The sequence below is a fragment of the Apus apus genome, chromosome 22 (genome assembly GCF_020740795.1).
Source record: "Apus apus isolate bApuApu2 chromosome 22, bApuApu2.pri.cur, whole genome shotgun sequence".
NCBI classification, from domain to species: domain Eukaryota; kingdom Metazoa; phylum Chordata; class Aves; order Apodiformes; family Apodidae; genus Apus; species Apus apus.
Window position 1 is genome coordinate 1,766,252 of NC_067303.1, and position 217,274 is coordinate 1,983,525.

The 217,274-nt window shown below is 48.3% G+C and overlaps 6 protein-coding genes and 1 long non-coding RNA gene across 21 annotated transcripts in view; 5 read left to right on the forward strand and 2 right to left on the reverse strand.

The window, feature by feature from the left end:
- TMEM45B (transmembrane protein 45B) overlaps positions 1-4,316 on the forward strand; it is a 5,572-nt gene extending 1,256 nt beyond the window's left edge. The window contains exons 3-5 of the mRNA XM_051638489.1: positions 1,311-1,495; positions 3,022-3,167; positions 4,205-4,316. Of these exons, the coding sequence (XP_051494449.1) occupies positions 1,311-1,495; positions 3,022-3,167; positions 4,205-4,316 (443 nt within the window). The remainder of the gene's footprint in view (positions 1-1,310; positions 1,496-3,021; positions 3,168-4,204) is intronic.
- Positions 4,317-12,628: 8,312 nt separating this feature from the next.
- LOC127393426 (transmembrane protein 45B-like) lies at positions 12,629-15,721 on the forward strand. Its single transcript, XM_051638488.1, has 5 exons — positions 12,629-12,827; positions 13,561-13,773; positions 14,095-14,279; positions 15,183-15,328; positions 15,592-15,721. The coding sequence occupies exons 1-5, from the start codon at positions 12,641-12,643 to the stop codon at positions 15,719-15,721; spliced, it is 861 nt and encodes a 286-aa protein (XP_051494448.1). The 5' UTR covers positions 12,629-12,640.
- Positions 15,722-29,137: 13,416 nt separating this feature from the next.
- On the reverse strand, positions 29,138-77,180 carry APLP2 (amyloid beta precursor like protein 2). 5 transcript variants are annotated; one of them, XM_051638483.1, is made up of 18 exons: positions 77,062-77,180; positions 54,180-54,353; positions 53,097-53,226; positions 49,650-49,762; positions 47,976-48,151; positions 46,996-47,213; positions 45,149-45,316; positions 43,107-43,222; positions 42,695-42,769; positions 41,004-41,162; positions 39,560-39,688; positions 37,442-37,541; positions 36,742-36,912; positions 36,110-36,145; positions 33,196-33,275; positions 32,307-32,381; positions 31,495-31,650; positions 29,138-30,727 (listed from the first exon to the last, which is right to left on the reverse strand). In XM_051638483.1, exons 1-18 carry the CDS (start codon positions 77,167-77,169, stop codon positions 30,626-30,628), a joined length of 2,286 nt encoding a protein of 761 aa, XP_051494443.1. In that variant the 5' UTR covers positions 77,170-77,180; the 3' UTR covers positions 29,138-30,625. The 5 variants fall into 5 exon arrangements, with proteins under 5 accessions (XP_051494443.1, XP_051494442.1, XP_051494446.1 ...); XM_051638482.1 differs by having other exon boundaries at positions 33,193-33,275; XM_051638486.1 differs by lacking the exon at positions 45,149-45,316 and having other exon boundaries at positions 33,193-33,275.
- A 1,702-nt stretch (positions 77,181-78,882) lies between these two features.
- On the reverse strand, positions 78,883-96,387 carry LOC127393429 (uncharacterized). Its single transcript, XR_007891457.1, has 3 exons — positions 96,263-96,387; positions 82,958-83,131; positions 78,883-80,025 (listed from the first exon to the last, which is right to left on the reverse strand). It is a non-coding gene; the product is annotated as an uncharacterized LOC127393429 (long non-coding RNA).
- On the forward strand, positions 95,425-138,988 carry PRDM10 (PR/SET domain 10). Of its 5 annotated transcripts, none has more exons than XM_051638476.1 (23): positions 95,425-95,583; positions 105,305-105,494; positions 107,355-107,519; positions 109,126-109,185; positions 112,177-112,296; positions 113,291-113,498; positions 113,859-114,100; positions 115,136-115,339; positions 117,269-117,341; positions 117,990-118,107; positions 119,026-119,155; positions 121,140-121,364; positions 127,477-127,824; positions 129,295-129,450; positions 130,292-130,471; positions 131,210-131,320; positions 131,893-132,093; positions 132,877-133,020; positions 134,368-134,538; positions 135,785-135,925; positions 136,534-136,702; positions 137,271-137,383; positions 137,915-138,988. In XM_051638476.1, the coding sequence occupies exons 2-23, from the start codon at positions 105,402-105,404 to the stop codon at positions 138,140-138,142; spliced, it is 3,600 nt and encodes a 1,199-aa protein (XP_051494436.1). In that variant the 5' UTR covers positions 95,425-95,583; positions 105,305-105,401; the 3' UTR covers positions 138,143-138,988. The 5 variants fall into 5 exon arrangements, with proteins under 5 accessions (XP_051494436.1, XP_051494439.1, XP_051494441.1 ...); XM_051638479.1 differs by having other exon boundaries at positions 105,305-105,452; XM_051638477.1 differs by lacking the exon at positions 95,425-95,583 and adding an exon at positions 95,613-95,665.
- Positions 138,989-141,785: 2,797 nt separating this feature from the next.
- On the forward strand, positions 141,786-160,921 carry NFRKB (nuclear factor related to kappaB binding protein). 3 transcript variants are annotated; one of them, XM_051638422.1, is made up of 26 exons: positions 141,786-141,966; positions 143,203-143,370; positions 143,767-143,968; positions 144,045-144,172; positions 145,687-145,861; positions 146,053-146,154; positions 146,713-146,786; positions 147,186-147,270; positions 147,757-147,934; positions 148,108-148,216; positions 148,644-148,770; positions 149,652-149,717; positions 150,241-150,320; positions 150,401-150,444; positions 150,812-150,872; positions 151,672-151,846; positions 152,285-152,391; positions 152,851-152,974; positions 153,667-153,746; positions 154,442-154,662; positions 154,760-155,036; positions 155,667-155,885; positions 156,449-157,234; positions 157,959-158,065; positions 158,835-158,970; positions 159,731-160,921. In XM_051638422.1, exons 2-26 carry the CDS (start codon positions 143,242-143,244, stop codon positions 159,854-159,856), a joined length of 3,918 nt encoding a protein of 1,305 aa, XP_051494382.1. In that variant the 5' UTR covers positions 141,786-141,966; positions 143,203-143,241; the 3' UTR covers positions 159,857-160,921. The 3 variants fall into 3 exon arrangements, with proteins under 3 accessions (XP_051494382.1, XP_051494384.1, XP_051494383.1); XM_051638424.1 differs by having other exon boundaries at positions 150,815-150,872; XM_051638423.1 differs by having other exon boundaries at positions 143,229-143,370.
- A 3,526-nt stretch (positions 160,922-164,447) lies between these two features.
- On the forward strand, positions 164,448-189,517 carry ST14 (ST14 transmembrane serine protease matriptase). 5 transcript variants are annotated; one of them, XM_051638342.1, is made up of 19 exons: positions 164,448-164,475; positions 178,424-178,583; positions 179,466-179,593; positions 180,149-180,219; positions 180,661-180,821; positions 181,240-181,275; positions 181,695-181,932; positions 182,094-182,233; positions 182,635-182,732; positions 183,261-183,370; positions 184,186-184,316; positions 184,471-184,575; positions 185,112-185,219; positions 185,942-186,055; positions 186,176-186,304; positions 186,635-186,821; positions 187,020-187,294; positions 187,545-187,681; positions 188,337-189,517. In XM_051638342.1, the coding sequence occupies exons 2-19, from the start codon at positions 178,427-178,429 to the stop codon at positions 188,496-188,498; spliced, it is 2,487 nt and encodes an 828-aa protein (XP_051494302.1). In that variant the 5' UTR covers positions 164,448-164,475; positions 178,424-178,426; the 3' UTR covers positions 188,499-189,517. The 5 variants fall into 5 exon arrangements, with proteins under 5 accessions (XP_051494302.1, XP_051494300.1, XP_051494298.1 ...); XM_051638340.1 differs by lacking the exon at positions 164,448-164,475 and adding an exon at positions 167,616-168,193; XM_051638338.1 differs by lacking the exon at positions 164,448-164,475 and adding an exon at positions 170,399-170,508.
- Positions 189,518-217,274: the final 27,757 nt, after the last annotated feature.

A 217,274-nucleotide genomic window follows, 5' to 3' on the forward strand; every position in this document is an offset into this window, starting at 1 on the left:
AGTTTTAATCCATCCCCCCTTGTCCTCTCCCTCCCTGCCCTTGTCCCAAGCCCCTCCCCAGCTTTCCTGGAGCCCCTTCAGGCACTGGAAGGTGCTCTAAGGTCTCCCTGGAGCCTTCTCTTCTCCAGGCTGAACACCCCAACTCTCCCAGCCTGGCTCCAGAGCAGAGCTGCTCCAGCCCTTGGATCATCTTGGTGGCCTCCTCTGTACTTGCTCCAACAGCTCCATGTCCTTGTGTTGGGGAGCCCAGAACTGGACGCAGCCCTGCAGGGGGGTCTCACTGGAGCAGAGAAGGAAAGGAGAATCCCCTTCCTGGCCCTGCTGGTCACACTGCTGGTGATGCAGCCCAGAACACAGTTGGTTTCTGGGCTGTGATTGCACACAGCTGGCTCATGGTGAGCTCTTCATCACCCAACATCCCCAAGTCCTCCTCCTCAGGACTACTCTGAATCCATTCTCCACCCAGGACACATCATAGCTGATACATCATCAAAGCATTGTCTGCAGCAAGATGGCAAACACAGGCATCAGGAGGGTCCTGCTGGGGATTGGGGGTGACAGAGGCACAAAGCACCAGTCTCCTCATTATGGTAGATGGTTGGTGGATGCAGCATTTCTCTTATACCTACAGAGCTGTTTGTGTGGCCCATGGTCCCCTGAGAGCCATGAGTTGTGCTGCAGGCATCCCCATCCTCATCTGCTTGCCTGGCACGTGGCAAATCCAAGTGACTTCTCCCTGCTTCTGCAGATCATGGATATAATTTAGTCTCTGGACTGCCAGGATTCCAGACCCCATCCTGCAGGAAGAAGGCACCAGGAAATTAAGATCTTGCTTATACAAGAAACCCTCAGAGGAGGCAAATCTCTTATCTTCCCTTCCCTGATGGGTTTTGAAGCAGTTGCAGGGCAGCTCAACAGGCACAGTTTTAATGGAAGAAAAGGAAATCAATCCTTTCCAGCTCCCAGGAAAATGGTGAGGTCTAGCCATGGAAAGGCAGGAGACAGCAGGAGCCTGGCTCCAGGAGGAGCTGGAAAGGTGACACCAGAGACACAGCAAGGAAAGCACCCAGTCATTGTCCTCTGCCCTTGCTGCCCATCTTGCTCAGATCCTCCTGCCCCACAGTTGGTCAGCTCATCCCTCCAGTGTGGTGGGATGGCAGGAGAGCTGGAGAGATGTTCCTACATGGAGTCCCCTGTTTTTGTGGTGACCTGTCTCAACACACCAGCCAGGCGGGTGGTTGGCTCTGCTGGGGCTGTGTGGCCGTGGTGGGTGTCCCTGGTGTCTCTGAGCTGGGTTCATCTTTTGGCAGGTTGTCTCTTTTATTACCACGTCCTTCACCGCCCCATGCTGGACCAGCACATCCACACCCTGCTGCTCATTGCCATCTTCTCGGGGGCCTGCAGCACCCTCCTGGAGGTTTTCCTCCGTGACAACATTGTCCTGGAGATGTTCCGAGCCGGGGTCACCATCCTCCAGGGAACGTGGTTTTGGCAGGTCAGTTCTGTCTTCTCTTGTGGAGCAAAGCACCAAGGCAGGAGAGCAATGGGAAAAAGAGGGGGGTGGAAAGCCAACCACCACGGATCCACCACGTGTCCCTGAGGAATAGTTTTGCCAGGTGGGCTTCATAGAAGAGAATAGAATCATTAAGGTGGAAGGGACCTTAAAGATTCCAACCCCCCTGCCATGAGCAGGGAACCCAACCACTAGACCAGGCTGCACAAAACCTCGTCCAACCTGGCCTTAAAAACCTCCAGGGATGGGGCATCAACAGCCTCCCTGGGCAACCCATCCCAGTTCCTCACCACCCTAGAGTGAAGAATTTCTTCCTAATATCTCACCTAAATCTCCCCTCTCTCAGTTTAAAACCATCACCCCTTGTCCTGTCACTATCTTCTCTGATGAAAAGCCCCTCCCCAGCTTTCCTGGAGCCCCTCCAGGCACTGGAAGGTGCTCTAAGGTCTCCCTGGAGCCTTCTCTCCTCCAGGCTGAACACCCCAACTCTCCCAGCCTGTCTCCAGAGCAGAGCTGCTCCAGCCCTTGGACCATCTTGGTGGCCCTTCTCTGGACCCTTTTCAACAGGTCTATATCTTTCTTGTGCTGAGGGCACCAGAACTGGACACAGCACTCCAGGTGGGGTCTCACCAGAGCAAAGCAGAGGGGCAGAATCCCCTCCTGGCCCTTCTGGCCACATTTCTGTTGATGCAGCCCAGGACACAATTGGCCTCTGGGCTCCAGCACACACTGGTGGATCATGTTCAGCTTCTCATCTCCTCCCACCCCCAAGTCCTCCTTCTCAGGGCTCCTCTCCAGCCATTCTCCCCCCCAGCCTGGATTCATAAATAGATCATGGTCCAGAATGAAAATGTACTGATGGCAGGTCATCTCTGATGAGTGCTCCTGCTGCAAGAGCTGTTTGTCTTGGCTTATGGCTTCTCTGGGGGGACCAGAACAAGGCAGTGAGCAAGCACCATGTCACAGCACCTAACCACCAAGCCCTAACTGCTAAATGCAGCCTGCAGCACTGCCTCTGGCTTGGTGGGAAGATGGGGACCCCACCAAGCAATAAAAAAGCAGCCATCTGATGGCTCTGGTCGTAGCTGGAGAAGCAAAGAGATCAGTCGGAGATAACCAATCCCAAAACCGCTGAAGAGAAAGGTGAGTTCCCCTCATCCTTCTCAGCTGTGCCACCTCAATCTGTTTATTCAGAGATTAAAAACTGGCCTGAGCTTGTCGAATGTCAAAAGGGAGGGTTGAAAGGGTGGGTCAGTGTCTGCAGTGCAGAGGGACAAGTGTGTCTGGGTATTGTACAGCAAAAGAGACACAGCAGGCACAGACTTGCTTCGTGTGACCTCTCATTGCATGGATGGACTTCAAGGAGACCAGCAAAAACCCCACTGTCCTGGTCAGGGCTCAGGTCCCTCAGTGATGACCAAGATGGACAGAGGGGTGCTGGAGGCCTTCAGTACATTGATTTGTTGTTTTTTTTCCCCCCAAGGTAATAAATTGTTTGTTCTGCTCAGATCGGGATCGTGCTGTTCCAGCCGTGGGGAGGTCCCACGTGGGATGAGAAGGATCACAGCAACATCATGTTCCTCACCATGTGCTTCTTCTGGCACTGGGCTGCTGCCGTGGCCATCCTGGCTATAAACTACACTCTGGCTTACTGGTATGGCTGGGGCACGAAGCAGGGCAGAGAGGGGTGGGGATGTTGGTGTCCTCCAGCTGATCCTGGAGGACAAAGTCATGGCTGAACAAGCAGCCCTGGAGGGCTGCAAGTTTTGGGGCACAGCAACAGGTCTGTGGGTTATTTGTTGAGCACACAGAATGCAAAAGGGTGTCAAGCAAGAGGCACAAGCATTAAACACCAGGAAGTCAAATAGCCCTGAAGCTGCTCCTGGTGCTCACACCCTTATTTTTTTCCCTGCATTGGGGGCTGAAAATCAAACTTCAAGAGAGAAATCCAAGCGCTCCCAGGACCACCTGGGACTTTGTCCCCTCCCTTGCAAGGATTTTGGAGCAGCTGACACTGAGTTACAGAGGTAGCACAGCACTGTCTGATGGCTGAGACATCCCCAGCCCCCAGCTGGGCTTTTCCAAAGGGATGGGAAGGGGGTGTTATCCCACTTCCAGGCCACGAGCCTCTCAGGGCTGCTGCAGCAGAAGGGGTAGCACGGCCTGTGCAAACAGACATTACACAGAATAAAAAATGAGCAAAGCCCAGCTTTTTCACAGAACCACAGAATCTTAGGGGTTGGAAGGGACCTGGAAAGACCATCCAGCCCAACCCCCCTGCCAGAGCAGGGTCACCCAGAGCACATCACACAGGAACGTGTCCAGGGGGGTTTGAATGTCTCCAGAGAAGGAGACTCCACAGCCTCTCTGGGCAGCCTGTCCCAGGGCTCTGTCACTCTCACAGCAAAGTTCTTCCTGATATTCACATGGAACCTCCCATGCTCCAGTTTGCACCCATTGCCCCTTGTCCTGTCACTGGACATCACTGAACAAAGCCTGGCTCTGTCCTCCTGACTCTGCCCTGAACGTGTTTGTGAACATGGATGAGGTGGCTCCTCAGTCTCCTCTTCTCCAAGCTCAGGAGACCCAGCTCCCTCAGCCTTTCCTCCTCAGGGAGATGTCTTGGCTCCCCGGGGTGGCCTGGGGTGGGGGTCCAGCTGACGGGAGGTGTGTGTTGCTGGTGTGTTGCAGCTGTGCCCAGCGGTGCCGGCGGGGCGGCGGGGAGCGCTACATCGGGCTGGGCGTGCGGCAGGGGGGGGACACCTCCCGGGCTGCCTTCCTGCCCGGCTCCGACGAGGAGTGACACCCGTCACCCACCCCTCTGCTGGAAGACAAACGATGGCTACAGCCAAAAAAAGCCAAAGGAAGCATTTCTATTTCGGAAGAGCCGAGAGCTGGGCGGGCCCAGCGCCCGGTGGTGGCCGGCTCGGAAACGAGCCGCTTTGTCCTGATTTGTACCCACAAAATGAAGCACAGCAACCCCAACCTGATGAAATTGTCTTGTCCTGGGTGTTCCCACACGTGTTTCCTACTGTTCCCACACGTATTTCCATGGTGATGAACAGCATCCTTTGGCCAGCTGACTTTTCCAAGCTCCTGAAGGCTCTTCTGACCTGCCATGATTGAAGCCGAGGAAACCTCCAGGTCGTGTATCTCCAGGCCAAGGTGTCATCCCAAGGAGAAGAAAGAGAGTGATGAATGCAAGATCATTTCAAATTTGCAACAGCACAGCTTGATCTTACACTATACACATTTCATCCCCAAGGTTTTGAACTGAAGATGGGTTTTGTTGGTGGTTTTCATGTTCACTTAAAGGCTGAAAGAGTGAATAAATGTGAAATAAAAATCCTCACTGAGCAGATATCCTTCAATTTAAGTCTGATAAATTATAGAGTGTGTGGTAATAGCTTGGACAAATCGATCCCTCAGACCTGTAATGCCTTGAAGGGCTGTAAGATACATGGCTAAACAGCAGGGAATCCTAAAACATCCCAGTTTTCCAAGGAAATCAAGGCCCTCAGCTTGCACAGCAAGATGAAACAGCCACACAGTTTGGTTTTTGCCACCTGATCCCTTGCACAGAGTGACTGGGAACGTCACCTCCTCGACAGGAGGAAAATCTGCCAGTAGTGAACCTGAGGATTCAAAAAATAAATAAATATCTATTTAAAGAAAATAAAGACCAGCTGAATTGCAGCTGTTCATGTCTCAAAGCCTGGGGCTGGAAGGACACACTGCACTGGAGTCTTCTCACTGCTGTTTAACGGAAGGGTGGGGAATGGCAGCTGATTTTTGTGCTCATGATTGAACAGAAAAGCAGCTCCTGGCAGGTCCAAGAGCCTGGGGAGGGCAAAGCTCAACCCCCACTACCCTTGTGCAAAGAGCCTGTTGCAGACTATGGGGGGGGGGTACATCCTCTATTTTATTGCTCATTACCAGTGCTGTAAAGACTAACTGGTTCTCCTTGCCCACCAGCATTCCTGAATTTCCACCCCTGAGCAGTTTATTCTGCAGGGGAGGTGCAAACAGGCTGGGTGCAAAGAGAATTAAGCAGCAGAGTGATCCATCTCCAGAAGCCCACCTGATGAAGGCAGGGCAAATAAGTCTCCTGAGTTGGAACTGCTGAACATGAGGAACATGGCAGAGATCATGAATGGTTTTTTTTTGCCTGCCAAGTGGAACAGTTTTCCTAAACTGCACAAATTCCTCTTGCTGCTACGACGAGGCACAGGCTTGGGAAGAGCGTGGTGCAGAAAGCCACAGGGTGTGCAAGGTGACAAAGAGAGCAGCCTGGAGGGAAGAAACCAGCTGAATGGAGCAGCAACAAAGCTCTGTGTGGAGCTCTGAATGATTTCTGCGCTGCCCGGAGTGATTTTCAATTGGAAACCACCCAACATCGTTCCCACTGAGCATCCACCTGAGGGCAGCACGGACCCCAGGCTGCCTGGGCTTGGGTCACCTTGCAGCCACCTTCCTCCTCCCTACCCCCCCAAAAAAAAAATCAGGGGTTATTTCCACCCAAAAGCACCTGGATTAAAGCCAACCTCGGGTTTTAAAAGCCTTTGAAGGTAGGAAAGGGTTGGTTTCATTCTTTGTGGCTCTTAATCGAGTCACCATCTCGTTTCACCTCGAGGTTTTTCTGTTGTCCCTTGTCCCCACGTGGCCACAAAAAGCTTTTTTCCCTCTGCCTCATTAACTCCCCGCTCCTACAAACATCCCAGGACTGTCAGCATCGTGCTTGCTAATTTGTTTTCCAGCTCTGGAGCACATTCTTTCCTGGGGTATGAAGGTCAGTGAAGGAGGAGAGATACAGCCTGTGATTAAGGAAGAAAATACAGGTGGTTTTCAGGGCTGGTTGAGAATTTTTATCTAAAAACCACATTTGTAAACAGCTTAGGAACCCAAAAAATGTTTCTGGGTGCAGGGTAAATGGTTTATTATGCAGGGAGGTGCAATCACAGCCATCCCTGTCTTTATATTTAAGTGTGATGGATACACCAGCACGGTCTGAAAGGGAGAAATTGCTTGTAACACAACCCGAATATTGAGGTGTTTTTCAACACATAGATTGGATTCTCAGCCAGTGGCTTCATAGCACACCCTGGGGTGCACAGGGGGTACATCTGTAGCCATGTCCAGAGCTGGCTGTGCTGCCCTGGGTGATGTCTCAGGGGTGGTTTTTGCCCTGTTCAACTGCAGCCTGATGTTGTTGGATGGTGTTGAGCAGGAAGGAGCTGCTGATCATCCCAGTTATGATACCAAGCCTCCTCTTCTGAGGGAACCCAGACAACACCCCCCAAAGCAGCCAAATAAAGGGTAGATCTAGATTAGACATTCAGAATTCTGGAGTGTGAGGGTGGTGAGAGCCTGGCCCAGGTTGCCCAGGGAAGCTGTGGCTGCCCCATCCCTGGCAGTGTTGAAGGGCAGGTTGGATGGGGCTTGGAGCAACCTGGGCTGGTGGGAGGTGTCCCTGCCCATGCACGGGGTGGGACTGGGTGATCTTCCAGGTCCCTTCACACCCAAACCAGTCTGGAATTCTATGAAATATGAAATTCAGTGAAATATCTTGGGAGGGGGGTCTTCCCCCAGCTACAAAGACAAGACCTTCATCAAGAGCCCATCCAGGAGCCACTGGTTCCTGGGGCAGAGATAGGATCTGCTGCTGCCACCCTTCCTGGCCACGTTTATGAAAGGCTGAAATGATGGTGGAGGCAGCAGGACAAGCCCTGCCTGTGCTCACACCACCTGCTTCACCTCCTCTGCTGCCTGTTTGTGAGAGCTGGTGTTAGCATTTGTCATCATGATAATAATAATCATCATACTTTGCACTTCCCGAACAACCATCCATCTGCAGCACTTGAGCTGCTGGCAAACCTTTAATTAGCTTGTGCCTCCCACCACCCCCAAGAAGGAGACAAACATGGTCACATTTTTCTTCATTAGCACCAAGCCTGATGATGAACCTTCAGGTGAGAGGATGTTGCAGTCACAGCTGAGGGAGGGGGAAAAAAAAAAAAGAAAACAAACATGGAAATAAAAAATCAAATCCAATTCAGTTCAGGGTTTAGCTCGAGGGGCTGGAGTGGGTTGGACACAGAGATGCCTCCCTTGGTTTTTCCCTGGGAGGAAGAGGAGGGCAGGTGTTCCCAGCTTCATTGGGCTGCTGTCCCCTGCCACTTGGCACAATTTTATCCTTGTTTTTGTCATGGTGATGGTTTAAAAGCCTGGAAACCCCCTTTCCTCCACCAGTTCCTACACCTACAAGACTAGTAGGTACTTTCATACAAGTTGCCCTTTCCATAGACACTTTTCTCCATGGGCTTCACCCTTTGCTGGCCCCTTAAGCCATGAAAGAAGGCACCTTGGTCCTCTGAGCAGATCCCTGTCAGCTGGGCCTCCTTCCCTCCCCTCTCCCTCCACCTGCCACTCTCCCACCTACTTTTCCCACTTTCTCCAAGGGTTTGACTCCTCCTGCCTGGGAAGCAGCTTGGGCAAAGCTGCTTTTTGGGCTAAGGGTTTCTTGAGCTGGGTGGTCACTTGGGAAAACTGAGCTGCTAAGAGGTCCCCAAGGCTGCTCTTTGTCCAGCAAGCAAGGTAAGTATTTATTGCTTCATTATTTTTAGGGATAAGTCTGTAAGGAAGAGCTCCTTGGTGCTTGGCTTAAGGTGGTAGCAAGCTCCTGAAGCTTGAGTCAAGCTGCTTGTGTTCGTGGAAGCCTCTTTGCTGCTGATGTTCCAGGACCCTTTTGCTGCCTTTCACCAGGTGTCTTGGAGGTGGGGATATGGCTCAGCTGCCTGCCAGCACCACCCCAGCTTCTCCTTGTCCTTCCTCCTCCTTGCTGCTGCTGATGGAGAGATAATGGGGAGAACAGAGCTCCTGGCTATGGGTTGGTGGCTTTTATGGCTGGGCTGGAGAGCAGCCCATCACCCTGGGGAGGGTGGTGCAGGATGGTTTGTTTCCATGCTCTTCCAGCCTTGGGGCTTCCCTGGGGAGCTGGCTCACGTGTGTGGCTCTTGGCAGGGCTGGGCAAGGCTTTTCCTGCAGCTCTGCTGGGGTGTGGGGTTGGGGTTCTTTGCTTGGTTGCAGAAGGAGTTATGTTTTTGTGGTTGCAACCTGGAGAAGCACAAGGTTGGGAATGCACAGAGTGGCTGTTAGTGGTCCAGAGTGTTTCTGCACCATCAACACGGTGCTTAGGAGGGCGATGGGGTCACTGGGGTGGTCTGTGGCATCTCTTGACCTGCAGGCACTTGCATTGCTCACCTTGGCAGCCGTGGCTGGTGTCTGTGGGTGCTTGGGCAGTGCTGAGCACCCGACAGGTGCAGAGACTGGAAACCAGCTGCTGAGTCCTGCCAGCCCCTTTCTGGGGGACACAGGACCATCATCATCCTCCTCTTGGCTGCTGTGGGCTGGGAGAGAGGTCTCAGAAGGGCTCTGCTGTGCCTTGGGAGCTCCTGGCCCAAAACCTCCTGCCTACAGGGACTTTTGATAAAGACACCCCCCCCCTCATTGAAAGGGTTTTATCATGGACCTGGTTGCCCCGTTCAGAGACCTCAGAGCCTGACCCCAGCCTTGTCTTTTCTTGGCTCCTTCCAAAAAATCCCCAACGTAACAACAGAACATCCGTGGTTGCCATGGGCACGGGCTGCTCATCCTGATTCTTGTGGCAAACTCTGGGAGCTATTTATTATTTTTTTTTTACTTTAATAGCAGACACCAGGTGTCCCAGGTTGTGAAAGCTGGTTGACTCAGCCTGCTTTGAACTGGCCCACAGGATGTTCTGCTCCAAACATCCTGTCTGAGGGCCACCTCCCCGTGGTGACATCTCCCTTTATCTGCCTCTTCCGAGTAATAACTGCTCTTTGCTGCCACATCTGGAGCTGGGAGAAGGACAGGCAGGAGTGGCAGGTAAATTCTCCTACCCATCAAGAGAAATACGCTGGGGATGTGGCTGGTTGAGCCTGGGGAGGGGCATGGAGAGAGGGTCCATCTCTGCCAGGCAAAGGTTTAGTGTGATGTGAAAGTGGTGCTGATGGAGGTGGTCTACCAGCAATCTGTGGTTTTAGCTTGGTTCTTTTTGGGGTTATCAGGTTTTGGAGGTGCATCGTGGCAGAGGAGCAGCTCTGCTCTGGAGCCAGGCTGGGAGAGTTGGGCTGTTCAGCCTGGAGAGGAGAAGGCTCCAGGGAGACCTTAGAGCAGCTTCCAGTGCCTGAAGGGGCTCCAGGAAAGCTGGGGAGGGGCTTGGGACAAGGGCAGGGAGGGAGAGGACAAGGGGGAAGGGATGAAAACTGGAAGAGGGAGATTGAGGTGAGACATGAGGAGGAAATTCTGGAGTGTGAGGGTGGTGAGAGCCTGGCCCAGGTTGCCCAGGGAAGCTGTGGCTGCCCCATCCCTGGCAGTGTGGAAGGGCAGGTTGGATGGGGCTTGGAGCAGCCTGGGCTGGTGGGAGGTGTCCCTGCCCATGCAGGGAGGTGGGACTGGATGATCTTTTAGGTCCCTTCCAACCCAAGCCATTCTATGAGTCTGTGACTGTCAGGAGGGAGAAGTTGACTCTCTTCTGTTGGGTGGGGGCTGTTGGCAAGAGAGATGTGCCTGGGTAGCAAGGATGGAGGAGGATCCACAATGAAAAAACCTTCCAAATGTCTTTGGCCTGATGCTGAGCTGGCCCTGGGATGCTGCCAGGCTGATGGTTGCTCCCAGGGGGATGCTCATGGTTCTGCATGGACCAGCATCAGGAGGAACAAGCCAAAATCCGCCATGGTGAAGGGCCTGGAGAGCCTGGAAATGGAGTAGAAATGTCCTCCTTCCTGGGGAGGGTGCAAGTAGGAAACCCTGTGAGGAGAGCAAGGAGCTCCCATGTGGCTGCTAAAAAGCCTGGAAGCTGCAGAGACAGATGGGCAGCCCATCTCCTGATTGCAGCCTTATTTCAGGTCCTCTGGCAGCCAAACCAGCTCCCGGGGACCATAAATACCTCACTTGGTGTCTTGGTTGCTTGGAAACACATTTGGTTTCCCCGATTTCTGGCTGCTCTATAAAACAAGGTGTGTTTTTTGTGTGGGTTTGTTTTTGGTGGGTTGTGTTTTTTTGAGTGGGCTACATCCAAGCTTCTGCTTGATCCAAGTGTAGGTTTGGGATGCCTTTGCCAAGGGTGAGGTATCCCAGGACGTGGTGGGTGCTGAGGAGCTGTGTCCTGGTGGTAGGAAGCAAAGGAGACTTGTGGCAACAACCAAAAGCTTTGCTGACTTGGGCTGCCAAGAGGTTACAGAGTGAATGGGTCCCCAGCACCAAAGGGAGAGGCTGCCCTGCTGGGGAGGGGGGTGGTTGGGGCTGGAGACCCCAGCTCTGACACCGAGTGGTTTGGGGTGCTGAAGGTGATGGTGGGGTGCCCGGTGGATGTGGGGTGATAAACCCCCTGGTTAAAGCTGGATGCTGCTCAGAACAGCCTCTGGAGCTGCAGGTGGGACGTGTCAGGTGTCATTTCTGATGCCTGGGCCCTGGGATGTCTCTGTTCTCTTCCAGTTAACCTGTCAAATCAACACTTCTGCTCCCTGTGCTGATCAGGGTCAGCTCCTGACTCCAGCTTCAGGCTCTTGGGGTCACAGTCCCTGTAGGACAGTGATACCACTTGGTTCTACACCAGGCAGTTGTGCACTGCTGAAATGTGCCTTGCAGTGTCCAGCCTCAGTCACTTCAGCAGGGAGGTGCCTCTGCGGGGAGATACATGTCCTGGACTGGGTGTCCAGGCTATAATCAGGACAGACATGAGTCCTTCTGGGACATGAACCATCTCACCCTAATGTAGGTGTCCCACATAGAGCAGAAAGCAACTACTGATCCCTCAACCAGCTCCTCATCTGCCTGAAAGGCTCTTTAGTAGCCTTCCTCTTGCAGGAGAACCTTAATGTGCTCTATAGAGTGTTGAGCCTTCCCCAGCTTGCCCGTGTCCTGGAGATGCAGTGGATGATGATGGGCTCTACACCCAGATCTCGTGCTCACCCATGCAGGGCTGAACCAGTTTGGCTCCAGCTCTGCAGCCAAAACCCAACCAGGAATGTCTGGCAGAGCTCTCCCTCACCCACGGCACTTGCCACGCCACATCCTCCTGGATTAATTACTTTCTGGTGTAGGAGGGACTTGAAGAACGTGCTGGGGTTGTTCATCCAGCCTCTGCAATGGGCTTGGGTGTTTATAAGCCCGGGTGGTTTGTGGTGCAAGGGCAGGTCGGTGTGGCAGCCCCAGGATGAGTAATGCTCCTTCCATGCATGTCCCAGCTGTGGAAAAGGACCAGAAAGGAGGGAAAGGGTGAGACTTCCTGAGGTTGTAGGTGCATGAAGAGACAGGTCTTGCTGGAGGAACCCAGACCATCCCAAGGTAACACTGAAAGCTCAGTGCTGAGATGATTCCTTGATCATTCCTCACTTGACATCATTGCTCATTCCTTTCTGTTCTTCCTGGGATTATTTTGGTTTTCCAACAGTCTGAGTATGGGTTAAATACTTGCAGGATGTAACTGCTGTGCCTCTGCTCCTCTCCAGCCTTGCTGGGACTTGGTGGTATCTGTGCAGCTCAGCACAAGGGTGATTGATCTTCATGCCTGGAGCCTTCAAGCTCTTCCTACTGGAGATGGAATCTCTTTCCCTTCTGTCAAGCCACGCTTGGGTGTGTGGAACATGCATGAGGCTCCTTTTGGAGATGCCTCCTGGGCCACCTCCTGCTGCACAGCCAGGAGGGTCCAGCAAAGCCTTGGCTGTCTGGAGCTGCTGGACACACCAACTGGATCCACACCCTGGCAGTGATCTGATTTATGGTCTGAGGAAATCATGGTCATGTGGCTTTCCATCAGCAAAAACTTTGCTATGGCCCCTCTTCTCCTAGTATGGACCTGCTGGGCTTGCTTGGGCACCAACGTGCTCTCCTCTGGCTGGTTGCACCTGTGCAGTCACACACACATCTACCCACACACACAGACAGGGGTGTCCCACTCCTGGTGCTGCCTGTGTGCAGCTGATGGTGGAGCTGTGTGCTGGGATGCAGCTCCTGGTGATGCCCAGCAGCACAACATCTCCCTGGGGACACTAGGAGTTGGTCCCCAGGCACTGTTTGTCCTTGCAGGTCCAGCGAGGGAGCCCAATGCCAACGAGTTTCCTGGGCAGTGCCCTCCGGGGCACCTTCTTCTTCATCTTTGGCCTCTGGTGGTCAGTGAGGTACCCCCTGAAGTATCTCCGGCGCAAAGCCGGTGCTGAGAGCCAGCCTGGCCATGGGACCCACCGCGTGGAAGTCCTGGAAGGGATGGTCAAAGCTTTCTTTGCTCTAGCAGGTAAGAGATAATGATGAGTCCTTGTCCCAGTATCTCCTGGCACTGCAGGTGCTCTGACCCACGAGACTGGGCTGTTGGTAGTGGGAAATGTGGGGAGGAAGGGACCTGCTTGTGGCATGGTCTGTGGTGAGACGGTTCCTCTGGGCAAATAGTATCATAGGATGGCTTGTATTGGAAGGGACCTGAAAGACCATCTAGATCCAACCCCCTGCATGGGCAGGGACACCTCCCACCAGCCCAGGCTGCTCCAAGCCCCATCCAACCTGCCCTTCAACACTGCCAGGGATGGGGCAGCCACAGCTTCCCTGGGCAGCCTGGGCCAGGCTCTCACCCCCCTCACAGGGAAGAATTTCTTCCTCATACCTCACCTAAATCTCCCCTCTTCCAATTTCAGTCCATCCCCCCTCATTCCATCCCTCCCTGCCCTTGTCCCAAGCCCCTCCCCAGCTTTCCTGGAGCCCCTTCAGGCACTGGAAGGTGCTCTAAGGTCTCCCTGGAGCCTTCTCTTCTCCAGGCTGAACACCCCAACTCTCCCAGCCTGGCTCCAGAGCAGAGCTGCTCCAGCCCTTGGATCACCTTCATGGTCCCCTCTGGACTTGCTCCAACAGCTCCATGTAGTTCTAGTGTTGGGGACCCCAGAACAGGACCCAGCCTTGCAGGGGGGTCCTACCACAGCTTCATTGTCATGAAGAAAGTTTTTCCTACAAGCTCTTCCTTTCCCCTCTCTTCCCAGGCATCTTGGTGGAGCAATTTGTGCCCACTGGACCCCACCTGCAGCTCTACAGCCCCAAGACGCACAGCTGGGTGGACCTTGCCCCCTGGCACTACACCACCATCTACCTCTTCTTCCTCCTCTCTGGCCTCGTGGACGTGCTCTCACACTCCCCCCTCAAGCTGCCCCTGGGCTTGGACCGGCTCTCGCTGGCCCTGGCTCTGCTGGTGGAAGGTGACTCCCATGGGATGGTGTGGGCTGTGGGCCAGGGGAAGGGGCAACAGCCCAAGGCTGCTCTGGAAAAACACGACCCAAGCCATGGCTGGATGCCTGAGGGATGTGTCCTGCTCCCAGTGACAAGGTGTTGTCCCCCCACCTCGGCTGGATGCGGAGGGACAAACCCTGGTGCCAGCTCCTCTGCTGGCTGGCTCTTCCCACAGCAGCAAGACCTGGAGCACAGGCTCAATTTTTAGATTAATGTTTTTGTTAAAAAAAAAACAACCAAAACAACCCAATCCCAAAGCGCCCTTTTCTGATGGGGGTGAATCTTGGCAGGTTTGCTCTTCTGTTTCCATGACTACGGTGATGCTGTGCTGGATCACCACCTGCATTCCCTGCTGGTCGTGGCTATCTTTGCTGGAGCCCTCTGTGCCCTCCTCGAGGTGTTCCTCCGTGACCACATCATCCTGGAGACCTTCAGGACCAGCTCCTTCCTTCTCCAGGGCTCTTGGCTCTGGCAGGTCAGTGTCCACCCCGTGCTCTCCTCCCAGCAGTGGGCTTTGCAGCCAGGGAAGGAACATCTGTTGGGGTTGAACTTGTCAAGTGGGTGGAATATCTTAGTAAATAAGAGGAGGAACCAAGGATTAGCACCAGAGTGGTCATCACAGAGATGTTCATGTGCTATGTACGCAGCATGGACACACCTGTAGGCTAAATGGAAATGAGACATTTTTATTATAATGAGGGTGGTGAAACACTGGGACAGGTTGCCCAGAGAAGTCCCAGGTTGCCCAAGGAGGTGGTAGAAGCCCCATTCCTGGAAACAAGGGTGGGAAACCACAATCTCAAGGCTTTTTTCTTTTTATGAGGCCCGATTTCTTCCTCTGTTCAGAATCACAGGATGGTTCAGGTTGGAAGGGGCCTTTGAAGGCCACCTAGCCCAAGCCCCCTGCAGTGAGCAGAGACAACTAGATCAGGTTGCCCAGAGCCCCATCCAACCTGACCTTGAATGTTTCCAGGAATGTGGCATCTCTCACCTCTCTGGACAACCTGGGCCAGTGTTTTGCCACCCTTTGTTTCTTTGTTCCAAGTACCTGGGAACGTTTGGAAACCTCTCGTCATCACCCAGCTTTGGGTCTAGGAGGAAAAGCAGAGCCTGGCTCTGGAGCCTTTGGGTTGTCACCTTTCTCCAGGGATGCTGAGCTGCACTGTGAGCCCTAAGGCTTGTCCACAGAGCATCCTTCTCCTCCTGAAGCGTGTCACCGGGGGGACAAGGATGCTTGGGGGTGCTGAGGGCAGTGGTGCTGGTATTACTGGGGTTCATGGTGCCTCCAGTCCATAGTCAGCTGCAGCAGTGGCTAAAAATCAGGAGGAAAAGAGAGGAGAGATGTGCTGAGGCCAATGTCTCCTCTGTCTGCCACCAGATTGGGTTTGTGCTGTCCCCTCCATGGGGAGGACCAGGCTGGGATCAGACTGACAGCAGCAACGTGGCGTTCCTCACCATGTGCTTCTGCTGGCACTACGCAGGCATCCTGGCTGTCCTGGCAGCAAACTCTGCTGCATCTCGCTGGTACGTGGGGGTGAAGGGACCTTGGGGGGGTCCTGGCACTGTGCACGAGCTGAGATGGCCAAGAGCAAGACCTAGAGCCAAGGGACTCCAGTGTCTCCCGGGATAAGTGGGTGTCCATGTATGTCCAAGCGTGGACTGGTCCATGTCTTGGCTGGAAGGGGTGGACTTGGTGCCACCACAGAGCAGACAGACCTTAGCAGGTGGGGGAGCTGGTGGCTCTCACTGCCTGCAAACCCTGATGGGTGTCACTGTCCCTCCTGCAGCTGCAACGAGTCCTGCCAGCTGAAGTTTGGGGACATCGACGTGGAGCTGGACTGCGGCGTGTGCCTGCGCAGGGGCCCGAAGGGCTCTGATGGGGCCCTGCTGCCAGAGAGCACCCTGGATGACAAATGAGGCCCTGGAAACATCTTCCCCACTGGCTTAGAGCTCTTCAGATGAGGTTTTTAGTTAGTCTTGATAAACCCCACTGGCACTTGATGGTTGGAGCATCAGAAGTGGGAGGCAGGAGATGTGAAGCCCTTCCCGTGCAATCTGGGAGTGAGAGCAAACCAAGCTCAGGCAGGAGGGACCTTTTCATCTTCCCAGGCTGTGAACTGCAGGACTGGTTTGCTGGTGGAGTCCAACTCGTGTGGCCAATTTGGGCATTTTTATTTTTTTTTTGCCACCATTTTTTCTTCTGCAGAGGGAGCCCACCCAGCTCCTGGGGGCTGCTGCTCGCTCTGGGGTTGGTGGAGGGGTTTGTGTTCCAACCTCCAGGTCACTAATAAAGTGCTTTAACACACCAGCTCCATGGATCTCTTGAACATGATGCTCTGCGGGTGGGGTTAAGGTAATGTCTGGCTTACAAGTGGTTTGAGGGGTGAGTGAAATGTCAGAGGGATGGGACTGGATGTGGTTGAAGTGGCCGGCTGGCCAAGGCTGGGCTTCCCTGTCACTGGCCTGTGCTTCTTTGTGCCTTTAATGAGAAGCTGAGGGATAAGCAGGGGTGGAGAGAAGCTGGTGTGCACTGGATGTTGGGGAGATGGGACGTGGGGTGTTTGACAGGCAGGGTCCACCTTGCAGAGAGACACCCTTGAAGCAAGGTGATGGCTTCAGCTGGTCCACAGTGAGAGTTGGGGTGTTCAGCCTGGAGAAGAGAAGGCTCCAGGGAGACCTTAGAGCACCTTCCAGTGCCTGAAGGGGCTCCAGGAAAGCTGGGGAGGGGCTTGGGACAAGGGCAGGGAGGGAGAGGACAAGGGGGGAATGGATGAAAACTGGAAGAGGGAGATTGAGGTGAGACATGAGGAGGGAATTCTGGAGTGTGAGGGTGGTGAGAGCCTGGCCCAGGTTGCCCAGGGAAGCTGTGGCTGCCCCATCCCTGGCAGTGTTGAAGGGCAGGTTGGATGGGGCTTGGAGCAGCCTGGGCTGGTGGGAGGTGTCCCTGCCCATGGGAGGTGGTGGGACTAGATGATCTTCCAGGTGCCTTCCAACCCAGACCATTCTGTGATTCTATGATTGGGCATCAAGGTTCTCCTGGTGAGTTTCTGCTGCGCAGCAACCCTGGGAATAACTTTTCTCCTCCTGCAGCAGCTTTATTCCCTCCCTGGAGCTGGTCACTATCCATGCAGACACAGAAATCAAACTTTTCCCTTCTTGGTGCTCAGGGCTATGTGGGTTTTTTTTCCCTCTTTCCCTTATCCTTTTGGTTTGCAGCAGGGAGACACTTCCTGCCACCAAGATCCAACCCAAATTGAAAAGACACCATGAAACAGGATTAGTGAAAGAACAGCAAGTTCATCAGCAACTTCTTTACCAACACTTAACATGCTGGGCTGGGCCAGGTGAACACAAGCAGCTCTATTATTATTACTATTAATTATTATCTTTTAATACCTTTGCTGTGCTCCTCCCTGAAGATGTGCTGAGGACACTTTGCTGCTGGTCTGCACGGCTCCAGAAACTCCAGGAAGTGTCAGGAGGAACAGAAGTCCTCCCAGGCTCAAAGCCACGGCAGGTCCCACCCCACAGGAGGCCCCTGGAAGACATTTTCTTTTATTTTGGGGGTGGGTTTTGTTGTTGTTGTTGTTGGTTGGTTTTGGGGTGTTTTGTTTGTTTGGTTTTGGCAAGGGGGTTCCTTGTTGGGTTGGGGTTTTTTTGAGGGGGTTGTCTGTTTGTTTTGGGGGGGTTGGGGTTTTTTTTGTTTGTTTTATGTTTAATTATTTTATTTTTTTTTTTAAACTTCTTTTTTTGTTTTCTCCCTTTGCAGCAGGACTGAAGGAGGCTGATGCTTCATGCTGCTGGCAGCTGCCAAGAGAGGACCTTGAGGAGCCAAGAAACAGGTGAGTGCAGGAATTTGGGCTCCCCCACGTAGTGAGCTATAACTGGGGGTTGAAAAGTGGGCTGGTGTTCACCAGCAATGGTTTCTCCAGGGTCTGGTGGGGAGGGGTTGCCTGTGGCCCGGGCTGACATGGATCTGCTTGTGCTGGAGCTTCAGATGTGCTGCGTGGAGGTGATGGGCTCTGGTTATTGACACCCACCATGGGACAAGGAGCAGGGCCATTGGATAAATATGTAAGAGACAAACAGGGAGCTCAGTGCAGAGGCTATGACCCCATGAACTGCACTTTGAGAAGAAGGGGGGAAAAAAATCAATCTCTTTCCCCTTTGATCAACTCATGTTAATTTCTTTCCTGTTTTTTCTGGCCCAGGTGTTACCTTGGTGATGCTGAATCTCTCTCTCTGAGGTTTTTGCTCTTTAAAATGTATGTTTTTAGCAGGGGTGTTTCTTCTTTCCTTGAATAAATGTAAGTAAGAGTGAATACTGAGCATCCAGCTGTGAGACTGAACCAGCTCAGCAGGGTCACACTGAGCCTCCCACTGACACGTGAGGGCTCCTCACACAGGGCACACAAAATGACCTGACATCTTGTGAGGATGCCCCAGACTTGAGCTGGGACGAATATCCATTGGGTCAACAGAGCAGGAAGAAGAAATGAGGTTGTTGTGGCTGTAGTTGCATTCGCAGAGCAGTTCCTGGGTGTTGATACCCTCTGGAACAAGCCAAAGGGCTCGTTCCTGTCCACGCTGGCAGGCAATAAAACTTGTGAATGATTGATGAAGAGAGCCTGCCCTGCCCACCCAAACACCACTTCAGTGACCACAAAATAGCACGAGAGGACAGAGCTGTGCCATCCTGCTACCCTTGCCTCCCCATGGGGGGGTCCAAGGTGTTCAATTAATGGGGGAACCTCATTCTTAGGCACAACTGACGCTGTTCCCCTGCGGATCGATTTTGTGAAAGACTTTTGGTTCCTCAAAAAGCTCCTGTGGCCTGGCTGGCTGGTGGTCCCCAGGGAGGTGGCAGAGATGTGGATGTGCTACTCCAGAGCCTGTTTGCTTTTTTTTTCCTGGCTGTGTTTTGCCCCTGGAAATTCCTTGGCCAGAAAACGAAGCCAGATCTCTGTCCATTAGCACCTTGTTAAAGTGTAACCACGGGGCACTGCAGCAGCCAGAAGCTCAGGTAACACTTCTGTGCTTTTGCTGTGTTTTCCTGTCTGGTAGCAACCAGAAATAATTGGGTGTCTATAATGGAAATCCTCTCCCCTGCACAATTAGACTTGGGGAATGGATGGAACTTGCTGGAGGAACGAAGACCCTTGTACTTCCTCGTCAAAGTCAGCACTGGGTTAAGGCCCCTGGAAGGGAGGTGGAAGTTTTCCTCTTTCCACTCTTTCCACAAATCCTCCACTGCTGGCTCATGTTGGGGACAGGCTTTTCTCTCAGAAGAACCAGCAGTTAAAGCCTTGGGGTAGAATGGCTGGTGAAGGTGAGGGGTGATTTCTTCTCAGTAGCTCCCAGTGTCAGAACGAGGGGCAACGGGTACAAGTTGGAACATGGGAAGTTCCATTTAAATATGAGGAAAAACTTCTTTATGGTGAGGGTGACAGAGCCCTGGGACAGGCTGCCCAGGAGTCTCCATCTCTGGAGATTCAAAAGTGGAATGTGCTTCAGGAGATCTTGCTTTAGCAGAGGAGCTGGACCAGATGATCTCGAGAGGTCCCTTCCGACTCCAGCCCTTCTGTGATTTGGAGACCCTCTTCCTGCAGCTGGAGGGAGGAGAATCTCCTGGAGAGCATCTGGGAAGGGGCTGCTGGAGGAGCCGAAGGGCTTGGCAGCCTCTGGGAACCTGGCACCTCTCTCCAAAAGTTCTTATTGTTATTGCTGAGGGACTTGCAGAAGATTCATGGTTTAAGGAGGAGATGAAATGAGCACTGTGAGCACCACTCAAATCTACTGTTTCAGTTTAATTAGCAAACTTAGTTGCACAATTTAGTGCAATTGCCATCAGAGGACAGTTGGATTTCTAGGTCACTCTTCTCTTCCAGAACTTGTAATTTATTATTATTATTATTATTATTTTAAATCTTAGTGCATTTCTTGCCCATTAACTCAAGTGATTTAAACAACCCCAGCAAGCAGCAGATGCTCACACACCCTCTCTGCATAGGCATGACTTGAATCTCATCCAAAGCTCCAGGGGAAGCTGCAGATGATACCAGCAACCTGCAATCCAGCAGTTCTCGTGGTGCAGCAGCTGGTTCCTGCCTGCTGCTTTGTGGCATCACTAGAGAGGGGGTCACCCCTTCCAAGGGGCTGCTGGTGGAGCTCAGCTGCAGGCAGCCACCCTGGGATGGAGCAGTTGGTGCAGCCCAGGGCAAGTGGCACAACAATATCTGGGCATTTTCAGCCCTGCAGCCACATCAAGGTGGTTGCTGCAGTCGCCTGATGATGCAGGAGAGGAGCCTGTGAGGGATGGGTCAGGATGGAAAACCCAAGGCCAGAGGTTTCCATCTGCCCCATCCTCTGTGCTCCTGGGAATGGTGTGCATGGAGCTTCACAGCTGCTGGCTTCAGCTCCTGCAAGGTAAGAGGTATTTTTAGAAGAAGGAAATTTGGGTGAGGGTGTAGTGAGGCTGTAGAGATGATGCCTTTTGGGGGGAGCCTGGTATTTGTCCTAGGACAGGCAGAGGGTCAAGACATGGGAGATCTGCTCTATTAATTGTGTGAGAGCTTTAAGTGTAAATCCTTCTTGTCACTAATGAAGACCATGATGGTTTGGTTGCAGAAAGGGTGCCCAAAGCAGGCAGGAAAGGCTCTCAAGGAGGGAGAAGTTTTCCAGCTGTGGCTGGAGTGGATTTTTCTGGTCAGACAGGTTGCTGGGACGTTGTGTTTGCTGACAGATGGTGCAGGGGCTGGTGGAACTTGGCCAAAGGGTCCCCCAGAGATGGTGGCACTAACCTGAGGTCAAGGTGCCTGGTGACTTGGGCTGATGAAGGTTCATTTTGGAGCACTTGCTTGCAGAGGTGTTGGCCTGTCTGCTGGGATAAATGCAGGTTCCCTTTCTGCAAAGGTGCTCAGACCTCATCCAGCTCCCTGTGCCACCATGTAATGCTGGTGGAGATGCTGCAGGTTTGGTCCTAAAACTTGTGCTTTAGCCTTTCCCTGGGTCAGGGACCTTGGTGGGTTGGATTCCCAGCTGGTCCATCTCAGCAGAGCAGTCCAGCAGCTTGGGCTGTGTCTGGAGGGTTGGTCACAGGGTGTGTGGTGGGGAGGAGGCTGCTCCTGCTCTGGCTGTTCTGCCTGTGCAGTTCTTGCTTTCATCAGGAGTTACAGGATGTGACAGAGATGATAAACTGAGACTTGTTCAAGTATTTGTTCTACAATTCATGGGACTCCAGACCAGGGGATGCTCTGCTGCCTGCCTGTGTCTAACGTGGTGCTCGTAAATAATGCATTTGAAAAGTCTTGGTGACACTTATTCAAGTGGCATTATTGAAATAATGTTCCATTTCCCCCTTGCTACATCATCTGTGGAGTCTGACCTGTCTCCTACTGCTCACATCACTCCTGTCTTCCCAGACACAAATATGAATTTCTGGTAGGTTTTTATTTTCCATCACTGCTTTGGAGACAGCTACGAGTGACTTTGTTTCAGAGGGGGAGAAATGGAATAAAACTCCCCCAGGGGGGCTGATGTGTTTCACAAACCAACCTGCTGTGTTGGTAGGACATCCTTCAGCACCCAGCAGCAGTGGTGTAGATTTATGGCTGTTCTGCCAAGGAATGAGGTTTGTCTTGGTGCTTCAGACAAGAGCAGCTGCTTTGTAAAACGTAGACATGTGTTGGCAGCTTCTGGTGAGCCACAACTTCTGGGTATGGTGGAGGAATTCTAAGATGTACCCCCAAAATCCACCCAAAAGTAACAGTTTCTGTTTTCTACTTAAGCTTTGTAATATCTTGTTGCCTTACAGGATGTGGTGATGTTCACTCATGGTGTCTACCTGCCAACACTGGTCTGGGGCTACCTCATTCTGCTGAATGTCCAGCTGCTGCTGGTTCTGCAGGACATTTTGAAATTCAGCAAGAAAATCCTTCTCCCCTGGGCCAGCACAGCCCCATTGACACTGGACTGGTGCAGCACTGTTGGCCATCCAAGAAGTTCTTAACATCTTGCAGAATCCAAAGAAGTCCATGCCCTTGTCACTCCTCTGCTGCACACAGTCAGGGGAGGAACATCCCATGAGGTGGAGCCCCACCAGCTTTCCCCAGCCCAGCTGGTGTGTTAGTGCTGTGAAGATCAAGGCCATGAAGCCCAGGGGGGAGCCAAGGAGCAGACACATACACCAGTGGTGGTGGTGGCAAGTGCTTTGTCCTTTCAACATGTACCAACAGCTTTGTAATTACCCATCCTGCTGTTTTCCTCAAAGAACTGAAGACAACTTGTATGCAACTGCTCAAATGTGGTGAAGCTTTTGTCCTTGTTGTTTCAAGCTCACGTGAGCTCAAACTGGGGGTTCCCAACTGCAGTAGCAGTCAGGGTCATCTCCTCAGCTTCTGGCTTCCTGTGTGCTGAGAGGTTGGGTATAAATATAAAGAAAGGTTCTTCTAAGTGCTTAGGATTGTTGTCAGGACTTTTCCTCTCTAGGATCTGGTTTCAGGGCACGTGCTGGGTAGAAAGGGCCACATGTGGTGACATCGAGACACAAGGTACCTGGATTAAATGAGCTGCCAGCACTGCTTGGAAATGTGGCTCAAGCCCTTAACATCCTCTCAAAGACTGGAAGAGCTTTTATGAGCTCATCTCCATAGCTGGGGAGATGAAAGAAGAGCACTTGCCTCTTCCTCACCTCCCAGGTTTCCTCCCTTGTTGGCTTTAATTGTCCCTTGTTTCTTCATGCTGAGGGTGGTACTATTGGAAAAGAAAACATCTCTGGTGCCTGTTTGGATGTGTGAGCAGAAAGATGCTTTTATTTGTGGCTCTATCAGCTAAACTATTATTTTTTATTTGATTTGCAGTGTATTATTTGTGATTCCTCTTTTTGCTGACCTGACACCCCATGATGTGCAACCATTGCTCCCCATGTCCCTCCAGCTGCTCCATCACCTGGTGAGAACTGTCACTGAGCTGCAAGGTGGAAAAACAAGGCTGTTTTGTTGGGTTTGGGGATGCCAGCAGCACCTGATGGACATGGTACAGCTCCTCCTCGTGGGGGCCTCCATCTGCAGCTCCATGGACAAACCCACCATTGCCTCAACTTGTCAGATCTGCCTGGACAAGTTGTCCACAGCCCAGGAGAACATCTTGGAGATGTTTGCTTCTGGCTGCAGCTGGACCCCAGCACTGTCCCCTAAACTGAGAGTTTTCTTCTGAAATTCTCTTACCACCATGAAACTGTTTTAGCTTTACATGCAAAATACTGGTCTTACATCTCCTGGTGTCATCCACGTGGTCAGGAGGTGTGTGGTTTTAAAGAGGGTTTTTTTGGGAGGGTTCTTGGGTTTTTAGAGTGGTTTTGTGTTTAAAGTTTTTAGAGTGCTTTAGGGATTTTTTAGAGGAGCTTTTGGGGGGTTTAGAAAGGTTCTTGGGATTTCAGAGAGGTTTTTTGGGTGTGTTTTTTTTTCCTTTTTGCATTTAGAGCTCTTCAAGTGTGGTTTTTGCTTTGTTTTTAGAGCGGGTTTTGGGTTTGGAGTTTTCACCTTGGGCTGCAGTTCTGCTTGAAATGGCCTCAGAGCTTTTTGTTACAGAAGCTGCTGGAACCAGAGGAGTTGATCCAGAATTGTGCATCTGTTTGGTCTTCCCAAGAGGATCCAGTGAAGACTGGACAAGGCTCAGCTGCTGGTCCCTTATTTTAACACAGTGACAAGGAAAACTAAATTCCCATGCATGTCTCTGTCTACACTTTAAGCTCCCTGCTGTAAATACCTTGCTAGAAAGCAACCCCAAAACCAAATTAAGACAATATTCTAATTCCAACATAGCATTTTACTTAGAAAAATGATAACATACAAGATTCTCTGCCTTTTTCTGGGGGAGGGGCCTCCCCTTTTTAACTGGAAAAACTCTAGAAGGGATGGGCTGCAATTCTTGGGTTTTGGCCTGGCAATTTATCAAGTCCTGCACTTTTTATTCTCCTCTATCCAGTAAAAAAGCAGCTCATCCACAATCCCCCCATCATCTGTCTATAAGTACATAATGAAGAGGAGTTGCTACAGACATTTCAACACAGGCAAAAATAACACAGCCAACTGTCTTGGAGCTTTGTGTGCTCCTGTCCCCTCCGATTTATTAGACATCTAATTAAAGTGAGCCAAATTCATGGGGAGAAAAAAATATCACTCCTCATAATTGCTGTGCTGAAGCTGCTGTCTGTTTTCTTAGGCTTCAAAAATAGCAGTGAAGTGGTTGCTGGATGGACTGGGGCCAGTCCCACAGCTCTCACTGATCCTGTGGTGTGTACAAGTAAAGAACACTTGAAGCTCTCAAAAAATAAGCCCGTGTTTAAATTCTCTGTCAAAATATGAACTGACAGGACAGGAAAAAGTTGCACTGTCCAAACCAACACCTGACTGAGACCTCCCTGCTGCCCTGATTTCTACAGAAGATTCAGCTCCGCTAATGATTTTGGGGTAGGAAATTCAAGCATTCTCTAGTTTTTAAAAAGAAACCTAAGCCAATAGGCCTGAAAGTAAGGGCAAGGAATTTTTCCTCTTCATTTTTCCCCTCATCTTTGGCTTGGAGCTCTTGCTGCATTGTCCTGAAAAAAAAGGAGGCTGCCTCATCATGTGGTGCTGTAACAGCTCTGCAAGGGTGTTGGCATTCACCCTTCAAAACAAGGAGACAGTAGCAAGGAAAAAACCACTCCTGGCATCCTCAGCAGAGGAAAAAGCACAGAATAATCCCTTTAGTACAGCTGATGTGTATTATAATAGATAGCTGGAGCTTGGAGCTGTGTCAAACACTGTCACAGGGGGATGAGCCCTGGGATAGTCCCAGTCTAGCTCTGATTCTCAGCAGCTGGACTTGGGTCCTTGCTCTAAGTTTGTGCCACCTGCAAGTGTTCAAAACCAGTTCAGCCCAGCAAAAACTCCACAACCCACCATAAAGGCCACTTGGCAGGGAAGAGCCAGGCCATGGCTTTGTCTGCACCTTTCCTTCCCAGCACACAAGTCCTCATGGGGCAATAAGCTGCTCTCCAGTGATGCTGTGGGAGAAGTGTTGGCTGCTGCAACCTCATCTCCACAGCCACATCTGAACAGGATGGGGCAAAAACTCAAAGCCTCTGAAGCAGATTATTCCATTACACGAACAGGACAGATACTAAAATCTAACAGCCAGGGCCCTTCCCTCCACCCTGAAGCAGGGCTGAGCACAGCAAGGGCTGTGTCCCCCACATCACTACATACATTTGCCCAGTGGAGGAGAAAAGGAAGCAGTTTTCCTGTGGCTCATTGTTAGGATGGATCAGGAATTCACCCTGAAGCTTCACTGACCTCATATAGTAACTCAGATAATGTTTCATGCCCCAAAACACAGGGACAGGGCAAGGAGCCCTGATTGCCAGAATCAGGGAGGACAGGTTGCCCAGGGAAGCTGTGGCTGCCCCATCCCTGGCAGTGTTGAAGGGCAGGTTGGATGGGGCTTGGAGCAACCTGGGCTGGTGGGAGGTGTCCCTGCCCATGCAGGGGGTTGGATCTAGGTGATCTTTAAGGCCCCTTCCAACCCAAACCATTCTATGATTCTATATTCAACCACACAGTGACCTGCTCTGACTTCAAAGTCAGCCCTTCCAGCAGGAGGTGGGCAAGATGCCCTCCAGAAGCTCCTTCCAACCTCCATTTCTCCATGAGCCTGCAGCAGCTGCAGGATTATTCCCTGCCAAACCACCACGCTGGAGAAAACAATTCTTACTCACCTTGCATTGGATTCCACAGTGCCAGCCCTGGGAGAATCAGCTCCACTTTGTTCTTGTGCCAGTCCCTGCTGCAGAAACCTGAGGCCCTGGGGAACAGAACCACCTCCCCCTTTCCAAACACACCCCACAGACCTGGGCAGCCACACAAAAGCCCACCAGGTTATGGCTTTTCTCAGTGAGGTGGTTTTTCAGGACTGTTTCTCTTTGGTCGGTGTTCAAAGGCACCTCCTGGGGGCACCCAGCCCAGGTCCTGCTGGGGACCTGTCCCAGCAGCTCCCTGGGGAGCACAGACATAAAACAGCCACCCAGGGAGTAGGTGAGGGAATCGATCCTTCCCCCTCTCTGCTCAGAAAGCCCTTACACCACTTTCTCCCTGCAGGTGTTCTCTCTGAAGCAGCTGTGAACCACCAACAGACCAGAATTCTCCTCTATTTTGGGCTCACCAGATCCCTTCATCTCAGGGACCTCGCAGGAGGACACACACCATTGCTGGGATCCCACCCACTGCATCTTCCCCACCCCTCATTGACCTTGTCCAGCATGAGCAGCAGAACAAAAAAGCACCCTCAGCCTCTTAGACATTAGAGCAGTGAATGTTACAGGGAGAGGATTTCAAAACAGTTGGAGCCTGTATTTTTTTTTCTCCCAGTAGCACTGTGGGATGTTGTGTAGTCAGCAACCAAGTGTCTGCTGCAGGACACCCAGCCTCCCTCGTGGCATCACCTCCCCAGGAATTTAGGACACTGGGGAAGCAGTTGGGTCCCTGCCACCCAGGAAGCCCACAGGGTTTGCCACCACTATTCCTAGAGCTGCTGTGGCTGGTGTGCTCCATCAATTACCTTTCATCCTCCTGACGGGCAGATGCCTTTCTTGCAGGAACACATCTTCCAGCTCCTTGGATGGAAGAAACCCCACAGCTCCTGGCCCCCCTGATGCCTGCTGCAGTCTCAGAGGTCACCAGGCTTCACTTCTGAGGGAGCCTCCGTGGTTTGGAGGGGAAGTCACATCCTTCTCCTTGCTCCAAGCATGGATACCTGGAAGGAAGAGCAATGCACACAGCTGGAGTGAGTGGGACTTTAAAAGCAAAGAGCTAACGTTGCCAAAATTTCAGTGCTATGCATGAAAGCATGGTGAGAAGCTCCTGGGCTGGGGCAACCAGCCTTCGAGAGGTTTCTGCCTCCAGCTTGGTCCCCAGCCCAGGCTCAGGGGAAGGATTTGGACTGGCTCACGTTGCTGTGGAAACCACTGCAACTTTGAAGATGCTGGGAGGAGAATTCACAGGTAAAACTGGCTCATCCTGCCCCTTCTTTGGCTTCCCCCCCTGCTGTTGCTAAGGCTGGTGCCCAGTTGATCTGCATGTGGTCCCACCAGCACCCAAGAGCCCAAACCAGGGGCTGGGAAAGTGGTGCTGAGCTGGCATGACCTGGAGGTGGAGGCGTGGCCGTGGGCTCAGCACAGACAAGCTCATGCCCCCACCTCCCCTGGCCACCCTGCACACAGATCAATATTCATTTCCAGCAGCTCATTGTTCTTCAAAGGCTTGACCGATTTTCATGCTTTCCGACCTACTTAACGTCAGCATTTAGCTCCACTTGCCCTCCCCTGCCTCACTCTGTCACTCTGCTTGCCAGTTCTCTCTTGCTGTGTCCCACAAAAACCACCTCTCCCTGGCTCATCACTGCCCCACCCCTGCTGTGCACGTGCCACCACGACAGAGCCACGAGCAAAGCCCTGATGCCACGTTCTGAGCTGCTGCTCTGGAGAAGTTTCTGTGTGATGACACCAAATCTAAGCACTAAAGACAGACTAGAGGATGTGGGAAACTTCACCTTGAGAGCTGCAGTTTGCTCCCTGAAATATGGATGCTCAGGGCTAACCCTCCCCAGGATGAGGAGGTTTGATGTGCTCCATTAGGTGCACGTTACCTGGTGGTGGAGCAGCACAGAAGGCACCACATCACCACGTTCTTGGGCTCTCGTCCTCACAAGCACCTTCAGCTCCTTCTGTCAAGCAGGGCTGAACGACCCAACACGTGCTCCACGTGCTTTGCTTTCCACATGGACAAGAAGTGAGGCTGGGAAAACAAGCCCACCCACACTCCATCCACCTTGCATTGTGCACAGGAGACTTTCCACCCCACGGCACCCTTGGAGCAGACATAAAGAAGCAGCTTTACAAGGAGACGAACCGACCCCGCGCTGCCTCCTCTGCTCAGCACTCCTACTTCCCAAGGGCCCCTCTCTCAGCCTTTTTCCTTTTCAATATGTTGCTCCTCTTCCAAGGCAAACAGAGGACCTATTTTTTTTTTTCACAATCAGAGTTTTTGTCTGAATGCAGCTCTTAACAACACTCTGCAAGTCTTTCACCATTTCACTGTGCTTCGGACCATCTGATTTTAAGTGTCTTACCACAACGAAATGTTCTGATGCTTCCCTCAGAAAACAACCCTGTGGCCTCTTTGCTGCAGTATCTGGATGGCTGGGAGGTGTCTCACCACCCAGCTCCAAGTGGATACTTTCAAACATTACTTTTCAGCAGCTCAAAAATCCATCACGAAAGAATCGATCCCGAGCGCTTGGCAGCCTCTGCCCAAGCATGTAACTCATGGACTTTGAGTCCAGCCTGATGTATTTATTTTGCAGGACTAATAGAATTTATCGAAGGAAAAATCTAATTCCCAAATTCAATTCTGGAATTCAATCCACAGCCTCTGTAATTTGTTTCTCTTTCAGGTCACCCCACCTGAGGGTGCAGCCCAAGCGACAGCTTTGGACTGATGTTCCACCATCATTTAAATTAAATTTACAGTTTAAAATCAAAACTCTTTCCCAAGTAGTGGTCACAAACCAACAGACAGCATTTCTAGGACAGCATCTGTTCTTTCCTGCAGAGCCTGAATAATTTAACCAGAACATGGAAGTTCCAGTGGAACCACAGAGCCCACTTAAGGAGAAACAGGACATGCAATTGTTTCCTGTTCCAAATTCCTAAGGCTCCATGTTTCCTCTTCTCTCCTCTCCCCCTCTTCATTCAGACCCATATGATCTTCATTCAGATCCATGTGAAGCAAGATGAATTCTGTCTCCTGGCCTCCTAAACCAGCCTTCAAGTGGCAACAACTCCTGGGTCATTTCTCCGAGATGCCAGAAAGGAGGAATCTGCACTCAAGGTCTCACTTCAAAGAAGGAAAATGGATGAGGAATGACACACAGGAGCAGAGGCAGCTGTGAGCTTCACAGGCTGCTGGTTTTAGGTGTTCTGGAAGAGAAAGTTAAAGAAAACAGCCAAGTTATTTCCCTTCCTAAATGAAAACATAAGAAGTGATACAGCAAGCACCAATGCTGCCGGCCAGTTGCTGCTCTGGGCTCTTCACCTCTTCAAAGTATTTTTCCCAGAACAGGGAACTGTGTCACCCTCTGAGGTCTGGCTTTTCTACACCCTCTTGTCCACGAATTTGAAGATTGCTCCCTGCAGCTGGTGGACAAAGAGGTGGGGAAGGGTCTCCAGAGGTTTGGCAAGGACACGGTGGGAGGAGAGAGGAACTTGGGGGAGCCCGTGAATAAAGAGAAGAAACCACCTGGAAGTTAAAGTGTTTATTGATGTGTTTAAACTTTGTACATTCCCCACAGACCACACTAAGGAGTTTGCAGGTAAATCTGTGCATAGTGGGAAGAGACACGGAAAGGGGAAGAAAAAATAAAAGTCACAGGAAAAATAGAAAAAATACACCACAGGTTACCAGAACCTCCAGATTTAAAAAAGCCGTGAGCATTAACACCAACTATACAAGCATTACAAAGACATGATGGTGAGTGGAACAACACCCCTGTTCTTCTGGGGGTCTATGCATCCAATTTCCCTCACAGCAGGCAGCATCCCCTTCCCAACGTGTCCCTCTCTCCTCTCCCCAGCTCCAGCAAACGCCGCGTTCATCAGCTCCAAATGCTGATTCCTGCAGTGATTTGTAGTTGCTGGGCAGAGGCCCAAAGCCCAGCAGCACCCAAGGAGATGCCAAGGCTCCAAACCCTGCTTCTCTTCACTACTTACCATGTTGGTGTGGCAGGAGAGCTGGGGAAAATTAGAAAGCAGTAGCAAGAGGGGGCTGTTAATGCCAGGTGAGTACTGAAGGGAACTAGTTCAGAATGGAGGATTTAAATTCAATACCAGGATCTTCCAACTCTAGAGCAGAACTGAATCTGGAAGGGGAATGTGCAGACCCCAGTATGCACAAACCATGTTCTAACATTCCACTAGAACAACTATAAACAGAGATGCTAGAAGCCTTTTAACTCCTTGCCTCCAGGGAGTCTTGATTCCTAGAGCCCAAGCTGCTGAGCAGCAGGTTGCACATCACTGGCATATGAGGATGGGTATTTTTCTTTTTTTTTTTCTTTTTTCTTTTTCTTTTTTCCTTTTTTTCTCATTCTAAGGATTTTTGTTAGTTACCATTCCCAATTGCTTCCTTGCTTATGCTGTTGTAGTTCCTATCCCTAAATTAATCTCTTTGCAACTCCCAGCGAAATTCACTTTAAAATAGAAAAAAAAAAAACCAAAACAAACAAGGAATACTGCTTTAGATATAAAAGCCAAAATGACTGAAAGAGCCACAACTGTCTCCTTTTCACAAGGTGGGCTGGTACAAATGACCCTCAATATACAGGTGGTCTATCAGAAATAAAAATCAACATTTCCCATTTGATATATAGAGAGTTTGTATCAGACAACGGGACAAAGGAACTGGTGTTCAGGTTATTTAAAAAACAAAACAAAACAAACAAAAAACCCCCTACATCTCAGTCAAATATCTGCAATAGATCCATTTTTTTTTTCCCATTTAAGGAGATTTATATATCATATTGTTATATTATAATTTCTTCACCCATTTAAAAGAATGGAAATTGCAACTCTACAGTAGTAATTATAGTCTTAATGATCCAGGAGTTCTGAATGTAAGATGAAGTCCTCTTGAAGCAACTGTTGGTCAGTAGTTGATCCAAAACACTGGACCACTTTGGCCCTCTGCCCTGCTCCTCTCCCAGTCAGGGCTGTTGTATCTTCATCTCTTTTTATATCTGCATCTGCTCCAGGTATTTGTAGGTGGGGTTCTCATAGCCATGGTTTTGCATCTTGCTCAGATGCCGCTCCTCTGGGGTGAGCATCGGGTCAACCTTTAGAAAGACCAGAAGAAACACCAGAAGGTTACTGGGCCAAGGAGGAACTTGGCAGGCCTGATGTCAGAGCAACAAGAACAGACAGAGAAATGCTGGATAAACACTGTGGAAAACAGTAAACAAGGAAAAAAGAGGAAGCCACAACAAATATTTTGCTGGACAGAGTTCTTCATTTGGGTGCCCCCTGCCTGCCCGTGCCTCTTTGGGGATGAGCTCCACAAATCTAATTATCACCCCAGCATTACAAATCTGGGACCTGCTTCTCTCAAAGAGGCTGTTATAATTTCCCACACGGGCTGGGCAAAGGGGAAAAGCAGCTTCTTGCTGAGTTGTCAGGAGAAACGTGCTCGTTGGGAGCAGAAGGCAGGCGGAGGAACCGCTCCCCAGCTCTCGAGCCGTCTTAATTGCTACAGGAATTTGGAGCACAAATTGCCACAGATTGACTGACTTGCCCCTGCTAAAGATATCACTTGAAAAGCTCATTTGCTGCTAAATCCTACCCTGAGCCAGCCAGGGAAGCCTAATTGAATTCCCTGTGATAAGCAAATACAAGTGTGAAGTGACAGGTCCCAGCAAGGCACGACTGACACCTGCACGCTAATAAATAAGGGATGAAGATGTCAGCATCTCCAGAGTTAAGCCCCAGCCAGCCAGGAGCAGAGCAGCTGATGGCTTGGCAGCTACTGCTATCTGCACCCCCACCACCCAACATGTGATTCCATGCTATTTCCATCCTGGGTTATGGAGCAGGAGTTGTTTCTCACCTCCACAATTCCATGGCTGATGGTCCCATACTGCCTCTTCCTCAGCATCACCAAGCTGATGACTATCACAGTAGCTATGGCAACAGCAATCACCAGGAGCCCAATAAGGGCACTGCTGCTGAAACTGAAGTCATCATGGAGGGAGTTGTCATTGTCCTGGAGGGAAGAAAACAATGGAGGGGGTAGAGGAAGAGCAATGTGGGAGAGCAAACCTAAAATTCGTCACTGTGAGGGTGGGGAGAGCCTGGCCCAGGTTGCCCAGGGAAGCTGTGGCTGCCCCATCCCTGGCAGTGTTGAAGGGCAGGTTGGATGGGGCTTGGAGCAGCCTGGGCTGGTGGGAGGTGTCCCTGCCCATGCAGGGGGGTTGGATCTAGATGATCTTGAAGTCCCTTTCAGTCCAAACCAGTCTGTGATTCTATATGATTTTATGATTCTAAAAGGTGGCCACCACTAAGGCCCTCGACCATCTCTGGTATTCAGGACATGACTGGTGACATTAGACAGTGCAAATATCTCACCTCTTAGTATTCTGCAAGAAGGAAAATGAAGACAAGATCATTTCCCCACTCAGGCACCTGGGCAGGCACAGACCCACACTGCTCTCCTAGCCCACAAGACACTTCTCCAACTAGAGTCAGGTCAGCACGGGCGTGTGCTCCCTGTTTACACCTTTATGCAGAAATGCTGTGTTGCACACCCTGAATGACCTCCCAGAGTAGTGTCCAGGCACAGGACCCCTGGAATTCAGTAACACACAGGAAATCCAGCTTTAGGAAGGTGCCCATCACTGGACTCAGCAGCCACATACGTACCGGCTCGTCCACCAGCCCACCGACACGCTCCGCGTTGAAGATCATTTCCTTCACATCAAGGGTTTCATCAATCACCTGGAAACAGTCACAAAAGCATTTTATGAAAAGAGCCATACAAAACAGGTGGGAGAAGGAACAAGAAGGCAGACAAGAGACCTTTAATGAACACTAGCACAGGCTCAGAACTATTTAGCACCTCTCCCCTGCTCTCACAGCATGTCATGTTCTCCAACTTTTAAAGCCACCTGAGTTAGTACTGCAACCAATTGGGCCTTCAGACTATCCCAAACTAAAGATTCAATTTAATAACTAGGTGCACACCTTGGACACTGCGTTTCTCTCCTGTCAAGTCTTAACCTGTGGCTTTAAAACAATTTTGAAAGGAAAGTCTCAAAAGTGGACTTGGTTGTTGAATTTTAAACATGGGAACTGAGGCAAGTTGGTTGCCTTTCTGACCTAGTGAATTCTTTACACTAGATAGAGCTAATATCTACTGGGCTGCTCACCCTCAGAAGGTGGCAAGGCCTTTTTTGCCATGAAAAATAGGTGGGAAGACAGATGGAACACAGCAGCACTTCGTGTGTTCAGACAGCAAGAAATCAAGGCACATCAGAGGGTCGCTGCTTGGGAAAGCAGTTGCTAAATGAGACTCTTCCCCAGCTCTGCCAGCCAAAGATCTAGATCTCTCTCCTTCCCTCACCCTCCCACCTTTCTGATGCTAATCAGTATTAAGAGCCTACAACAGTCAGAAAACCAACTCCCCCACACCATATGGATAATGAACACACTGACATTCTCTGAGCAGGAAAGAAATGGAAATAAGCCACCGCTATTAATTAGTGTCCCCAGCAGGTTTTGCTTTACAAATCAAAGGTGAGGGGCTCACCACATTTTCATCCACTTTGTTCTTGCTGTTAATCACTTTTTCTTCAGCCCCAATCAGCCCATCCAGCTCGGTCATGCCAGAACCTGCACCAAAAGAGCAAGGCAGGGATTGTCAGTCAGAGTCAGCCCTCGGTGACGTTCAGGAAGGGTGACCTACTCTTTGTAGAGCTGCCATGGCTAGTGTGCTTAACACATGGGCTGCTGATTATTAATCTGTCTTCATGCTGTTGTGTCAGAAAGGGAGCACGTTAGCTATGCTACAGTGATTGGGGGGGGGGGGGTGTTTCTGTTAATGAGGGGCAATGAGGTGGCAATGAGAGGAGCAGACAAGACTCACCCAAACCAGGTGTAAATCCAGAAATACCCTATTGTTAGGTGCTGCTGTGAGAGAAGGCCCAAGGCACTGTGTGACAAACTGTGAGCACATGGTTCCTGTCTGCAAATGTCACCCTGGGTCACCACCACCTCCTCGTGACCCCTGTGACAGAAGGACACATCTCTCTGCCAGAGTCCCTTTTCAACCGCACAGTCAGCACCACCCAACCTTCTGAAACCATCAGCAAGTGCCTCGGGAACAAGGATTCCAAGGTCACCCAGCATGGCTCTGGAATGAGCTGCTGTCCCCTATCTGGCACAAGCCCAGAAACAATAAATCCCAGGTCCAGGGAGGAGCAAAGAATGACACCAGCCTTGGTACCAGAACATCACTCGCTCATTCCTAGGCTGAAGCCAGCACAGGCTCAAGAGAAGAATATCAATTAACAGAAGGTGACTGCTCTGCATAAACTGTTTTGATCTGAAGCGTTTATAAATAGATCAGATCAATAACAGAAAAGCCTGATGCAAGATACTCAGACCTAACACAACACAGCAAGTCAGGAGAATGCCAGTTTTCCATTATCAGCAGGGACAATGTAATGTCCTTCACCACACCGATGCTTCCCTGACGCAAAAGCAGGACAGAAGCCCCAGACCTACAGCAGGGTCTTCTCCAGCAAGGAGCACAAGGTGGGGGAAATGTTACTACAGCACTTAACACTTTGCTGGTGACCCCACACACCTCTCCACAAGCTGCTGAGCTTGCACGTTGCCCAAGACATCGTGTCACCTGCTGCTGAAATTGGCAGCACGTTCCTCAATGAGATGCAAGGAAAGGCTAGTTGGCTCCAAGGCAGGTTTTCAAAGTGATAAACTTTTACTGCCTGAAAATGGCAAGGAAACAAACGTTTCACTCCAGCTCCTCCCTCCAGAAGCATCTCTGGTTTCAGTGCATCCCTTTTCCCTGTAGAGTTCCTTGGAGACACTAATCAGATTCCAAGCACGGCCAAGACTGCCAGCCTGACTTCTCGCGGCTGTCGAAGCAGGTCATGTTATTGTGAAAGTCAATGATGGGGATTTTCTGGAGAGACTACCCACAAATGGTTTTTAGAGAACTCCTGTGTCAGCTTTTGGCCTATGGCTGCTTGATTCAATCCTCAGGAGCCAACGTAGCAGAGTCTCCAGGGCCAGGAGAGCAGCTGCTGCACTGAGCTTTGCTATTTGTCACCAAGTGCTGTGACAAATAACAGACCCAGTTTGGTGCAGCTCAAAGGCACAGTTTACATTATATACTTCCCAGGGAAAAAAACACCCCTTGCACACACAAAAAAACAGCCCTAAGACTCCCTAGCAGCCCTCGTGAAATGAAGAGGGAAAAGGGAGGGGAGAGAAGGGGCAAGTGCAGGATATAATCTTGTCCCCAGGTCATCAGAAAATCTTCTGTTCAACCCAAATGGGGAGAATCAGCCTCCATTTATCTGTAATTCAACAAAGCAGTTGTCCAAAAAAACCCAGTATCAAACTAAAGTGTCCCAGTTCTTTACAGAGCAGTCAGTACACTGGCCCACAAGAGGGATGAAGGTGACTTCCAGTTGTAGGAAACACTGACAGTGAAAATAGTTTCAAGCTATCTGGCCTGCACCCTGTTACAAAACTATTTGTGTTCATATTAAATGGTTATTAGCAAAATCCTTTTGCTCCCCTTTGGGATTCTGAGTAACTCATTTGGAACTAAAAGCAGATTACAATACTGGGTTTCCTCCCTGCACGCTGCACATGTACCACTGCTCTGCAAGAGTCCTTCAAGCATTAGCCTTCCATTCCTGCTTCAGGAACTGGACCTGTGGCAGCAGATGAGCCAGGCCCCACCTGCACCTGAGACTGCATCACTGCCAGGGCACTTCCTTTAATCCCAGTATTTCTATGTCATTGTCAAAGCCCAGGCAGCCCCCATTCAGCCAGGCACTGAGTTACTGCAGAATTAATAATGAGCCAAAGGAGAAATGGACAATCACCAGGACTTTGCCAGTACAGAGAGACGCTACATGTGAAAAGGTGATGCTGAGGAAACCAGACACAAAGAAGGAATCTCCTAACTTATCTGTCCCAGGCCAGCTGCACGCTGGAGTATCTAGGAGGACATTCAGCCAGGAAACACAGCCTGTGCCTGCTGCAGCACTCTCATCCCTGGCTCAGTGCTCTCATCTCCAGAGCAGGCAGAAGAGCCTCTAGCCCATTTACCATCAGCTCTGCAGGGTTCCTTCCGAAAGAGTTGAAGTGAGTGCACATGGAGAGGTGCAAAGTGCTGCACGGCTGCAGCCAGACTGCTGGCTCCACAGCTCAGCAGAGCAGGAAGCTGCTCCATGCCCTGAGACACCTTCTGAGCCCACCAGGGAGGAACACACACAATTCACTGGACACTCAGACCAGCTCATTGCTTTGTCACTAGGCCTAAGCAAGCAAAATCAAAGGTTACTGATCTAAACCAGAGCAGGGAAATGAAAATAAAGGTGAATATGAAACTAAAATGAAGCTATCAAACACAGTGAGAAGGTAGGAGAGTGATTGAAAGCACTGTGAGGGAGCAGCTTAGAACCAACCTTTTTTCATTGGATGGTACAAATCCGGCTGAGGATCTAGCAGGAGGGAAAACAAAAACAAAAATAGCAGAGAAAGGAGATTAAGAGAGAAAGGAAAAAAGGCTTGCGCATGATTTCTGACTCAGACCCTGGGAAAAGCTTTTAGCATACAGCTTTCTTTAAGCTCAGGACTCTGTTCAAGCATTTTAAAAATAAATACACACACACACCAGCTGTCAACACCTGATGATACAAAAAATAGAGATTTTTTTTAAAAATACAGAGAAGTCCTGCAGCCCTTCAGTAGGTCACGGCACAAAGGCTTCATGTTACATGAGAGCATTTTGGTTAAAGATTGACAATTAATTCCCAAGTCAAGCCTCACAGTAAATATTTCACACTTCCTGCAAGATGGGAAGAGATAAAACAATTTAGCAAGGAAAGAACTGGAAAGACAAGCCAGCAGCTCAGTGTGAAGCACCAGTGGCACTGCCTCTTGCCCATGGTTGGAGGCTGAGGGGCACTGCTGGGACAACTGCTTTGCTCTTAGATCACCCAAAGGGATGGAGCTTCCTGAGCCACCAAGCCTGCAGGCTAAGGAAAATCACCCACATTTTGAAAAGCCAGTGAACCCAGTTTTCAGTTCCACATACCTTCGTTTTCAGGCAAGGCTGGGAAGGTTTTCACCTGGAACGGACGGAACGGTTTGCCCTCCAGGGGAATTTCTTCGCTCTCCTCAGAGCTCACTCTGACATCCACCTGGGACTCAGAAACGGAGGATGTGAACTGATCCATGTCTGCACGCTGCTCCTGGAGCAGCTCATCTGAAAGGAATAACAGGAAATATTACACAAACTGCATGAAGCCTGGCAGGAACAGGAAGGGGCAGATGGTTGGAGCCGGGCTGAGGCAGGGCTGCAGGGGAACACTGCTCAAGGTGCCAGGTTACCTCATCTTGCATGTTGTCAAGTCTCATCTGGAATTCTCAGTAAAGGAGAAATACATTTGTATGTAGAAATACACACAAATAAGGGCTAAGAGGTTTGATGTGGCAAGAAGTTATGGCAAAATGGATTAAACTCCTATAAAGCAAGAAAGCATCTGCTTATTTTTATGGATCTTTTTCATCTCCCTTTGAGAGAGCTTTGCTGTTCTGGATGTTGTTAACTTTTTATAAATGGACAGTTATTCTGACCCAGAGAATATCTCTCCTGTGGTACCTAAGCCCAAATCCAAGTGCTTGGTGTTGATGGCATCCCCTCAATGGAGCTAGGAACCTTTCTGGAGCCCTCATGAGATAGAAAATCTTGTGAGCTAACACGGTGGCACGGGAGCTGGCACAGAGACACTCACCAATCTCATCCTGGATTTCTTCAGCCACGTATGGCACCTTGTAGAGCAGGGACAAGCTTTGATTCATCCGCTCCTCAATCACATGGAGATGTGTCATCACCTGCAGATGTACAGGAGTGTGTTGGAGTAGGCAAAGACTGTCAGTCATTTAACTGGTATCGGTATGTCACTTGTTTAATACAGTATCTGCTCCTGGTGGATCTGCCAGGACAGACAACAGAATGGGACACAGGTCCATCTAGTCCAGCTCTCTGGCACTGGCCATGGCACTCTCTGATACATGCCACTCTCAGTATTTTGGGATAGAATGGGGATAGAGAGGATTCAGGCAACTTGCTGTAACCAGCTCTCCACTGGAAACACTGAAGCTGGTATTTCCCAAATGCCAGGTACAGCCAGAATTCACTGCTTGCAGCAGCTAAAAGCAAGTGCCCTATTAAACGGTTTATCACTCCTGACTAGTGGAAAAGACACAGGCAAAGGGAGCAGACAATATTTATCAACTCTGGTCTCAGAACAAAGGTGCCTTTCAGAACAAGGGTGCCATTACATTTGTCTTACACCCACTCCACCCACCCCCTGGCAACAGCATTCTCCCTTCATTTGAGAAATAAATTCAAACTCTGGGCAACCTCAAATCACTCTTCCCTGGCATATTAAATTCCTTGGTGAAGTCAAGCCTGACCTGAAGAGGGTGCTGCATAATCAGGGATCATGTAGACCAAGGAAAAACATGTATATGGATGCTCAAATGTTGAGAAAAGCTGAGGAGTTCAACCTGACTTTTAAGAGCAAGGATGAAAGCAATTTAATTTTACATGTGGCACCTTGTCAATCAAGGGAATCGATGGAGCAGCTTAAAGGGCAGGTAGAAAGTAAAGCGAATGGAAATTGAACTGTACCACCCACATTCCTTGCATGTGATTTGTTGACACTGCAGCCTTCAGAAAGAATTAAGGACTGTTTGGGTTTTAGCTTAAGGACACAGTTCACACACTCCCTCTTGGGCTTTGGCAGCAACAGAACAAAGGGTCAGGGTGGACTGTGCTTGATATGCTAAAGCTGTCTCTGAAAATGCTACCACATATTCTGCAGCACCAAGCAAACAGCAGCTTGTAAATACCACAGTTGTTGCTACTCTTCCCGAGGATGCAGCTTATTAAGAATGACAGAATCAGGGGCAGACAACCAAGAGACAAGAGTTGAAGGTACACCACTAGCACCCAGAAAAAGCCTGGATCCATGAGACCAGGCACCTCCAGGCATGAGCTTCACTTCTAGAAAGTCACTGCAACACTACCCTACACCCCACTAGAGGTGACAACAGACTTCAGTCCCTGTCTTACTCTTAAACCACAATATTTCCATTTACTGTTTATACAGCGACGTTGTTTTTTGCCCCAGTAAACTGGGACTGGCAAATCACAGATTACATTCCTACAGCTCTGAGTGGACAGTTACCTCTGCTTCTCCCTAAATTTGTGAGGGGACACACTGTTATGAACAGACTTTTCAGTGTTAGGAGGTCATTCTTAATATGAATCTTACCACCCAGATGAAGGAAGATTAATTTCTGGCTTTTCAGGTGTTAAAGATATTGCAAAGGCACAAAATAAAATCCAAACACACCTGCTAATAGGAGATACCAACTGCTTGGCAAGGGTGATGTGTTATGCTTTGGAAACAAGGCAGTAACTTTGCAGAGCCACAAGAGAACTCCAAAAAACCCAAAACACAGGCATGGTGAAGAACAAGTCTAATGAAATCAACACATACACACAAGGTCTTGGAAGAAGTGGCAAAGTCTGCTCAAGGAAAACCAAGCCCCCAGCAAATAAACTTCAGGGGTGTCTCAACACAAGAGTGATACCAAACTAGTTCTAAATCCCTAGACTCCTCACTGTGGCCAACAATAAGGTGTGGGTAAGGCCAGAGCTGCAGTTTGTAGCACTGAGCCAAGGAAAACTGTTGTGACAGCCCGTGTGGTGCCAGGCAGCAGGCAGGAGGGAGACCCGCAACAGACGGAAGCTGCTGGAGCACCCAGCAAAAAGCAGAAGGCTCCTGGAGCCTCCAGCTGCTGGGGAACAACGGCTCCCTTGAGAGGAAGCTTTCTTATACCTGAGATTTCATCTGTGCAGCCTTTTCTGGGTCGACTGCCAGGACGTGCTGGTAGTGGCGGATGGTGTGCAGGCGGTCCTTGTTCTCGGCACGGACGTAGCGCTTGAGGGCCTGCAGGATGCGGTGGGGCTGCGGGGAGACCAGCGGGTCACACAACGCACAGCCTCACAACGCTGCAGGCAGCAGCCCACTTTGGTACAGGACAGACCAGTCATAGAATCGTAAGGGTTGGAAGGGATCTACTCGGCCCTGGTGACACTTCCCTTGGAGTGTTGTGTCCAGTTCTGGGCTCTCCAGTTCCAGAGGGACAGGGATCTACTGGGGAGAGTCCAAGGGAGGCTACGAGGATGATGAAGGGACTAGAACACCTGCCTGATGAGGAAAGGCTGAGAGACCTGGGGCTGTTCAGTCTAGAGAGGTGAAGACTGAGAGGGGATCTAATTAATGTCTATCAATACACAAGGGCAGCAAGAAGGCAGGGACAAGCTCTTGTCACTTGTGCCCTGGGACAGGACAAGGGGCAATGGATTCAAACTGGAGCCCAGGAAGTTCCACCTCAACACGAGGAAGAACTTCTTTCCTGTGAGGGTGACAGAGCCCTGGGACAGGCTGCCCAGAGAGGCTGTGGAGTCTCCTTCTCTGGAGACTTTCCAGACCTGTCTGGGTGCCTTTCTGAGTGACCTGCCCTAGCTGTTTTTGTTTGGTTGTTTTTTCTTTTTTGTGCTGCTCTGGCAGGGGGGTTGGACTCAATGATCTTTGGAGTTCCCTTCCAACCTCTAACATTCTGCATTTCTGTGAGTCCAACCCCCCTGCTGCAGCAGGAACACTCAGGGCAGGTCACACGGGAACATGTCCAGATGGGTCTTGGAAGTCTCCAGAGAAGGAGACTCTGCAATCACCTCTGCTAACCTCTAGACATCCCCTTTTGAAATCGTGTCTGCCTGACTCAGAACACTATGCATTATGAACACTAAATAAAGCCACAGGTTTTTTAACGAGGCACAAATTGAGTCCATTAGGAGACTCACTGCAAAGTCTTCAGCACCAACTGCCACAATGGAGAAAGCTTTACTGGGAAACTACTCCCAGCTTCTGCCTCAGCAGGTAATGGTTTTAAACTGAGAGAGGGGAGATTTAGGTTAGATATTAAGAAGAAATTCTTCACTCTAAGGGTGGTGAGGAACTGGGATGGGTTGTCCAGGGAGGTTGTTGATGCCCCATCCCTGGAGGTTTTTAAGGCCAGGTTGGATGAGGTTTTGTGCAACCTGGTCTAGTGGTTCCCTGCTCATGGCAGGGGGGTTGGAGCTTGATGATCTTTAAGGTCCCTTCCAACCTTCATGATTCTATGATTCTAGGTCACAGGCAGCCTTCTCACCCAGCCATTCCCACCTTCCACCCTACCCTGTGCCACCCTCATGTCCCAGCTGGTGGCAAAGGCACTCACCCGTGGCGGGTCAGCCTGCAGGGCAGCCAGGTAGTTCTCCAGAGCGATCCGACGGCGATCGTTCAACATGGCTTCCACACGAGCCAGGTGAGTTTCCACAAGCTGCTGCTTCTCACTTGCTGCCTCTTTCTCCAGAGATTTAACCATGGCCTCGAAGTGCTGGAACAAAGGAAGGAGTCCATATGAAAGGCGCTGCACGTGGCAGGGTCACCTGCTGTCACTGCTCCTCAGCACAGACGGAGCCTCCTCACCGTGCATGTCCTGGGCATTCACAGGGGGAGAGGAGGGCACTGACTGACTTGGATGCAGGTCTCATCTTTGCAAATTCAATACTGACAATTTGGCTTCCAAACTTCTTTCACTACCCATTTCAAAGGTCGGAAGAGGGCACGTGGCCTACCAGATAAAGATCATGTTGAAGCTGGGAGATCCAGAGTGCACTGAACGACTGACACAGTATGAACCCTTCCACAGAACCATAACCATACAGTGCCAGGTTGGAAGGGACATCAAGGATCATCTGCCAGCCTTTCTAGGTACTACTATAGTTTAAATGAGATGGCTCAGCACCCTGGCAAGCTGAATCTTAAAGTGTCCAACGTAGGGGAATCCACCACCTCCCTTGGGAGATTATTCCAATGTCCAACTGTGCTCACAGTGATTTTTTTTTTTCTGGAGTGCAATTGGAATTAACTTGTGCCCATCACCCCTTGTCTTTTCCATGTGACTCCTTGTGAAAAGGGAGTCTCCATCTTCTTGGTAGCCACCCTGGTGATAAGGTCTCCTCTAAGCCTTCTCTCAAGGCTGAACAAACCCAGTTCTCTCAGCCCTTCCTCCAATCCTATGGTCATGAACCCTTGCCCTCAACCCTGCAATATGGAACAGGATACACTCCTTCAGCCTAGTGCCATTTATCTGAATTTGTAAAAGTTTGCAAAGGGGATTTTTCATCAGCACACCTGCAGACCAAACCTCTGTGTATTCTCTCAGGAAAGGCATAACCCACAGCTCCATAAGCCAGAAAAGCCCATTAAGTCTTGTAACATTTCAACAGAGATGATGGAAAACTCTTTTGGACTTACAGTGGCTTATGTTAAAAAATGCAGAGAGAAAACTGTTCCAGGACAATATTCCATATGGGCTTAAAAGCTGGACTCAGTCACTGAGTCCTACACTGGTTTGAGGGAACTTCATATAGGTGTCACTGCCAGAAGAGCCTGCTCCTAACAATCCCACACTGAGAAAATCCCTGATTAACTTCACAGTCTAACTGAACTCTCCTCACAAGGCAGAAGATTGGCATTTTGGCAGCAAACCAGCTTTATCTGCTGCCTAAGTGCTTTTCACTAAGTCTGCCCCAACAGGAAATGTGCATCCAGAGAGCCAGGGCCAGTCTGAACTGGGCTGTGAGGCTGCTGGTTACTGCAAAACAGGCCAAAGGTCTGAAGTTACAGTTTGGCTCTGGTGTTGTTCCACTTGAGGGGTGAGACAGCTTCCTACTGCTGGGTGTAGGAAAGGACCTGGCACAGCACTGGATCATCTCCAGCTTTAAGAACAAAGCATGCAATTGAAACAAATCTCCTCTAAAGGCAGCTGTTGATAGAGCAGGAAAGCTGTTCTTCCATCTCAGTTATCTTTTGGCTTTGAATATTACACCAGTAACTTTCCTCTTCAGATCCTTCAACTCTTACCTGAATGAGAGTCTGCCTTTCTGCCTTGGGGAGATTTACAGCTTGGTGTTCTGCTTCCTTCCATTCCTTTTTCACCTGTACAAGGAAAGGACAAAACACATCAACAAGAGACAAATTTATGTCTGGTCTCTGTGAGCCAATCTGCCTTGCACAGCCTGGCTAGGTTTTGAAGGCACAACAGAGCTGCTGTGGGGATGAAACCAAGCACTTGAGCCCTCTGAGCAGCCAGACAAGTGTCCCCAGTGATTCCCCTCTCCCAGGAATGAGGAGAGGAAAATCTAACTGCCACAGCGTGTGGCCATACTCAGGGAACACAGGGAAGGCTGGTGATGGGAGTCAGTTCACCAGCAGTTTCACAGAGAGGGGCAGCAGCCACGCAGAGCAGCAGAAGGGACTGGAGCCCGATGCTCACCCGGTCCATGCGGTTGTGGTGTCTGACTTCCAGCTGCTCCTTGGCCTTCTGGAAGCGGGCGTGCTCGTTGTCATCAGCTGGGGTTTCAAAGTAGACATCCACATCATCAGTTGGCACTGCAGAGAGGGAAAGGGTAAGTGGAGGCTCAGGAAACTGTGCCCTGGACTTCATAATTAACAACCTGGCAGGCTGAGTTTGCTGAACCACCACCGACCAGGAGGCCATTTTGGTATCTTTAAGCTGCCAATTTACTGCACAACATCAGTGGGTTCCATCAGCCCAAGAGCACAGCAATCACTGCAGCTCCCAGCACCTGTCCTACATCAGCTCTGAGACCAGCATTATTCAGCTCCAGCAACACAATGATCTGGGTTGCACAATAAAGAACTGGTTTCCTCTTCCCTTTCACATGGCTTTGGATAGTTTAACTGAATTTTTGTGCATTAGCTGTTTGCTGACAAGCTGGCTCCAGACATCATTAACATGATTAGGGAGCTTGATAATAAATCTGCAGAAAACACTACCCTGCATTTTACATTTCAAATCTACCTTCCCTACCAGATGCACCATGCAGGACTAACAGGCAATGGTATCAGACAAGACAGCAACAGAAGGAGGCTCAGTGTAACAAATCAACTTGTCCAACACACTGGATGGTTTATATCTTTATGACATTCAAATCCAACAAAGGGAGAAATAACATTTCAGAACTGACAACTTCAAGCATCTCTAAAATCCACACCAGGGGCTCTGCTCCATGTACTGCAGTTGAGGAAATGCTCATCAAAGTTTCTGTGCTACAGTTTTAGAAGCCACACACCCAGAGCCCTTTCTGAAAGGACTTCAGGCAAACATGATGCACTCTGTTGTCCCCCTTTAGCAGAGTGAGGGCAGAAAGGGAAAGCTAAGGCAACATTTCAAGTGTTTGAGTCATTTGGGAGGGGAAAAAACCTCCAGCAGGTCATCAAAAGACAGCATGCCTCAGAAAAATAATTAGCTTGCAGTTTAGCAAGTACCTGAATCCACAAATCTTGGCTCTTAACTAGGGAAGGAGAAGTGAAGAAGGGGAAAGAATTGTTCCAGATGTCAGGTCAGTACTGCGTTCAGGGCCTGCTCATGGAATTTCTGAACCAAGCCTGAACACAGAGAACCCCCTTTCCAGCCCCAAATCCCTCTGTAACAGGACAAACTTTTGTATAAAAAGCTCCTGACATCCACATCTTTTATTTCACCACTTCAGTGAGATCAGCCCAATCTAAAGCACTTGCATGAAGCCCATTTTGTAAATAGGATTATGGCTGTACAGTCAGACTGCCAAGCCCCAGATAACACAAAAAGCCTTTCAAAAGGCTTTAATGGTAGCTGAAGTGGAAGTGCTGAGGTTCAACAATAAGATTAATAAGAAGGTTAAAATGTTTTTTTGGTAGTTTTATCATCTGACATAAAAGCCAGTTGAAATGGGTGCCAAAAACCTCAAGCTCTCAAAAATGCAGGGATGGAGTGACGATTCGTATTTCAAACTCAGCTGAAAGTGGGAATCTGAATTCTATACTGCTTGTCTGATATTTCCCCAAAATACAATAGCAGGAGGATGATGAGCAGCAGCCTTCAGGACCTGTCAAACACATGTATGGTAACATGACTGGGAAAGCAAGAGATTCCTTCCCTATGTTTGGAAAAAAAGCCAGTTATGGAAACAGGCAAGCTGTGTGCTTGCACAAGAGGTCAGAGACAGCCCCATGTCCTTGCTGTAGATCTGGAAGATGACACCTAAGCCCTCAGCAAGAGCTTCCAGCCAACATGAGCACAGACACCACACACCGAGAGCCACTTTCCCCCCAGGAAAGTCCAGCCTGAAGACCTAGAGAAGCAGAGACAAGAGGAGGTTGCTGCAAGAGGACAGACAGAACTGCTGCAGACACCAGAACCAACAGGGTGAGCTACACATGAATCCTCCCTTGACCCAGGCAAGGAGGAGGGGACACGGAACACCAGACAGACAGAGGCTAGCTGCAAAGGGGCCAGTGGGAGGCAGGACTTACTCATCTTTTTACACACAGCCATACAATACTCCTCTGACTCAAAATTGTTCCTGTTGCCTCCGCAGCCTCCATATATAAAGCGAATGCATTTTCTCTTGTTAGGGTCGAAGTACCAACGAGGCATCACAGCCCGGCAGGGCCCTGTCAGGGCCTCCTGGGAGCAGACAGCTGTGTGGAGATGGGTTAGAAGATCAGCTGGTGAGGAGCACAAGCCTTGCCCAGTGACTTACACAAAGCAGAGGGGCTCTAGTTCACACCTTCTCCTGGGGCAGCAGCGCTGGCCTCAGCCTCGCTGCGCCACCGACCACAGGGCTTCCTGTCAGTTTTTGGGGGGCATTTTTAACGTGGCAAAAGCATTTGCCACAAAGCTTGCCAGCTCTACTGGGGAAGGTGCCTGCTTCTGGTGCTTTGGAGCTAAAAAGACAGCAGCAGGCTACCCCAGCAGTTGTCTCAACGTGGAGCTTCATCTGCAAGAGTGATTTCTCCTTAGCTAGAGGCTAAACCAGCAAAGATCTATCTTGCTGCTGCCTTAGCTTTATGCCTCAGGTGTCCCAGTGGTAGAGCCTCCACTATAGGAAACCAACATGTTGGAAAGGAAACCCATCAGGGCTGCTTCAAGCATTCCAAGATGTCCTGTTCTGCTGCAGTCTGCCTGGATGGAAACTCTGCATCTTGAAGGTGAGGTTAAGAGCCAGTGAAAAGGCAGGCCAAGCAAAAGGAACACAATCCTCAGCCACTAGGTTTTTCATTTTTTAAACCTCTCTACACTAAATATTGAAACTCCAGATAGCCAGGGCACATGGACTGCTCCACAGCAAGCAGGCAACACAAGCAGTGGGTTATTTTGGGGCAGGAGAACAGACATGGTGTGTAAGTTAGCAACTGCTCATGGTACTTCAGGGAAAAAAAAAAACACTGCAGACCACCAAAATAGACACCCCCATCACAGTGTTTCAAGTCTGTTTCATCACCTGCAGATCTGTACCAGCCCTGTACATACATGAGCTAAGCCTTGTTTCAGCTAGTAGAATTATCTGCAGCATGCTGGCGTTTTACCAAAAAGATGCAAGAACTGCTGGCAATGATTCAGTGATCTGTAGCTAATTGAATTTCACTCCCTCTCCTCTCCTCCTTCCCCTGCAGACACTTCTACATGTAAAGGTAGGACATGGTGTAAGGCTGAGGCACCACAAGCCCAGCAGATCCCCTCTGCAATGGCACCTACCACTGAACAAAAGCTACTGCAAGTGTAGTATGGGTTACTCCTGCAGTTTTATTACTCATACCACAAAACTAGGCCAGTTATCTTGATTGACTTTCTTCCATTAAAGAGAAGGGTTTATGCAAATGCTATTAAAGCAGCACCACGTGCCTTCCTCACCCTTAAATGGCACCTTCATGTCACCTCTGCAGAGTATGGCCCACCTTATAATAAGCTTCCTTTTTGCAAGCCAGTACAAGACACCAAATCCAAGGTAATCACTCAAAACTAAGATTTTAAATTCTTAGTGTACCTCTGATTTTTATTTTCAGAAGCTCCCTATGCAGATATGGTTTTCTGACTCAACACTGCACCTTTGTGGAGGTGCTGGTTCACTGTGCCAAACACTGGGCTTGCTGCCAGCAGAGCTGCTGTTTATCTGGAACCATATGGCCTGTGCTCTAGAGAGTTAATTTCAACACAAGAAACACAAGCACCATCAGCTTTCCTCTGTTTGCTAACTTATCTGGCACATAAAACTTCCAAGTGGCATTTACTGACTTGATCAAAAAACCCATCACCAACTGACAGCCAGCAAGGACACCCTCGAAGAAGCAGGAGGCCCAGAGGCTGGAATGTGTCTTACATTTCATGTCACTGCTGACTTCTTTTTCAGGAGCAGCCTTGTCACTGCTGGGCTCCGTGGGGGTCTCTTCATTGTAATCATCAGCTTTGTAGCTATCATAATAGTAATCACGATCTTCCACCACGTCCTCCTCCTCGCCTTCGTCTTCCTCATCCTCATCTTCCTCCTCCACAGCTGTTCCTGTGAAGTCTTCTACTCCTGCCTCTGTAGGGAACTCACTGAAGGGATACAGATCAGTTAGGGGGCAAAGTTGAAGCTCATCACTTTGCAGCCAACCTTTGATCTACCAGAATAATGATTCTCTTTTCATCTCTTCTAGAAACACAAGAGATGGGAAAACATAAATGGATCAGCTATTGATCAGTCCATCAACAGCCACAGGACTCCCCTCCTCACAGACACACCTGCTATTGCAGGCAGAGCTTCTCCAAGCCTCTGGCTCAGGGGGGTTTCCTTGCCTTTTCTCACCAGCTTCCTTCCAGTTAAGTGAAAGTCCACCTCATTTGGGGGACACAGCTGCTGAGCAACCAGTCTTTTTGGCTGTCTCAGATGAAGGGAGAGGGGCTTGATAGCTCCTCCAGTGACAGGAGCACTGCAAAGCCATTTGACCCTCTACAAGGCTTTTTCAGGCTCAGGACACTCCTTTGGGAGACTCACAGGCAGGTTTAGAGTAGATATTAGAAAAAATGTCTTCACTGGAATAGGCTGCCCAGGGAGGTGGCTGAGTCTCCATCCCTGGAGGTGCTCAAAAGATGTGCAGATTTGGTGCTGAGCGACATGGTTTAAGCACTGGAGTTGGTGGAGTTGGGTTAATGGTTGGTAGAGTTAGGATATGGTTGGACTCGATCTTAAAGGTCTTTTCCAACCAGAATGATTCCCTGATTCTGTGCAGTTCTCCTCTCATTCCTCACCAGAAGGGAACTGCTGTGTGAAATATTCACAATACAGCAGCCTCACATCTGTGCCAGTCAGGACCCTACCTTTTATAAACTTCATAGTCTTCATCCTCATCTTCATCCTCTTCCTCTTTGGACAGAGCCTCATCCACAACCTTTGTCTGAGGACAACAGACATACTCTGTTCCATGGAACTGGTCTACTCCACAGGGCAGCAGCATCCCATAACTGTGCAGGATCATCCCTTCTGTCAGACAGGCCTGAAAGAGGAGCCCATTTATGTCAGCTTACCATCATGCTCTTGCTTTGGATACAGCCAAAGTTCACTTGTCACAGACCCCAAGAATTCTACCAATGGTCTAAAAGGCAACAGCAACATACAACCTAACCCTGAACAAAGGAAAATGGATTTAAAACTCGTAGCTTAAGCAAAACCCCCAGAAAAGGCCCAGACTTAGAGCTATGCAGTGCTTCCTGGTGTGAGCCCATCAAACAGCCCCCAGCCCCTGGCAACTGCACATTTGTCAGCTTGGCTGAGTTCAGCAAAAATAACTAGATGTTTTGTGCCAGCTCCAGGGAGAGAGCACTTGAAAGCAACACAACTGGTGTTTGCTCTTCTGAGCTGGCCATTTCATTAAACTTTATCTGTTAAACTTTACATTGGAATAAGTGAATAATCGCTCAAATGGACTTTGTGTCAAGATTATTTTAACAGGCTGGAGATGAAAATCAATCAGATAACTCCAGAAAAAGCCAAATGCAAACTATGATTAGACATTATGTCTATATACTTCTCTTAAGCTAAGAAAATACGTGGCCTTGTGGCGCCCCAGAAAAGAATGAAGTAAGAAAGGCTTGATTATGTACATCAGAACCCCTTTGTGCTTTGCTTTGTTATCACACGGATGTAAACTGAGCCAAGGACTTCTGGAGAAGTTCTCCAAGTATACTGAAAGCAAATGATTTTTAAATATCCTCAACATTAACAAGTTTATCCTCAATTAAAAGGCAATTCCTCTAGCACTGCTTTATTTAGATGGGTTTTTGCTCCCAGGATCTCAAAGAAATAGTAACTTCAACTGGTGCATCCTTAGCCCCATTCTTTACTGGCACCATCACAACTCATCACTGTGCTGCTGTTTCTGCAATTGCTGCTTCCACAAAATGGAAAACATGTACATTTCATCATGATTTTACTTTCATTACCCCCAGTTCAAATGGGTGTGCAGAGAATTTGAAACATTTTTGCTAGTCAGATTAAAAAACCTCACAAAACCCCCCCATGGGCTAGATTTATTCTGAGAAGATAATCCATCTCTTATGTAAAACCTCCACTAATCAGTCACAATAAAACTCAGCTTTTCCCCAAGCAAGCACTTCCAACCAAATCCCCAGCAGCAGCAGGTACATTAACCCAAAAACGTGCAAGGAGCAGAGGAAACATCCTATCACCACTGTAGCTCCCTACCCTGCAAAGAAGGATGAGCCATTGGTTAAAGGAATATCCTCAAGAGCTGATTTAAATCCCTAGCTCCATCCTAGAGCATGATCTTGGGCAAGCTACTTAGGACAGCTTTTCAAGGGTGAAGACTAACTCAGCTACACTGGTTTCTTAGGTCACTTGAGTACTTTTGTCTTCCACTGCTCTGCACCTCAGTCTGCAACATGGCCTGAGATAAAACCCTGCTATGCTTCAATACTAGAGCATCCAAAGGGACAAATCCAGAGTAAATATTCCTGTCACAGTGGCTCCATTACCTCTTTTGCCACAGTGTGCCAGTGCTGGTGGCTTTCACACACATCCATCCTCTCCTTGTGGAAGAACCGGCACTTCTCCGGCACCAGGAGGACATCGCTCACAAACTCCCCCACTGGAAAACAAGAAACATCCACAGTTCACATGTGTCCAGCTTCCAGCAGAAAACAAAGCCAAAATCAGAGCTCCAAAGTACATTTTGCTGAAAGGTTTGGTATATTCTTCAAGTCAGAGCCAGCAGCAATCTGCAAATTTAAGAGACTAAGTCGCAGAGTTTCCAAGGTGAAAAGAGCTGGGGCTGATCCCTGAATCCTCATGCAAACCCTGAGGCTGAGCTGAAGGCAAAGTTTACAGTGCATGTTAATGAACAGTCCTTCATGGAACAGACAGGATAGATTGAAAAGATTTCACACAAGTCTTTGAAAAGATTGCACCTGCATCCAAACATTTTCAAACCACCTAATCACCAACCTCTAAACCAGCTGCTTCATACCAGAGCTAGTTCATGCTGTCTGGTGCTGCAACAGCCTGGAATTGTTTAGGTGCCACAAGTTTTATCTATGTTTTTAATATCTGGGCATCTGAGTAAGTCTTGTTTGTTTTTGTTTTGTTTTAAACAGTTTCCAGATGGTTTAATTCAGGATCAACAGCAGCACATTCCCTGACTCGGACAGTCCTAAGCAAAACACAGAGAGATGGAAAAATAAAACCTACCCAGCCCCAAAAAAACCCAGAACCAGAGTCAGCAAATACACTGCATTCCAACACTCAGATAACCATAGCCTCACCAGCATGAAGACGTTTTGGCATAATCTTAAAACCAGAGTTTTGCTTTTGAGGAAGGCAGGAGGGAGAGAATAATTCTCTACAGACTCTATTAACTGGGACTTAAAAGCCATTAGCCTCAATTTCCACCACAACTCAAGTTTGGTACCAACACGTGTCAAATAAGTATCAGAACTTCACAAGCATTAGTTTCTGTTCCAAGAAGTCTTCATAAGCACTGCCAATGGAACCCAAGATGTGGCATTTTCTCAAATTTGAGATTTTTCTTTTTTTAAAATAAGAAGGAGACTCTGAGAAGACCTGGAAAAGATCTTCAGTCCAAGTGTTTCAAAGCAACGTCCTGACTGGCAGCTTTTGGAATCCTTTCTTAAAACTGGAGAAGAGTTCTTTAAGTCAAATGCCTTTTCTCATGGAGTCTCCAGGGAGAATTATTTGTAGAAAAAAAAAAAATCCCCTTCAACATTAAGATTTCAAAATAAGTATTTTGCACAATTTGCAACCACTTAGTACTGATACCAAAGGCTCATGGACACTTCTGGGCACTATACACGAGTCAAGTAGAGTTTAGAGACAGATTATGTGATGACAGCTGCCAGATAATTAAATGAACTAGCATTTACCCTCCCTTTTCAATTAGTTAAATTTTGAGCTAATAGACACAACAGAGAAATGGTATTTTTCCCATTTTCTTCTCTCAAAACAAGGCAGTTACAATTTTGAGTTAACAATCCTTCCTTCTTCCCTCTTAGGAGAGATTAGTGAAAAAGTTCCTGGTAAGAAAAGTAAAACTGAGCAAACTAAGAGACTGTGGTGCTGGAGATTGAAGGAAGAAGACTCAAAGTGATCAAATACAATAATCAGTTATAAAAAAAAAAGCAGACATTTTGAAACCCACTGAATCCTGGGGATAAGACACAGGGGAGGTTATCTCAGTTCCCCTAGGAACTGGAAAACCCTTACACCTTCCCCACCCACAGCCTTTGCTATCACAACCAGAAAAATCCTCCCCTTTTTCAGATCAGAGCAGGCATAAGAGGTGTTCCCATGTCACCTAACAGCTCAGCCAAAACTGTCAGCAGTTTCTTTTCACACCTCCCCAGGCTCAGCCCTGTTCCCATCATCCTATTGTTACCTTTATTTTTACAGTTCAGTGAGAGTGCTAATGGGTTCTCCTCCCATCTTCACCTTTGAAATACAAAAGAGATTTTGTTGGTGGGGGGAGGTGGGAGAAGGTTAAACGTGGTATGATGGCAAGATCCTACCTCAAGACAGCCTGGGCATTGATGGAGCAAGGAAGACACCAGCAGGAACAGCAACAAAAAATCGACTATAATCAAAGAGTCATGTGGAGCCCAGAGAAACAGCATCGAATGGAGCAATTTATGGACAGCTAAATATAAGTAGAAGGTATTTTATACACACATGGACTACTGACTTGGAACTCAGCCCTGAAAACCAAAGGTGCTCTCAGGCTGGGCTGAACAAGTCAAGAACACTGTGAACAACACTGATGAAAACCTGAAAGGGATAGCTTCAGGGGAATCAAGTTTAGGCCACTGAAATCAGCCGGAGAAGAGGCTTGAGGGAGGAAAATTTCTAAAGGAGGTAACTCCTTATAAGTCCAGAGATCCTGATTTCATCCTTATGTCCATTAGCAGCTCTCAATCTAATCAGCTGGGTTTGGTTGCTTCTCAAACCTGACTTTCCATATCTACAGAGAGATGCATCGTTCTGCTGTACCCACACCAAATTTCATTTCTTATGAAGTGCTTTATGACCATCTAGTGGAAGGTATTACCCGTGGGAGAACAGTACTCCTACAGTTCTGCAGATCTGCTTGTGTTTTCCTCTGTCAAACCACACGCTAACCTGAGCTGTGAACACAAATGATGACAACTGGTTCCCACCAAAGGCTCCCAGCAATCAGACTGTCCAAGACTGGACAAGACTTCTTGCAAAACAAGTCTTTTACCTTGAAAAACTAAGAAAAGATTCAGCCAGCTGAGACTAAGCTGACTAGTAAGAACACAGGCAGGGCAGCACAGTGCCAGGCACAACCTACAGGTCAAAAGCTGCAAGGTAAAGAAGTTAAATACGTTGCCTGATTCAAGTGGGTGGACAGATTCTGGAAAGCACCACAAAATCCATCCCAGTCTAGCTCATGCTCTTCCACAGTTCAAAGTGGGGACATGGGATACAGCTGCAAGAAGCTGGGCCTCTTTGAAACAGCAAAGTTTAAATATAGTAATTGAAACAGAATAGAGGTCTCCTGCCAAGACCAAAGCAGGAAGCTTGAACGCACTAAGTCTCCAAGGCAACAAAATATTAAAGCTCCACAAATATAGGATCAGAGTATTAAATCCCAATGTATTTGTGATACTCAAATACAATAGCCCTCAGGTTTTATGGCAGTTGCAGAGAGAATGGGGATTTCTTTTTCATGCCAGGCACCATTATTCCACCACAGCTGTTATCAAGCTGTCGATGAGCCCAAGAAAGGCAGAGTTCCCTCTTCTGGAAATAAAAATGTTTAAGAGAAATTTGCATGTGGAAATGGCAACCTGGTGTGGATAAGCCTTAGAAACTCGGCTGTCCTCTCTAGTACAGGCCAGGAGGCAATTCTTTGCTCCTCCCACAAGCATGCACAAACCCATCACACTCACCCAGGCACTTGTAGGGCACCACAATGTGAGTGTGGTCCTTGCACTGCTTCTTCCCCCTCTTGCACCAGCTGTCGATGCTGACGGGCTGATTCGCTTCCACCACGTTCGTAATCTGAAGGTCTGGGTACATCTGTTGAACAGGACACAGAGAGAGATTAGAGCAACTTTCCAATACCTGAAGGGGCCTACATGAAAGCTGGGGTAGAGCTTTTTACATGCGTGTGTAGTGAGAGGACAAGGGGCAACGGCTTGAAGCTTAAAGAGGGGAGATTCAGGTTGGACATTAGGAAAAAGTTCTTTCCTGTGAGGGTGGTGAGACCCTGGCCCAGGTTGCCCAGGGAGGCTGTGGATGCCCCCTCCCTGGAGGTCTTCAAGACCAGGTTGGATGGGGCTCAGAAGCAGTGAGGCTGATTCTCTACAGAAAAAAAACAGTTCAAATTTCCACACGGACACACATTCTCCTCTGGAGCAAGGTTACAGCAGCTGAAGACATCAAAAAGCCCCAGCTGCTTGTCACATAGAGCTTGAGAAATGGAATGTGTCATCACTTCTTTGTGGCAGCAGAAAGCCAGGTCAAGGGGCAGGAGCCTTCCCTGGTACTAAGCTGAGGTGTTTGGCTTTGCACAGCAGTGGAGAAGTATTTATCTGTTCTATCTGCTACAGCACGATACCCTCTGGATGGGGCAATCACCAACAAACAGGGTTTAGGAGCATCTTCAGACTCTCTCGTCACCTCTCAAGCTAATACACACCCACCTCCTCAGGTTTCCTCATGCCTGCTCCATTTAGGATGTATTCATATGATCTCTATGCCCTGTTTAAATTCTCAAGTCCAGACACTGATATTTAGGCTGCTGCCAAATGTAGCCTCAGTTATATCAGCCTTGTCAAACAGTTTTAAACATCTCAGAGGCCAGACACAGTGTGTCCTCTCACTTCCCCACATCCCTCTGAGAACTCTCAGAAGTGAGCCAGTCAAACACAAGTTAAGTCTCCTCCAGTGCTCATTTCCTGCTGACCAGGTAAACTGGAATCCAATTCCATAGCAGTGGTGAAGATTCAGGATCCCACAGAACAACTCACCTCCTGGCAGTACTGCAGAATCTCTTCCTTTCTTCCAAAGCAGCTCTTGGTCCCAGAAGTGTCAGGTTCCCATTTTCCAGTCTGGATATTCACATGCATATTTAGCTTCCCACAGAACATGGCAATTTGAGGCTCTGCCACTGCAAACCCTGTCCCAGCATTGGCTGCCAGTGCCTGTGAAGACAAACAAAACATGTTGATGGCTTTATCTGATGGAAAGCAGAACAACTCCAAGAACCAGAAACCCTCTGGCATCTTGTCAGAGAGCTCTGGCTTAATCCAGATAGCACTGGAGTCCTGCAAACTTATTTCACAGCCCTATTCCTTAAAGCTGGTGAGCCCACACCAAGTTCTCACCAGCCTGGTGTTTGTTTTTCCAAACTCTGTTTTTATTGTTGCAGCAACAGCTTATCAAAAATAAAACCAAGAGTAATTCTCACTTAATGTTTGCACCCACAAGGGCTAAAAAAGACTCTGAAAAACCTATGGTATGTGAAGGTAGCTCATACTAATAACTCTTGGCAGAAACACCTCTGTGAGGTTACACACAAAGCAGGTATTGCTGCTGCTAATAACACAACTACTTCCCACTGCACTAAGCCTGCCCAGAGTTTGAAGTCCTCAAATATTTGGGATAGAAACACCTAAACTTCTTGTCCAAACATGCGAGTAAAGATGACTTCTGCTGCATGAGAAAAACACAGCTGTTGTAACCAGCTCCTCAAAGCCTGTTGTCTCCTTCCATGCACCCCAATCTGCACTGCCAGGTTTCTGATGCATATTCCCTGCTCTTCCCACCCTGCACCAGCAAAAAAAAAACAAACAAACCCCAACAACCCAGGCCGACATTCAGGTCAAATTGCAGACTGATCAATGAAAACAAGGTCAGGTTCCCTTTCTGAAATCTTGCTGGCTGACCAACAGAAGAAAAAGGGGATTAAATTAAATTGCAGAGTTGGGGTTTTTCTGAAAAGACTGAGCGGACGCCGGGAGCTGAACATCCTCTCTCTCCCTGCATAACCACTAGCTGTTGGAAAAGAAAAAAAGAAAAGAGGAGGTATGAGGCAAAAACCAGATGAACTCCTACACCAAAAGCTCTTTAAGGCATTTAGGGGAATGAAATCCATTTCAACTACTTCAGACAAGGCAGATGAGAAACAACAATACACAGAGGCTTCAGGGCACCACTGTCCTGAGGCTCTTTTTTCCTGGCAGGCAGCACTATCCTTGGCCACCAGTCCTGCCTTCACTTTTAACTTCTGCACTCAGAAATGCAGACATCACTGTGGGCACTGCCTGCAGATCCCCAACAACCTACATTAATGCATATGCTCAAAGCAAATGAAGGGGCCAACTGGACAACCCGTGTGCAGCTCCTAATTGCTGGATATCAGGAAAAAAAATTAACTCCATTATACTTAACTCATTTCTCCTCCTCTTCATCTACACACAAAGCCACTGCCTGGAGAGAAGACATTTCAACATGCAGAGAGTCAGGGATTGCTTAGCACTGAACACATGGCTAGTGCTTGGGGTAAGACCAACCTGAGACACAAAAACATAAATTCAAGTCTTAACTTGAGAAAAATGACCCCTTGAGTTTTAAGAACTACTCAGCTGCACATCACTTAAGAGAAGCAGTCTGTTTACTCAGATCACAAAGTAATTAAATATTGAACTGCAGTAACAGAAACTAGCATCAATGTCCCATTTAAAAAATGCTTCCAAGTCCCTACATACTTTCCAGTTTGGCATGGGCACATTTGTTGTGCTCTGTCCTAAAAGAGAGGAGGCAGTTACACACCTCAGGTACAGGAGGGTAACAAGGTGCAGTAACTTTGTTCTGTCAGAAGTCAAACCATTTCATGTGCTTCCAACAAGCAAAGCCTAAGCTCTTGCACTGCTTTCCACCCTGCTGCTTTCAGAAGAAAAAGGGAAGCATGGAATGATCCTTCATAACTCCATAAACCCACAAATGCAAACTTTGTGGGAGGGCCTTTTATCCCTCTGCAAACAAACACCACTTTGGTACCAACAACCACTTTCCACAGAGCACAAGACTCCACATGCTAAAGGAAACAATCCACAGCACAGTTTTGGTTTATGACAGCACTTCAACTACACCCAAGACTCAAGCTCAACTCCGAAAGGAACAAAAAGAAATAAAAGATCAAGTAGGCACAAAGCATTAACCATTTCAAGAAGACAGTGCATCAAAAGAGAATCAGATGTAGGTGTTAGGAGCGGTTTGGAGATCATTAGCACTGCCTGTGCTTGACATCTGTTCTCTTCAAAGCAAATTTAACAAGCATGCAGCAAAATAAGGTAACTGCACAGGCAGAAGAGGCTCCATCCTGAGAGGCAGAAACATCCATTCTTAACAGCTTTTGCACAACTCCTGTTCAGACACATACCAAGGCCCTGAGATCACGGCCACCCTGTTTACACACGGGTGGAGCTGCTGTTTATTTTTGCTGTCTCTCCTCTGGCCTGACACCTCAGACCGCGGCAAAGGTATCATTCCTCCTCCGTGGATTGCTCAAATACTTTGCATGTCAGTAGAGTGCTGTTGCTGTAGCTACCAGAACCTGCTAAGCCCCAATTCACAGCTGAACAAACGAGACTAATTACTTGCTTGATTTCATCACTTTCAATCAAAGGGAAGAAGTCTTCTCTTGGATTGCACTGTTGAGTAAATTAATGAACTTCGAGATACACAAGCTGAATCTTTAACCCCGTGGTCTGCAAGGTAAGATGTTTGAGTTATGGGCTTCCATTTTTCACCACCGACCATCCCCCTCCAGCCCCCATTTCCACCAGTTATTTAATTTAGTATTTTAATCTCATTCGACCTGTGTTGAGAGAACACAGCAGAGTCATCTCCCCTCTGCACCCGTGGAGGCCACAGCTTTCACACTGCTACTTAGGTAGTGAAGAAAGTCACCTACAAGAGTTTTTTGGGACAAAGTCTGTTTCTGTTCTCCCTACAACTGCCCTCATACCAAAAATAAAAGCAGATCACTCAGGCTGACAATACCTGAGGTCACTAGTCTACCTCCAGGCATCACTTTGCAAAAGGAGGGCTGGGAACATGTAAGCCAGCACGAAGCTTGGGATGAAGCCATGTCCTTAGCTAAGCTCTTCAGTGCTTCAGAGAACACACCCGTTCCACATTGCAGGGGAATGAACACACTGACAGCACATTTTTCTTTGGGAATTTCCCAGCCGTAAATGGAAGCAGCTGCCTCTCTTAGTGCTGGGGAGCAAGCATTTAATCTCCTAAATCAGCAGAGTGACAGCTTGGGAGGTGCAGCATCCACAGCATGGAAGAGAGTTCATCCAGTTGTGTGTGTCCTCAGTGAACATTATTTTAGTAGCTATTACCCTATTAATATATATCCAAAGATGAAAGCAAGATGAACGGTATTTGGGAAAAGACTGTTACATAAACCATCACTTTCCTCCCTGGCACTTGCATTTACAAGATGTTTCATGATAAATTCTGCTCTGCCTTTTGGTGTAATTCTGTAATCCAGTTTGCTTTCCAAGACCAAAGAAGTATTTGATTCCATAAACACATAAATCTTTGGCCAGTTACTGTCAGTTAAATACCTCACCCTGTCATGCACTGCTTGATTTACTGAAAACACAGGAATTCAAACTTTTAAATCTCCTTCCCTGAGGAAAGTGTCTCTGCCCAAGTAGCCTGTCTTTTATTTACTACCAGCCTCTTCAACTTGTGACAGGGTTTGATGGGTGAGCTTTACCCAGCCAGGGGCCTGGGCTCTATGCTTTAAGAAAGGGTCGTGCCTTTTCCTCTTGCATGTATCCACCCTCTCAAAGGAGTGATGCAAAGGCACAGAGATCATGGCCATCACACAGCACAGTCATGTTCTTCAGGGAGGATTTTTTGTGGTTTTAAGTCATTTCTGCTCTCCAGTGTGTCTCCTCTTCAATGCTGGGAACAACAATGGATCAGAATTCCTATCAACTTCTGTGAAATATCTCACATCTACCCCTAAAACATATGCAACACATGGCAGTTCTAGTTCTGAATGACATAAACATGAAAACCACACCCATGTTCCCTGTCTTGTATCTCTAGGATCTGTTAAACCTCATCACAACATACTGGGGATGCCATCTTCACCTCCCTATGAAATGTTACTCAGGAAAGCCTTCTGGAATGCTGCTGGGGACTGGGGGATTGACGGGCGACTGGATTTTCTCTTTTGTGAAGAGAAGTTGATCATTATATTTCACTGAAGTGAGTTCCCGAGAGCTTTCCTTATTAGCACAAAGGTATCTGCAAAACGTCAAATTTAACTACATTCTGAATTTTGTGTGAGGGCAAATATTACAGTAGCCTTGCCCATTTGATCAGATTAGCCAGAAGAAGAAGTCTTTGTTCCAGCAAAAGCAGAATGACCGTGAGCTTAGCAGGAAATCCTAAGACTCCATTTCTGCTGAAGAGCTGCTCACACAGCACAGTGCTTCTGAAGGAAATCTACAAACAAGCATCTTAGGAAAATCAGTCTCCCAGCTGACACCTTTGGTGCAAACACGGAATCACAGAATGGTTTGTGTTGGAAGGGACCTTAAAGATCCTCAGGTTCCAACCTCCCTGCCATGAGCAGGGACACCTCCCACCAGCCCAGGCTGCACAAGCCTCATCCAGCCTGGCCTTGAACACCTCTAGGGAAGGGGCTTCCACAACCTCCCTGGACAACATATTCCAGCACCTTACTACCCTCACAGTGAAGAACTTCTTCCTAATATCTAACCTAAATCTTCCCTCTTTCAGTTTAAAATCACCACCCCCTGTCCTGTCTCACAGACACATCAGCCACAGGGCACGTGCCCTCCCTGCTGCACAAGCATGACCAGAGATGCTGGTCTTGGTTACTGGACAGAAAGAAATATCTAGAGCCTCCTAGGAAAACTCATACTTCTGCTTCCCACCAAGCTTCCTCTGCAGCCCTGACTGGATAAAACCACGGAAGATTAAGTTGCTTCAAAACTGAAACTCTAGCCTCTAGAATTTATAAGCTGCTGAAAAAAAGCTCCGGTTGTGAATTGCATCGACTTGGTGGCCAGAGAACAGATGAATGGCTGCTGAGGGCATTCACTGCCCTGGATGAAAATGCACAGGATGGTCTGCAGGTTGGATCAGATTTCCTGCTCAGAAGAGTTACAAGTGTTCCACAACTATTTGCTTCTACACTGGCAAAAAAATGCTAGGCAGTCCTTTTAAAGATCACTTGCACTGTTTGTTTTTAATTAAGCACAGCCCCTCGAAAGCAATGCTGCTTATTAAATCAGAATGCACATGAACCACAACATGAGGGACTTCAGAACAAGCTGTTCAGCACAGTCCCGATCTAGATAAATTACACTTCCCACCTTCACTTAATTAAACAGAGAAGAAAAAAAGAATGAAGCTTTTCTGTTTGGTTGGTTTGTTTTTTAAATATACATTTCCTGTTCTATCTGGAGTGGAACAAAGAGGCACCAGAGCTACAACTTCTATGTCAGTGTCATATCCACAGACATGGAAGATATAAATTGAACCCCTTCAAGACCACTGAGGAATTCTAACAGTTCAGTTCATACAATGATCTCGTTACCTTATACTTTTGAGCATAATCCTTGATTACTGCTGCTTTTAAATGTGTATTGTAGCTTTTCACCCTTTCCTTGGCTGAAAAATGGGTATGCACATTTGTGCAAGGACTCGACTCCTTCAAAGCCCAGATGGCCACCCCAAGTTAGGACTGTCCACAGAGCTGAAGTTCATGGGCATTTCTCCTTCCATAAGGAGAGGGCAGCTCTTGGCAAAACAAAAACTCCAGAAGAGATGTTGTTGCAGCCAGAAATTCTACCAGTGCCACCTGATGTGCAGTGTTAAGGTGGAGCTTTTGGAACAACAGCTGGGCTAGAACTGCAGAGCTGAGCCTTCCTGGGTCTCAATGTGCCTTCAAACCAAACATTCACTGCTGGAATCTCACCTGTGAATTCATAGTTTATGGCAAACTAGTATTCAGGAAACCAACACTTCAATTCAACAGTTGGAGAAGTTGGCAGAGGGACTAATGCACAAGAACTTCCGCAGACAGTACTTAAAATTCCCCTGGTTTTGGATTTCTAACTTGTCAACACAAACAGAGCTTGCAATCCTTGCTTCAAAATTGTGTTTCACGCTTTGTTTTCCTTAGCTTCTTTTCCTGCTTTTATTCAGCAGATAGGTGGCTTGAACCCAGGAAGGCTAATGAATGCCTGACACAGCAGGCAGTAAATCTACAGACCAGCAGCTCATCCTAGCTTTATTGCTTTATTTTTTTTTAAATTGCTGATAATTACAATAATGCACGTGGGCGGAGGTCCAAGACAGGAAGAATTATTGTCTGCAGGCAGATCTGGTGTGAGCTGATAATACCAGCCTGTGTTTGCTTTTGAATTTAGATGGCAGAAATCTCAGTAAAGCAGTCTTTGGCTTACTTTAACTTGCTGGAAGGGGTGGAGTTCTCATCTGCTCGTCCTTTATTGACTTTTGTGGCAGAGGATTCTGCAGAAAACTGGAAACCAACACAGGAGCTGCAGTGCTAGCCTGGGTGCAGTTTATATTTAGATGGCATGTTGATGGGCAACGTGCTGCCTCAAACACTGCTCAGTGCCAATCAGCTATGGACTTCCCTATATGCCCACAGCAACCCCAGCACTATGAAGAGCAAAGCACTGCTGAAGCCTGGAGCATTCCTTCCTGCTTTTGCACCTTCCTTTCTGCAGAGAACAGAGGAGTTCTCCAAGTACCTGTGACTCACAGGCAGCTTTTTTGTCCTTGAAATTTGTACCAATGAGGTCGCAGATTATTTTCCCTTCCTCCTTTAGTTTATCATGCTCCATAAACCAAGCCTCCATGAGTTGTTGGACAGATAATCTGTCAGAACTTTGCACTCAGGAACTGCCACATGCAGGCAGGGAAAGCAACACTGCAGGCAGGACTGGTGCAGAGCTTGTCTCAGGGAGCAGGGATCAAATTCAGCAAAGCCAAGATTCAGCACAGACTTGGCTTCCTCAAGTTGTTTGTCTAACACAGTTGCCTTTAGCATCCTTTTTTCTACCCCTGGAGAGACAAAGTTCAGAACAACTCCATTGGAACACTCCCTGAACAAATGTTACTGTACCCAGAACTGTGTCCTTAAAAATAAAAAGAGATGAATTGATAGGCCCCAAGCTTTCAAAACTTGAGCTTCTGTGGAGTGGCTGGGACTGGCACAGCTTTCCAAGAGCCACCCTATAAATACTTACATTTATTAAGTACTATAACTTTTCTAATTTTCATGCAAAGAATCAGCTGGCTGCTCTTACTGCCACCCCTTCCCTTTTTCAGCAAAACACAGCAACAGGGCTATTTAAAGGTCCTTTTTCAGAAGTGACTCTAAGTCACGTCACAGCACGTGGACACAAGACCTATTCATGACCAAGCTAAACTGAGGCACCAAGTCAAGAGACTCCCCTGAGGTCACCGTGGGCTCAGCCCCTTTTAATCCCTGACCCCTCACTGTTACAATCTGTGCCATCATTCTGCCTTGCACAGCAAGACTAATTACTGCTTTCTCACAGGAATTATTTGGGCATCTGAACCACAGAGCTCAAGATGTCTTGTTAGCTGGCCAGCAAGTGGAAACTTCAGGGGCAGTTCCTGTTTTCATGTACACTACAAAAAGGTCATGGGGTAATTTTGCCAGGACAATTGGAAGAGAGATCATAGAATCATGGAATAGTTTGGGTTGGAAGGGACCTTAAAGATCATCGAGTCCCAACCCCCTGCATGGGCAGGGACACCTCCCACCAGCCCAGGCTGCTCCAAGCCCCATCCAACCTGCCCTTCAACACTGCCAGGGATGGGGCAGCCACAGCTTCCCTGGGCAACCTGGGCCAGGCTCTCACCACCCTCACACTCCAGAATTCCCTCCTCATGTCTCACCTCAATCTCCCTCTTCCAGTTTTCATTCCTTCCCCCTTGTCCTCTCCCTCCCTGCCCTTGTCCCAAGCCCCTCCCCAGCTTTCCTGGAGCCCCTTCAGGCACTGGAAGGTGCTCTAAGGTCTCCCTGGAGCCTTCTTTTCTCCAGGCTGAACACCCCAACTCTCCCAGCCTGGCTCCAGAGCAGAGCTGCTCCAGATCCAAAACACAACGTAGGAAAAGCAGCTGAGGCTTGTTCTTCCAACCTGGAGTGAAACACAATCAAGTCTCAGATCTAAGTATCATTACAGAGTGGACTGTTGATACAAACTATCACTGTCCATAAATTCTTCACTGACAACACCACACAACTGGAGGAGGATTGAGATGTGCTGTTTTCTGAGCAGCTTCTCCACATGGTTCAATAACAAGTCCTTTCCATCTTAAGGCACTAACATGAGAGTTAGTGAGTGAATATAATCACTGTGGTTACCAGGATACAGAGATTCCATAATACATGGGAAAGTACAATTACAAAACCTTTCAACACTTCAAAACAGTTTGTTCAAAGCAAAAATAACTTCTGGACTAAAGCTCATCACAACTCAACAGACACAACTTGTCCACCAGCCTTCCTAGTGGACAAAACCAGCAGAAAGGAGACTGAGAGAATAATTTATTAACACCAAGCAGGCAAAATCCAAACATTTACTACTGATTCCAAGTGTTTTAGCATTTCAGGGGGGGAATAAAATAAAACCAAACCTCTCTCAAACAGCATGAATATTTGTTTTAGAGATCTTGTGAAGCTCACTGGGAGCTTCACAAAAAAGCCTGGAGAGAGCAGAGCAGGAACCTGTGGTCACTCAGTCTAACCATACATCTAACCACTGGAATGACTCAAGATAAAAAGGCTGCACAGATTGGCTTCTTATCTAACACAAAGCAAGCAGGAAACTTGAAGAGCGTATTTCAACAGAGCATCAAGTATTTCAAGTGGCAAGAAAAAATACCTAGGGGGAAAAAATGCCAAGCAAAGGAAAGATAACAAGTGGGAATGCAGTTTGGTTTTGGTTTCAAAGTACCCCTTCCCTTTACAGATGTGCAGTATCAAAGATCAGCTCTTCCAGGGTACAGATTGCAGTTGTTTTGGAACATGATAAAATTCTGATTTAGTGTCTTAAAGTCCTGCATTTAGGCTACACACAAACTTCCCTATTGCACACGGGTCACTCAACACGCAGTGCTCTGACCCAGTGGCTTTCCACCCCAAATTCCCACCTTCTACTTAAAAAAAAGCCAACAAAAGCAAATTAATTGGTAATTCCAAAAAGTCCAGATGAATCTTCAAACCTGGAAGAGGAAACAGTGAGGTTTTTAAGACCTGGCTTTCCAAACCATGCTCATGACCATTTTTTCAAAGTAGGAAACCCACAGCTAAAATCCGGGGCTGTTTTCCTCTCTGCTGCTGCCCCTGGAGCTTTGCCAAGTAAATGCTGATCCAGACCAAAATTCAAATGTTACCAAAAAAACTATCTAACAGCCTTGCTGTTCTCAGCATCCAAACTGAAGGTACATTTATACTCCAAACTTTTAAAGTTCTGTCAAAAGCACAGGATACTTCTCTAAATTACAGGTCTATGAAAACATGTCAGCATTTAGTGGGTATTGCCAAGAGTGGCTAACTTAACTCCAGCTCTTATTAAATATATTTAGGAAATAACACAAATTGGGAATTTAAACCAAAAACATCTCCCCACGCAGCTTCCCACACACCTCCTCCTGTTATTTATTCTGAGAACTCATGTCGTCTTGGGGAGCATCTTTCAGGCATCACCTTTCATCACTGTGTGCATGTAAAACTAAACCTTTTTAGAACCTTAATGCCTGGAGGCAGAGAAATCAGTGATTAAAAAAAAAAAAATCTACTTGCTGTTTAAAGATCCCCAGACTGATATTCAAAGTTTAAGAAAAAAAACCCACAAGCATTTACTGTAGCTGCATAAATAAAAACCTTCAACATGAAGGAGAAAGTTGAGGTTTCAGTTAGCTGCTCATTATGAAAAGTTCCTACCACTTACAGCTAAAAAACAAATGCTAGAGAACCAACTTAGCAAAACCATCTCAAATGCTCAGCAAAAAACCTAAGTATTTCACAGACTGCAGCTACTATTTTTGATCCCAGTAACCAGCAATAGAACCAAAGAAAGGGCTGCCAGTTTCTCTCTGCTAATGCTGGAGGTGAGCACCCAAGGAAGCAAGAGCAGGATCAAGAATGACAAACACTTCCTGCTTCAGTAGCAAAGATGCTGAAGAGCAGGATGATGGTTGGAGCAACATCTCTCACCTCCAAGGGTCCAATGGTGAAAGGCTTACTTGTTTATTTTTAAGCTTGTCACCCAACACCCAAACATCTCTCAAAAGGATCCCAGTACTATGAGCAGAATTTAGGCTCAAATATCACAATTTACTTCCTCCTTCCAAGGCAGAGATTAAAAGGTGGACTTCTAGCTCTCCCCCAGAGCTCCTGGATGTAGCACTTTGACACAAGACTGTGGTGAAATGATGAAGCCTTTCCAAGTACCCCTGAAATTTTGACAGCAGCTGGGTCACAGAAAGAAGAGGACCTCAGTAATGGCTTAATGGATTTCAACTTTTTACTCTTTAAAAGCAACCCCCAACTAATTTAGTAGCATTTTCTTTTTGAAGCATTAATGTATCAGCTGGGATTTAACAGTCCCAGAACAGTATCACAGCTAGGCTAGCACACTGGAACTCTAATGGATGTATTAAACAGTTCCTTTAAGGGAAGCAACAGATCTCTATTTAGAATAACTGCTTAATGCTATTAGAAAATTAAGTGGTAATTTATAGCACAGACTACAGCTGGATAGGTTGAGATCCCCTTTATTATTTTGCTGATCCAGAAAGAAACAGTAGCTCGACAGAAGCAAGCCTAGAACCTCCAGTATTTCCAGGCCATCCTTCCATACCACTAAACTGGCTCTGTGTGTTTGAGGAACACGTGTTCACACTGAGTTTTACAGCTCTTCAGCTGTACCAGGTTGGGAATCACTTGCATGGAAAGAAAACAAAATGGGAGAAGTGATTTTTATCTTTGATCAAGTAAGATCTCAACTTGTTAGCAATTTCTTCCCAGTTTCAGTGGGAAGAATGAACACTGCATATACTAATACCTATTTCCTTGAGGCTTCCTGAAGTATTTTGTGGAAATTCTCATGGTAGAGGGCAGAAAGCTGTGCTTTCTTCTTTTCTGTCTGCTTCATTAAACTACTATTGAACATGAAATCAGTGGAAGAAGTTGTGTCATTTAGCTGACCTGGTGGTCAGTTCTTTGCGGAGTTTTAGAAAATGTGACACCTCAGTAAAGGCTCCAAAGCACAAAACCACCAAGAACTGAAAGCTGTATTGCAAAAACTGCTTGTTATGCAGCAGTGTGGGAAAGTGCTCTTTGAAAAACAGCAGGCAGAAGAGTTTTAGACAATCTAGTTATACCCTGAAGAGGCAGTAAACATTAAGAACTTCCATCACTTCAACAGAAACTCCTCTTGAAGGTCTCTGAAAGGTACTACTATATTTTTTCATTTTTCAAACCCTTTGCCCAGGCTTTCCTTCTTAGCAGCAAAACTATTTATTTTTGATTAAAGACTTGCTATTCTCCAGCTGCAGGAACAGTAAAGACAAACTTCAAGATGTATCGCTTTGAACAGAAGGATTCCAAACAGTTCTTTATTTTCTGCTTTGGAAAAACTATCAGACAGGAGAAGGGAACTATTTTTCTCAAGAGCTTTTTTGCCTGCTCAGATGCTCTCACCCAACACCATACACACTGGAGTGAGAAAGAAACAAATGGTCAGCTTTCTCAGACAAGTTTTCCTTTCCATGACGCTAGGAGCAGATCTGGACAGCAATGAAAATGCTGACTTCACATCTAAGTCCCATCACCAGGACAGCATGGGAGGGCAGATTGATTTTGTGCATTGATGCAATAGGCCACTCATCATTTTCCTAGCCATAGGCTGAGTAGTTTCAATAGAGCTTTCTCAAAGTCAAAGGATGAAAACATCGCATAAAAAGTCCTAACCCTGGGGAGCAGTTCTGTTTTTCAGTAGTTGACTTCAAAAAAGGCATTTTTTACTTTTTTTTTTTTTTTAATTCAGAACCATGGCTGTGTCTGCATCTCAGCTGCAGATATTAACCTTGCCAGAATCTGGCAAATCACTGCTGTGGATTAGCCCTATGGAATATATCCAGATGTATCACATCATAACAGATCAGCCTCCCAGAAAGCCATGTTGAAATTTCAGCTTCATGATGCAACAGCACGAGACAGCTAGAAAAATATCTCTCACATCCTTATTTTGGAGTTTAAAACAAGAATAAAAATAAATGAGAGCCCAAATGAACTCCTTAACAGACTATGTCTTAATTATCTTTGAGGCTGCCTCTCCCTGCACAATTCCCAGCTAGCCCAGACAGCAGTGACACCAGTTCAGAGACAGGGAACATTTAGAAGAGACTGAGAATATTACAGTGAGAATTTTTGTATCTGATTGTTATCCTAGTTTGAGGATGAAAACAGGCTGGGGCAAATGCATTAATGTGTGCCAAGGCTGTGGGGCAATTCTAAAACCTGCAGAGCAAAGACAAATGGACTATCTAGTCGCATGTTTCCATTAGAGGTTGTTTATATTTTCATAGTTATCAATAAAAGGGGTGTGAATATTAGTCCAGAGAAGAAGGAATAATAAGAGCAGCACTCTGCTTTGAGGCCACTGTTTGTTGCCTAAGTTAATTCTCCCCACTGCAGGAACCAACCTAACAAATACCACTAAGGACAGGATTTCCAGTTTCACCCAGGAGCCAAGGGGCTGCAGAGAGGACCAACTATCCTTCACACACAGGAGAGAACATGAAAGGCTGTCAGCAGAAATGACAGGCAGAGTGTTCCCATATGCAAACTCAGCCCGTTTCATCTTTCTGCAATATGAGCATTTGAAACTTGGCTCAAGTGAAGATGTTCACATCCTGATGCTCTCATTCCAACAGACTGTACCACTCCAGCATGCTCAGCCTGTGTCTTTATTTCTTACTTTACAGGACATGTGGTGTATTTTGCAGCTTAATGACTATTTTAATCCTCTTCATCACCAAAGAACGTCATCCTAGATGTGATGTAGATTCATCTTCTTAGGTGGATGCTGTTCAGAGCTATATTTGAAGAGATACTGCAGAGCACAGAAGTCATTCCTAGGCAAATATTACAAAACACAAATCTCTGCTGTACTTGATCTGGAGTATTTAAAGCTAGCTGCTATACCAGCCTCCTGTTCCAGCACAAGAAGCAGCTTACAGGCAGCTCAGCAGCATCCCTTTAAAAAAATAGTAATAAATTAGTCACTCTGTAAGTGGCAATGGCCCTCAAAGTCAACACCAGGGGAATAACTGCAGAAAGTTCAGCTACAAACAGATGTGCACATTAACTCTGCTGCCAGCTATTGCTGAATGCTTGTTATGCCCCCAGTTATATGATCAAAATAAACTTAAACACAGACTATTAAATAACAGAACAGTATGAGTAAAGCTATCAGCCACTTATATAACAGAATATCAACATAACTTCTTGCAAAAAATCTTTAAAGATACTGACAGGAAACAAGAAAAGCACAAATTGAAACCAAGGGCAGCAAGGCAAATGAAATTAAGTCATCTTTGCTTCTGCCTGAAGCTAAAGGCCACTTTGAGTCTTAGAAAGCAGTACTCCTCATTTCTCTTCTACAGCATGGATGAAGCTTGCAGCCCCAAGTTTAGTGGGAATCTTCATTATATTCTTCCTTGGAGCAAACCAGTTTAGCTGTTTGCACACACACACACAACTAGGAAGTATAACCCTGGAGCTTCAGAACAGTAATGCTCTTGAAATACATCAGCCTCTCTCACAAAAGGACCACAATGCTGCATTCTGGCAGTGCCCTGCAATGAAAGAGGGAATTAACATGCTATGGAAGCCCTGTGGAAACCCTCCCATACAGCTGTATTTGAAGAGTATTCTTCTCATCATGCTGATTTACACCTCAAGCAAGCTGCAAAAGCTTGCTCCAGATAATGAAGCACAACAAATCCACCCAGACCTAGAAATTTCAGCCCAAACTTCAAAACGCCTTTTGTCTGGATTGTGGGTTTTGCTTTTAAACAAATCTGAAAGGAGATTTCCTGCCATCTTAACAGCCCTGCTACATCAGGAACCCAGCTCTTCTCCTTAGTCTTCCTTGGAGGCAATGCTGAGTGAAGAACCTGGTGGACAGGGAGAGGGGGCAGAAAGACTTTGAGGTTGATGTTTCTTTCTCTCTTGAGAAAAAAAGACATTCTGAAGCAAGATGCAAGCATTTGAAATGAAGGCTTAATTCATCTAAACCACTGTGCATAAACCACAGCCCCACGGATCCAAGCGTAGGCAACGGGTTCCAGCTCCTGTCACTCGTGCACGTTCCTACTGCCAAACTCAAACATCTTGCACGTGCATTCCACCCACAGATGGGTGAAAACAGAAGCATAAAAAGCAGGTAGGCAGAGGGTGAGGGAGCTCAGCAATTCCCCAGCTGTGCTTCAGGCAGTGAAGCCAGCTGTGGACAAGGCAGGGATGCAGCAGGGCAAACTCCACAGCATCGAGCCTGGCCCTGGCAGGCCATTCATCTCCTGCCTTTGTTATTGCTAAATTGCTTCCGAGAAAGCGGCTGTTGCCCTAAACAGAACATCCACATACTGACCAGCTTTGTTGCAGAGCAAGTATTGATGCAATTGGAACAAGAGAGCATTTATCAGGAGTGACGGGGGCAGGGACACTTTTTTTCCCTTGTTTTTAAAGCCGCCAGTGAGTCTCTCTTGCTGTGACATGATGCTCTGCGCCAGGTCCAAGTTTCACCCACTCACAGGAACCCCTGAACTTCACTCTGTGGCCCATGTCAAACAGAGGAATGAATCACAGAACCATTTGACTTGGAAGGGACCTTAAAGGTCATCCAGTTCCAACCCCCCTGCACGGGCAGGGACACCTCCCACTAGATCAGGTTGCTCAGAGCCCCATCCAACCTGGTCACTTGGCCCTTGCCCATGGGAGTCCAGAGCATCATGCACATCTGTGTCTGAAGGCTGAGCAATACACTGATACATCACTAACACAACAGCCCAACTTTTTTGGCTGCCAAGAAAAGAAAAGGCTCCTCTACTGCTTGCCGTTTCCAGTGCTGAGGCTGCAAGGCTCTACAAGACTCTGGAAATCAAAGTGTTACTCGAAACCCTGCAACTCAACCTACTCAGAGACACTTAATTTTATTAGAGGAGTCCAAACGGGAGCCGCAAGCGTCCAGCTCCTCTCAAGAGTAATAACTGGTTTCCACAATCATGTGCACCCTCAATTATTTCTGTTTGGCTTTTCCCTGCCAGGCAGCACCCTTGCAGCCCAGGTCTGAGCAGTGCTGTGCCCTCCCTTTGGTAACTGAGCTCTGGTCAGACCTGTCACACCGGCCAAGGTGCTCAGCTGGGATCCCAACACCATTTCATTCTTTGGGGTTTCTAAAGACAAATGTGATCTTGTTGCCTAAAACAAACCAGATACCCAACTGAATTTCTGCAGCAAGAGCTTTGATAAATTATGCAGAGAAATATGCTGAAATGCCAATATACCCACTGGGAACTGGAACTACAGGTTTGAATCAACATTTTGCATTTAATCTTTTGAGAGTAATACTTAGCAGATTAAAGCAAATCTGCCCCTCTCTATTTCAGGCCACAATTATTGTAAGACTACCAGCCTATGAAGTCAACCAGTATTAGTGAATTATACTAATTCATGGAGATTCCTCTAGGACAATTTTTGGCAAGTTACTAGTCCCAATATGAATGGGAAAAGATTAAATCCTGATAAAAACACCCCTCTACTCAACTTAGACCTGGCAACTTGTCATGGCCAGTCCAAAACCATATAGAGAATTTAGTGATTAAAGGTTTTATGCTGGAGGTTACCAGACCTCTAAGCAGAGACCAGCTTCTGTTGTGAACATGCAACCCAAATCCCCTTGCAATCTAACATGAGTACATGATGTTTATGGGAACAGATGGCAGCAGCCAGAATTTTTGTGTTGCTGTCACTTCACGCTACACAATGACATCATAACTAGTGGGATTCATCAACCCAAAACAAAAGGGAAGAAGCTTTTGGCAGAGAGCTGGAGCTAAAAATAACATAAGAGCCTTGAAAGAAAAGCCCCGAAGATTAAAAACGCAAATGTTTGGCTTTTGATTTAAGCATCTCGGTATTGAAGTTGGGATAGGGCAACCCCTAGAAAATACCAAGGAGTTTACCAAACCACTCTTTCATCCTTGCAACAACATCATCAGATGATTTCTGAGGTCTCCTCTAGCTATTTTAGCACTTTGAGGTGGCAGATTAAAGAAACCAAGCACAGCAGCAGCTGCGTGAGAAAAAGCAAGGCCCTCTTGCAGAGGAGTTAACACTCTCTGCTGCAAGAATTAAAATCCCAAAACACTGACCAACACAACAGGACATATCAGATGTTTGAAAATATAACCTAAGCAGCAAATGCCTGTGGAAGAGAAGACCTAAATGAGCAAGGGAACTTTCTAGGTTAAACACTTTTAGTTAAACATGCAGTCATCAGTAAGGAGATGATAATTAGCTACTCTTAAATGGAAACTTCACATAGTATCAACCTCATGTTACAGTAAGGAGGAACCACAGCCCAACCATCTGAGTGCTTGTGTGTCTGTCTCTCTCTGTCCTTGACCTGTATCAAAATACAATTTTGACTGTTATAATTTTATTAGAGGGAAGCTTACTGTATGAAATTACTTAAATGCATCCCTGTCACGGAGCCAAAGCCTGAATCCGAGCGCTGAAGCACAGACCCCGTCCAGGCTGCACCTCTGCATGATGCCATATGAGACACAGCATGGACAGTCCAGGTGGCCCATGACACTGCCATGACTCAGAGCCTTTCCCAGGAGCTGAGACACACCAGGCTTCCCCGAGACAACAAGGAAAGCAGAGTCAGCTCCCACCTTCTGTGCTTTTTGGGGTTGTTTTTTTTTTTTTCAAGCTGCGTCTAAATTATATTGGTAATTTTTAAGCCCTTCATCTTAGGTGACTTGAAAAGCTGAAGCTCAAAGTCATAATTTCATAATGATTTTCAGTTAGCCTCAAAACACAGAGAAGCCATCTGAGCCAACAAGTTATTGATTTTGTCTCCTCTGTAAATGCTGAAGCTCACGCACTGCACTGAGCAGCAACTTCAGGCCCTGCTTCAGGAGGGCTTGTCCAGCCACAGCAACCCACCCTCTTGCTCACCTGGGCAGGAAACCAGGGGCTGGAATAACCAGTGGAACGTTCAGAGGAGGAACCTCCAGAAAAACACCCACCAAGAGTAACTTAAACTGTAGCCAGACCCTGTTCAGGAGGTTTCAAAACCGAGATTTTCCCCAACCACCACTAAGAGATGTTGCTTTTCTGGACTTTTTGAGGAGGGACTTTTTACAAGGGCGTGTAGTGTGAGGACAAAGGGTAATGGCTTTATACTGAGAGAGGAGAGATTGAGGTGAGACATGAGGAGGGAATTCTGGAGTGTGAGGGTGGTGAGAGCCTGGCCCAGGTTGCCCAGGGAAGCTGTGGCTGCCCCATCCCTGGCAGTGTTGAAGGGCAGGTTGGATGGGGCTTGGAGCAGCCTGGGCTGGTGGGAGGTGTCCCTGCCCATGCAGGGGGTTGGAACTGGATGATCTTTAAGGCAGGTCCCTTCCAACTCCAACCATTCTATGATTCTATGAATTCTATCAGTTCTCTCCCTCACAAAACACAGAGAACACACTTATTTTGACTTTCCATTTGTTACCAAAGAAAATGGAAAGTGAAATAACACATCAAGCCCTGCAGAGAGCAGCAATGTCTGACTCTGCATACGGGTTATAAGTGACCAGCACCCTGCTCCAGGTATAAACTAAAATGAAGGTCTGCAAGGTATAAACATAGACAAGAGCACAATCATGGATGGCAGGACAAAATTACAATGATGAAGCTTTATAACCACATTGAATACATTTATGGGTCAATCTCTCAAAAATAATGAGTGCATTCTTTTCCCCACCAGCTCTGCACAAAACACCCAGTGTGGCACTTGAACATGAAGTGTTGGTAAGCAGCTTAGCTGCACACACTGCTGGTCAGGTGAACACCTCATTACACAAAGCCAAGCAGCTCTGTTTTGCTGCTGGAGAGATTAATTGAACACCACTTGCAGATTATTAGTACTTTGACCATTCATCTCAAGTTGGAATGTAAACTTTCACACAGGCCCAGAGAAGCCTGTCAATGTGCTCACATCCTTTTCTGCTTTATAATTCACACTAGTAAGCATGTAATTTATACAAAAGAGCTACTTTGAGGCTTTGCACAATGTTGAAAATCCTTTTTCTCTCCCTCTCCCCTATCCTGAGACTCATTTGCACCTCCAGCAAAAAGCTGACCATGAAAACATGGGAATGGAAATTAAAATATTAATATAGTCCAAGTGCCCTATGGATTCCATTGAGGTAAAACCAGTGGCTGGAGATGCCATTTGCCTGTGACAAACTCCCTGCTAGTCTAGACCACAAAGCATGCCCATTAAGGGTGGAGACAACACTTCTGGATTAAAAAAAAAAAAGGGGGATTTTGCAAGTCCAAGTACAGTTCTGAGTTAGAAGCTTTCCCAGAAGGGTTTCTAGGCCATCACAAGTAGTCGAAGCATTCCAATTAAGGGCAAGCATCACCTTAAATTAACAATGTTTCAGAGGTGCTGACTGCATGAACTAAAAATCAATGCCACTAAGCTTTACTGCACATAAAGGCCAGCATCTGAAGGATTATGTCCATTTAGAAAACCCAAGTAGTTAATGAGAAGAGTATGAAGAGCCAAAATGTGGAAACTGAGGTAAAGCCTTTGCTATTCTAACAGGAAAGACAGCTGGGGACAGTGTATTTCTCTTATTTCAACTGAAGAATGAGGTTAAGTACAATTATAGAAGGAAATGCTGCAGTCAAAATACCTCAGGTTTACAAGGTTGAGTCCATACACCTCCAAAAGAGAGGAGACAGAGGTAAAAAGCACAGATGGAATTTTTACAAGCAACATCTAGAGCAAAGCCAACTGCAATACAGAAGACTGATGAGGCACCAATCCTTCCTCACACTAAGTGCTGAAGGAGGAGCAGTATGTACCACTGGAGCTCACATCCAGCCAAAGCCACCCACGGAACAGGGTATGAATAACTCTCAGGTGATGCAACAATCACATTAACAAAAAACCATTTAACCCCTGGTGGAGATATTTACGCCTAAATAACTTCTTAGGGGAGACCACAAATATTTCACCATGAGAAACAAGGAGAGCTGAAGGCCTCCTCCAAAGAGCAGAGCTTTCCTTCATGTGGCATCCTACAACACAGCAGAAACTCTGCAATATCAGATGTCCATCTGATTTGCTTAATTTCCTTACACTCCTCTGCTTCAGAGAAGCTCTCTCTAAGGCTCAGAAGAGCCACTGCATGTAATCACTTTCACATGACAGTACATTTCCTAATGCTTGCTGGAAGTTGTCGGAACTGAAAGCAAACTACAGGCCACAAGCTCAAGGCTGGAATTTTACTGAGCTTTTTCTGTTGAGGACTTGAACACGGGAGTGGAAATTTCCCCTAGGTGGAGTTCTTTGTTCAATGCAGCAGGCAATTAGAAGTCCCCAAGGTCTGCAGAAATGGCACAAGACTGGTATTTTGTCAGCGAGAATTTAAGCATACGATACAAAAACAACCTGAAACACACAATTCTGCTGTCAAACACACTTGTTTTGGGTTTTTTCTCACCCCAAATCCTGGTAATTCGAAGCAGACAGGTAACAGATGTAAGCATTGGAGATCAGTTTGGAAAAGACCACTAAAACCAAACACAATTTAAAAAAAGGCAATATCGAGTCTGCATTGCCTCAGATTTGATTATACAAAAAGTTCAAGTGACAAAAAAGAAACTTTGAATCCTTAAAGGCCTTGAGGGCACAGCAGAAGTAGTTTATCATTGGAATAGAAATGAAATTAGAATCGATTTATTTCCTTTTTTCCAGTTGGCATCAGTGTCCTGAAGTTCTGCAGGACTTCACCAGCAAAACACAGTAGTCACTGGATTCAGACACAAGCCCAGGACAAGAAACCATTAACTGCTGAGTATCAATGATTTCTTTAAGCTCTTCTATTCAAATTCACTTGGAAAAGAGACTGTGGAAGGTTATCTGCCATCAGCACCCAGGATCTGAGAGGGGGACTGATTGTCACTGAAGAAAAGCTCTTGGGAACACCCTATTCAAAGGTTCACATACCAATAATTTAAAAAGGAAACCTGCCACTCCCCTTCCTCTGTGCAGGAAAGAAAGAAAAACAAATTGTAGCCGGTAAGAGGATTATCTGGTGTTCTAGGGACAGGGACTGGTAGCTAAGATAATCAAGAGAAAGAAAATCCACCTAATGGGACCGTGCCAATCCAACTAAACTAATAATTGCAGACCTTGCCAGGCATTCTCCTTAACTCCAGTACATTTTCCAACCTCATCTTGATTAATGAAAAAACCAAAATCAATCTCTTGCATATTTTTCATCACATTACCCGACAGCACCCAGAAACGATCCCTGCACAAAACCCAAGAGCAGTAACCATTTCACCTCCTCAGATCTGCATCAAAATACTGATCTTGAGAAGATGTGGCAGCAAAAAAAAAAAGACTGGGGAGCTGCAGCCTCTTCCCCCGCCTCCCCAGCCAAGACAATGGGAGAGGATGCAGCAAAAAAAAGAATTAAAAATTTAAAAATGCCACAGCTGCTATTTGGTGCCAGCAGATGAAGGTGGCTGTGGTGTCTTCAGAGGATGCAGGACTGGCTGAGCAGACCGAGGAGGCAGGAGGACAGGCTGGTGCACCAGCATCACCCCACCTCCAAGCCCTTCCCGGTGGGAAGGACCAGACCTGCTGCTGGTCAGGAGCCAACCCACAGCCTGGACAACCAACCCCAGCTCCACCCTCGGAGCAAAAAAGAGCCAGGAAGGAAAGGTTTCATTTTAATCTGGTTCAAAGAGGTCAACACCCCCGTTCCCCGGAGCTGCCAGCCCCTGCTGGGGTGCTCCCTCCTCTCTGCCAACCCTGTGAGCGGCAAATCCTGCGATCTGCTTCACCACAAGGACTGCTCAGGCTTCGGAATAAAATTACAGCTCGATTCGTTTTTCCAACTTGGCATGTTGCAGCACACGTCCCTAAGCAGCAGGATGTGCTCAGCCTGGGAATGGGTCTCGGATATGCCAGAGGAAGTGACCTACAGACAGAGGAGTTTCCAAACAGGTGCCAGAGCTCGGATTTAACCCAGCACTGATCCCTGCCACCCAGCACTGATCCCTGCCACCCAGACCATGCCAAGTAACCTGATCTCGGCACCCCCGAGACCCTCAGAGCAGCCGTGCAGAGCCTGAAGTCCCCTCTCCTGCAACATCACCTCCAGGCAAGTTTTCCCCAAGACAATTCATCGCCACATCCCCCCGATTTCTAGAAAGGCAGCGGGAGGGCTGGCGCAAAGCGGGTGAAGGATCATTCCTCAACAGCAGCTGGGGAGGAAGAGTCATTCAGCAGGCTGATCCCGTGTGACACCGAGGGCAGAGCCACGCTCCCTGCCAGGCAGCAATTCCAGCAGGCTTGGGGCTTCAGGTTTTCGCATCGCACCCCAGTGGATGTTCTGCTTGACCAGGCTCGTCACATTTCCCTGCAAACTGCCAAACCCAGCCATCTGCAGGCAGCCACAAGCCTGTTCTGCATCCAGCCCTAAATCACCCAGGACCTACACAAGGCAGATGGAGCAGTCCTGCATTTCTAAACAACGCTCGGGAGCAGATTATTAAGCTCTATTTATGTGCCATGTCTGAAGCTGAGCGTGCACCTCACTCTTTCATCTAGTAAGTAGGTTAGAGTGTGAAGTTTTTTAATCGACAATTTTTTTTTCCTACCCATCCAGACAACTAGATTACATAAAGTTTTTAATTTTGGGGGTAGTTAGAATTACCTCCCTCCAATTACCCTGATATATGGAGATATGGATGTAATATATATTCTGACATATGGCGATATGAATGTAATATATATTCTGATATATGGAGATATGGCTGTAGTATATATTCTCATACATGCACATATGTGTAGACATGTATATGTATATAACTATATATATGAAATGCGGCATCTAAGCCATTTCTGTATTAAATTCACACCCCTGACACCTCGTTGGAGCTCCCCTCTGAAAGACAAGGTGTTTAACAGCTCAAACCCCAAGATCTACTGGGGATCAGCAACCAAACGGATTCGTTCAGCCCAGGCTGTTCCCCACGAAACTGCCCTCGAACACTCTCCTAAAGCTTCCAGGCCAACCTGAAGCTCCCGGCTGGTGCCAGGAAGGCGGAGGTCACACCTCAAGAAAACCGCCGAGCCCCTCCATCAAACACCCCGCAGCCAAACGCGGCTGCTCAACCCAAGAGCCGCGTTCACCCGGCAAGGAGGGGAGAGCACAGGGCCCCTCCGGCCCCCGCAGCCCGGCCCAGCCCGGCCCAGCCCGGCCCAGCCCGGCCCGACACAGCCGCTCGCCTTCCCCCGCGCGGGGGGGGGGATAACACACAACGGCGAAGGAGCGGGGAAGCCGCACCTCGGAGCCGCTTCCCTCCAGCACACAATGCCCGGCTCCCCCCAACCCCCCGGGGCGGCCGCGCCCGCCGCCTGGGGAGAAGGAGCCCCCAACGGCCGCAGCCCCGCCCGCCCCCCCCAGCCCCCAACACACCTCAATGTAGCCGGCGAGAGTGGCGGCGGGGCCGGCGAGCGCCAGGAGGAGCAGGACGGGGAAGCGCAGGACGGGGAAGCGCAGCGCGGAGCCCAGCGCGGCCGCCATCCTGCCCCGCCGCCGCCCAAGCGCTGACTGCGGCCCCGCCGCCCCCCGCGGGAGCCGCGGCGCCAGGCCACGCCCCCCCATGCCGCTCCGACCTATCGCGGCCAGGAACGCGGGTGACGTCACGCCCACCCCCCCGCCCCACAGCCAATCGCCGCGCCGCTAGGGAAAACCGCTCCCGCCCCCGCGTGAGGAAGGACGTCTGGGAGAGGGAGCCACGCCCCCTTAAGCGCTGCCAGCCAATAGGAGGCTGAGCTGGGCGCCAGGCCCCGCCCAGTGGGAGGAGCTCCGAGCGGGCGGCCGGGCCGGGGGGGAAATGGCGGCGGGAGCGGCGGGAGCGGCCCCGGCGGGTTCTGCAGCCCCTGCTCGTTCCGCATCCCCTGCGCGGAGCCGCCCGCCCCGAGCTGCCTCCCCCGGGCGGCTCCCAGCCCGGGCTCCAACCGCTGCAGCCTCGTTGCTTCGCCGCAGCCGTGGGGAGGGTTCCCCGGGGCCGCTTCCCCGGCTAAAAACGCGTTTCCCGCTCTAAAAATAAAACCCATCTCCACACGCACGCACCTCCCGGGGTCTTCAACTCCTCGGGCTGTGGTGCTGCCAGCCGGGTGGGAGCCCCGGCGCTGCTGCACTTAAAAAAAACAACAACAACAGCAACAAAAGTTGTGGGTTTTCTGGTTTGTTTTTATCACAGAAAAGGGAACGAATCGCGACCATCGGCGGCCGGAGCAGCGCCCGGAGCAGCCGCGGCCCGGGCAGGACCCTCAGCAGCAGGGCAGGGGCGCTGCCCGCCCGGCCGGGGGCTCCGTCCACCTTGGGGAACGCGCCCGGATCCCCCCGACCCCTGGTCCCCTCCAGCCGGGGCTGGAACGAGCCCTGCCCCCCCCGCACCACGTCCTGCCTCTATTCCAGGCCACCTTCCTGCCTCTAAAACCCGTCGCAGCCAATTTGCATTGATGCTGTTTTAATTCCGCTGCTTTGATGATCAAAAACCAAACAAACAACCCCCCCCCCCCCCCCCAGCCCTTTGGGAACAAGGAGAGCTGACACGTCCCAGGGGTAAACATTTATTCGTCCCTTTTTAGTGTTTTATTTGGCTTCCACAGTGAGAAGGGACTTGATCAGCTCAGGGGTGACAAACGCCCGGCCTGGAGATGTAACCACTAAAGCACCTGCTGGTTTCAGTGGCAAGAACATTTTCAGACGTTAAACTCTTAAAAAAAATCTGATATTAGTTAAGATTTTAGGCATCTGGGCTCTCATTAAGCAACAGCAACCAGTGAACCCACCAGGATTATGTCAGAAAAATAGAATCCTCTAGGTTCTATATATTCACTTCCATTTTTGTATGAAAATACATCAGGTGCTGAACACGGGGGGGGGGGGGGGAATTTCTTGTGTACAAAATGTTGCAGAGTCAGAAAACATTTCCATTCTCAGCCTCCATATTCTTTAGTGTCTCTTGCAAGCACTATTTTCTGAACTGGCTGAAGGGAGCATCACTGAAATGTTGCAGATGGGGGTAAATCTGTACAATAGATCAATAAGCAGCCCAATTTTAATTAAAACAACTGGCTGGTCACTTATTATAGTCTCTTTTTTATAGTATTTGAAAAGCCTTAAATCTCTTTTACTGCACTCCTCTGGCATACATGATTTTCTTTTCAACTTGGCCAAATTCAGCTGCAAAAAAAATGGAGTGAACAAGTACTTTTTGAAAATGGATACACTTTAATTGAAGTATTTTATTGTGCAATATGAATACAGGAGTAAATAACAGGACATTCTGAGTTAAGGTTTTCCATTTTCTTAAAGGATGAGCTATTTTTCTTTCTCCCCAGGTCATAATGTACAAGCTCTTTATAAATCTTTTGATAGTGGCTTTCATTTGAGTTTGAACTTACACAGCATTTAAAGTGCTACATAAATTAATACACTCTGAATATGAACGTGGTGCTTGGTGAGTCTTCATGTCCACAACCCCTCTGTGAGGAAAAAGCTGCAAAGCAAAGCCAAAAAAAAAACCCAGGGCTTGTTAATGTGGGGTGTGTGAAGACATCATTTTTAGGGCACAGTAAAAAGTGAAGTAATTGACTGCACATTAGGTCTTGGGAGACCCCACCTGGAGCACTGTGTCCAGTTCTGGAGCCCCCAACACAAGGAGTACATGGAGCTCCTGGAGAGAGGCCAGAGGAGGCCACAAGATGATCCAAGGGCTGGAGCAGCTCTGCTCTGGAGGCAGGCTGGGAGAGTTGGGGTGTTCAGCCTGGAGAAGAGAAGGCTCCAGGGAGACCTTAGAGCACCTTCCAGTGCCTGAAGGGGCTCCAGGAAAGCTGGGGAGGGGCTTGGGACAAGGGCAGGGAGGGATGGGACAAGGGGGATGGATGAAAACTGGAAGAGGGAGATTGAGGTGGGACATGAGGAAGAAATTCTTCCCTGTGAGGGTGGTGAGACCCTGGCCCAGGCTGCCCAGGGAAGCTGTGGCTGCCCCATCCCTGGCAGTGTTGAAGGGCAGGTTGGATGGGGCTTGGAGCAGCCTGGGCTGCTGGGAGGTGTCCCTGCCCATGCAGGGGGTTGGAACTGGATGATCTTTGAGGTCCCTTCCAACCCAAACCAGTCTGGGATTCTGTGATTCACTTTGGAGTATATTTACTCACACACCCTTGATTACAACACTGTTAACCTGTTTTTTCTGACAAACAATTTCTATCTGGTGACCTTTGGGGAAGTCTCTCAGATAAGCACAAGGTACAGCCTCAGCTGCATTCTCAGCCTCCTCCCAGCACTGCAGACACACCAGGGTGAAAGTCCTGCCACAGGGCTGCTTTTCCTTTTGAAAAGCCAGACCATCAGTGCTCAGTTCACCACCTAAAAATTCAAGCAACAAATGAAAATCTGAACAATTAACAGATTCTCTTTCATACAGACATCAGCCAAACGTCCCCAGAAAAATCTAAGCCATCAGATCTTGTTCTTTTCTTGGGACTCATCAAAAGCTCTGAATGCAACTGGATTCTTGTGGCAGGGAGGCTGAGAGTCTCCAGCAAAATGCAGATGTGATTCTGGGAGTTGGAAAGAAACAATTCCAGCAGGGAAAGGCTGTGGAGGTGGCTGTGTGTTCAGATGAGCAGGAGTCAAGATGGAAGGGCAGGTTACACTGCTGCAGGTCTGGTGACACTTGAATAGTCTTGGTGAATTCACTATTTCTGTCTATTCCAGATGGATAACTGGGGGGTACCTGTTGCCTGTGACAACAGTATCACTGCTTCAAGGCTGCAGCATTCCATGGAGCATTTCCTGGAACACCTTTCTCATTGTTAACCCTGTTAGGTGGGTGGCAGATCATTTCACAGGATCACAGAATATTGGGGTTGGAAGGTAACTCCAAAGATCATTGAGTCCATGATCCCTGCCAGAGCAGGAACAAATCTAGGGCAGGTCACTCAGAAAGGCACCCAGACAGGTCTGGAAAGTCTCCAGAGGAGACTCCACAGCCTCTCTGGGCAGCCTGTCCCAGGGCTCTGTCACCCTCACAGGAAAGAAGTTCTTCCTCGTGTTGAGGTGGAACTTCCTGGGCTCCAGTTTGAATCCATTGCCCCTCGTCCTGTCCCAGGGCACAAGTGACAAGAGCTTGTCCCTGCCTTCTTGATGCCCTCATGTATTTATAGATATTCATTAGATCCCCCCTCAGTCTTCTCCTCTCCAGACTGAACAGCCCCAGGTTTTTCAACCTTTCCTCATATGACAGATGTTCCAGTCCCTCCATCATCCTCACAGCCTCCATTGGACTCTCCCCAGCAGATCCCTGTCCCTCTGGAACTGGGGAGCCCAGAACTGGACACAACACTCCAAGTGAGGTCCCACCAGGGCCGAGTAGAGGGGGAGGAGAACCTCCCCTTTTTCCTCCCAAGAATCCCATATTACCTGCTTGGTTCCATGGCTTTCAGTGCCCTTCTCCCAGCAGATCTGTGCTAACCAAGCTCTGAGAATCCCACCCTCACCTTCAGCTGCTGCTGCATGTTGAGAACATCTCTGCCCATTATCACTTGCAAGACCACAACTGTGTAAACACAGAGAGAGTATTTGTGATTGCAAAAATGCTCCCTGAAAGGGCAATATTAAACTGTTGGTAAAAAGGGCTAACAGAAGTCAGCAGGGAATGTGTTTGGTACCATTAAAGTCACTGGGAGCAGCAACTTTAGCCAACTGGTGTGCTGAGACCCTGCCAGTACCTGGACAATGACTTCACAGAAGTCAGAAAGCCTTTGGATATTCTCAGTCTCCACAAATTAAAGCTTAAAATCGATCTAGCCTGTAAATGGTAATGTTATGCAGGTCTTTTAATTAAAAAACTTGATGGAAGATTTAAATGGCAGATCCTGTCATTTGTACTGGCTCTAGATGACAGCTCCATGCAAGCTGGAGGTTGCAGAGGGAGAGCTGAGTCAGCTTTGGTTTGGGAGATGGAATGCAAACTGAATTTGGGAAAATGAAGACAGCATTTGGTGTGGCTGAGTAAAGAGAACTACTTATTCAGGCACAACTCAGAAGTAAGAAATACTCAACAGTTCTTCTAGAAAAAATAAACCACCCAACTTGCATGAATGAGCCACAATAACTGTGGCAACTCATCACATGCCACAGTGCCCTTAGGACAGGACCCCTATCTGAGTGGCACAAAGCAATGCAAAACTTATTAGCCAACTAAAACTTGATCCAACATCCAGCTGTGTAAGAGCCTTTGGAAAATAATACTTCTCCAAGAGCCATGAACAGCATCAGAAAGTTGCCATCCTGCTCTGGAATTGGACACCTAGATTTGGCTGCAAAATTCCTGTGGGGAAGTCTTGCAGCTTGGCACCTGTCTTTCCTGAAGCACCTCAGCACAGAAAAGGGGGCAATGAAAAAGACATCAATGGCTGCTAAATGAAGTCACTGCTCTTGCAATACTCTGCATATGGATCTCAGCATCCCCAAAACGTGCTCATTCTGTGATCTCATTTTCTAGAGAGAGGGCAAAACCAGTTTTAACAGTGAATTTAACTGAGCAATTTCTTCTGAAGAGAAGGAAAAAAAGCAGTGTCTGAAAGACAAAAGCAATCCTTTTGGAATAGACTTGCAAGTCTGCAGGATTCACTATCCAGGCAAGGAAATTGCCTCTAATATATAATTCAGTAGATTAATGAGCCCACACTCAGATTTAGGATCCCAAATGAAAAAACTGAAGAGAGCTTAACCACCCTTTTTAGCTACAATCAGCGTTCAGGATACACAGACTGGGTATTTGTGCTGCTCATTTTTCTCTCCAGAGGGATCCAGGGCTTTGGGTTGAAAAATGCCTGATGCTTTTTCAAACATTTAACCTGACAAATGGAACTAAAAAGGCAAGGGGTGTAGAGGTCTGGAAATAAAAGGTATAACCAAGGCACTGAGGGGAAGGAGGAATTCAAGGGCCACAGAGATGATCCAAGGGCTGGAGCAGCTCTGCTCTGGAGACAGGCTGGGAGAGTTGGGGTGTTCAGCCTGGAGAAGAGAAGGCTCCAGGGAGACCTTAGAGCACCTTCCAGTGCCTGAAGGGGCTCCACGAAAGCTGGGGAGGGAATTCTCACCAGAGAGGGCAGTGATAGGACCTCCCTGGAGGTGTTGAAGGGCAGGTTGGATGGGGCTTGGAGCAGCCTGGGCTGGTGGGAGGTGTCCCTGCCCATGCAGGGGGTTGGATCTGGATGATCTTTAAGGTCCCTTCCAACCCAAACCAGTCTGTGATTCTATGAATTGCAGAAAATATTTAGTACATTCTCACCCTTTGCATGGTAACATCTTCCATCAATGTGCTGAAGGCATCTTGTCCTCTGGATCCCTTCTAGGCCACCTGTGAAGGCAGAAGGTCATTTCAGCTCTGAAGATGGCAGGATCAGTCACATGGGGCTTCAACAAGATGAGCAGTGCAGTTTGTGGTAGAGAAGACATATGAGACCTTAGAGAGAAAAAAAGACAACTAAAAAGAATCCACCAACAACTGAGCAGATTTTCCTCAGATGTTGGCTGAGATTTCTCCTGTCCTTGGACAATGTTTCTTCCCTCTCCCCTTGTCTCCTTGCCAGTCTCCCTCAGACAGCCTCATTTCAGCAGTGTGAAAGGTTGTTCATTTTATAGAGGTCTTTCATGCAAGAGGAAAATTCAAATATGTTATAATTAGCTGCAGTTCCACATAAGTCAGTATTATTGGAGCTTTTATATTAGATCTGAATTTGTCCTACAAATGCAAGTGTCAAATATTACAGTAGAATGATTAATGATATCACACACAGAGGAAGGATTAAGCATTGATGCAGGAGGGTTGCTTGAGAGGAACAAATTTAACTTCTTTCCCCCCATCATTTATTTTTGCCCTGTACTGTAAAAGAAACCTGAAATTTAAAATAAAAATGGCTTGTATTACTGGCAAGGAAAAGAGATCAGATTCATGATTGAATTCTTCATTCAGTATTCATTGGTGGGTTAAAAGCCAAATCAACTTAACAAATGGTACAGGAATGAACAACAGCAAATATAAAAACCTCAGAACTTGTCCTGCTGAATAACCAGAGAGTCACCTGGAGCAGCTTTGAAGATAAATGCAATTCAGCAACAAACCAGCCACCTCTCCCTCCTGCATCAGGGCTGATTCAGTGTCTGTCAGGGGAGCAACCTGTGCTAACAGGCTCTTGGTGCCACAGGAGCTCACCTCTTGTCCCCCTGCCTGTGCAGTCACTCTCTGCAGCAAAAGGGTGTGTGCACAGTAACTCATGACCCAGGAAGAGGCAGGAATTTTAAAATGCCTGGGAGACATCAAGTCTGACACAAGGAACTGCTTTATTCCTGGGAACTGGTGCTTTCCATCAGCTGTGCACTTGTAAATGCTTCATCTTCTGGCTCCCTTACATGCAAACTAACCCCACCAAAGCCCTCTCCTTACTCACTCTGACACCAGCACCGATGAGTGCAGTTTGCATCACTGTTTAAACAAGCATTAAGGTCCATTTCCTGTTACAATCCTCCTGAGAAACCTCGCAGCTCCCAAGCACCCACTCGCTCTTCTTATGTCAACACAGGATTATTTCTTTTCGTTTCCTGGAATGCACACCCTGGACAGAGGGGACTTGTGCACCAGGGACCTGCAGCTCTGCCACCACCACCACGCCAGGAGCAGAAGGGTCTTGTCTACACCACAGTTTGGGGGAAATCCATGGAATTTTTGAATTCCTAGGCACAGGAATTCATACTTGCAGACCTCACCCTACCACCTTTTTTTCTTTAAATGCCCCGAATACAGACAATGCTCCCTAGTACTATTTTTAAACTCATTGAAGAGAGTGGATTCACATTCTTCACTGGCTTTTTTAATAACCTTTCAAACATACAGCTCTTTGGAGAAGCAGATGAAAAGGAGAAACAGCAGCACTTGTGCAGCCATCAAGCTCCTAAGGCAGCAAGAAGTCAGCATCTCGGCTCTCTTGGTGAAAGAAAGAAATAAATACATGTTTGAAGCCCGTTTCAGTCAAATAAAGGCAGTCAGCAAGACACAGCTGAGAGGAACTGGGACATCTGAATAGAAGATGAATCCCAGTGTCTCCAAGGGAAGGAGGGGACTGCCTACAACTTCCAACCCATGGCCCAAGGAGAAGAACAGCCCCCCCCATTCCTCTCCTGAATCACACCCTCAGGAGATTAGTCAGCCTCTGAAAGATCTGTTTTAACAAAACCTGTATCACTTCTCCTGTAACTTTCCAATTGTCTTCCCTGTGGCTGGAGCAGCTCTGCTCTGGAGACAGGCTGGGAGAGTTGGGATGTTCAGCCTGGAGAAGAGAAGGCTCCAGGGAGACCTTAGAGCACCTTCCAGTGCCTGAAGGGGCTCCAGGAAAGCTGGGGAGGGGCTTGGGACAAGGGCAGGGAGGGAGAGGACAAGGGGGAATGGATGAAAACTGGAAGAGGGAGATTGAGGTGAGACATGAGGAGGGAATTCTGGAGTGTGAGGGTGGCGAGAGCCTGGGCCAGGTTGCCCAGGGAAGCTGTGGCTGCCCCATCCCTGGCAGTGTTGAAGGGCAGGTTGGATGGGGCTTGGAGCAGCCTGGGCTGGTGGGAGGTGTCCCTGCCCATGCAGGGGGGTTGGATCTAGATAATCTTTAAGGTCCCTTCCAACCCAAATCAGTCTGGGATTCTATCAAGAGTTGCCTTTTATTTTTACAACTTTCCCCCCCCCATCATTTTCCCCTCACACACAGCAAAAGAGCTGCCTGTGCTCTTGCCATCCAGGTCTGCCAAAGGTTAAAGGTCCTTTTTTTCACCCCCTCCACAACAAAGTTGTTTTGCTGGAGAGCTGCACATATTCTGCATAAAACGCACATTCTGCATTTCATGAAGCAAATTCCAAGGCTTCTCCCAAGTCCAGGTTCTCCTGCCTTGTCTCAGTCATGTGGTTGACTCCCTAAGGTCTCTACCAAGACGCAGCTCATTGGCTAAGTACTATGAAAGGAGCCTTAAGTGGAGCACTCTATTGAGGTTTGAGATTTCCCTTTAAAATGCAAATGGCTGGTAGTTAATTCCCTTTTGGGATTTAAGAGCTGAATTTAAGATGGGAAATGATGATACAGAAATATACTTCAGAAAGCATTGCAGTAGGAGGAATGAAACATTCACCACACGAATACAGATTTTCTGGGCAGCCAGACATCTTCATTTCTCTGCATTCTCCTAGTTTCCCTAAGTTTATCCTCAATATATTGCCTGCTGCAGTCTCAGTGGACTACAAAAGCAAAATCTGACCACGCTTTTTATTTTTTAAATCCCCATACATCATCACACTTAAAGATATCAATATTCTGTCAGATATCTCCCTCTCTTCTGTCCAATTTCAAAAGGAATATCTTTCATCTTACTTCCTTCTGCATAATTACCAGTTTACTTTGGGGGTGAAGAGGGAATAAGCATATATAATTAGGTCCTGAAATCAATTTATTTTTAAACATACATAAAAATGTGCACACACAGACACTCTCCTGCAACCTCACATGGACCTGGGGGATGTGAAGTGCTCTAACCCACACTTAGAACTCCACTCCTTGTACGAGCAACTGGATTCCTTGTGTTTGTTCTTTCTTCTGGAGAACCTACCTTCACATAATCCTTCAAAAGAATTCATTTCTCAGTTCATGGACACTGGCAGAAACACACACATCAGTTTTAATAAACCTTCTACCAGCAAAGGATGCAACTGTGTCATCGTGACATGAAACCCAGAGGTCTGAAAGGCAACGGCAAAGTTTCCAGCCTCAGTTGAGAAAGGCCTAACCCTGTGACTACCTGAAGAACTAGACATTAATTCTATGTGGATACACTTGCTTCAGCACTTGCTTTGCTACCTGCTGCTGCAGCAGCCCAGCACAGACACAGGCAGATCCCTTAGCAGTTAAATCCCCACCTCAGAACCTGAGAAACAACCAATTACACAGGGCTCAGTTCCAGTTCACCCTCTGCCTATACAAGAAGATATCAAATATTCAACCTTTCCTTCTTCGCCCTTCTTTTATTTCCATGTTTTTCTGCAAACTCCACACTGTGGATGTTTGCTGGGTTCTGTCCTCTCTTTTTTTTTTTTTGTTAGACTGACTTCAATCAAACCCTAGATCTAAAAGTCCCCGAACAACCAACAAAGAATGTATTTCAGTATGTTAAATTTGAGAAGCCACAATAAGGGCCGTGGTCTAATACTGTGATATCACTCTCAAAGGACTATGACTTCATTGTGAATGAAAACAGCATCTGGCACAGGGCAGGGAATAATTCCCCCCCCCCCCCAAAAAAAAAAAAAACAACCCAACAACAAACCAACAAAACACAACACCCAAGAAGTACAGCAGTGAAAAATAAGAACTGAGTGAGTTTATGGCTATCTTAGTTGTCCTCTTCCTTAAAGGTTGTGAAAACATTTCTTTAAAGGAAGGAAAAATACCCCAAACCTTAAGTCTTTTTTTTTCCTGCCTTTGACTCAAACATTTGCCAAGAGCTTTTCAACAATTGTGTGATTCACTGTTGAGTGTTTCATGGTGAAAGAAGCCTGCCTTCTGTACAGTAGAGGGCTCTTCATCCAGTTTTATTTGGTATTTGTTATCAACCAGCATGTCAGCTGTTAAAGACAACCTGGTGAAAGTCTATGGAAAGGAGATAAACCCCCAGCAGGTGCTGCAGAAACACTGAATTGTCTTTTAGGCTTAATAACAGCTTGAAAGTGGTTTTGCTGTCTTGCAGTTGCTCTACATTAAATTAAATGGCATTCTGTAAAATACTTTGTTCACAGTTTCTGTAACCACTAAGAGAACATGAATGGGCCAAAATCCAGTGAGTTAAGGGCCAAATGGGAAGGGGAAAAAAAAACCCCAAATATCACCAGCAGGTTTCAGAGAAGCTCTGAAAGGAACTGATAAGGAGAGGGCTGAGCCAGGCTCTGGAATTGGTTACAAAGATGAACACAGAACATTTCATTACAACCTTTTGCATTTGAGAGGACCACAAGGATGTGAAGTGGCTTTCAAGGTATTCTGGATAGAACAGAACTCACCAGGGAGATGAATTCAGCCTTAAACTAATTTGACAAGCATAAAACGACCTAGGCATCTTAGGTGCATTCCTGTCCTTTGCCTTCCTAAACACCTCAGCAACTAAAATAACTTTCAAGACAATCTTATCCTGATGGCACAAAAACACATCAATGGAGAAAATGGATGGGCCTGCATCTGGCATCTCTGTATCAAAATGACTTCAAATTTGCTTTAAGAAATACTCTTGCCATTGTTGTGATCATCTGTTATTCAGGCAAATTTACTAAGCAGCAATTTTCAGAGGATTTTTTAAATTGGGGATCAAATTCTGGGATCCTTTGATAAATCTTAGAGCCCAGTTTCCACCTGAGCTCCCACTGTGGCTCACAAGCTTTAAAGACAGTCTTCCCAGGCCAATGGATTTTAGGGCACTGGAAAATATCCCTTGGATTCTGACAGCAAAACTCTTGGAACAAATATCCAGAAGAGCCCCTGCAAATTTAAGGCAGAACAAACCTCACATGACACAGGACACACAAGCACTCTCAGCAGGAACTGCAGCAAATATTTTACTGGGAACTGCAGCCTCATGCTCAGAGCAGAAAAACCTGAATTTTTCCACTGTGTGCAGGCTGGGGTTACAGGAGTACAAAGCAACAGTTGAACAATTCTGTAATAACAGAGAAATGCTAAGTACTACCATAACTGTGTTTGAAAGAACACCCTCATTTTCCTGTGAAAATCCACTGCTTTGAATAAAAAGCCTCAGGTTCAGGTCAGGCTGGCCAGGTGTCTGGACACACCTGGAATACAGAACATTTGAGAGCACCTGAGTAACATCACATGAGGTTTGACAATGAGGATCATTTCCAGCAAGAAAAAAGGGAACATAAAATAAGACCAGCCCAGAAGAACGGGGTCATGTTCGCTGCAAGATCTCAGGGAAGCAGCCTGACACGTTATTTCTTTGTAGCCTTCAGTATCTGCATCCCTCCTCCAGTACCATTTGTCTGAAGGCACAGTCTGCCAGAATTCCCTGCTCTGCTCTTTCCCTCTGAGCAGCAAATTTTCATGTTTTTCCTGCCTGTCTGGCAGCAGGAGTGTTTCATTTGTAGCCATCTGCACCAGGGCAGAGGCTGCAGTTTCAATCTTCATGGCTGTCTCAGATGACACCCTTTTCCTCTTGTCAGCCTCAGAGATAAGGCAGCCTTGAACTCCCTGACAAACCCTGGCACTTGCTGCACGTTTGCTCCATCTGATGCCTCCTGCTCTCTCAAGACACTTGTTTTCAAAGGTGCTCAGGTATCTGTCTGGAGCAAGGGTGGAATGTAATTACCTTTCAAACTCAGTTTAGTTTCTAAACATCCCCTTCTTTAAGCTAATCAATCACTAAAGTAAACATTTTGCTTCCACTGAGACAAGCAGCCTCTTGAAGGACACATGGAGCTGCTGAGAGCTCCTCTGCAAAAATATTCTGAATGCAATCCAAAAATGACATCTAAACCAACACAGCCCCAGGCTGCTGCAGGTGTCTACTCTTGCTGCAGGGTCAGGTACCCACCAACACTGTAGATGTTCTTTTTTCTTATACTTGGCCACAACATCTCAGAACCCCACCAGCAAATTCCAGCAGCATTTTTTCTTTTGAGCATTGCTGTGATAGAAAATTCAACCAAGAAAAATTAGAGGATATGGTAAGTAAAGATTTGAAACTCAGGAAAAAGAGAGTAAAAACATACAGCCTTATTTAAAATGGTAATGTTCTTTGTGGAACCTGATTTATAAAGTTTTAATAAATAGGACAGCAGTACAAACATTACATTTAAAACAGCCTCTAGAAGAGAAGTTAAAAAGCAACCCCACTTTGCCCAAAACCAGAGGTACAACAGGCACTCAGCTCTACCTACAGCTCCCAGACAGCACCAGGTAACACCACCAAGCCCCTGGGGCTGCTTATAAATCCCCCTGAACAGCTTCACCTGGGGCCTCCACCCAGGGGCCCAGGAGCTCTATTTAGGACCAGCCCCAGGAGCCCAGTTTGTGATCCTCCAGGAGCACTGGGGTAGAGCTTTGGAGCTGCTGTGTGTAGTTCTGGAGCACCAGCTTCTGTCCCCAACTCATCCTGAGTCTGTCTCCTTCCTATAGACTTGGTAAGTCATTATTGGATTTTGTCTTCTTGAGGTTCTGCCATGACTCAGGATTTAATTCTTCCTTGGATATCAGGCTTGCTTTGTTCTTTTGCATGTCTCTAATAATCTGGTGGGTTTTTTTCAACTTACCCTGATTACAATCTCCAAATAAATTTTGCTTGGCTTCTTCAGGTACTGAAGAATGGAAGTGTAGCTGGTGAGTGCTTCTATAGGCTCAGACACCCAGGCTTTTGGGGAAGAACTAGACACATTGTACAACTGGAGATACCTTAGAGGGAATGCTTTTTGCCCCCCCTTAGAAATTAACAAAGGTTTCTAAAGCTGCTTTAGAAAATGTATCAGGTAAGAGGAAAGTTTTTAAAAGCCCTGCAGCCCACTCCAGCAAAAGGGCTAGTAAGGCAGGAGAACGAGGAGCACTTGAGACAAGAGGAGACAGCAGAAATGTGGCTTGTTTAGTCTAACAACACAAACCCCAGCTCTGACTGCTGTCTATAAATACATCAGGAAACACTGGGGAAAGAAAAAAGTTCTCTATTTAAACTACATAAAAATGCTGGCATGAGAACAAACAAGTGGAAAGGGGCCTTGGAAAAAACCCTTGTTCTCATTTTTAGTGTCTTGTTCAAGGCTGCAAGAACAAAAGTTTCAGTTTTTCCTGACAGAAAACCTATAACCTTGTGTTATATACTGGAATGGAGAAGACTTGGTAGCTTGGAAACCCTCTGGCAGCTCCTACAGCCATGAGAAGGTAACATGTTTTAAATTTCTGAGTTCTAATGAAATAGGAAAGCTAACCATCTGACAGATAAGTATCTTTATACATATTGAAAAATAACATCTGAGTTCTCCCCACTAGTGGATTTAATTACTGCTCTATAAAAAACCTGGATAAACAGAGTATATGTTTGGCATATATTAAATCAGAGCATAAAATAGATTTTTAGACAACTGTGGCTGCTGTTTAATGTCTAGCATAACTTATCATTGAATTTTTTTCCATTTTGTTTCTCTCCCTTATCTAAAATGTGTCCAGAAGCAGGAGGAGTGTCTCTGAAGATCCCTTCTTTCTCACAGAGGCTGGGCAAGACTGACTCTACCATCTCATTATCACTGTCTTGAAAACAACTCTCAGAAGGATGTGTATTAAGTCCTTTCTCAGAGCTAAAGACAGGGAAAATTTCTCAAACTTAAACATCCTGTAAATCTTTATGATTATTCATTTAAAGACTTCATTATACCGCCTAGATACAAGATTAATTTTAAGAGAGATTATTCAACCTTTATGCAACCTTTCTAGCAAACTCCAATATCAAAAAGTATTATGTTTTCAGAGTCATTCCAGCCTGCTCAATGGAGAGGAAACCCCAACAGCCTCTGTGTTTACTTTGCTGCTGAGGCACAAATTATTTCCTACTAATGACAATGCTTCTCTATGCCTAGAACTGGAGGGAGGTGACACCTGAACTGGAGTGAAAAATCAGCCAAGGAGGTTGGGTGCTCCTGGTTAAGAACTGTAAGGCTGACCATGGTTGAATGTCTTTCCCAGAGAAGAAATGCATGTAGTAAATAAACAGGAGTCCCAGATGAAGTCTTTGACCACCTCATCTAAACTATAGTAGTACCTAGGAAGGTTGGACTGGATGATCCTTGAGGTCCCTTCCAACCTGGCATTCTATGATTCTATGACCTGGATTTGAAGTGGAACTGCATCTGTCCAGTGTGGATTTCTGGGAAATGCTCCAATAATTCCAAGGCTGTTCCTTCACTTGTCATACCCCTGAGCTGGGGCATTTCCTGGTGTCCCCCCAGCTGCTCTGCCCAAGGCCAGGGCTCCCCAGCCCTGTGCACAGGAAGAATGGAAGATTCTTCTCTCTCTAGAAAAGCCTGCAGACAGTTTATCTCAGAACTTGTGAAACTCTCAACTCTCTTCTTGATTCCTCTTTCCCTGAACCCAAAGATCTCAAGACACTATCAGAGACAACAGCCATAATGAAGATGGTCCTAATGGAGTTGGAGAGATATTGGAGTGAGTGGGAAAGTATCTTCCCTGCAGGTGTTTTTGCAGCCACAACTCACTTGTCCCATCCATGGGACCATGACTTCTCTCAGGAGCTTTTCACAGTGAACTGAGAAGCTGCTTTTTCCTCAAGACTTGATGGACCTTTCACCAAAAAAAAGACTGGAGGGAGTGCTGGGACACACAACATTGACATGTGAATTGTTTTCTCATTTATCACTGTGCCTGTTGCCTGCATTTATTATAAATTGGTGACTAATTGCCATTTGGGTGGGAACAGTTCAGAGAAGAGACAAGAGGGCAGCAAATAGTGACTATATGTGATTAAATGCTTTCTCTAATGGTGTATCTTTAATATAACTTTTAAAATAAAATCACTTTTGCCTTTTTTAGATGATTGGGTAGATGCTGTTAAAACACAGTAATCCCAACTTCTTAGTCAAGCCTTTCCTTTCAGTATAAGGGAATTAAGCTTGTTTTAAAAAGTTAAGCTTTTTGTTTAACTTTTAATGACCCTGAGAACCAAACTATGATAACTTTGTATTTCTGTGTTCTACATGAGGCCATCTTCATTACATTTATTCTGGCTTGCTCTAAACCAGTAAACTCATCTTGCTACTTTCACCACGGTTTATATTCTCTGTGCAGGATGTGAAGTAATTACATTTCAGCTGCATTATAATTTAGCAGGTTCTAACAGAAACATGGAGAGAGCTCCAGTTTTTCCATCTTCTAGATTGGGGTTTTAAATCACAGCCAGCTGCTGACTTGCACAGGGGAGTCAGGTGGGTACCACAATGTGCAGCCTAATTTTGTGGACAGTTTAATTTGGAAATCGAGGCTCAAGTACCTACTTGTCATGCACAGATGAAGTCTGGGAGGTCAACAGGTCACCACTGTCTGCTCCTATAACTGAAATGAGTTTACAGCACTTGAGTATTTTTCTTTGTCATGTTTTAATCTGCATGCTTCAGTGTGAGGTGCCCATGCAGAGGAGTTGGAACTAGATGATCTTTAAGGTCCCTTCCAACCCAAACCTATGAAAATGGGTTAGTGTCATGAAGACAAGAAAATTAATAACTGCAACAAAACCAGGGCTATGGAAGGAAAAACTTCCTAGGAGGTCTGGAAGACACAAGATTGGTGAGCAGCTTTAGAGGATTGTGGTCCAGATTTGTTCTTAAGGAAAACACTTGTGACAGTGGCTTTGCTAGATGAAGGGATGAAGACCTTCAGATGAGAGTCAGGTCAAAGATACTGGCCAGTCAGTGCCATGGAGTGAGGCTGCAGTGTGCTTCTCCAGCTGGAGCCTGAAATGAGGAAGAAAATGGGCCTTGCTGGGAGGATGTCAGTGCACACATGTCCATGTGGAAGGTGGTGCTGCTGGCTGGGAAAGGGAGCCTTGCTGTGGCCACAGGGAAGAGAGAAAATGGGCAAGATGGAACATGTGCAGCTGTGCTGAAGCAGCAGGGTCTGAGTGAGAGAATGCAGAGAGAGAGCTACAGATCTGATGACCCAGGAGATGAGGGGGGAAAGGAGGACTTAAAGGGTTACAGCAGTGCTGCAGGCTACAGGTAAATGGGGAAATGATAGCTTATTTGAACCATGAAATGAGAAATAACTATGTGAAGGCTTCTCTCTCTGACAGCATGAGGCTGATGCAAAAAAAACAAAGCCTGTGCTGGAGCATCAGAAACAACACATGAAACGTGGAAAATACAATAGGCATGAGATCAGATTCCAGATACTGCAGAGGATGAATCAGCCCAGCATGTGTGTTTGCATCTGGCAGCTTGGGGCATCCATGGTGCCCCTGCACCACGTCCATCCTTCCAAGTTAAGAAGGAGAAAAAAATAACCATGTGCTGGGAAAGGACAGCCCTGAGGTCTTCTGCCCAGTTGTAGAACTACACGTTTGTATGAAAACAGGATAATACTGGGTTTGTATTTGAGTCATTGAATCTTCTAAAGGCTGGGGAGACTCTTGGAAATCCCAAATAAAAATAACACTGGACACTTTTTTTTTTTTTAACTCATGGGAAATAGCATGGTTCTATTTGGTCTTATGTATTATCTCAATGTATCAGTGTGGTATAATGGCACTGAAACTAGTTTTATAGGCTTGAGGTAGAAATTGACTCTGTAACTCTCATAATTCAAATTAAGAGAACTACCCAGAGGAGTAAAAAATTAGTGAGGGGGAAAGAAAACCAAACTTGTTATTGGTAACTAATCCTGCTCACTTCAGTTTTAAAATCCTTCTGAGCCAACATTTTAAGGTGAAGCTCCAGAGCACAAGTTAGAAAATTTACTTCTCACTTTTTTTAATCTTGGTTGTTCAGGGAAGGGCTGGGTCAGTACAACAGGTGATGATTTCAAAATGCTCTGCATTTAAAAGATGAGGTCAGGCTTCTAAAGGACAGACCTAGTGGAGAAGTAAGCTTAGTTGCCCCAAGATCTGACCCTCTCTCTCTTCTCCCAGGGCAGAGGATGAGCAGAAGCTGTTCTTGTAAAAGCAGTGATTCATCATTAACCCACATTTGCCCTTCTTGCATTACAGGGTTTGGTTCCATTAATGGCCCATGGCAGGATCTGCAGCCACCTGTGCTCCAGTGGCAGTGTTGTTATGTCCCTGCACACGTGAAGCCATTTGGAATAAAGTTAAAAGGTACTAAAAGAGACATTGGCTGATTTATGGAAGATCTTCTGACCTACTAGATCAAACAGCTTTCTGAGTGTAATGGCACATGAAGAATAAGAAAATCAGGATTTTTCCACACCATCATAGTACAAACACCTCTTTAAGAAGAACAACCACAACAGTACAGCAATAACCCCACTGGGATGACCAATTAGTTAAATTTCTGAACAATAGTAATTATTATCCTTCTCTGAGCTGACATTTAGGACTGAAACACATACACCACAAAAATAAAAATAAAGAGGAATGCCAGCAGTGGTCTGGGTCCCTTGAAGCAGAAGGAGCCCTTTTGGGGGCATTTCCTCATAGCCTGACCCTCAAAAGATACCAACAGCACTTGCTTCAGCTTTTAATTTATAAGCAAAATTCCAGGGAAACCTGACAGGTTGCGATTTCTGATGGAATTTCGGGAAGTTCTAACCCACGGGTCTGGCAGAGGGGGCAAAGGGAGCCGTGGGGTGCTGCAGCTGGGAGCACATGAGGGATCTCAGGGATGGGAGATGGGTCCGGCCCTGCCCTGCCTGGACCAGGGGGGTTCCCGGCTGCCCCCCCGGGCATCCCTGCCCGCCCCGCCCTCCCGGCAGGGGGCGCTGCTCGCGTCCCCATCTCCTCCCCCAGCAGGGGGCGGAGCGCCCAGATAAGAGGCGCGCTCCGATTGGCCGCAAGACTCCCGGCGGAGAGGAGATGGGATGAGAGCGGCGCTCCGATTGGTCGCGGGCATCCGAAAGGGGGGAGCAAAAGCCCAGGCTGGGGTCCCCCCTCCTCCCCTCCCCGTAGGATCGGGGTCCCCCCCCCTTCCCTCCCGGCCCCCTGACCCGGCCGCTTCCCAGCCTTTCCTTGTGGATTTTTTTTCATCCCCCATCTTCGCAGGGCGGAGACGCTCCAGCCAATCAGCGCTGGGCGCCGCGGCCTGTTGCCAGGCAGATTATGGTAATGAGGCCCGGGCGGCCGCCCCCCCGCCCGCTCTGCAGCTACCATTGTGAGGTGAGGACAGGTGGGGGGTCGGGGGCCGCGGCGGGGCTGGAGGGGGCGGCCGGGACCCGGCAGCCGCACCGCACCCCCTCAGGTAACGCGATGGGCCGGTCCGGGAGGGCAGCCCGCCCGGGGGGCGCCGCGGGGACCCGCCGGGGGTTTCCGACTTGTTGTTTTTAGTCGCACCCAAGATGGCGCCCGGAGCTGGCGGCTTTCGTAGCGCTGGGGAACGGGACGAACCGTTGGTTTCCGCGAATGGGGGGGGGGGGGGGGGGGGGAGCAGGGCGCAGTCATTCCCCTTCCCACCCCCCCCCCCCTCCCACGGGAGAGGTACATTCCGCTCCCCCCCCCTCCCCGCCCCACCCGGGATCCCCTCCCCGCCCCGGGCTGAGGCAGAAGGGGCTGCCCCCACCCCTGCTGCTCCCCCTTCCTGGATGGTACAGCCCGGACCCCGGCACCTCACTGTGGCGGGGGGGGGGGGGGTGCCGGAGCCATCTTGTCCTTCTCCCCCCCCCCCCCTCCAGAGCCACGGACACCTCAGCCCCCCCCACCCCCCGTGACTCCGGGCCGCTCGTTCTCCTCGCCCAGTGGTTAGAGCAGCCCCCCCCGCCCCGGGCTGGCGGGCCGCCCCCCCGCTCCTCTCCCCGCTCCCCACCCCCCTCCGGGCCCGCAGTGGTCGGGGCGGACTGACCGTCGGGCGCCCGGACGGGGCTGATGGCGCCGGGCGCGGCCCCGCGGCGGGAGCGCGCGGGCGGCCCCCCCCCCCCCCGGGGAGCGGCGGAGGGACACGGCCCCGGGGGGGGGGGAACCTGCGCCTCCTGATTGGCCGCGTGCCTCGCGCCCCTGCCTCCCATTGGTCTAGTTAGGGGAGGGGGCGTCGCGCCCCCGCCCCGGATTGGCTGTTCGTGGTGGCGGCGGGGGCGCAGAGGGTATATAAGAGGGGAGAGGGTGAGGAGGCTGCAGTCCGGCCTGAGGGGGCCGGGTGGGCGGGGGGGGTGGGATGTGGTGCGCGACCCTTCCCTGAGGGCGGTTCCTGGGGGCCTGTGTCCGCTCCGGCAGGGAAAGACGGTGGTCTGGGTGGGCTTGGTGTGCGGGAAAGGCACCGCTGGGGTGCCAGGATGGGGCCTGTGTGGATGGGCTTGTCCGAGGTTGGGAGGTTCAGGCTGGCTCCCAGCTGAGGTGGTTCTGGAAGGAAAGGGCAAGGCCCTTGTGTGAGCAGGAGCAGCTTTGCAGGTGGAAGTGCTGCTCTGATGCTGTCCTTGTGCTGGTGGCTGCCTGCCAAATGCGCCTGGTCTGAGATGGGGCTTTAACGTGGCAGTTTGATCTTGTGGACCTCTTGGTGTTGTGCTGCTGTGTTCCCCGTCCTGGCCCACAGCTGCGTTGAAGAACTTTATGGGAGTTTGTTGAGTTGTTAAGTTGGAATGAAAAAAATTATGCCCTGGTGTTCTGTCCTGCACAACTATTCGTCCTACAGAGACAGCGTAAGGGTTGATGTCACTGTAGGAGACATTTGACATGGAGGAGACATCCTGCCTCTCAGCTGCACACTGCAGATCCTCAGAAAGGGTCTTGCAGAGGTCTGGAGATCAGAGCTAACAACCTGACTGAGCTTGCTGAGCTTTGTAGTCCTGCCAGTGAAATGAATGGTTGGTATGTGTGAGGTGCTTTTTGCTGGCTGTGCCCCAGCCTGCCTGGGGTACTGCTGATCTGTCGATGGTCCTCACAGGCCTTGGAAGAAGGAAGAGACTCAAAGCTGCGTGTCTGCAGGATGCATGGCAGCATTGCTCTTTCAGAGCTTCCATGGGAATAGAGACTGTACTGAACTTGAGCTTTTTTTCTCCTGTTTTTTCAATGATTGAGATTTGTTTGTTTTTTTTCTTGGTTAAGTTAGAAGACTGAATGTTAATGAACCAAATTATTTTCCAGGAGGGTTCTTTTCATCTTTTGTGGCAATAAAGCAATTGGAAGTCTCAAGCCTTCTAATGCCTTTTTTTCCAGGAAAAAAAAAATTAAAAATAAAAATTGGGTGGTGTATTTCTCTAATCAGTCCTTAAATGGAGAACTTCTCTCCCGATTTTGGCACTCCTCATGCATGTTTCTCTTGTGTGTTAGGCTTTTAAAATGAAGAACTTTGGTTAGAGGATGAGATATAGAAGTAATCATTATGTGATGGAATAACTGATAATTTGGTTTTAGAGCAAATGGGCAGGGAGTGTTGCTTACTCTCCTCTGGCTCCGTCCCTGCTAACCTGCAAAGAACATCCTTGGAGAAGCTCTCTGATGGTAACTGGCTCTGCAGTCAGCAGCTCCTTGGAGTGTGTTTCTGACCACCTGCAGCTGCTGTCAGCTGTGCAAACTCAATTTTAATTGACTCATAAGTGTAGCTAATTACAGAGGCTGTTTTAGTATTGTGAATTTTGTTTCGACTTAAACATGAGATGGGGTCTATTTGTCAGTTTTATTTCATGCTTGTAAAATGCAAAGAGAAGTTGTGTTGCAGCCCTGAACTGGTGCTGTGTGTGAAGTTCCTTCCTGCTTCAATGTGCAGATAGTCTGATTTGTTCTCTGGGCTGTAGCACTTCAGAGAAGTCTCTGAAAAAGACAAGCTGGGGTTTTTTATGTGCAGAAATAAGGTACTTCTGTTTTCTCAACTTTAAGAGCTGAAAGTAGAGGGGTGATTTAATGCAGAAGCATTGGAGGGGGAAGGAAGAAGCAGCACCATCATCAGCCTGCAGGAAAGGGAGCAAGTTTTGCTACAGAACTTTTATTTTCCTGTTTTGTCACAACGTACTTTAAATATGTGTTTTCCATGTTTTCTTGATTTATCAGCATCTGTCATTTAGAAAGCAAATCAATTAAGCAGAGAGGGTCACAGCCTGAAGCAGCTGGAGCCTGAGAATTGCAGTGTGTGGTTGTAACAGACAATGATATCACAGGGATCTCAGAATATGAAGTAATTGGAAGAAGCTGATGTGAAGGATGTGGTGACACGCTCAGGAAGCTGAGGAGGGGAGGAAGAAATCAGTCGCTGGAGCAAATGGGAGGAGAGGTGACTGAAGAGCATCTGCATATGCTGACATGTAATTAACTTGTGTCTTGGCCCATTTGGAGGGTGAAGGACAGATACTGTGAGAAGCACTGGGTTATGAAAGGATTAGGACTAAACTGAGATGTCCTTAGAGGGGGAGCTTTGGCTCCAAGTAGGTTTCTAGCCCAGACTTTGGGAGTCCCCCAGGAGGATGTTACCCTCTCCTCTAGGGGCTCACTTGAAGAGTTTGATTATCTCTTGTGACAGGAACAGTTAGAGATTGAGCCACTTACCTGATACTTTGTGAGAGAGTAGCTGTAGCAGTCACACTGTCACCTTTGGTGCTTGGTCACTGTCCCCTTAGCAGGACCCTGAGACACCCTGGGCACAGCAGCAGAGGGCTGGCCTTGAAGACAGGAGAGATCTCTTCCATCTCATTGTTGCTTTGATGATGAATGTGCCATTAGGATATAGATAGATCGATTCATTATGCACAATTTGAGTAAAGAGTGAGTTTGTGTTTGCCTGAGCTCTTCTATTTATTACACAACTAACTAAATTGCAGCCATTTTCCTTTTGTGGAAATAAATAATCTTTGCTGCCCCAGCCCTGTGTACGATTTCCATTTCTAACCCAGCAGTAAAACAAAAATATTGTGGTTATATGTTACCTGATGATTAACATGCAGCCAAAATGCACCAAAGCCAGAGTTCCTTGAAACAATATGTGCTTTTGATGGATGGGAATGCAGAGGAGGAGACAGCAGTCGTGACTCAGTCCTCAATGAGGTTAGAAACCTTCTTGCTGCAGTGAAAGCTTGTTCTTGCCAAGGGATCTCAGGAAATGCACCAGCTCTGCCTTCTAGGCAAGCTGGGGTAATTAACTTAAGTGTGGGATATAGCTTTTTGCAGACACATGTTCCTTTTGAGCATAATAAATCATTTCCATATTAAAAGCTAGAGGAAGACCCGTCGTCGTAAAAACCCCCTTTCGGAACAGTTTTTGCTGTCCTTGCAGATGGTTGATGGGGGAAAAGAGTGGTCAGTGAGCTCATTACTCGAGATCAAGCTAACAGCCCCCCCATTATTGCTGCAGGGAACCCCAATCTATGTGCCAGCCTCTTTTACGCTGGGGAGTAAATCACATTAGCTGTTTTATGCACCATTATTGTAAAGTGAATTCTCATTTGAGATACTGCAGTGGCTTTATGGCTCCCTGAGCAGGGAGGTGGACTTTTCCCCTTGGCCAGCTTTAATATTCCCCCATCCTTCTCATCCCAGAGGGAGGGACAAAAAGGGTTGTCTGGCAGCCACTGGATTGGGAGCTTTCTCAACAGGATGCCCTTAATTAGACTTGGAGGGGTTGCTGCAGATGAAGTCCCCAGAGTTTTTGTCCCTGCAGTGGAAAAAGTTGCCGCTTTTTAATAGCAGGTATGCCAAGAAAATATGATTACTTTAGGGTTTATTTGGTGGTTCTTTTCTCTTGACATCAGAGCTGAGCTTTCCTCTGAAGTACTATGTGAGTTCACTGTATTTGACTTGGGTCAAAAATTCTTACAGGCTGAGTACAAAACTAACAGTGACATTGCTGTCACTGCAGGTTTAGTCTTGAGCTCCCTTTGCTCCCATCCCCTTGGTGCTAGGGGTCACAGGTGCTCCTAGGAGGTGACACAGCATGGGTGCTGTGGTGGCTGAGGGTGGGTGGATGTCTTCTGCTGAGGACAGGGATCTTGCTGTTGGATAGTGAATGAGGTGCTCTGCCCCTGAGTTGTTTGTTCTTGTCCTTTTGAATGTGGAGACTGGGGAAAGCTGCTGATTTAATAACACAGCTTCAGAGAAAACAATATGCTGCAGGAACGGGGAGTGTTGCAGTGGTCAAAAGGAGTTTTCAAGGGAGATTTCCAAAAAAGTTATATGGGACAGTGATGTTTTCCAGACATCGGGAGCTGCAGAGAAGAAGCTTCACTATGAATGAGATTTTTGGATTGGATGCAAAAGGCGAGAAATAAAGAGGAAGGCCCCAGGTCTGACTGCAGATCCCCAGAGGGTGTTGAGAGAAGGAAGGTAAATGTGAGAGCATTCTGAAACAAGCCTCTTCCGTCAGGAAGAGGTGGTGGGTTTGCTTGCACTACCTGGTGAAGCAGACAGCTGGGTATTATGGGTACATGGACACACTGAGTCTTGCCCTGCCTGTCTGCTGGGCATGCTCCAGCTCTAAATTGGATGTGTTCTAGTTCTGGTTGTTCCTGCACTGATGAGCCTTGCTGAGATATTGGAAAAGACACCAGTGTGCTCCTGCACCTCATGCCCAGCATGCTTCTGCCTCTGAAAATCATGAGGCGTTCAAGGGCAGCCCCCGTGGGTGCTGCCTCAGATAGAGCTCCAGCAAACTCAAGCTAGAATGAGCTTATCTTTCACTGAGTAGATCTTTTGGGTGCTGAGATGTGCAAGGGAACATTAGGGTTGACTTTAGATGTGCCTTTCTCTTAAAATCATGGGAGTTTGGTGGGCTCCTGCTTCACTTCATCTCTTGACTGACGTTCTAGATGACACACTCTGCCCTGCCTCTGACGTACTGGAGTGATACTGGGTTATATTTATACCTATTACCATTTCAGCTTGTGTCATCACCCAGCATGGACTGGGTGAGATATGCCTGCTATTTTGGGGAGGAAAATGCTGTCTTCACAGTTTGTGTAAATGGTTCAGCATCTCAGATGTTGGCATTGCTTCCTGCTCGTGTGTGTGACAGTTATCAGGTTGCACACAAGGGCTGGGGTGGTGGCAGAATTATGGTTGATATATTGGGTGATTCATCTCATAATGTGTGTGTGTCCTCTTGGGGTCACAGAATTATTGAGGCTGGAAAAGTCCAGCTTATGACCTGACACCACCACATCAGCTAGACCTTGGCACTAAGTGCCACATCCAGTCTTTCCTTCAACACCTCCAGAGGTGGTGCCTCCACCACTTCCCTGGGCAGCACGTTCCAATGTCTAATCACCCCCTCCATGAGGAGGTGTTTCCTGATATCCAACCTAAACCTCCCCTGGAGCAGCTTCAGGCCAGGCCCGCTTATCCTATCAGCAGTTGATGAACTCCTGAAAATTCTTTTGCACTAATGTGAAGAAATAAGTGGCAATGTGCTGAGCTGGATGTCTGCTGCTTCCTTGTGCAGCGAGACACCTCTACTGAGAGCAGACCAGAGGGAAGTGGTTGAAGTCTGGAGGCACTGTGGCAGTCAGTGTCACAGCTGTGATGGATGCTAGAGGGGATTTAGAGGAGAAAATAAGATCATGCAGGATTAATGAGGGAGAGCATCCTGTGGAGCACTGGTGAGGAAAGTTATTTCAGTCTTTTCTGACCTCAGTGTTCAGAATATTCCTCAGGTGTTGGTGTTTCCTGGCAGTTTTGCTGTCAGTGGCTTTGTCCTGGATTATGCTTTCCAGCTCCTGACCTACATGGCAGGTTTGGTTTCACTGTTGGGTTCTGAACCAGCTACATTCCAAGCCCTGGGACCTCTCTGGGATGTGGCCTGCCTGCCCTTGCACTGACTTCACCCTCAGCACATCCATGTTTCCAGGGAAACATGCTTTTCTGCGTGCTCTGGTGATGCCAGGAGCAATGAGAATGGATGGAGATCCTGTCTTTGGCAGGAATGCAAACCAACGGGGCAGATCCTAGGGCGTATTTTGAAGTACAGAAGTTGAAAGTAACAGCAAATCCTGCAGCTCCTAATATTGTCTGGTTGCTGTTGCTACACAATTGATTGGGCTGAGCAGTATATTTCATTTCTGTGAAGAGCAGCAGTAACAGCACCATTTATAGAAACTGCACCACCAAGCCACTGAATTTGGCTCAACTGCTTTTTTCCCTGAGATTGAGATTCGTGCTAACCTTTAGAAGCATGACAAACCTTGAAATGATCATCTTCTGCTTTCTTTTCCAACTTTTGTTGCTATTTTTTTTTGCAGTTATGAATCTTAATGCCCAGGTTTGTCTGTGCAAGACCTGTCTGAACCCCTCAGTCTCCTTTCCGCTCAAGTTTTTAAGTTATTTGTGCCAAACTGAGGCTGCAGGAGTGAGTCAGCATCTTCCTTCAGTATCTGCTTGTAGAGGAGGTCAGCCAAAAATTTTTGCTACTTGTTGCACCATGTGGAATTAGCCAGACCCGTGCCTTTCTCTTAATTCAATCACTGGTTAGTTTAATTGGATTATTACAGGATAATTATGCTTTTTAGAAACCCACACCTCCCAAACTGGAAACCTTTATTTTTATAAGCAATTAGGTAATTGATTAAACTACTGGCTATTCTTAGTGCAGTTACCTGAATTGGCTCTTGATTAATCATGACAGTCAAGCAAAAGAGCTGTTTGGGGCAAACCAGCCAAAGAATATCAAAAGGATAGCTTTTAATTTTATGCCAAATCTGTTGTTCAGACTGTGCTACTGACACAAATGCTGTTTTTTACACGAGCAGTTCTTGACCCCTTGGTGATTGTACAGCTGAGAAAATATGGGACAGTTCAGTGAAAGTGGGAAGTAGGATTAGGTATTAAGGATTAACTCTTAATAACATAACAATTAACTTTGAGAGAGTGGGATGAAAGGTGCTATGTAGGGATGGGTGATATTTATTGATGTATCAGAGCTTGTGTGTGCTGTAATATATATAAATATTTATGTGTAACAGACTCTGTGACACTTTGTGAACAAGGCTGGTGTTTATCAGCCCTTGTGGTTTCCTCCACTTCATTTTTCCATGCTAATGAGAACCCCTAGCTGAAGGGTACAGGCATTTCTTTCTTCCCTCTGGGTTTTTTTCTGGTTATTTTATATCCTATAACATTAATGCAGGTAGGATTTCTGTTCCTTGATCCCAGAGCCTCAAGGTATATGGGTCTAATAGCACCACTCCTCAGTCTGTTTATTTGGGGGAACATGTGGCACGTGTGTGCTGTGTAGCTCAGCATGAGACAGCAAGTCTAGTCAACAATAGTGGCCTGACTTGCTGTCTAGCAATGCCCAGAAATATCTTTCCCACTGTTTTTCCTTCTATATGTGGAAGCCATAGGATTTTTTTCCCCACCACACAGCTCAGTGACATTCCCCTGAGTCTTCCCTGTGCTATTGATTTATAGGCTCTGGGCAGGACGGTCCTGGGGTCTGCAGAGCTTATTTCATTGCTGGCAAAATTAGCAAAAGGCAGCAAGTGCCTGCTGCTTTCCCCCCCCCCCCCCCTTTATCTTTTTTTACTTTGTCAATGACAAGCCAACTGCTAGCATTTATAGGAATAAATTATGACTAAAATAATTTGCGTTTAAAATGCAAATGAAGGGAAGCGTCAGCAAGGAGCCGTCTGCTTTCCTCCTGGAGCACAGGCAGGTACTGGCACTGGATCAGCCCAGCCAGGCACTTGGTATAAAATCAAGTTAATTGGACTAGCTGGAAAATGAAATGGTATCAGCCTCATGCTAATTCCTGGGCCTGTGATTTAATGCAGCATTAGAGATGAAGGACTGGGAAGGTGCTGAACCACTGACTGAACCCATCACCAGAGCTGTGAATTACCCTTCTGAGATTCCCCCTGGCAGATTGAGAGGCCCCAGTAAAACTGTGACAGGTGTATAAAACCTGGCTTGGCAGCAATTTGTCAGCATCTTTGGGCTCATGTGAATTACAGTTTAAGTTTCATTGTTCTTTTTCTGAAAGTTGGCTGTTGTAACACTGCCTGAATACCAACTGGGATTGCAGGGTTCTGTAGAAGGTGAATGCATCCTGGAGGTGGAAAGCTAGTTGGTTCTTGACCAAAACCTCTTTTAGACTAACCAAGAAACTGGTGCTGCATCTCTGACCATAGTGTTTTCTTGTTGGTAGGTTATGGTCAATTTTTGGCATCATTTATTGATTTATGGGCCTCCAGGTGCCAGAAGAACAGCATAAAGAGTATTTTGTGGGCTGCCTGTGGCCAAAGAAAGAAGTGGAAGAAGAATTAAGTAGAGTCCTTCAGTGCAATTGTAGCAACGGGTGACATGTTTCCTCCTTAACAGGACATGGGCAGTATTATAGAGCAGAGCTTGAGCATAGGAAGTGAGAAGGCAGATGTTTGTAAAGCCAAGCCTGTTTTACTCTAGCAGTGTGTTCCTGTAGTGCACGAGCTGGTGGTAATCACAGAATCCCAGACTGTTTTGGGTTGGAAGGGACCTTAAAGATCATCCAGTCCCACCCTCTGCATGGGCAGGGACACCTCCCACCAGCCCAGGTTGCTCCAAGCCCCATCCAACCTGCCCTTCAACACTGCCAGGGATGGGGCAGCCACAGCTTCCCTGGGCAACCTGGGCCAGGCTCTCACCACCCTCACACTCCAGAATTCCCTCCTCATCTCTCACCTCAATCTCCCTCTTCCAGTTTTAATCCATCCCCCTTGTCCTCTCCCTTCCTGCCCTTGTCCCAAGTCCCTCCCCAGCTTTCCTGGAGCCCCTTCAGGCACTGGAAGCTGCTCTCAGGTCTCCCTGGAGCCTTCTTTTCTCCAGGCTGAACACCCCAACTCTCCCAGCCTGTCTCCAGAGCAGAGCTGCTCTAGCCCTTGAATCATCTTCATGACCCTTCTCTGGACCCTCTCCAACAGCTCCATAATACCTCATACCTCTGTTTCTTGTGTCATGCTTGTTTTAATATCTGCTTTTTTTTTTTTTTTTTCAATAGCCATGATATTGAAGATCACCTTCTCTTCTGGAAGTAGAAACACAGTGAAGAGATGAATCTATTCAACCAGACATTCCACCAGTAGATCTCTCTCATCATGGAGCACCACGGCAGGGAGGAGATGGACTCAAAAGAGGAAAGTCCTCAGGTGTGGGCTGACTCTGCTGAGCAGGAGCAGAATACTGCTCAGGTGACTAGTGCCTTCCAGAGCTCTTGGTTTCTGCTCAGACTGACCTGGGCTGGCTGCAGTGACTGAGCAAGCAGGTGTTCTTTTTGACTTGTAGTCTGGAAACTCAGCTTTCATTTGAGGAGAAAGACAAAGATGTCTGTGGTGATTTTGGATTGGAGCTTCAGGAAGTGAGCTGAGAATACACAGGCTGCTGAGATGAGTCAAATGAAACCAACCAGTGGCTCGAGAGGCTTCAGTGTCCAAATAGATGTACAACCCTGTGGGAAAGTGAAAGGGTATTCAGCATAACGAGTATTAACAAAATCTGTGGTCTGTGGCAGCCTGTTTTGATGGCATCAGTTGAATCAGTTGGAAGAGTGGGTGGGCCTTGGGGACAGTTACATGAATATTTTTTTATCTAGGTAGTGGGGAAGGGAGAAATGTTAATTGCCAGTGACTAATACAGTCAGATTCTGGTGTATGCAGCTAGTCCAGATGAGATTCTCTAGAAGGCTGTAAATTGTTTCATTCTTTTGAATATGTTATGAAGAGGCTGCTGTGTGTCATTTGACCCACAAGCTGAGAATTTCTGACTCTCCTGGTAATTTCCAGCTTTGAAATTTGCAAAGAAAGGCACATTTAATGGCCTGTGTCCCCATTATCTGTACAGTGGGAGAACAGTGCTGTTGTTTGCACATGGCAGTTATAAGGCTTAATTAGTATTTGCAGAGTGCTCTCCAAATGTGAAACATCCTTAGTATAGGGTTTGTGTGAGGATTTATTGTACAGAGTCAGCACTTAGCAGCTGTGGGGGAGTACCAGGTGTCTTCTGAAACAGAAGCTAAAAGGTGGAAAAAGTAAATAAGATCTGTAAGTGGCATTGTTTTATTTGAAAACGTAACTCTGGATGCTGAAGCTAGATTTGCTGCTGACTGCCCTATTTTCTCCATGCCTTGAAAATGGTCTTTAGCATGTAAAGGGTGTCAAAAGACAAACCTGTTCCTATTGCCACAGGAATTAAGTATTCCAGCTTGTCTAAGGTAGGCTGCTAATCATTTATTATCATAATGTTCTGTCAGAATCAACTTGTTTGGATTTAAACTGCTGCCCTAGACATAACTTGTTCCTGTAGTCCTTGGAATGATTACTTAATGCTTTCAGTTCTGTGTTTCTCTGTTTAAATACTTGAATTTTCTACTGATGCTTCATGCCTGTAGTACAGAGGAGCAATCCAATGTGCACAGTTGCTTCCTCATGATAGGTGCAATACTATTACTTGAAGCAGTATCAAAATTAGTAGGTTCTGTTAGTTGTTCATCAAACAGAAAAAATAGCCTCCAACTACAGAAGTAGCAGAATGAATTATCATAAATCCAGAAAGGAATATGCTAATAAAGGGAAACAATAAATCCCATAGATGTACCAGTTCAAGCCTGAACATTTTCTTTGAGGAGTTTTTGAAGCATCACACAAGGACTAAGTGTGGGAAGGTGCCCTTTATACCAGTTAGGTCTTGAGTTAAAATGAGTAAAAGCAGAAACTGATGCAGTTCTTATGTCCAGATTTCTATGTTCCAGTAGCAATCTGGTCTAGTGTGAGATGTCCCTGCTGAGTGCAGGGGGGTTGAAGTAGGTGACCTTTAGAGGTCCCTTCCAACCTTCTATGGTTCTATATTTCTATATAGCAATATAGAATTATATAGCACTATATAATTGATTGATATTTCAAACGTGTATCATGCAGTTTCTATTGTTTTCAGAACAACAGGCTAGCTGGGACAATAAGATACTCTTCTTTCCAAAGCACCTGGCAACCTCTGTGTCTCGTGTTGCTTCCCGCAGGTAGATGTTTCAGCCGCGGGATCTGTTGTGTTTCCTCCAGGTTCACTTTGTCCCCGAGGGGGGAGCAGTGGCCCAGATCGTGTACAGCGAGGAGCAGGACCGGCCCTCACAGCAGGTGGTCTACACGGCCGATGGCACCTCCTACACCTCCGTGGACACCTCGGAGCACACCCTTGTTTACATCCATCCCGTGGAAGCTACGCAGGCATGTGTGGTTCTCAGCCCATCCTCTTTTTTTTTTTTGGCACCTAGAAAGGAAAACCATCTTGTTGGAGGCCAGAGCCAGTTACCAGCCAAGTGACAGAACAGGGAAAGAGCAGGCAGTTGCTCTTCACACTTTCATCTGCCCAGTGCCAAACAGGGACTTCATGCTGTTCATTTTCTGTAATCAAAGGATGTTGAGGCTTTGAATGATCAAATGCTGCTTGCTGCACTGAGGGTGGACAAGATTATCATTAAATCAAAGGTGTTGTCCAAAACACTGATAATCTCTGTAGAAATTCTGCCTCTGTTGAAGTAAAATGCTCAGGGTGATCTGTCTGCCTTCTGGCAGGGTCCTTGTTTTGCAAAGTGCAGTTTTTATAATTGATAGTTCCAATAAGCCTTGTCTTTTTGCAGAGGATCTCAGTGTATTCATTCTAATTATGCAGTCTCTTCAGAGACGTTGCTGTTTTATAGACCTAGGTTCTTTTTCTTCATAATTATATCAAATAGCTTTTATTCTCTGACAGCATGTGTTTCTAGGGGGTTATTATAGTGTGTGTCTGTAGCTCTGTGAGGACAGATAAAAAGAGGGGGACAGGCAGGATTTGTCAAGAATGTTTTGTATTGTCTTTGCTGACAGGACAGATTAGCAGTGCTATGAAGTGCACAGACTTGACACCCACAGCAACAGTGGCACAGCCTTGTGTACCCTGGGCTCTCTCTTTGTGCAGTTCTTGGCTGCTACATAAAAACAATTCCTACCTGGTGGGATCTTCTGAGAGTGAGATATTTTGAGAGGATATCTCCCAGGAGGCTACTGACCAAGTAACTCAAACTCTGAATACTATTATTTTGTCCATAAAAAAAAAAAGTGTGTTAAGACATTCATGCAACTGAGATGAAATCAAGTGCTGATGGAATTTGTATTATCCCATGCTTTATTTTGTTGGAGCCAGACTGCTGTTAGCTCAGGTGTTTCAAGTTTTGGTAAAGCAAGCAAAGCTGACCTCAGCCCATCCTTAGTTTTCACCCAAGTCCTGCTTTTCCTAGGGGGAAGCCCTCCCATCAGGGCTGTTCTTGCAGGCTGCTGTAAGAATATTGGAGTTGGAATGTCTGATGTGAAATTCAAAAACCAACATCCTGGCCATATCAAACTCACATGTAGAAAATGCCTGATGTCTGCATGCTTGATTTTTGAGGAACTCTCTTGTGAAGCTGCAGAAAGATGAAGTTAATACTCATCTTCTGCCCTGCCCTCAGGTGTTAGCTTTCATACAGCTGTTGAACTACATTCTGTAGAATTTATCAAAGCAGCAACTGACAAAGTGATTTCTGTATTAAAAAAGAATGATCCTGTGAAGCCTTCCAAGTACATAGATGAAAAGTGCCACATAAATATATCTGGATTTTTATGGAGTACTGCCTGATTTTAGTTTAATCTCTGTGTTCATGTGGGTAAGTTGCATTAGTCTGCTGTGTTAATGGGCACGTTAGAAGTTAGTGAAGCACCAAATGTGGATCATTTCTTGGTGGCAGGGTGATTTTTATGTGAGTTGGGAGTAAACACCCCCAGGGCTGGTTTGATAAGCCTTTTTCACTTTGTCTAGACTCTGTTTACAGATCCGTCCCAAGTGGCTTATGTCCAACAGGATGCCACCACCCAGCAGGTAAGAAAGAGATACTGTTTTCCTTGGGCTGAAACTATAAGGAAACTGTTACCAAAGGTGATGGGACCTTGTTGTGGTGCTAGAGCATGATAAGCTTATCTCTGAATTTGTCAAATGGCACTCTGCTGTTATTTACTGTCATCCAGGGACAAAAAGCTTATGATAATAAGCTGCTTTTATCTCAGCTAGTTTGTGCATGAATGACAAGAAAAAGTTCAGAGCTGAGTTTATTTCTTTAATTCATGTTCAACCAACATTCTAATTTATTCCCCCAGCTAAAATGAAAAATCTTTCAGCAGTGTGCCTGTAAATCAGCCAGCAAGCTGACTTTATTTCATAGGATCATGTAATCACAGACTACTTTGGGTTGGAAGGGACCTTAAAGATCATTCAGTTCCAACCCCCTGCATGGGCAGGGACACCTCCCACCAGCCCAGGCTGCTCCAAGCCCCATCCAACCTGCCCTTCAACACTGCCAGGGATGGGGCAGCCACAGCTTCCCTGGGCAACCTGGGCCAGGCTCTCACCACCCTCACAGGGAAGAATTTCCTCCTCATGTCTCACCTCAATCTCCCTCTGCCAGTTTTAATCCCTTCCCCCTTGTCCTCTAACTCCAAGCCCCAGTGTAAAACTGGAAAGATCCTGTACAGATCAAAATGCCTCCAAATTTATAAGAAGCTCTCAAGGGATAAAAATTTTGGATCAAATTCTAAATTTACCAGGAACTTTCCAGGAAATTAATTGTAAAACCTGAAGAAGTTCAATTACTGGCTCCCTTACCTTACCAGTGCATCCCTAGTCTGTTGTGCTTGCCAGCCTGAGGTGGGTGAGGAACAGAACAAAACTGGAGCCTGTGCTTGGAGAGTTTTGGTAACTTTTCTTTGTTCACCTGTCATGGATGTGAAGGTTTTCTTGAGAACTTGTATTGGTATATTTGGGGACTGCATGTGGTAATCAGGTATAGGTGCTTTCAGATCTAGATCTGAATCTAGTTGGAACTCTCTGCTTGTCACAGAGAGACCTAAAATCATTACTGCTTGGAGGATCTTTAATGGCATGTGTGAATTGGTGTTAGGTCTGAATCATTACTAATGCCATTAAATTAGGTGTTTATTGACAGTTCTGGGGCAGAGTGAAGGGTTGAATGTGCACTGAATAGAAGAAACTTTCTTCAAGCTCAAAGACCTTCTAAGCTGTTGAGGCAAAGGCAGGAAATGATATGACTGACAGTAAAGGTATTACCTGTTTTTTTCCCCAGTTCCTTGGAGATATTTGGAGTGTCATTCTGGAATTTTTTGCTACATCAGTTTCCTTGCATTAAGAAGCCAAAAGATCCTATTTAATTGTCTTAAAGCTCATTTAAAAAATACGTGATCTAACTAAAAGTAGAAATTGCTTATCTTTGCAGTGCAAATGACACTGTGACAGCAGAGCTGGTGTGCTGTTCCTCTCCCATGTTGAGTATCAAGGGCATGAGCACTTGTCTGTGTGTCCTCAGCCCGTCCTCCCTTCCAACCCTGTCTGACAGCCATCCCAGCAGAGATGTTCCTTTGCTTCGGAGTGGTTAGTCCCTCATTATGGCAGCTCCTGCCTTTGCTGTTTTTACATCAGCATTTCACATGGGACAGCCCTGAGGTGACAAAAAATGTTAGGATAGTAATTAAAGTTCCTGTTGCCTTTCAAAAGAAACTTTCTCTCAAAAGCAAATTGAGATAGTTTTAGAAAGAATGCCTCTATCCCTTGCAGTGTCTGTCGTGGAAGTGAAAGTAAGGAGATGGGTCAAGGGTGATTAGCAGAAGGAAATGCTGATATGAGGTACAAAGAGGCAGGAGTGTGTGTGAGCCTCTCACTGCTGGCAGAGCTGGAGGTGTGCCATCCCATAATGATGCCTTTTCTCTTGCCACTTGGCAGTCAGAAATGTCAATACCAGGCAGCTCAGTTCAGCTGTCGTCTTGGCTGTTTCCCCCTCCCTGTCATACGTTCCCTCAAGTCTATTTGCTGTAGTTTTAAAGCAGTTTCATAATTACTCTTAATACCCCGTTAAGCAAAACAACTAGATTTGAAGTTTAGAGTCTCTCTATCTGCTTTTGTTATGGATTTCCTTGTCTGCTCCTTCACTGTTGGCACAATTTGCTGTTCTCAGTTTTATCTGATATTTATTAAACACTCTGTAGAGGGGCAGGAGATTGAATTTTAGCAGAGAGGCTGTTTAACAGCCAGAGGCACAACCTAGAAGCTGCATGATGTCAACTGTAGAGAAGGATGAAAAGTCATGTGGGATAACAGTGCAAATTCCTGTGTAGATAAGCAGGGAACAAAAGACAGGAAAGGTGATTTGTAAGATCTTAATTCTGCTTTATCACTGAATGGATGGGAGCACTATGATAACATGCATTAATTTTCTTGTTACTGCACAAAAAAATGGGTATGAAAAGAATGGAAAACGTGTAGTCTGGCCAAATTATGTAAAGAAAAAATGATTGTTGGATTCCTCTCATTTGAGTGCTTGATCTTCCAACGAGGTCAAGACACTGTCTTGGTTTTATAGTGGATCTTGCTGGCTTGAGAGGAAAAAAAGGCAGAAAAAGAGATGGTTCTTTACCTTTTCCTTAAAAAAAAAAGTAAACTTGGAAATAGAGGCCCCAAAGCACTGGTTTTACCAAGAACTAAAGAGCTCTTCACATCTGTTGTAGGGCAGTTTGAACTGTGTCTGGACAGGACCTTAACTTCTAGCCAGAAGTGGGAGACAGGAAAATCAAAAGCTGCAAAATCCAGACTGAATTTTGAACCCTTTCCCTGTGTCCCTGAATCTGCCAGTTTTGCCCCAGTCCGTCACCCCTACTAATAAATAAATAAATACATGAAATAATTAAAATGCTGCAGTTTTTGACCTAGTGGAGGACTCCAAGGAGCTTTGCATGCAGGGCACTGCCCAGATGGAAGTGTCTGATGGAAATTCTGCAGTGCTAAAATAAGTGCCTATAATTTTAGGTAACTGTGCTCTTGCCTGCTGCTGCCCAGAGCATCAACCCCACCAACCTCTCCGTGCTCGGCAACGTTGCCGAATCCCCCCAGCAAATGGCTCTGGAGCAGGGTCCACAAACAGATAGAGTAAGTTGCCAGGCACCATTTTCTTTTAACTGTACCAGTAACTGATTTCATTGCTCCACAGTCTCGGGTGATGAAACATGTCTGAGTGCTGTGGGAGGAGAAGTGAGAAAGCTGCAGCTCAGATTTGTGCTGCCTTTTGGAGTCTCGCCTCGGAACCTGTGGGGTTTTTTTAGGGAGAGATGTAATATACAGACAGACCTGTTCTACAGCTTGTTCTGTCCTGAGCAGCCACCTTAAAAATACTCTTCTCAGCTTTGAAAAGCCAAGTGAACAGAAGGTGTAGTGCTGACTGTCACGTAGGACCAACATCCACGGGGTCTCTTTGCCAGCCCTTCCAGGCAGCTTTGCTGTGCCTAGTTTTTCTTGTTCTCAACCTGAGGACCTGGCGTGGGTGATGGAATCTTGTGTGCATTGCACTTCAATTCATGTGTTGGGTTTTTTTGTAGGGAAAGAAAGGCATTCACTTTAAAATTAGTGAGAGAATACAGTGCCTTCAACTGTCCTCCATGTCCCATAGTTTATAGCACATGTTGTCTTGTCCCTGATTGATCTCTGTGTGTGCTCTGGGGACTGTTCTTTTTTGTGCAATAGGAGAGAAAAATTCATGTGCCAAAGTACAGGATTCTCTCACTTGTACAGAAGGAGTTAAAATGCAGCTTTAAGCTCTAGATAATTTCCGTAGAGCCTGGACTTTGTTTCAGACCTTCTGTGAGGGTCCAGAACTTCTCTGATTGCAGTTTATTCTCCTGAGAAGTCAGTCCTTGGCAGGGCAGAGCTAGGAAGTGACACAGCTGTCCTGAGTGTCCTGTCAGCAGCAGCGATGTGAAACATCCCTCAGCAATCATAATGTCTTTTCACTTTCCCCTGTCGTTCTTTCCATCACCAAAGGAAGCAGAGGGGGGTAGACTAGCAAGAACCATCATTGCTCATCTTTGTAAGGCCGTTTTTTCTTCATGAATCAATTTTGATTGTTTGTGGTGAATTCTCTCCTCAGGCATCATTACCGGTGCATAACCAGGTGTTACCTCCTATGGAGGCAGTGGATGGTTCTGACCCTTTAGCACCTCTCCAGAATCAAATGGGAAGGATGGAAACAAAAGAGGAAGATGATGAGGATGAAGATGAGGATGAAGATGGGGAAGACACTGACATGGACGAATGGGATCCAGATCCACCTCGACCCTTTGATCCCAATGATTTGTGTAAGCATATGAAGTAGTATGTCATGTATTAGCTGTCCTCCCCTTTTTTCTTTCCCCTCCATCAGCCTTGTAGTAATTGGAGTTGAAAACCTTTCAGATTTTAGGAATAATAAGTAAAGTCCTTTATATCCAGAAATGTAGACTCGTGTTGAGCTGCCTCACTAAGGGGACAAGATTCTGTCTTAGGTGGAGTCTCTGAGCTGCTTTGTTCTCCGTTTTGCTGCCCTCACTCGTGGTTTAAAAAGCAGATGATTGGAATGAATGTTCCCACAGCTGAGCCAAAGATGTTTAGAGACGAGTCTGTCTCTTCTGAGCTGGTGTGTGAGTGCCTGACATGTCCTCTCTGGCTTTGTCTTGCAGGGTGTGAAGAGTGTAATAACGCCCACCCCTCGGTGTGTCCAAAACATGGCCCTTTGCATCCGATCCCAAACCGGCCCGTGCTGACCAGGGCCAGAGCCAGCCTGCCCCTGGTGCTCTACATAGACAGGTTTTTGGGAGGGGTCTTCTCCAAAAGGCGGATCCCAAAGCGCACACAGTTCGGCCCTGTGGAAGGACCCCTGGTTAGACAGACTGAGCTCAAAGACTGCTACATCCATTTGAAGGTAAGGAGGGGGGATGAGGAAAGCAGAGGGATCAATTTGTGCTAAAGCTGTAATTTTTCATGGCTTTGTGGTTCTGCCTTGATCACAGAACCACAGTATCAGACCTTGAAGATCATTGAGTCCAACCGTAACCAACTGCAACACAGGCCTACAGGAAAGATGGGGAGAAACTTATCACCAGAGTGTAGTGATAGGGCAAGGGGTAATGATTTTAAACTGAAAGAGGGAAGATCTAGGTAAGAGTTCCCCACCTACCATACAGCTGTGGAGTCCTCAGCACAGGAAAGACATGGAGTTGTTGAAGAGGGTCCAGAGGAGGCCACAGAGATGATCCAAGGGCTGGAGCAGCTCTGCTCTGGAGGCAGGCTGGGAGAGTTGGGGTGTTCAGCCTGGAGAAGAGAAGGCTCCAGGGAGACCTTAGAGCACCTTCCAGTGCCTGAAGGGGCTCCAGGAAAGCTGGGGAGGGGCTTGGGACAAGGGCAGGAAGGGAGAGGACAAGGGGGAAGGGATTAAAACTGGCAGAGGGAGATTGAGGTGAGGCATGAGGAGGAAATTCTGGGCTGTGAGGGTGGTGAGACCCTGGCCAAGGTTGCCCAGGGAAGCTGTGGCTGCCCCATCCCTGGCAGTGTTGAAGGGCAGGTTGGATGGGGCTTGGAGCAGCCTGGGCTGGTGGGAGGTGTCCCTGCCCATGCAGAGGGTTGGAACTAGATGATCTTTCAGGTCCCTACCAAACCAGTCTGTGATTTACAGCCACATATCAAGTACTGTGCCTGACCCTTTTAATGAACACTTCTTGCCCTTGAAAGCTGTGGGAAGGTGTGTTCTGTCTCCCTAGGTAAATCTCTACCTGTTCTTAAGCATTTTTCCAGTTGCTGCCTGTTTCTGGATCCCTGTTAGCAACAAGAAAATCACCTCTGCCTTCATTGCTTTCCTAATGTAGAAGTTGCTTGGGCACAGTAATTTTTTTAGAAACTCACATTCTTTCAAACCTGCTGCTGGACAGTTACAGCTGCATGTAATTGGGTTTTGCTACAGGTTTCCCTTGACAAGGGTGACAGAAAAGACAGAGACTTACAAGAGGACCTGTGGTTTGAACTTTCTAGCGAGGCTCTTTGTAACTGGATGATGTTTGTGCGTCCGGCTCAAAACCACTTGGAGCAGAACCTGGTGGCCTATCAGTATGGCCACCATATTTATTACACAACCATTAAAAATGTGGAGCCCAAGCAGGAACTCAAGGTATGACTCATTTTTTTTTTCTACTGGTGAAAGAAAATCTTTTGAGTTGCTACCCAGTAAGTGCATCTCCAAGTACCAGAAATGGTTGCTGTTAATAGTTCTAGGCCTTTTTCTCTCTGATAAAGCACATGATGGCCTGAATCAAATGTCAGTGAAGTCAGTAAGTAGTTAGCCACCAACTTAATGGATATTTAAATGAGCTTTGACTTGGGTATAAAATGAGGAAGCTTAAAGTAAGAGTATGTAAATTATTTCTGTCACTGTCATGCTTTACACTGCATATGTTTTGCTGATGCAATCTAATTTTTATTGCAGCAGTCTTATTCTTTTTAGTTCTGGATGCCCTTTCCAGTTAGTCCTGTGTGCCCTTGACTTGTTTTCTGGTGCCTTAAGTGAATATGGTCTCTCACTTTACCTGGCTTTCCTGGAACTTTTGAAACTTTGCATGTGGAAAATGATAAAGGATATTGTGACTTCCCTGTGAGTTACTTTTTGTTCCCTCTAAAAATGTCTTGATTACTTATGAGCTCAAAGCAGCAAGGCTGAGGTGGCCTTTGTTTTCAACAGCTTTTGGGGAACTGGGATATTGATATTGGGAAATTGTTCTTCTTCAAATCTCTTCTTGCACTTAAATTTCAACTACTTAACAAATGGTTTTAACCACACTTGGCTAAACCAGGGCAAAGACTCTTGCTGCTGATTTTTTAGGAGTAAGATTCTTTTTGGTTTCTCTGAAATCAGTCCTTCATTTATTTCAGCTGAATCACTAGAAACCTCATTAATCCAATTTAACTGTATCCAGATACCATTTTCTCAACAGTTTTTCAATCAATTTGAAATCAGACTTTAATTAAATCTGTACAGACCTGCCTATAGAAGCACTATTTTTCTTGCTTCATGGTAGTGGTATCTTTGGGGGGAAAATTGGTTTGATAATGGAATGGCTTGAGCTCCATAATGGGTTTTCCTCCCCAAGTGGGTGTATGGCATCCAGAGAGATTTTGTCCCAGGATTGAACTAGGGGCATCAGTTAAAACTAAACTTCTGTATTGCATGACAGGTGAGTAGTCTAGGAGCTCCAGGCTTTCTTCCTTGCCCAGCTAGTGAGGTGCCTGCAGAGTAGCTCACCTGATGGTGAGTTTGTGAAAGAGTGAGAACCTGTGGCCCACCACAAGTTTAAGCTTGCCTAGATTTTTTGTGTTGAAAATCTGTTCATGCGTCCTCTAAATCTGAACCTTTGAAATCAAATGGTGAGATAAAAATGAAAAATAATGCAGGCATTCTCAGCAAAATGTGAGCCTCTGATTTTAAGACTCCAATAAACTTTCTGCCTCTTGTGGTTCCCTCTGGAGGCTTCTATATCCCTTCTATATCCCCTCTATAATGACAGTGGGCCTGGCATGCTGCAGCCTGGCAGCTCTTTGTTTTGGGAAGCAAGACCATATTGCTTGAATCCTTCTGAAGTTCAGAAACATTTTAAATGAGTCTCTGTGGATGATGCTGCCTATTGTCTGTGTAAAGAGAGCAGGGAAGAAATGGGAAGTCCCCTGAGATCAAAACTTTTCCATTCCTCTTGGAACAACAAGTAACAGCACTCTGCTGACATCCATCCTTTATAATCATACAGTCAGGCCTAAAGAGATTAATCATATTTCCTTTAGATCTACTGGTAGCCATGTGTGAGATTAACACTCATCTTAGGAGGCTATACCTTAAAATTAAATGGATATGCTTTCTGAGCAAAGCTCTTTTGTTCCTCAGTGGGGGCTTATTGATCTCAGCAGGCTTTATTATTGAGGATGAAAGGAGCAGTGAGAGTTAGTGGTTGAGGAGAGTGAAGTAAATGTATTGCTTAAAAACCCTTTTCAGGTGAATTCCCCTTAGTTCTGGTTCCATCTAAGTGTTGTGTGCCTTGTGTTCCTGCTGCAGGTGTGGTATGCTGCTTCTTATGCAGAATTTGTGAACCAGAAGATCCATGACATATCTGAGGAGGAAAGAAAGGGTAACGTGGCCTCTTCTGCTCTTAGTTTCTGCTGTGTGATGGGGGTTCTGGGTTGGGCTCAGTTTCAAGTATATGGCCTGTGTGGTGCTCCCAAAGTTCTGCCATGCTAAGAAAGTTGAAGCAGATCTAGGCTGTGTTACTGGGACTTAGTCCTGCTAACTTTGGTCATGCTGGTACTGCAATAATTTAACCTTCTGCCTCAGTTTCTGGGAAGCATTAAGTTGCTGCTGGAAGGAGGTGTCTTTCTGTATTTGATGTCTAATGTTCAGTCTTTGTCATAAACCCACGTGCTGTTGCTTTAGATTGAGAAATTTCTCTTGACCTCCCCTAATTCATGCCAGAGACACAATCCTGTAGGGGCTCTTCCACACGAGGGTGTATTTCGGAATCTCCCTGAGTTTCCAGCAGTGGATGTAGTCCATGTGAGTTTTCCCTAGTGACCTTTTTGTCTTTCTGTGATGAGCTGTAGTCTTGCCACAGTGCAGAGGGGATAAAAGCAAAGCTAAATGAGGCAGTGCTGGGTGTTCTGTGTGTAACCTTCAGGGGAGAAATATGGCCCACAGAAGACAGAAAGGCTTGGGGGGGGAAAGTAGGTGTTGGATTAGTGGTGACTGAAATGCTGTTATTGACATTTCCAATTGAACATAGTTCTGAGAGAGCAAGAGAAGAACTGGCCATGTTACGAGTGCAACCGGCGTTTCATGAGCTCAGAGCAGCTCCAGCAGCACCTCAACTCCCATGATGAGAAGCTGGACTTCTTCAGCAGGTACTGAAAGCTTTATTTTGGTCTGTGTATCACTGGTGCTTCCCCAAACTTGCAGAAAGGAGGGTCTTTGCCCTACAGACCTTGCTGACCAACTGGGGTACCACGAGAGAGCAGCTCAGGACCAGAGGGTAAAGATGTGGCACCAGGAAGCTGATGAGTGTAAGACTTTGCAAAAGAAGTAGCTTGAGGGAAATAAATACCCCATTGAAATGAGGGAGATATTTTTAGTTTGTTTGTTTTTTTTGCCAAAGACTTAAGTGGCAATATTTCAGCACCACAATACTGAAATACTGATGTTCCTCAGACCTATGCGGACACAGCTTGGAGAGCAAGACTTGTGGTGCTTTAGCTCCTGACTGGGCTGGGAGGTAGTTTATCCTGACCTCTTAAAAGCTGAACCTACAAACATCCATCAGAGAGCAGAAGACATAGGTACTGCCTTTTTCCTGAAACTTAGCAAGTGGCTGCTTTTTGCTGTCAGTTTATTGCCTGACATCAATGGCTAAGTGCCTTTTTGGGGAGGGTTGTTACGGTTTCTGCTTTTAAATTGGTTTCCTTGAAGACTTGGAGTTCCATCTAGCTGAAAATGCTTTCCAGCACACTGTACACTGAGGTGTTGGAAACAGCAGAGTTGCCATGGCAGAGGGCTTGCTAGAAGCTAGCAATCCTCTTTGTCCCATAATTACTGAAATAAATGTTAATGTGTTTGGGACTCTGACTTCTCACAGATACAGCCAGTACCCTGGTTGTGAGTTTTTTTTGCTGCTGGGATTTCATCAGGTTTTAGTATTTACTGTAGGCCATTGTTACTGACTTGAATGAGTGAACAGTGATGCTGAGAGAGAATTGCATAACACCAGTGGAGATTCCAAATCCATCTTTTTTTGTCTCTAACCTGGAGCACTGTGTATTCTGCAGAGCCAGAGGCCGAGGTCGTGGGCGAGGGAAGAGGAGGTTTGGACCAGGCAGACGCCCGGGGCGCCCTCCCAAATTCATACGTATGGAAGTAACCAGTGAAAATGGGGAAAAGTGTGAAGAAGGGACACAGGTATATTTTGGGGGGTTTAGGAGGAGGGGCTAAACTCTTGACTAGAAGAATTTGGAGCATCAGTGCAAACTGAGGGTGTGCTTTGGATTTATACCCAAGTAATTCTTGGCTTTCTAGCTGTGATTCTTCACCAGGGAAATGCTGCTGCTATAAAAACTCTAAAATCAGTTGCATTTCTACAGCAACTTTCATCTCGAAACTCTTAGCAGTGAGGTTATTGAGGCAGTTCAGTAGCATCACAAAAGTAATTTAGACAGTAAAACTGTAATGGGAATTCAGGTTCATATTTGTCCTTTCTGGGACGTGAGGTCAGAGTCTGCTTTTAGAACTGTTGCTGGTAGAATTAAATCAGCTTGAGCTATGATTCTTTGTGATGTTTTAATATGAACAAAAGGGCCTCCTGTAGGCATTCTTACTGCAAAATGTTCTTTTGCTCATGGCTGTTGGTTGTATTCTGTAGGGACCTAATGTGATGCATTTATCCAAGTGAAATGCTAAATTCTCTCTGCTGCTGACCGTGCTTAGGTTACCACCAAGTCCTTTTGTAAAGGGTATCACAGGGGATCAGTGGCTGTTTTATGACTTAGCTGAAAGCTGGTATCTGGGGTGATCATTTTCTTCTGCCATCTCACTGGGTTGTGGTTCAGTGCTGACTCAGAGGCAGGAATGTTATGTGCTGCCTGTGAATGCCTGCTGCTCGTTCTGAGCTTGCAGAATTGCTGTAAATGTTGCATTAAGTTCAGAGAGTTGTGAGTTCCCCCTCTTTGCAAGCTGGTGTGATACAAGCCAGCTTCATTTAGACAAGCATGTTCTCAAACTTTTAACTCCAGAGAGAAAGGGCAGGAGTTCACCTGCCTGAGAACCTGAGACTGTGCCAGTCAGTGTGGCAACTTGCCAGGACGTTTGTTAAATTGCTTTAAGTGTCTCTCTGGTTTAGAATCCAGGGGTTAGAACTGCTGCACTCTTTTTAGCACCTCCCTGCTTTATTTCTCCCACACCTGCTTTTGGCTTTGTCAGTACCAGCCTTGAGCTGATATACTTCTGGCACTGTTTTCTGCCTTGTACTTCTAAGTTTCCTGAGTTGCATTATAAGGGAAGGATCTATGTGTTTTCACTTGTAATACAAGAGGATTCCACCCCAGAGGAGCTATTGGAATTTATATATGGAAAGAATGTATGTTTTTGGCATCCTGCTTCCAACACCCTCCCTTTTATTTTATGGTAATGGAAAAAAAAGAGGAAAACAGCTTGGTGTGATCAATATAAGTGATGTGTGCAGCTGGCTGGATGAGAGTATGCAGAGCTTGGGAAACTGGGTAGCAGAACACACTGCACAGTGTAATGATCTCATTTGTCACTCTCCAGCACTCCAGCTAGTTTGTAGAAAGAAGACACTGCATAACAACACAAGATAATGTTTCAAAGTGACAACAATTTCAACGAGACAAATTCAGTTTTCCCTGCTCTGTGCTAGTCACTTTGGTCATAACATTTCTCACAGGTCAGACTGTCATCTCTGGTTGAAGCAGTATTAGTCAAGAGTGCAGAAGAACTTGCTGGAGGATTGACAGCTGGGTCATGTAAACTGTCTGTGGCCCATCAGACAATACCCTGGAGGTGTTCAAGGCCAGGTTGGGTGGAGCTTGTGCAGCCTGGTCTAGTGGGAGGTGTCCCTGCTCATGGCAGAAGGGTTGGAACCTGATGATCTTTAAGGTCTTTTCCAACCTTCACCATTCTGTGATTCTATGTCTGAGAGTCACTTATCTGCAGCATTTATTCCCTCTTGCTCTGCATGTTGCTGCTGTAGGTGGAGGTGATCTGCTGAGAGGCTCCGTGGAACACAGTGGGAAAGCCTTGGTGTAGGTACATGTTGGTTACAGCTTGTGATGAAATGTGTAGGAATCTCATTGTCTGCTGAGTATTATCCAAGCATTTCTCAGTGGGTGGGGGGAATAATCACTGGTTGTATGATTTGCGATTTCAGGACTTGCTGCATTTTTCCAGCAAGGGGCAGTTTGAGGCTGGACAAGCCACCCTGAATGGGCTGGAGCAGCAGGAACAGACTCCAGTGCCACCAGAGACACAGCCAGCCCTGGAGCAGCAGTCGGAAAACCACCCGCTCCAGCTCCAGGCGCAGCATGAGGAGAACGTGGTGCCTGTGCAGAGCACCATGACAGCAGATGACATGAGGAGAGCCAAGCGCATCAGGGTAAGCAAAGAGGACAGTGGCTCCTGTCTTCTCCCACCCTCTCCATTTGCTGTAGGCCAGAGGGTGCTGGCCCTGCCTGCCAGGACCAGCTGGTCTTTCTCCCACTGTCGTATCCCATTTCCAAATCCTGAAAACAGCATCTCATTCCTGGCAGTTTTCTTTGCACTGCGGAGACAAATGTCATGTAAAGAGCTGGTATCTCATGAGACGCTGGTGCAAACTGGTCACCAGTTGGAGCTGATTCAATTCCAGCACAGGAGTTCTGACACAAACACAGCCCCTCCAAGCTGGCAGGCAGGAGTGTCTCAAACAGCCGGCTGAGTCCTGGTCCTGTGGCACAGACTAATGGCTTGTTCATGGCACCATCTGTGTCTCTCAGAACTCTTGCCTTGCAAACAGTTGCCAAAAAGAAACCACCACCTCCATTTAGAATTCACTTAGTTGATGATGTTTAGTGATAAAATTCTTTCTTGGGGTAGAAAACCTGCCTGTCCTTGAGATGATAACCTGGGCTAAGAGCTTTCTGTACTGACAGCAAATGCTTTGAGCCTGAGCTTTGTGTCAATGGGGTGAGCTGTTTTTTCTCCACTATGTGTGGGAAGGAAATGATTCAAGCAAATAATCCTTCAAGCCATGTAACTGTGAGATTGGTTTATTTAGCCTAAAATCTTGTTCTTTTTATTCCATGTGTGAAATTTGGATTACAGAAAGGAACAGCTGCAGTTGGGGTACGACTTCATTCTTAGGGAATTCAGAGAGGATTAGAAAAGAGTCGAGTAACTCTTCCATTTAGGAAGATATTGAGCCAAATTCTGCTCTCAGTTTATAGCCATATATACATGAGGCCAGCAGTGGTTACCTCATAAATGCAGCAACATTTCTTGAAAGAAGAATTTGGCTCAGGCACATTAAGCCTGCAGAAGGTTTAACCATATGAAGTGCTTGCACTCTCTGAATGACAAGTTTCTACCAGTAATTTGGTTTTCAGATGTTAAAGCTTGGAGGATTTTTACTGACTGTTTTTAAGTGGCTAACAGAGTACAGAGGCATATGCTGAGTTTTTGATAGTTAAGAGCATGAGTATTTACTGCTTAAGGCATAGCAAAGCTTCCTCAGTAGAAAGTAAAGGCCTGGGTGTGATGGGAAGAGAAAGTGGTGTCTGTTTTTCTGAACTTCTGAACCCTTGATGTATTAAACAGTAAATGTGGTAAGAAAGGGACAAATTTTTTACTGGGACAGGCTGCCCAGAGAGGCTGTGGAGTCTCCTTCTCTGGAGACTTTCAGACCCACCTGGACACATTCCTGTGCTCTGGGTGATCCTGCTCTGGCAGGGGGGTTGGACTGGGTGATCTTTTGAGGTTCCTTCCAACCTCTAAGATTCTGTGATTCTGTGAAATTCTGAAATTACTTCCCTGTCCTGTTACTTGGCTTCTGTTCCCTGGAAATTCGTGACAAATGGATGACAGTGAAGAGCAGTGCAGTGGTGGTTTAGGCCTTGGTGACATGTCCCCAACTCTCCCTAACTTCCCATACGTCTGGCAGCTCGTGTTCAGCAGAGTGCTGGAGACATTTCAGGAGAAGGGCACTGGCAGAATGGCAGATGGTTGCATAGCACCTGCCCATGTTGCATCAGATTGGGAGCAGTGAGAGCTTGAGATAAGAGTAAACCAGCAAGCCTTACTTTTTAAGCACTGAACAATCACAGCAAGCTCTAGCACTCTGTGAGCGCTCATTCAGTTCAACTACTCACAGCAGCTTCTTATAATAACAAGCACTTGACACGACAAGCAAGCAAACATTTGGGTTTAAGATGTGTAGTACATCATTCCCTTGCAAAGAACAGGTGGAGTCTTGATGTGATCATGACATGGACACCAGTGGAGCTTTAGTTCTTCCATGTTACTCACAGAAGATTTAATTTTCAAAAACTAATTCTTTGTGAGTTGCTTGAACTTTTCCAAGGCTTAAACCTTGATTCTCAAGGTTTGAACCTTGGCAGTGGTGCACGGAGAGAGCTTTCATTGGAGCTGGAGCACTGATGGCTGGTGCCCCAGGGTTCAGGTTCTGATAGGATCAGTTTGTCTTTTGGCATTTGCTTTAGAGTCTGGAGTTTCCTTGGAGATCAGACCTTCACTATGGCAGTCACATCCTTAGTATTGAAAAGAGACACTCACCTTTCAAGATATTTTTGTAACAAAATAGAGGAATGTTGTCTTCTGCAGCCAAAGTGAATATTTGCTTTTAATTAAATTCTGGGCTGTGTCCCGAGTGTGTCTATGGGCTGATCCCAGAAACATTTGCATTTCCAAATTGCCTCTTTTTTTGGTTGATTTTTTTGGTGTGTTTTTTTGTTTGTTGTTTTTTTTTTTAACATACAAACCTGATCCTAAAATGTTCTTTGTGTAGGTAACTGCTTTACTCAGAGGAAGGAATTGGCAGGGATAGGGATATGATTTGGAAAGCACAGTCACTTCCTTCGTGCTGAAAGAAATGCGACCGGTTGTATAACGAAGAGTACAAACAGTAAGAAGAGGTTAAAATAAAGTCTCTACTCCTTAATTTTTTCACTCTTCTAATCCTTATCCTGTTGCCATCCTGCCCTAATTATTCCCTGCTGCTAAAAGCATTTCATTCTCACTGTGGCTCTGCAGTATGCATTACATCATTATTAGTCAACTCTGAGAAAACATAAAAGGTCACAAAACACCTTCAAGATTATCTGTGGTTTTTATCTTTGCCCTTTAACTCCCTTTGGGCAGTTATTAACTGCAGGGTAAACCTTGAAGATCTACTTAGTGTTTCCTGAGGCAAAAACCTCAAAGGAGTTTTGCCCAAGTAGAGAGTAAACTCTAGCTGGAAGAGCTGGCCCTCCTAGTGACCTGCAGAAGCGTGACTGTTGCAGAAGTCAAGGCTTCTGTTTTAAAGTCCATTGCATAACATCAGTATTTTTCTTTCCCTCAATGCTGCCTGCTCAGCTGGAGCTGCAGGTAGGTTTGGTCTGGTTTTTTTTTTTCATTGGTTTTTTGCTGTATCTAATCAAGTGGTACGTAACAACATCGCCTTCCTTGCTGTTTTGTCCAAATCCTGTCCTGACTGACCATGCCTCATAAGCTGTCACATTTGTTATCCTTTAAGCAGCCAATGTCCAGAACTAAGTGTTATCTGGATAACAATTTGCATTCTTCTAGTTCTTTTCATATGAATTAATTGCAAATTTAAGGTGAATATTATAAGAGTAAATGGCTTGGATGAAACACTGTAATATCCATCTTAAAGTTTGGAGGATTTGTTTATGCAGTTGTTTGCACTGGGCCAAGTTATCAGCTAATGAGACAACACTTAGTTATCTTTCTGTTTTTATAGCTGAGAGTTTATCTAACCAAGGAGCAGTAAAACATTTCCCACTTCTGTTGCCCTTGAGATAGCAAGGGGACTATGCTGATGTACATGTTCTGGAGGTCTGGCCTCTGCTGTCTGACCCCTCACACTGTTAGGGGCTACAAACAGCAAAGTACAATAATAGTGGAGTTAAGACCTTGATGTGCGTCTCTTAACTATTTGGTTTATTAGCATAACACTGATGTTAAGGGGAAAAATCATACTTCTGGCTCCCAGCAACACATTCATCTTTACACAGCCTGTGTCTATCTTTCCAACTCACGGTGTGACTTAGAGCAGATCCATGTATTTCCCATTGTCTCCACTTCTCCATTTGTAAAATGGAGAATGGATGTGATGACAGTTCATGGGAGGGCTCAGCTGGGGCTCCTCCATGCAACTGTTAGCTTTTTTATAGTAGAACAGTTGCTGTTGTGGTCCTTTTCCTGGAATGAAAGTAGAGGTTTCCCTCTGCAGTTCAGATGGTGAAAAGGATCCAGGTGCAGTAATTTAATCTTAGCAGTCCACAGTATTCCCAAACTGTTTCCTTGTTCCAGCAGAAGAGCTCCTAACTTTTTCTCAGAGTCAGCTGTTGGCACATGCTTAAGTGACACAGCAGATGTCAGCCTCTACATTCCCATGAGAAAAGGAGAGAGGAGAGCAGGGAGATCTGTTTGTAGAAGTCTTGAATGAATCTCATGGAAAAGTATGTCATGTTGAACCTGTGTAATCACAGGTGCCAGCCACCTCCTAGTGCTGCTTCTCTAGATATCATGGTGCAAGTTCTGCATGTAACATCTGAAAGGGAAGGCAAGTACCCTGTGAGAACTACAGAGAAGTTGTCCAGGCAGCTAAGGATCAGGTTAGGACAGCTGGATCCCAGATGGAATTAAGTCTTGCCAGGGATGCAAAGAAGAGTAAGAAAAGCTTTTATTGGTATGTTGGGGGAAGAAGGACAACCAAGGAAAGACATGGAGCTGTTGGAGAGAGTCCAGAGGAGACTGTGGAGATGATCAGAGGCTGGAGCAGCTCTGCTCTGGAGGCAGGCTGAGAGGGTTGGGGTGTTCAGCCTGGAGAAGAGAAGGCTCCAGGGAGACCTGAGAGCACCTTCCAGTGCCTGAAGGGGCTCCAGGAAAGCTGGGACTTGGGACACGGGCAGGGAGGGAGAGGACAAGGGGTAATGGTTTTAAACTGAAAGAGGGGAGATTTAGGTTAGACATCAGGAAGAAATTCTTCCCCATGAGGGTAGGAAGGCACTGGCCCAGGTTGCCCAGAGAAGCTGTGGCTGCCCTGTCCCTGGAGGTGTTCAGGGGCAGGTTGGATGAGGCTTGTGCAGCCTGGTCTGGTGGGAGGTGTCCCTGCTCGTAGCAGGGAGGTTGGAACCTGATGATCTTTAAGGTCTGTTGGAATCTCAAGGTTAGAACCGCGTGGTTGGAACCTCATGGTTCCATGGTTCTGTGGTTCTGTGTACATGGAGAAGAGTAGATACTCCTTAGACATCTTGCTGAGGAATGGCAGTGGTGCAGAGTGCTCTCAGGTCAGCATGGTGACAGTGTGCAGTGGAATGCCACAGCATGCAGAGGTGAGACTGACTTCCAGCTTTGCAACTGTCCTGTGTAAAAATCCTCATCCAATATTAAAATGCAGGCACAGGGCTCACTTGCCTGTTTCTCCAGGCAACAGGTCCAGCAGCATCTGCTCCTCCAGCAGGCAGGGCAGGCATCAGGACTGAAGGAGAGAAAGGGAAAAGAGAACAATAATGTTGCAGAGAAGGCAGACTGAAGGGAGGTGCATGCCAAAACAAAGCAGGGACTGAAAAGAAATTGTGCACAGTGGAGGTGGAGAAAAACAGAAGGGCAGCCCAGTGTATTAAATTTTAAAATTAATATCTGTACAACACATTATGCTCAATTCACAATATTCTTAGTCTCTTGCAATATCAAGAAAAGCACTTTCAAGCTTAACCCTTTGAGTAGACAACAGAATCTGTTCAGTTCCTCTGGTGTGTTTGTCTTTCATCTTTCTTCATTTACAGGCTCTTGCACATGATAGATGCTAATGACAGGCAAATTGTTCACAAGTACTTACCCATTCCTTGTAAACATGCCATTCTGCCCCTGCTGTCATGTCTTGAAAATCTAAGCTTCTTTTTGATGGGGGAAAAAAAAAGGTTTAGAGCATTATCTCTTAAATGTATGTTCCATCAGAACTTTTCCAGGCAATGCTAAACCACTGCTGCACGTCTCTGGTGACCTTTGGTGCAGAAGCTGAGTTTGTAAAGGGCTGTGGAATTGCATAAGCCCTGCTCCTGTGTGAAGTACAGAGCTCTGGCTCACCCTTCCTCTGTATGGTGCCTGAACTTGTCACCCAGTCCCCAAAAATCAGCTGGAATTGCAGCTTTTCCCCAGCCCAGGTCTGTACTTCAGGTGGAGCTTAGGGTGGTGGGTTTTTTACCAAAAAAAAATGCCCCACTGAAGACAAGCAGCTCAATCAGCAGAAACCAGGGACTGGAGAGGAAGCTCCTGCATTGGGTTCTGCTAACCCAGTGTGGAACTGCAGGGGGATCTCAACTTCTGTCTGCCACAGCCTCCCCTCCCGTCACGTGCAGGCAGTGTCTGGAACGCTGAGGCTTTTTGTAGAAGTTTAGACTCGCCGGTCAGCTGGTGTATTTAATCTTGAAACTAGTTGGATCAAGAATCTGTAAGTCCTAATGTCTCCTGGCTGTTTCTTTCAGAATGCAGCTCTCCAGCACCTGTTCATCCGGAAGTCTTTCCGCCCCTTCAAATGCCTGCAGTGTGGAAAGGCCTTCAGGGAGAAGGACAAGCTGGATCAGCACCTGCGCTTCCACGGCCGGGAAGGGAATTGCCCTTTGACTTGTGACATCTGCAACAAGGGCTTCATCAACAGCGGGGCTCTCGAGAGCCACATGAAGTTCCACATGGACCAGAAAACATATTCCTGCATTTTCTGTCCCGAGTCCTTTGACCGCTTGGATCTGCTGAAAGACCACGTGGCCATCCATGTCAATGATGGCTACTTCACCTGCCCTACCTGCAAGAAGCGCTTCCCGGATTTTATCCAGGTGAGAAGCCATCCTGATTGGAAGTACTGCCCTCTGGGTCTCCTTCAAGCCCTCTGGTCATGCACTTTTCAGCAGTGTTGTTGTGCAATGCTGCATGTCACCTCATGCTTGCAAGATTGAGGGGTCCACATCAGTCAGAAATTAATAAGGAAGAGGAACCAAGCATTGCTTGATGTTGTCTTCACGCCACTGAGGTGCTCTTTCCACTAAATGATCAGATGTGGTACTTCAGTCTGGCATTAGAAGTCACTGTTCTGTGTGAGGGGTGGTCCCTTATCCCCAGAAAACACCTAAAGCAGAGGTCCTGAACACTCTTGGTCATTACAGGTGACCCTTTATCTTCTGTAAATGTTGATGATTCAAAAATGTTGTACTGCAACCTAATTCCCCATAAACTTTCCTGTCAGAAGAAGGTCCCTCAGCGTCTTTCCAGCTACTCAGCTCTATTTTGGAATTGAAAGATGTTATTTTTCATTTGGTGCTATGTGAATAATTAGGTCTAGTCACCATAGATTGCTGCCTACTTAAATACTTCTGTGTGGAACAGATGAAGATACCGAGTTGTTCCATGTATGATCAGTATGAGAAGATGGTGAAGAATTAATTAGAGATCCTCTCCTTGAGTAGTGCTTGCATTTCAAATGTCAGACCTCATTAGTTACTTTATTGGGGGGAAAAAAAAATCCCAGTAGATGCTTGAAGAGGTCAAGGATAGTCCCAAAGTATGCAGAAGTAACTGCCATTCAGGAATGGCATGCAAATGCTCTTTTGTCCTAGTTATTTTTGTTTGGTCTTTTGCCCATTGTAATTGGAAGCTCATTCTCTCTGATTGAAAGTAATTAGTCCTCTCATTTAGAATTCTTGTATGTTAAGTGAAGATAATGAATCTCAGCTGAATGTGTTAACTGGAGGATGATTCAGGAAAATGGTCCATCAGACTTTTGCTGCCCATTCAATGCTCAACTGTGCAATAACTGATGCCTTCAAGAATCAGTCTTGAGGAAATGGAAATGCAAACTGGAGCATGGGAGGTTCCATGTGAATATCAGGAAGAACTTCTTTGCTGTGAGAGTGACAGAGCCCTGGGACAGGCCGCCCAGAGAGGCTGTGGAGTCTCCTTCTCTGGAGACATTCAAACCCCCCTGGACACGTTCCTGTGTGATGTGCTCTGGGTGATCCTGCTCTGGCAGGGGGGTTGGACTGGGTGATCTTCCCAGGTCCCTTCCAACCCCTAAGATTCTGTGAAATCAAGTGGTCTGTCCAGATGGATCACAAAGATGTTGTGGCTTCCTAGAAACTACTGCCAAAATGTCAGCTGTGCTGATCAAACGCTTCTCAAGCCAAGGCAGATTAGAGAACTTAGAACCTTTTTTTCTCTCTTTTTTTTTTTTTTCTTTCCTTTTTGCTAAGAGCTTCCTGGGCTGCTCTAGCATACCCTCTGCAGTAAATCCCATGTTTCTGCAATTCCAGGTGAAGAAGCACGTGCGCAGCTTCCACTCGGAGAAGATCTACCAGTGCACAGAGTGTGACAAGGCCTTCTGCCGGCCCGACAAGCTGCGCCTGCACATGCTGCGGCACTCGGACCGCAAGGACTTCCTGTGCTCCACCTGTGGCAAGCAGTTCAAGGTGAGGTCCCCCCTGGACACCATTCTTTACCCTCCTTCAAGTAGACAACCTCTTCAAGCTGGAAGAAACCAACACCTGCCAGTTGGCGTGCACTGCTTTGTGTCATGGGTGAGCTACAGCGTTCACTTCTGGTGGACAAGGGGCACGTTCTGCTCCGTAACAGGATCTGTGAGATCTTAGTTCTAGTAATTTGATAGCAAAAGAAGTTTCATCTGCTCATTAAGAACTGGGTCATTATGCAGCTCAATTGCCAGGAGCTTGGGTTATATTGCTTTTATCAGTTTAGTGAAGAAAGCTTGCTGATATCAGTGGATTAATAATATCCCTGGCCAAGTTGCCCATGTCCATGGGATGCTTCTTGTCAGCATGTGACATCCAGATATCTTTCCGGATCCCTCTAGATGGAGCAGGCTCTGAGCCAGGTACACTGTGGTGGCAGCAGCCTGTTCCTTGTCGCTTGGTTTCTTATGGGATACTGAGGCACTGGATCCTTTGGGGTGAAGAAGCACATTCTGGACAGAGCATGCCCAGAGAGGCTGGACTGCATCTGGGCAGCAGGTTCAGCTCTGTTGCAGAGGTCCTCCTAAGTTTTCAGCCCTGTAGAGTTGAGCACTACTATTTTGGATAAACCCAAAGAAAAGCCAGAGTGGAGGGGTTCATTCTCACAGAGGCAGCTAAACTACCATTAGTTTGGCTCCTGCTTTTATGGCTGAGCAACCAACTCATGGCAGCGCTGGAGAGGAAAAGAGGTGTCAGAATGACCTTGTGCCTCTTCCTTGTCACCAGCTAGCAAGGCAGGAAACAATGTTGATGTTTTTGTTCCCAATTGTTCTTTCCCTAGAGGAAAGACAAGCTGCGAGAGCACATGCAGAGGATGCACAACCCAGAGAGGGAGGCCAAGAAAGCTGATCGGATCAGCCGCTCCAAGACCTTCAAGCCCCGCATCGCGTCCACCGACTACGAGAGCTTCATGTTCAAGTGCCGGCTCTGCATGATGGGCTTCCGCAGGAGGGGCATGCTGGTGAGGGCCCCAGCATCTTACAGCTTCTGTCCTCCATGCTGATGAGTAGTCAAGGAATGAAGATGGAATTCCAATGGCTGCAACGCCAGGATGCTGTGAAAGCGGGAGAATTGTGTGGCTGAGCTGGGTTTATAGACCTTCTTTAAAACTGTGTCTTGTGTCTGCAGCAAATATGTTCCTTGGTGCATTTCATGGCCTGTGTTGTCTGTCTGGTTGTCACTGCCATATCTGGACACTAATCCTGGCTGGCATGTAAGACATCTGTCAGAAGATGTATTGCCTAGTGCAGCCTTACAGCTCGGTTTTCCTGTCTTTCCTGGTTTTTTGTTTCTTGCCCTTCTTGAGGGGCCTCTCCTGGCCATTCCCTGTAACTACCACTGTGTGAAGGTGTTCTGCAGCAAATGTTATTTGCAGATGTTTAATGAGTGTTGTGATCCTTGCTAGCAAAGGCCTCCCTGGGCAGAGGTCCTTTACATTACCTCATCAAGCTGCAAGAGAGTTGTGGCTATTTTAACCCTTCCTATCTTATTTTGATGAGAGAAACTGTAAATGAGATCTAGCCTGACCATTTTTACCTTCAGCAGTTGACTGAATGCACAGTAACCCTTGCAGCAACAAATGCTTCTGGTGCTGCAGGCTAGCAGTGGTTTGGTTGCTACCCGTGTCTAGGAGAAGAAGCAATTGCTTGACTTCCATCTGTAATATGCTCTCTTGTTCTCCTTGTTTCTTTCTCCTAAGGTAAATCATTTATCAAAGAGACATCCAGACATGAAAATAGAAGAGGTGCCAGAGCTCACATTGCCCATCATCAAACCCAACAGAGATTACTTCTGTCAGTACTGTGATAAGGTATGTAAGGAAGTCACCCCCCTGTAGCTTAGTCCTAGACCTGTATGTAACCAGTTTGTCTCTGCACAGAAACATCTAGCAGGGTCTGTAGCTTTCTTGAGGTGCTTGCCAGCAACGTTGCTGCAGCACTATCCAAAAGAAAGACAAAGGGCACTTAAGCCAAGGCAACTTGATTTAATTCTTTGTGCAAGAGGTGGGGCATGAGCCCTCATGACAAATTAACATTGGATACATTATAACTGTGGTGATCAGTGGATTCTCTGACATTTGAACTTCCCAGTTTCAGGCAAAAAAGTGTTCCTCTTTGCCTTCCTGTCCCACTTTGCTCTGTTGCAGCACACATGTTCTGAAATGCCTCCTGCATGCCATCCCAAAAGGGGTTGCTTTTACAGGCTGATTAACCACTAGAAGGTGCATGTCTGTGGATGAATTCTGTTGCAATTGTTTTGGAGATTTAACTAAGCACGTTGTCCAAAGCGACATGCAGGCCTTGCAGGCGAAGATAACCAGGAGCTGTTTTGTGTCCAGACATCAGGATGACACCATTTCCATTCCAAATCTTCACCCTGCAGGTGTACAAGAGTGCCAGCAAACGCAAAGCACACATCCTGAAGAACCACCCTGGTGCTGAGCTACCTCCAAGCATCCGGAAGCTGCGCCCCGCAGGCCCGGGAGAGCCAGATCCCATGCTGAGCACCCACACACAGCTGACAGGCACCATTGCCACCCCTCCAGTCTGCTGTCCCCACTGCTCCAAGCAGTACAGCAGCAAGGTATGGGGGTGCCTCATCCCTCAGCAACATTTCGGGGGATACTTTTTCACCAGGGGCTCAGTCATCTGTCAGTTGGCAAGCAGAGCTCTTTTATTCCGAGGCAGTGCTGGTTTCATGCTGCATGCTGACAGCACAGGCACAGCTTGCTTGGCTTCTGGAAGAAAGGTTCCCTAAATAGAGGGCGTGTGCTTGAAAGAAGAAATGGAAATGTTACCAGAGTGCAGTCACAGAGAAGCTTGGGAACTGCTCACTGACAGAGATGATGAGAAAATACTTCTTGACCCTGAGGGTAACGGAGCACTGGGACAGGCTGCCCAAGGAGGTTGTAGAGTCTCCATCCCTGGAGACATTCCAAACCCACCTGGACATGTTCCTGTGGGATCTGCTCTAGGGGATCCTCTTGTGACAGAGGGGTTGGACTGGATGATCTCCAGAGATCCCTTCCAACCCCCACCACTCTGTGATTCTGTGACAAGGGAGAAGAGTAGAAAATAAAATGTGGAGCAGGTGACCTCTGGAAAATGTCCCAAACATATTTAGCTGTGTTGGAGTAAAAAGCTTATGGGCTGTGATGTTTGGGGCAATATTTCAGTATCAGATAGCTCTCAGCAGCAGCAACTTTGTGATCTTTACTTTCTTCTTATTAACCAGAGCATCCCAGTGTGAAGCCTGCTGCTGCCTTACTGAGGGAAACCTAGAAGAGTCCATAGAGCTGTTTGATTTCAGTTGGCCCATACCAGGGTTGCTGGCCATTTCCTAATGCTGTTTTGTATCTTTCTGTAGACAAAGATGGTGCAGCACATCCGCAAGAAGCACCCAGAGTTTGCTCAGCTCCTCAACACCATCCATGCCCCGCTGGCCACTGCGGTCATCAGCTCCACTCCTGCTGTTCTGACCACTGACAGCACCACTGGGGAGACTGTTGTGGTAAGGACACCTTAGATCAGGCCAGTGGAGGGAAACAGAACAGAACAGAATCCTGCTGGTATGGTAGTCTTAGTGTTTACTTGGCAGGCATCATTTTAAAGCATGTGTTGGGACATTATTTGAGATCACTTCTGTTCCTGAATCTGTGTTGTAGTTTTGCTCTGCCAGAAACATCTTCTCTCTTTGGATCTCCAAGGATTTGCCATTTTGCCCTGCTCCATTCCCTCCTTTCATTCAGTACCTGAATGGCACTGACAGGAAAGCTGGGGAGGGACTTTTGACAAGGAGATTTAGATGAGACATGAGGAGGAAATTCTGGAGTGTGAGGGTGGTGAGACCCTGGCCCAGGTTGCCCAGGGAAGCTGTGGCTGCCCCATCCCTGGCAGTGTTGAAGGGCAGGTTGGATGGGGCTTGGAGCAGCCTGGGCTGGTGGGAGGTGTCCCTGCCCATGCAGGGGGTTGGAATGATATATGATCTTTAAGGTCCTTACAACCCAAACCATTCCATGATTCAGACCCATATGCTACTGACACTTTCAGAGAGGCCTAATTCAGGAATACACCTCATGGATTTTCAAAGGGACTGTTCTCTTGAGGTCTTGGCAGTCCTTGGGATCAAGAGGGCACATTTAACCATGACTGGGGACTGGATCAAACTGTTCAGAGGAGACAAAATCTTTCTGAATTCCTTTTGACAGTGCAGAACTGAGCAATCCAGTGGCTGGGCTCTCCACAATGAATACATCAGCTGCTACAGATGTGACAGCTGAGGCTAAAAAAAAAATCAGTCTTGTGTCTTTTAGTGCTGCTGGGATTCTGCATAGTTTTAAAAATCTTAATAACCACAGTTTAAAACTTAGTATTTGAAGACTGAAATTGGATAAAACATTTTGATTTGAAAATGGGCAGATTCAATCAGGATTCTGTTTGCCTCATGAATCTGGTTAGTTAGGTCCTAAATATCTTTACACACTTTAGAAATAGACTTGTCAAGAAGAGTATCACTCTGGCAGGTGAGGAGGAAAGGCAGAATATGTCCAAGAAGCACTTTTTGACTTAGTTTCTAAGTCAGGTCTTTACAAATGAAAGATTTTAGTTGTCTAGTAGAATACCCTTAAGTCAGAAGATGAAAATAATTCTCTCATTATTGTAAGTTAGCCCTTAATGGTCCTGGGAAGCATTTAGACAGAAGGGAGCAATCCCAGGGGATGATCCCTGGTGCTTGCTTGTGACCCCACTGGTGTAAGTGTAGATTCTGTGTGATGAAAAAACAAACCCTACAGCCCTGCAGGAGTGTTCAGTGCAGTGGACAATATGTGCTGATGGTCTGTATTTCTCTCCACCTCAGACAACAGACTTGCTGACCCAAGCCATGACAGAGATATCCCAGACCCTCACCACAGACTATAGGACTCCCCAGGGAGATTACCAGCGGATCCAGTACATCCCAGTGTCTCAGTCCACAACAGGCTTGCAGCAGCCTCAGCACATACAGCTGCAGGTCGTTCAAGTGGCCCAGGTGAGTCGCCTGTTGGGGGACTTGACCCCTTTTGACCCTTTCCATATCAAACCTGTGCTTTCTTGGAGCTGCAGTGCTTGGAAGTTGGTTGAGGAATGGTAATTAAAAGTAGCACAGGCTGTTTTAGAGATAAATGGATGGGTTAATCTTAGGGTTTCATTGTGTGCATGGTGCACTGAGCATAAACAGTCCTGCCAGTCTTGATCAGCTTGTTGGAGACATATCAACACAGTCCTAATTTAGTTCTGCCCATCTGGGCACCTCCACTTGAGTCTCTAGGAACTGGAACTTCCAACAACTAGGAAAGTGGGTCAGTGGGTGACCCATTTTTGCAGCTGAAAGGACAAATTTGTACTTCCTTGTTCTCAGTGAGCCAAAATTTGGAAGTACAAAAAGCACTTGCTTTTTCCCCTATTAGAATATTCACTCTCTGATGCTGAACAGCCTCCTAAAAATAAAAAGTGTAACTGGAGTAGTTGAGGTGAAGAAAATCACTTGGGCAGCTGCAAGAACTCACTGTAGCCTTCAAATCTATTATCTACTAGGAGAAGTTGAAACTACCATGTGTTTGAATTTGAATCTGAAATTCTGTGTTCTCTCTGGCCCCTCATTACAAATCAGGTTATGACTTTGGTTAATAAAGGTCTAAACAATTGCCTCAGTTAACATTGACTGCAGCTCTTCTAACGATACAAGAGTATGAATACTGATTCCTGCAGCTAATATTCATTTTATCAAGGTCTGAGACTTGTAATTAAATTACTCCAGTTGGTATTATTAGCAAGTGTTGCTCAGAAAAGTCTTTAATCAGTAAGGCTCTGAGCACTTGCCTTGATAGAGAGCTATGCCAAACTACAGTATTGGCTACTCAGGTCTTCAGTATGTCTGCATCTTGTAGAAAGGTGCTTACAAAGAAGGATGGTCCAGGGGTTGACACTAATCCTGCTTTTCAGACCCTTGGATTTAAGTCTAGTGTCTGCCACAGGCAGCTTATGTGACCTCAGGCAACTCCTTTCCACTGATAGCACTGAGATGTCACCTTCCCTGTGCCATTACATCTGCCAAGTGCATTTCTTTATCTCTCAGGAGTGCCAAGAGGGTAAACACAGGTTTGAACAGGACTGCTCCATGGCCTCACTAAGGGTTACACCTCATTGTTCACACCTTCTACAACAGAAGAAGTTCACATGGCTGCTTCTGCAAAGAATTTTAAGTATAAGCCTCTGCTTTGATATTTTCTTTCCAGGCTACCTCACCTCACCAGTCCCAGCACTCCACAGTGGACGTTGGGCAGCTCCATGACCCCCAGACCTACACCCAGCATGCCATCCAGGTGCAGCACATCCAGGTGACAGAGCCAGCACCAGCAACTCAGCCACCATCCCAGGTATCACACTCTTCTCTTGTGGGAATTCTTTCCCTACCTGTCTGCTCAGCTGGCATGTTGCCTGTGCTGTTGCAGGAGCTAGTCTTTTCTCTGCCATTCAAAGGACCACATATGAAATAGCTCTCACATGGACATCTCTGACATCAGCCAGTAGATCCCAGATGTCCCTAGGGTGTATGGGGAGGGGGATTTCTTGTGGTTTATTTTTCTGTCTGTACAAGGTAGAGATAAATGGCTGGGAACAGATAAATTTGCAGCTTAAATTAAGTCAGCCAAATAAAAAGTTGGCTAAATGGAAACTGGCATCCTTCAAATATTTGAAGTTCAGCTCTTCGTGGTGCTTGGTAGATTTTAGCCTCTCCTCTTGGTTGTCTGCCAGACTTATGCAACCTTCGGCAAGCAACAATCTATTTCATTTTCTTGATCTCTGCTTACTAACCACAGAGTGAAACAAGCTGGGGGAGAGGGAAGAGAGCTTTGCAGTTCCTGTGCTCAATATGCTATAGAAACTTCCCATGTTTGCCCTTAATAAAAAGGATATGTTTGTACCAGTATGGAAGTATGAAATCCTTGGTACACTGACAACACACCTTTTTTTTTTTTTCTAGGTTGGGGGTCAGCCTTTGAGCCCTTCCTCACAGCAATCTCAGCAGGAACTCAGCCCCTCACAGATGCAGACAACTACACCTGCCCCAAACCAGGCCCTCCAGCAGCAGCAAGGATCTTCAGTCCAGCACACGTACCTCCCCAGCACCTGGAACTCATTTCGCAGCTACTGTAAGTGTCACCAGGAGCTCTCACTAGCAGTCTGGCTACTGTGTGGCACTAGCTCCATTTCTCCGGCTAGCAAATGGGATAGTGTTTCCAGACCTCATTAAGCTTTTGTCCAAGAAGAGAAACACTTTGGGGCAAAGGAAAATGTTTCCACTGGCTTTTCAATTGTAGTCCTGTAATCATCTGGTGCGTGGTTTGGGCAGGTAGACTGGGTTCCTTTTATTCCAAAGAACTTGAATTCAGCAAGTATCCATGTGTTGGAGAGCAAGTAGCTTGTTCAGATTTGGGTGGATGCTTGAAAGAATCATGCAGAAGTTGGGGACATGAAATTATTTCTCATGTCCATGCAGCTCTGGATGGTATTCCAGTGTATCTTGGGCAAGAACAGGATGTGCTGTCTGTGCATGAGTTGCCAAACCTGCAGCTGGCTGGCATAACTCTCTTGAGGCCTGTAGTTTTCCAAGGCCTGAACTTCTACTCAACAACCACTATTTCAGGCTTAAGACATTATCTTTCAAGGTGTTCTTTGAGTTTAACTGAAGGTCCTGATTCTCCAATGTTCATGTTTCAGCATCTGAGATTCAGATGATGACCATTCCTCAAGGCCAGTATGTGATCACAGAGACGGCTGTGGGGACACCAGTCACCACAGTCAACACAGGGCAAGTGAAAGCAGTCACTCAGGTAAGGAAAACAATTATGGCCCCTTTTTTTTCACCCAGAATAACGTAGGCTTAAAGCCTTCTGTTTGAAGGTTAAAGGAATGCTGAAGGGATGTTTGGGACACAGATAGTAGAGAGTAACTGTACCTGAAGAGGTCCAGACTGTATTGTCTGAAAGGGTGGCTGATACTGGACCACTGGAAATGCAACTTCTGCTGGAACATGTAGAAAATGGAAAAAACTTGCAGAATACTTGCATTAAAAATGGCTATTTTAGAATAGTGGAATTGAAAATTGCTATTTTAATTTGTAGCGATGGGTTAATCATGCAATTAGTTTAACCATTTGTGAGTTAACCAAATGTTTGAAAACAAAGGACAAGGGCTGTGTTGCTCTCAAATTAATTGAAAGGAAATGCAGCTTCATTTCCAACTTCCCTGTTCCTACCAAAATGTCTTGCAGCACAGCAACAGGAAAGGTACAGACCATTAGAACTGTGAAAAGGTTAGAGAAGATGCAACCATTACTACTTCTCTTTGTATTCCCCACACAGACTCACTATGTGATATCTGAAGGTCAGCCTGATCTGGATGTCAAACAAAACTCTTCGCTCTCCAGCGAGGTCCCGGTTGGGGTTTCCCAGCCTCCAGCCCCCTCGGATACCCTGGAATCCCAAACCAGCAGTCAGCAGCAAACCACCCAGTACATCATCACCACAGCCCCCAGCAGCAGTGAGGTGCACATCACCAAGCCCAGAACTTTCTCAGCAGAACATGAGTGAAGAAGCCCCGTGGTGCCACTGGCTTCTGCTTGTCACCTCCCCTGAAAGCCCAGATGTCTGGGTATCCTGGAGCTCAATATGTTTTATTAAAGTATTTGCTCACTTAACTTCAACTTGGAGCTCTTGTTAATGCTTTAAGAGGGTTTAAGTCCCCAGTGACCATGAAGAAGTACCCTCCCAATCCTTCTGGGATGCCATTTTATGCAGCTTTTAACAGAAAGGACAAGAGGAGAAGTGAAACCTCTGCTTGCTCTGGACTTTATTTTTGGCATGTCGTCCTTATTTTTCCTGTTTGGAAGTGACTCCAGTAAATAACTTGTATTTCAATTGTATGGGAGAAAAGCTTGCCTAGCTGAAGGCCAACTGGCAGATGATGCTGTATGTATATTTTTAATAGGAGCTGTTCAACAGGAAGACATCATGTAAATGGTCAGAATGTGGCAGATCTGCTGCCTGTCTCTTTGCTTCAGCAGCCCAGGTGAAAGGGAACAGCCCAGCTTGCTGTGAGCAGACTGCCTGGAGAAAAAGAGCAGCAGCAAAGCTCTTTGTGTATGTGTGCAGGGATGGATGTAACAATGAAGCTGTGAAGATGTGCTGAAGCAGTGCATTAAATTATTATTTTTCCAATCCTCCAGAACTGTTTACATGCTGTCTGCCCTGCCCTATTGCACCGAGCAGTTCCAGCAAGAAGGGAAAGTGCAGTCTTAAAAATCACGTTGTGTGGAACAAACTGATGGAAATCATAGTAGCAGATAAAGGTAGTATGGAGCACCTGGTAGCTCTTTTCCCCTCCATTACTTGCAGAAAAATAATAAATAAAATCACTTCTTTGCCTGTCAACAAAAAGAGGCTCAGCTTAGCCTGCATAGCAGCTTCTGCTGTGACCTAAAGGTAGTTATGTCAGGAGAAAATGAGGGTCCAGGAACACACCTCTGAAGATGTGGGGTAGTTGTCTCTGTTCCCACCTCAAAGTGGACGTGTATTTCCCCTTGAAGACTGGATGGAGAGTTGTTTACTGTGATTTTCCAAATCATCCTGTTGATAATGCATTCTAATTCCTTTGGACAAGTCCATAAAATGACCAGCCCTGGACTCAGGAAACACACAAGAAACATGCTAGTGGACCACTATTCACGGGACACAGAAAGCCATCTCTGAGGGTTGCCTGTACCTGGTCTGTGTACAGAATTTATCTTGCATTTAGGGACCAGCAGAAAGGGAAAGTTTATCTTGAAAGGCAGTGTATTGTTTTAGTTCTAATATAATTCTCCTTCACAGGTCTTGTTGGTTATTTAATGCATTCTGGTATTTGTGTATGACTGCAACTGCCCTGTCTCCTGATGGGACGTTTTGTGTATGTCTAAACCTATTTTCACTGCCTGAAAACTCATCCCTGAATGTCTGTGCATAACAGGATACATTTATTTATAAACCTAAACCTAAGGAGGATGTTTTGTTTGTTGGCCCTTGAGCCTGAAGAACTCGGAGAGGTTATTTGGATTTGTTCTCTTGTGTTGCACAGGGGGTGAATCCAGGACCCATTTCCATATGTACCCCCCAGATTTAGATGAGGATTACCAGTGTGGGTCAGTGCTACGGGTGTTTACAGGTTGTGGCATCAGGTCTCATGCAGTGAAAGCTGTGAGATGTGAGAGAACTTCATACTCCGACTGGACATGAAGTCTGGTTCCTTGCAGAGGAAGGTATTGCTTTGCTAATTAACATTAATAAGGTGTGGAAATAGTGACTGTGCATGAGGAGATATTATCAGATGGAAAATAATTACCAGCTCAGAACTGTTCTGAGGTGGCTCTGAAGTGATTTGCTAAAATGTGGATTAATTTGTGCCTGGGATTTGGCTTTTCTTGCTGTACCACCGTGCTGGGGCATTAAAGAGATGAGTAAAGTTAATGAGAACCAGAGCTCCTGTTTCGTCAAGTGCAGTGATGAGCATCTTTACATGCAGTGGATCTGGGAGCCCACTGATTTCAGCAGTGGATACTGCTCTACCAGAGCCATTTTAAAGTCTTTAAAGGTTTGTTTAAAGGCACAGCTGACTCTCTTTCCCTTAAATGATACTGCAGATGTGGGGTTTAAAAAAATATTTTGCTCCATTCACCTTTGTTGGAAAGGAGCATAGACTTGAGGAGACCTGTACCAGTCACTTAAAAGCTGAAAACTACAAGGTGGTCTAGAAAACTATTGCAAAACATCCTCCTTGAACTCAAATCATATCAATCAGTGTTCTCAGTACCTGCTTTAGGGTGTCCCAGGTTTACTGAATGCTGCTGGAGAGAAGCATCCCTGGGAATTGCTGTATCATGAATTCTCCTTCCCATGTAAGGAACCACGGTGAGGGCACAGGTGGCAAAATAGACAAATAGTTTGCATTGATTTCTCCCCCCTAATTTCTGCAGTGCAGAAGGAATAGGATGAATTATTCTCAAACCAGAGCAACCCAAGGCTGTCCGTGTCCCCCAGGGGCTTCACTCTGGAGCCCTGGCAGGAGCTGGGTGTCCCTGTGCTCTCCTCCGGGCCCAGCGCTGTTCCTTGGAGGTGTTTTTGGTCCCGTTCTCCATTTTCCTGGTGAAATAAACAAAAGAGTAAAAAGCCCCCTGACTCTGCACCCCTCGGGCTGCTCGGCCCTCCCCTATTTAACTGTGGATGTTTGTTGTACATTCGGTGACTGTTACCGTGTTCATAGTCTGGTGCGGCCTGGCGGAGAAAAACAAAAACAAACAAAAAAACCCCCTCAAATCAATAAATCTCTTTCTGTTTGGGTTTCTTTTTTTTTTTTTTTCCTTTTCCGTGTTTTCAACACGGGCGGCCATGGGCAGGGCAGGGCTGGGGAGGGAACCTCTGACGAGGCGCTGGGCCCGCGGCCTCTCCCTTCATCCCTTCAGCTTCATCCCCTCATCCTCTCCCCTAGCCCCCTCATCCCCCCACGGCCTCAGCCCTGCGGCCTCTCCCTTCAGCCCTTCGGCCTCATCCCCTCGTCCCTTTGGCCTCAGCCCCTCATGCCCGCAGCCTCTCCCCCTTGTCCCCTCATCCCTTCAGCTTCATCCCCTCATCCCCTTGGCCTCAGCTCCTCGGCCTCTCCTCTCATTCCCCCCGCAGCCTCAGCCCCTCGGCCTCTCCCTTCAGCTTCATCCCCTCATCCCTTCGGCCCCGCACCCTCTCCCCTCATCCCTTTGGCCTCTTCCCTAGTCCCCTCATCCCCGCGGCCTCAGCCCCTCAGCCTCTCCCTTCATCCCTTTGGCTTCATCCCCTCGTCCCTTCGGCCTCTCCCCTCAGCCCCTCGGTCTCTCTCTTCATCCCTTCAGCTTCATTCCCTCATCCCTTTGGCCTCAGCCCCTCATCCCTGCAGCCTCTCCCCCTCATCCCCCCGCGGCTTCATCCCCTCATCCCTTCGGCCTCTTCCCTAGTCCCCTCAGCTCCTCGGCCTCTCCTCTCATCCCCTCATTCCCCCGCGGCCTCAGCCCCTCGGCCTCTCCCTTCATCCCTTCAGCTTCATCCCCTCATCCCCGCGGCCTTTCCTCTCATCCCCTCAGCCCTTCGGCCTCTCCCCTCGGCCCCGCGCAGGCTCCGAGCGGCCCGACACGATCGCGCAGCCGCCGCCGCCTCCTCCTTCCGCCTTCCGAGCGGGCCGCGTGTGGGGCCTGCCCGGCCCCCTCCCCGGGCCCCCCGGCCCCCTCGGGCTCCCCGGGCCCCCCCGGCCCCCTCCCCGGGCCCTCCCCGGGCTCCCCGGGCTCCCCAGGCCCGCGGGGCTCCCGGCGCCTCCACCTCAGGGCCGCGGGCGGCGGGGCCCGGAGCCAGCGCAGCGGGTAGGACATCTTGGGTTTAGTTTCTTTCTTTCTTTCTTACGGCTCCGTGCTTGCCCGGCTCTGTTTGAAGGGCTTGTTTCTCTCTCTTTTGCTTTGCCCCGCGCGGTGCAGGCGTTTTCCGCGCCGCTTCCCGTGACGCTGGCAGGGGAGCGGGGCCGCGGGCCCGGGCGCGGCCGAGAGCTCGGCAGGGGGTCGGTCCCCTGAGGGAAACCCACCTGGTTTCCCACGCGGTACAAGCCCCGCCAGGCTCGAGGTGTCTGGTTTGGGTTGTACTGGCAGCAGCGGGCAGTGGCACGGCTGCAGGAAAGCTGGGGAGGGGCTTTGCACCAGAGAGGCCGGTGACAGGACAAGGGGTGATGGTTTTAAACTGAGAGAGGGGAGATTTAGGTTGGACATCAGGAAGAAATTCTTCCCCTTGAGGGTAGGAAGGCACTGGCCCAGGTTGCCCAGGGAAGCTGTGGCTGCCCCATCCCTGGCAGTGTTGAAGGGCAGGTTGGATGGGGCTTGGAGCAGCCTGGGCTGGTGGGAGGTGTCCCTGCCCATGCAGGGGGTTGGAACTGGATGATCTTTAAAGTCCCTGTGATTCTGTGATTACCACCAGCTCGTGCACTACAGGAACACACTGCTAGAGTAAAACAGGCTTGGCTTCACAAACATCTGCCTTCTCACTTCCTGGGCTCAAGCTCTGCTCTATAATACTGCCCATGTCCTGTTAAGCAGGAAACATGTCACCCATTGCTACAATTGCACTGAAGGACTCTACTTAATTCTTCTTCCACTTCTTTCTTTGGCCACAGGCAGCCCACAAAATACTCTTTATGCTGTTCTTCTGGCACCTGGAGGCCCATAAATCAATAAATGATGCCAAAAATTGACCATAACCTACCAACAAGAAAACACTATGGTCAGAGATGCAGCACCAGTTTCTTGGTTAGTCTAAAAGAGGTTTTGGTCAAGAACCAACTAGCTTTCCACCTCCAGGATGCATTCACCTTCTACAGAACCCTGCAATCCCAGTTGGTATTCAGGCAGTGTTACAACAGCCAACTTTCAGAAAAAGAACAATGAAACTTAAACTGTAATTCACATGAGCCCAAAGATGCTGACAAATTGCTGCCAAGCCGGGTTTTATACACCTGTCACAGTTTTGTGATTCTGTGATGTAAACAACCCCTTCAAACGTGGCTTTTCAGCCATTCCTCAGCTGGGAGTGTCCCTGGGTTTGGGATTTTTCAGGTGAAGGTTTTGCTGCTGTTGTCCAGGAGCGGGTGAAGGATGGACTCCCTGGATCAGATGCTGACTGACCCCCTGGAGCTGGGGCCCTGCGGGGATGGCACGCGGATCATGGAGGACTGCATGCTGGGGACCACCCGTGTCAGCCTGCCCGAGGACCTGCTGGAGGACGTGAGTCCTGCTGGGATTGACCTTCCCAGAGCCCTGACAGAACGTCTGTGTGACTCCCTTTGTGGGGCCCGCACAGCAAACTGAAAAGAGGGGACATGTTTCTGACTGTCCTAGAAAAAGCATCCAGAAGGGCTTTGGTTAACGTCAGGAGAACTTATTTTAAAACTATGGTCATGTTCTTTTTCTAGATAACAATTTATCTTATTTAAAAAATGGCTTTAAGGCAGTTTTGTTTGTTTCAAGTTTGGAAATTACAAGCATCAGTCATTTCCTCATTACCTCTTTCCACTCTTGTTTTCTGCACATGGTGTGAGTCTCGTTCACCCACAGAAAGCCTTTGGGGCTGGAAAATAGCCAAGGACACAGACGCATTTTCTTCACTGGTCTTCTTTGCAGCCTGAGATCTTCTTTGAAGTCGTCAGCTTGTCCACGTGGCAGGAGGTGCTGACAGAAGCTCAGCAAGACCACCTGAAAAAATTCCTGCCTCACTTCCCTGACAACAACCGGGAGCACCAGAACAAGCTCATCTCCGCCTTGTTCAGCGGCGAGAACTTCAGATTTGGGAACCCCCTGCACATCGCCCAGAAGCTCTTCCGGGGTCAGTGCCTTTTCAGGATAAAGTTCTCAAGGAGCAGTGGCTGGAAACAAAGTGTTTTTTTACCTCTTTCTCCCAGATGGGCACTTCAACCCCGAGGTGGTGAAGTACCGGCAGCTGTGCTTCAAGTCGCAGTACAAGCGCTACCTGAGCTCCCAGCAGCAGTACTTCTACCGCCTGCTCAAGCAGATCCTCGCCTCCCGCAACGTGAGTGGCCCTGCTGCCTCCTCTGGAACTGCAGCAAAGGGGCTGGGTTGTTCTTGCATTCAGATTTCTCAGAGGTCTTCCCTCGGATGGATGCTGGGTTTCTGTTTTTCCCGGGGACCCTATAACGCACTGGAATTGCAGAATCGGTAAGGTTGGAAAAGACCGGTCCAACCGTCCACCCTGCAACCCCCAACCACTAAACCATCTCCTGAAACCCCCCATCCACCCTGCAACCCCCCATCCACCCTGCAACCCTTGACCACTAAACCATCTCCTGAAACCCCCCATCCACCCTGCAACCCCCAACCACTAAACCATCTCCTGAAACCCCCCATCCACCCTGCAACCCCCAACCACTAAACCATCTCCTGAAACCCCCCATCAACCCTGCAACCCCCCATCCACCCTGCAACCCCTGACCACTAAACCATCTCCTGAAACCCCCCCATCCACCCTGCAACCCCTGACCACTAAACCATTTCCTGAAACCCCCCCATCCACCCTGCAACCCCTAACCACTAAACCATCTCCTGAAGCATCCGGTCCACCCATTCTTTGAACAACTCCAGGGACAGTGCCTCTAGCACCTCCCTGGGCAGCCTGTTACAATGTCTCAGCATTCTTTCTGTGAAGAAATTGTTTCTAATATCCAGCCTGAACCTCCCCTGTTGCAACTTTACTGCATTTCCTCATGTGCTATCGCTGGTCTCTAGGGGGAAGAGGCCAACACCCACCTCACCACAACCTCCTTTCAGGTAGAGAGCAATGAGGTCTCCCCTCAGCCTCCTCTTCTCCAGGCTGAACAGCCCCAGCTCTCTTGGCCTCTCCTCATTAAGACCTGTAGAAACATTGTTATTTTGGCAAATTTCAGGTTTTGAAGCTCTTACAGACCTCACTTGTGTATAGTGTCTTTTTTCTCTGCTACATTGTCCCCCAATTCCTGCATTTGCTCCCTTAAACCTTATTGTCCTGTTAACAAGTCACTCTGCCTTCATTTTCTACCATTTCTGTCTCTGTAAGTTTGCTAAATAAGTAGGTGTATGAAGTCTTCATAAACCGCCCCACAGTGATATGGGAAAAAGAACACAGAAGTGTGTAGGAAGTTATTTGTTCTGTAGCCATGAGGGATAAAAGGTTTTCTTGGCAAGAGACGGTGTTCCATGTCCGTGTTAAGAATTTGGCATGGAAACTGCCCCTGTGGGTCTCACACCAATGGCTAGGTTCCTCTCAACAACAGCCCATTGCAGATAGCAGGGAGGTGTTGTGTGTGCAGATGAGGGTGCAGAAATTTCCCTTTGCTCTTTCCCCCCCCCCTTTAGATGATGGTCTGAAATGCTGAGTTTAAACTCTCGTACTCGGCAGGTACCGATACTTTCTGATCACCACGTACAGAGCTGAGGTGCTTGCTGCACCCACCCCAAACGCTGAGCTTGCCAACGGTGTGTGAGTTGAGCTGAGCTGTGGCAGCTTTCAGTGCTGTAGCTAGTTAATGTCACATGTATCTCATCTTCCAGCACTTGCTGGAGTTGGCTCGGAAAGGAGGCCCTGACATGACCCTGCGGAGGAGGCACTTCCCACCCACCTATGACACGGAGGAGCGGGACAGACGGACGCATCGGCGCTACTTGAAGATCCTGAGGGAAGTGAAAGAGGAGTGTGGAGATACCACCGTGTCTTCTGATGAGGAAGGTAATGCCCTGAGGCGAGCTACAGGTCTGAGGTGTGAACAGAGAAAGAGAAATTTTGGTCTGGGGACAGTAGCTTTGATAGAAGAATGGAGCCTGCTCTGCAGTTTAATTGACTAATGAACACGGGTGGACAGAATGATGTATTTGCTGCTAGGTCTTGCATAAGTTAATGTGGTTACTTTTTTATTTTAGATCTAAGCTCCTGGTTTCCAAGTTCTCCTGCACGTTGTCCAAGTCCACCAGTTCCCCTGCGAGTGATCCCCACATTGTCCACCTTGGACATGAAAACAGCAGGTGAGAACCAAACTGGGAGTCAGCATGGATTTAGGGGTGAGAATTCCTTTGAGACCCTGCAAGAAATCAATTTGAAAATCTGTTGCTTTATGAGAATGCTTCATTTTTGCAGGCTCCAAAAGAGTTGGCTCTTCTCCCAGTTTATTTAATATTTTTCTGACTGGAAGGTTAGGATTTGAACAAAAGGGTCAACAGTTTGTGGAACACTAGTGATTCCTCTGATGTATTTTGACTTTTAACAGTTGAAGCATTAGCTTTGTTGGCAATATTTTGGTGTGTGTGCTGAGGGACTCTCTTCTGAGATCAAGTCTGCAAATCCTCTGTGCAGCACAGCTGGTTCTTGCTGCTTTTCACTTCCGTACTTGCATCAACAATGAAATCTGATGATCCAAGGATGAAAGTCTTGAAAATAAATTGGTTGGTTAAAAGAATGAAATTCAGATAGGGAAAATCTAGACATTTGGAGATTGTTGAAAGTGGGAATGGACAGCCAAGAGGACTGTGAAGTAACAGTGGAAACCTTTGGACAAAGAAGAACTGAAAGTGTTTCTGTTGCAGACAAGATAGAACTTGGGGAAAGTGATTTGAAGATGATGTTGAGGAAGCACCACGAGAAACGGAAACGTCAACCAGTAAGATGGCAAGAGGCCTGGGAGGGTGGGACTGCATTTGACCTATTAGTCTTTTATCTGATAGTTGTGAAGCTCAGGGTGACAAAATGAATGCTGTTTTTTTGTGTGCAGCCACCCTTCAACCCTTTATTTTAACCTCTGTTTAATTGTCAGTGTACACATGGAAGTGCTGTTTATGCTTGTCTGTTGATTTTGTAATTTTAGTGATGTATTTTGGAGAGGCAAACTTTTGGATTCCAGGGTAGGAAGACTTCCCAACTTTTATTGCAGTAAATAACTTTGGAAGCTGATCTGGTTGTTTTTGGGGCATTTCAGTGATTTGTTATCATCTGTACCCTGTTGCTATCTTCACACTTTGTCTTTAGCCCATTTTAATTTCCATCCTGTTGTCTTGTGCAGGACCACCCTGATCTAGTGACAACAGACTTGACTCTTGAGGACATCATGACTCGAGTAAACGCTGGCAGGAAAGGTTCCTTGGCAGGTCAGTGGGTTGGGCACAGTGTTCGTGCACTGAGTGAATGTCCTGTGTGTGTGAAAAGCTGAGGCTGAAGGGGGTCTGGACAGAGTGTTTTGCACTTCACCTCACTGGGGTTGTGAGTTGTTCTGTTTCAGTTGCTCAGACAACTCCAGTTTCCACTGAAGGTGCTTCCAGCTATTGGTGAAAGTTAATTTGTGTCCCTGCTCTGAGCAGTTACCTTTGCATTTCTAATTTCATGTACATTGGTTTAAAAAATAGAGGTTTTCTATTAAAACAGAATGCATTGAGAGGAAAAAATAAAGATTCATGGAGATAACTGGGAGGATGGAGTGAATGATGTGTGAATGAGTACACAGTATTCCTGAATTTATGCTAAATATATTATTTTTGCATTTCTGAATATATGTTTAAATATATAGTTTATTACTTCCATTGCAATATGGTAGGAAGCTTTTTAATTATTATTCTTACCTTTTATCATGTCTACAGCCTTATTTGACCTTGCAACTCTCAAGAAAAAGGTGAAGGAAAAGGAAGATAAGAAGAAAAAAAGGCTGAAGATTAAATCCGAGGTGGAAGACTTGGCTGACTCTCTTATCAATGCAGATGGAATTGCACCAATGTCTCAGGATCCTTCCCCCATCCCTCTGTCATCTGTCAAAGAGGAGTAAGTGCTTCAGAGGGCCCTGTGTGCCTTGCATGGATGGAGAGAGCAACAGATGTTGCAGCTCAGATTTTGGTGGGACTTCTGCAGGCTTTGGTTTTGTGCAGTTTGGGGATTGTGAAATGTGTGATGTTCATCTTTGAACTTACTGTGCTTGTGATCTCTTTCATTTGAAGACCTCTGGATGAGATGAAGCCATGCCTTGGAATAAATGAAATATCTTCCAGCTTCTTTTTCCTTCTTTTGGAGATACTGTTTCTGGATGGGCCTGCTACTCTCTCTGTGGTAAGGAATCACCAGCTTTCCTAGGAATCTGCAGAAGGGAAAATGAAGGGATGAAGGGTTTTATAGCTGTGCAGTAGTGATTTTTCTCCAGAGTTGTCCTGCTGTAAGTGATAGAAATATGTAAATTACCTGTGAAGGAAGTAAAACCTTTTGAGGGTCAGTAGAATCTGTAAGTCTATCCATATCCATTCTTTAGATCATGGTTAGATATATTCTACATACTTAGGGTAGAGATGGTGGGGAAGTTTTTCCCCCTTTTTGGTGTCTATTGCCTGAAATACCATATTACAGTTACTTGAAAAGTCAGATAATTCTTTCTATATACATAAAAATCTCTTTGTCCCCTGGGTGTGTTTGGCTGCTTTGGTTTCTGTTAAGTCAGTCACAGTGTGAGACCTTTAATGGAATGTCTCTTTTTCCTCTTCAGCTGGAAGATAAAGTTCTAGATTGGCAATCTTCTCCTGCCAGTGCACTAAATAACTGGTTCTCCTTTGCCCCAAACTGGTCTGAACTGGTTTTACCTGCCTTGCAGTACCTGACAGGTGACAGCAGAGGTAAGAATGGCTGTTAAAAATACTAACTATGCTTGTACCTCAGTTCTAATCAGTGCTGGTGTATATTATAGATGAAATCAACTTGTAATTCATCACTACAATAAATCCTTGAGTTGCTGGAAGCATTGCTATGGTAGGCTGCATGGCTTGGTTGTGGTACCTTGTTTTGCATGTGGGTGGTAGATAAGACCCAGCTTGATACCCAAATATGTGAAAATGTGGGTGAAATTGCCTCTTGACAGACAAGTTCTCCTGTTCAGATCATGTGCTTCAGGCAGGATGTTTAAAGCAAGAAGAAATTAGTCTCTTCCTGGTGCAAAGGCGTTGTGGTTGTCTCCAGAGGTGATGAAAAATAAACTAGATGATCCCCTGAGCAGTTTGCTGGAGGCATGAGGCTGGCCCAGCTTTGACCTGGGGCTTGGACCAGCTAAAGCTCAGATGTTCCCTTCATCTGAAATTATCTGTGGTTCTCATTGGCTTAGTGGGAAGTTTTAAAGGGAGTGACAGTGTAGATGGCCATGGTCTTTGCAGCATGGATACTGAGTGTTCTCTGGGATGCTGATGAATACTGTTAATCCCAACTGTGCTTCCCGTGAGCCCAGAACAGTCACCATGCAGTAACAGTTCCTGGCAACTTGCAGCATGAGCAGGATCCCATCTGGCAGCCTGTGGATAAAAGACTCTTTATCCTGTTCTGTTCTTTCATGTGCTGGCACTGTTACTCTCAGGTGCTTTACCTTCCCTTTGGGCAAGTGTAAATTTAGAGACACACTAACATAATTGCCTGAACCCTGGCATTGTGAGCCCAGCTCACAGCAGGATCACAGCAGGAGGGTTTGGGGGTTGTGTGATGTCTCTGACATGCATGTTTTTCACTGTAGATGCTCCTTCCAGCTTCTCACCTTTTGTTGAGTTCAAGGAAAGAACTCAGCAGTGGAAACTGCTTGGTGAGTCTCTTGTGCTCTTTTGTGATTTCTGTGAGGGTTGGTTGTTTTCTCTAGGCCTTTTCAGCTTACTGCAGTCCAGAGAGAAAGACAAGCAGAGCTGTTAATACATTAGGTTAGGCCTTTCTTTTTCACTGAGTGAAGATGTTTTACATTCCAGGTTTTGATAAGATGTCAATAGCAGCAGCAGACAGAGAACGAGTGAACAGAGGCACTGGGCTTTAGGTCTAACCATGTTTATGTCACCCTTCAAATCTATCTGAACACCTTCATATTTTCTCTTCTGTAGAGCATACCTTCTGATTATGCAGAGTGATTATTAATTATTACAATGATAAGTGAACAACCATTTTCCTAAGTCTGGATGTGTTCAAGTATTGAAATTGTAGCATGTGTGAAGTATGGAAAATGCCTTGTGACTGGTGATGCAGAGAGGTGGGAAGGGAATAGATGACTGGGAAAGACAAGCAGCTGGCTTCATGACAAATAAAGGACTTCTCTTATTTTTCCTGATTTCTTGGACTAGTTTCTTGCCATGACCATGAGAAAGAATTGGCAGCACTGTTTCAACTCTGGTTGGAGACCAAAGACCAGACCTTCTTCAAAGTGAGTCAGAAAAAATAACCTAGCAGTGCAAAACTTGACGCAGTTATATCCAACATTGACACTTCTTTGGTTTTTGATAGGAAAGTGAAGACAGCTCAGATGCCACAACACCATTTCCCAGAGTGTAAGTATGTAATACTGCTCAAAAGCTTCTGCAGTGTGTGCGAAAGCTGGGGAGTTTCGTCCTTGCATCTCTGGATCTGGATGGCTGGTTGCTTAAAATAAGAAGGTTTTACATCATGGGAACTTGATAGTCTGGTTTTATACAAAGTCCTTTGAATTTCCCCAAGTTCTGTCCTACAGGTTATTTACAGTCCTTGGTTACTTTCAGAGAGTGCATAGAGAGTATTTGAAGATCTCTGCATGCCTTGTTTATATTATCAGAAATGTTTTCCAAATTTGCAGAAGGGTTAAGGTGTCTCATCCTTTGGGAAGTCCTTTGGGATGGTTGTGGGCTTGTTGCTCAGAGCTGATGGTGACCTTTGTTTCAGAAGGACTGACTATGTGGTCCGACCTAGCACAGGAGAGGAGAAACGTGTGTTTCAGGAGCAGGTAAGAGGAGAATCATATAAATTTTAAATGTACGTATTGAAACAGTTGGCCACTAAAACAAGAGAATTTCAGATAAGAGAGTTTTATACTGGTACACCAACTTTGTTAGTTTAAAGAATTAATATGTTTCTTCTGCCTCGAAGTAGGTATCTTGCCCTTACATAGCACTTGCTAACAATATAGCCTAGCTACTTACTGCAGAAACACCTGTATTTCCAGTGACTATTGGGCAAAATTAATTGAATTTGGTTGTGCCAACCCTTCTGTCTCCTTTGTCATCTCCCAGTGTATGACTGGGAGCATGTATGAGTACAATAAGCAGAAGACAAGTGGCAATAAGTGCACCTGCACACTTAATTATCTTGTCTGCAGTAATTGCAGGTGTGTATTACGGGGTTAACACGTGATGGCACCTCTTCTCTCTGGGTACATGTGCTGTGTGGGTGGCAGAATAGCCAGGTTACGTTTTGGAAATCTCTCTTTTGCCGGATTGGAGGAGGAAGAAAGGACTTCTTGTTGCTGGGGAAGGGGTGTTTGGAGGGCAGGAGGTGTGTCTCTGGCAGCTGTCTGACAGTGAAGCTTACGTACTGCACCTTCACTCTGTGCTTAGGTGGTGCTTCAGACTCTGCTTGAAGCAGTTTGTGCTTCTCTTGCTCCAAAATAAGTTTATATAGCAGTATTTGAGCCTTTAATTTAAAAAAGGATTCTCTGGAGAACAACAACTTATACTATAATGTAGCACAGGCTTTAAGACTTTGTGTTTCCTGCTCCATTCAGTCCTCTTTGTTTCCTGCCACAGGAACGTTACCGTTACAGCCAGCCCCACAAAGCCTTCACCTTCCGCATGCACGGCTTTGAGTCGGTTGTTGGGCCTGTCAAGGGGGTGTTTGACAAGGAAACCTCCTTAAACAAGGCCCGAGAGCATTCTCTGCTTCGCTCAGACAGACCTGCCTATGTCACCATCTTGTCCCTTGGTAAGTGGCTCCCCTCACCCCCCCCCCAGGGAATTGCATTGCTAAGGGAAAAGGTGGGCAGGCTGGGATGGCATCAAAGCTGATGAAATGGTGGGAGCAGGAACAACTAGAAAAGAAGGCATCTGTGTGTTGATGATGATCTGACAGAAAATGGGCAACAAAGGTGGTGGTTTTGGTACACTGGGGCTGGCAAAGTCATCCCAGGGACCAGGGCTGTTCCCAAGTTCCTCACTCCTAGCACAAAGCCAGAACAATTGAGTTACTTTAAAATGATCCTTTATAATCTGCTAATATCTCAGGGATCATGGGGACTAGATTTTAATGAGCAAGTAGGCACTGTGCAGGGTAAGAGAGCAATATGGGAACAGATCTGCTGCAGTACTTGAATACAGCTGCCTGGTTACTGCTGGAAGTGAAAGCTCTGGGTTTGTATTTCAGTTCGTGATGCTGCTGCTCGCCTTCCTAACGGAGAAGGAACTCGTGCTGAGATCTGTGAGCTGCTTAAAGATTCCCAGTTCCTAGCTCCCGATGTCACAAGTGCTCAAGTAAGTGGGGTACCATGTGTAACCTCAAACAGATTCCTCCAGAAATAACACTGCTTAGACCTGGGCAGTGTTTAGTGGCTGAGGCCCAGTTATTTCTTAAGCTGCTTTGACTAGCAAATGAGAGCTGTGTTCTACTCTGGCGAGGTGTTGCAAGCCTGCACCAAACTCTGGATGATAGAAACACAGCTAGGAAAGCCATAGGATTAACACTGTTACATATCTAATCACATTTTAGATTCAAAACCAGTCAATTTTTAGAGCTCTTGGCTTTGTTGGAAGCTCCATTTAATCCAAGGTGACAAACAGCTTCTGCTGCAACATCTGCCTCAGTTATTACTCAAATGAACATGTCTAGCAGCTTACTCAGGTTTTATGCCACATAGGACTACTTTGCTATTGGTGACCTTTGCCTAGCCCAGCCAGGGACATCTTGTAATTCCATGCATTCTGAACTTTCAGGTGAATACTGTTGTTAGTGGTGCTTTGGATCGATTACATTACGAGAAAGATCCCTGTGTGAAATACGATATTGGGCGCAAGTTGTGGATCTACCTGCACCGAGACAGGAGTGAGGAAGAGTTTGGTAAGCATGGCTTGGTGATACCTTAAGAACTGAAATGTTTAGAAAACTTTTGAGCTTCTTAATGGATTAAGACTAGAAGAGAGGAGATTTAGGTGAGACATGAGGAGGAAATTCTTGGCTGTGAGGGTGGTGAGACCCTGGCCCAGGTTGCCCAGGGAAGCTGTGGCTGCCCCATCCCTGGCAGTGTTGAAGGGCAGGTTGGATGGGGCTTGGAGCAACCTGGTCTGGTGGGAGGTGTCCCTGCCCATGCAGGGGGTTGGGACTCGATGATCTTCAAGGTCTCTTCCAATCCAAACCATTCTGTTATTTTATGCTTAAGTCCAGCTGGATAATGAACATAAATTTCTGTCAGTCTAGCTAATAGTTTGCTAGTCCTCTAATCAGCTAGCTAATGTTAGCACACCTGCACTTAAGTCCAGTTTTGCAGAGCAGTGTGTCAGTTGAAAGTAGTTGTTTGAAAAATAGCATCCTGGGTACAAGAAGTACAGGTCTGTGTGTGCATTCACAACTTCTTATGTGTCTTTGTTTCAGCCTTTTTGGCTGATTTTACTTGGTGTTTTTCTTGGCATTATTACATGTCTATGTGTGTTCGATTTCTTATCTGAAGATAAGCTTGCAGTTGTGAATTGGCCTCTTTCCTAACTGGTGTTTGCTTGTGGTCAGGAGCTCTAACAGTTCATTTGTGTTTGCAGAACGGATCCACCAGGCTCAAGCTGCTGCAGCAAAGGCCAAGAAAGCTCTTCAGCAGAAGCCAAAACCCCAAGCTAAAATGGTAAATTCCTTTCCACAGGTTTTCACGGATGCTTTTGGGATTGGGAGGGAGAGAAGGACTTAATCCGTAAATTCTGCATCCACAGTGGCTGATGAAAGTATTTGAGTTATCAATTCATTATGTTTATGGATATCAGTGTTGGTCTAGCACCAGTGCATGACATGAAGAGGGAACTTTTACACCTCTCAGCTTCCAGTGTTGTCATTGTTGATCTCCAGCAGAAAGGTCAAAGGAATTTATTTGTGCTTCCTATCTTAAGGGTGGTCTTTCAGATCTAGTTTTGACGTTAAGCTGTAGCAGAGGATGTGGAACTTGTCTGCTGCTCTCCCCCTTAGTCTGCTGAAGCTGTCAGGGTTTGGATGTCTCTTTTGTTGTTGTTGTTTTTATTGATATTGAATATCTCTAAAGTGGTTGTTGTTGGCAAATTAACCAGGGTGGAAATCTGCCTCTTATGAACGTTTTACACTGCTGAGATGCCCTTTTCCCTGGGAACAGGAGCAGCCAAATGCACCAACTCATTTGTGGCTGCAGTTGAGGAAGGCAGGCAGTCAGACACCTGTGATTTCAGGGTTTATCACTAGGGCATCATTCCTGACCATGCAGAGCTCAGCTGGAAGTGCTCAGCCCGGTCTCTGGAGTGCAGCAGTCAGAGCCATTTCTGTAAAGACCTTCATGCTTGATGTGGTTTCTTTCAGAAGTCCAGCAGCAAGGAGAGTTCCCTGAAAGCGCTCCCCAGCAGCACCTCAGAGCCCAGCCAGCTGAGCCTGAGTGACTCCAGCATGCCACCAACCCCTGTGACTCCTGTGACACCAACTGCACCAGCATTACCAGCAACCCCCATTTCACCCCCACCAGTGTCTGTGGTTAGCAAGAGTGTCTCTAGTGCTGGGTCGGAGCCAGCAAAACCCAGCCAGAGGTACTTCTGCCTTGTACATCACTTGTGAGTGTTGCTGGTTCTTTCCCAGTCACTGCCTGCATCTCTGCTGACCTACTGGCCTTTATCTTTTCCATAGTGTTCTTCTGGTGTCATCCCCCACCATGCCTCAGCTCGGGACATTGCTCTCCACAGCCCAGAGTCCACAGGCACAGGCAGGGCCACCGCCACCCCCCAGCAGGGTGATCAGTCACACCACCTCCTCAGGTCTGCCCCAGGTCCGGGTGGTCACTGCCCAGTCCAGCCTCCCAGCTGTGTCCCAGCAAGCCCCAGTGGTGACCCAGCAGCAGCAGCCTGCATCAGTGCCTCAGATTCGTGTTCCAGCTACAGCCACACAAACCAAAGTGCTCCCTCAGGTGAGCTGGGCTGCATGGAGATGGTGGAGTAGCTCTGACTTCTAACCTGGCTTCTTCTCATGTTTTGGTGCAGGGCATAGGGATTACTTGCTCACTTGGAACATCCAGTAACTGCAGGGCAGGAGCATGGAAACAGTTGTGCATAAATTAGACTGTGCATAAATCAAACAGTGCTCTTTTTCTTAGAATCATAGAATGGTTTGGGTTGGAAGGGACCTTCAAGATCATCTAGATCCAACCCCTGCATGGGCAGGGACACCTCCCACCAGCCCAGGCTGCTCCAAGCCCCATCCAACCTGCCCTTCAACACTGCCAGGGATGGGGCATCCACAGCTTCCCTGGGCAATCTGGGCCAGGGTCTCACCACCCTCACACTCCAGAATTGCCTCCTCGTGTCCAACCTAAATCTCCTTTCTTCAAGTTCTAATCCATTCCCCCTCGTCCTCTCACTACAAGCCCTAGTGAATAGGCAGCTTTCCTCTCTGTTACCTGTTTATGTGGCACCGTTAAGTGGTGTATGGCAGTAAAAAAGTCCACAGAACTAGACAAGACCTAAGACAAAAAGAGTAATTATTACTCTGTTAGTGGTGGTTTGGTCCACTCATAGGCTGCCTCTGTTTCTGTCTGCAGGCTGTGATGACTCTGCCAGTAAAAGCTCAGACCAGCCCAGTGCAGGTGCAGAGACCAGGCAGCTCCGTGGGGGGACAGACAGGCCTGCCTGTGACAGGGCTCTCTGCAGCACCCAGTCCTGCTGTCAAGCCAGTGACCAGCTCTCCAGGCAGTTCTGCTACAAGCACCTCCTCTACCACTGTCATCCAGAACGTGGCTGGCCAGAATATCATCAAGCAGGTGAGAGGGAGAGATCAGGAACTGAGCTCCACCACGCAGTTGTTTCCGGTTTTTTGTCACAGACATGATATGCTGATGTAAGAACACAGTGTAAGCTGTAGTGATTCTGTAAGAGTCACAGGCCAAACAGATTTAAGCAGTTGCTGGTGTGGTGCATTTGAGCCCAAATTTTACATACAGGTAAAAGATATATTAGTGCAGGTTCTTTAATTGACCATCTTCAGATGTTGGATCTCCTTTTTATTCATCTTGTTTGAAAAAAAAACAACTCCTCAGTATTTCATGTTTTGGGTAGAAGATGTGTTAGTGCAGGTTCTTTAATTGACCATCTTAGATCCTGATCTCCTTTTTATTCATCTTGTTTGAAAAACAACTCCTCAGTATTCCATGTTTTGGGAATGCCATCTGATGCTGAACCAAAACAGTTTTCCATCCTGTGCTGAGCTCCAGCATCACGCCCCTGCATTTCCAATGGGAGCAAACATCCCATGGGGAAGTTGTGCTTGGACAGTGCCTTGGGCTGTGTCCTGGTTTGCTCCAAGGGTTCCTGTGCTCTCTTCCAGGTGGCTATCACAGGCCAACTGGGCATGAAGACCCAGCCTGGAAGCAGCATCCCCCTCGCAGCCACCAATTTTCGGATCCAGGGGAAGGACGTGTTGCGCCTGCCCCCGTCCTCCATCACCACGGATGCCAAGGGCCAGACTGTGCTGCGGATCACCCCGGACATGATGGCCACCCTGGCCAAATCTCAAGTCACTACTGTCAAACTGACTCAGGACCTCTTCACAGCAGCTGCGGGAAGCAGTGCTGGTGGGAAAGGCATCTCTGCAACTCTGCACGTGACGTCCAATCCCGTCCAGACTGCTGATTCTCCAGCCAAGACTAGCACGGCCACTTCAGCTTCTTCCAGCCCAGCTGGAAGCACAGTGGTTAAAGTGACTCCTGACTTGAAGGCTGCAGAGCCAACAAGCTCTGCTTTCCGACTGATGCCTGCTCTGGGCATGACCGTGGCGGATCAGAAGAGCAAAGCCATCACCACGGTGGCATCCAGCGAGGCCAAGCCAGCTGCTACCATAAGAATCGTGCAAGGGCTAGGGGTGATGCCTCCCAAAGCTGGGCAGACGATCACGGTAGCTACTCACCCTAAACAAGTGTCCTCTTCCTCAGCAGTGAGCGTGGCTGGCACAGCCCACACCTCAGCGGTCTCCTTACCAACCGTGAGTGCCACAGTGTCCAAAGCGGTGGCCGTGGCCTCGGGAGCTGCTGGGACTCCCATAACTATAGGCACAGGAGCCACCACTGTGCGGCAGGTACCCGTCAGCACCACAGTAGTGTCAACATCCCAGGCAGTAAGTAATGCTAACCTTTTTCTGGAGGTGGGTGAGGAAGGGGAATGCTGAAATACACTGATGATGTGTCTCTGAAAACTTCGCGTCCGCAGGGGCTCGAATTAACTGCTGTAGAATGTGGGTCTGCAGCTGATTTCTTGGTGTTGGAATTTTGTAGCCAAATGCTGAATTGCCAGAAAACAGTCAGATATGTCTTCCCTTGCCTCCTGTTGTGAGTGAATGAAATAAACTTTGCTTATCTGAAGTCCTACCTTGTGCAGCTCAGCGCCTTGCCCCACACCTCTGAAATAACCCTTGGAAAGGTGTCAGAACTAGAAGCACTTGTTACATACTAATTTTTTAATGGAATTTCCCATTTAATGCAGTTTTAATGCCCAAAGCTAAAGGCACCATTATCTGTACTGTGAAGTAGTGTGAATAGGCTAATTGACATTCCCATAGCCTTGCAAGGATAAAAATCCCAGACAGATGCAATGATCCTTCCCAGAGCAATCCTGTGGTGCAAAGAGGATGCAGGTTTTCAGGGCTGAGGCAGCTGTGAAGTGAATGAGATGGAGGTGAATTTTAATGAGCCTGAGATGGAGCACAGGTTTCATCAGCAAAGCTGCTGTTGGTTTCCACTCCCAGGACTCCTAAAAACCAGGCTGAGTGGTAATTGCCTGTTGTCAAGCCGTTGCTCTGCTGAGTTCCCCAGGGCTCCTCATGTGTTCTTCAACTTCTCTAGGGTAAACTGCCAGCACGAATAACAGTGCCTCTGTCAGTGATCAGCCAGCCAGTGAAAGGCAAGAGTGTGGTGACTGCCCCCATCATCAAGGGCAACCTCGGGGCCAAGTGAGTACTTTGCATCTGGTAGTTTCGCTTTAGAAAGAGGCTGAGGAAGATCTCTGTTCAATAAATAGACTCCTGAGGACCTAGCAGGCAGAGGGTGGAATGGATTTGCAGTCTGTTAATAGCTCCATTAGCTGCAAGAAACTGAGTTAATTCAGTGGCAGTGAGAATATAATCTGTGTTGATGTGCCCTGAAGTGGAGCTTCTAGCAAATAACTGAAGAAAAAAATGTTCCTTGCCTTGAAACCAGCTATTAGATTAGTTCTGTGTGTTTGAGCAAGAGTTAACCTGGTGACATACCTAAAAATACCTGTAATCTGAGGCCATCTCTCCACTAAAGAAACTAGGGGAGTGGTAACTGCCTCAGTGCAAATTCCTCTGGCACTCAGATATTGAAGTCTTTTTGTTTATTCTTCCCTGAATTCTCCTGCTGTCTCCCTTAGTTAATATTTCAGGGCAGATCACTGTGTGCTTGGAATTTTTCTGCATTCCTTGAGAAGTGTTCAGGTCTGATCAGACTAATCCAGTGATGGGCACAGTCCAGATTTCCAGAGCTTAATTTGTGTGATAAATTATCTATCACATGATAAACCTTGACATAAACTTGTCACTTGTGTATTTGTGGGGAAAAAACCCAACCTGCTACTTAAAATAATTAGTGAATCAGATAAGGAATTTTGATATCTCCTAGCAACTGAAGAACAATTTATGAGTCTGAAAGACCTAGCCTGCTGTTCTGGTTACTAACCTTCCAACCATTCTCTTTCCTCAGCATCAGTGGATTAGGTAGGAATATCATCCTGACTACCATGCCAGCAGGGACAAAACTGATTGCTGGGAACAAGCCAGTGAGTTTCCTGACTGCACAGCAACTCCAGCAGCTGCAGCAGCAAGGCCAAGCCACGCAGGTAATGGGACACACAATGATAATATGATTTGCTTTTTGATGACCTAACATCTCCTGAGGACTTTACACCTGATCCATGGGGTTCCATAAAAAGTGCAGGTACACAGCTTGGCTGTAGTGTCTACAGTTACATGCAGTGCATCATCTCCTTTACCTTCCCTCCATCCAAATACGGTTTAAAAATGTTTTTGAAGCACTGATTGTAGAATGTAAAGCCAAAAATCCTTCCAGGAAATGTTCCCAGCTGCTTGAAGGATTGTTTCTGTACCCTTGGCTCTTTTTGTAGAGCTTTGTACTTTGGCTGCTGTGAGTCACCATTTCTTGAAGGAATTGCATAGTTTCTTTCCTCATCGTCTTTCTGTCTGGAAACTTATTGTTCTGGAGTTCCAAAGAATTAATCTGTACTGAGAGCTGCTAGTAACAGCAGGTCTGTACAGGAGAAGTATCCAATGGATCCAAGTCCTTTTTCTGAAAATTTGTAAAAGCAGCTGACATGAAGGTTTTTATTCAAACTAGTTTTTGCTTCTTCCTGTCTAATCTTGAGATCTCTTGCCACCATCCTACATGAACAGTGGATGGAGTGATCTTGTGACAGATGCTGTCCTTGGTGTGTTCTGGTGTTTGGTCTTGTTCATATAACTGAGTTTTGGTTGTCAGGAGAAGCAGGTAATTCCCCAATGCTTCAGAGTGTGGTGCAAGTTCATTGTGTCACTAGGCCTTGCTTGACATGAGCTGAGGTTTTTTCTTTCCCTTTCAAACAGGTGCGGATTCAAACGGTCCCAGCCTCCCACCTCCAGCAGGGAACAGTGTCTGGCTCTACTAAAGCAGTTTCCACTGTGGTGGTGACAACAGCTCCATCTCCAAAGCAGACCCAAGATCAGCTATGAACACTGGTTTGAAAATGGATTGCTTTCCAAGAACTTCCCTGAGTCATCCTCCATCCAACCACCCAAGACAACCTAAGCACAGTCATGGCTAGGGGCTGGACTGGATTCTGTCACTTTTTTTTGGTCTGGAGTCAGCATTGTGATGTCTAGGTAGAAAATCCACAGCAAAAGATGCTGTACCTACAAACTAAAATGTTTCAGTCCAGATATGTAAAGCCAAGGTCTGTAGCATTGATTGTTTAAGAAATGTCTTCCTTTTCTTTGTCCTTTTCCCATCCCAAGGGCTTTTTGCCAATATAATTCCTGGGCGTTTTGGGTTCTAGATGAAGCAGTTGAGCTTGGGTCTTCCTTAACCAGGGAAATTTGCTTGGAAGGGGTAATTCAGACTCTTCCAAGTCATGAAGAAGATGCCTCCTTTTGCAGGAGTTTAGCTGCCACCATGTTTATACAGGGGACTTGGGATGGTGATTTGGACACCAGAGTTGGTAACAGCATGGAATTAGATCCCTCACACATTCAGCCTACTGTTTATAGACTTTTAAAATACCTCTCCCCTATCTCTGAGCTCACCTTTCTTTCAGACAGATAACACTTCATAGTTCTGTCAAGGGCAGGATGAGACTCAAGACGGTTTTTGCTGTAAAAAAGCAAGTAACCACAGGGAAAGGTGAGAAGTGGAGGAGATGCAGAAAGTCATTGTGTGAACAGGTCTGTCAGGAAATGGGAATATAGTGGAAAATAAAGTGTTGACCAGAAGGATCCTCCTTTAGTTTTCCTCAACAAAGAAACCTTTTTATCAGTCAAAAAAGACTGTAGCTTGTTTTAAAAGTGTGGATCTACCCAGCCTGGACTCAGCAGAAATCTTTTAACCCCTGATCTTGGCCTTTAGTTTTGTTTTTACCTTTCCAATTTTATCTGTGTACATTTGTTTGAATTTTGCACATACTGGAGATGAATCCGTGGCTGTTCTGACGTGACCTTGAAGCTTCCTGGGAATGAGATCAGAAGACATGTTGGACCAGGAGAAGAATAAAAGGGCAGAATGCCTTATAAATCTCTCTGCCATCTTTTGGTGTTGTACAGCTTGTTTTGTGTACAGTGGTTGTTGAGCTTGCCAAGGGCTAATAGACAGTCCATCTTCTTTGGAAGATGGCTCTTTTTTAACCTGTTTTTTCTTGTGGTTTGCTCCAAGTTACACATTATTGAGTAAAATCTGTTTAAAGAACCAAGTCTTAATAGCTCAGAGTTGTCCAGTGCTGTGTGACTGGAGCTGTGTGTGTTGAGCTGAGGGAAGCAGGCAGATTTTTGGGCTTCAGGCCTCGTGTGTCAGTCTTTCTGTGCAACAGCCAACCTGCTTCAGGCCTGGGTTGGAAGAGACTGGGTGTTTTAACAAGGGGTTAGCTGCAGGTATGACATGAGCAGGGCACTTCCGTGCACCATTTTAAAGCAAGCCTTGAATTGAGGTTTGTATGCCTTGGGAATGGCATTTAGAGTGATAAAGGTTTGTCTGTTGTTGTACCTGTGTGGTACACACTTAACTATGAGCTAAGGACACAGCAGGAAGGCTGGCTGGGGAGGGAGATGAGGACATTCTTAGGTCTTTTTAGTTGTAAAGTTAAAATACAGAGTGAAAGAGACAGCAAACAGCTTCCTGGTGTGTGAAAGAGCCCCTGCACTCAAAGCACAGTCAAGGTAATCCTGCTACATTAGTTCTGTTCATGATTAATAAAGTTCTTCGGTGTCAAAACCTACAACCTAGTGCTGAAAGATGGTTCCAGGGTGAAGCCCCTTATGTTTCTGTGAATTGTGCAGGGAACTAGGTGGATTTCTCACTGGACACAGGAGGTTTTGGCAGGATTCAATTGAACAAAACAGGAAACCTGCATCTAATCCCATGAGTTTAGTGTGTCTCAGATGGTTCCTGGCACTGAGGATCTTGCTGTGCAGGTCACCCCATCTCCTTTCTCCCATACCTGTCTCTGCTAAAGGGCTGAGCAGCCTTTGCATTCCTGGGCACTTCACTGAGGCCTCTTCTTATTTGCCTTTGGAGTCTGGGATCTTTGGGAAAGAGCATCAGTCACTGTGAGGGCTTCTTGCTCCAAAGGATGACATACTGGATTAAATAGCACGTTTACTACTATCCAGAACAAAGTGCAGCCTCTTCCATGGTTCAGCTGCCACCCATCTGACCAGTCACTTCCACTCTGGTTTAATAATAACCCTTAAACTACTGAAGCCAAGAGCCCTTGTTTTTAATAAGTAACCCTTCACTTGGACACAGTAGTCTGAAGGGCAGAGAGGGGCTCGAGTTACTTTTTGGTGTGTGCTGGGGCTGGATGAGGGTGTGTTGGAGCCAGCTTGTGTTCCAAGTGCCAATTGCTCCTGTGTCCTTTCTGTAACAACTGGAACTGCTCTGGATGAGAACTGCAGGGAGCACTCAGGCAGAGGAGGGAGGCCTAGAGAAACTCTTACACTGACATTACCCATTTCCCATCTGCTTATCCTGCCTGAAACCAAAGGGCCTTTCAGTCTGATGCATGTTTGCCATTAGCTTTTTTAATTAAAAATGGAAGTACAGTCTGTTTTCCTCACAGTGAGATGCTCACTGGAGTTGATCCAAGAGCCTTGATTATTTCTTCAGAACTGGGATAGACATTTCTTTCCACCAAAAATTATCCTGCAATCATTGCTTGCAAGGCCTGAGCTACACAAACTGCCACAGGCCATTTAAAGCCTTTTTAACCTTTATTGTAGCAACTGCTCTGTTTTATTTAAATCGTGAGGGAAATCCCTCCTTAGATGCCTCAGTAGGATGCCCTCATAACCCCATGGACTCACCTTGTGGTTATTCCAAGTGTTCCTTTTCAAAAACAAACATGGAATTGGACATCAACCTGCCTGTTTTTAACAGCTGAGCTTCCCTTCCCAAATGTCTTGAAGTCACTGGCACAGTGTTTAGGTAAACACAAAACTCTTTATTACTTGTTTTTTGTGTGGCAAACCACAGAAACTAGGACAAAGGTGCAGAAGGTTTAGCTCTTGTGCCTGCCTGATGTGCAGTTGGTACCTGGAGCCTGACCTCAGGATCCTCCTGGATGAGGACTCATAGTGCTTGAAATTTTAACCTCAAATGTAAGATTTTTGCCCCACAGCCTTAAACACAGGGACTTGTTGCAGAGTTGTGGGAAAGGAGAGCATGCTGCTGTCTTCTAGAAATGTGGTTTGATACTGTAGCTGCTGGGAAGCAACCAGATTATCTCAATTTGAGATTGACTTGAGTCATAAGTTGGATCAAAGGAGATCCTCAGTGCTACTCCAGATCACCCAACAGTAGCCTAGTACATGATTCGTTCATTTGGTAAAGGCTTCAGGGTAGCATCATTACAGCTAATGAAGATTCTTTGTCCAATGCTGGAGCCCCCAGCATAAAAAAGGACATGGAGCTCCTGGAGGGAGTCCAGAGGAGGCCACAAAGATGATCAGAGGCTGGAGCAGCTCTGCTCTGGAGACAGGCTGGGAGAGTTGGGGTGTTCAGCCTGGAGAAGAGAAGGCTCCAGGGAGACCTTAGAGCAGCTTCCAGTGCCTGAAGGGGCTCCAGGAAAGCTGGGGAGGGGCTTGGGACAAGGGCAGGGAGGGAGAGGACAAGGGGGAATGGATGAAAACTGGAGGAGGGGAGATTGAGGTTGGACATGAGGAGGGAATTCTGGAGTGTGAGGGTGGGGAGAGCCTGGCCCAGGTTGCCCAGGGAAGCTGTGGCTGCCCCATCCCTGGCAGTGTTGAAGGGCAGGTTGGATGGGGCTTGGAGCAACCTGGGCTGGTGGGAGGTGTCCCTGCCCATGCAGGGGGTTGGATCTGGATGATGTTGAAGGTCCCTTCCAACCCAAACCAGTCTGGGATTCTGTGAGTCTATGAACACAAACTTCAAGCTGGAGAAATCTGAACTGCTCAGCCCAGGCTGCCTTTGATACCTTAAGTCATCTGACCTACCTCGGGTTCTTCTTGTAGGATGAATCACTCTCTGGTTATGACCATTTCTTTCAGTGGACTATAAAAAGAATTCTGGATGAGTGGCTCAGGTGTGGGCTCTTAATGATTTAATTTAGGGATGACACATCTTATGTAAAGTGACCCATATGAGCATGGGTTAATCTTGTAGGTGGCATCCTGTGTTGAGGCCTGAAAACTGCTCCATCAGAGGTAGATATTTTCAGAATCTGTTTCCTTCTGTCTAGAAGTAATGACCAAAGCACTTTACCATCTGGATCTTGCAACATTACATTTTTCTCACTGTCCTACAAGTTTGCAAGACCTGGAGCAAAACAATTGACCTGCCAGAACCAAGATCCTTGCAGCAGAAACCTGCTGGTCTTCCAGAGCTCTGGGATCAGATGGTTTTACAACAACACTTAGAGAAAGAGCAGAAGGTGCCAAGTAAATCCAGGAGGGAGCATCAATAAGTGATTCTGCTGACCCAGGACAAGGCCATCATGGCCTGGAGAATAGAAGAGTGAACATGCTGATGGTCATGCTGTTTTACCTGTGGTGCTGGGACTTCTTGAAGCATTAAGAAGAACCTGAAAGTGAGGACCTACAAAGGTGCTGACATTGTTGGAAACTCAGTAAGTGATTGCCATGTGTTGATGTGTCATTCTGAATGAATTTTTGGCAAGAGGGGGAATTTTTTTCCATTTGGGCATGGGGAACCAATGGCTACCTGGTATTTACAAGACGTACATACAAAAATGTGCTGGAAAAATATGCTGGATTACTCAAAAAAAGTATTTGCATTGAGGATTTTTAAACTGCTTAAGCAAGGTGCTTGTAAGTCCGTGGTGAGAATTGTTCCTGTGTTCTGTTATACAGTGAAATTATGGGTATGAGCAGTCAGTCAGAAGCCCTTGAGTCACTGCAAGTTTATGAATTTGTGATCTTCCTTTGAGCTGCTTTGCTCCTGTAAGGAAGTGAGTTCTGTTTCATAGCTGGGGTGGCCTGGGTGGCTTCAATATTAAGCAATAACTTGGTGAGCCATTGTATGGAGGTTTGCTTTTAACAATGGTCCTGTTTTGAACCTGCACTTTCAGCTTTGGTTGGCCCCTGTAATGGCTGTGAAGGGCTCTTAAAGCTGGTGCAAAGCAGAGACAGAGGCTGTTATGTCAGTTGTGTTGTTGTAGTGTCATATGTGCTCTCTGTAGGAAGCTGGTAGCTTACCAAAAAATCATAAACTTAACTAGGTTGTTTTTCCAACTGTGCTAGGACAGCTGGGCAGGCTGGAAGGTGTTAATGTGCAAAGCTGGGGCTTTCCCCAAAGCTCCAAGTGCTTCATTGTCACAGCACCTCGTTACTTTGAAGGGAAAAGGTAGAAGCTTAGTCTGTGTTTTTAGATAGCTGTGACCTAGAGAGGAGCTCTCAGCCAGGGGGGTGAGTCCTTTGTAAATAAAATGCTGGGTTTGTGTCTGGTTGACAGGATTTATTCTGGTTTTATTGGTCAGTTAGTGTTGTGGAGGTGAGTCAAAGTGACTTGGACATCCTGAACAGGCACAGTACCTGCTCAGAGTTGGCAAACCCAGGAGCTCCTTTCCCTAGGAAGAAAGCTTTCATTGACTGTGCCCACGTGCTTGGGTTTTTAACAGGGTTTACACAGTTAAACTGGGCTTAACAATTTCAGCAAGAAAGATCAGAGTCTGCACTAGGGCTGGATTTAATTTCTCTTTATGTTTTCCCTGCTATTATTATTATTATTATTATTATTATTATTATTATTATTATTATTATTATTATTATTATTATTATTATTATTATTATTAAAGCCAAGCATCCCAGAGAGCAACAACTAATTGGCTGGGGAACTGTTCCCAGCTCACTGATTCTTCAGAAGTGCTCTCTCCTCTCAGCAGTTGGGGTGGGATGCAAGGTGAGGCGTGTTTCCCAACATCTCCCTGACCTCTGGTGGCAGAAATCTGAGGGCTCTTCTTCAGCCCATGGACAACCTTTTCCCCACAAGTACTTGTCTTAGGAACGTCTGAGCTTCAGAGAACTGCTAGAAGAGCAGTGGAAAATGAGGTCAGAGCTCACCAATTTTTCATGCAGTGAGGGAGATTTAGGTTGGATGTTACGAAAAGTCACAGAGAGAAGGACACCTTCATGCTGGAACAGATTGTTCTGGGAGGAGGGGAGCTTCCAGGCAGACATGATACATAGTGATCCTACTTTAAGGGACTGGAGCAGGTCTGCAAGCCCTAATGCAGTCAGCAAGGTGTTTCATCCAGTCTGCCACCCCATCCCAGAGAGGACCAGCATCACCTGCTTTCAGGTGGGCCCATTAACAGCATGTGCAGTCCCACCATGCCCAGCTAGAGGGACAGCTGGAAAACATCAGGCAGTTTGTTGTCTGAAAGACAGCAGGAGGTGGACCATGAAACACCAAAAAACCTCATGCCACATCCCTTTGACCTCTGCTCTGACAAAGGGGAGTAAGAGGAAAAAAAGCCAAGGCTGTTTCTTTTTTGCTTTGGCTGCAAACAGCTGAGGTGAGGCCAACACAAAGACTAAACTATTTTCTGTGGAAAATGAGGTGGTAAGGCAGGTGAGCATGGGTCAGCTCTACTTGTCTGTAATAAACCCAAGAGAAATGGGTAATTCCAACCCATTGTCTGCATCTCCCAGCTAAGTCACAGCCTCAGTTTACACATTGGCAGCTTGTTAGGCAGATGGGACCTTAACTGCCTCTGAATCTTGGGTGTGCCCCAGCGTGCAGCCAGGTTTCAAAATACCCAGTGCCACAAACCAGGCAGGCAAGCCTGTCCACTCTGCTGCACTTAGAGTTTGGCTGGCAAACACTGCTGCTGCTGATTCAGAGCTCACAAAGAGGTTCTGGTTTCACGAGCCATGGAAGAGCTCAAGAAAGAGACCCAGCAAGTAGCATAAGGGCAAGCTGACATCCTGTGGTGTATGGCCCAGTGCTTGGGATTCCCTTTGGAGTCCCATGACTGCCAGGTGCCTGGCACCATTAGCACAAGGCACAAGGAAGGGTCCCCTTGGTTTGCCCTGAGCTGTCTGGGCAAGTGGTGAAGAGCTGAGGGTGGGCTCTCTCGGTGCAAGCCTGTTGCACAGTCACATCCTTCACCTGCTCCCATCACCCACGGGATGGAGCTGGTCACTGGTGCCCGTTGTTCTGGGCCACTTGCACGATCTCAGGAGGGCAAAGCTACATGTGACCCCTGCCAAAGTCATGTTTTGGAAGCAGGACTCTCACTCCAGAGCTCTTGAGAGAAGCACTTGAGATCAAAGGGTAAGTTCCCATCCAAATTACACAGCAACCCTTGACCAGCTTTGGGAAGCGCCGGCAGCAGCACGCGGCCCATCCAGGGCAGCTCACTGCACTTTTACAGGTCCCATTCTCCAAAGCCAGTAATTATTCTCCTTGCCTGACAGATGGAGAGTCTGAATCAGACCAGGGAGGACTCGCCTCGGGCCTGAAAGCAGGAAGAGCAGATGGTCCGTCCAGCGGGGCCCGGGGCTCAGCTCTGCTCTCCGGGGGCTGCCGGTCCCGCCGGAGACCGCAGAGCTGCGGGGTGACGTTTTCCTCCCCTCCCACTGAATCAGCCTTTTATTTACCCTTTGGAATGCAAAGTAACAGGACACCCTGCGAGCTTTATCGCTCTTCCCAATCTTCCGTATCGCCGTGGGAGTCGCCGGACCGGATTGGATGTTCTAGCTGCAGAGAGCTGGGGCGGTTTCGGGGCTGTCCGGCAGGAATCCGGGTGGGAGGGCAGAGCCGGGGAGATGTGAATTCAGGAGTCACGCTGGGAACCGAGTCGTTGAGACACACTGCAGGGAGGAAAAGCCTTGGTCACTGTTTGAATCCGGCTCCTTCGCTGCTGTGTGGATGTTTGGTGCTCCTTTGTGGAGGTAGAATTCCTGGGAACAGCCTCCACCACAGGCTTCTCCCCCGCAGTCCGCCCGCCTGATGTGAGCCCCCACCTCCCCTCCTTCCCCGTGGATGGCACTCCCAGGGCTGGGAGCTGATCCGGGAGGATCCTTGCCTGTTCAGACACTGTTTGTTGCTCCTACAGCTGATCCCTGCCTCCTCTGGGACTCTCCTGGGGAGCTTTAGGTGCAGCTCTGAGTGAGCAGGATTTGGTTCTCAGGTTTCAGCCGTGCTCTCCTTCCTCCTAAAGGCGTGTTCAAACCTCCCCTGGCTGCTCGCATCATGCTGCTGCGGCCACGCTGAGGCCAAGAGGCAGCGCTAGGAGGAGGGGGTGACAACGTTTGTTGAATGAACTGATAGAAGTGGGAAGAACCAGGAGTTTTGTTGCCGACTGCTGCCAGTCCATGTGGGTAAGTGGCCTGATCTTTCTGCTTCGGTGACATCTTTCTTCACGGTGACTTGCCTGGGCTCAGCGTCCTTCCTTCAGAACAGGGAGACACATGGAGCGTCTTGCTGCAAAAGCACGTGGCAGGCTGTTTCCTGGGAATTGCTGCTTTGATGTTTTGGGACTGTGCTGTGGGCCATCCTACTGTGGTTACTGGGCAACACAGCCACAAAATAAATCACTGCTTCAGCAGCAGAGAAAAGGGAATCCTATCATACAGGGCTCTCCATCAGCTGCCTCCCAGCTACAGAATACTTTATATTTAGCACGTGTTGCTTTTTTTTTTTTTTTTTTTCCCCCACGGTGGTTGCATCCCCTTGTTCAAAGAGCCAGTTGGGCCAATTAATTTGTTTGTCAAATGTCAGTGGCTGGAATGGCAGGAAGCACCGGGCAGTCACAGCTCTGTGTGAAACCAAGAGTGGTGGATCTGGGCAGGAGGCACCTTAGGACTCCCAGGAGTGAGTCTGCATCTTGCCCTCAATAGCCACATCCCAGGGGAGGGGTGTTCTCCTGGCACCTACCTGGAGAAGATTAGGAGATAGAAAAGGAGAAATCTGCAGAAGCAAAGAGCAGTGGTTCAGCTGGGGCTGGCTGCTTGGTACCTAAAATATGCTATTTCATGGGGGTGTTAAGTCAGCCAGGTAGGGAGTGGCTGTAAAACTGGAGCGCTGGGCAGGGCTGGGCAGCAGCGGGGGAGCTGGGAGCAGCTCCTGACATCAGCCAGCTGGGCAGTTTCAGCGGGCTGACTAACAAAGGCAGCTTTTGAAGGGAAATCCCTTAAATCCAGAGGTACTTCCTGCTGTGCGGTGCTCAGCCAGCAGGTGCGATTCTGGTAGCTGCTGAAGGAGCAGGGAAGGCAGTGGCAGAAGAATTGCTGTAAGAGCAGGGAGGTTAGGTTGTATTTTTCACCTGAGGAAAATCCAGAGACCTGACACCATCTCTTCTTTCCCCAGAGAAACACCTGCAGAAGGGATGCAAAACTTGCCCTCTGCAGGAGGTATTTTAGAGCAAGGGGAAGCAAAGGTAACCCTGCAAGCATCTCCCTGCAGCATGTGGATCAGTGGGCAACTCCTGTGACACCAAAACCAGCTTTCTGGGGAATTTACATGTTCAGATGTGGGAGGAAAAATCCGTTTCAGGGCTGGATGTAGTTGGTGCAGAGGGGCTCAGGTCAGCAGTGGGATGGTCAGTTCAGCCTTCCAATAGATTGACAGGCCTGTCACATGTTGGTGTAGACTATCACATCCAAGGCAGAGAAGAACCTTTCCAAGAAAGATGGTTTTAGTTCCACTGTCTTTAACTTCCTTACTCTTTAATGTGAGAAATCTGAATATTGGAGTGGTGGGAGAGGAGTAATCTTTCCAAGGTGAGAAAAGTGATGGGATCAGACTGTCAGGAATGCAGATGTCAGAGTTAAAAGCCCCCTTTCAAACCTGCCCTAGAGCATTCTCAAGACCTGAGGCTTTGCTGCTGGTCCCTCCTTTTCTTCTCTGGGGGCACCATTTGATATTAGACAACAGAGTCCCCAGGAGCTGCTGCTGGTTCCTGAGCCCCACTCTGAGTGCCAGATTTGGATACACGTGCAATTAATTCCTGCTGGGCTGCTCTGTGGCTCCTCACTGTGCATCTGGCCTCCTCTGTTTGGTGAGAGATCTCTCATTCCTGTCGTGCTGCAGCTGAGCCGGGAGCAGCTTCCGGGCTGGGATGAAGGGAATATTTTCCTTTGGCAGCCCCTCCGTGTACCAGATGGTTTTTTGGGAACAGCTGCCCTCTTTGCAGCGGGGTTTCACGGGGTGAGAGTTGTTGTGACCTGAGAAGGGATAAGACCTCGGGTGCTGAAAGCTTTGCCCGGGAAGCTGTTGAGCACCTGGGTGCCCCCATTCCCGCTGCTGCCTGCGGGGCGGCTGGTGGTGATTAAAGGCGGATGTTTCTGGCTTCATTAGCTGAAGCAAAGCACAGGCAAGAGGGTCCCCCGGGGGGCTCTGGGGCACAGCCGCGGGACGAGCCGCTTCCCTGTCCCAGCCGCACCTCTCAAGCGGGAGAGGCGGGATCCGCGGCCGGACCCGGGACCGTCGGGGGGAACCCGTGGGGTGTTTCCGGCTTCCCATACCTGCCGGGAGCAGGGAGAGGAGGGGCTGGGCGCCGTGCCGAGCCCGGCCGGGCCGTGCCCAGGGCAGGAGCAGCCCCGCCATGGCGGCCTGAGCCGGCGCGGCAGCCGCTCTCGCCATGGAGCGGGGCCCCGGGGTCGCTGCCGGCATCAAGTTCAGCGCCCAAAAGCAGGTGAGAGCGGCCCTGGGGCCCGGAGGGGGAGACCCAGGCCCGGCCAGACCCTCCTGCCCCTCCTGAGCTGCCTCCTCCGCCCCTCGGTCCCGTTCATTCGCCTCCCGCGGGTCCGGGCTGCGGAGCCCTCGGGGAAGGTGGGAGAAGCCGTCTGGGGAGGGGGCTGAGCCCGGCAGGGGCTGGGGGGCTGAGCCCGGCAGGGGAGGGGGGCTGAGCCCGGCAGGGGCTGGGGGGCTGAGCCCGGCAGGGGCTGGGGGGCTGAGCCCGGCAGGGGCTGGGGGGCTGAGCCCGGCAGGGGCTGGGGGGCTGAGCCCGGCAGGGGCTGGGGGGCTGAGCCCGGCAGGGCAGGGGGGCTGAGGCTTTGGGAACACGGAGTTGCCCCCGCGGCCGTGCCCGTCGGGGGGTTTTGCTGTCGGCTTGAGCGGGCGCTGGGATGTGAGCAGGTAAATCCGTGCAGGGAACCTGTTCGCAGCGCGGGGGTCTGGGTTGTTTAGCACCAGACCTACCTGAACCTGTTCAAGCTGTAGGAAGGGCTGACTCTTAACCCAGCGCTTTGGGGCTTCGTTAATGAACCGCTGCGTTGTCGCTGTGCTTTGAAACCCGAGCGAGCTCAAGCTTCGGGCTTGACTTTTCGGGTCGGTCTTCCCGGCGGAAGGTCGGGCAAGGAGGGTGGTTGTGCCTCCAGAGCCTGCTCAGTGCCGCAGAGCTTTTCAAAACGGGGCTTTTTAGGTGCAAGCAGGGCAGGAGCAATTCCCAGCTCCCCTGCAGGGACTGCGAGGGGTCTCTGAGTCCTGGCTCTAGGCGTTGGTGTGTGGCAGCAGCACAGGAACTGGCAGGTCTAGCACCGAGCAGAAGGCTGGCCTGCAGCAGAGAGAAGTTCCCCTTGCCTCCAGCCCCACTGCCCTGCGTGTGTCAGGGCCACGGTGGCTGCCAGGAGCTGGAGGGAGATGCTCTCACTGATGCCATCAGCTCCAGCTCTTTGTTCCCTGGCTGGCTCGGGGTGACACCGTGTGATCTTCCCTGCCTGGCTTGTTCTCTTGGCACAGGTAGGTTTGTGTATTGGTGTCTTTACGGCAGGGCCAAGTGGTTGAGTGAGTGCAGTGGTCTGCCAGGTCCTTTCCCCTGGTGCTGGGTTAGTTTCTCCCTGCATCAGTTAAAGAGGAGCTGATCTGATCCAGGAAGACTTCCCCTTAGACAGTACCTGCCCCCTGGCAGTAACAGCCCAAGGAGTTTGTCCCTTGTGGACCAACTCTTGTTGGACTTGGCTCCCTATATAAATGTGACAGCAGAGCAAATGTGAGATGTTTTGCAATGACTGTGTCTCCTCCTGCCAGGGAGAGGGAGCTGCAGCAGTTCTTGGGTGCAGTGAGAAGCTGCTCCTCTTCCTTGGACAGAGCTTCTCTCTCGGGTAGTGGCTGGTGGGTGAGCTGCTGCCCAGGCCAGTTTTGCTGCTATTGGTGCCAAAGGCAAACAGGAATAAGGAAGGCACGACAGAAAAAGGCTGAGGCTGATTGACAGTGTGCCAGACCTTTGCTCACCAAACAAAAGATCACTTTGTAGAACCATTAAGGGAGCAGCAGGAGCATTTTTGAAAGCCCAGCTTTGGGGAAGGTATCAGACCAAAGGTTCTCTCCTTGCCCGGGGCAGGATTTGCTGTTTCCATCCAAAGGCCACTGGGACCAGCCTTGCAAATAAGGCTGCAATAGCCCAGTGATAGGGTGGGGTGGAGGAGGGAGCAGCTGATAGGGATGGCTTTGCCAGACAAGGGCTTTTCCTGGTCAGAGATGCTGGTATTTCCTCTGCTGTTGACTCCAAACACTAAAATGTCAAGGGCCAGACCCACCTCAGAGTTGGTCAAGAGGGTGGGTGAAATGTGGTGATGAGCTTTTCATGGAGGTCTGGGGAGCAGCTGTTTGTGTTAGGCTGCTGGAGGGCAGTTTTGTTGCTCAGACAGTACTTTCTGTACCAGGAAAGGTGTAAGAGTGTTTTAAATAAGCTGTTAGCATCTGTGGCATGTTTCTCTTCTCATCTTGGGACAAGTGCCTCATGGCTACATGTATCAGGTCTGTAACATTTCTTTATTTCCCCCAGAATTTCAGTCTTACGTGTAAAAGTCTCTGCTCCAACAGAAACATGATGAGGACCATGGTCCCTTTTTTGGTGTCAGGACTCAGCTGCCTGGAGCAGGGCAGCAAGCCAAGCCTGTGCTGTCTGCTGCAAACATTAACTTCAGTTTCTTCTCTAATAAACTGAAAGGAATTTGGGTTCTTGTCTGACTCAGGATGGTCACAAGACAACTGAGTGAGTAGTGGTTTGAGCTTGAAATTGGTGTGTGAAATAGGTGTGTGTGATTTGTGTCTTTCACTGTTGCACTTGCCCTCTTTGCCTGGAAGGCAGACAGTCTGGAGGACTCTGTGTCCTTCATTTCCTGCTCCATTTTCCCTTGTTAGTTCTGATGTCATCATTTTATAGCATCCTTGCCCTTAATAAGGAACTGAAGTTGAAAAATAACAACACTGGCAGTTTCTCCTCTGCTTTGCTGCCCTTGTTGGGGCAACACAGCACGAACGTGCCCTGCAGAAACAGCTCTTGTGCCTGTGGTTTCCATGTATCAAGAATAAAAAGGGAAGTGGGAAGGTTATCCTTATCAGATCTCTTCCTGGAGGAGCATCAGGATTTGCAGCAAGAACTGGGGTAGGAGTTGATCTCAGGAGTGTTGTGGCTGTACTTGGGTGAAAGGAGGTGTGCATTGTGCACACCATGTGTCAGCAGCTTTTAGATCCTGTTTTGTCTTACAGGAAACAGGCTGTTTCCCCTTGTGCCAGCACCTCAGAGCTGGTGCTCGCTTTCAGTGTGATTGGGAAACCTCAGGTTTTCAAAAGATCACTTTTTTTTGGCTCTTTCTGCACTGCACAAGCCCAGCCTGTTGATCTGCAAGGCTGGGGTGTCCTGAGCTCTGAGCCCTGCTTGCTGGCAGTGTCCTGAGCTGCTTGATGGGTCAATGGGTGTCATTCCTCTCATTTCTCCTCTGATATTTGTGTAAGTTTTGACTGAACACCACCCGAGGCAGGTGTGGCTGGAAAAGGGGTGGTGGGAATTGCCTGTTGGATACACAGGCTGGGATCTGCAGGGTGTAATTACCTGGCAAGAGTCTAACCACACGGTCCAATGAGACTGTTTCATCTGAGACCTCCTCAAGCCACCTCCAAGTTTGTGTTTTATGGGTTTTTTTTATTTGGCCCAGACAAGCAGGTCTTTGGCAGTGAGACTTGGTTGCACTCCTGCTCTTGCCTTCAGTGATCTGTGCAGTCCTGTGGCAGACCAGCTGAGGCTGGAATGTGATAAAGGTAAAGGGAAGCAGCTGAGCCTCATAGCTGCCTTGTGCTGGACAAACAAACTAACCAGGGGTGATAAGGAACAGGTGAAACTAATGGCCAGGAGCCCCATCCTGTGAGCCAGACACAGACACCGAGTGAGAGATGGAGCACTGAGGGCTTTTGGTGCCCAGGAAACATCACACTGTCTTGCTGAGGCCACCAAACAAGCCAGAAATCAGCCTCTGTGGGAGGTGCTGGTCCCAGATGGACCCAGCTTTTTGCACATCCCAGAAGACTTTGTCCTGGAGAGCTGGACTCCGTGGCACATCCTAGCCTCTCTGCAACCTCCTTTGCAGGAGGATATCTCTGCTTTCTGGTGAGCATCTCCAGCCCAGAGCTGACTGTGGCAGTTCCCACCATCCCCTCCTGCTTGCTGAATTTCCTGCTGACAGAATTAGTCATTTCTGCATCTGGTTTGTCCAGCCTGGCAGAGTTCAGCTGTGGTCTAAAAATACATCATGTGGCTGGTTTATGGAGGAGTGGGAAGGTCTGCTGACGCACAGGACTTCTCTTGGAGCTCTCTGCATGGAGGACTTGTGTGCTGGAGACCCCCACGTGCTATATCAGTCTATATACCATGCTCCTTTTCTAGCTTTCCTCATGGAGTCTGTATTCCAGGGGAAGAAATGGGGCAAGGTCTCTGGGGCCCTTTCTCTTGATTGGTGTGTTGCTTTTCTGCAGCAGCCACTGGGCTGAGACCAGAAACCTCCTACCTGCTGTGGGGAGCCCCGTGGTGAGGAGCAAGAGGAAGTAACTGACCCTGTGACTAAGGTGGGGAGAAGATCAAGGAAGGCTTTCTGTTAGTAATGTTTGTTGGAGTCGTTTCTTCAAGACGGGCAAGAGAGTCAGACCTTGAGTCACTTGGTGCAACTGAGACTGTTTCTCAGGGAGTGATGGACAAGGTGAGAGCAGGATGAGCTTTCAGACCCTCTGCTTTACACCTGCTGGTGTGATGGACTGTTCAGGACCATTAGCTGAAGGAGATTAAACTTCTAGTTGTCTTTTTCTTGATTTAACTGTGAACTTTCAAGCTTGTCTTGCTTTCGGTTCCATCTGGTTTCTGCCTAGCTTAGAGGGTGGTGGCACCTCAGAGTTATTTTTCCCCAACGGGCAGGAGTGGTGGCAGCCAAGGGGGTGTGCAGCACAGAGAGTGAGCAGAGGCTGAGCTGCCCTGCCTGGACACAGACTAGTCTGGTGCTGAGGTCAAACAGGGGCTTTTCGTGCTGACAGTGGGCAGGGAAGGTTCAGCCTCTTACTCAGAGGTCGGGACGTGGGGCCTCGCCAGAAATCTTCCCAGCATGACCTGATTCAGCATTCCTGTAGTTCTTGGGGGCTGCTTCAGATCCTTTGCCTTGTGTTGAGAAGAGAGTTGGCAGGAATCACTGTTCCTTACCCAGGCTGCCACACACGGCAGCTCTTCAGAGCAGCTTCACAGCAGTGTCAGTTGGTTGGGGAATCTAGGGGTGTGTGTAAGGAGTGGGGGTGGGAGAAGACAAGGTCTGGAATACAGAGCAGGAAGAGAAACCTCTTTGGATCCAGTTTCATATCTGCCTCTAATCACTGGGCACCTCTTCATGAGTAACAGTGGCTGTCATGAACCTTGTACAGGAATAATAACCTTTCTTCTGAGTCCTCACACCAGTTTCTCTCAGTGCTGTGGCTGTCACTGCCATCTTAGCTTGGGAGCAGGCTGACACAGTGCTGTAAACTCTCACAGGTTTGAGATCTTTCATCCTTGTTTTTCCAAGAAGAGCAGAGAAATTGTCTGAAGAAAGATCAGTTGGTGAGTTCTCTTGCCTAACTTCCTTCTGTCACGCTGCAGCTGCAGGGGTGATGTGTGTGTGTGTGTGTGTGTGTGTTGGAGGTTGGTTTCCTTCTCGTTTAATCACACTGATTAGTTGCTCCACCTACCACTTTTCTCCCGGCAAAGACAACCTTCAGCTCGAAGGGGGATGTTAAAATGAACCAGTCAGGGATTTTTAGAGAGTTTACTATTTGAAAATAAGGTTTCCTTTGCTCCCCTGGTAGCCAGGGAAGACCCTGTTTTGTTGTGCCACTTTGCTGCTGCAGCTCCTTGTGCAAGAAGTGCACAAGAGGACATCTTCCTCTTTCAGGGAAGAAATATCACCTAGCTGAATTCAGCTGGGCCAGGAGAGTGTGTTATTAAGGCCAAGATTTAACAGCTTGTGCCCCAAAAATGTTACTCAGAACACAGACCCTGTCCTCCCCCTGTGAGCTGCGGGCAGGCAGTTCTTCCTCACTGACCCTGGGCAGTCTGGGAAAGCTGCTGCTGGGTGAGCAGATGCATCATTTAAGCCCCTGAGGTTGTTTTCTTGCCACAGGCTCCTGCAGATGTTAGAAGAGGATGAAATACTGTTCTTGAACAGCAGCAACGATCAGTCCTGGGAAGGCCTGGCCCTGCAAGCCGCCCCACGGTGGGAGAAGGGAGATGCTTGTGAGATTTGTGGCTGGTTTCTTCTCTGCACCTGATTTTGGGGGATTTCTTGCATGGTCTGGGAACTGATGGGAGCCAGATGGCTCTTTGGAAGACGGTGTGTCCAACTCCAGGCAGTCTTGACTTTGATTGAAGGGTTTCTTGATTTAGGATGTCTGTATGTATTGAAGCTTTATTTTGTGTGTCTTCTGTTTGGAAGTTTCCTTGGGTTATATTTGCAAGTTTTTCCTGTATGATCATGGAAGCCAAAGAGGAATCAGAGCATCCCCTGTGGGATTGTCCTCTGTGGCCTTGCCTAGGTCTTTTGTTCCTTCTGGCAGTGGCTGGATGTTGGTGATAGAAGCATCCTGGCACCTCAGAGATGGTGTGCTTCGCTTGGAGTAGTACATCTCTTCAATGAATGAAGGCTTCCTCCCCCATGCTGTCCTGGAGAGCTGTCAAATTATAAACTTGGATTATTTTGAGAGCAGATGGTGCAAAACTGGTAGCTTGCTCTGGTCTTTGGCCAGCTGGTGTTTGCAAAACTTTAAACTTTACACAAATGTAGGGTCAGGTGCTTCCACTGCCCTTTCTTTTGTGAAGGGCCTCAGGCAAATACCTTGGGGAGGAGAGGCTCTGGTGAGGTGTGGAGAGGGGGAGGACAGAGCTTGGGTGAAGAAAAGGGCAAAAGGAGTAGGGGCATGATGCAGGTGGGAGCTGGGCTTCCCTGCAGAGCAGGGCTTGGGGGAGATAAGAGGGTGAAGCCCCTGCCTGGAAGGGGAGCACAGCGAGGGCAGCTCCTGGCCTGGGTGTGGGGGGGCTCAGGGTCCCTCTGCGGGCAGGGAGCCCCTTGCTCCTGCTTCCCTGACTTCCAGGGGCTGGACACATTTGCATCAGTCAGGCCCAGCCATCAGTGTGTGTTCATGTCAGCCCTGGGCTGAGAGGACAGGCAGTATCTGACCTGGCATCATGTTTGCAAGGTCCAGAGGGCAGGGATGTGTTTGAATCCAGGGAACTGGTGCTAGTCGTGGTGTCCTTGCTGTCTGGTGCCCTGTGAAGCTGTTGGGTGCCTGGTAAGTCTTGGGAGGGGGGGAGAATGGGAAGGTGGTGGCTGGATGGGTGAGGTGTCCTCGTGGTTTGGGCAGTTTGCAGCAGGCAGAGAGCCCTTCCTACCTGCGAGAGGTCCAGGAGGACAGCAGAAGATGTGGTCTGCTCTCCTGGCCTTAGCCAGCTGCTGGGATGATGGGTTCAGATCCAGGCCCCCAGTGGCTGCCTGTACCACGGATGCTTTGGGCTGTGTGGCTCTGAAAACATCTGGGTCCCCAGCTGCTCTGAGCCTCCCCCTGGGCTGGAGGTGCAGGTACAGGAGCAGGACGAGGGTGGAGAGCAGGGAGACCAACGGGGGGAGGAGGTGAGACCCTGAGGTTTGGCAGCTGACATGGGGCTCTGTGCTGCCACCAAGACCTTCCTCTTCATCGCCTCGCTGAGTACTGAGAGCAGGGAGAGCTGTGCTACAGGGGCCATTCCTCCTCCCTGGGCCTCCAGGACATGTTCTCCATCAGCCAGCACGTCTTGCCCTGAGAGCCTGGCTGGTCGTGGGCTGCGGGGATGGCTCGTGTGTTCCTCTTGGCCTTGGGTTTTTTGTTGTTTATTTTTTGAATTGCTATTTGCAATGAATGGGAAATCCCAAGGAGAAAGAGGGGAGTGTTGTGGTGGCCTGGGAGACGTCCAGAGAGCTGTGTGGACGTCAAGGGAGGAAGTAGCTTGGTTTCTTTTTTGACGGGAATGCTATTTATAGTGTGCTGTGCCCCACGAGCTGCAGGTGACACACCTGCCACGCAGCTGAGTGCTTTGCAGGGGTGGATTTTTGTCTGCAGTTTCACCTGAATTTATTTGAGTTGATCACCACGTGTGAGGTCCATAAAGCAATCAGGTGTGTGTGGAAAAACAAAGCAAAGGGCTGCAGGGCTTGTCCTGCCGTGGGGTGGCTCTGGCCGTGCTCTCAGCGCTGCCAAGGACAGGGAGCTCTGCTTTGTGGTCAGATCTCACCAAACCAGCCTTTGGGAACAGTCTTTCCACCATCCTGCCTTCCCTCCTCTCCTAGGACATGACCAACCTGGAGGAAGGGGTGGAGTTCCTCCCTGCCATGAACTCCAAGAAGATGGAGAAGCGCGGCCCGAAGCGGCGGGTGGTCGTCACCGTCACCATCGTCGTGTTCCTGCTCATCTCCCTCGCCACAGGCCTCCTGGTTTGGCACTTCAAATGTGAGTATGACATCTGTAGGGTGATACCCTGGGAGCACATCCACATGGAGGAGCCTTGCTGTCCTGTATTGCTCACATGTGCCCTCTCTAGCTCTGGGAAGTGCAATGCAGAGATCCTGGAGCTAGCTCAGATGTCTCCAGCATGAAATCCTGCCCTCAGAAAGGAGTTTTCCCCCCTGCCACTGAAGGTAGATGCAGTTCTGTGCTGTAGCCACAGTTTTACTTCTGGGACCTGAACCTGGTGTCATCACAGGGCAGCACACTATGCTGGCTGTCTTTGTGAACCTATTTGCTGAGTTCTCTGAACTGAGACGGGCTAAGTGGTGTCCACAGAAAGTCTCTGTTTAGTTGAATAGTCATTGCAGAAGCTTGTGTAGTATATAGAGCATGTTAGGTGTGCAAAACTGGCTTGGGAGAAATGGGTGCACTGAGTGCAAGACCTCTCCAGTGAAGTGACAGGGAATGCTGCCTGAAAACAGGGTGCCAGTGTCTGTGTGAATCTCATTTTTGTGCTCCTGATTTAACTTGTGTTTATTCATTACATAGGAAGAGGCTTAATTGCTTAAAAGTGGAAGAGGGGAGATTTAGATGAAACATGAGGAGGAAATTCTGTGCTGTGAGGGTGGTGAGAGCCTGGCCCAGGTTGCCCAGGGAAGCTGTGGCTGCCCCATCCCTGGCAGTGTTGAAGGGCAGGTTGGATGGGGCTTGGAGCAGCCTGGGCTGGTGGGAGGTGTCCCTGCCCATGCAGGGGGTTGGAACTGGATGACCTTGAAGGTCTCTTCCAACCCAAGCCATCCCATGGTTCTAAGTGGGCACACTGTCAGTGGGGAGCTGCTGTGCCAGAGCCCCAGCCTGGTCTGACTCTGAGCTGCTGCCTTCCAGACAGGAATGCCCTTGTCCAGAAGGTTTTCAACGGCCACTTGCGGATTTTGAACTGGGACTTCCTTGATGCTTATGAGAACTCCAGCTCACCAGAGTTCCTCATGCTGGCCAAGAAGGTGAAGAGCACGGTAAGAAGTGTCTTGCATCTCTCCTCCTGCCAGCAGGACTTTTTCCTCTTGCCTGTAGCCATGGGGATCTTCCATATAAGACTGCTTGGAGCTTTCTCTCTCCTCCCAGCTCTCCCGGGAGGCACTGGGCTGGGTGCAGAGAGCCTGATTTCAAACTGGGTCTTGGTGTCACAGCTCCAGCCCAGGGCCACCAGCGTCTCCCTGCTCTGTGTGTGCAAAATCCCAGTGTCAGCAGATGAGTCAGGGCTGGGAGCTGAGGCAGGAGGGAGCTGAGCCCTCCGTGCTGGGGCCGTGGCTGGTCTTGCCCTTCCCCTCAGACTCAGGTGTTTGTTGTGAGCAGGGTGAGCTGAGTCAGAGCAGGCTGTGCTCTGCAGTCCTGGCACTGCTGGGACTCCCTCCCAGTTCTCCCTCTTACTCTCTTTGATCCCTGCAGATTCCTGCAGCCAGGGATGCTGGCTGTGTGCCCTGATTTTCCACAGCAGGCTTGGAGTTCATTCTGTCTGTCTTCAGTCTTTCCCACTTCTAGATGTGCTGAACACTCTTTAAACCTTTTAGGTGGAGGAGATCTACCAGAATCATGCAGATATTGGCCCTTACCACAAAGAGACAGTGATAACTGCCTTCAGGTGAGCCCTGGGTGCTGTCTGAGCCCTGTCTGGGGATGGAGGAGGGTGATGCTGGGATGTCAGGCAGCCACAGGGCCTTGTTCCTGGGCTGCTGTGGATGGAGGCAGCTCATTAACCACCCTGGGTGACACAGTAAAGGGGCGGGCAGTGAAAAGCAGCCTGACAATGTGTGCTGTCTGCTGCCAGAGATGTGTGGAGAAAATCAAGTTCTGGTGCAGTAGAGCCCTATGAGGAGCAATGGGTGGTGCCTGGCAGCTCGGAAAGGGACTCCCCGGGCTGGCAGGGGCCTTTGTTGGGTGCAGTTTGTTTAACTTGCTGTTGAGACCCTCCCTTCCCCACAACCATCCCCCAGCAGTGGCTCACCCGGCAGCCCGGCCCCTCCTGCCGGAGCCCTCCTGTGCCTGCCCTCGCTCTCACCCCACAACCTCCTTTCTCCCTCAGTGAGGGCAGTGTCATTGCCTACTACTGGTCGGAGTTCCTTGTCCCCAAGTACCGGGAGCAGAGCCTGGACAGGGCAATGTCAGACCAGCAGAGCCTGGTGCAGAGGTGGAACCCCCGCCTGCGCAACCCCCTGCTGAAGGTGGAGTCGGTCATCGCTTTCCGTGAGTGCTGCCTCTGCTGTCCCTGCTCCTCTGCCCGGGGCTGGGGCACGTGTCACTGGAGGGGGATGTTTTGTTGGAGGGGTGAGCTGGCAGTCACAGCCCTCCCGTGGGTGCCTTTGGCAGTGATGAGGGGTGTCTGTAAGGGGAAGTGCAAGGACCTGGCTTTCCCAGCCCTTGGGGCTCGGATCCTCCCCTGCCCACTGTGTTCTGCTCTGAGCCCGTCTGGAGAGGGACAGGGAGGAGTCCTCCCTCCTGCAGAGGAAAAGCCTGATCACTGGGGTCCCCAGAGCCCAGCAGGAGCAGCCTCACCCCAGGCAGAGACCTCACAAACCAGTCGTGGTCCCAGGGACCTCATCAGCTTTGTGCCCGGGGACTTCCCACAGCCCCTCAGTGACAGCCCCTCTGTTCTCTCCTGCAGCTGCTGACCCCAGCATCGCTTACTCCACCCGGGACTGTAAGTTCACTTCTTCTTTTGGCTTCTTTAGGGTGGTGATTTCCCTTGCAGGGTGGGGAAGGGCTTGAAGAGAGGTGCTCTGCAGACCTCATGTGCTGCTTGGTTTGGGTCCACCAGACCACCACAGTCCTTGGGGTTATCTGATGGTTGCCCTGGGTGTCATAGGATCATAGAATGGTTTGGGTTGGAAGAGACCTTGAATATCATCTAGTTCCAAGCCCCCTGCATGGGCAGGGACACCTTTCCCTCACTTTGCAGATGGGTGTTGATAAGTAGGGATGCTCCATGCAAGAGGCTTCTGCCCAGGGACAGCCTGCAGGCACGGGTGGAATTCCAAGTGCTGTGCTCTGCAGCCTGGGGAAAGGCAGGGCAGAACCTCCTGGCTTGCCTAGTTAACTCCTCCCTGCTCTCCTGGGCAGATAGCTGCATGTTTGCCCTCCATGCCAAGGAAGGGGAGGTCACCAGCTTCACCACACCAGGCTTCCCCAACAGCCCCTACCCCAACAACGCACTCTGCTACTGGACACTGAGGGCAGATGCCAACTCCATCATCAGCCTGACCTTCAAGACGCTGGAGCTGGAGCAGTGCAGAGATGACAGTGACTACATCAAGGTGTACAACTCCCTGAGCCCCGTGGAGCCCCACGCTCTGGTCAGGTGAGTGTCCCCATGAGGTGCCTGTACCAAACCCTGGGGGACAAGGGGATGCTGAGAAATCCTGCTGGTAACTGACCTTCTGTCCCTGCTCCAAGGTGACCTGTGCTGCTTGAGGCTCTCTGTGCAGTTGTGTCTAATGGATTTTGTCCCTTCCTTCCTAGGCTCTGTGGCAATTATGCTCCTTCCTACAACCTGACCTTCCTGTCCTCCCAGAATGTCATGCTGGTCACCTTGGTTACCAACAAGGAGGGGAGATTCCCAGGCTTTAAGGCTGAGTTCTTCCAGCTCCCAAAGGTGACAGGTGAGCAGAAGCCTTGGCCTTGTTCCCCCTCACCTCTCCCTGCCACAGGAAGCTGCAGAGGGAGGTGCAGCCCTGGCTGTGGTCAGTTTGCCAGGGATGTTTCCATGGCTGGGAGCAGATCACCTTGCCTTGCCCATGGTGCTCTTTGGCTGCTGTAATGATGTCCCCTGAGGAGGGCAAAATGAGAATTGTGTTGGCTTAGACATGCAGATGGATGTGTGCAGGAAGCACCCAGCTGATCTCCTGGGTTCTCTCCAAGAGTTGGAGCAGAGCTGGTCTCTCGACTTCACCTGGTTAGAGGCTGTTGCATCTGCCTCCCCTCCTGCCTGGGGCAATAGCCAGTCAAGAAAAGCACCTCTCTGCATCTCTGACCTCTTCTCATCTTCTTGCTTGTCTCCTAGTCTGTGGTGGGACCCTGAAAGGAGAGAGCGGCACCTTCACCACTCCCTTCTACCCAGCACACTACCCGCCACTCATGGACTGTGTCTGGAACATTGAGGTGAGTCCAGGTCTTCTCTTTCCCTTAATTAGACAGTCAAATGGACTCGTTGATGCAGGATGCAGGTGTGAGCTCACAGCAGAGGCTGCCTGGAGGCACCGAGTCTGCCAGGGCTGCAGGGAGGCTCCAGGAGCCACAGGCTGGAGAGACCTGAGCCCTGTGGGACACTCAACCATGGCCCCAGTAACTGTGGCTTTACACAAAAAGTAGGTGGGCTCTGGGACAGGCCAGTCACCTGCTGGCAAAGCAGGTGGTGGGGGATCCTCCTGCTGTGGGAGGGCAGGCACTGTGGAGAGAGGTCTGGCTTCACCCCCCTCTGTGTGCCTGCTGGACCAGGACCCTGGTGCCACCAAGCCAGGTGACCTCGAAATGACAGAGGCTTTTCAGGATGGGGTTCCTTTCTCTGCTGGGCTTCTTTCCTTTTCCAGATATCTTCCATCCTCTCCCCAAACCCTCTTCCCATGAAACTCGCTCCCATTTTCTATGCTCCAAAACCCACCACACCACCGACTCTGCTTCCTCCTGCAGGTTCCCTCTAAGAAGAACGTGAAGGTGCGTTTCAACATGTTCTTTGTGCTGGAGCCTGGGATCCCAGTCAGCTCCTGCACCAAGGACTATGTGCAGATCAACAGCACCAGGTGGGTGTCAGTGGAGGGGCTGTGTTCAGTTCCATGGCACCTCCTGCTTCCCTTAAACTTGCTGTGGGATCAAGCAGCTTGTGCTGCTGCTCCTTGGGACGGGACGAGGCAGGAGGTTGCTTGGGGCTGACCTGCTGTCATAGCTCAGTGTCCCGTGGTGAGGGGGCAGCCACACGTGTGGTTCTGGGGGTCAGAGCCTGGGTTTGTTGCACGTTGCAGCTGAATCCCCCCCAAATGCTGTGGGAAGGCAGAAACATCTGGTGGGATTTTGCTTGAACGAGCAAATCTCCATCATCAGGGTTAACTGTGTGGTGCTCTGCCGTGCACTGGCTGGTGCTCCTGCACAGCCTGATGTCAGGGTTGTTCCACAAGGTTTTGGACAAGGGAGCTTGACCCTTCCTTGAGGAGTGAGGGTTTCCAAATCAGCCCCTCTTGTCTGAAGCCCTGGCTGATTCCTGCAGTGGTGGAATGGGATCCTGAGGCTGCAGAGACTCAGAGACACGGTGGATCTGAGATCAGACCTCATGGTGTTGGGCAGGGATTGGGGTGATCTCACTCCCAGTCATTTCTGTTGCCACAACTTGGTGTTTGCAACTGGCCCAAACCTTCTGCCAGCAGCAGCAAAATTCAGCTCCTGTGTGCAGGCCCTGAGGAGCAGCAGCTGGTGCTGGAATCAGCCCTGCTCTTGGTTCTCCTGCCACCAGAGCTCTCTGGGTGACTGAGTTGACCTTTTTGTGCCGAGGGGGAGTTCAGGGATGGAGGAGCCTTTGCTCAGTGCTGATGTACGTGTTCATTTTTGCTCTCTCTCCCTGCAGATACTGTGGGGAGCGTTCCCAGTTTGTGGTGGCCAGTTCTACCAACAAAATGGAGGTCAGGTTCTTCTCAGACCAGTCCTACACAGACACTGGCTTCTCTGCCGAGTACCTCTCCTATGACTCCAGCGATCGTGAGTTGAAACCTTTGTCCGATTTTCCTGCAACCCTCCTGCTCAGTTCTGGGGAAAAGGTGTTTGTAACACCTGTGAGCAGGCAGGGGGAATGTCGGGGAGGGGGCTTGGAGGGGACAGCTGGAAGGTTGATGGGTGGTTTTATCCCTCTCAGCCTGCCCTGGCAAGTTCACCTGCAACACCGGCCGCTGCATCGACAGCAGCATGCGCTGCGACGGGTGGCTGGACTGCGTGGACGGCAGCGACGAGAGGTCCTGCAGTAAGTTGGTCCTTCCTTCCCTTTGAACGGCCTTTCTTTTATCTTCACCACCCTGGGGTGGCTGCAGGTTCTTGCTCTGGGCTTGTTCTTGCTTGTTGCTGGAGAACCTCTCCTAGAAAGACAGGCTGAGAGAGCTGGGATTGTCCAGCCTGGAGAGGAGTGGGCTCTGGGGAGACCTTAGAGCACCTTCCAGTGCCTGAAGGGGCTCCAGGAAACCCAGGGGTGGTAGCGATGGCTTTGCTGGAGTTGTTGCCTCTGGCTGTCCTGCTGCTTGCACCTGAGCTTCAGCCCCCGTGCCTGAGACATTACAGCTCTCCAGGTAGTTTCGTTCTCCAGAGCAGGGAAAACGCTGTGACAGGGATTGAATGTGTTGTGTGTTCATGTCTGTGTGTGTGGTCCTGAGCTGCCGTGGGGGTTTTGGTGCACTTGTTCCCGTGTGCTTGCACCCCTGGTGGCTGTGCTGGTGGGTGGGTCACCAGGGACTCCACCGGGGCCTTTCCAGGTCTGTGCCCTGATTTCTGGATCTCCCTTTCCAGCCTGCACTGACCAGCAGTTCCAGTGCCAGAACGGCTGGTGCAAGCCCAAGTTCTGGGTCTGCGACAATGTGAACGACTGTGGGGACAACAGTGACGAGCTGCAGTGCAGTGAGTGGCTCCTGCCAGGGGTGCAAGGGGCTGAGGGCTGGGGCAGGGTCAAGGGGAGCAGAGGAGAGCAGGTGCCCTGCTGGAAACGAGCAGGCACAGAAACCCAAAATGCTGGTGTTTTGTTGGGCCTTGCCCGGTGCAGCGTCCTGGAGCCTTCAGTGAGAAACAAGGATGAGCAGGGGTGTAGGAAATGTGGGATTCTGGGAAAGAAAGGGCTGAATAGATTGGTGGTGGTGCTGGGGTTGTTCAGCCTGGAGAAGAGAAGGCTCCAGGGAGACCTTAGAGCACCTTCTAGTGCCTGAAGGGGCTCCAGGAAAGCTGGGGAGGGACTTGGGACAAGGGCAGGGAGGGAGAGGACAAGGGGGGATGGATGAAAACTGGAAGAGGGAGATTGAGGTGAGACATGAGGAGGGAATTCTGGAGTGTGAGGGTGGTGAGAGCCTGGCCCAGGTTGCCCAGGGAAGCTGTGGCTGCCCCATCCCTGGCAGTGTTGAAGGGCAGGTTGGATGGGGCTTGGAGCAGCCTGGGTTGAGTTGATGGTCCCTTCCAACCCAAAACAATCTGTAATTCCATGATGATTCTGCGCAGGAAACAGACGTTTGTCTGTTGTAGCTTGCAGAGGTTTTACCCACCTCAGGGGTCAGGGAGGTGGACACAGGGAGGCGTGGGAGGTGCTGGGGGTTTTGTGCCCTGCTGCCCCTCAGGGGCTGCTCTCCCCCCAGGCTGTGCAGCTGACAGCTTCAAGTGCAACAACGGGAAGTGCATCCCCAGCGCCCAGCAGTGCGACGGCAAGGACAGCTGCGGGGACGGGAGCGACGAGGGCAGCTGCGGCAGCGGTGAGGGCGGGAGGCTGGCCTGTGTGGTTCGCAGGGTCCTGGGGGTGGGCAGGAGGGCTCCTGAGCAGCACAGCTGCCCCAGGACCGGGGCTAACCCTTCTCCCTCTGCCCTGCCCGCAGCAGCGCACGCGGCAGTGCCCTGCACGGAGCACACCTACAAGTGCCGCGACGGGCACTGCGTCAGCAAGCAGAACCCGGAGTGCGATGGGGAGCGGGACTGCGAGGACAACTCGGACGAGGACAACTGCAGTGAGTGCCCTGGGGAAAAGAGGGACGCCGGTTTCTGGGCTCTGGGCCTCTTGGAGAAACACTTGGGTGCAGTGGAGACAGAGCCCCTGGGGCTGTGCTGAGCGATCGCCTGGGGGGAGTGTGGGGGGTCTGTGCTGCCCGGGCAGGCTCCCATGGGGGTTCTGCGCAGCGAGGGGCATCTCAGCACACGGTGTGTTAGTGCTGGTGGCACCAGCCGTGCCTGACCCGGGCAACGGGGCACTCGGGCTGTGGGAGACGTCCCAAAAGGGGAGATACTGGATGGGAACAGGAGTTAACCAAGAGCCTCTTCTCCTTCCCCCCCCCTCCCAGACTGCGGGATCCGTTCCTACGTCAGGAAGTCGCGGATCGTCGGCGGGCAGAACTCGGACGTGGGGGAATGGCCCTGGCAGGTCAGCCTGCACGTCAAGGGCCAGGGCCACATCTGCGGGGCCTCGCTGATCTCCGAGAGCTGGCTGGTGTCAGCGGCACACTGCTTCCTGCAGCTCCAGGGCATCAGGTAGCTGGGAGCAGAACTGCCTCGGGACCCACCTGCTGCGGGCAGGTCCCCCCAGGGCTGCCCTGCTGGTTCCGGCCGTTAGTCTGGGTAGATAAAGCGGTTTTTTCCAGGCCTTTATTGGGAAGATGTTGAAAGTAGTGGGGTAGGATGTCTGTGAGGTGGGGCCTCACCCTGCCCTGTGTCTCCTGGCTGGTGCAGGTACGCAGACCCCAGCCTGTGGACAGCCTACCTGGGCCTGACCGACCAGGGCCAGCGCGACGGCCCCAACGTGCAGGCGCGCAAGATCAAGCGCATCATCTCCCACCCCTACTTCAACGACTACACCTACGACTACGACATCGCCGTCATGGAGCTGCAGGCCCCTGTCACCTTCTCCTCTGTTGTCCAGCCCATCTGCCTGCCTGACACCACCCACAGCTTCCCCGTGGGCAAGGACCTGTGGGTGACCGGGTGGGGAGCGACCATGGAAGGAGGTGAGCGCTGGTGTGTGAAGCGTGTGGCTGGCTGGGCAGGGTGTAAGTGTGTTAGCTTGCCTTGGGACTGGAGTCACAGGAGCTGCCTTTGGAAAGGCATCAAGTTAATGCCTCAAGTCCTGGAAAAGTGGGTTGTTGCAATGAGGATTCACGTTGGTCGTTCAGGGCCCGAATGATGCGCGCAGGGGAGGGAGATGCTGCTCAGAAATGCCTTCTGTTGTTCCTTACACACCCCCCTCCTCCCCGGCAGGCAGTGGAGCCTCCATCCTGCAGAAGGCAGAAATCCGGCTCATCAACCAGACAATCTGTAACCAGCTGCTGACAGACCAGCTGACCCCGCGGATGATGTGCGTGGGGATCCTGACCGGCGGCGTGGACGCCTGCCAGGTAGGGCAGCACTGCAGGGGCTGGGGCAGCTGGGAGGGCAGCCCCTTGGCTCTGCCCTTGGGCTTCAGGCACTTCCACTCGCCTTCCCGCACTCCCTACACGCCACAGCAACGTGGGTTTGGACAGTGGAGACGAGCAGGTTGTGCTGACACGTGACACGGTCCCAAAAAACTGCAGAGCAGCCAACACTGGCCTTAGGCTGAACATCATCTCACCAGGCAGGAGGAGAGACCAACCACCAAGAGCCTCAGTGAGGTTGTTCAGCTTGTTATTCTGGCACTGGGCTCCTAGTCCTAGTTAGTGTCACTAGTCCTAGTTAGTGTTAGTACACGTTGGTCTCAAAAAACTTCAGAGCACAAATGCAGGACTTAGAATGGCAATAATCTCCTGAGGCAGGAGAACAATTAACTTCGTTACTGGGAGTTAGCTCCAGAATTAGGCTGTTAGCTGAACAAGCAGGCTGAGACTCCTCTTGCCAGCCTTCATGATTTGATTGATTAGTTACATTTTGTTGTCAATTCAGGGAATTGCACCCAGAGCTGACGTCTCAAAAAACCACTTAGTAACTCCACGCTAATTGTCGTGATTGGTTTGTGAGTTGGCACGAGCGCAGCGTGCTGGGTTGGTGCTTATGCCTGGGTGTGTTTCCCTGCAGGGAGACTCGGGGGGCCCCCTGGTCAGCGTGGAGCCCAGCGGGAGGATGTTCCTGGCCGGGGTGGTGAGCTGGGGCGACGGCTGCGCCCAGAGGAACAAGCCCGGGGTCTACAGCCGCCTCACCAGCCTGCGGCCCTGGGTCAGGCAGCAGACAGGCCTGTAGGGACAGGCTGCTCCCTGGCTGGACATGGACACCTCTGGTGAAGTGCTGGGAGACACCTGGGAATCGGCATTTCCTCCCGGCAGCCTCGACTGTGAACTTGAACCCTCCCTCTACCTCACTGCAAGCCCGGGACGCCGAGGGGAGCAGCCAGAGCCCACGGCCAAGGGGAGCTCCTCGTGCTCCCACTTTAGAATCCAGGGTTCTCGTTGGGTGAGTTTGTGCCAACAACTTGAATGAGCAGTCATTCCAGGTAGATAGAAAACTCAACTTGGAAAAAAACAAACAAACAATTAAAAGAGATTAAAAACAAGCCAAAAGACAAACACCGTGTGTTTCAGGGCAAACTTCCCCGGGGCTGGGTTCAAAAAGAAAACACTTTTTAGGAGCAGTCCCATCTCTGGTTTCAAACAACCATCCACAGTCCTTGCTCTGGTGTTCACTGATGGGGGAAAGGTCTTACCTTGTGCTGGGGGGATTCCCTGTGGGATCCCTCCCTTGCTGTCCCACACTGCGGTCTCTGTCCCACTGGGCTCCTGGTCACACCGAGTCCAGGGCTGTGGGGCTAAAAGAGAACCATCCTGTCACTCCCCCTGAGGGACACAGAGCGTTGAGTGTCCCCCTCAGAGCCCCGGGCCAGTTGGCAGCACCACAACATGCCTTAGCACCCCTGGGGTGCAGCTGCTGCTCCCACCCCTGCTGCCCTCAGCCTTGTGCCCTGCTCCCTGTGACAAGCAGAAGGGTGGCACTGAGCATTCCTGGAGCTTGTCCCCTGTAAAGGCACCACACAACAGCTGTGCTGGACACCACTCCTGGCCCCTTCTTGCTTTTGTAGAGAAAAACACAACAATGTGACCTGTGAATGTGTTGATTTTGTTTTTCCCCCTGTGTATCCTGACCCTTGCCCTAGAAGAGCACACTCCAGTTGAGCTTGGTTGCCTTCCCCTTGCCTGTAAATAAATGGTTTTGTAAGACTCTATGTGAATTGGAGACACTCCAATAAACTGGAATATTTTCTAATACTCTGGCTGTGTGGTTCTTCCTGAGCTTCTTTGCAAGTGTTCCTGACCCAGGAAACCTGCAGTGCTAAGCCAAGGAGCTGAGGTCCTCAGACACCCAAATCCCACAGCTCCTCTGTGCTGGGGAGCCAAGCTTGCCTGTTCCCAAAGTCCAGAGAGATCCAGGACTGAAGTTGAGCATCACACTAACCAGTTCCTGAGGCTGCTTCCCACCTGGAAACCTGTAGGAGTCACCCCCCCCAAGCCCAGCACTCACCTGCCACACTGTCCTGCTCTCCCTGCACTCCTGAGCACTGGTTCCTCCACAGCCAGGCAAGCACACCTAGAGAAAAAGCAGCAAAAAAACCCACAAACCCACATAGTTTCCAACATCTAACCCAAGTCCAGCCTGGACACGTGGTGGGGCTGGTTTTGTGCAGCACATGGCTGCTCTGCTCCTGCCAGCTTCTTTCTGCTGCAGACAGGAGGCTTCTAATTGCCTTGCAGCCCCACCACTGAGCTGCAGGGCTGGGGGGGCTGGCAGGAGGATGGTCTGTGCCTGGAGAAACAAGGTTGAGGGACATTTGTGTATCTGCACTTACACAAGGCTGCAGCAACACCAAGAGCAGCAGTTCCTGTGGTTCTCACCGACATCTGATCTGACAGGACCCTGGTGGTGGGAGCTGGACTGGGCACCCGTGTCCCCACAGCCACAGGGCTCTGCTCTGGCCCAGTCCTCAGCACCACACTGGGGAGAGAAATGCTGGTTTCAGCACACTGTCTCCAAAACTTTTTGCAAGATGGGCTGGTAAAGGGCACCTCTGCCTCAAAGCACTTTCTCTGCACCCAGTCTGCTCTCCAGCCCAAGGACTGGGCACTTGTAGGGCTGGGGGGGAGGCACCCCTGGCTCTGGCAGCTTGTGCACAGCAGTAGGAAGATGCTGGGCTCACTGTATGGACAAGTACTTTGCACGGAGGTGAGTTCATCCCTGGATCCCTGCAGGCATGGGCAGGTTGTGCTGGCCATGCACTAGGACTCACCAGCCCTGAGCCAGCTCCCTCCCTGGTGCCATCAGAGCCAGGGTCCAGGCAGGGTGTCCCTCCTGCAGGGAGAAGGTGAGCAGCAGTTGGCAGTGCTGAGCTGTGAAAACATCAGTGGTTTAATGCCACCGTTTGCAGTTAGCCCCCCAGTCACACACCCCACAAAACGTCCCCAGACTGGAGGGCTGAGGGGTGTTACCCAGGAGCTGCTGGGGATGAACAGGGTGCCCACCCCAGCAGCTGCATCCATGGAGTTCAGTCCCAGATCAGGGACCCTGGAGTCACACACCATGTCCTGGCCTCCTGGATTCAGCCCAAGCTCTCAGCCTGTGGCAATGCAGGCTGCCCCTCTCCAGGCACCTTTGGGAACACCAGTTCCTCCCATTACAACTCCAGTCCTGTGCCGGGGGCTGCTGGCTGAACATGGCAGCCACCCCCACCCCCTCTCACTCCCCTGAGGGTCTCCCAGCCTGGCACTTGGTCCCAACACCTGCCCAGGGGGAGCTGCAGGAGGATGTTTGTCACCTGCTGAGCACCAGAGTCACCTCTAGAGAGTGTTAGAACCCCAAACAAGACTCTCACAGCACCGAGAGGGAGACAAACACCTGGAGAACTGGCCCACCAAAGGCCCACTTTGCCCTGAAGCAGGACTGCTCAGAAACCTCAGCCCCTGCTGCTGCAGAAACCAGCCCTTGGTAAGGATTAAAAGCAAATAAAAATGAGAAAGGGAAATTAAAAAAATCCAAGGCCCTGAAGTTCAGATCCCACTAGATGTCCCTCTTGGCCAAGGCACAAGGACTCCTGAAGCATCACCAAGAAGGTCCAGGAAAGCAGAGAAGGGGCAGGTCTGCAAGCCCCAGACCCTGCTCCCAGAGGCCAGAGGGAAGGGAGCCAAGAGGAGGAAGAATGAATGGGAGGACAGGGAAGGGAAACAAGTGTGGGCAGCACTGGATGGAGCAGTGAGCCAGGCAGCAGCTGGCCTTGCCTGGAAGGTGCCTGAATGAGGCACTTGTGGGAAAAGCAGATCTGAATCAGCCTGGAAAGTCCCATCCCTTGGGTTAAAGGTCCAAGTCCAAGTGTTTGCTGATGGCCAGCAGCCCACGTGATGCTTTTATTCCCCCCAGCCCACCAGCAGTTCCCAAACCACTGCCCTCTGCCTCAGCCCTCAGAGGGAACAGTCCTCAGCTTTTTCACCTTAGAAGAAACCAGACCCCACATGCTGTGTTGCATTTCTGGTACCACAGGATCTGGGCAAGGTCAGCTGAGCCCCAGTTTGTCCTCAGAGCTGGTTGGGGTGAAATGCCACTGAATTGGGGCTGGGAACTGGAACCAGTCCTGGGGAGAAGGGACAACACTATGGGTTTGTACGACCCAGGAGCAGAGTCAGGCTTGTCCCTGGACACACAAAACACAAGAGGGTCTGGGAACCCAACACCACCCTGGGGGGAACCCCTCACCCCTGGGAGCCAACACAAAGAGCGGGGGCAAGGAACAGGGATTCCCAGGGGACTTCCTGGTGCTGGGAGCTCCAGGGATACCTGTGGGGTGAGGAAAGGCTGCAGAACCTGGCAGGGACCCCAGGCAGCCTGCCTGGAGGTCAGCACCCCGAGGGGCTGGTCCCAACTGGGAAGGGATGACTTGCAAGAGGCAAACCAGCAGGAAAGCATGCCAGGTCTTTGGGAGGAATTACAGCTGATGAATCGAAGGAAAACATCCCACACAAGTGCTTGGAAAGTCTCCACACACACTGCCTGGCTAGGGCTGCCCAGCTGCTCCCATGGACCTGCACATCAAGAGGACCAGGCTGGGGGGGGTCTCTGCACCCTGAGCTGCACAGACCATCCTGCTCCACAACCTGCCACGTGCTACTCCAGGCAGTTTCACACTCACAGCACCCTTGGGTGCTTAAGAAGTCCTCTTGGGGTCACAGAATATTTGACCCTGCAGCTGAACATGGCAAGGCCTGGGGGAAACCTCACTCCTCTTGCCCAGCATGTGCAGAGCAAACCCAGTGGGGATGGAGAACCTCAGGGTGCCCCAGTAGAGCTGAAGGGAAGAGAAAAACTTGGCAGACATTTTGGGGCTTGTTTCACCTGGGGAGACAAGAGCTGCTGGCACAAACACGTGCCTGACCACCAGTTCATGTGCGTGTCCCACTACTTACAAGCTTTGGAGAAAGCAACTGGATAAAAAAGCAGCTGGAGCACCCAACATCCCTCACAGACTCGTAGGCTCAGGTTCTCACCTCCTTCCTCCAAACCATTTTAGGGCTTGCAAGCAAGACAGCAGCACGTTATCTTCAGTCTTCAAATCCCCCACTTGTACCAGTGCTTTGCCATCACATCTGTGCCAGCAGGGAGGATCCCTTCATGTGTCACTGCCTCTCTGCTGATTTGTTTCCCACATGTATTCCCCAGCTTGCTGATGGGGAGATGAGCAGGGAAAAAGAGAAACAATTAAATCCAGCACAGCAGCCAAGCCTGTAAGTGGATTGTCTCCATAACATTCTTCAACAACAACGATCTCAAGCCACCAGGCAGACTTTCTACCTCAGTTCTAAGTGCTGAATGCCTCAGCCCCACTTGGTTTCTCTGCCCAGTGACTCCAGTCTAGATTGGGCTGCTGAACTGGGGCTCCATAGCCTGGAAGGGCAGGTTCCCCCCCCCCTTTCTCCCAAGGCATCCTGGATGCACTGGGTGAACCAACCCCTGTCTCACCAGCATTGCAGCATCACCTCAACACAGCAAGTCCCTTTTCTCCCCTCCAGCCCTTGGGAAACATCAAGGCCACAATTCCCAGAGGTGGCAGCTGCAGAGCTGCTGGAAAGCACCTGACTGCTCACACACCTGCATCCTGGCTGCCTGGGGACCTTGGCAGCACCTCAGGAGAGACCCAGGGCTGAGGGAGCCAAGCAGGGGTAGAGCTGTGCTGGGTGCAGGGTCTGCCCAGGTTTGGGAGTGCAAATCTGGAGAGAAAGGAAATGCCCAGGGGAGCAGGTTCCCAGCAGCTGCCACTCCACATGAAGCTGACAAGCAAACCACCCATGCAGTGGCACCTCATCCAGCACTTTCCCTCTCCCAGGGCTCACAGTGGGGGACAAGGACGACAGCAGCATTCATAATTCAGGAGCACAGTCACCCACAGGGGACACAAGATGCTTTGGCTAAGCCAGCTCTTGGTGTCACCTCATTTGAGCCCAGCTGTCAAATGGTTCAGCCACTCTGGCTTTGGCTTTCTACAAGACAGGAGTCTCCTGCTCCACACCCATGACCCATGACCCTAAGATCCAGAAGGAGCATTAAGTGTCCATTTTTAAGCAGATGGAACTGGACAGAGTTCTCTGGTCCACATACAATCTAGCAGGGAGGTTCTTTCCCACAGAGCTCTTCTCCTACCTTGCTCACCCCAACAAAGAACAATCCCCTCAGCAAGAAGGAAGCACCAGACCCCCCTTTCCTGTGTCATCAACAGATGAATCTGAAAAGCAAACACAAGAGCAGCCTCTCAGTGAGCTGCAGGGCACAGAGCAGACTTCAAACCTTGCAGTTCCAGACTGAGTTTTGCTCAGCACCGAGCTGATGGAACTCATTTCTGTTCAGCTCTGAGTGCCTGCTAGGCCTGGTCAGAAGACAAGGTACCCACATCACCTGAGTCCCAGCCCTGGAGCAGTCCAGAGGACTCCTTCACTGGATGCTGGGAGCAGGTAACTGCCTCTCTGAACTGACCCACAGGCAGCCCAGCCTGGGGCAAGCACAGCTGGCTGCAGACACAGCAGCAGGCTCAGAGAGCAGGGAGGGCAGCTAGCAGGAGGGAAAGATGTTTTGTGACACTCTGAGTGGACAGACAGCACCTTTCAGCAGGAGCTGCTAGACCCGAGGCAGCAGTGCTGCAGGGAGCAGCAGGGTCCTGGTCTCCAGTTTGTTGGCACAGGTAAAACCTTTCACATCTGCTGCACTTCCCGTCAGGAGGGTGACAGCTTCCTCACCAACACCCAGAGCTTCCAGAGAACAGCACGGAGGGTTGCCTTGGAGACAGCAGCAAGCACCCTGCTGCCAGATGACTGGGTCTCACACCACAGCAGGCCTTGCCAGAAGGGTGATCTCATGTGTGCTGCATTATCAAACACTCCTGGAGGAAAGACTGAATCCCTGCAAGGACGGGGTGAATCAGGCTGGGTGGAAGGTGGGTCTGCATGTTACACCATTAGTCATGTCCTTTGGTTTTGCCCCCCAGCACGGCCACAGCACCCAGAGAAGCCTCCCTTCCCCACCAAAGCAGCCAAGGGCTGAAGATCCCACTGCTCATTTCAGACAAACCATGAAGCAGCTTCCAACACTGACCCTCAACAAAAAACAAAGTTCTCCATCGCATGAATTATTACACCACCACAGACCTCTTAACCACTTCCAGCTTTCTGTCCCACCCCAAATATTTCTGGAATTATCCTAGTGGACCACTGGGCTTGCTTCTAGCTTTGTTGCTTGCACAGCCACACTTCAAACATTTATTTCCCTCCTTCTTGTGCAGGCTCCTACTTGACATCATATCCAAGGTCTGATCCCACTCATCTTTCATGGAAAATGGCTTCATCCCATCATGACCAATCTATTTAGCAGACAATATTTTATGAATTATTTCAGCATTACAGTCAAGCTACTGGTTACACAGCATTGGCAACACAGGCAGGATAAGCAGAGAGAGATCCCTGGGAAAATCCTCAGCCTGTTAAGAAAAAAAAAAAAAATCAAGCTTCTTGACTAAGTGCTAGGAACAAGCAAAGCCTAAAATAAAAGCAGCAGTTGCCACATGTTTGGTTTGTCATTTAATTCAGCATTTCAGGGGTGCTCTTCTCAGCTTCCACCAGTTGCAGGTATGCTTAGATTTTACCGAAGAAAACCTGCTCAAAATCTGACTCCTCCAAGGACCACAGCTCTCTGGACTCACACAACCTACACTAGCAATGCTTGTCAGTCTTCAGGATAAGCCTGATCATAAAATTATCTTTTCAAAAGCCTTTTTATTCAGGAATACATGTATCCAAGTGACCCAGAGAGAGTTAACCAGCAGTGAGATATTTGGTGAACGTTTAACCCACTGTAGCTTTGCATTGGTCATTCTTCCAGTGTGGGACTGGAATCAAGGAGGGGAACAGATCAGGTGGAGCATGAGGAAAACATCTCTCATGGTGAGAAATCTGCCAGGCTCCCAAGGGGAGCACTGAAAGCCCTGCTGTTTGAGTCACTTGAAACTGGACCCAGTACAGGAAAATCTAGTGTAGGGAACAAGCCTTCCCCCATAGGGGGAAAATGGAGAAGCTGGATGACCTCAGATCTTTCCCATCTCCCATTTTACAGTTCCAGGAATTTGAAAAGGCAAAGGTTCAGCTTAGACAGCACTGAACAGGTAACTGGGATGATTAAGGGTTGGTACCAAACCTGCCAGAGTGGGTCAACCCAGTGATCACAGCTCACACCACAGCAGTTGGGACCACTCAGCTTCAGGTGAGGAGCAGCTTCTAACAAGAGAAGAAAGTGCCCACAGGAAAAGCCACAACCAACACAACTGCCAGGACAACAAAGGACCACAAGCTCACAACAGCCACCTTGGTGGCTTATAATCTTGACTGGTCAACTCTCCAAGCTCAACTGTTTGAGACAGAAGCCAGCTGACAAGGAATTCACACTTTGCACAGTGGGTGTGTGATGTTTGTGTGTTTTCAAACAAATCCTTCCAGTCACTAAGCCCAGAGGCCTCAGAAAAAACTAATAGCCAAGGAAACAGCCCCCATAACACAAAACAGGATCTGCTGGTTTTGTTGTCAAAAGCTACACACTCCAGAAACAGCTTTACCTGGGGTGAGGAAGAAAAGCTAGGACAAGCTCATGTCTTGATTAATATCACCCTCTTGTGCTTTCTTTGGGAGACAACTGCTGCCAACACCTGGAAGACACTGGATTAGACAGATCATTAGTTTTCCAGCAAATCCCAGCAAGCACAAGATAAGGTGAACGCACGGTTCATCCATCAGAGACCCACACTGCATTCTCCAGTACATTAGAGGATAAATTCACAGAGAAAACCCAACCTTCTGACTCTGCCTGGATCTCTGAGAGGCAGCAATTGCCCATGCAAGGACACTTGCCCTTGACAGAGACTTGGCAGAGCAGCTAAGAGGTCTATTACTATTGTCATTCTAGCAGAGAGCCAGTCTGCCTGTTAAAACAGTGTATTTGCACAGAGATGAATTCTGATTTCAAGATAATTTATAGCCTTAGTAAATAAACAGGCTTATGGCTGTTTAAACACTGTGTAAACAGCCATCTACAATAGCCCCAGGCAGGCTGGAGAACAGAAGAGTTGTGTGAGCTGGGACCAGATAGCAGAGGAAAGCAAGAGCAACTCAAAACACATCAGAAATTAAATCCTTCCCCTCTCAAAACCAACACCTCACCCCACTCCCCCAAAGGGAACTCTCATTCACCCTTCTAGTCACATCTCTCTATCCCAGACACCTTGAAGGTGACAGGGTATTCTGTCACATTTCACCACGTGCCTTTTACACCACTCGAGCCAACCTGCTGCACAGGAGTTCACACCAATTTCACCCCATTTCTTTGGGCAACTGGGCACAGTAAAAAAGTGTAGTTATAACTTCTGCTATTGTTAAGCTTTTGTACTTTTTTTTGGTCTCTGTGGTTTTTTTTTAATTGGGGTTGATAGGACTGAAGCCTAGTTTAGTCACCAAGTGAAGATGCCTTTGGAATCACAGCCACGGGGATCCACTTCATTTTTGCTGCAACCAGAGGTGTTTTAGGGGGCTGCATGTTCCACAGCACAACTTCAGCCACAGTCACCAGGGCTGAGGAAGCAGCAGGGAAGGAGCAGGAATGTCCTTTGCTGCACTTCAGATGTAGTGCTGCAGGCAAGCTGCAAAACCCTGCTATTCCAAGAACAAGAGGAATTAGTAACAGCTGGAAGCACCAACTTGGGAGAAAGCAGCTAAGCAGTGCAAGGAAAGAAACAGCCAGCTCACAGATACTGAAACACACTCCTCCTCTGGACAGTGGAATTATTCTGGACAAAGCAAGGGACTGGATATTCCCTAGCAGTCATGGGATGAGAGGAAAAGGAAAATATCAGCTGCTTACCAAGGACTGCTCCTATGAGGAATGTTCAGATTAATCTCTTCTTCCAGGGAAGGGACAGAGTGTTCTCCCTGCAGCCAGCTTATCACCCCACTGCAGCACGTGTGGGGACAGAGGAACAGCCCTGCCATGGGCATGGAGCAGATGAACTCATTCCCTCCCCCGTGGGCTTGTTCCTATAGATCAGGTCACTTGGAATATCTATCCCATGTTTCGCTCGTGCCCACAGGCCTGCTAGGCTTGCTGCCCCGAGGAGATTACAAGCCAGGAAAGGTAAATTGCTAGCCAAGAGTGGCAAGGTCTCTGGCCCACACAGTGGTCAGGATGTGCTCAGCACAACTGACACCCCCAGCCAAGATGTCCCAGGCTCAGGGCAGTGTGCTCTGCTCTTTGCTGCTGGCACCTAGGTCAGGGACATGGTGAGAGCAGCAAGGAGAGCTCAGCAAGCTGGAAAGCTGTGTCCACCAGACCTTACACCATGGCTGAAGGAAAGCATGAGCTCAAGACAAAAGGAGCCACGGATGGGGGAGAAGACAGTCATGTCCATACAGGATCTGAAGAGCTTCTCTTGGACAAGAGATACGCTGCTGTTTGTCAGTTAGCCTCAGGCAACCTTCTCAGCCCCTCTGTGTTCTTCTCTAAGATAGGACAACACTTCAGAACCACCTTTGTAATGAGAAAGCACACGAGACATTACTATCCCAGCAGATGACCTCATGCAGAAGGCTTCACCCCAGCAAATACATCTCACAGAGATGACGTTTCCTCACCTGAGGAAACAGCACAGGGCTGGGAATAGCTCCCAGGAGCTTTAAGCACTGGCCCCTCTCTCATGACTGGATTTCACCCAACGTGAACACAGCTCACAGGGTGAAGGCTGCCAGGGCTGCCCATCCCTCCCTCACCCAGCAGGAAGGGTGCAGGAGGAAAGCTGAGCACACACCCTGGTCCTGGCCCAGAGGGTTGGCATCAGAGCTCATACCTTGGGATTTGGAGCTGAGTTGCCACAAAACTCAGAAAAGCTCCAGATACAGCCTGTGTCATGTCTGGGCATGTCCTGTGTCTGGAGCTCCTGTGGCTGCACTATTTGGCACTGAAGGATCCCACCTCTCAAGTGAGTTCACCACTGCTACAGGGTGCCAGTTCACACCTGGTTCACATCCAATATCCCTGAACACAGGCAAAATGAACACGCACCTACCTGCAAAACATCATTCAGAGGTCCAAAAAAGAAGCAGGCCAGGTCCAGGGCCAAGTCAGGATCTCCAGGGAAACCATCTCAGCCTCCCAAACATTGAATACCCAACATCCAGGAGTGCCTTGCCCAGAGCAGGACAAGCCATGGCAGCAAGTTACCTGAAGTCAAAGGACAAAGAAGAAAGATGAGCTCAGGTTTTGCTAAGGCTTCATCTCACATCTGACCCAGAACATCATCAGAACAGCTGGGGTGCCTCACACCAGGCTGGGCACTAGTTGGTGCCACACAAAATACCCAGAGACACCTTTAACTGATCCCTGGTCTCTTTTTTCTTGGAAAGATAGAGGTTTAGGATACCTTCCCACCAGCTCCAGTTTCTGCTCCCAGGCATAGGTGTTCCTGAGAATGGCTGCTGCTGGGAAGAATTGTTCAGCAAACAAACACACTTTGAACAGGATCCATAAGGAAGAGGTTTGTATTTCCTGAATGGAAACGAAACCCCTTTATATAGGCTGGATTGGAGATTCAATGGCCAAATTGTTCCCTTCAGACCTTATTTTCTTTGGACTTTGAGTCTACCCCACATGAGACATCTGGCACAGAGCTCACAGGATACAGTTTGCTTTGGCACTGGCCAGGGTTTGGAGCTCACAGTGTTTAAATAGGATTTTATGAATTGAACAGTCTCACTCTCCTCTGTAATGCTTCAAATTAAGGTTTCCACATATGCCTTTAATAGAGATTCACTAAGACACTTATTGCATGTTAAATAAACATCACTCAGTGAAACAGAACACCCTCATTGAGGATTAACAAACATACAATTCAGTCAGGCTGCTGCAGCTGTTAAACCTCAAATACAGCTTCAATGTCATAATCAGTCATTTTAGCAAGATAATAATTGTCCCATTAATGCTAATTAAATGACCACCTCCTTCACACTCCTGTGACACTGTTCACCAATAACCCCTGGAGCAGACACAGCAGTCCATTCCCTCTCCATCTCCAGAGGGGCTGAGGTCAGCTAACAGGAGAGCCAGGAGTTGCTCACTGTCCCCTACTCCATACAAGCTTCCAGACAGAAGTGTGACCTGGCTTTTTTGGAAGATGAAGGATGTGTGTGCAAAATTCTTCACATCTCCCCATAAAAATTACAGGCAGGTTAGCTAAAACAAAGGATGAGAGACCCAAGCTTGTTTTTTTGCCAGGTAAGCAGGGCAGAGCCACAGCTTGTGGCTGACATCACCAGCTGCAGAGCTAGCAAAGCAGAGGGATTGCTGCCCTGACCACGAGGCCTCTTTCCATGCACCTCATGCCAAGAACACCTCACTGGGAGCCTGGGGAAGCCCAGGCAACCTGCAAGCACTGCTCTGAGGTGCTCAGGACATCCAGGAGGTAGAGGGGAATGGAGGGTACCCATCTGCAGCCTTCACAGAATCACAGAATTGTCAGAGCTGGAAAGGACCTCTGGAGATCACCTAGTCCAACCCCCTGCTAAAGCAGGATCCCCTGGAGCACATTCCCCAGGGCTGCATCCAGGTGGGTCTTGAATATCTCCAGAGAAGGAGACTCCACAGCCTCCCTGGGCAGCCTGTCCCAGGGCTCTGTCACCCTCACTGTAAAGAAGTTTTTCCTCATATTTCAATGTAATTTCCCATGTTCCAGCTTGTGCCCATTGCCCCTCATCCTGTCCCTGGGCACTGCTGAGCAGAGACTGGCTCCATCCTCCCTGAACCCACCCTTTAGATACTTGTAGGCATTAATAAGGTCTCCCCTCAGCCTTCTGCTCTCCAGACTGAACAGTCCCAGCTCTCTCAGCCTTTCCTCATCAGGGAGATGCTCCAGTCCCCTAATCATCCTCCCAGCTCTTTCCCCAGGAATGTCTCAAGCTACACTGACTCCATACCCCAGACACAGCTGTTCAGCCCCCCCAGTCCAGGCACTCAGGGAGCAGTTGGGGCCAGACTCCATCACCCAGCTGTTCAGACTGACCTTCCACCATGAGATGGAGCAGATGTTTCAGCATGGGCTACAAAGGGGCTCAGCAGCAGCCCCAGCACCCAGAGCCAAAGCTGTGTTGTAACACTTGGCTGCCTACACAGAGAGGTTCCCCTGCCCCTCATTCCCAGATTTTTGGTCATGATTATTGCTATAAAAGTTGAAAATAAAGAAAGCAAAAGTGGATCCCTTGCATCCTCATCGTTTTGATTGGAAGAATATCTTCCATAAATGGCAAACATAATTGACCTCCTCTCAAGAGAGGCAGGGAGGAGCAAGTTACAACTCACCATGTGATAGTAACCTTTATTGTAGCTCAGGGACTCAGCCCATCAGGCAGGCTCCCAGTTGTTAGACTATAAAATAACACATTGCCAAGCCCTATAATGGGCTGCAGATTGAGATATTGATTAATTGCTAAAGTATCTCTGCAATGTACTATGTTAAAAGGGAAATGACCTCATGTTTCCTTTGAGACTCTTCACCTTGCTCCTGCTCCAAGAATTCCTACAGCATGGCTTGCTGTCATCCTGCCATCCCCTTGCTGCAGGGGACTCACACCAGCCCTTTCCCAGAGCTCAGTTCACTCTCAAGAGCAATGCCAACCAAAATCAGCTCAAAAAACCAACCCAAACAGACTCCTTGTTAACCTGTTCACCTCTCACTCCCACTTCCTCTACTGGGATTAAGGGAGAAAAGAAAAAGGGGAAAAGCAAAGATCAGATTCAAGCCAAAAGGTTTGCAAAGACTGACCTCAGTGGTTCAGGTCACTTAATAACTACACACACTGTGGTTTGAGTCCAGAAAACAAGACTGAGAGAGAAGATAAAGCTTTGCTGATCCTTTAAATTTATTCCATGTGAAGCACTGCCTGTACTGACCCCATGCCAGGTACAGGGAACCAAGACCCCACACCTCTGCTCAACTTGCCAACACAGGACTGCATCCCTAAGTGTGCCCAGAGACTGGTTTTGCTTCTTTCCTGGTCTTAAGAAAAAGTATCAGTAAGAAGACAGGAGCACCAAGGGCTCTTGAGATACATGAGCAGACAAACATCACACCAGTGTGCCAAAGAAGGCACGTCTGAAATTCAAGGCACTTGAATCAGAGTGTGATCTCAACAGGAGAGAAACACAGAATCCTGCTCTGAGCCTGAGGCTCCAGAGAAGACATTTGGCAAGACCAGTAAGGGGAGGCTGGTAACCATGACAACCACTCATTTCTTACTATCAAACAACAAAAATGACTCCTGAAGACACCAAGTCCATGACCAGTGCCTCCATTCCCCCTGGAGGACCCTCCATTAGTCATGCCATGCACAGAACTACATCCAGGAATGTAACACAGGCACCTCCTGAACTCAGAGGGCCCCCACCCATAGCTCCTCACAGCACAGACTGGGGACACTGCCAACTTTCATACTTTTGGGTCACAGCCTCCCCGTTTCACAGCTAGCACAGACAGATGCCAGGCAGTCACCTCTGAGCACTTGGCTTCCAGAGGCTGAGGAAAACAAATGGAAGAGTGACAGGAAAGTTAACCAGGGTGCTAAGAAACAAGCAAAGCTTAAGGAAACCCACCATTTTGTGGCAGAGCTGCCTCCCCTTACAATAGCAGAATTGTTTCTGAAACGTGCAACTTAATTCTCATTGTTATTCACTGTACACATCAGGTAAGCAGCTTTCACCTCCACTGGGCAACCACATCACTGATTTTTATGATCTGTGCACGGTGCATAAAATTAGGAATAAAATTAAAACTACTCAGCTCTCAGCACTAAGGTGATTGTGGGGCAGGCAAAAGGCACTGAACAAAGCAGCACCCTCACCCTCCCAGACATCTTAAACAGCTCACACAGGAGTAAGCTCTTCCCCTTACCTTACACTGCTTTCATGCTGACTGCATCTCCCCAGCACTTTGGGCACCTTTTGATCATGTTGCCCTCCCAGCGTGTTCATCTGGCTACAAAACAGCTGCAGCAATTAAAGCTTCAGTGCTTCATGACAGCCATTTGTTGTCATTACCTGTCCCTGTTTCAGGGAGAGGAAGGGGCTTCTGCATTCCTGGCTATCCAAGGAAGGGCTCTAGCAGCTGGTCAAGCTAGAAATGGAAGCTAAGGAGCAGGGGAAACCCTACATTACCTTTGCAGTTAGCTTAGACCTCAGGCACAGCTCAGGCTTTTTCTAGGTCACCTCTGCTTTCTCCAAGTGAGGGTTTTGTTTCAAAAACCAAAACACACATACTCTTGCCTCCTCTCCCAGGAGCATTTCCTAGCTCTCTGCTCCCCAGAGCACAACTAGACAGAAACACAATCACTGCACACAGCTTTATCCCCCTCAAACAGCATTGGCACTTTACCATCACCTTGTACTACTCACTTACCACCTTGGTTTTCTTGCTGCCAACCACAGGATCCTGTGAACAGCACAGATAGCTCTCCTGGATCCAAAGCAAAGCGGCTTCAGCCAGAGGCTCCAACATTCACCTCCTGCAAAACAATATTCTGTTTAGAGCTCCTCTCCTCCAAGTTCCCAGCTCCCCAGGAAGGGCTGGAGAAGCTCACCAAGCAGAGGAGGAGGCTGGCCAGCTCTCCTCCCCCACAGAGCAGCACTCATGCCCACCCAGGTGCCCAGGTTTGGCATAATTGCCAGATTTGTGTCAAGCTGCAGCTGGTCCCAAACCCACCCTGGACTGAACACACCTCCTCCCCACCCATGATGCCCACACCCCCATCCATGTCCACTCAATCTAACCAGCAGCTTCCTCCATGCCAAATAAAACTGTCCCATGGGCTGGCTCCCAGGTGACCCAAGTGGGAGTCATGCTGCTGGTGTTCAGCTCTTGGCTCTCTGCAAGTCACACCATTTCCCTGTGCTAAATCCAACATGAAAACAGCCTGAGAACCTCTGTTTTCCCAGCAAGGGTTCATGGTCCTTGAGCACCTGCTCTTCTGGCCTGTGCTCATTGCTAGGCACTTGGTGCAACCCACAGAGCCCAAAGAAAAGCTCTGTGCCATAAAGAGAGCCAGGACTGTTTCAGATGTCAGTGTCTACAGCTGCTGTGTTGATTCGGAGGGAAAAATGTGGCCAGTGAAGCAGAGAGGTTAACATAACCCTGTCACTGCTCAATGCTACAAAAAACACTGAGGTTCAAGGAGTGAGTGCAGAGATCTGTGGTGAGCACACCAAAACCTTATTTGGCAATGTACTGATTTAAACACACCAAAGAGGAGGAATGGAAAGAAAATGCACAGAATCTGAAAACTGACGTCAAGCGAGGGCTGCAAAATGAACCTTTAATTACACCATATTAAAGGCTCCTTCTTCACTAATAATAAAATAAAAGGACAGGGGTTTAAAGTTGGCCTCCTCTTTAAAGGATTTTGTAAAGTAGCTTTTCTCATGAGGAGACAAAAGTTGCTGGGAGATTGAATTTTGAGTTAGAGAAGACAGGTATCACCCTGGCTTTGGCAAGAGCAGCAGAAGAGGGAGGAACACTTCTGGCCTGGGACATCATCTGGCAGAAGATATGGGAGGGACAGGAAAGGGAAAAGGACTTTGTGTTGTACTTTGAGCCCGTGGATGCACGTTTCTCTTCCTTCTGACCCAGCTTTGCCAGGGGCTTTGCAACAGGGAAGGTGTTGTGTGAACACAGGGTCTAAATATTGCCCTGGAGCCCTTCAGTTGCTGAAAAGAAAAGGCAGGAAATCAAATTGTAAAGGATCCCACGAACAAACAAACAAACAAAAACACAAACCAAAGCGACTGGAGAAAAACCTTTTTTAGGCTAAATAAGGAAATGAATTCCCCTAATTTCCACAAGATGCTCCCCAAGTCTGACAGTATCTCTTGGAGCAGATGTGTTCAAATAGTGTTTCCTCAGCCCCCAGCCTGCGTGGGCAGATTCCAGCACCAGCCACTAATGTCAGAAAGTACCTGATGAGCACTGATTGCCTTGGCTTTTGGTGGCTGCATTTTTCCCATCCTCCAGGCCAAGCTGCAAACATTTTGTTGGTATTATTCACATCAGAAAGAGCTTGATTTCAAAAAAAAAAAAAAACAACCAGCAACCAACGAACCACTAAAATCTGGATCCATGAAAGCAATTGCTAGAAAGGAAGGACTGGAGTCCTGGAAGCTCTTCTTTAGACAGAGTAAGAGCAGAGGGGCAGGACTGAGGTTTTTTGAGCAGTGACAGCAAACTCTGCCGGCCTTGTTCAGCAGCCATCTTTAGGGATGGAGAACTGTACACCCTCACACATCCATCCCTAGCAGGTTTCTCTCACTAATTTCCCATGGGTATTTGATGTGCTGACTAACCATGGAGGGTCTTGGAGTGACACCTTCACTGACCCACAGGCAAGTTTGCAGCTGCAGAAAGGCAGCAGGTAAAGTTATGCCAAGATTTTCCCCACTGTGCTCCCCTTGCTGCCAGGGAAGGGACTGTCCAAAGATGTCAGAGATTTTGTAGCAGACCCAAGACCAAATGTTTTGAATTCTTCCCTCTGTTGCCTCCCCTCTACCACTGCTGTTATGTAGCTGCTCTACAAATGTTTAAGTGGAGATCATTGTAACAGCTTGTAAAGAGGGACTTCCCAAGAGCCTCCACTTCCCTCTCCCCATTCCTGTGTTCAGAGCAAGTTCTCTCTCCCTCTCTCCTCAGTAATGCATATTTATGCTCAGAAAGCAACTGAATTAATGAGATAATGAGTGCTTTAAACAGAAAAAAATGCACTGAAATGAGGGGAAAACTTGCCATTGCTGTGGTAGCCACCTGACCTCCATCACCCCTCGCGGGGCTCCGTGAGGACAGGGATGGGATAACTTCTTGGAAGAGCTGGAAATTGAGAAGTGCTACTTGAAACCTTGCCAGTGGATCATTCAAAGGGGGAAGGACTGGTCCCTACAGCACCACACTGACAGTAGGTATCTTCCCTGCTTGTTCCAAGCTCAGTTTCAGAATCCAAGCTCTTGTCCTCCTCAGGGCCCCCCTCTCTACCCCCACTCTCCATCCTCATTTCTGAACCAGCTCCAAGGTTGATTTCCTGCATGTTTGAATAGGACCAGCTTGACACAGCCTGCCTTGGGATGAAATCACCAACTTGGCTTGCCTTCTGTCTGAAAAACAAATCCTTCTGCAGGGCTTTCATCTAGAAAAAGGACAAGGATTCTGAAATGCAGGCAGGCTCCTGCCAAGTTCCTGTGAACTGCTTCCTGAGTAAAGATTATGTTTGCTGTGTATTTAGCTTAGCTTTAATAAAAGGTACCTAGCTGAGATTTTACATTAAAAATAATCAATGAACCTCCTCCTGTTTGCTCATCTAGTAGCTCAAAATAAGGAAGTAGAAATACAGGTGAGATGCTGAGTGCTTGGAGGGACTGGCTGTGTTCAAAGAGGAATGGGAAACCTTGCATGGGGAGATCTCACTCACCGTGAGAGCAAAGGCCTGGGCAAGGTTGGAGAAAGGGAAACCAAGACTCCAGCCTTCAAGTGAGAGGGTTCTAAAAGAATTCCTCCTTTCCCTTTGCCTTCTTCTGTGACCACATCTTCTGGGGTATTTAGGTACCTGATGGGAATGCTGTCATCTGGGGTGTCTGGGATTCCGCCCTGGTGCTGCTGCCTCCAGGGAGCTGGGAGTTCTGCACGTGTGCTGTGTGAGCAGGCATGGCACACCCAGGGCCTGCTGCACACTGGGTCCTGCACTGCCTTGGCACGGGGTTGCTTCTGTGGCAGTCCTCAAGTGTGACAAGCAACTGATGGGCTGCCCTAGCTAGGGAGGGTAGTATTTGCATCCTAAATGAGTGGGATGTCCTATTGCACTTGGTTTGTTCCTAAACCTTGAAACCAGCCCAAGGCCCCTCTCTGCCCTTCCCCAACCCTTCTAGTTTCCTCTCCCAGAACAGAAAATACATTTTCTATGATCACCTGAGAAGGAGTGGAGATGGGCAGCACCCTTCCCTCTCCCCAGCAAAGTGCTGGAGCAGGGAATTGCCATAGGAGCTGTGGGCTCAGTAACAAGGGGTCGTTACACAAGGGCTCCTGTACTCCAGGAGTTTCTCAGCCAAGTTCATCAGCCCAATCCTCCTCAGCTGAGGTGAAGCTCAACCACACAACAAGGCACTACAACCATCCCAGGGTGTGGAGGTGTGTAGCTACAGGCAAGGCTGGGTTATGGGTCTACTCTGCAGGATAACACTGCTTCTTGTTGGAGAGCTGGGGTCTGAAAGCCACCATATGGTTATCATTGGCACTGGAGAAGCATGTGGCCAGGACATGTGGAACTCTCATTTTCCTCTGGACCACACTCAGTCTGCACTTGTTTATTGTGGGGGAGGGACTGGAAAAATCATTGACTCACCATCAGGAACAAAACGTTTAAAATCTTGAATTGAAAATGACTCTTTTTTTTAACAAAGCACTTCTGCTGGTGCAGAGGACAGGGAACAAGTATTAAGTGAGAAAGTTTGGGGGCTGCATAGTGTTTTTTCCCTCAGTGGAGAGGAGTGGGAGGGATATACTGAAGGGACAGCTCCTCCTGGCACAGCTCTGGCCAATGTCAGGTTTCTACTCCAACTTTGCTCTAGTCTGTACCTGGCTGAACTCATTGAGGAAAACAGAGAGGGAGCCACCTCTGTGCCTCCAGACATCCCTGCTTTAGGTATCACTGCACTTAGAAATGTCTCCATCAGAAATGAAACTCAGATGGGAACCCTGCATTTCCAACTACACACCCATCAGTGAGATATAATGGGGGGATTAAAGGTCTAACATGACATTCAGAGCATCTCAGGTACAATACACAGCTCTGCTGGACATTTACAGGCAACTTTGTGCATGTCATTTTGCAGCATGTTGCTGCAAATACATTAATATCAATTTTGAGTGTTAATGGGTCAAAGCTTGCAATGCCTGTGTAGCTCTAACAGTCTTGTTTGTTCTACAATGGAAGAAGAAAATCAGGCTGTAGAAAAAGACATAAAATGGCTGTGGGTGAAAAGTTCTCACATTTGGGCAGTGCTGCCCTCTGCCCTCTTCCACAGCAGAACTCAACAGCTGCACTTGCATCTGGTTGAGTGAGGCTGGCTGAAATGTGTTCATCTACTCACAAAGCTCCTGCAGATCTAAGGAGGCTCTGCTGGGTCTAAGATCTGAGCCAAGCTTAAGCCTGGATTGTGATGCATCCAACTCCATTTGCCACGACAGACTCTGCCAAGCTCGCCTGAGCACGGGAAAGGCTTCCAGTTCTAATTCTCAGCTCTGCTCTTTTCCCTCTTTCCATTCTTTCTCTCTCGTTCTGCTGCTGGAAAACACACGAACAATGGAGATTAGCCAGAGCTCAAAGGCCTTTCAAGTGTTTTCCAAAAAAGCACGAAACCTCTGCCTCTATTCCTTGCTGGCATCACACAAAGCCAATTCTCCCCCCACCCCACACACTCTCCCGGACGTCTGAGAACAGTGAGTGCCTCACACAACTGAGGGGGGTTCCTGTCCTCGAATCTAACAAACAATGAGATGACTGAACATCTGGAAGGAACAGATGCTTCTCATATCCCTGGATGGCGTGTTTCACTGTGTACTTGATGCCACCCAGGGCTGTCTACCCACGAAGAAAGGCTTGGCAGAGTGGAACCTACCAGCTGTGAGTCAGAGCTGGGGGTTCACCACGATGTAGATGTGCAGCTGGTGTCTCACTGCATGGAACAGATTGAACAGAGCTGTTCACCTGGTGATCTCAACATGCACAGTGAAGATGGGGAGGTACTCACAGGACACATGGGTAGGACAGATCCAGGAATAACTGGGGGGAAGCTGCTGGCTGAGGACTGTGCAGACAGGCACGTGCAACATCAGAAGGCTAGACCCAACTGCCCCATGGCCCTGCTCCTTGTAAAATCTTACCTCTCAGCTCACAGCAAGGTGCACTAAGAATTGACTTGCTGGTTCAGCTTTTGGAGTCTCCATTCAGGAAACTGACACACATTTGTAAGTAAACAACAGGGACAAAAGCCACAACCATCAGCTGCAAAAGAGCTTGCTCTTTTTGCAGCCAAAACCACAATGGAAGCAGAACCCTCTCATCTCCTGTTGCAGAGCAAGAGAAGACAGAACAAAATACACCTGTCCTTCAGCCACGACATCTGAGCACCCTGCTCAGGTGTCACAGTTCCTCTGCCTAGCATCCAAGGCAGTGGGAGCTGCTTGCTTCATTTTCCAGAGAGCCAGGGCCAGCACAGCCCTGCTGAGGCTGCCCAGCCACAGTTTCACAGGAGGGACATGTTGGAGGCTGATCCCACCCTATTTTCACCGCCCAGCCCTGTGTGTCAGTTTTGCCAACTGCCAGATAAACCCCAGTCAGACCCTCTGGGCTCTCACCTTTGGAGATGGATGAGTGAGATCATACTTGTCAGGTGAGAACTGGGAGAGCTCTGCTGAGAATGTCCCACCTACCAGTGATGTGGAAGGGAGATGAGGACTTTGTGAGTGCTGCAGCTCTAGTCTGTACTCAGCTAAGCTGAGCTCTAGAACTCCAAGCTCCTGGAAGTTTATAGTTCAAATCCACCAAGTATTAATCTAGTTCAGTCACCTCCAACACAGTCACTAAGCTGCCAAGCAGCAGCGTTAGGAGTTACATAGAAATAATCCCAGCCTGAGCTTCTTGTGGCATCATAAATTGCCTGTGGAGTCAGTCAGCAGAAACCTGAGATGAAATTCTTTCCTTTGCAGTTAATTATTTCCAAGCCTTCACAGCCTTAGCAGAAAGGCTGAAAGCTGCTGAATTGACAGCCCTGGAGAAATAGGCTTTCCATTTGTCCACAGAGGCAAGCTGAAGTGAGCTAGTAGCAAGAATTCAACCTGCTCTGTCAACGTGCTGCAAAGCCTGTGCTGCAGTTGGACTACTCTTCTTTCCTGCCAGTCCATGCTAAACAGCTCTGCCTGCACACCCCTGAAAAACCACAGCCTCAGACTTACGTAGCTTCTTCATGAGGCCAAACCCAATGTGCATTTTAGCCTCTGTGTCTGGCAGCCCTGGAGGGTGAAGGAGGCTCCTCCAGACCCGTTGCTGACATTTATCATGGCCAGGTGCAAATCTTCTTGCGCTGGCCCCGCGCCACGAGGCCAGCATGTTTTGAAGAATTCCACCCGCCTACCAGACAGTGTTTTTCAATATTTTGCATTAAATCTTCTGCTGTATTTGATTAGCCTGCAGCAGCTGTTTTCCACTCTCACAACAAATCATAAATCTATAGGCTTATGGGTGAGAGACTGTCTGTGCCCCAGAAGGCGTGTGTGTCTGAGAGCGGCGGGGACGCGCAGCTGGGTGAGCCCATACCTGGAGACAGGCCTGAGAGAGAAGGAGCAAATCAAGAAACCCTCATACACAGTCACATCTGAATCCACACTGGGGGCCACGTGGTTCCACAGAGGGGTTTATACTTGTTTGTATGTGTGTGTGTGTAAGAATTCCCACTTGGATACGCTGACGAATTTGTGCAATTCTTTAAGTCAGTGTTTCATCCTGAAAACATGAGGATTGGTGTTAATAAATGCTTGATCACAGCCCTGCGAGCTCATGCATGTGCATAAACTGCTAGGAAGGAAGGTTTTAGCATATGGAAGAGTGTGGCCAGTAGCTGGTGAGAAATAATCCTCCTCCTCTACTCTGCCCTGGTGAGGCCAAAGCTGGAATTCTGCATCCAGTTCTGGGCTCCCCAGTTCAAGAGGGACAGGGAACTGCTGGAGAGAGCCCAGTGGGGGACAAAAAAGATGGCTGGGGGGTCGGAGCATCTCCAAATGAGGAAAGGCTGAGAGAGCTGGGACTGTTCAGTCTGGAGAGCAGAAGGCTGAGGGGAGACCTTATTAATGCCTACAAGTATCTAAAGGGTGGGTTCAGGGAGGATGGAGCCAGACTCTGCTCAGCAGTGCCCAGGGACAGGATGAGGGGCAATGGGCACAAGCTGGAACATGGGAAATTACATTGAAATATGAGGAAAAACTTCTTTACAGTGAGGGTGACAGAGCCCTGGGACAGGCTGCCCAGGGAGGCTGTGGAGTCTCCTTCTCTGGAGGTATTCAAGACCCACCTGGATGCAGCCCTGGGGAATGTGCTCCAGGGGATCCTGCTTTAGCAGGGGGTTGGACTAGATGGTCTCTAGAGGTCCCTTCCTGCTCTGACAGTTCTGTGATTCTGTGACAAGCACATCCAACACGGGAGCATGGGAAAATCAGAGCACAGGTAAGAAAGTGTTAGGAACCCCTGATGCTCCCATGCACAAAAACACCAGCCCATGTGTGCTCAGGTTTGTGATTGTGTGTCTGAAACTGCTTGTTGGGAAGCCAAGATCTCCTTTCCCATGGCCAATTCAGATAAGGAGAGCAAATGGCTGAAAGAGAAGGGAGGGGAAACTGCTACATACATTAAAAAAAATAAAAGGCATTATTCAAAGACTATAAAAGGCAAAAGTTTGGATGAAGGAGAACAGAGAGGGCTGCCAAGTTGTTACAAAAAAAAAAAAAAGGAGCAAGCTGCTGCCAGGTCTTGGCACGTGTGCTTTTACTTGTATAAATCAGTCACTCTAGGCCTATGGTAGTTCTTGCTGACAAGCTGTCAAGCTCCTTGGCTGGGGGAATAGGGCATGTGCTTTACATGCACTTACAGAATAGTAAACTGTTATTAAAAGAGGGAAAAAACCCCAGTCTGATTTACTTGTGGTTTTGCCTGCTCAGCTGTATTATCACCGAAGAAATTCACTTGTGCACGGCGTAGTCTGGGTGCCTGGAAAACTACAGGCTGACCTCCCTGTGGAAGCACTTGACCTCTTAAGGGGATAGGCAGAAACAAACCATCTCCAAGAAGAGAGAAGATTAAATGAAGAAACAGGCTGAAGCCACAGAAATGCTGTGTGGGTTTCCAACAGCCCAAAGCACGGAGGGAGGTGGTTCACAGCCACCTGTGGTGGGGAAAGCACCTCTAGGCAGGCTGAGGTCAGGGTTGGGATCGGGCCCATTGCTCTGCAAAAACCAAACATGTTAGCTGGGCCCAGGGCAGAGAAACTGGTGAGCAGCCAACAGCCCTTGGGGGGTGGTGAGGGGAGGAGCAGGCTGTCCATCTTGGGATGGAGGGACAACAGCTTCGTCTGGAGGCTGCTGGGACCACTGGGAATGGAATTTGGATGGCAAGAGAGAGGAAGGGCAGATGCTCAGCTTAGGGGAGGAAAGGGGAATTAAAAGCAGAAAAGCCAAAAAAGGATTTAGAGATATTGTACTCAGAAAATAAACAGATAATTGTCTGAAGAAACCTGACCAGACTAGTTCCCTCTGTATTGACTTTGCAGTTCAGTCCAGCCTCCTTCCTCCCTGCCCTCCCATGGTACAGACCATTCCTCCTGCTGTGTCACTCAGCCAGCTGCACAAATGCACACACTATATTAATCCATATGGACCATCTGCCCAGGCTGTCCCACCAAAACACCACCCCAGCACTCCTCTCAACTCCTATCCAGAACCTGTCAGCCTTCCCAAGACAGATGCCTGTTTTTCTAGTCTATCCCAGATGACACACTAACTCCTCTTGGACAGTAACCACTGCACTCTCAGGGTCAGGCCACAGGTTTTAGGGAACACGTTTTGTGTTTTGTTTCAAACCTACAAGAATTAAAAGTGAAACCCAAAAAAGCCATGAAATTTTGCGGTGCTTTTTGTATCATCACTTCCAAAACTAGCTTTGCTTGGAATGCAGAGAGTGGGTTTATGCTGATCCAAGACTCCCAAAGTACACAGAGCATCTTTATTGTAAGATTTTCTGTATGTCTGTCACTGTATTCCTGAGTTTATGGGGTGTAATTCCAGCCCTCTGCCATAGCCTGTTCTGATCAGTCCCCACAGGGCTGCTTTGTCCTCACATTTTTGCCCCTTTTCTGAGTTCTACTGCTTATTTGTTGGAGGAAAATGCTCCTAAGACCAAAAGAGAAGCAGTTATAAAAACTGTCTGCTAACAAAACAAAACCCAACAACTGCTGCAGCCTAAATCTCAACCCAGATTGAGATCTTATTTGAGCAAGCAGACAAAATTCCAGCAATAATCCTAGTACTAATTCACAGGGAGTACAAGCTCTTCAGGACACAGACTGTGGATACAGTGGAAAAAAATGGAGAAAATGAGGTATTTGTGTGGATTTGCAAAGCAAGGCTGTAGCCAAGTCAAGAGCTCAGGGTTTCCAAATCATCACTCCTGGCTCCAGCTGAAGGACTCGCTGCCTTGCTAGCCTTCAACACATGAGCAGAACAGCACAGAGGATGCTTTGACATGGGTTGTGCTGCTGAGGTCTCGGGGTGGGTGGTGGGGAGAAGGTCAGACTTGTGCAAGACTCATACATTAAAGTAGGTCACTGATCCAACCCATCCATTTAGGGTTATATGCCTTACTGATGACTTCAGCATCTAACTGTCTTGACAACACCAGCGAGGAAGAGCTGCTGCCAAAACATTAATGGATCTAGGGCAAAACTCAGCCCTGAGCAGGAAACCTGGGGCTTTAACCACCTTCACAACAAGGTTTAACCAGGATCTGAAGTTCATAGAAGCAAACCAACTCATTAGCAAGCACGTTCACAAGAAGAGTTATGTCCTGGGGTGGTTTCTGAAGTTATGCAGAGGTTCAGCAACTTTTCTACACCTTCCTGAGGAGCACTGCCCATTTTGACAGATGGGGACAGTGAAGCACTTGCCCAAACCTGCAAGAGAGAGCTCTCACTGGACATCACCACAAAAACCAGAAGCTCCTATTTTTTTTAACAATCACAGCATACACCCCAGCACAACTGAAACACAAAATCAAGTACAAACACCCCAGTTGTTAAGCACGTAGTTATCTCAGGTAGTTTACTTTGGTCTTCTTTAAAAGGTGTGGCTGTGAACAAGTCATGAGGCATGGGGGATTAAAGGAAGGGGGAGTAAGAGGTTAATTGGATTCTATTTGGAGAGGGAGTTAGGTTGGCTGAGTTTTTTCAGTCAGCAGCACATAGTGGAACATGTCACTTGTAATTGAGCTAATGAAACACCTCTGGAGATAAAAAAACACAAGCTAAATTCAGACTTGGCTTAGAGACCTGATGTTCATTCACCACAAGGTTATGCAGAGATGTAACTGCTTTGTTTAAGGACAGGGGGCTGAAAAGGTAACAGCAGAACTGGTTTTACTTTGCAAAATCCATTTTCCCTCACTCAAACCTGCTGAACCTAGAGGAAATTAAGCAGATTGTTTTGTTATGGACTCTCTTCCAGGACAGGAATCAAAACTCTGCCAATATGCTAATGCAATTTACTATGTCCAGCCTCTCTTCTGCTCTAATGATATGATATTTGTTTCCTATAAATAGAACAGGGAGGGCAAGCATTTTGCTCCATGGTTATGGTAATGGAATTACATATGGCTTAATTGAAAGAGGGCTGCAAAGACCTGCCCTTCTTGATGCCCTGTTATGGTGGGCTTCCATCTTCCAGCACAGCTCCTTTTGGTTTGCACAAGGGGAATTAAGGGTTTATTTTCTAGTCTTCAAAGCTGTGATAAAACCCTCTCTGCCCCAAAGCCAAACTACCAAACATGACTTGAATGCAAGTGCTGGTTTCCAGACTCTGCCAAAAGGCTAAGCTGGAGTCCTGCAGGGAGCTGTGTCCTCTTTGTGAAAAATGTTAATGATCTGAAATTAACCCAGCTTCCACCTCAGGAAGAAAACCTTTCATAGCAAGGTATAGCATGGAAAAAACATCAGGCATTTACAGGAGGCAATTTCAAAAACAGAGGTATTTTGTCAAAATGCAAAAAAGTCTATGTCTTCAAAATGAATCATCAACTCAGAATGAAATTTACTTTCTACATTAAGAAGTTGCAGTGAAAACTGGGTTCCAATTTTGCAGGTTTTATATTCTTGCTCTGTGGATAATTACAATAATCCAGTAATTTTCTTTCCAAGACACTTTTAGAAAACCAGAAGTCCACTGCCTCATTCCCTTCAGGAATTTAAGGATAAAGTTAGCTTTAGTGAGAAAAGAGGATGTACTTGACACCCCTGATTAAAAAAAAAAAAAGCACAGTAACTAATTTTATGCAGTTGCATAAAAAACATTATGGACACAAGGACATGCCTCTGAGTGCACTCAAACACTTCTGTGCCAACATCACAACACAAGAAACCCTGAAATGGTGCAGCTGCACCCTGTGTAAGGGAAAGCCATGAGAGCCATAAAGCACCAAGTTACTGCATGAGGAGATGGAGGAGTGCAGACTTACACCTGTAGCCCCTGCATGGACTGAGATGACAAGGAGATCCAGGAGGCTGTTTTTTTAATATCTTGGTAAGTGTGATGTTTGTTCAGCAGGAATTGTCTGCTTCTCCTTGATTCCACGTGCTGTGGTTTCATTCTTCCTGCTGAGGTTTGATTCCTCCTTGTCTGGCTTTAGGAAAGAAGGCAGGAAAGTAGGTGCCTGGTTTACTAGCAGGTTACCTAGAAAATGGAATGTCTCAGGTTAATTAAGGGATCAAAATAGCCAGGGTGCTGAAGGAGAGGAAAATGTGCCCTGTTATGACAAGCAGGATGTGTTCTGTGCTGTTAGGTTCTTTGTCTCTCACAGCATCCAGCTCAGAGTCTGTGTTGGACAGCAAACAAAAGAACACGGGTCCTGCAAACTCACTTGGAGATGGGAATTCAAGCTGCAGGCTTTCTGGCATCATCTCTAGCAATCAAGACAAAACCAGACTGTGCCCAGTTACAGCTCTGCAGCTGATTCAGTGAATTTGCACAAATGGCACTGATGGGGAAAAGGCACCATTGCTACCCGAGTTCAGCTCACAGTTCTGCTGCCAGTTCCCCAAAGGAAGGGATCCAGCTCCCTCCCCCAAGGCTGCACTGCTCCTATAGCACTGAGACAAAGAAGGGCAAAACCAGTAGCAAAAAAAACCCCTACTTAACACACCATAGAGAGCAAAAAGGATCATCTCCATGGAACAGCTTTACTGCATCGAGGGCCCCATAGCCACTCCTCTGATGAGATCCATATTTTAAAGGCAATCTGTCCTGGATTATAAGCCATGTAACATTTGAGGAGCCAAGACCTTGCTATTTCACATTAAGTGCTATTAATTGTTCTGGTTATCATGTTGTGCTGTTTGACCTAACCTACTGATTTCCCCCCACTCCTGCTGCAAAACATTCATCACTTTTTAAAGGGTTACACAAAGCTGCAGGGAAAGGCTCTGGTTTACGTTAGCTTGATTGCTTTAGACTTTCATAAAGCTCCCATCACAGCTGCCCAGCCACACGATAGATCAAGCTCCTATAATTCTTTTCATGTCTCCAGAGGGGAAGAATAAACAAAACATAAAATGTAACCTCCCAGAGCTTTATTTCTGGCTTGGAGAGATGTCAGAGGCCATGTGAGCTTTCACTTTTTCCTTGCTCCCTTAGAATCCACAGCAACAGAGGGAAGGAAGGAAGGAAGCAGGAAAGGCAAGTGAGGTGGCTGCACAGGCCACACTCTTCATGTCACCTAACAGCAGGACACCAGCAATATGTGACACTGAGGAACTGGCCCAGCAAAGTGTAAACCAGTAGCCTGTGGAAACTAAGGTAGGTAGCTTTGAGATCAGCCTTTTTCCTCAACAAGGCCACCAGGGATGAACCCACTTGTCCAATGCCTACTTGTGACACAGCTGCTAAGGAATCCAGCACAAACATGTACAAATCGTGAGCCTGCTAAATTCTGCAGGTTTATTTTGGCACTCTGCTCACTGACCCTGTTGCATCCAGGGTAGTGAATTCCCTGGATGATTCACACTAGCACACGTCACCGGGATGTGTGGCAAACCCATCTTGTGTAGGTGTCTCCAAAATCTGCCTCCTACTCTACCAGTGGAAGCAACAAGCTCGAAGCCCCTCTGTCTCCTGCTACCCAGGGTGGAAAAGGTGAGGAGAGGTGAATAAACAACTGGTTTAATTCCTGTCCCCCTTCTCTTCCTGGATGTGTTACTCCCTCCACCAACAGGAGAAATCCTGGGGAAACAGAAAAGCCAGAGGATTTCTTTGGTAAGTGATCCACCCTGGCATTGTTTTATACATCCACCTCATAACAGCAAATTAATTCCAGGTTAGCTCACATCCACACAAACCCATTAATGGCATTGAACAGTAATTGCACCCTGCCTCTGTCAGACCACAGAAGATGAGCTGGGCACAACTCCTGTACAACACAGGCAGGACGTGGGCTTTCCCAGTGCAGCCAGCGAGACCCCGAAATTTCCTGACATTTCTTTACATGAACTCCTCCCACATGGTATTTGCTCTAAGGAAACAGTCCTCTCTGGGACACCAGACTCTGCCTGTGCAGCCACGTTGCTTTCAGTTCC

What these genes read in the sequence shown, in the direction of transcription:
- LOC127393426 (XM_051638488.1), top strand. Translation starts at nt 12,641, where the DNA reads ATGCCAACGAGTTTCCTGGGCAGTGCCCTCCGGGGCACCTTCTTCTTC. An exon ending in AGCTTTCTTTGCTCTAGCAG is followed by an intron (nt 12,828 to 13,560) that starts GTAAGAGATAAT and finishes CTCTCTTCCCAG; the next exon opens with GCATCTTGGTGGAGCAATTT. An exon ending in AACTCTGCTGCATCTCGCTG is followed by an intron (nt 15,329 to 15,591) that starts GTACGTGGGGGT and finishes TCCCTCCTGCAG; the next exon opens with CTGCAACGAGTCCTGCCAGC.
- APLP2 (XM_051638482.1), bottom strand. Translation starts at nt 77,169, where the DNA reads ATGGCGGCCGCGCTGGGCTCCGCGCTGCGCTTCCCCGTCCTGCGCTTC. An exon ending in GGTGCCCTACAAGTGCCTGG is followed by an intron (nt 49,763 to 53,096) that starts GTGAGTGTGATG and finishes CTTGTTTTCCAG; the next exon opens with TGGGGGAGTTTGTGAGCGAT. An exon ending in TCAGCCATGGAATTGTGGAG is followed by an intron (nt 30,728 to 31,494) that starts GTGAGAAACAAC and finishes GTCTTTCTAAAG; the next exon opens with GTTGACCCGATGCTCACCCC.
- PRDM10 (XM_051638476.1), top strand. Translation starts at nt 105,402, where the DNA reads ATGGAGCACCACGGCAGGGAGGAGATGGACTCAAAAGAGGAAAGTCCT. An exon ending in AGCCCAAGCAGGAACTCAAG is followed by an intron (nt 115,340 to 117,268) that starts GTATGACTCATT and finishes TTCCTGCTGCAG; the next exon opens with GTGTGGTATGCTGCTTCTTA. An exon ending in GGAGAGCCAAGCGCATCAGG is followed by an intron (nt 121,365 to 127,476) that starts GTAAGCAAAGAG and finishes TGTTTCTTTCAG; the next exon opens with AATGCAGCTCTCCAGCACCT.
- NFRKB (XM_051638422.1), top strand. Translation starts at nt 143,242, where the DNA reads ATGGACTCCCTGGATCAGATGCTGACTGACCCCCTGGAGCTGGGGCCC. An exon ending in CGCCCAGAAGCTCTTCCGGG is followed by an intron (nt 143,969 to 144,044) that starts GTCAGTGCCTTT and finishes TCTTTCTCCCAG; the next exon opens with ATGGGCACTTCAACCCCGAG. An exon ending in CAGGAAAGGTTCCTTGGCAG is followed by an intron (nt 147,271 to 147,756) that starts GTCAGTGGGTTG and finishes TCATGTCTACAG; the next exon opens with CCTTATTTGACCTTGCAACT.
- ST14 (XM_051638338.1), top strand. Translation starts at nt 170,455, where the DNA reads ATGGAGCGGGGCCCCGGGGTCGCTGCCGGCATCAAGTTCAGCGCCCAA. An exon ending in CCAGCTCCCAAAGGTGACAG is followed by an intron (nt 182,234 to 182,634) that starts GTGAGCAGAAGC and finishes CTTGTCTCCTAG; the next exon opens with TCTGTGGTGGGACCCTGAAA. An exon ending in GGGAGCGACCATGGAAGGAG is followed by an intron (nt 187,295 to 187,544) that starts GTGAGCGCTGGT and finishes CCTCCCCGGCAG; the next exon opens with GCAGTGGAGCCTCCATCCTG.